Source organism: Bombyx mori, chromosome 17, assembly GCF_030269925.1.
Source record: "Bombyx mori chromosome 17, ASM3026992v2".
Taxonomy (NCBI): domain Eukaryota; kingdom Metazoa; phylum Arthropoda; class Insecta; order Lepidoptera; family Bombycidae; genus Bombyx; species Bombyx mori.
The window spans coordinates 6,707,157-6,929,711 of NC_085123.1; the positions used below are offsets into that span (position 1 = coordinate 6,707,157).

Below are 222,555 nucleotides of genomic sequence, written 5' to 3' on the forward strand. Positions count from 1 at the left end.
ACTAAGCTGCATAGCTTATAAAAGGAAAAGAAAAAGACAATAAAGTAATCTATAGTGCATAAAAACAGAAAAGAAATTCAAAGTGCATACTCTTTATTACTTTTCCTTTTGCTGAGGCGGGAAAGTCTGCTAGGAATGCATCCTCCTGTGGTATTAGTATGAATCTGGTCGAACGTACGAATTAGGTCGTTACGAATCTGATAAATAACTAACCTTTTTATAGGAGTGCGTAGTTAACTGGCTAAAAGAAAAAAAAATGTACTAGACAGATAGGCTTCGGAAGGTAGATGCTGCTGCATATTAACCTCTATATAACGAAAAAATTTACAAAAATTACAGATGACAAATTACCTATATCAACTACAGATCGTAATCACACGATAAAGAGATCTAAAACTTAAATTTCGAAAGAACGAACGAAATAAAAAATTAAATTTAGATTCAATATTTCCTTTTACAAATAATATGTATGATAAAACAATTAAGACACATGGACACATTTATTTTAATTTAAATGTATAGGTAATGTTTAATGTATACTCGTAATAGAATAAATAGTAATTATAAATAAAATTCACGTAACATCTAACTTAATATTTGTCTTTCTTAGGTAAACAATGACGTACATTATTTAGAAACTTGTTTTGATTAATTTTGTGAAAAGGATTGTTCACATAAAACCTGTTTTAGTAAAATTTTAATTTATAGGTTATGGTTTGTTTTGTTCATTTTTTTACTAAACCATACCTTACCAATTTTATTTTAATATTGTAGGTTAATCAAAACGTTATAAATATTGTATACAATGATGGACTACAGCCAAATATGATGTCCACGAATAGCAACGCCACTCTTCTAGCGGATACAATAAAAGGCGATAAAGGAATTCTCTGGAAAATTCGAAACAGAATATTCTCGATCCTATACCACTAAAGAACGTTCGTCAACGGGCATTTATTGGTAGCAAGGCACGTATTGTTGTAACCACACAGGTATACTTACGCCGCCACTATTTCTGCCGCAAAACAGTCATGCGTTTAATTTTGAAGCGCGGGACAATCATTATATTTATGTACAATTAATATGACCTCTATAGTTCTATACCACCTTATGTCTTCCGTGAAGGGTATGGAGATGCTCAGAGGAGAGAAACAAACCTTTTATTAATATTATTATTTATTAAAGACATTACTGGTTTTTACTGTTATATTTTCTTAGAGACCATAGTGTTATGACGCTACTCTTCATAGACCTTTTTTGTATACTGGTGTCGTGTTACAGCTCACACTTCTTAATAGGGATGTACCCACTAATATTCCGGAGGGTGGCAGAATTCACATTTTTAAATATATTGTCTCCCGTCAATATTTAATACCGGGTAGGTTGTTAGCTCGTCTGTCAATTTCCAACATAAAAAATGAAACTTGTACGAAATGGACCTAATTTATTCGAATATCTAGTGTATGATACTGCGTCCACACTGCAAAACTTATCTGAACTACCAGTAATGTCTGCAAAAAGAAATTAACTGAATTGGATAACCGATAGCGGTAGTTCTTTTGACGTTCAACAAGTATGTACTTTCATTTATGTTGAATAAAATTTTTTTGATTTGATTTGATTTTGATTTGATGCGAAAGACAACACGAACAAAAAAACAACCTCGTACCCTTCGAACTCGGCAAAGAATTCGACGTGCAACATAACCTATACATCAGTCAGCACGCTGAGTTTGCTCGCCCATCTGTCCTGGTGAAACCGGAAAGGCCTTCGGGCCACCAGTACCACCAGTATGCAATACTAATACTAATAAATAGGGTGCGTGTACTTATGTACGCACGTAAGAAGTTATACTTTATTGTTATTAAATTTATTTCTTTTTTTATGTAAATTTTAATCAATTTGAAAAAAAATCTATTAAACAACATCCTCAAACACGCATATTGGACATCCCTTTTCTTGACATCGTATAAATTCGGTAATTCTCGGTACGGCTCGGAAAGTTCACCTGCGGCTATATTCAGACTCGCCAAGTTACGTCGGTCGTATTGTAATGAGCGATTTAGTGGGCAACTTCATTCTGTTAATTTTGTGTCACGGTGCGCGCACATCGTAAAATTTCACTCTCATAAATTTTTCATAACGCGCCTAAAGAAGTATAACTTAAAAAATGCGGAACTTTAAAACCATCAATGTAGGTTTATAATCGTGTATCCTTTATTTAACGCGAACCATAAAAACGTTTCGTCATTCTCTGAACAATACAACCTAACTTAAAGTTTACAATCAAAGAGTCATTTCAGTTAATTAGTTCTACGAGAAAATTGTCATAATATTAAGCTTAATTTATGCCTCACATTAATTATTACCGATCGTTAAATGTCAATCAAAACAATTCGTCAAACATTATTGATTCGTTAGGAGGTACGTCACTAGATTTTGTTGACAATAAGGCTAGTAAATCTTTGATGTTTTGAACATGCTTTTGTATATCAATGTAATAATCTACCCTATTTGTTACGGAATGTTTTAACGTAATTTTCCGTTATTTTTATATTGATAACACTAAACCTCGCCAATTCATAATAACAAACACAGTTGACAAACTAAGGACTTTTTACAGCTTTCGTACGTAGACGACATTGCCCGCCTCATAGTGAATAGTCGCTGTCGTTCATGGATGTTAGAAATGCCGAGAACGTAACCGCAAAAAGTTTTTATTACATTTAAACTTACTGAAAATTTGATTTGTTACTGACAATTAAAAAAAGAATTTCAAGTGAAAAATTCAAAGCACTAAAGGCTAAAAAAATTTTTAAGATAATCTTCTTTTGTTAAACAGAAACAAATGGTATGCATATTTTGTTTTTGCTATCTTTAGTACATTTTTTCTAATTAAACACTTAATTTCCATTTATTGAACATAACAATGGTATATAAAAATATGTTATGGCGTAATATTACCTTAATATAGAGTAAAATACAGTGTGTATTCTGAATGTCGCCAAATAGCGTTTAGCTATTTGTTGCTTACGTTAACTATTGCCAACAGTAGTTATGACGTCGAGTGTCGCTTGCGTCTGTTTGGCATTGTCCGAATTTAAAAGATTAATTAAAATAGAAATAGGTACAATACGGATGTCATAATTTTAGGTCCTTTCAAATCATACTAGGAAGTTCTACATATTAAAAGTCATTATTTTGTCAATCAAATGTGTTGGTTTGTTTATATGTTCTATATATAAGAATTCATTTTTGTATGGCTATTATAAACCAGATAGCCATTACTTAAAATTCCCATTCTTGTTCTTGCCAAGTCATCAAATACACAAAGTACGTGCTGCCTACCTATCTATAACTATAAGAAAACAAAAATGTAGTTCTGTTACAGTATACAGCGACTTGGATTTGCCCCTGGCATTGCTGACGCCCATAAGCCACGATAACCATTCACCATTGGATGGACTGTATGTTACAAAACCAATAAAAAAGTTCAGGAATTGCATTATTTCCTTTTTACACGCTGCATTCATAAAACAGCTATAGAATAATGAACAACAAAAGGTGTGCTCTGAGAGTGAAAAAATCTCTTGAAAATTTTCTGTGTTCACAATATGAACGACATGAACTTTGAGATATAAGGCTACGAGTTATGAAGTCATAGGATGGCCGAGTTGTAGCATATTTGTATTTTATAATAAAACGACATGAGCTGTGACTTGTTTTAATGGCGGATGTAGTCTGGCCGTATTGCTATAGATTACATTCTTTACCTAACAAGAGTGAGAGTGTTTCAGTTGTATTATGTTTTATATTGGCGGGTTGATACTTCTACCACCAGTTAAACCAAGGTTTCCGGTTGGAACGAACCCGCATTCATTGTGCGACTGCGGATTATGTGTAAAAAGAAAAAATAACTCAGTAAATATTATCGCGAGAATAACGCTAACAATGCTAATGCGTTCAATTAGTATCTAAAATATTTCAGAGAAATATACGTGATTGACAAAAACATCGCGTTTTGTATCCACTGGTACCTCATACACCGAATATATCATATTTTTCCCTGGCAACATGCGTCCCAGTTCGATAAGTGGGGATAGCCTTTATATAATAAGTTGAAAATTAGACTTTATTTCTTACTAGACAGTGGTATTTATCTAAAAGTACCTGTGTACTTTATTAACTGCACAACCGACAGCCGACGGCCTGAAAGGAAGGAATTTTAAATTGAATGTTTCAACTACAGCAACGCTTCGCACAATCGAGCACTCTCAAAAGTAATGTTTGTCAAAAGTAACATTACTTTTAAAGTAATGTTTGTCAAAAGTAACATTCAACGTTGAGCATTATGCCGCATAATGCGCTCTTGTGCTGTAATTGGAAAGCGGGGTCTATTTACACGTACTAAACGTACACATCTACACGTACGCGTCAGTAATGATAAGAAGAATATTCAAAAAACTTTTTAGAAGTTTTTAAATAAACGAGAACTACAATTTCTTTTGGCTGAACTATCCATAGTTTTCCTCGAAACTTTCCCCGTTTCTAAATTGGGCTATCCCTATTACTTCCCCGGTGAAATCGTTTCCATGTCGTCTTTTTTTCTCTTATCTAATAGTAGCTAGTAGCCTAAAGGGCTACTCCAGCTGACATTGACATTGTGGTACATGAGCTCACTAGGCTTAACCTGTTAGGACTTGCTAACACTAGCCCTAGCAAGAGCAGTGGTTCGCTGAATCTACCACCGAATTGGAATCGCACTTCACCGCAGAAAATCCAACCAGAAACTCAGTAAATTGTGTCTTAGACCTAGGCTATATCGACATGTAATCGATCGATCAACATCAAAATTAGTACGACAACTCTTTCACATTCGACGAGTTCGATGAGAACGGAGACACCGGTCTGGACGGACTGGAGTACCTAAAAGCACCGCGAGTGGATCAAAAGGATTGTATAAGAAGAGATGTTTAGGGCGACGGCGACTTTGCGTTGCCCTGTCATGTCGCTTGAGTCGGAAATTTAGTTTGAGGCGGCCACGATATGAGGGCAAACTTTTTTTTTCCTACTTTTGCTGATAGCCTGGAGAGGCTATTTCAGCTTCGCCCTAACGTGTGTAGGTGAGCTCACGGGGCTCTAACCGGGAGTGTTGCTAACACTGGCACTAGCCAAAGCAGTGCTTTGCAGAATCTGCCACCGGATCGGAAACGCGACCCACTGAGAAGATCCGGCGAGAAATTCAGTGGGCTGTGTCTATGGGTTAATTCACTCGTCGAGCCCTTCGTCGCAAGCGACGGATTCGACGAGGACGGTGACCGGTACTTGTGGTACCTAAAAGCGCCGTTAATGGATCGGGAAGGGTTAACCGCGTCGCTTTCTCAATGAACTAACTATGTCGTCGTGTGTAGGCCATAAAGGCTGTGTTTTATATTGGTGAATTGGAAGTTTTTGATTTGATTTGATTCGTTAAAGCAAAACGAGAATTCAGTTATCAAAATTTCGAGACTGTGAACTAATTTTAATTATATTAATTTAATGTGTTGAACAGGTAGCGTGCATACAGAGTAGAAAGATATTTTATTGTTATTTAGTTAAACATCTATCACCTCAACTCAGGGCCGTTCCGACAACCTTGCTTCGCTGAAAGGAAATCGAGAGTTTACTCCAGTAACAAACGTTGTGACATTCGTATAGTTGCAAAATTCTTATAATAGTAGCCGAACAGTGTTACACAAAATTGTATCAAACTTGTAATTTGGTCAAATAGCTGTCACGGATTCGCGTGAATTTAATATCGCTCTATTTACTTACAGCTGTTTACGTAATGGCACAACAAAAACATGAATTCGTGTCTCGTTTCAAATGAGAAAAAGGTGAGCCTGTCATTTTTCATAATTAACAAGATGTTTTTTTTAAATTACAACAAAAAAAAAACTGGATCCTGTAGTAGGTATAAGGAAATTATTATTGAAATTTATGTTACAAAATTACGAAGGAGAGGAATGTCGTTTTTGTTCATCGTTTTTTGATAAGTTTTCCTTGTTTTTTTTTGTTTTTTTTTATCTAAGTTAATAACATCTAATTCATTACACCATTACATATACTTATATATACTTATTTGAACAATGACAGCTAGCGGTCATCCACCAAGGACAGCCCATTTAGCTAGCAGGGGCAAATTTCCTAAACAAGTTCCAAACATGTGTTCACAAACGACTTATACGGTGGTACTAAAATAACGTGTCACGAAGCCCATAAAATTTATATAAAAATTGGTAATCATTATCGGCAAGCCCTCACGGGTAGATGAAATGCGGCCTATTTTTGCTGCAGAGTAATAATGCATTTTGATTGATTTGAATGGCAAAATAACAGCTATGTCGTATATTTCAAGCTGCGAGACGGGATTAACTAGCCCACTGAGTTTCTCGCCGGATCTTCTCAGTGGGTCGCGTTTCCGATCCGGTGGTAGATTCTGCAAAGCACGGCTCTTGCTAGGGTTCGTGTTAGCAACATCGTCAGCAGTTTGTAGGCAGCGGCTTGGCTCTGCCCCTGGCATTGCTGAAGTCCATGGGCGACGGTAACCACTCACCATCAGGTGGGCCGTATGCTCGTCTGCCTACAAGGGCAATAAAAAAATAAAAAAAACCGTGTGCTCACCGACTAGTTAAGGTTACGCTGATATGGTCTCTCTAGACGATCAGCTTAGGTAGGAAAAAGGGATTAATATAGGTATCTAATTGATATCCACTTAACAAAAAGTTAGCTCTTGGCTAGTCAGTCTGTCTTCTACAATTATCATAAAAAATGACTTCTAGTTTAGATTTAAATACAGCTGCCCTACGATCGACCATCGTGTAGTATTTTAACTACAGTAGTCGCCTTACTAGAAAACGGGTAGTATGTTAAATATATATAACACTTCAAATTAAGCTTGAACATTATACCCATTTTTTTTTTATAATGTATGATGACAACAATTCTTTAAATTACATATAATAAGTAGAGAGTAGTGAAGTAGATCAGCTCCACCAAACAATATTAACAATATAAGGCAGTTGCCAGAACCATAAATAAACTAAATTTAAATTTAGGTAATTAGAAAGTTAGTTAAAGATAAGAAAAATATGAAACCAACAAGAATTACTTTACGCGAATGATTTAAAATATATCGATTCATTCAATTCAAGATGGTGGAAAAAACCCCAAACACAGAAAACAAATTTTTTGATTTCACATTTTTCGTACATCAGTAGATATTAAATGTCATAAGGAAAAGAAAAAGATAATTATATTAAATTTAAATAAGTCTTATACTTCCCCAAAGTCACGTTGATAAACTGTAATACATAAAAAAATAAAGTGCTCGCTTGTTCGACAAGGAAAATTTTAGATGATGCTAAAAAAAGGTGGGTATATTTCAAAACCCAAAATGTTGCATGTGATTTACAATGTTATCACCTGTTCGTTAAGTTTCTTATGTATGTTTAGGGAAGTAAGAAAACTTTGAAATCTAAGAATTATATACTAGTGATATAGTTTTGATCCCGTAAGAGTGAATGAAGTACCAGCATTTTGCTTATTTCTATTGCGAAGCAGTCTTGCATTTTTTTATTGCTTAGATGTGTGGATGAGCTCACAGCCGACCTGGTGTTAAGTGGTTACTGGAGCCCATAGACATCTACAACGTAAATGCGCCACACACCTTGAGATATAAGTTCTAAGGTCTCAGTATAGTCACAACGGCTGCCCCACCCTCCAAACCGAAACGCATTACTGCTTCACGGCAGAAATAGGCGGGGCGGTGGTACCTACCCGTGCGGACTCACAAGAGGTCCTACCACCAGTAATTACGCAAATTATAATTTTGCGGGTTTGATTTTTATTACACGATGCTATTCCTTCACCGTGGAAGTCAATCGTGAACATTTGTTAAGTACGTATTTCATTAGAAAAATTGGTACCCGCCTGCGGGATTTGAACACCGGTGCATCGCTACATACGAATGCACCGGACCTCTTATCCTTTAGGCCACGACGACTTCTAAAATGAAGCCTCTTAAACCATACCATTTTGAGATTTCAACCAGACGTTTCAAGTAGTTAGTTGTGGTATTCACGTAGTCTCCAGGCTCCAGTAATCAAAGGTAAATCGAAACATAATCTGTCAACCTACAGCCAACATTTTCGGATCGATTTTTTGACACTAGCCAATAAATCTATTTTTTGACACTCGTTAACCAATTTGGGGAATCGTTAGTAAAATAGTATGATCAGTTCTCGTTTTGAAATATAAACCATAAAAATCTAAACCATAGATTTGTAATGGGTATCGTTGTGATAGTAGATTTAGTTTTCGCTTAAATTTGTATGTTATTAGAATTTCAACAACTCTGTTCAAAAACGCAAAAGCTAACAACAAAAAATATCATATTATAATTACAATTTAAGAGACTTCTAATAAATATTAAATTCACCCGAAATATCATATATGTAATTATAAATGAATTATGAATTTTCTATTTTTCATTCAAGTATTTCTAATTAATTTTTTATCGACTTGTCGACATATAAAATCTCTCTCTTTATAAATCTTAAGTAAGATAATGAAATGATCTGTCAATTATATTTGATTTGAATGAATGTTAGATTTAATTTTACTTAATTTAATTTTAAAACATTTAATAAAACAATATTTTAACTGTTGATAGTTGTAGTTAAAATATTGTTCCATTAAATACTCATCACTTTTAATTATTATTCTCATAAGCCTCTCGCAGGTCTGCTGGAAGAGATTTCTTAAAGAAATAAGCAGTGCCTTTGTACATAATTTTCCGATTACTCTGTACGAGGGCTGCACTGAAAATTTCGGGAATTAACGAAGTGACACAATATTACTATTTAAAAATGTATTTATTGCTTTTCGAAGTATTCTCCACGAAACACACACACATTTTTCCATACGATGGAACCAATCATTGAAGCGACCATTCCATTCGGAAGTTGGGGTCTCCAAAATGGCCGTGTTGTAGGCGTCCACAGCTTCTTCAGGTGATGAAAATCTCTGTCCACGCAATTTATTCTTTATTTTAGGGAAAGTATAGAAATAATTAGGTCGGGGCTGTACGGCGGATGGTCTAATAATTCTATGTTTTCTTGCTCTAAAAACTCTTTTGTTCTGTGCGCGGTATGAGAACTCGCATTGTCGTGATGGAGGATGATGCGGCGGTCGCAGTTCTCTTTACGGAGTTCAGAAACGACCTGTGGCAAACAAATGCTAGCATACCATTCTGCATTAACCGTTCTTTGTCCCTCAAGAGGAATAGTCGTAACATGGCCGGTTTTGGAGACAAACGTGGCCACCATTTTTTTTTGCAACACTCCGTGAACTAACAATTTTTGTTAGCTTTAACTCATTTTCGAACACCCAAACTCGTGATTGGTTTTTTCTTTCGGGTTCGTACGCGTATATCCAGGATTCGTCACCTGATACAATGTTGTATACAGCATTTGAAGATCCTGCGTGGAATCTTTCGAGAGTTCTGACGCACCAAGTAACGCGAGCCGCTTTTTGCTCTTCACAGAGCGAATGCGGTATCCATCGGGAAAACAACTTTTTTACACCTAATTGTTCATGCAAGATTATTTGTATTTGACTCATGCCAATGTCTAAAGCTGCCTGAATTTCGCGGTATGTCACATGCCAAAAACTGCAGTCACCCAAGAAAACGTTGATGCTGTCAACGTTTTCTTGGGTGACTGCAGTTTTTGGACGACCTTGACGGGGATCATCACTGAGCTTGACACGTCCACGTTGAAACTCAGCAAACCAGCGATAAATTGTGGTTTTGGATGGGGCTTCATCACCAAATGCAGAAATCATCCGGTCAACACACTGTTTTTGTGTTAAACCACTTCGAAAGTCATAATAAATCATCGCTCTTGAATTTTCTCGAGTCAATTCCATTTTCTCAACGACTAAACAAGTTTGACAAAACCTCGTGACAAGACCGAGAATCTTTTTTTAAATAAATAAATGGTATTCGATTTTTAAAACCAAGGAGTTTTCAATTAAAAAGATTTTAATATGACAGGAACAGTGGAAATATTCCATTCCCGATACTTTTAGTGCAGCCTAGTACTATGTCTTCTTTTTTGTGTGTACATAAATAAATAAATAAATGAAAAGAAAATTGGTGGAATTCACTAATGCATGACGCATTGATTTCAAATAATGTAGAAACGTTTCATAACGACAATACGAACTTGAAGTTTTTTTTTCTATCTATCTGTACAGTGTAAACATTTCAACAAGGTCCAACATTATACTTCAGGCAATTTTTATTTTTGAACATTCAAATTCAGAACACAAAAAATATAATAGTTTCTTCATCACGTTCCCCTTTTGTACTTAACACCGTCTGTCTACGTTTTCTGATCCAAATATTTAGCTGTGTTGTGTTTTAGGACAGTACCACCCAATTTTTTCCTGTGGGCGTCTCGAAATCGACTACGAGATTGTTCGAAGAATGGGCAGTTTCAATTTCAAAGTATCATACCAGAATATTGTGATCGCATTAGTGGTAAATTGTACACGGACGGTAAATCACAATGGCACATAAACCGAAATTAGTGATTAGTGATCAAGGTAGAAATACACGGACAGAGTAGGTGTGTATGTATAGCCATAGTGAATTCTATAACTAGTACATTCTTCGAGAAAGCGACATAGGACGATAACCTTCTTATCGTGACCGCTGCAAGTTATATCCCCGACCCAAAGGAAGGGGGCAACAAACAGCCGCGTCGCCCTGAGCATATTCTTTGAGATCCTCTCAATACACCCTTTTGCTTTTCCTTTGTATGCTTTTTCAGGATGAGATCCGTGAGCTGGTCACCAGTCAAGGTAAAGCCAGAACAGCCTCTCGAGGCCACTAGTAGACACGTAGACAAAAAACCTAGTGCATAGATACATCTTTCTCAATGTCTAAGTATAATAATGTAAGCTAAAACAAACAAAAAGGTTGTGTATTACTTTAAAAACAAATAAAACACAGCCGATATTATTTTCAAGAAAAAAAATCCACAGGCCCATCGAATAGTGTTTTCGTTGTAAACTTATTTATTGAGTGATATTAATAGTTATTACAGGTAATGTAGTATTGCGGTTGCTGTGTCCACATCCTATTTAATTTTATCTTACGAGCGTTCAAATGCAAACTTGTTATGATTACTTAATAAATTCTTTTGCATTCGTATCGTCGGAAAGAAAAGTTGTTAATCAATCATTAATTTATGGAAAATGTATGTTTTGATTGATTAAGCAGCTAATTTTAACTTGAATTCATCAGAACTATAGTAACCTTTTATAAACTAAATGCTTAATGAGTTTTAAGCCTATAGACCTTTTACTGATGGTTGGAAGTATTGTGACTCCGCACGGGTACAAAGGTTCGCCGCACACCACGAGAAGCTAAAGGCAGCTACAAAGGTAGCTGAAGCGCGCGACAGCCACTTATGGCCGATGGCTGCTACTTTTTGTAACCTATGCGCGCAGTATCATAATGGACTCTGATAATTCTATATCTATTTCAATCAACAACAGCCTACATGTGTGCGTTGTCTTCGGATTGAACAGGAGGTAAGAGAGAGAGAGAGAGAGAGAGAGAGAGGGAGGTGGGGAATCGGGCGAGTAGCGTGTGTCGGCGTTTTGTATCTGCGCTTGGTGGTCGGTGCGGGCCACAAGAAGCGAGCAACGACGATTTGTAGCGTGTGGCGGCCACCGCTGTCAACCGTGTGCGACGAGTCCATGTAAAATGTTTGAGAATTTCAGGAAATATACCGGTGGCGGCGCTTTGTGGTTGTGGCTGATGGCCCGTGTTTGGTGACCCTAAGTGTCGCCGTCACTTGAAACTAGAAGCGGCTACAAAAGAAGCTGACGCGCGCGATTAGCACTTGTGGTCGGTGGTCCTTACTTTTGCTTAACGCGTGCTTGCAGTATCATGATGGACTCCTACGAAAGAATGAAGGGAGAGAGGAGTGGGGAGTCGCGCGAGTGGCTTATGTCAGCGTTTTGTGGCCAAGCCGACCACTAGTGGCGACCACAGGCGTCTACAGTGTGCGGCGAGTCCATGCGAAATGTATGAAAAGAACAGGAAATAGGTCGGTAGTTGCGTTTTGTGGTTGTGGCTGGTGGCCCGTGTGCGGCGACCGTAAGTCGACATGTTTCTGATTACGATTCCACGAAGTGAGTTTTTTTTTTTCATATAGCTATTTGGTAAGGTTACTCCCCAGTTAGGGCAGTGCATTGAGTAATATGGGAGTAAAAACCATTTACAAACTGCGCTAACTCTACTTATCGCTGCGTTTAAATTTATAACGTAAAAACCCTATTACGTTAATAATATGATTTACGAATTTTAACTTTGATTCGATTAGCTTGTTTTCGAAACACCTGATTGACATCTTTATATTTGTGATTTTCAAATAGTTGTCTCTATCGCGGGAGAACTACAGTGGCATTGATTGTATTTGTATAAAAACTGAATCCGTTCAAGATTCTCGGATTTAGCACTGTACGTTATGACTTTAGTAAAGCTTAATAATAAATTGTTCATATACATACATAAGTGACACATACATTAGTAACATAAATAAGAAGTGTGTGTGACAAATTATTGTCAATCAAGTTCAAGTAAAGATCAATAATATTTGTTTTTTTAAACACTTTTTCACACATTTTTTGTTCAGAATTAACAGTACACAGATGTAATATTATAAAAATCTGTTATACTTAGTGGTAAATTAACATTGAACAAAACATAGAGTGATAGATAGATAGTCAACTATTATGTGACCGTGTGTGCATTTATTAGGTTGTTGCAATTCGATCATGTTGATTTCACTGTTTAATACTAAATGACCTATCTGAGTACTATTTGTTACACAGGGATATGTTACCGAAAAAGAAATACGTATATGACTCATCATGATTAGTCTGATCTGGGTCACTAATCTATATCTATTAAAATCCAATCCGTAGAGTTAACTGATTTGTAAAACACAACATGCGGTAGGTAAAAGTCGTCATTGTATAAAATATATAAAAGAAGAAAAAAAGTAAACGTGCTAATAAGAATACCTATCTTTGAATAAAAAAAATCAAAACAGCGATCGAGCCAAGTTGCACTGGTATAATTGATTCTGAGCTAGTAATTGTAGGGTTCGCCAACGGCTACCGGTAGATGGTAATGACGAAGGCGCGGCAGACAGCCTGGCTACTGCTCATTTATGTATCATTTAAGTGGATCGAAACACAACGGTACACTCCTCGTCACAACATATATTGTGTACTAGATTTTGCCCGCGACTTCGTCCGCGTGGAATAGTTACTTTGGCATAACGCTAAATTTTACCCGCCTCTTCATTTACGTAGAAAGTGAAAATATTTTGGAATAATAGAATGTTAAGGAGTTAAAAAGAGGAAGTTCTCAAAAGGGATTAAAACCCCGATTTTGAAACATTCTTTATTCGTGCTCCACTTGCATTGGTCTTAGCGTGATGTTATATACCCTATAGCCTTCCTCGATAAATGGGCTATCTAACACTGAAATAATTTTTCAAATCGGACCAGGAGTACCTGAGATTAGCGCGTTCAAACAAACAAACTCTTCAGCTTTATAATATTAGTTTAGATTAACATTTTTAATTTTTTTTTAAAGAAATGTTCATGTGGCGCTCATTAAAGCCTAATTAAAATGCTATAGTAAAACTAAGCTCTATATAGGTATATGCATATGTGTAGAGGTTAAAAGTACGATTTCCTATAGTAGAATTTTCTGATGTGTTTATTGGTGAGGTGAATTAAATTTTCAAGTGTCCAAATTTTAAAATATGTTTAATGTTTTTTATTAAAATACAATATAATCAACAATAATTGCATTCGATTTTTAATCTCTTATCATAGTTCCAGGCCTTATTATTATTTATTTATCATTATTATTTGTGGTATATGTTTGTGTATTTAATCAATGTATTTATTTTAGTATCTAGAGCCCAGATGATCGTATGGGATTTATCCTTGATTGTTTATTATTTTTTGATTTGACCATTAATACCATTAAGTGGCTGGCAAAAGGAAGAGAGACCGTCCCAGAACAACTTGGCGTCGCTCAGTAGAGCAGGAACTGCGTGTCTTGGGCATGACGTGGGAAAAGATAGAATAGAGTGCCTAAGTCCGATGAAAATGGAAAAATTTCGAACCCTACATCCCATCAGAGGGTAATAAGAAAAAAATAAGAAGAAGTGAGCATATTAGTGAAATTATAAAATCACTAAATCGCATTTGTAACAAACATAGTCGTTTTAAAAATAAAAATCTATACAATTTATCGATTGACTGGTTCGACTGTGTAAACAAAAAACTATTTCCTCAGTCTATAATTAAACGGAGCCATCGTCCCTCGCCACGCTGAGAAACAGAAAAAAAAACAACAATAAAAATTGAATTGAACAAAAATCTATTTTGGTACGTTTCAATCGCAAAAACGAATACAAATTTTTATTATATTTCAGTAGGCATCATGGTTAAAAAAATTTAATTTTTGTATTGACTTTTCTGAAAAACTTAATTTTATTCTCTCAAAAAAAAAAAAAAATACAAGTAACAATTAAAGGAACAGCTTTATATTTGTTTTTAAATATCGTCATTGGCTATGCACTTTAGTATACGGATAGATTTTAATACCAATATATTTTCTTATTAATCTTATTAATAAAGCTAAGACCACCTTACAATTAATATTGCCACATTTTTCCATCGAGATATCCTCATTGAAATTCGATCGGATCACCGAGATGTGTACACAGGACCTGTTGACCCTAAACGTCCGGTTAATCACCCAGGATTTAGGGCAAGAAATCTATAAATTAACATTCTTCGCTTCAAGTGTTCTAATGACTTGATGAAAGTGCATTAACATTACCTTATCGCCTCTGGTTTTTATCTGCTTGTATTAAGGGCAAGTACGTACGGGTTCAGTGGTATTTAGATTAGGACTTTGACCTTCAAATTTACTGGGACATTGTTAAAAGAACATGGTTTTCTATACTAATTGATGATAGAATAAAATAATGTACTACGACTTTGTAGAACACATTATTATTTACAAAAAGTGTCGCGACAGCATATATCTAACTATCATAGTTATGCCACAATAAGTGTTCCATTATTTTAAAAAGGAAAACAACGTCAAATATCGTTGAAATTTTTGTTAAAGATCCGAGCGGAGCCGGAGCGGGCCGCCAGTATGTTATAAACATGTTAACAGATGTTAACAGACCGTTATGACTGTCGGTACTTGAACCATTGTACCATGGTTCACTTGCGGACTAAACAATAATAATAATAATAATGATTGGTTCGAAGTGGGTATCAGTGGAATGGAATATTTGAAATGTATTCAACTGATAACTACTTTTAATAAATGTATCTTTTTTATTTGATTGGCTTTGTTAATTGTAAGTATGTTTCAATGACAGTATGTTTAAGTATGTTTAGTAAGTAAGTATGTTTCTAAGTATGTTCCTATGTACACATATGGACTTATTGTTGTCTGAAATAAAATAAATCATTCATTCATTCATAATATAAATCATTAGATGTATCTAACATTTAGCGAGTGATTGTCACACGAATACCAAAAAGCGAACATCGCCGTTTAACTCGACACATTCGATCGATGTCTCTTGGATTGGAGCTTATTCGATGAACACATGAATGTTTCATTTCAGAAATAAGCTGAATGATAGTTGACACCCGTGCAAACTCGCATCACACTCCACCACGAATTGGAGATTTTTATTTTTTATTTTTTATTGTTTAGATGGGTGGACGAGCTCACAGCCCACCTGGTGTTAACTGGTTACTGGAGCACATAGACATCTACAACGTAAATGCGCCACCCACCTTGAGATATAAGTTCTAAGGTCTCAAGTATAGTTACAACGGCTGCCCCACCCTTCAAACCGAAACGCATTACTGCTTCACGGCAGAAATAAGCATGGCGGTGGTACCTACCCGCGCGGACTCACAAGAGGTCCTACCACCAGTAAGTCCACCAGTAAATAATAAGATAATTTGTGAGTTTTAATTATTGCGCGGTATAATTCGTTATGCGATGCTATTCTTTCATCATTGGAATCCTTCGTGATCACGCGTTATTATAAATTCTATTTATTACAATAAAAGTACCCGCGACATAAACAATACACAGCTAACATAAATAAATATGATTATAAATCATTTTTTTATTTTCTTCTCAATACACTCGATTTGGTCTTTGTTAGTAAATAGAGTTTATATATCGCATGTAAATCGCATCAAATACCTAAATTTTTTAAATTAAAATGTAGATTTGATTTCAGGTTCCGAATTAATTCATACACCTTCTCAAATAACATTAACATTTAATCTAATTTATGGATATTATTGTAGGTATAAAATAATTGTTTATGAAAACGTATTGAGTCTCCTTCTTTGAATGTTTTCTATATTCTGACAAAAATCAGCGAATGTTGCCATGAACCATTTAAATACATAGAAAAAGAATAGAGAGTCTCTCTTAAACTACATCTTTTTGGGTTGACTAAATCGAAATTTAAAAAAAGCCATTTAAAATTACTTAATTTGAAAAAAGATTCCAAAGTTTATCCAATAGTACTCAACCAATAAAATTATAGTCTTTATCTAATGATAAATTACGATTCTTAAAACTGGACCTTAACATGTAATGGAAGATTTCGCGCGGCACACTTGTCTCGTGTGGACATTTTATTTCCATAAATGATCGCAACATGTGCTGCACCTTGTTAATTATTTACATAAAAAGCAGTAGCTTTGATTTAAGGCACGCGTTTAGTGTAAATGATAAGTTTGGGTACATTTCGTAAAGACAGTCTTTGTAAATTAAGAAACAGCACTATGTGTTTTAAATAAGTTGTTGATCGAATAAACATCCACAACGAAGTATGGAAATGATTAACTAATGTTTTACCCATTATCATACGTTTTGAAACTAAGGTAATCAATCAAAGCATCTGATAATATTTACTATGATGCTACTCGATTGTAAAGAGCCGCACAAATGTCTATGATTATAGTATAGTTATAAATTATTTTATACCAGGTATGTACCTGTTATTTAAAAGCTCCGATCTAACGAACAATAAAAATAATACACAGATCAATAATAAAAGGCTCAGAATACGAATATAGTTCTATATTTACCACCTTCTTTCCAAATTTAGCTTCGGGAACTGTTGCTAAGCAAGGTGGATTTATATATTACTAGGTGACCCGGCAAACGTTGATTTGCCATATAATTTATTTATAGGAAAGATAAATAATTTAAATACCGTCTGCAGCGCCATCTGCCGGGCTGATTCGTGAATCTAAACCATCCAGGGCGCCACCCAAACGCATACCAAAAAAATCGTTCAAATCAGTCCAGCCGTTTAGGAGGAAATCAGTGACAAAAACACGCACAGAAGAAATATACATATATATATATATATATATATATATAAAGATAAATGAACACTATGTACCTTTTTCGATATTTCTGGCCCCCAATAAAGGCGTCCGTTCCGTTGTCGAACCACTTTTTCCAAAAGACGGCGGATCTAAACTATTTCTGGACGCAAACAGTTTTACGATACCAGCAGCATTTATCATATTAGATCACAATTATTCCAATACAACACATTAAATTAGAATTTCAACTTTTTAATGCACTCAGAACCGATTTTGTTCACATAAGTAGAAGCGTGTGAACACTTTACAAAGATTGGTACCGAACTGATATTGAGTTCAGGAACTGCTTGACAATTTGTGCTTAATCTAATTGAGTGATAACAGTACATTATGGACTGTAGAGTCCATATTACCGGCAGATCAAAGCCCATTTATATTTATTGTTTTAAGATAATTGAGTAATTTCGTTGATTGATAATTACAACAAACAAGAGAAGTGTTTCAAGATTTTAATTGTAGGTAGGTACACTTTTATGTATGTATACAATGTTACAACACGCAAACATTTTGCATTGAAATAAAGGATATAATTCATTGTCTCGGGAAAATAAGGCATAATAGCGAAGCTAAGCTGATTTGACGTTCATCTTGATTAAAAGCAGCATGAGAAGAAAATTTGTTAAAAATAGTTCTCAAGCGTCACAATTTACCATTACTATCTCTCTGCCAAACACTTCCTGTCCCCGACATTAAATCCCTAATTTTATTGGCAGTAAGTAGGGCATATTATAAGCTAAAATGAATGGCCGTCTAAAATCTGCCTATCTTTGCCGTAAAGCATTAATACGTTTTGGTCTAAGCTGTAGGATAGCCGTATTATAATACAAATTAGAAATGAGATTTCTACTTCTTATTTTAAGGCGGGCTGTAAGATTCACTTTATAATATACCTATAGACTCCAGTAATCACACAATATCGAATGAAATAAAATAAAGACAGAAAGTAAAAGTAAATTTCCGTTGTGACGACTGTTTGCTGGAAAAACACTGACCATCGATCGTTCGTAAACAAGCAGTGAGGATACACCGGATAACGTTATTGGATTATTAATTCAATAACGCATCTACGCTACTTACCTGTGTGAATAAACACTTCCAAAGACTCCATTAAAAGGTCAGAGAGTTGTTAATGATTATTATACACACATTACTTGATTTTGAAATGCAATCTAAAATGTTAAGTTTATTGAACAGTACTTTGAGTGACTGAACCTCAACCCAGCGTTAGGATTCCGATATTTAAAGGAAATATAGCCGAAGCTCTCTAGTAGTATTTTAAGGATGTTTTTTTTTAATTCGTTACTAATAATATGAATGGAGAATCTATTTTAAAAAAAAAATATCGCGTGTTCCGTTATTTTCACTTTATTGTATTTTGGTAATAAGGTGACCCTGTATGGAACTTAGATACATACGTACGGTCAGTGCAGTATTCGCTCACGAGGCCCGTATCCACATAAACACCCTCCAAACACCGCTTTTGCAGGATAGCCATTGGAGCATATTGGCATATGAGGAATATAGATCTTCATGACGTATTAGAGCCAGAAACAATCAGTAAGTATCTGAAGACAGTATCAGACCGCTTCTTTTTTTTCCTGCCTAAGTTGATGATAGCCTTGAGAGGCTATGTCAGCGTAACCGGCCGAGTAGGTGAGCTCACGGTGCCCAAACCGGGAGTGTTGCTAACACTGGCCCTAGCAAGAGCAGTGCTTCGCAGAATCTACCACAGGATCGGAAACGCAACCCACTAAGAAGATTCGGCGAAAAACACAGGGGGCTAACGCTTCTTTAAGAAAATAGGACAGCACGAAAAACCCTTTATCGTAGCCGCCACAAGTTCCCAGACAAAGGGGGGCAACAAACAGCCGCCGTCATCCTAGACATGACTTTTCGGAGTCTCGGCATCTACTTACGTTGCTTTTAGGTATTCCAGACAACGGCCACCGTTCTCGTCGTACTCGTCAAATGCGACCAAGAGTTCGACGTACAACTTAACCCATAGACTGTTAATGTTAGGAAGCTCTTCTTTTTTCCTCTACCTAATTACCAGTAGCCTCAAAAGGCTATTATTATCCAGACTGGTAGGCTAGCTCACGGGGCTCAGTTTGAGACACTGTGATAAGATCTGCCCTAGCAGGAGTAGTTTTTCCCGGTATCTACCACTGGATAATTTCCTTTCAAATAAAACTACAAAATAAACGTCCTATATAACCTCAGAATGACGACAGGAGCCTAAGTTTTAGTAAGAGAATAAAATATTTTAGCAATAAAAACCCTAGGAGCACTTGGTAGTAATGCCTAATGTAATAACAATGCACACAAGGAGTCAATTTGAGTAAAATGACACGGTTTGTCTCGATTTAACATTAAATATGAATGAGCGCATTGCTACTACCTTTATAAAATTCAAAAGAAAATCATTTATCTATTTGCTTCAATTTGATAGAATATCTATAAAGCAGTAACTTTGCTTCATTTCCTATTTCACTGTAGGTTTGTCATTTTAGGTATCTAATACGCCTTAGCGACATTAGTAGACATGAAATTGTTTTTGTGGATACTCTTATGTTTTTCTATTAATTTTGCCGAAATAATTTATCCAGCTGAGCTTTTAATGCTTTCTGACGTTATCCATAACGTAAAAAAAACAAATGTACTAAGTTCAATACTGTGTTGGCAACTGAGTAAGATGTACACCTTTTGACATTGTTTTTAAATGTGATTAAAAACGATATATTAATTAAATTGCTATTATACTCTGTAATTATTTATAAAGATTTAAATGAAATAGCGTAAAGAGAGGTTCTGGGTGAAGCTTTTGACACATTAGTTTAATGTTTGCAGGTACACAAATTAAGCTGTACTCAATGCTACAGAGAAATAGTAGTGAAGGTATTTTTATACAATCAATGGATGATATAATGGATTATGATAAGTTAAAATTTGAGCATCAAGAACATCAGATTTTATTATTGGTGGATTTGAGATGCCTGAATCAGAGTAAGAATATGGCAAAGGTACTTAATAAGTAATACAAAATAAATATTGGAATTCATTTATTATAACACTGTTTAAATCATTACGATTTCTACAGATAACTGATTATCTACAATCCGGTGCACCGTTTCGATGGATCTTTATTAGTAACACTGAAATCGAAAACCTCATTCCACCAGAAAACACAATAATGAGAATGAACATTTTACCGAATACCGAAGCTTTATTTATTCAAAGAACAGATAATAGATGCTACGAAATCAGTATGGGTATTGAAACAAAAAAATTAAAATAATATGTATTCAGAACTTTTAATCTAGTAACTAAAGTTATCTTTTTTATGACTTCAGTTTACAAAATCGGAACCGAGACTGCATGGAAAACAGAAAAGTACGCTTATTGGAATATGAGTGGAGGTTTTCAGAAAAATACCAACATTAATGAAGTTATAGCTGTAAGGAGACGTGATTTGGAAGGATACGAGATAAAAATTTGTTACGTTTTGACGGACAACGATAGTATTCATCATTTGAGTGATGAAGTGTATGTAAGACGATAATTTAATAGACTTTAAACTAGGATATTGTGTTAATATAGTTGCTTGCCTTGCCATATACGAATTTAACTGCCGTAGATTCATTTTGAAAGAATTTACGTGCCACATAATTTGAACTTCTTTGAATTACTCTAAAAATATAAACTTAAAAAAAACTTTAACGGACTAAATCGCTGATAAAAGTTTTCTTAATTTTATTTTTTTTTCTTATTTTCTTCTTTGGTTTTCTTAATTTTATTTCTTACAAAAGCCTACGATTTTAATTTAAGGAATGATCATATTGATACGATAACTAAGGTCAATTTCCCAAGCACCAACCATCTGTTAGACTTTCTGAATGCTGAACGAAAATATGTTTTTGTTAATACGTGGGGCTATCGAATTAACGGCACTTGGAATGGACTAACTGGATTTTTGGTAAACGGCGATGTTGAAATTGGAGGTATGAAAATTAAAATAGAAAATAAAACAGTTTTCTATTCCCCTTAAACAATTTTTTTTATTGCTTAGATAGGTGGACGAGCTCACAGCCCACCTGGTGTTAAGTGGTTACTGGAGCCCATAGACATCTACAACGTAAATGCGCCACCCATCTTGAGATATAAGTTCTAAGGTCTCAGTATAGTTACAACGGCTACCCCACCCTTCAAACCGAAACGCATAACTGCTTCACGGCAGAAATAGGCAGGGTGGTGGTACCTACCCGTGCGGACTCACAAGAGGTCCTACCACCAGTAAACTGTATTGACTTAATTGACTTAATAAACACAGATCCTTCCACAAAATAATACATGGAATAAAAGTATCATTATATATCCATTCCATATAGCATTACAAATTAAACTGTGAAAATTTTAAAAAACTATGAATAGTATTTTGATTTCAGGGTCACCGATGTTTTTCACTGCAGAACGTACAGCGGTCGTAGATTTCATTTCGAGCCCTACACCAACTCGCTCGAAATTTGTATTTCAACAACCAAAGTTGTCGTATGAAAATAATTTATTTTTACTTTCATTTCGTACAGCCGTCTGGTATAGCACTCTAGCGTTAATCTCCTTAATATTCACAATGTTGCTGGCCGTTACAGCTTGGGAATGGAAGAAGATGTCCCAAATCAAAACGGTAAATTACATATTACTTTATTTTTGGGTTTTACCAAAACAAATTTTTAATGACATCTTTTCTTCAGAGAGACATCGATGCTGGCGTACTTAGGCCGAGCGTTACAGATGTTACCATGCTAGTTTTTGGTGCTACTTGCCAACAAGGAAGTACCGTTGAATTAAAAGGTAATCATAAAACAAAAGAAAAACACTGATAACGCACACTAATCAAATTTTTAATATCTAGTCCACTTACATAATTTTGAAAAGAAATGGAACCGAATGTTTGTAATCTTGGAAATTTTCTTCTGACCTTTTTTCTCTTTACTTTTTATAGGTTCGCTCGGTCGTGTCGTAATGTTAATTCTTTTCCTGACCCTTATGTTCCTGTACACTTCATATTCAGCAAATATCGTTGCTTTACTTCAGTCCAGTTCATCCCAAATTAAAACACTGGAAGACCTTTTGCATTCCCGATTGAAATTCGGTGTACACGACACAGTTTTCAATAGATATTACTTTTCAGTAAGTAGTTTTTATTGTAATTTTTGTTCTTTTACTGACCATTGAAATGTTCGATTAAATACATTTAAAAAAATAATCAATTGGTACTCCCTAATTAGAATATGAATACTATTCTTGTAGACTGCAGATGAACCTGTTAGGAAAGCAATATATGAAAAGAAAATTGCACCCCCAGGTGTTGCACCTCAGTTTATGTCTATGGAAGAAGGTGTTAAGAAGATGCGTAAGGTAAAATAAATCTGCTTCCTATGTAGCTATTAGTAATAAGTCAGTTATTAAAATGTTAGAAATATGCCATGGACTTAAACGGCGATTTGAAAGAAATGGAAAACCCGTCCATTTCAAAGATCTGTTCCCAATGTATAGTGTATTTTCCGAAACAGTAAAAAAATCCTAAATGTGTCATCATCACTAACTGAATTGAGTCTGTAAAACACTAGATAGCCAAAATAAAACACAGTACATCACATCCGTACTCACATTTCCACCAAAAACCCAAAATATCAAATGCAGTCTCTTCGAGCATTAGTATAATATTATTAATTAATTTAAATAAAATTAATAACATATTATTATATTATGATTTTTTTACGGTAGAAGTAGACAGGGGTGTTACCCAAGCTCAAAATAGACCCTACCACTAGTGTAAGTAACTAAACAAAAAACTAAAGCTATTCTATGTGCCACTGAAGGATTTTCTAATTTTTCTACGGAAGATGTGCTTAAACAGGAAATACCATTACAAAGCAATAGGTATTCTCAAAACTAAAGCAACCTGCACCGAAAAATTACATTTGCCTACAATTTAAAATAACAACGTCCGACAAATATTTGACAACGATTACATAAAAGTTAATTCTCATTTCAATTCCTTAAATCCTGTATATGAAGTAAATTTTAAATGATTTATTTATTAATTAAAAAACCTCTGTCAGTATAGTATCGGACAAACACAAGTTGCAAAGTTAAAGATGCCGTAGTTACTAGAAGGATGTGGAAGGCAAATAGTACGTACACAGATGAAGAGTAGGATAGATGTTCAATTAAGACTTTACCAATAGTTTCATCGTTGGCAGTACAATTCAAGTTATTCTGCCGCTTCATTAAACTTACAAATAATGGTTGGTGCGTGAACTCGTTCTGCCATCAAAATTAAAGGACGAATAAGTTAAAGAATATTCATGCTAATAAGAGGAACGCGCACTTCTGTAATTCGTATTCTACATTTACTTAATAATATAATTTTATACTGTACAGAGGAAATTAAAGCGGTAAAATATTTATTTTAAAGGGTCTGTTCGCATTCCATATGGAAACAGGAGTTGGATATAAATTCGTTGGAAAATATTTCAAAGAAAGCGAAAAATGTGGCTTAAAGGAAATACAATACTTACAAGTCATAGATCCGTGGTTAGCTGTCCGCAAGAACACACCGTACAAGGAAATGTTCAAAATTGGGTAATTTGTCGAACTTAAATTTACTGTCTGCTACCTGTCTATGATGGAGCTAAATGGATATTTTTTGAATTTAAATGAGCTTTAATGATCCAGGATATTTTTTTAGAATGAAACGCATCCAAGAACACGGTCTGCAGAACCGCGAAAACAGATTACTTTACGAAAAACGACCTAAGTGCTCGGGCAGAGAATCCAATTTTGTTTCCGTGAGCATGGTGGATTGTTACCCAGCGTTACTTGTTCTTTCATATGGAATTATCATAGCCATAGCGCTTGTTATAATGGAAAACTTATGGCAATATCGACATCTTATCAAAGGAAAGTTAGAATTTTTCTCTTCTGTGAATACTATTGAGAATTTCAATCAATTTGAAAAACACCCATCGCATAATTGGAAGAAATTTTATGTAATAGACAGTGCAAAAATAAAAAAAATAAACCCGAGCACTAATTAAATTCAACAACCTCGATTTTAACCACTCCTATGATTGTTACAAAGCAAATTGCACAACACAAGCCATAATCACTTTGAATTAGTAATTGTACTAGGAATAAAAGTAGATACATCGTCAGTCATATAGCCAATGATAGTCACTGCTTTTTCTGGAGTCATCATGAACATTTTGGCTATAGTTCTAAACATTTTTCTATTCGATTTTTATTATTCCGAATCTACCAAACATGCTGATATTAATCTAATCAAAGATGTTATTGAATCTTACGATAGGCCCACATCGGTTTATGCAAAGCTTTGCTGGGAAACTTGTAAGTAAATTTATGCTTTTTTTATTACTTAGTTGGGTGGACGAGCTCACAGCCCACCTGGTGTTAAGTGGTTACTGGAGTCCATAGACATCTACAACGTAAAATGCACCACCCACCTTGAGATATAAGTCCTAAGGTCTCAGTACAGTTAAAAGGGCTGCGCCACCCTTTAAACCGAAATGCATTACTGCTTCAGGGCAGAAGTAGGCGGGGTAGTGGTACCTACCAGTGAAGATGCTAAATTAAATACAATTTTACAATTAAAATCTTATCTACTGTAAAATGTTTTTTCAGCATGGCTAATAGATCTGGCAAATGAAATTTTTAAAATTAAAAATCCCGTAGCTATAACGTTTGGAAAAATCGGTAACGTTGAAGAAGTCACACCCAGCAACCACATATTGTTTCTCGTTGATACTACCTGTAATAACAGTCACATTGTCCTACAAGAGGTATTTATTATTCCATGATGTACATATTTTTATAATAATTCATTTTACGAGGTAAACGACTAACTACCTACTTAACTTCAACTTCCTTTATAGGCTGATGCGCATCAACAATTTAGAAGATCGTACAGATGGTTAGTACTTGAAACACAAGGAAGCGGATATAATTCTAAATTGCTTGAAATAGAACCTCTGAATATTTTAATTGACTCCGATGTTTTATTAGCCACTAAAATAGAAAATGTCACGTATGTGTTAAAAAAAAGTAAGTATATCTAAATTAAATAATTGTAAACAATATTCACGAGTACTTAAGAAATCTAATAAATTTTACTAATATTGCAGTTTACAAAATTTCGACCCAGTCTGAGTGGATCACAGAAGATTACGGCAACTGGACAGCCGAGCATGGATTAATCATGTCAAATATTATAAGTTCTGATGCTTCAAGACGAAGAAACATTAGAGGTCATCCTGTTACAACTTCTATCATAGTAACTGAGAATAGAACGAAATCGGAACTTGATGATTTAAAGTGAGTTGTTAATATAAATGAGCAGGTGGTCGGAATGACCACGGAATGACCCTTCTGGTAAATCATTATGGGAGCCCATAGATATCATGACCACCCTATCAAGAGTAAAGCAATTGAGAAGAAGAACCACTAACAGTATCAATATTACGAATACTACTAGTAATCTTTCATCCAGACACATTTCTTTTTTAGGAATTTATTGTCTGACAGTCTTGCAAAAATTTGTTTTCGTCACACCAAAAATCTTTGTCAATTTATGAACGCGTCGCATAAAATAGGTTTTGCTTCTATGTGGGGTTATAAAACAAACGGAACTTGGAATGGCATGATGGGTGATCTAGCTAAAGGAACAGTCGATTTTGGAGGTATCTATCTAAATTTAAATTGAAGTCAAACGCTTAAATTTAGAATTATTTGAAAACGGTTTTATTAGCTTGGCAATTGTTTTTTTTTCTGTATGTGACGAAATCTCGCAAATTTATATTCAAGGACTTCAAGACGTCTAATTAAATAAAAAATTTACACACGCACGAAGAACTCATGACATCACAGCATAAAGAGGGATGAAATAAATTGATGGTTTTGTTAAGCGTGTTTTCTTCTTCTTCTTTTCTTTTTCTCCACCTTGTCCCACTATGTGGGGTCGGCACAGCCAATTTTTCTCTTCTATTCTTATATCAGCCGTGATTTCAACACTCACTTCTCTCTCTCTCATATCGTCATTCACACACTACATCCATGTCTTTTTCGGTCGACCTCTTGCCCTTCTACCTTGCACTACCATTTCCATACATCTCCTAGTCACATGCACCTTATCTCTACGCATCACATGTCCATACCACGCTAACCGTCCGCTCTTAAATTATAAGCGTGTTTTCGTTTTTAAGCAACTTATTATGTCAAAAATCATTTTGGTAATAAGAGTATGCAATTTGAATATTGAAGGATCGCAATTTTGTTCCTTATTATCTGATTTAATTATTAAAATGTTCACAGGCACAATAGCATTCCTCACTAGTCAGCGATTGCAAGTCGTGGATTATTTATCGTCCCCTGTACCAATAAACGCGAAATTCGTCTTCAGGGAACCTCCGCTATCTTACCAGAACAATTTGTTTCTCTTGCCTTACAAAGCAAATGTGTGGTACTGCACGGCTGCATTTGTTGTTTTACTAGTAATAATTCTCTATATTAACGCCAAATGGGAAATTAAAAAGGCCGAGTATGAGCAAGCTGTGAGTACCTAGTTCCTTTTACTTAATACAGATAAATTGTCAGCTAACTAATCGCTCCTAAACAAAACTTACTTATGTTAAGGGAATCAATAAAACAGCTTTACAACCCAGCGTGAGTGATGTAACAATCTTAGTGATCAGCGCTATTTCTCAACAAGGTAGCTCTAATGAATTGAAAGGTTAGCCATAACAATTATTTAAACTTCATTATTTTTTCAATAAAATTAAATTTTTATATTGTTTTACAGGTACACTAGGACGGGCTGTTCTTTTCTTACTATTTCTTACTTTCTTATTCCTTTATATATCGTACTCAGCAAACATCGTAGCATTATTACAATCAAACTCCAAACAAATACGCACGTTGCAAGACCTACTGAATTCTAAACTAGAACTTGGCGTTGAAGACATAGTATACAACAGATATTACTTTTCTGTAATAGTTTTTTTAATACATACAGTTATTCAAGTTATTTGTAATATTCAAGAGTTTAAACATCCGATGGGAAACCCTTATTTCAGACCGCCACTGAACCAATTAGAAAGGCTATTTATGAAACCAAAGTGGCGCCAAAAGGATCGAAAGCTAACTTTATGAGTATCGAGGAAGGAGTAAAAAAATTACAAAAGGTGATTAATATTTTTATTTCATTAAAAATCAGACTGTCTTGTTTTTTCAAGTAGGCCTTTTACTTTCAAATCGACATATGTATAGCTTCATAAAAAACCATAATGAATTGAAAGAATAGCTTTAAGATTAAAATAAATACTGTTTTAGAGCCCATTTGCTTTTAACATGAATATCGGAACTGGATACAAAATCATAGAACGATATTTTGAAGAACATGAAAAATGTGGATTACAAGAAATCAATTACATTGAATCCAGCATACCGTGGATGTCTTGCCGAAAAAATTCTCCATTTAGGGAGATCTACAAACTAGGGTACGTTTTTTAAAAATTATTTAATCTCTATTAAAGTTTATATTGTTGTTCTTCATATATTAGTTATGAAGTATTCAATACGTAATCAAAGCGTCCAGACTATTATAAGTACTAGTACTAATATTTACTAAGTAAGTAAGTACTAGTATTTTGAAGTTTCAAGGCTAAGACTGGATAAGTAAATATTTGATTTTCATGGAAATTGGTACGTCGTCTTACTATACTTACGTGCCTTTAGTTAATATAACAGCTTCTACTTTTCCAGTTTATTTAAACTCCAAGAACATGGTATTACTGATCGCGAGAATCGTTTATTGTTTGCCAGAAAACCAGTTTGCATCGTCCGAGGCGGTAACGTAGGGTCAGTCAACATGGTTGATGTTTATCCCGTGATTTTGATGTTTTTATATGGACTGTTCCTGGCCTTCTTAATACTGCTCGTCGAAATTGTGGTTCACCGAAAACTCAGTAAAGTAATCGTCGTTTAAGTAGTGTATTTTATTGTATTAAAATACTAATTTTTGGCTGCAAATACTATAACAAATAAAAAAACATTATAATTTATTTTTTAGTGTATTAAAATAAAAAAATCGTGTATTTTTCATTTATTTTAATAAGTAAATTTAACCAAAGTTTATCAAGAGACAGCCTTAGACCGAGCAGTGAAAATTCTCAATAATAGGTCGTTAATAGATTCTCAATAATGCAATACTCAATAATCTCACTTTTCGACTAATTATTGTGCCTAGTACTAGAGGGCATGGCTAATCAAAGTATTCAAATCCGTCTGTTAGCAGGCAGAGAGTTTAAAATCTGCGTTAAAGCCAAAGGTGTACATTTCGAATAAATTTAATTATTGGTTGCACTTCGAGAATACATTACGGTGTATTCTTATTTAAAAATATATGATAATGCTTGAGTTGTAACAGAACTTATGAGATTATATTAGACATAGATCGAAAAATATACTAGGTAATGTTAGTATTATACTAGGTAGGTAAGGTAGGCATACCAACATGGCGGTGAATGTTTTATGAACTCTTAAAGATTAATACTACTTTCCTACCTATAACTGCAACATAGCAATCACGATTAACCAGAAAGATAGAATAGCCGCTAGAATAATAATATAATTAAACTTCAACCTCATGGGTGAAGGCGACGGCTCACGTTGTGGCTGCAACGAGCTTTATATATATTTTACAAACAGGTCAACCATGTGCTGTTTATTTAGATTTAGATGTGGAATGTAGCACGTAGCACTAAATTTTTTTGCACATTAAAAAAATAACCACCTGTACTACTTTCGTAACAATAAAGTATGGAAACCTAAAATCAACCCCATTGTTTTATTTGCCGTTATTTTCAATGGTTAATAATTCACAATAATTTAAGAGATTTAACTTACTCGCTAATTTTATTGTACACGTAGTCTGGTCATAAAGCTTGTAACAATAAAATAAAAACATTTACATTTAAATTTAGCACCTTTAGCAATTTAGCACTATTCTCATACGAATATTCATTGAGTTTTCTGATTATCGTGCCAATCTATACTAAAATAAATTCTTGTGAAACTAAGATGTGGTGGGTTAAGAATGCAATGATGTTGTTGTGATAATAATACATATAGTCATCGATCTATATGCATATAGTAAATAAGAAATCATATCCATTTTTTTAAACTCTCCATTCGTTTGGTACTTTTCAAATGTTTATGTATCTACTGAGATTTTGATAGGTATTAAAACAGAACGAAGTAAAGCAATAAAATTCTGTCTGATAGCAAAATATTTTATCTACGGAAATGAATAAACAAACTTACTTACTAACTTATACGAGGCGCACTGGTTATTATTATTTATCATTAATTTGAAAGTAGAGTGGTAAAATCAACACTACTTCTAGGATCTACGCAACGGATCTTCAGTTCTCTTTGTGTTTAGATTAAATTCAATAGGATTTCTGAGGAGTTGTTTGCGATGCTCCTGTCTAACCGTTTATATCATCTTACCACTGACCACTGGAACATTTTATCTTAACTACCTAAAACCATTGTATTAATACAATGTGCGTTTACAGAGATTTTTTGCCATGTTTTTTTTTTTATCCTACCTTTTCTAGTAACCTTGAGGGGTATTCTAGATTCACCGAGCTAGTCTAGTAGGTGAGCTCACGGGGCTCAAACCGGGTTGTTGCTAATACTGGCCCCTAGCAGGAGCAGTACTTCGCAGAATATACCACCGGATCGGAAACGCGACCCGCTGAAAAGATCCGGCAAGAAACTCAGTGGACTGTGTCTATGGGTTAATTTACTCGTCGAACCCTTCGTCGCAAGCGTCGGGTTCGACAAGGGCGGTGACCGGTGCTTGTGGTACCTAAGAGCACCGTTAATAGGACGTGTTTAGGGCGACGGCGATATTAGATGCCATGTACCATCCCACTTAACTATTAATTTCCCTCCAAGGTATTTTCAGAGCGCTTTAAACAAGCTCAAAAGCCAAATATAGAGAGCGGTCATTCTGTGCCCCGCCATTCATGACGTCCATGAGCGACGACGATGATTACCATCAGGTGAATTCTATCCTGGTCTGCCAATAAAGGCAGCAAAATAAAAAAGCGAAGCAAGGTCATAAAAAATGTCTGGAAGATTACGCAGAAATCCTTATTGTGATGTGATCATGGTTAGCAATGACGAATTTTGCCATGCATATTGAGCGTGCTTAAATCAATAACTAGCCACAGCGTTTAAAGGATATTATTACAGTCAATGGACTTGAATATGAATGGTTTTCATATTTTTAAATTGCTTCAATGCTAATTGATACTCACTCATCATCATCATCATCATCAACCCACAGTCGTCCGCTGCTGGACGTAAGCCTCTCCCAATCCACACCATTGAGCCCAGTCTTCGGCTCTCCTGATCGACTTCTTGCCGCCCACATTTCGGGGGTCATCGCACCAACTAGCCAGGGGCGTCCGTTACGTTTTCCGCTGCGCGGTCTCCACTCGAGGATCCGTCTGCTCGAGCGAACGTCAGTTCTACGGGATATATGGCCAGCCCACTGTCAATACAGCTTGCTGAGTCTTTGAGCTATGTCGATGACTTTAGTTCTCTGTAGAATAGCCTCATTCCTGATTTTATCCTTCAGAGAAACTCCTAGCATGGCTCTTTCCATGACTCGTTGAGCGAGTATAAACGTTTCACGTATTATGTAATGTTCTACCAAGTATGCACTATTAACTTATAATAATCTACCAAGACTTACCGATTACTTTTCAATTAACCTGCATTTCTAAAGGCTTTCTCGTTGTTACCTAACGAACGAGCTCTGTAGCCAAACAGTCTGCGCTGTCCGTTAACTGTACAAACCGGTATTGAATGAGATACACACTGATTCAAGTGCTTATCACTGTTTCCCAGCAGAGACGTAATTACTGTAATTAGTATGTTAGTGTGAAACTACGCTAGGGGCTCTTTCAATATAAATGCAAATCACTTAATAGAAAATATTCACCGAAGTTTTTTTTTTTTTTTCATACAGTATAGAACCCATTTTAATAGTAAATAGAAACACACATCATGCAATTAATCGTTTTTATTGTTTGTAATAGACGTTAGGTTTGCCATTTAAGTTGTTGACCACTTTGATTCGACGTAGGTCTGACGCTTGCTATACTTCTTTTTGCTTAAATTGATGTATGTGGTCATGACTCATCTGATTTTAAGTGGTTACCGCAAATGTATTTGAATGGTCAGAGATATAAATTCGTGGATGTCGTTCGAGGACACGTTTCAGGGACATACTATGTCTTCGGACAACCACGTCCGGTGAAGCTACCTTGTACATCACTACATAGTATAAAACAAAGTCGCTTTCTCTGTCCCTATATCCCTATGTATGCTTGAATCTTTAAAACTACGCAACGGGTTTTGATGCGGTTTTTTTTAATAGATAGAGTGATTGAAGAGGAATGTTTATAAGAACATAATAACATCCATTAAATAGTGGAGAAATCAATAATAAATTACAGTTTCCGAAGCGAAGCGGGCCGCTAGTATATGTATATATCCCTCGAGGTACCCCATAAGTAGGCTCAAAAAAAATTAGACAAATCGTCGAGCTATTGACGAACTGGATATTAATTCATAAAAAGTATTAAATTCTAAATGTCTTGAAAAACTTCGCATAAAGACAGCCTTATATACCACCATTCTGGCCAAATTTAGACCCAATCATTTAGGATTTTTCCAACTAGTTGAAAAACTCGTGTAGTCAAAAGTCAAGTCCCACATAAAGTATTTGTTATATAAAGAGAAAGATCCTTTAAAGTCCATAACCAAATTACTCTATCACGAAAACATAAAAAAATTGCAAAAACAAATGGCCAATATTCAATTTTCTGGCTTGATTACTACTAGATGATGACCTAGATGATTTTTTTTTGATAACACCATCTTGTTGTGTCTTTTAGCGGTTAGTTGCCCTCAATTAAGAAAAATAGTATTATTATTCGCCAATAGATGTCGGGAAGAGTTGATTTTTGAAAACACGAATAAAACAACATTTTCTGACAATAAATCGTAGCTAGATCGATTTATCGCCCCCGAATTCCCCTGTATACTAAATTTTATGAAAATCGTCTGAGCCGTTTCCGAGATTCAGATTATATATATATTAATATACAAGAATTGCTCGTTTAAAGGTATAAGATAAGATAGAGGACAAAACATTAAAGGCAGGAAGTTCGATATCGATAATCTTTCTGTGATTGACAAAATATCAACAATTAACGCAAATAAGTAGATAGCGTATTATCAAGTGCGATTAAGCTACGAAGCAAAACACTCGTGTGCATACTGTTTTTACTTTTCGAGCATTCTTTGAAAGTTTATCTACGAAAAATGGATTTACGCATTGCTGTATTAGTTTTATGTGCACTTTTTGGGAAAGCCGTCGGTAAGTGCTGAACTAAATAAGATTGGTTAAGAAATTTATTGTGTTTTTATTTCTACTATAATCATTATTTGTTTCTTGAAATATGTCATTGCCGTGCTGTTATCGTAGTGCTTTAACTATCTCATAAATACAATCTCGGTGCATTATGGCATTATGGCATGTGTTATTTTGATGTATGTCGATGAGACTACAATTAAAACTAAAGAGAAAGAATTAATCATTTTCTTTATTTTGCAATTAAAAACACAAATGAGCCGATTTCTATAACGTTATTGTATTTAAGGTACTATTTGACAGAATTATTTAAGGTTTTATTTCGGTTCTCGACTCGGAAGTAGGAATTGGGTGAAATACGAATAGGTGACAATAATAGGGCGTATTGTAAGTACCTACATGGGGTGTAAACGAATACCACCGTCCTGTGTATTTCAACAACGACGTACCCAGCTTAAAGGGTGGGACAGTCATGCCACAATGTACCTACCTAATCGAGACTTCAAATTCTACCTGGTAACTGAGTATCACTTACCACTAGGTTATAGATAAAAAATATACATAATATGGATTTTGCTTTTCCAATATTTACATATTTATTAATTTCTGCATATCTCTTGAGTCAGTTATTAATAATTCTGCTTCGGGAATATGTAGTTGCCTTCAATTGCCCTTCAAAAAGATAGCTATGTTGTTTCAGGTCGATTCAGATGCTATGCATGTAGTTTTTCATCAGTGGATTCGGATCAATCGTGCCTGACAATAGGAAACAACACGAACATCGTGGAGTGTCCATTCACTTATTGCACAATTACGAGACAAGAGTTCATAGTAAGTAAAAAATAACCTTTATTCATATCATTAGTTAACTACTCATTAGGACTGTACTAGTGAATGTGGCTGGACACGGCGGAAAACTCTTTCGCGCTCTGCGCCATTGGAGGAAGCGATGCAAAATCTTCGACACACAACTTGGCTTTGCTTGGCAATGTCGAGTCGTGGCAAGAGAAGTTGAAATTCCACCACTGGCTTTGAGTGTGACCAGCGAGCTATCCTGTAGAATGCATGTAGCGCCATCTAGCCGTGTTTCATATTTAACGCTAACCGAGGGGCCCAGTGGCACTGACGCCCATCGGTCTGGCATCCGAGAGAAGTAGAGTGAAAGAAAGAAAGTCGCTCCGGGTAAATTAATCACCTTAGGCCCCAAATGTCCTAGTTAAGTTCAATGTCATCCGAATTTCGAACGCGGGCTCTTGATCAAACGAGATTTAGTTGGTTCGACACCAATAAGACCCACCTTCTACACTAAATTAGTAGGCAGGACTCCGGTAACTTCCTCCTCGTTTGTGTATGTTTCCTGGGTTAGCAAAAAAGGCTCTGTATTTTTGAAGTTTTAAAAAGTTTCTCTTTTGTTATTAGGACCCAATAGGCGTGATCGCAAGCTTTACACGGGGCTGCGAAAGTTTCCCGGATTTTTTAAATCACGAAGTTACAGATCCAACATTCCGAACTTTTTATAGAGCATGCACAAATGATTTGTGCAACATTGGTAACTTATTACAATTTGCTTATTTTTTATTTATAATATTACAAAATAAAAATAAAAATAAACATTTAGGAATGGTATAATTGAAGCATGCTGTAAGATTGTTTTTATTAGTGTAAGTATATGAAACGACCCACTTAATTTTAAATGGTTATTGAAACCTATAGACACGACAGCGTGAATACCATTACTTATTTAAAAGGGAGTGATCCGAAGGCTCAATTGTGTTGGAAGCGGTGTTGGTGGTGGCGGTTATGTTAGCCTACAAAGTTCAGAAACAGCAAAGCGACGGTAATAGATATCGAGCTCAAAGGGCAGTACCTATAGTGTAACAAGAAGATAGCAACTATGAATAATGGACTACATAGGTACAAGAGAAACAAATAATGAACTATATAACAATCTATCTATTCTACACGTACTGCTATTACTTCACGTCCTACACATCTAGTCCTCAGAATATTATGTCATCAAATTAGAACTAAAATGAACTACACATGTTTTAGGTGATGGAATTCAGTCTATAGTCGGCGGTAATTTGTCTCCGTATCCTGCATACACCGGCATTAATCTATTAGTACCTGGGACAGGAAGCGGAGTAAATATCAAAATGAATAGAGTGTTGTTCTTTTCTGTGATAATGATCCTAATCGGGTTACATGTTTAAATAAATAATGTTCATTTTATTTTCTTCAAATCAGAATATTTTTTTGTAATATCTCAATAAAATACAGAAATTACATTAGCTCTTGTCATTAAGTACTTCCACAATATTACGTCCTAGAGTATCTGTACCTCGTACTCAAGCTAACGTTGGTTGACTATATCCCCACAGATTATTCAGAGACATGACGTTACCTAGGAAAAACGCTTTTGTCAGTGTCCAAGAGTCCAAATTGTCATTAAGTGAAAAATAGCTATAGCTACCAAAATGTCTGTTAAAAAACTTGATACCTAGGTTAAGAATTTTAGATAAAATATGTAATCAATAACATAAAGTAACATAAAAACTCTTACTAAATTAACAATGACTACGTCTCCTACCAGAACAAAACAGAAATTGTCTTTGCGGAAACGGTTATTCGTAAAAAAGTCTCCTCGAGTCGGTTGCTATGTTGATACAGAATCAAACGATGAATTTTCTCAGTCCACGTCTCGGCCCATATCGCCCGCGGATCCTTTTTTAGCTCAAAGTGCGCAGCATATCGAAACCAGTGTAGAAGCGATAGATAATCAACGAAATGCTAGTGCTGAACCACTTTCCCAGAATAGTAGTCACGGTGTCAGTCACAACCAAAGAGAAGAGGAGATCAACCCTAAATGCTGCCGTACCTTCTTTAGAAGATCTCGACCCAAGAGCTTAGTAGATGGAGGTCATTCCAAAGATGAACAGTGTCCAGATACATCCAGAGGTTGCAGTCCAGTATCGAATTCTATTAATAGTTTAAGTGACCAAACTATTTCTCAAACGAAATCAGACGAAATACCCAAAGCAACTATCAAATTTCCTAAAAGTGATGATTCAAAAAAGAGCTTTGAACATTCTGGTTCATTTGAGGGCATCAAAACAAAAAATAAACTCTTTGTCAAACGTTTATCAGCTGATCATCTGATTTCTACTGAAAGCAAACCACTATTTCGTTCTTCATCTCCCGAGAGTGATAGGAGTAGTTCTCTAGATCGTAAAAGAAGGTAATTATTAGGTTATTATATTGTAGTATTTTTTATTAAACAATTTATAATCATTAAAAAAAAAATGATCTATTAAAGATTAACAAAGATTGGTTTTTCTTAGTGTATGAATAAAAATTATAATATACCCACTTCATTTTATAGAAGTAAATCAACAATAACCCGGTCTGCTTCTCGTGCGGGTAGCACTGATAGCTTAGCACGTAACTCTTTGCTTGCTGCACAGGTGCTACGCCTCATACCCACACAAGAAGCTCGTGAAAGGTAGGATATAAACATCCATATACAATCATATGCTTAATACAAACTACTTACGGTATTATTATTATATAGTATATTATATATTATTATCTATAGTATTTTATAAATTATTACCAAAACTACTGAAATAAATGGTATATTAAAAAATAATTACTCAAGTCTCACTGTAGATAAAAGTAGAGTATTAAAAAAGTAAGATAACTAGTCGAGAATGCTTAGCCATGTTATTTCGCAGAATACAACAATAAGGAGAGAAAGCTATTACCCATAGACACAATCAACTGAATTTCTCGCTGCATTTTTTCAGTTGGTCGCAATTCTGTTCTGGTGGTAGATTCTGCGAAGCACTACTCTTGCTAGGGCTAGTATAAGCAAATTATTTCAGGTTGAGCACATGAGCTCACCTACCCATCTGCGAGCAGCTGAAATTGCTCCTTAGGTTACCAGCGAATATGTAGGAAAAAAACCACTATTCGGGATGAAGTAGTATAATAGAAAACCAAACTCAGCCAAATTTGTTGTCACACTTGCCTTATAGCATCAGCTAATTATGTTTCTAGCTAGATTCCCTCAGTGAGTTCTTATTCTGATCTGGTGGTGGAGGTTCACAGCTGCCACTGGTGATATTTTTGTTAGGCTACCTTACCACCACCAGAGTACCTTTGACACTTGATCCATCTGTCCTGAAGATGGAAAGGAAATCTAATACAAAACAAGTAGCCAAGCTCACTTACCAATACTCTTTATACAATAAATTATCAAACATATTAGAATTATGTAAAATAATCTTAAATTTACTTTATAAAGAAAGTTTAAATAAAGGTATTAAAAAATAAGCATTAGCTCCTTTCATAAGCAACCAATTAATAAATAATTGTTATAGATGAATTGTAATGGTGATTGTTAATTGGGGTATAATAGTGGTAGTCTTGTGATTCTGCATGGCTAGATACCACTACCCAGCCTATTTTTACCGTGAAGCATTCATGGGTTTTGGTTTGAAGGATGGTGCAACTATTGTAATTGTAAGAACTCATGTCTTAAAGTGGATGACAGCATCAACATCGCAGATGTCTATGAGCTCTGGTAACCACTTAACACCAGGTGGGCTATGAACTCGTTCACCCAATAATAATAAAAAAGTCAATTAGAAATACTATATATTTCTATTATATTATACATTGACACTATATACATAATATTATCAGATGAAATTTATAGGCATCTGATATTTTTATATTATGCTATTTTTCAGAGAATGTTTTATAACATATAATCATTAAAAAATATATTTAAGTAATGAGTCATAAATAAATCAAACTAATTATTTACTTTGCCTTTACCTTATCAGCCAAGTACAATATGGGGACTGAGTCACTGTTACCTTGAAGTTAATTACAATAACGTACTACGAAAATGAGATCCTAAATTAAAACTTGTAGTACATTCTACAGAACATGTTTTAAAAGTTTTATATAATACACTGTTTTTTTTTTATCGTGTGTTTAGTGTCGTATTCTATTTTAATGCAGAAAAATCTATTGGTACTTCAATTACAAAAATGGAAAGATCAAATGAAAATGTTTATTTCAGAAATTACCTTTATGGTAGACTTGCCTCACATTCACTCCTCGGCGCAGCTGAACTAGAACATGTTTTTCCTGATAGAGAAGTCAAGATATTTGTTGGCTCATGGAACATGAATGGGCAAGCACCGCCAAGGTAACATCTGATTGTATTAAAATACTAATATAATCGGTACCCAGTCATGCAACTTATAAATAGTAAATCTTTAAATTATTACAACGAAATCAGATGTTAGCAACATCTCCCAGGCTGAGCCTATATGCTCGGTGAAACTAGTAAAATCCCTTGTTAAAGGTTAAAGGTTGGCAGTCTGAAATAAAATGAAATAAAATTTAAATCGAATGAACACTACTTTACAGTGAAAACTTCAATTTAATATTTAAAACATATTCTTATTAAATTTATTATTTGACACAATTACTTCATGAACCATTTGATATTAAGTGAATGTCACCACATACTGGCCATCAACTGCCAAGCATAACAGCCTAAAAATCTACCACTATTCATTATAAAATATGCTTATGATCAAATTATATGTAAAAATTAATTATTTATCTATGCACCTGTTTGTCTATTTGATGCCCAGCCTGATAGAAAAATTCAAATAGAATCTTATATAGTTGTTATATTTGTTATTTGACATTTTCCATTTTAAATGAAACGAAAGTTTTTATTTTTACTTTTAGAGAGTTGGCTGATTTTATATTTCCCGACCAAATTAAACATGTACCAGACGTGTTTGCTATAGGAACTCAAGAGTCATACTCAGAACGTACTGAATGGGAGATAACCATACAGGAGCTTTTGGGACCATCTCATTTGTTACTACATTCATATTATCTAGGTGAGAAACTATACTGTTGAAGGACTTGTTTTGATTAGACAGTTTATTGAAAACACAAATACCCCATTCATTGATTGAAACAGAACAAGGTCTTTGAATGTGGAATTTCGAAATGTGGATCTAATTCAGTTTACGGAACACCCTTTCCACAAAATAAATGGGTTCTATTTAAACATTTAGTGTAACAAGCAATATCTTAGATACACGAAAAGATGCCTTGGGCCGCCACCGTAATGATGACCAACAGGTATTTTTGTTCTCCTTTGAAAGCACTGTGTACAGAACTATTATAAAGATAAAACCTATTGTCTATAAATATCTGTAATATGACTTAACAGTCTAATGTTATACTGAGTTTTAAGTGTCCTTTAAGAACCAAAAATACTAAATTCTGATGATGATACAAATTAAAACTGTATTGCGATGCGATTTCCATGGCTTTACAGAATTGATACTCAGTCAGTATTTTATCAATAGATAAACAATAGATTTATCTTATTTAAAAAAAAAAGGATATCCTTTTTTTTTGGATCCTAATCGTAGATTGAAGTCAGGCGACTTCAATCTAGTCGCATACCATTGATGCAATGAAACTTGGCTGTAATTTCCTCGCTCAGTTCCACAAACGCTCGATAGATGGCGCGCTACTAAGTTCTATCGTTATTAATTATTTGTTATGACAGGAAGTCCTTACGGCATACCTTAATTAATCTCGTATTATATTTCAGGTACAATACATCTTGCGATATTCATCCGGAGAGACTTAATCTGGTTCTGCTCTCTGCCCGAAGACGCCAGTTTGTCGGTCCGTCCCGGGACAGCGTTTCGTACGAAGGGCGCCGTAGCGATCTCCTTCGCTCTATTCGGATCGACCTTTCTGTTCGTGACCGCCCATTTGACGGCGCACCAAGAGAAGGTCAAAGAAAGGGTTTCGGATATAAAGAGAATCATCAGAGCTATTGATTTACCGAAGAACTTACCGTGTCGTCACAAGAGTAAAGGTAATAAAAATTGTTAAGTTGTGTATCATGTGCGATTAAATAATTATGTGTGTGCGTGTGTGTATGTGTTTTTGTCAATGGAGATTAAATATATAATATGTAGGAACGGAACGGTATGACTGAATGACAGATATGGAGCATGACTGAGTGAGAGAGATAGGAGATGTCGTGTTAGGAAGTAAGAAAGACGGCGAATGAATGTTGGACATATAGTTTTATTTTTTAACTGAGAGGAGGAATGAGGGTAGTTATCGGATGCAACGGCAGACATACGCAGCATAGATAATAAATACACTTAATATTTAAGAAGACGCAGTTAAACTCTGAAGACGTAAGAAGTTTATATTTTAGTTACTTATCTATTAATACGTGAAGCAAAAACTTTGTACCCCTTTTTACGAAAATTGCGCGGACGGAGGAATATGAAGTTTCCCACACTTATAGAGAACATAGAGAAGGACTGCAGATTTTTTTTTCATTATGCAAAAAAAAAAATAGTAAGTAAATCAATAAAAACAAAAATTACACAACTACCATGTATGTGACACACACAAACGCATGCATAATACGTATTTTTTTACTGTAAAAATTTTCTTATTACTTATAGTCTGTGGTCAAATTTAGAATAGATTAAATACGGTTTGTCTTTATTAATATTTCTCTAAAATGTAGTCTTGGCGAAATCTGTGATTATAGAAGTATAATGGTCTTTGACAATAGAACCATAATAGTGTATAAACTTATAATTTCAATTAATTATTGTCGAATTTCGACTACCGGGGACCACTAGTATTAAGAAAGACGGAATAAGAATCAAGTTTGTGTGAGGCCATCAACTGTTTCATTGGCCCAAATCGAATAGAAGACCCCACATATATGTATGTATGTATATATTATAACTTTTGCAGATGTCACGAATAATTTCGACTACGTGTTTTGGTGTGGGGATCTTAATTTTAGACTGGGCGAGCCGAGAGCAGCGGTGCTGAGATGGATCGAACAAACTCAGGTATATCTCGGTTTTGAACTGTGCCATGCCATTTTATATCTACGCGGCACTAAAATATCGTCGAGAATTCAATAGCCATATACGATGCCGTACGGTTGCCAACTGCATTTTTTTACAAATGAAAAAAGTAACAATTATAAAACAAACTTAGCGCTGTTATTACAGCTTTGTTCAAACCCAAGTCTGTGGGGGCATTACTACTCTAGATTCTGAACCAGGATCTGACCAACACGATGACTGCTTGCCATTGTCAAAAAGATTATCATTTTTTATCGCAAATAACAATGTGGTTCAAATATATCTTCGTTTCTGTGTCTGTTAAGCAATGCAAGGTATACCTTAATGCGTTCGTCGCATTGGCGATTTTTATATGTATAGAATTTTTATGTGAATATATTCATTTACAATGCAAGAGCTTTAAATGTATTTCGCTACTTTCTGTTTCTCTACCACAGACTAGCAGCTTATAATCGTTCTATCGGTAATTAAACAAAACGTTTTCAGTTTCCTTTGCCTCCGTACTTACCTCATGGGCTTTTGCACGCCGACCAACTGACAGCCGTATTAGAGGACGGCGCTGCATTCAGGGACTTCAGAGAGGCCCCGATAACATTTCCTCCTACTTACAAGGTAACAGCCGAAACTAGCATTAACGTTTAGGTGCGGATTGCCGTTTTTATTTATTTATTATCTATGGTTTTCACCAGTCGTACACATAATTAAAACTACATGGTTTTTAAACTTTTTTTTAAAGTATTCTAAACTTCGTAAATAGTAGAAAAACAAAACGGTTTTAATTAATATTTTTAACTAGCTTTTGCCCGCGACTCCGTCCACGTTGTATAGTTACTTTGGCATAACGCTAAATTTTACCCCCCCACTTCATTTACGTAGAAAGTGAAAATATTTTGAAACATTCTATATTGGTGCTCCACTTGTATGGATCTCATGATGTTATAGAGCCTATAGCCTTCCTCAATAAATGGGATATCTAACACTGAAAGAATTTTTTAAATCGGACCAGCAGTTCCTGATATTAGCGCGTTCAAACGAACAAACTCTTCAGCTTTATAATATTAGTATAGATGTCGTATGTTAAGTTAGCATGCCGCTGCTTACCTGACTACTTACTGAATATAGTCGTCCCAAAGTAAATGTCGCCGCCTCCCAACTAGAGACATGAGAATGAAGTCTTAATTACATATAATTATAATATGATGACTCTCCACCCTCTATATAGGAACGCATGATTGCTTCGCGAATAATGAGCAGGGGTGTGATTTAAATACAGTAAATTAAAAATAAGTTTTCATAGCATCACTACCTGCCGCGTAGAATTTATAACGCACTATATATTAATAAAATAATAATAAATAAAAATAGTACACATTATAAATATAAAGGTTTTCAACCACGACTTCTCTTCAACGCGCCCCGCGACATTTCATTATAGCTTTGATATCAGACTAGTAGCTACGTATAATAAAAAGTTTGCTGAGAAATTTGTACTTCATATTATATCAAAACCTTTTTTGAGTAACTTCGAATAATAAATACGTCATCAAATTAACATCGAAAATTGAGCTATTCAATTTCATTACAAAAGGAACCATATTTGTAGGACATGTGTGCACACAAATGTGCTAATCGGTCAAGTTTTCAACATAGGCAATACTAATTTTGTAGTACGATCCCGGAAGTCAACAATTCGACACGTCGAGCAAACAGAGGGCGCCAGCGTACACGGACCGGATACTGTATAAATCGAGAACCATGGCCAATAACTCTACCTCGGCCTTTTCAGGTGACTTACTACAACATTCTAGCAACGACTTAATTATTATTAAACTAAACTTGGAAAGAGTCTTGAGCCGTGAACAGCGGTTCAGGTGTGCCCTGTCTATAAATAATTAATGTTAACGCTCAGTATAGGAAAGCTTAGTGTTTAAGATGTAAAAGATTTCTTATGAGTACAGAAATAAAAGTCTGATAACAAATCGGTGACAATGTGTCTGAAGCTGCTTTCCGCAAGTGGGTGGACATACTAACAGTTTCATGGATATATTTATATAGGTTTTTAGGTTAGCCAACTAATTTATGTGACTACCACTTCCGGATTAGTTTGGGAACTTGACAAACGAAATTTAATTTAGATGTTTACGGGCTCATATGACATGATGTGTGTAAGCAATAAATAAATAAAATGTTCAAATTCTTATACACAATGTGGAAGCTATTCCTATTCCTTCAATGTGGGAGCTATTCGCGTAATCATGCTAAATAAATGCGTTTAGAAAAATTGACGCTAAATATGGATTGTATCAAAGCATCTTATCTGTGTACAGTACCCGGCGCTAAAGATTGCACATCGACCTTCAGTATTGGTAGTGTGCGACAGAGATAACGCTCTACGAAACCGAATAGATCCGATTGTCTCTTTCCAAAGGTCGTCGAGCAATATTTATCGCCGGGTACTGTAGAACTATGAAGTCATTAGGTTTCAAAACTACACCGTCCTACTTACTTGTTAGATCACGCACGCTTTATTTCCTAATTTATAAGTTGCGCCAATAAAGAAACGAATCGAAAATGGCGTCCTGTAAACCTGTCAGTACAGGTAAATAGACGCCAGGTACATAGGTACACAGGTACATAGACCTGGTTGGGTCAACAAATAAAAAGAAAGATAGTAAGAAAAAAGTTGTTTATTGTAAAAAAATATAAAAAAAAACAAATGAGAATGTACTTTACTTTATGCCCTGGCAGAGGTTGAGGTGTCTCAGCTGGGATGCAACTTGCGTAGACACTTTTGCTGCCAGTCATCTAAGTCGCACAATCGAATGTGAAAAAACTCGAACTCAACAACAAAGTCAGAACTGATATTTTTTTTGCATGCAGTACGCGCCGTGTGCGACTAAAGACAGCAATAGTTTAGAGTGAGAGCGCATGATCACCGCCGCCATTTTAGATTCGTTTCTTTTTTGCTGCGGCTTATACCAGAACGGTATGGATGTTCTTTTTGAAGGTCTTCGTCGCATCAGCGCGGTCCCGGTGTCGTCAGGCGTGAAGTGTCTCGCGTACAACTCTGTGCAGTCGGTGTGCACGAGCGACCACAAACCGGTCTGGGCTTTGTTCTCCACGACGCTGCGTCCCGGCACCGATGTGTAAGCTATGAGCTTATTCATCTAATCTATATATTAATACGTAGGGTAGCTACCGCCGTCATCGTTTGTCGTCGTCGTGGTCTAAAGGATAAGACGTCCGGTGCATTCGTATCTAGTGATGCAACGGTGTTCGAATCCCGCAGGCGGGTACCAATTTTTGTAATGAAATACGTACTTAACAAATGTTCACGATTGACTTCCACAATGAAGGAATAACATCGTGTAATAAAAATCAAACCCGCAAAATTATAATTTGCGTAATTACTAGTGGTAGGTCCTTTTGTGAGTTCGCACAGAAAGGTACCAAAACGCAGCCTATTTTTGCCGTGAAGCAGTAATGCGTTTCGGTTTGAAGGGCGGGGCAGCCGTTATAACTATACTGAGACCTTAGAATTCATATCTCAAGGTGGCTGGCAGAATTTAGATGTCTATGGGCCCCGGCAACCGCTTTACATAAGGTGGACCGTGAGCTCGTCCACCAACCTAAGCAAAAATAAAAAAATAATAAAAAAATTACCACTATTCAAGCTACGGTTGCCCGCTATCGATAAAAAGGTGGTACCAAAGATCGAATTTTTAACCGAGTTCAAAAAAGGAGGAGGTTCTCAATTCGACTAAGTTTTTTTATGTTTGTTACCTCATAACTTTTGACTGGGTGAATCGATTTTGATGATTCTTTTTTTATTAGAAAGCTGGCGCTTCCCGTGTGGTCCCATTTCAATTTAGTCCAATTCTGATAATGGTATCTATGAGAAAACCATATTATAAGTCTTAAATTTGCATTAAGTACGTGCGCGACAAATAGATGAATAACTCAATAACTCAATATCTCAATATCACGCCAACCGATTTCGATGATTATTGTTTTTAGTGTATAATAATTTGTTTTGGAATGTCTTTTTTTTCTATTTGAAGTCGGTTTTTGTCTATTTACAATTCTTTTTTCCACAGAGTGCCATTAGCTGCTGGCTTATTCAATCGTGAAGTTTACCTGGAAGGTATAAAACGCCGGCGGGCACTCCTCGACCACGCCCCCGGTACGTCAGCCGTTTGCAACGTACAATAATAAACATTTGAAATTATAGTGATGGGAATAGTATCCTATCGATAATTGGATTAGTCACAAAATTCGATGTTCAATAGATATATGCCGTGAAGGAACTCTATAAACATTAAGTACAAATAGTTTAAAATTCTAGCTTAACTTTCATTGTCCCGAATCGAATTCAATCTATCGTTTTAACCAATAAAAACACTAAGCGTGATGGGATGAAACAACATGTTGAAAAGATTTTTAACAACAATGGCAACATTATATCGTTTTAAATTATTTCGATTTTGTGTTAATGAGCGTTAAGCTTTAAGAAATTACTCATTTTCTCGTAATTTATATAAGTAGCAAAAAGTAATAATTAAAACTGGAACTTTATTTTTTAACAGGACAATAAATAAACCTTACCAAAGTAAATTCAAACGGATTACGAATATCATCTTCGTTAACGTAATTTATAAAGGAAAAAGACATTTAATTGTAGCACGTGTTTTTTTGTGTGTTATTTATTAGTTTAAGTTGAAATGAGTGCAATGAATTTAATTTTTATTCAGTCGTATAACTGTTAATTTAAAAAAAAACCTTCATTAGATGCAGGTTTTGAAAAATGTTCTATCGATTAAAAATCAATTGATTTTTATCGGCGAAATTCAATTTTTTAGCCTTATTGATGTTAAAAAAATATTAATCGATAAAAAATGAATTAAATTGCGTTCGCTTCTTGATTGCATCATTTCAGTGATGCGTAAAGGTTACACAATAAACTTTGCTAGTTAAAAAATAAAAAATTAATGAACAGACTTTGTTTATGTTTGGAAAGAGACATATCAACAAGAACATTTTGTTTAGTTTCAAATAGAATATTTAGTTTTAGTAAAACACATCAAAGATGTCAAATGTACGCTAGACGGTTTTATTTATTAATTATTAATTTTCATCACAAAATAATGTTTATTTGTTCGAGAGTACGAATCCTTATTCCACTTTTGTGCGAAGAAAAAATTAAAAACAAATCTAGTCATTATCCAAAAATCGAACGTCAGTATTCACAAAGATAATTATATTTTATTTACATTGTTAATATCAAATAGAGATTAAGCGATTTGTAGTTTTATTTTAAATAAGCTATTACGTAATCCGAATGTTTCTCGAACTGCTTACGTTCGTGTATTATGTACTCTATTGTTGACTGCATTGATTATAAAATCACTTGACACAAGCTTTATTATTTTCACGCAGTAATCGCTCATGCACTTTTAGATTCAGGGACATGCAGAACTGCTTATATTGTAGAGAAAAAGAATAAATAATATTTTCTCTCGGTAAGGGTCCGTGTAATAGGGCTGCCTATACGCAAAAGCCTAAATGATACCAGTGATTTTACGTGTATAATCCAATTTGATCATATCGAAACTATAATTGACTTTGGAAACCGAAATTAGTTTCAACCCGAAAAGCTTGAGAAACTACAATATTCTAAATGTAAAATATGATCAAATGTTATTCGATTCGTAAATACTAATCGAATGACTTTTGATTAAATTTTCTTTTCTTTTGATTATATGCATACTAGAAGTAAGATTCTAATTAAACTTAATGATTTAGAATAATCGATAATAGGCCAAGTGCAAAGATATAGTGAAAATATAATTGCTGCTGTTTTAATTACAATTTTCAAATTAACATTATGAATACGTATATATTTGTATTTTAGCTTCATATTAAAAAAAGTATATATAGCTATGAAAGGATTATCAACTCAAGAATACATATTATAATTTATAACAAAACTTTAAACAGATAATGTTCCAATCAGAGCATGACTGTTATTAGAAAATTGGCGCCTCTGGCGGTATAAACTAGTAGTAAAATTCTCTTTTGCCACCCAAGTTTTTTGGTACGCATGTGACCTCTCGAAAGTTTCAAACATTATAGATTATAGGAACTAAAATATGTAATACATAAATATATCTATTATTATTATTATTATTATTAGTATTATAAGATGTGTAGTTTTGTGTAGCGAAACGAGCTTTTAAAACTAAATAGTTCTCATTGTGATGTTTCTGAAACGGTACTTAAAATCTGCCTTAACTATCTATATATATGTATACATTGGAAGTTTTGAAGTGTTCTGAACATTTCATTATAATGAGACGCTGTTATTGAAATTCGTTCTAGTCTATTATACTAATATCTCTATTGAATAACTCTATTGAATTTAAGGAATGAATACTAATATTCATTCCTTAAATTCAATAGAACAGTAAATAATATATTTTAGTTTAAAATAATAGTAATTAGAGATTTAATCAACATCAATATATCAAATATATGTATTTACATAGATGTGTTTAAAAATATATCGACGCTTGAAAGGCAAACGTGACTAAAGCCTTGTTCGGACTAGGCGAGTATTTTAGTCGAGTACCGAGTAATTTAGTGGGTAAACTACTCGCTACTCGCCCGAAAAATAGAACAAAATGGATTGACTTGACTAAATTATTTACTAACCTACCAGACTAAATTTTTGGTGCTCAGACACATTTAGCTACTAAATTACTCGGTACTCGACTAAAATACTCGCCTAGTCCGAACAAGGCTTAAGCGACAATGCGTGAACTTTACAGTAGACTAATTTAAAGTTGAAATACCTGAAAAAAATTATATTTTAACGAAACTAGCGGTAGGATTGAAATGATTTTAATAGACCTAGAAATATTTTTTTTTTGCGCATCGAATATAGTTATTGCCTATCATTTATGTATAAAGCCGTTATTGTCGCTCACGTTTGTCTTTCAAGCATCGATATGTGCATTATCGTCATGGTTCAATTGTCACAGACAAGTCCGATTTTAGGGAGAGGGCGCTCTAGTTTTTGCTAGACATTATGGACGACAATAAACACATACTATCAGGTGCGCCGCATGCTCATCCTCGAATATTTTTTTTTGTGTCCACCTAAACTGCAAAAATATTTAAAAAAAGAAAACATATTTCTAAAAGGAGTTAAATGGTTATAAACCAATAGTTTCCTGCCTAAACTAAATAAAATAATATTCATAAAAGTTACAATTATATCACAATAGACTAGCTAGATTCGCACATTCTTTTCGACATACGTGTATTTTTTTAAATCATTAGGATTTTTTTGTAGTATAAATTTAGATGTGTGCATTATTTTGTTCTTAGTATTGTTTAAATTTTAAATTTTGAATATTATTGAAAATGATACATTTAAAAATACTGAATACTATAATGATTTTTATCAAAACAATTTAAACACAAGAAAGTGATTATTGTTAGTAGCAATGTGAGTGGTTGCTTGAATCATAGCGTCGGTGTGGTTTTGTTATTCAAAATGACTCTTATTACATTACATTATATCAAATTTGTAGGCTTAAGAGGGAGGTTTAAGAACGCTCTTCTTGTTATTGAAGTTGTAACAACCATCCTTACCGTAGATCAAAAAACAATTTTTATTTGGTAATCGAAGCTTATTGGTATACCAATTTGATGTAACGTAAGTAAAGCGCCCAAAATCTACGGTCAATGACCGTACAGACCATGTTCACGTACATATACACTATACAGGGTGTCCCAGACAGAATGGATAAACCTGAAACACCTCATAGTAGAGCTATTGGGGACACAAAATAAATAATAATAAAAAATATTTCTTAGATAGTACCCAAATTAAAAATAAAGAAAAATTACCAAATTTCATGATTAAAATTTCAGCATTTTTACACTAGCTAGGTACGCATACGATATTCCTTAGTGAAGTCCATGTAGAATATTAGAACATCAAAAAGTCTATGGATTTCATTTATTCATAGCTGCTGTATATTCCAGAACGCACAGCATGGAATGTATCAACTTTTTTTTAAAATACGTAATTTGCGTACTACTTGAATATTTTTTTGTGTACCTAATATCTCTACTATGTGTTGTTTCAGGATTATCGATTCTTTTTGGGATACCATGTATAAAGTTTGATTGATATGCCAACCTATTTTTGTTTGTCATTGTATTGCATCAATATATTAAATTTAATTCAATCAAAACTTTAAAGGACATTAACTAGTATTAATGTATAGAAATAAATAAATAAATTAAACCATTAAGAACTGCGACAGAATTAGAAAATATACTTAGTAAATAAGATTATTGTCAATTGTCCCATCTCTAAAAGGACGATTTTAATTATTTTGCACTACGTGATTACTACTGATACTAATAGATGATTATATTATCTATATTTAAAGTAGAAGAGATGCTAAAAATGCATTCACTAGTCACAAGTATTAAACTTATTGACCTGTCTTCCATAAACGTACGTAACCTTATGTAAGATACCTCGTGCAGACAGGAATATTAAATAGAAAACTATAAATAGTCAAAATGAATGAAAAAGAGCTATGTTTCTGGCTTTACTTTGCCAAATTTTCGAACAAGGACATCCTTTTTTATCTTTATTTTTCCGTACCTATTCGCTGGTAACCCAAGGGCTATTCCAGTTACGCACTGGCTCATAGGTGAGCTCACGGGGTTGAACTTTAGAGGATTGTTAACATTGTTCTGTGAAGATGTTCAGAACCTACATATACATAGGCTTAAGAAAACTATTAAAGAACATCTGTGCAATAAAGCTTACTATAAAGTCAATGATTATCTAGAAGATTGCACAAAGTGGGAATGAGTCGCTCGCTCCGGGCATTTCAATATTGCAATAATTGTTACGTTATAATACATCTTGTAAAAATGAATTTAAAAAAAATCTAAAATTAAAAAAAAGGACATGCCCGCTGAGCTTCTTGCCAGTTCTTCTCAGGAAGGAGGTTAGCTTTTGTGAATTGGCGGTTGTTCCTTTTTGACGTTCAACAAGTGTGTACTTTCATTTATGTTGAATAAAAAAAAAATGATTGATTGATTGGCCCCAACAACAGCAGTGGTTTGCAGAATCTACCACTGGCACATACACACACTAAGAAGAACGGGCGAGAAACAGTGGACTGTGTCTATGGGATTCTTACTCGTTGAATTATGTAAACTAGTTTTCGTCCAATTATTGTTAAAACAAACTTCGCAATGGCCAAGGAAAAAAGAAATCGGTTGACACAAGAGAAAACTGTTTGTCTTTATAAACAGATCTATAAATATAATTGTGGGTATTCTTACATATTTTGACGCCACATATTATGTTTAGGTTCAATGAAAGAAGATGTCCGATTTATTTGTTACAAATTGCATATACATATAAGTACTAGTAATAAATGCTTATAATGTTCTAAAGTTTTAGCTTCTAATAATTTTTGCCATTAATTCAAGATCGGTCAATATTAGTTGATGTCGATTTTGATGAACAGATATTTAGATTTATCTAACGTAGTTAAATACGCTAGACTATACCTACTATTTAACTATTATGAACTGTTTAAAAGTACAACTTTTGTATAACATTTTATAAACCAATATGTAGAATATCCGAATGTTTAATTCTATACTTTTTTTATTTAGATCCGAAATGACTATTGTCAATATGAAAAATAAAAATAACATTTTTCTTTTAAATGAGCCTCTCCCATTCTCAAAAATTTAATGCTCACGTAACTTATCTTATTTGTCGTGAATTCCTCAAGGTATGCTGTAAGTCCAAATGTCACTTTGCATATTTTAAATATTAACGGCGTTATCGTTCTGCGGTATTGTAAGGGTTGCCAGATGTCTGATTGTAAATTAATTTCGAATTTTAAACAAACGACCTCTATAAATTTCGTTCGATTACAGAAATAGTTTACAGTTTGGAAAGAATACAAAAAAAATGCTAATATTATCTTTTTATTTGCACTTAATTACAACAATAGTAAATAAAGTATTTTGATATTTGGCGTTGTTTTGGACAGCAAATTCAGAACTTATGAATCTATTGTAGTAATTCGTGACCATACGTTAAGTGTTTATTTCATTACAAAAATTGATACCTGCCTGCGGGATTCAAACACAGTCGGATCGCTCGACACAAGAACACCAGTCGTCTTATCCTTTAGGCCGCGACGACATAGCGACAATTGAGGCTTCATAGCCATAGACGCAGATATGAGAGAGGCATTACTGAAGTCTTCAGAACTCGAAAGAATCAGAATCAGAATGTAATTTTAAATGTTATTAATAGAAAACTATCCGTCTTAATGGCATGTCTGTATCTAAAAAACCTGAATAAGTACAGTATTTTCTTTTCATAGACTAAAAAAATATGTTCGATAATTTATAATAATATTTAATATTTCATATAGTACTATTGTTTGCATTGAGCGTATACTGTGAAAATTTTGCGTATGATAATATTAATTTACAAGCATATGAATTAAATGCAATATTAACTAATCAGAATCCATAAAATGTGACATTCATAATTCAAGATCCTATAATATATCGACATTTTTTGATTGATATATTCCCTCATAAGTTTTATTATAATATGTTCTAAAAACATGTCCACTAGAATGTAAGAAAACGCCAGTTTCTAGGTGATGCAAGTACATATATAGTTCAAATAATTTCACTCACATATTTGATGTGGATTTTGATTCGTTAATTATTCGACTGAAATATTGTTATTTGAATGTAGAATACTAAAATGTATATTTTTAATGAAATTCAGTATTTCCAACTAATAAATGCTAGTCCGTATATTCCAAAATATTTTGTTTCACTTGTAAGTTGTGTTAGGTGTATATTATTGAAATGTTATTATAAATATTGATCTAATATCCTTCCCCTATGTTTGTTTTATTTACCTACTATCATTATCCATGGCTTTTAGACGGGATTACTGTTGTGTTCGAAACAAAATCATTTAAAAACCCAATCCGAGTGGTGTGCGTAGTTAAAACTAGTTTTACGATTTAATCTCGCCTTCATTCGTGTCATAGTATTTCACTTGAATACTATATAATTTTCGTGGGCATGGACGTATAATGTTCTTTCTTTTTTTTTTTTAAGTATGGCAATTGGCTTCTTGCGATGATATATTTGTCAGTATCAAGTTTATATATATATATAATTTTTATATAATAATATATAATATATATATAAATTTATATATAATAAATACATACATAAATATTCTGTTATATGAAAAATGATATTTTATGGAATTAAATGAGATAAAGTAGATTTATTTGAGACTAATCAATTGCGGTCAAATTGATTGAAACGAGATGATATGGAATGAAATAAAGGCTCAGTAAAATGGTGTTTATTTACAGAGTTACTTCAGTAAACTTTTTAGTAAGAACCAGTGAAAACACGTCCAGCGCCTTTGTTCCATCTTCCCACATTCGTGCACTTTACTGATGCAAAATGGCTAATAAACCACCATTGTTACACGTTTGATGCTGAAGAAATAGTAAATTATCAAAATGAAACAATTCACCCAACTTCGCTCCTCGCGTTCCCGCCAAAAACGCGTTGACATTTGAATATTGCGCTAAACATCGTATATTTTTCAATAAGAACTATCTCTAGACTTTTAAGTTTAATTTCTAGAAGAATGAATTGCACAAATAAAAATATTGGTTCGTCGGGAATATTATATTGACAATAACAAACGCGAGTTTAAACCGTAAAAGCAGTTTTAATTTTAACACCAATAATGTCAACTGTTATTTAACAAGAAGAGACTGACCCGTTCCCTATTCAATTAAAAATAAAATGTGTTTGAATATAGACTTTCATTACAATTTATTCGTCACATTTAAAACATTATTATATTGCCATTCAACACAGGCTCGTCCCTTAACCCCATTAATATCGACTGTAGACCATCTCTCGTAAAACTTTGACGTTCTCTCTTTTCCGATGTAAAATACGTCTTCGTCGTCAACTTGGACCTTCACCGTGTAAATATCACCTCCTGAAAATATAAAACATAATATAATATTTCTAGAAAAGTGTCGTTTACTAAAATTACTGAATACGGCCTATTCTAGCCCGCGCGGGTAATTAACATGACCATTCCACCATTGGGACATCGACGCTGACTGGCGAGATCCACGGTGTGATGTAAATGGGCTCTGTTAACCATTTAGCACCGGATGGGTGGCGAGCTTGTTATATGCATATAGCAATAAAAACAACTGATGAAAACAAACAAACAAAAACCTGCTCTATATCTACCTACTGGTATGTACGTTAATACGTGGTAAAAAGAGCGTTATTAATAGCTTAAAAAAGGATAGACACGTTTTATTCAGCTCATATTTCGAGACCAATTAAAACCCATGTCGCTCAATAACCCGTTTTCGTATTACCTAAGGGTAAAGCAGAAATAAATTTTATTCGTGTTACATTGCGTCCAATTTTTGGGTTAGGAATCATTAAAATTATCACTTTTCGGGTTTGACTCCGATACACAGCTAATATCATCATCATCAACCTAGGTACGATCGTCAACAGTTCGACATCGCCATATTGATACACATACCGGATAAAATAATTCGCTTGGTAGAGACGACTTCTTTATAGGTTCGAAATGTTTTGGCACTTCCAAAACAATGTTCACACCGACAAGGGATCTTTCTTCTTGGGGATATGCAAAGTTTGCGAAGGTTACTCTCGCTGTTTAACTCTCTTAGGACTTAAAGATCAGGGTTAATGCCCCGACTGTTAGGTTTCCTCGTTCATAAAGATTATTTTTCGTTTATTTTAATGGGGTTTAAATAATACAAACCGGCTTTGAACATAAATCCGTAATCCTTAGGCAAAGTCTGCATTTCTCCGTGTTGGTACAGCTGGAAGTCACACCATTCAACAGGGAAGACAGCTTGATCTGACTTACGGCAATAGTACCCAATTGTGAGACTAAAATAGAAGTGCAGAAAAATATTTGAAAGTGTTCTTTTTTAATTACTGTTATTAGAATTTATTAAGTCTGCGTGGAATGTGAAGACCATCTAGATGGTCTTCACATTCTATATCTAGATATTTCAGCCGCGATCTAGATATTTCAATATCTAGATATTTCAGCCGCGAAGCAGTCGTTTGTTTCAATTGAAAGAGTTAATATGGAATATAGCAGTTATACAATTGAAGCTTGGACCTCGTGTCTGGAGTAGACATTTACGTTTGCGAGGACTATAGACTCATGTATCCCTGTAACACTGAGGCGCCATGAGCAATACAATAAGTTCGTGTTGATCAAACTGCATATAAACACTAACTCGATTAACAGATAGGTATTTTTAAATCGTATAACACAATATTATTGCGATCTTAAAGCAACTGAAATGCGTCCTCGGTGCTGCTATTGTCCTTGACCGACCGCGACCATTCAGTAGCATGTAGGCCGGACATCCGTCTGACTTCGAAGGTAAATGGTACCGAATAAAAAACACATACTTATTATGTACTTACTGAGACAGAATAGCCGGCTGTGAAACACTTCCTATGGCCATACAGTCGCCGTTATCAAGAAATATAAAATGGTAGACGTATCGATGGAACGTGCGCCAGTCGCGAAATGGTCCTGAAAATAAACTAATGTAGGTAAATTTTTATATTTTTAATGAATGTAAAAATGACTATATCAATATAAAAGTGTATGTAAATACGTATGGTTTCTAAATGAGCACTATATTTAAAAACGCTTTGACTGAGGTCGGCGACGAATAACACCTGGCTATAGAAACAATTTAACATCGGTGTCAAAAGTTAGCTCATCTAAGTATGGAATGGGATCGTTTGCCTACGTTTGCCGCTAGGGGCGCTGTTCCAACTGCATACAAAATTGGGCTAACTCGTACGCTATCCAGAACGTTAAAAAACCCGCACTAATCATACAGATGAGTTGTGGTGTCGTTCGTCTATAGAAAGACCTAATATTGTACACGTACCAAAGCTATGATCTCTAACTGCGGGCATATTCAGTTCGTATTGTTTACCGTCAACTTTTACAATCCCTGTAATTACGCCCATTTGTTCGTAATGTGTTTGATGCAACCTGCAAACAAGGCACTTTTAAATGGATGGTGGACGAGTTCACAGCCCACCTGGTGTTAAGTGGTTACCGGAGCCCATAGACATCCACAATGTAAATGCGCCACCCACCTTGAGATATAAGTTCTAAGGTCTCAAGTATAGTTACAACGGCTGCCCCACCCTTCAAGCCGAAACGCATTACTGCTTCACGGCAGTAATAGGCAGGGTGGTACCAACCGTGCGGACTCACAAGAGGTCCTACCACCTATGAAATATCTTGAATTAAAGTTCTTCTCTTGAAATTAATCTTATCTTGCATTAAAGTTGCTGTTGGATATAGAAACAGATTCAATACAAAAATACAAATTTATTCCGGATCCCTATTAAGCTAATCAATTGTAATACATAACTGAAAAGTGTAATATCTGATCTTTATAACAAAACCTATATTGACAAAAATATATAATTTTTTTTTTTTTTTTTTATTGCTTAGATGGATGGACGAGCTCACAGCCCACCTGGTGTTAAGTGGTTACTGGAGCCCATAGACATCCACAATGTAAATGCGCCACCCACCTTGAGATATAAGTTCTAAGGTCTCAAGTATAGTTACAACGGCTGCCCCACCCTTCAAACCGAAACGCATTACTGCTTCACGGCAGTAATAGGCAGGGTGGTACCAACCGCGCGGACTCACAAGAGGTCCTACCACCTATGAAATATCTTGAATTGAAGTTCTTCTCTTGAATTAAATCTTATCTTGAATTAAAGTTGCTGTTTGATATAGAAATAGATTCAATACAAAAATACAAATTTATTCCGGATCCCTATTAAGCTAATCAATTATAATAACTGAAAAGTGTAATATCTGATCTTTATAACAAAACCTATATTGACAAAAATACCTATATATTATCTCAGTTGCTTCTGTTGAAGTCACTATGTACCTAAAACAGTACGAATTGATTTCAAAGATTACTTTTAAAATTACTTTTTTAGCAGTTTAAAATAATCCTGCGACCACGATTCCCTCGCCATGTCGGTAGCCATACTGTATGGCGCCATATGTGAGTCATAATTGAAATGAGGCCATTGTGCACTCCATGTTAGAGATAGTTCAACAGTTAGGTAATCTTCAGGATAGCTTTTTTGTCTGAAATAAAAAACAGCTTATTTACTGCTCAATTCAAGCTTTATACACTTTGTGTGTTCGCGGGTTTTCAATGATTAGTAAAATAGCTTTTTCGCGAAAAAGAGACGGAAATTCGCATTAATAACGAATACAGTGATAGATCATCCATAATAGAGTTCATCTATACTACCTAGAACTACTGCATTCACCCACAGTACAATTCCAGAGATTTTTTTGGCACGTACCATCCGGCTTGATAAATAATCTCCCCTCTATGGTGTTTCCCGAGCGATATGACATGTTCTTTTTCAAGCGAGGCTTGTGGAGAGTACTTTACGGTAGGCAGCAGGTTGGCTCTGCCCCTAGCATTTCTGACGTCCATGAGCGACGGTAACCACTCACCATCAGGTGGGCCGTAAGCCCGTCTGCCTACTAGGACTATAAATAAACTTCTGAAGACGTCGTGGCCTATAGGTTAAAACATCCGGTGGATTCGTATGTAGCGATTGGTGTTCGAATCCCACCGGCAGGTAGGTACCAATATTTCCAATGAAATACGTACTTAACAAATGTTCACGATTGACTTCCACGGTGAGGAAATAACATCGTGTAATAAAAATCAAACCCGAAAAATAATAGTTTGCGTAATAACTGATGGTAGGACGTCTTGTGAGTCCGCAAGGGTAGGTACCACCACCCTGCTTATTTCTGCCGTGAAGCAGTAATACGTTTCGGTTTGAAGGGCGGAACAGCCGTTGTACTGTTAAAATTGAAACCTTACAACTCATGTCTCAAGGCGGTTAGCGGCATTTACGTTGTAGATGTCTATGGGCTCCGGTAACTTAACACAAGGTGGACCGTGAGCTCGTCCACCCATCTAAGCAATAATAACAAAAAACTCCCCCCTGAATAGAGCTTTTTATATTGTCGACAATTACAGTTTTAAGCGCTGGAACTACGTAGAGAACTTAAATCTGTGTAGTTGTTAATATATTAGAAGTCCCAGGAATTGTGTAAGAGAAATAGTCCGGTCATATTTTTACTACGGAATTCTACCCGCACAGTTTAGGCGCATTTTCTGGAACACACATACACAGGGCGTACATTTTAAAATATTATTTGCCTATACCTCTACCCTTGGACTTGCCGCTACCTATAAACAGCTACCACATACGATCAAGAGCATTCGTTATGTGAATCACGTTGAATATGACATAATACTCGCTCTTCCCAAAAACAACTATCTAAACATGCGGTCACCTCTGTTGTGTCGGCACTACGACTTCATCCATCGCTATTTTAGATGATTCTTAAGGACTAAGTCACGACTACTTGGTAAGAGAAGAAGGACCTGAAGGAGAAGAAGAAATCTTCGCATGTAAACTTAAAGGCAACGTGTTTTTCATGTTTTTTGTTTGTCTTAATTGTATGCGTAATATAAGTCAATAAAGTCAATGACATTATAGTCTACTATCCGATTAATAGAAGGATAGGTTAATTTAGTTGTTGTAATTTGAACAATAATCTCTATATTATTTATTGTTCTTACTTCATAGATCCATTGTAAGTCAGTTTCCAAGTTCGCATTGGTATGAAATTGTGAACTTCTATTCCATTTACTTTATATTCGCCTCCTTCTGATTCAGTTTGTTTCAAGCAAGTATCTGGCAAATTTGGCGATAGAAGAAGCTCTTCACTATTTAACTAAAAATTTATATGAAGTTATTATAAATGATAATCTCGCCAGTTACTCGCTTATAAGGCGTTATTTAAGCCAGTACGGGTAGGTACCACCATCTTGTTGCTTCGAATGAGTCATGCGTTCCCGTTTGAAGGGTGAGATAGCTGTTTTACAATGCAAGTGAGATTGCAACCTCAGGTCTCAAGGTCAGTGACAGTTTTCACATGATATTGTCTATGGGCTCTGGCAACCACTTTACAGCGCATAGGTTGTGATCTTGTTCACCAGTCAAAGCCATAAAGAAACATTAAATCAATGAGTCTAATTCAAAGCCTATTTCAAAGATAGAATGGAAGTCAAATTAAATTTTATCATACTTTCAAGTATAGAAATGCATCACAGATATTTTGAGGTCTTCTAGCAACTCCACAAATCACAGCATCGCCTTCTCGCGACATTCCGTTGAAATAAACCGCGTCTATTGCCTGAAATAGATTGATACATGTTTATAATCAGAAAGAGGCGTTACATTTAACGAGCAGAGAGGTTTCCCTCAGAAATAGAAACCTCAGACTGTAACAGAAACCTCAGACTGTAACTATATTAAGCAGCCTTTTATAATGTTTAGCTGTAGGTATTAATGTGTTTTAGCTAATTACCTTCGGTGGATGTGATGGTTCTAGTAGGTGGTTTTAAATAATGTACACTCCGTACACCAACACAAACAGTTTATTTAATCACATACACACACAAGAAGTTTAAGCAACTGAAATTATCCGAAAAAACAAATACTTTTGTCCGAAACCAATGGTTCGTCAATATATTCGCAGCAGTGTAGTTCATTCAAATCTTTCAACTAACTGCCCTCAACTGGCTCACACATTACACCAATCTCGATCGCATGACGTAGAATTGTCCGTTTCCATTACGTCGTCGCGTCGTCCGGCAGACTCGTATCGTAACGTACATAACGTAAAAGTATTTTGTTGTGTGAATGTATATAGTACATGTATATATTATTGTTATTGTTATGTTATATTGTTGTATATATTATGTGTGTTGTGTAATTTATATATAGTAAATTAATATATATTATATATATATTTATATATATATATATATCTCTCATGTTTATATATTGTATATTATTGAATCCAAAATAATATTTAATAGTTATGTGGAGTAAGCCCACAAATGTAATGTATTTACCTGATGTAAAAATAGACTATAACGGGTGGAATGGCGTATTGTGAGCCCGCATGAGTAATTACCACCAACTTGCCGTTTTCTGCTGCGAAGCAGTAATGCGTTCTGTGTGCTTGGTTCGAGTTTTTTGACGTTCTCGATAGCGTAAAAGTGAACTCAAATTTGTATGCAGTTGGAACAGCGCCCCTAGCGGCAAACGTAGGCTAACGCTCCAACTCCATACAAATTTGAGTTAACTTTTACGCTATACAGTGTGCATAGTGCGAGTTTTTTAACGTTCTCGATAGCGTAAAAGTTAGCTCATATTTGTATGGAATGGGATCGTTTGCCTACGTTTGCCGCTAGGGGCGCTATTCCAACTGCATAGAAAATTGGGCTAACTTTTACGCTATCGAGAACGTTAAAAACACACTAAGTACACAGAACTTTAAAAAAGGCGCTGAGCACTGGTTCGAAGGGTAGGACAGTCATTAAACTATGCAATAGAAACTTAGACCTCACGTCTTAAAATGTATTATCGCCTTCACGTAGTAATATAGTAAATGGCCTCCAGAAACAATTTAAAATCATGTGGACCGTGAACTCACCCGTCAACATAATAATAAAAAATTCGTACCGATCATTAATGTAATCTATTCCAAAATTGTTATTTTACGGTAGAATCTCTAGACACACCTATGACAACTAGTTACATACGCGGGCGCAGGGTTTGAACTTGTCAATATTTAGAGTACACAGCTGAAATTATGATGTCGCAAAATAATAGAGTTTACATACTAACGGATTACTGCCGAGACAATACTTCTGTTCCAATTTTTTATCTTCTTCATGCACACGAATGTTTCCGTCTCCACTTTTGCCAACCTCAACGGCATGTTCGCGTTTCAAATACTTCAAGAACTAAAATCATAGTTACAGTAATAAATTACGAACGCCCTTAGAGCATCGAGTACATTCTGAGTGAAACAGACTTTTACATTTATAAATAAATTATTGTTTTACTAATTTATTACAAACTAGCTGACCCGGCAGACTTCGTAGTGCCTCAATCGAAAAATAAAAGACTTCGTCCGACGAGGGACACATCAAAGAGAATTTTGTTTTCTCTTTGATGTGATGATTGTTATTTTTATTTCATTCCAAGCATTTTCATATTTATTTACCTTTTAAGTTTTCTCTGGACTTCACAAATAATTCAAGACCAAAATTAGCCAAATCGGTCGAGCCGTTCTCGAATTTTAGCGTGACTAACGAACAGCAATTAATTTTTAGAGATAATTCTTTTCATCAAAAATTTTGTACTTTTAAAATATCCAATTTTTGCATTTGAGAAATTGTTTTTATGTAAAATTTAAAGCATATGTACCTTTCGCATGTGTCTAAGAAAAGAGACTGATACCGAAGCGTACTATATGGTACAAATATTACTTATTCCATCTTTAATAAAGTAATAACGTAGTAGAAGTATAAAATAAAAAGTAAGAATAAATTATATAGCCTTATAGTTTATATTAACTTCATTCATACAATTTTGTGATGTATGTAGTGTAAATTCCGTGTTGCCTTTAATATTGACAGTCTGTTCCGAAAAAAAGCGGCCAAACACCATTTACCTAAATTAACCAAAATGCTTCTACTAAAGAATGTTATTCTTTATTAGGTATTTGTCTATTAATTAATAGAGAAATGTTTATACATAGAATTTATTAAATTTTGTGGATCTACTCACAAAGTACATTAGTTAACCAAACTAAACTTACTTGTCTAACGCGCAAAATTGTATACATAAATATGAATTTTGGCCAAAAAAGTTTGTTCTTCTGTTGATAAATACCAAATATTGCCGGCTTCCTTTTTTTATTCAAAAAACGAAATACTTCCACAATTAAAGCAGAAATAAGCGTAGAAATAATTAAGGTTAACATTGTCACTGATTTTATAAACTGTTGCTAACAATATAGTTGTTACTAAGTATATAATTTTGTGTTATAATTATCGTTATCAACACAGAAACGAAAAATTGAAAGTCTACGATTCCGTCAGACCTAATTTATCTTATCATTTTCATTGATTAACCGTGATTAAACGAACGGTACCTATTACCCACACACTATAAAAAATTACGACACTCCGACCTTATGTCGTAGGCCAAGTGGCAGTATTTCTTTGTCTATTTGAAGTAATAAAGCTGTTCACTCCAATTTTATTCATTTATTTAGGGCACAGATTCCTGAACGATCTTACGGCCCAATTGGATGTTGCCAACATGACGTGAATGTTGCTACCACACCAAGAATTTTTCCTAACGTAACCTATTAAGTGTCCAAGGGAGCTGTTAACAAGCTCGGAGCAATTTTTTTCTGGTCCATAGTTAGCAGTAGTCCATAGCGAATAGTTAAAATTGCTATTAGGTAGTTAAAATTTATAACTAGACATACAAGAACAATGTCAATAAAAATTGCTCTCTACTTGTACGAAATAAAATTAAATATGGTACGTACTTTATAACTTGTTGGACAGATAGAAAACATCTGACAAAAAACTATCAGTATTGAAAATAAATTTGTCAGGTGTACTGAGCGGAATATAGACAATAGCTTTTGGAAAATGTTTTCCGCTTTGTCAAAAGTATATATAAAATTGAAATCGTTAAAATAATAGACAAAAGAAAAATTAGAGACAAACTTTATTAGCAGTTTACAGACGAAAAATCTTAAGTTAATTTATAAACATATAGCTTTACAGTTACTCTGCAGTAGCCAACAAATGTTTGTGAACGCATTCCTCTTTGTTAATGAGATGTGTTGTTTTATTGACAAGTTGCATCAATGTGTTCAGATTGTTCGACCATTCGTTGAGACGATCTGACGCGTCCATATTCAGGCTGTAACGAAAATCATAGAGTTATGTCACACTTTTTTTATTATAGTTTCTCAGATTAAAATTCATCATCACCATCATTATCAGCCTATAGCAGTCCACTGCTGAACATAGGCCCAAAAAAAGGGCCTGTATATGTATATACTTTGATGTCGTTGTGGCCTAACGGATAAGACGTCCGGTGCATTCGTGTTGAAGCGATGCACCGGTGTTCGAATCCCGCAGGCGGGTACCAATTTTTCTAATGAAATACGTACTCAACAAATGTTCACGATTGACTTCCACGGTGAAGGAATAACATCGTGTAATAAAAATCAATCCCGCAAAATTATAATTTGCGTAATCACTGGTGGTAGGACCTCTTGTGAGTCCGCACGGGTAGGTACCACCACCCCGCCTATTTCCGCCGTGAAGCAGTAATGCGTTTCGGTTCGAAGGGTGGGGCAGCCGATGTAACTATACTGAGATCTTAGAACTTATATCTCGAGGTGGGTGGCGCATTTACGTTGTAGATGTCTATGGGCTCCAGTAACCACTTAACACCAGGTGGGCTGTGAGCTCGTCCATCCATCTAAGCAATAAAAAAAAAAAAAAAAAATACACATATATGGATATATACACATTTCAGATGTTAACGAATCGTTCCCGAATATGAAGAAAAGTTATGCTCTATGTATATGGTGATTCTTTATAATAATATGATAAATAGAATACATACCTAAAGTGTACAACGCCAGCTGGACGATCGATCTTGGCTTTAACAACTGCACTCACAACAAGCTGACTCAGGGCCTCTTCTGTTTCCGTCTCGCTCAGACCAAGAAGTTCACTCATACGTTTGAGCGTGATGCGAGTATAGTACATTGACATTATGCGAATATTCTGCAATGATAAAATTACAATTCCATTTAGTTTATTGCCTTCGTAAGCAGATAAGTCAAGGTAGTCAGTGTCGTTTGTGGATGTCAGCAATGCCAAGGAAACAGCCAAGCACTTGCCTACTATTGAGGACTTTCCGCAAATTTCAAGAAAGATGTCATAGCGATTGTGAAACACTGCGGAGGGAAGTTCATTGGAAAGGCGGTTGGAGGTTTTCATACGGTACGTAGGAAAAATATATCTAGGAATGCACTTTCGATGAATGCAGAGGTTCCAGATGAATGAGCTATGAATGAACGAACTATGAATGAATGAATGAACTATGAATGAGTGAATGAATGATGAATTAACTATGAATGAACTCCACCCCAGTGGTAAGAGAAGCGATTTTAAAAGAAAATTAAGGCATCCATCCTATTCCTCACTTCGATAAAGCGGCACGACACGAGAACCCTCTCATCGTGGCCGCCGGTAACTAAATTCCTGATCCTGCGGAAAGAATGGAAAGCAGTCGACGTCGCCCAAAACACGTCATCTCGGATCCTCCCGATCCACTAACGGTGCTTCTAGATACTTCAAGCACCGGTCACCGTTCTCTTCGAACCCATCGCTTGTGACGAAGGGCTCGACGAGCAAATTAACCCTCAGACACAGCCCACTGAGTTTCTCACCGGATCTTCTCAGTGGGTCGCGTTTCCGATCCGGTGGTAGATTCTGCGAAGCACGGCTCTTGCTAGGGTTCGTGTTAGCATCGTCATCAGGTTTGAGCCCCGTGAGCTCACCTACTAGTTACGGTTACGCTGGAATAGCCTCTCTAGGCTAACCCGCAAGATTATAATTTGCGTAATTACTGGTGGTAGGACCTCTTATGAGTCCGCACGGGTAGGTACCACCGCCCCGCCTATTTCTGCCGTGAAGCAGTAATGCGTTTCGGTTTGAAGGGTGGGGCAGCCGTTGTAACTATACTTGAGACCTTAGAACTTATATCTCAAGGTGGGTGGTGCATTTACGTTGTAGATGTCTATGGGCTCCAGTAACCACTTAACACCAGGTGGGCTGTGAGCTCGTCCACACATCTAAGCAATAAAAAAAAAACAGCTTAGGTAGGAAAAAAAAACCTATTCCTCACAGCACTCTGTGGAACATATAGTACAAATCCCAAATTGAAATAAAGGCCATATATCTGCTGTTCTGTGACTTATCAGCACGAACTTAAATAGTTTTGGGTTGAAAGACTATCCGTTGGCCTGGAGGCTTTGACGAGTGGGCGAACTCGAGAGCTCAGCCTAGAAAGAAGTAGCTTCCAAAAGTGTTTTTATATTCAAACACGTGACAAAAACCATAGCGCGATTTAGAAAACCAATATCATCGCCACACATCGAAGTATTAACTGAAAATATTCTTAATTTTGTTTTTGGAAAATGACTGAGTCTTTAATAAATAAAACCATTTTTTTCCATCAAAAGCTATCCCATACCTTTATGCATGATGCCTGCACAGCCTCTACCGGTTTATTTTTACAAATTTGGGATGAGTTAGTATTTGTAGCTAGAGGTGTACGGTGTCTTGATTCGCCAATGAATACCTCAAGAGATTTTGTACATATTGTATAATCATCCGACCTCAACCTCAGCTTTAAGCATTATATTGAAACATTACAATAATGAATATCTTATAAAAATAGGTTAATGTCATACTAACATGTTCAACAACTCTGTTCTTAAGATCGTTCCAGCGTTCTTGACCCTTGTCGTCTGACGCGTCAAAGTACGGTGTGGCCCGAAGCATCTTCTCGTAAGAAGAACATAGAGTGTTCCATCTGATGATCTCAGGATTTATGAATAGACGTAACAATTCTCTGAAAGTAATAAACAGCTTAGATAGACATATGGCACACCTGGTGTCAAGTGGTAAACCGAACCCAAACACCTTAATAGCAACTTAGCTGGAAATATGAATTCAAAAATAGGCATGGTGGAGGTATTTACCCATGTGGGCTTTCAAGGCACTCTAACACCAAGTATTATGTAAATAAATATTTTCGCAATTTGATTTATATGACATTGTTTTTTGTTCCTCATGGAAGTCATTTGTGATGATATCTTAATTACCTATTTGATTACAAAATCGGTACCTCTAGCCTGCAGGACATGATTGCATGATTGCTTGATACAAATGCACCAGGTGTTTTAACTTTTGGGCCATTATAACTACAATACTCACATTCAGAGTCAGTATCTTTTTACTGGTGGTAGGACCTCTTGTGAGTCCGCACGGGTAGGTACCACCGCCCCGCCTATTTCTGCCGTGAAGCAGTAATGCGTTTCGGTTTGAAGGGTGGGGCAGCCGTTGTGACTATACTGAAACCTTAGAACTATATCTCAAGGTGTGTGGCGCATTTACGTTATAGATGTCTATGGGCTCCAGTAACCACTTAACACCAGGTGGGCTGAGAGCTCGTCCACACATATCAGCAATAAAAAAAAAAAAAAAAAAAAATATCTTTATTTACTTACTTATAATCAGGAAGTTTATCCAACTCCTTATCTTCATTTACTCTATGTGTGAGATCTGCCTGTTCATTGTCATATGGTGCCAATATAAGGAATACAACACTGCCAATAAGTGCTTCAGGGCCCCCAGCAGTTCCTAAAGCTCGGAAATGCCGACAGACTGACAGATATTGTCCATTATGCTGGTCCACAGCTATCATCAGTCGGTAAAACTTCTCTTTCAGCTCCTGAAAATAAAAATTAAATATGTATTCAAAGCAATAATTAATATTGAATTATTTGAGGGTTAAACACTTTTGTTATCCAACAAATAATATGATAGATGCAGCCTACTACTAACTATGCATGTATGTTTTTTTTTTTAAAACAGATCACGAGGAATTATGTAGTTGAAGAACTAACCTGAGTATTTTCGTCTTCAAAAAATTTTGTATTGATTTTCTTTGATATGATCTGTGTACGGACATAATCTTTGATAGCAAGACACAATCTCATCTGTTCCAGAATTAACTCAACTTTTTCCCTCTTGTCCATTGAACCATATGTCTCTACTTGAAGTTCTTGTATTATTTTTGCAGCCTCTGCTACATTGCCTTCTTCTTCTCGAATTTTGGCTAAAATATGAGTCAGTCTCGCTCTTTCAACTTCTACATAGATCTTTCCTTCTGTTATGGTTCTCAATGTTTCAATTAGTTTTATCTTTGTTTCTTTATCGGGTGTTTTGTCTACATAAGTGTAGCATTCCTGAACCATTTTAACAACAGCTTGTTTTAATTGGGATCTGGAAACATTTTAATGTAAAAAATACCTGATCATACTCAGTTTTTTTCATTTTTGAATGCTATTACTGTTTTTGAGTTTTTGAGTTATTCTGATTTTGTTTTCCTTTATTTTTTTTACATATTTATATTATAGTTATAATTATAAAAATATATTTAAATATTTTCCTATTTCCTAGTTAAAATAAATTTCACTATAGTTAATATGAAATTGAAGAACTAAGAAAGATGAATATTATGTTATATTTTTTGTGACATTTTGAGGATGTCTCAGAAATCATTGTACAAAAATAACAATACTCTCATAATTAATCATTAGAATTACACAAGCCCAAACTAAACTATATAAATTTATTTACTACCTTCTTTTGGACAAAACAACTATATGATCATTGAGAGCAGACCAGTTCTTAGCTTCAAAATATATCTGAACCACTGTCACTAGGATTCTTGAAGTGGAAACCATATCGGCACCCTGGAAATAACACCACATTATTAAATTACAAATTTACTATAAATCACTGTAGGTACTATTTATATTGAAAATTCTAGAAATAATAATATATGTATAAAATGTATTTTATTACTGAACAACTTGTGTTGTCCAGATCCAATCACAAAATAAATGCCACCGTTAACCGAATGAGGTGGAAATAACCACCATAATTAAATAATTTCTTGATAAAGTTTCCTTTGACCACATTTAAGAGTATTCAGACTAAGATTATGTTTTTGTCTCTTCATAATAATAAGAAAGTATTCATGTATATAGATAGTACTTGGCACCAACCAGCTTATACCAATAACCTTAAGCTTGCACTCCCAGTATTCTACAGCAATTTCAATCATATGGTTCATAAGTTTTCATTATGCATTTTTTTTAAAAACATGGAAAACTCTTTCAAATGTTCAATTTGATAAGAGTTACAATGAATTAGATATGGTATTATTCATTCAATTCACTATTCAACACAACACTGCTAATGATCTTATTTTATTGAAAGTATTTTTTTCGTTTTTAACCTTGCAATATTATAAACTTTAATTAATGGTAATTGGTAGTTTAAAAATAGTAACAGAAAAAGGAGTTTAGTAGAATAAGAAGATATTTAAAATTTGCTAATTAACAAGAGCAGAAAATATCAAAATTTTGTAGGGATGGTTTTATGTTAGAATTACTTTTATATTGGAAATTATTATTAGTGACTTGCAATTTTCAATCAATACAGTACTTACAGTCCTAGTCTGTTTTTCAAGAGCCAATAACTGATCGATAGCTTCTTGAATTTTGCCTTGGGCTGCCCATGATTTCCACAAGGGCAGTTTCTCATCACATGTTGCACTATAGTCCACCTTAAAATTAATAATGTTAAATTATACTATCAATTAAAGAACATATTTGACAAAACCCTAAATAGCTGATGATATTTTAAAGGTAAGTTGGCTTAGGTAAAAGTTCCAAACAGCAAAATTCTTACAATTGGTTACCGAGTAATATTTGTTCTCTGGAAAATCTACCCATTTTCTTTACCCTAAAATTGCAAAGAACAACAACACACAAATGTAATGAACGCTTATACTGTGAACACAATAGGGTTAAGTCTAGTGATGAATATAGCCTCATTTGTGAACTTACTTCCATTTTTATTATTTTTCCACTAGCATCGAGACCGCCGATATCTCCGTTTGTAGTCATTTTGAAAAACTGAAACTTAAGACATAGAATTAGACCAAGTGAGTTTTGGCAAGTGTTTATTGGTTCATTATTTTAAACATAATTACTTTATATGTTTATACCAAAACAATCTTCTGAACTCAGTAAACGTAACAATACACAAAATAATTGCCTGCGTTATAAATTCTACTAATTTATCAAATCACTATTCGTATTCCAAACCCACAAGTCACGATCTCTAAATTTTCAAAGCTTTCAAACGTCAGTGTCAATTTTTTTTTTTATTAATGGCTTAGATTTTTATTTTTTAGCCATGTGTTTATATAAAATTGTTCATTTCAATCTAAAATAATTTCGAATAGAATGAAATGAAGTTGATTACTCGGAAATTATCGTCAATTGGGAAAAATTTAAATGAAATTACATGAGATGAGATGAGACGAGATAAGACGAGACGAGATGAGATGAAATGAAACAAAATTTCAGTAAATGATGGGACTTTATTGAAGAGTCTTCAATGCACTTTTTAGAAGAGGCTGATAATTTACGTTCAGTTACTTTGTTGGTTTTCCCCACACTTTTGTACTTTCACAAAAAACATACAGTTATAACCATTAGTACATTATCAAAACACACACCGAAACTGCAATAAAAAATAAGTGGCACAAAAATATATTTATTGACTCCAACCAGGAATTGTCCAGTATTGTACGGTAAAATAGTCCTGATCACTAATTACTTGACACAGGAGGTGGTCAAGGGCTGACAGTTGGGAAACTAATCATAAATCGTGCCTACGTAGTTCGAGTTTTGGCGTGAGTCTGAATATCTTGTCGTGTATTGCTTTACTATTATTTTGCTTTACTTATCTATTGTTTGTTTGGAACGTATACTTCTGTGGTTTAGAAAGAGGTAGTAATGTGTCAACAAGCGATTTAAGTTTGTGAAAGTCTAGGAAAACGTCATGAAATCGCTTGATAAGTTCCCAAGTTCCCAAAACATATTGAAAAACTGGAAAAAATATATAAAAATGTAGAAAAGGAATAAATATCATTAAGTAAGAGTAAATTAACCCTCAGGAACAGCCCACTGAGTTTCTCTTCTGACTTTCTTAATGTGTCGTGATTCCAATTCAATGGTAGATTTAGCGAAGAACTGTCCTTACTAGGGCCAGTGTTAGCCATTATCTCAGGTTGAGCCCCGTTAGTTCACGCAAAAGTGGGAATAGCCCTTTGTCAAATTATCTAATAATGAATTGGATTACTACTATTAACAATCGCCGATACGGGTAACGAGCCTACGGACCACCTGGTGCTAAGTTTCCTATACGATACGATGAGTTAAATAAGTATCATTAGAAAAATTGGTGCCTATAGGATTTGAGAACGGGTGGCATGGCCCCAGGCCTAATAAAAGCAAGCATGAGTTACTCAATGTTAAAAATCATTGAACTTCACAAATCATTAAGCCAGCCATTTTTACATCTTCATTAACTTACACTAACATAGTTTGTTATTCAATTTTTAGTTATTAATTTTGATACAATCCGAGTATTCCGACAATTTTTTTCAAATTTTAATTGTAATGATTCTGAATTTGACATAATCGTTCAAGGAAAGAAAGAGATAAATTTTGTTGTAGCTGAATGCTAAACATATCAATTTAAAAATGTACCATGACATGGAGCATGGCAACTTGTCTGAAACTCGCAAAATATGGCGTAGTGGTGTCGAGTAAACTTACGTTTTGTATGTGATTATTTTAGTTTATGACGCAAATCGAATAAGATTGTAGTAGTTTAATCGGTTAAGTTTTATGCTAAGTTAAATTTAAGGCATATGATTGCAGTTGTGGTCGTAAACTTGAAGTTAATTTTTTTTCTTTGTGTTTTCCAACATATGTTGGACTACTTTTGTATTCTTAAAAAAACTGTAAATCGATGCTATACAGAATGAGTTTAAGCAGAAAGTTTGAAAGTCTAGGTTCTGGTAGCACTAAAGGAGCGAGAAGCCATTCAGCTCATGGCATTTCCAGAGGTATATCTAGTCCTTCCATGAAAATACCATTACCACCTCGATTATGGATAACAGGTAATTAGTGTCATAATAAAATTGAAAATGCCACAATTTTGTTGCTGATCAATTACATTCCTCGTTTCTTACTAAAATATTCGTGGCTCATTAAATGATAACAATGTTAGTGTTGTGAATTGCTATTAATATAATGAAATATTAGAAAAAATTGGAATATTAATTTGTTATAAACTTTTGTTAGATATAGAAGACGACTCATCAGATGATTTTGATAGTTGTTCGAGAGAAGATGGAGTCTTTACAGCTGAAAGAGCTAGAGTGCGGTCACGCCACAGGGTTCATAAACAAAGATCAGCTAGTGTGCCTATTGGAATATTTTGGGATATTGAGAATTGTCAAGTAAGTTAATTATTGCAATGTTAATAGTTACAGTAATCTGATTATATTAAATATTTTTATCAATATATATCTGGTTAAATTAAAATATATATGAATACTAAGAATATGCTTCTTATTATGCTTCTTATAATATATTCAAACTTTGATTTAAACATAGATTCGACGACGACGACGAGATAGACATAGATAGACATAGCTCACAGCCCACCTGGTGTTAAGTGGTTACTGGAGTCCATAGACATCTACAACGTAAATGCGCCACCCACCTTGAGATATAAGTTCTAAAATCTCAGTATAGTTACAACAGCTGCCCTATCCTTCAAACCGAAACGGATTACTGCTTCACGGCAGAAATAGGCAGGGCGGTGGTACCTACCCGCGCGGACTCACCAGGTCCTACCACCAGTAACATCAATGGTATGTTGTGAAAGACCATATCAAGTGATCTGTGCAATCTAAGATGAAACTTAGTTGTTCATTCAATAGTGAATTTATCAAACCATACTATCAAAGGAAAGCCACTCTTATATGGATTCTGCTTGATCTAATAAGAAAGTTTTAATTATTGTTACTGATTATTTCTGTTTATATAAATTTTATTTGGTTTTTAATGTATAACACTTGAGTAATAAAATTAAATGTAATTATCAGATTAATAGCTGCTAGCTATTTTTGTTTTATCATTTTAATTTTTTAATCAATATTACTGGTTTGATTAAAGGTCAACAGTTTATTGTGTTTACTTTGAGCATACATTGTTTGCAATCTGACTGTAGTTAAACTTTGATCTTTGTTATGAAAGAAACTAAAGGTGGATTGAAATTTCATATCAGATATTTTTAGCAGTACTAAAATGTAAACATTAAACAAAATTTATTACAGTTAAATAATATATTATGAATACTGCCTATTGACATGGGGCAAGAGAGAGAAGACTATATTATTAAATAAGGGTGCTCTCTAAAATTCCTTGACTCTTCCTAAAATCTATATATTAATACGTGAAGCAAAAACTTTGTATCCCTTTTTACGAAAATTGCGCAGACAGAGGAGTATGAAATTTTCCACGCTTATAGAGAATATAGAGAAGAAGTGCACAATGCTAATATTTTTTTTAAATGATGCATAAAAGATATGTTAAATCAATAAAGAAAAACTTACACTACATACCATGTATTTGACGCACACATGCATGCATACTATTTATTGTCAAACTTTTGTTCTTGGCGTCTTGTCAAATTGAGAATAGATTAAATATTGTTTGCCTTTGTTAATATTTTTTATAGTGTAGTTTTGGAGAAATTTGTGATTATAGAAGTGTAAAATACAATCATAATAGTGTACAAAATTACAATTCCAATTATTTATAGTCGAATTTCGACTACTGCGGGGCCTCTAATCTTTATGAATTCATAAATTGTGAGAATGTCATGCAGAAATGAAACCTTCTAATTGTATTTTTAATTAGAGTAAATGCAAATAAATATTATTGGACATATCTGTCAATATTGTTATAGGTACCCCGTGGGTGCTCTGCAATAGATGTTGTAGCAGCAATCCGTGCCAAATTTCTAGCAGGGAGGAGAGAGGCTGATTTTGTGGTAGTATGTGATGTACGTAAGGAGTCTGCATTTAGATTGCAGGAGTTAAACGATGCGCAAGTAAGTAAAGTATTCTAGTCATTACTTTGGGTCTAATCTATTAGTGTCCTCTTCTCAATCATGTCACTCTTGACAGAGTGGTCGTGATAGTGTTGGAGGGGGCAGACTTGATGCATATCACATTGTCTCACCATCTTTTCCTGCACGAGGCCATTTTACTGAACTCATTTAGGAGACCTCCAACTGTAGTTACTCTACACTGTTTTAGTGGAAACAACAATTACTAAACCAAATTATCATTTAAAATATCATTATGTGTTAAGTTATGCTATTTTAATGTCAAAAATATGATTAAAAACCATAGTAAAAAAATTTTAATCCTTACAATATTCATGGTAAGGAACATGTTATATTTAATAATGTTAAAAAACATACTAGATAAGTACAAAAAGTAAGTTTAAAATTTTTATAGAAAAAAAGTTGTTATATCGCCTGCTAAGAATGTCACTGCCTTATCTTTTCCCATAGGCGTCGTAAAACGTTTTTTGAGCATGCATAATATCTGTGTACTGCACTCCCCAATAGGCATTTACTGGCGGTGGGCCTGTTGGAGGCCCGCACATTCCATATAGAAGGGTGGGACAACCTATATACAATATAACCTTGACCTCATGTCTCAAAGTTAGTGAAGTTACCATTTGATGTTCATGAGCTTCGTGATAACTAGTTTATATCGTTAGCCATATTCTTGTCTAAACATTACCTCCTGTCCCTTCCCTTTTTTTTAGCTTTGTTTTAGCCCCGTTTAGCCCTTCAATTTATCCACCATTTATTCATCACTTTCAATTCATGAAATCATTAAGCATTGTGCTAGCTGATTAAAAAATATGCCAATTACAATATACATATATACATAGTACCTTAAGGTAACAAATAATGGTATGTTGTGAAAGATTCATTAATATCAAAACAAATCAATTTTAAACAGGTAAGCCTGATTCACGTTTGCGGTACTCAGAAGAATGCAGCTGACGAGAAACTAAGGCAATGTATGCGTCGATTCGGAGAACTACACACCGCTCCGGCGTCGCTATTGTTGATCTCAGGGGATATCAATTTCGCAGCTGACTTGTCAGATTTTAGACATAGGTACTTATGTGTTATCGCCGCTTGAGAAATACGAAACGCTTACGTTCGCTAAGTTATTCCTTGAAAATGAAAGACATACGATAAGCTTTTTCTGCATAAATGTAATGTAATACTATCCAGAACATTCTATCAAGTACATCAAGTAAATCAGTTTAATATAAATATAACTTCAACTTTTATAATTCAATTCTGAAATGTTTGCTTTTAAGATGCATTGATTGGCTTGTTAACCTCTTGAGTATTTAATATTTATTATAGTATTTATTTATCAGGAAAAATATGGAAGTAATATTGGTGCATAAACAGAACACATCGATGGCTTTAATAACGTGTGCAACTGCACATTATTGCTTTAATGATCTGACCGTCAACCTGCCCCGAAATCCAAAGGTATAAGAATACATATTAAATCTATCATGAACTTATCATGAATAGGATATCAAATGGCTTTAAACACAGGATATTACAGAAAAAAAAAAGAAAAAATATCTGTCATAGAAATGTTTCTACTAAAAACCTTTATTTTATTTATAATGTGAACTTCTAAATTATGGTAGAATAATACGTTAGCTTTTTCTTTCGTTTTTGTAACTTTATTTTTTTATTGACTTTAAGACTGATAATTGTCCAATATCATAAATTTTTTTATTCCATTTTTAAATTGAATGTAGTATGATGTATATTAGTAGTATATATGTATAATTTGTATATATTTATAAAACAGATGTTAAGTTTTTCGAACGACGACGAAGAGGAACCGACATGTGTGATGCATGTATCGAATCTTCCGATGGACCAAACTCCTGAGAGGGTGTCCCGAAGACTGCGAAGGCTGGCCGATAATTGTGGAGGAAAAGTTCTACGGGTTATGGCGACCACGGCAATGTTACGTTTCCCAACACCGGACCATGCCTCGAGGTGAGAAGTCGATAATCGAAGTTTAATAATACATTAGTCATTAGAATTTTGTAGTTGGACAATCAATTATTCCACATATGCCTGCATTTCTTCTTATTTTACCCTACTTAATCGTCGGTAGCCTAAGGAGCTATTTCAACTACGCGTATACTTGTAGGTGAAGTCACGGGTTCAACCTGATAGAACTTGCTAACCCTGATTTACTGGTGGTAGGACCTCATGTGAGTCCGCACGGGTAGGTACCACCACCCTGCCTATTTCTGCCGTGAAGCAGTAATGCGTTTCGGCTTGAAGGGCGGGGCAGCCGTTGTAACTATACTGTGACCTTAGAACTTATATCTCAAGGTGGGTGGCGCATTTACGTTATAAATGTCTATGGGCTCCAGTAACCACTTAACACCAGGTGGGTTGTGAGTTCGTCCACCTACCTAAGCAATAAATAAAAACCCTAGCCCTAGCAAGAGCTGTGCTTCGCCGAATCTACCACCGGAATGGAATCGCGACCCACTGAGAGAACCCGGTGAGAAACTCGGTGGGTTGTGTCTATGGACTAGTTCGCACGTCGAAGCACATGTACAATATAATAACTAAAGCTTAACATAAATAAAAATTACATTTATTAACAGTCTGGCTTTGTTATTATTTCACTTAACGACAAAAACAAGTCCGCTGTCTAAAAAATAATTGAAATTGTATCTTCTGTATTATTCGATTCAAACTTCGAAAAATAGACTGAAAATACTATGATACATGTTAGTCTTTGCAAACTCTATCTATAATTATACTTAACTCAAAGAGCTAGTAACTCTAATGCCAAGATTAATGTTCAAAGCCCTTCGTTGCACAGAATTGACACTTAATTACAATTTATTATCACTTCGTTTAAACGTTTAGTAAACATTATTCAATACACGCTGTTGAGAACGAACTGAATCTGAATTTTATGTACTTTTCTGAATTTGAATGTTTGAATGAAAATGCAGGCCCATCAATTATGTATTCAGTACCTAAAACTATTATTCACGGCCTCCATAAATAAGTAAACGAAGCGAAATTATTTGTAAAACGGTTTTGTGTTTGTGTTTTAATTAGTATTTTTATTTATTTATATTAATTAGTTAATTAAGCATAATAGATACCATATCGTGTATGCTTCCTTAAAGGTCGAAATGAGATCGAATTCTGAATTGCGCTGTATAGCGGCGCCCCTGATAGTTAAACTTAAAAATATAAATTAATCATAGCAAGCGGCTGCAATAGGTGACATGAGCACCTGTCGAGTACCTCTCGGGGTTCGGGTCAAGTAAGGACATACGAAAACATAGAATTAGTATACTATTAAAAAAATAAATCTGTATAAAACTATACAAAAATCAGTCGTTACACCATAACGTTTTATGTAAAATACAAAAATTAACATATTTAATAAATATAATCGAGATGACAATGAAAACGATTGCATTGTTAGCTCTTGGCGTAGACTACACAGCTGATTCATTGAAATTGGACTTCACATTTGAATTTAAATGAGTCTACCCTCGTTTTGTACATATCACAAATCAGCTGAGCGGCAGTTATGCGCGGTCAAACGTTCATTACATCCCACGTCATAATCGAGAAAAGTGGCACGCGTTTTTTAGGTTACGTTACAGAGTAAAACGGTTCTCATCCGGATTATTGTGGAATCTTCATTAAATTAATGTTTTGCTAAACGAATGTAACATGCTATTATCCGGGTAAGTCACAGTACAAGTCATTGGCTAAATTTGATTTCTAGTGAAGTACCCAATGTAATTATTAGAGGCTTCGAGATCTGTATTCCAAACGTACTTATAGATAAAATGTAATTAGTATAAGAACAAAAAAATACCTAGGTCTTTTTACCTTAGGGTAAATTGTTCATTAATTTTGTTAGTCTCAATGGCGGTATCGTTAAATTTTGCTACTGAATATTTAATTTAAATTATACTTTTGATCACTTGGAAAAGTTTATAATTGAACAGTTTTAGTGATTGGTCGTTCTTATCGAAATCTTTTTTTTTGTACGTTGCTTGTTCAATGATTTAATGCGATAATCTCCGTTAGTCATGGCCTCTGATGTTTTTTTTTGTTTTTTTTGGCTACAATTAATTTCATGGGTGCCGATCGCGTTTCAATTCGTTAGTTTTACGGTTTGCCTTCGGAAATTGCGTGGATGTTTCTCGAATGAAATGAAAAGTAAAATTAATTTAATGCGATTATCTTAATCAACAACAGCTGACTTTTGTTGTCTACCTTCGGATGATAATATTGAATCAATTTCACTAAAGACCAAGATATCGATTTGTTCTATTGTTTTTAATTATAAATACGCAAGTGTTTTGAAAGTATTCGATATGAAACTACATTTTTGTTAAAAATGTAAATGTAGAAATTTGTGTATTGCTATCTGCAGAGCCTTGAAGCGTATGGACGGTGAGGATGTTTTCGGTCGGAAAATAAGCACACGCTATGCACGTACCACGATACAGCCGACGTATTCCAGTGATGAAGGTTACAGTACCGCGCCCGCTGCTCTTCCCATGCCACGGGCTGCGTTTGTACCACCGGCCCACCAGGTAACCCAACATGAACAACGAGATACTGTTTACAAATAATTTCCCAGTTTTAGCAATGCTATTAGAATGAGCTTTTATAATTGAATGTGTAATTTCGAAAAGGGCAAATCTCTGAAAATGTAAAATGTTCAGGAAATGAAAAAAACTGATTAATTTCTAAAGCACTGTAAAATTTAAAATACATATTAACTTTTGAGATATATTTTAGTGTTAATTAGCAATTGAAAATTACTGGAATTATTATAAAATGAGTGTAGGTAGGCCTCAAAACTACTAGTATATGAAAAAACCTATTTAACAAAATATGCGGCATGTGCCCTTTTCGAAATTGCATATTTAATGAAGTGAAATATTTTTATTTACGATTTAATGGTGTTCGATGGGAATAAATAAATTCTTGCTCCAATAGTCATAAGAAAACATTGGCTACGTTTTTATTAACACGTTCGACTGCCGTGTAGGCCACCGGTGCCCTACGCGGCGCACTGAAGTAATTATGTCGATTTCTGTTACTAAACGCGCCTGGATTGTCTAACTTTACGGTAGGCAGCGGCTTGGCTCTGCTCCAGGCATTGCTGAAGTCCATGGGCGACGGTAACCACTAATCATTAGATGGGCCGTATACTCGTCTGCCTACAAGGGCAATAAAAAAAACTGCCTTCTTTTGTTTGTTATCAAAGTATGTTTTAAACTTTTAGTCATGCTTCATTATCTTCGGATTTGTCTTTCACAGAGTCTACTAGATATTCCGGCGCCTTAGTAAGGAGATCGAAGAGAGAAATCGACATAATTATTTCAGTGAGCCATGTAGGACACCGGTGATCGGAGGACAACGAAACTGCTATTAGACTGATAAAATTATATGAGTGCTCACATCAACGTCGAGTTCTATTGCAACATATTCCTCTTTTTTTAAATTGTTCTTAGTCTTAGTTCAGGCTGTTTGCTTCTAGTCGAGGCTGCTCGACCCGAGCTTGCCTCCAGTGGATACCCCGCTTTATGATAAAAAATTATCGATAGCCGTTTGTTGTGGCTGAGCCAAATATTTATGTTGTGTCACTTGTTGAGTTTGTCGGCCCAGGTGAGCGTGTCTGCTCAGGAGGCGAGCACGTGTGTGGCCCGCGAGTGGGCGCTGGCCTTAGAGCAGTTGCCGACTCCCACGCCGCCCCCGCTCGAGTTCTGCCCGCCTCCAGCGCCCAAGCCGCGCAAAATAAGGGGCACCCATGGTCAGTATATTCCCACCCGGCCTTATTGCGCTCTAAATCAGATTGTTGACTTGTAGGAGCGGTAGTACTTAAGCTTTACTGGTGGTAGGACCTCTTATGAGATGTGCATGGCTATGGCCTTCAGTAACCACTTAATACCAGGTGGGCTGTGAGCTCGTCCACCCACCTAAACAATAAATTTAAAAAAAAAGCTGCTTCAAGTCACTAAATTGTCTAGGCACTGACCCAAAGGATAGGTAACGCAGTCAGAATGAATATTGTTTTGTCGTTTACTTAACGTATATTGTATATAAGATAAGATTTAGGTACAACATAGTTAGAATACACTTCAGTAACTCAGTATAAAGATAGATGGAGGATACCAGATTCCATAGACATCTACAACGTCTGCCCCATCTTTCAAAGCGAAACGTATTACTTGCTTCACGGCAGAAATAGGTAGGGCGGTGGTACCTAACCGTGCGGACTCACATGAGGTCCTACCACCAGTAATTACGCAAATTTTATTTAAATTTTTAATTTTGCGGGTTTGATTTTTATTACACGATGTTATTCCTTCACCGTGGAAGTCAATCGTGAACATTTGTTGAGTACGTATTTCATTAGAAAAATTGGTACCCGCCTGGGGTTCGAACACCGGTGCATTCGTGTTCCGGACGTCTTATCCTTTGGGCCACGACGGTCACAGCACTACCGCATTCCTCAGGATGGACATGAACTCGCGCGCCTACAGTATTTTTTTTTTTCCCGATAGGCTCTGTTAATCTAGACCGATCGGGTTGTTCGTCGAGTAACAGCGGTGACGACAGCCGTAACCGGGACCACAGTCAAAGCCGGGCTGTCTCGCCCTGGAACTCGTCCGCCAGCTTCAGCGAGCACAGCGAAGGAGAACTGGAGCTCACTGAACTCACCGTCACTAACTTGCCGCCATACGAGCCGACCATTTTACAAGTCAGTACAAAAAAATAGTATAATTTTGGCAACACTTTTCACGATTTAATTGATTTTTTTTTATTGCATAGATGGGTGGACGAGCTCACAGCCCACCTGATGTTAAGTGGGTACTGGAGCCCATAGACATCTACAACGTAAATGCGCCACCCACCTTGAGATATAAGTTCTAAGGTCTTAAGTATAGTTACGATTATTAAATATGAAACGACATGATTTCGTCCATATCTTCTTCCTCTTTATTTTTTGGCTCCGGCACGGTTTGTGCATTACCCAGTGTCGAGTAATACTATTTTTATAATTCGTCGTTTTAATTATTTACAGTTTATGAATAATAAAAAACGAAGGAAACTAATCGCGACATAACATAAATCAATAAAAACGAATTAAGTTTACAAATGAGATGATATGTGATGAAATATAATCTCAGTAAAATGGTGGTCATTTATTGAGACTTTTTCAGTGGACTTTTTGGAGGATCCCGAGAAGTTACGTCCAGCGGCTTTGTTTCATTTTCCTATAATTGTGCACTTTTAAAGATTCTAAATACTTCATAAACTACCGTTACCTATTACACATTGAAACCTGAAGAAACACTAAATAGATAAAATAAAACAAATCACGCAACTTTACTCCTCGCGTTCCCGCCAAAGTCTTCGTTCATGTCAAAAATATGATTTTAAATCAATTGGTCGAATTTTGAATTTATGGTCTGAATATAATATTAATAATATTAGACTGAAATGAAATAGTAGAGCAATTAGCAATTATCAAACATGGTACTTTTGTCACAATTACCACTAAGATAATGTGTTCGATCCTTAAAAACAAAAATTGAAATTTGTATGTTGTACCATTTCAATGTTATTGTTTTTGGGCAAAAATTCCCAAAGTTTATAAACGTATATAGTTATGATACTCATTTTACCCATTTAAAATTAATGAAAAGGAGACCATATGCAGAATAATGTGTGTTAGCTGTCATGTACTTAGTTTGATGCTTGCGTTTGCTGAGAAATACATAAAACTATTGCATGTACAGTAAAGCTATGTAGTTTATTTCGCCTTTCTTCAATGAAGCTTCTTCAGGACAGGTTGTATGTAATATGAACATTTTGGTTTAAAAATATGACGGTAAATCAAATCGTTAAAGTATATATTTTTTTTAGTTATGCATAGTTATATTATGCTCGCTGACGTAAAATTCTCAGATAAATATTTAAAAATAACGAAAACATGAATAAATGCTCTAGCAAATTTACTATCGTTTTAAATAATGCATTTTGTTTATTCTTTTGCGAACTGCAGCTCGTACCGCATGCCAATCTGCATTCCCCGGTTAGTAAATACCCGAAATAAATTATACACTTTCTAGTTTTTTTTTTGCACTCGCCCAGATGCTCTTTCGAGAATCCGTCTCTTGATTTTTATTTTAAACGCAGGCTATTTAAATTCGCTGACAATCTCGGGCTACAAGATAAACTAAACTTCTTAAAGCTGAGTTACATGATGATAATTTTTCAAATATAAGACATTATTGAAAAGGCCACCGACGCTTTCTAATTTAAGAAACGTAGGGCTGTTACGCCGTTTTATCACAGGGTGAACATTTCAAAGTGTACTAATGCGATGTTCTCGCCTGCTTGCATTCTGGAAACTCTTTGCGTAAATCGGTCTCCACATGCACATTGATTCTGTAAAAAATTCTGGTATTAAGTGGTCACTGGAACCCATAGACATCTACAACGTAAATGTGCCACCCACCTTGAGATAAGTTCTAAGGTCTCAGTATAGTTACAACGGCTGCCCCACCCTTCAAACCGAAACGCATTACTGCTTCACGGCAGAAATAGGCAAGGTGGTGGTACCTACCCGTGCGCACTCAGAAGAGGTCCTACCACCAGTCAAAGTTAACCAGTAATCTTTTTCGCAACAGGAAATGTTAACACAGCTGCTGAAGCAGTACGTGCCGGTGGTCCGCGTGTCGGTGTGGTCGGGCGGGGAGGGTCCGCTGGCGACGGTCGTGCTGCGCTCGGAGTGGGACGCGCGGCTCGCGATCGCGCGCGTGCACAAGCGCCGCCTCGACAACCAGTGGACCGGGCGCCGGCTCGAGCTGTCCCTGGGCAGGCCCTCCCCCGCGCCCAACCTAGACGTTCTGCGCGCTCGTCTCCGGGCCATCCTCCTCGACCAAAAGAACCACGCGTTGCCGCTCCTCCGCCTCCGTGACGCGTACGCCAGCCGTCACTGCTGCGCCCTGACCACATCCGATATCGCAAAAGTCAAGGACACGGTCGTCATCCACGAAGGCTTCGGCAGAATGGTTCAGTTGGTCGATTTGACGCCGGTCACCAGCGCCGAAATGGAGGAGGCTCCCTGGAAATGTCACATCCACGCGTCCATGAGTACGGGACAAGAGGACGGAAGTCGCATATTGCAGCCAGTTTACGTGGAGATATCGGCGTTGGCAAAAAACGTTCAAACGTTATTGGAGAATCACGGTGGAATTTTGCCATTGTTGAGTTTCGTCGAATGTTATGAGGCTACATTTCCAGCGTTGCTGTGTGACCCGCGCAGGGGTGTAGCTCTGGAGTTGTTGCTGCGCAGCGCCCCAATGTTTGAAGTCAAAGATATACCGTCGCGTCACCTCACTTGGCGGACCACGACCGTCGAAACTCCCCCAGAAAATACAAATCGCAGTGAGTAAACGGTTGTACCGTTCAATGTTTTCATTGTTCTTGCGTAAATTGAGTAATAATTCGAATTCTCTGAATTTATAATTGAAGTATTATACATTATATTAGCTACTTCTACTTCATCACAGCTACTCATTTCTTGAATGTTTCACTTCGTTAACGAGGATTAATTGGAAAAGAATGCCTGCATGGCGTTAAGTTCGCCTTTGTACAATAAAGAATTTTCATTCATTATAACTACCGAAGCATAAGTATTGAATTACAAATATGTGATGATTTCGCAGGCGAAAGTTCCCGTTCAAGTGGTGATCGAGATCGACCGCGGACAGCGCCGGCGCTGGAGCCGATGCTGGCGTTGTTCGAGCGTGAACTCGTGGATTTACTGCGCAACGCTCCGCGCTGCTCCATCCCGTTCAGCAAGTAAGTAACAAAGCGTATATATATGATATATGATACAGGGTGATACAGAAGTATATAATATGATACAGGGTGTTCCGAAATACAACTGATAATAAAAACGGCTGGTACCGGTGGCCGTTGATGTTTCTCCTCTAGATAAGTAACAGCTTCTACCCAGCTGATGTTTGTTCGAACTCAATGACATTCCAACATCGATTCAAATCGAGGGGTGAAAGGCCTATTTATTTGGTTTAAGTGACATTTCCTGACTGATACGCCAGGGTTTTTCACACGTATGATCTATTACAACGAATTTACAATATAAAGCATTGCATGATTACTAAAAAAGCACTGTTTTAATTTTTACGAAATTAGGCCATTCTGTGATGGTTATAGGAATTACAACTTCTTTTATACAAACAAATGCACAATTACTGTGAACAATTGATGAAATGTAGCGTAATATTTACAATAAATATATTAGTGAATTTGTGTTACATAAATAACTTTTTAAGTAATATAAACAAATATGATAATGCAGTCTGATAATAGATGGTGCCAACAACATGATTTGTATAAACAATTACAATACTTATGCAAATTATTATTGTTAATTATAACATAATTTATTATTAATATTTATGTATATTAATATTTAAATGTGTATTATGACAGTAATTTGTGTTTTTAAACAATAAATTAAACATGTTCTGAATGTTTTCATATCAAAACAGTGTCTAATATATATGAAATATGATAGAATAACAGTTTCATGTTACTAATAACAAATAAATAATGACATACAATAAACTTAACTATAAATCATGTTAATTATTGTCAATAATGGCGGCTTGCGTGATACTGATAGTAGAATTCTTGCAGACTGTTAATTTTGAGAATGTTAAATGAATTGAAAATATTTCATTGCCGTTTTCATGTTAAATGAATTGAAAATATTTCATTGCCGTTTCAGCTTCGAGAATGGAATGAACATTGAAAAATATTAAGATTCACCCAATTTCAGCCCCGTAACCTTGCCTTCGGTGAACCTAGTATAATCCCTTGAAATGAATAACAGTAGCTAGGGAAAAAAATTAAGACTCGGGTGTTCCTTGCACTGATGTTGGTTTTTTTTTATTAATTCGTTCGTAATTAGTGTATATTTTACCTCTCTATGACGATGCAACTGTGAGATTACCTCGTTTGACGACTAATACGAGATGTCTTCCAGTTTTCTACAAATTTTATTTCAATATAGCGAATTCATCGCCAGTGTACAGTGACTTAATTGTGTACTTCAGCTGTTAAAAATATATTTTATTGTCTTATGCATTCAATTAATTGGCAGATCCTTTTGATATAATCGGTTTCTATAATTGAAGACAAACCTCGTTCTTTATTCTTTCTTTTTCTTTATTGTACACACAATTAATACAATACAATAATTGCGAAAAGTTATAAAATGGCAAGCTTAACTAACAATTGAGTTATCTACCAGCTAACCGTCGTTCTACTTTGTACTTATACCTTAAGCCACTAGTTGGGGTCGACACAGTGAATTATTATTTTCCATTCTCCTCTATCAGTCGTCATCTCAACACTCCGTTTTCTTTCTCACACATTCCATCCATGACTTCTTTGGTCGACCTATTCTTTCTCTGCCTTTCACTATGCGACAACTCAAACCCATTTCTTACAGGTACCGGGTGATACACCTGTGCGTCGTATCATAAAAAAAACTAACTAAAAATAAATAAATAATATAAATAACTAAAACCTAACTGAAAACGAAACAAACAATAACAATAATACATATATATGGTTTATTTTTGTATGACAGACTGATCCCGGCTTTTCATCATCATTTCGGAAGGCAGTGCCGCGTCGCCGATTACGGATTCACGAAGTTGCCGGATTTATTAGCAGCTCTCGGCAATACTATAGTTGTACGTATATACATACACAAATATTCTATAATGTTTAACTGTTGTCGAATTTTTGAAGTGAAACTTCTTTAGAATCGTAATTTTAAACTCGATGAAACGAAAAATAAGTTCATAGAAAGTTTTATTTAATACAGCGCCATCTATGAGATTTTTTAATACTAACGTGTGTATGAAACATCTTGTAGTGAGTTTTAATTTAGGATTATGCGTGAAGTTAAAATATCAATTCACAGAGGGCGCTACCTCATACTATAAAATATGATTTACAATTATTCACTAATGACAAAATTTTACATATACTTAGACATTTAGGATAGTTGTATTTTAATTTTTGAAGGTTTCACTTCTACCACGTGTGAATTGCACACATCGACGCTTGAAAGGCAAACGACTAAGCGACAATAACTGCTTTGTAGATAAATGATAGGCAATTACCATATTCGATGCGCAAAAAAAATATATTTCTAGGTCTATTAAAATTATTTCAATCCTACCGCTAGATTCGTTAAAATATAATTTTTTTCAGGTATTTCAACTTTAAATTAGTCTTAGTGTAAAGTTCACGCATTGTCGCTTAGTCACGTTTGCCTTTCAAGCGTCGTCATGTATTTTTTTTATTTGGTTTTTCATGAACGTAATCCCGCATTAGGTTCTCGGCTCGGGTTCATCGCGCGTCATAACTCTCTCGGCGGCAGCTCAAAGCCGTCGCTGGACGTCGGACTTGGTGAAAATTCTGAAAACTGCCCCCGGTCGTTCGGTTCCGCCTCAAGATATTCCCGGACTGTTCCACACCGCGTTCGGACGGGCCTTCGCGCCGGCTGACTACGGGGTGTGTACGCTGGCGGAACTGATGTGTCGGGTGGGCGCCCACGCTGTCACCACGGCGCTGGACGGGTCGGTGGCCCTGCCGCGGCGGGCTCCCACTCCTGAAGAACGTGCCAGAACCGTGCAGTTTGCTATGCAGGTAAAATATGTACAAGCCATAGTTTTTTTTTATTGCTTTAATGGGTGGACGAGCTCACAGCCCACCTAGTATTAAGTGGTTACTGGAGCCCATAGACATCTACAACGTAAATGCGCCACCCACCTTGAGATATAAGTTCTAAGGTCTCAAGTATAGTATCATCACTCAATAACTAAAACGTGACGTTCCAGGCGGTAGAACTGTTATGCTACACGCCCAACCTCCGCATGGAGTTCTCGCGCCTGGTGCCCGCGTACCACGCGCACTTCGGCCGCCAGCTGCGCGTGGCCCACTACGGGTGCGTCAAGCTCGCCGAGCTGCTGGAGCTGGTGCCGGAGTCGCTGTGCGTGCACGCCGAGCCCGCCGGCGAGAGGACGGTGCGGCTGGCGGCGCGGCTGGCGCGGCCGGTGGTGGCGCAGCGACTCCGCGCCATCACACCCGTCTCGTTTTCCGCCTTCGCCGCCACGTACGCCAGTCATTTTGGAGCCCCACCACAGGTAGGCCGCTCCAGTTTATAGGAAGACAATTTTTGGAAGACATTTATAATTTTTTTTCTTTTTTTTATTGCTTAGATTGGTGGACGAACTCACAGCTTACCTGGTATTAAGTGGTTAATGGAGCCCATAGACATCTACAACGTAAATGCGCCACCCACCTTGAGATATAAGCTCTAAGGTCTCAGTATAGTTACAACAGCTGCCCCACTCTTCAAACCGAAACGCATTGCTGCTTCACGGCAGAAATAGGCAAGGTGGTGGTACCTACCCTACAAAGTAGACCTTTTGGACGTTCGTTGTAGCGGCTTGAGGTTTCCAGGCGGACATGTTGTCGGCGTCGACACTGGAGGGCTTGGTGTACGCGGCGGGCGGGTGCGTGGAGGCGGGCACCGTGGTGGGCCCGGGCGCGGCGCCGCACTGGGCGTCGGGCGCGCTGCTGGCGTGCGCGGCCCTCAGCGCCGATCGCAGCATCGCCCGCGCCTCCACCGAGGAGTACTTCGCGGCCGCGTGTCGCCGCCTGGGCGCTGAGCTCGAGCTGCGACGCCTGGCGCTGGCCGGCGTGCTGGTGGTGGACGAGACCGGCCGGGAGCGCCGCGTGCGGCTGGCGGCTCCGTGGCGCGTCGTCTGGAGGCTCGCTCAGATCATCGCGGACCGCGGTCAGCCCCTCGCTCCGCTCGACATCCTGGTCGACTACACGCGAAAATATGAACCCGTGTTTCCGGCTGCTGATACTGGTTAGTCATTTTGTTTTGGAGATAAACAGTTGCGATTTTGCTACGTGATAAAAAAAATTCACAAATGTTATATTTTATATGGTAGTTGATATATCTATAGTTCCGACGATACCGCAATCGTGCTGCCATCTCCCGGGAATCGTGCTGCGTTTCGTTTAGCTAACAAACTAATGTCCGTCTCCGACAGTTAGATAAATAACCGTGCTCACAATGTCGGTGCAGGGCTCGAAGGCGTCGTGGACTTCATGCGTCAGTACATGGAGATCTTCACGGAGGGCGGCGGGCGGTGGTCGCTGAGCGCGGGCGTGGCGGTGGCGCGCTGCCGGGACGCGCCGCGCGTGCAGGAGGACTACTCCGTGCACGACACGCCACCAGGACAAAAAGTAACTACTGACTTCTTTAACAAAATCAAATCCTCCACGGTGTTTCCCGAGCGCTATGACATGTCCTTATTCAAACGAGGCTTATGGAGAGTATTAAGCGGTAGGCAGCGGCTTGGCTCTGCCCCTGGCATTGCTGAAGTCCATGGGCGACGGTAACCACTCACCATCAGGTGGGCCGTATGCTCGTCTGTCTACAAGGGCAAGTCAAATCAAATCAAAATCAAATAAAAAAAAATTTATTCAACATAAATGAAAGTACATACTTGTTGAACGTCAAAGCAACTACCGCCAATTCACAAAAACTAGCCTCCGTCCTAAGAAGAATTGGCAAGAAATTCAGCGGGCATGACTTTATCTTTTTTTAATATTAGATAGATAGATTTAATATTAGATTAATTCCCCTTTGTCTGTCTCTCTATAGATCCTCGATTCTCCCGTTCACGTCTCAGTCGGGCACGTTTCGATATTAAAACAGATTTCCTTTCGATAGTTTGACAATTGGTTATTGATGAGATAACTGTAGATATAATAATGATAATATAGTACAAATGATAATTTATCATTTGAAATCTCAAAGGACCTACGTATATTATGTGGATCACTTTTAATACTGGATTTAAGATAACCGTATTCGAAGCAAAAATTGTGAAATTAATGTTAACTTAAAACATAACCGGAAATTAACATGAATTTGATAATTTCATGACGTGATGACAGGTATCTGCACAGATATGTATTAATTAGGGTTGCCAGTACCCTAATTTTTATAAGTGGATTATTTAGTGTTTATTATTGTAAGTCAATGAATAGAAATCTATAGTAAAAAGGGAAACTTATAGTTATTTATATCTATAGGCTAATGTTTCACTTCTGCTGTGTATGAATTACATTTTCTTTTTTGGTGTATCAATATGCAATGCAAATGTTTTTGTATTCCTAAGGGTTCCAGGGTATTTGAGTCTCCCAAAACAAATATTTGGTGCTCTCCGCCGGCTAGCGCACTGCCGGCGCCATCGGCGCTGCTTAATCAAGAAAACAAACGTAAGTTATCATCTTCTGTAAAAGCACAGGTATTATTAAAATTATTAGTATTATTAATTATTAGTATTATTAACATAAAGGTTATTTTTTTTTATTTATCAGGTCGCACCCGCCTAGCGGCGCAGTTCGACGCTTCATAAGTCCATTCCCACCTGTGCCACGAATTAAAATGCATTCCTTTTACATTTTATGAACGCGATCGTACGAGTGCCCGTGTTGACCGGAAATTAGCTTTGAAACTCAGGGTCGCAACGAATTTTAACAACTAGACTTAGTAAGTGTCCTATAAAATGTGATGTATGTAACAATAATGTTTTAGATCGTGTATATTTTTGTGTGTTTTATTTAGATTAAGAATAGAGGCATTCGTTAAATGTTATATCCATTACATATTCTATTTACAATGTTCAAACGTTGATATATTATATGAATAAATCTATAAGATATCACAAACTATCAATAGATCAATATTGGACTGTTTGAATACTTGTTTTTATTATAAACTTTTTTTATTTATTGACCACTCATGATATATTTTTTATTTATTTTCCAATATAATTATTTTAAGTCTTAGTCATTCTTGTTACTTGATATTGATTGCATTTCATGTGATAATTGAATGAAATGTAATCAATATTTAGATTTTACCTTTTGACATTTTTATATGCTATTTATTATACATAAATTATAGGTTTAAACAAGCAACGAAGGACTGAAATATGCCTACAATGTTATAATCAAGAAAGGTTTTGTTTCTATTGTTTATTTACCGATATTGATATGTATAATTAAATAATTTGTATTGCAAGTACAAATAAATATAATAATATTCTTCAAACGAAATATGTTAAGGCGCACATATCATTTACAATTTGAGGCTCAAAATTGTATTAGGCATAGGGAATAAGTTTATATGAAAGCATATTATTAAGGAAGTGCTTGTAACATTTTTCGAATGCTAATTTTAAGTACAATAATCATACAATATTGTTGATTTTGTATTTGATGTTTTATCTATCGGATACGTGATCTCGATTCTCTATTGGTGTACGTACGGTTTGGCTTTACTTGTTTTCGATTTAAAATTATATGTGGTTATTAATGTAATGAATGATTTATCGGCTCATGTAAATTTCACTCGAATTGATAATTTTTATAACAAGTTTACATGATTTTACTAAGATGTTGGAAACATTTTAATTTGATGAACGCGGAGTCTTGATGTAAGAAGTACGTGTATATATCTTAACGTACGAGTTAAATGTCAATTTAAATGATTTTAACATATTGTCGTGGGTGTGAGCCCACTTGTCAGAATTAAAATCCAAAGTGCAATGTTTTTACGTTAGTGTAAATAATGAAATGTAATTTGATAAGTATAAAGTTCCACATTAATAGCACACAGCGAATGGGATGTATGATTACAATATGCATTTTGAATTTTGCCAAAGGATAATAAAATATATGTATGATTAAGACATTATTACAAAGCAGAAAATAACAAATCGAAAACGATATTCTAAATTTTTTATAAGTTCTTGTAAAGATGACCAAAAATATGTGTTTACGAGATTGAATCTACATATAAATGTAATCTTGATGTATTAATAAAATGTATTAAAACAACATTAAATTTAAAAACTTCAATTTAAAAATTTAAAAAAATACAATTTTATTGTAATGTTAAAGAAAGATATTATATAATTTATTCGAGAAAATTATATCTTGTACATAATAGTATAGCCATACTTAGATTTTCAATATAAAAAATATTTTTATTATTATATTACGGTACAAATGTTTTTACTTAAGAAACCTGAGTTGGTCAGTCTGAAAATATGTTAAAAAAGACTGACCACTAGCAATATACTGTGTTCTGATAGATTTAACTATGTAAAATGCGCTGTGATGGGCGGTGTACTGTAAGCAAATTAATACTGTGATACATGTGTACCAATTGATGTCATCGAGTGTTACTCTTATAGGAATGAGCTAAATTGAATTTCATTAAATAAAAAAGGAGTCGTAGACGTATGTGTAGCTCTTATATAACGCTTTATTTTAGCAAGAAAGTCTTCTCTACGATTTAGTTGTGATATTAATGTGGAACAAAATTACTAATTCTAAATAGTTATTTGAAGATGCATTTGTTTGAGCTAGCCCTTTGAATAATGTTTATTTTTTGAAAACTTTACGCTTTCATCGAGATCAGTAGTTAATAATAAAAAAAAACATTTAAAAAAAATAGGATTTGATGTTGTCTTAGTAAGGTTTTGATCTCGTTAAAAATGTCCTGTTTTCATTATATGTATGATCTGTGTGGAATCCTACCCTAATTTGTAAGTAACTGCCAGTTCGCATTTTTAATTAATATATTGTGAATGAAATATTGCCAGTAAATAATTATATTATACTGTTGCTATTTTTAAGTTTTTTTTTTGTTTAGTTTTATTTTTCTGACCAATAAAATTGCATAAAATGAAAGTTAGAATAGCGATATTCTTAAAAAAAAAATCCCTGAAATTATAAGTTGATTTCTTTGAGACTGTAAGCTAATATTACAAGTAATTTTTAGCGTGTCGTCTTCTATGTGACCAACGTTTCTTTTTAATGTCTAAGCTTAAGGTAGTATTAGGCACACACTTGTAAGAGATGTACGAAGATTATAGTTTTACGTCTGCATCTTCGTAATTCTGTGATCATTTAATTTTTGTTGTCGTTCCAACTAGTGAATCATTGGATGTATGAAGGTAGATCATTTCTTGTCAGTATTGCATGGAATATGAATGTAGTGTTGGAAAAATAAATATTATTTTTATAGATTGCTTGTGTTATTTTTTTATACCATTAATATTGGAGGTTAAGAAATTTTGTGCACTTGTAATTCATACATTGCAAATACCTTCAAGAACCTGTTGGATTTTTATAACTACTCAATTTTATTGTAAAATGGATGCCCACCCCTGAAATATCATGCACATAGTTCAACAGTGCTGTTCATGGCCTATAAACGACTAGACATATCTAGACACCATAGACCATAGTGGTCCTCGAGGTAATTATTCCACTGATGCTCTGGCCTTCAAAGGTTCACAAAGAAAACTATTATAAATCTAAAGCTACCTTCTACTCAAATGAGAGCATTGGTGAGAAAAGAACCTGCAAAAACACTTGACTTGTTGGTCTTGATGTAGACTGTTGAAGCTTTTTTTTTTTTTTTTTTTCCGGGCCGAGGGCCGAACCTCCTACGAGGTCCCCGCGCCTAGGGGGCGCGCGGGGTATGTGAGACTCAACGATCTGCAGGTGTTGAGAGCAGACCGCGGGCCCAAGGAATTTAGGGCCCACCCACTAAACGACTCGCCTGCACTCTTACACCCGGCGTCCGATCTCCGTCCGGGGTCAAAACCCGGTCAGAGTAGGGGGGTTCCCGCGGTCAACACTACAACCAGACACGCGGCGCCACCCCGAGGACGCCCGACCGACGGGTCGTCGAGGCGATAGTCGACGACCAACGACGTCAGTCTCCGCGGTACGGCGGCCCTTCAGGCCGCCCGGGCGATGCCGCTGGTGTTCCGGGATACCCCGCTGGGCCAGAACCAGCCTGCCGGGTCGGAACGGGACGAAAATGCGGACCGCATCGCAGTCCGCAGCCGCCGACGCGTCGTCCCGTCCTCCTGGTGCCAGCGCGCTAGAGTGACGGTAGCGTGCGGCGCAGTCTCAGCCCCCTTAGGTCGCCCCGTGACCATCACCGGGAGGAGACTGCCTTCTCATAGGGGCTGGAGCTGGACAAACGCCCTCCTCCGAGCCCCGGCTCGACGGCGGCGGCACGGCGCCGAGAGGGAGGAAGAGTTCTCCCTCTCCCGTTCCGCCGCCTCCTTCTGCGAGATGGTGGACTCGCAGAAGTCGAAGACTGTTGAAGCTAGACCAGCCTTTCTGCCGCTTTTAACCAGCCAAGACTATTAATGTTCTCTGTATAATGGTTCATCACCACAAGAGTAAATGTTCTTACTAATATTCACAACAGGAGGCACAAGGTAGATGGACTACCTAACTAGTTATTTACTTACAAAAAATAAGGTTAGATTGGTATAAAATATTTAAACATAAACAGAAAATAAAGACAGAGGATTATGAATATTTATTGCAACAACAAGTTTTATCTACTATTTATAACTGATTTAAATGATCACTTTGTAAGGTCTGATAAGGGACCATTGCGTCGTTCCCAGACCATGCGATGCTTCTGCTTCATGTAAGCTTTTCGCGCATCACCATAAGCACCGAGGTCACCATCTGAAATCGAATATGAACAGTGTTTAAAATGTCATCACTGTATGAGAGCCCGCAATTAATAAGTTAACATAAACAATAAAAGAGTATTTCTTTCATGTCTTTATCATATGCCTATTTTCCAATTCTATGTTTTAATGCATTTCCGAATTAACAAATAGATACAAAAAATATAGTGGTGGAAATAGAAAACATATTAAAAATAATTGCAACATCAACAATATCAATACCATGATGTCAGTGACCAAAGACTTTTTGCTCAACAAAGGTTTATAGTACAGAGGCAGTGGAGTTTACTGCCATATAATGACATAGACAGCAATCCATTGATATTGTGTCACTTCATGAGACCAACTGACAAATATTAGATAATCCTACCTTTCACACAGGATCTCTGATTTCTTAGAATATTACAATCTATAATTGATATATCTGAGAAATAATGTTAACTCGATTTTTCAAGTATGTTATCTCTCTTATTAAAATAAATTAACCCTAAAAACAATCAGACCGGCCTTACCATTCTCAAGAAGGAAACTATAGGAAAATGAATGTTATAAAATTCAATAGTACACAGGGTTGAAGTTATTGTTGTCTAAAAGACATTTCTTTATATAGCTTAACATTTATACACAACACCTATTATTGTCCTGTTCCACAGAAAGTCATGCATTCTGCTTTGCAAGGTGGGGTGGCCTCTGCATAACCCAACAGATATTTTTTCCTTATATTTAAAAGTGGGTGTAGGGTTACTCATGCTGCTGTGTCACATGGTAGGCTCTGAACTGATCTGGTGCAATTAAAGAAAAAAATTGTAAGGTCCTTTATTTCATTCAATTCAATGCTTTTTACTTAGACATGTCATTTTTTTTTTATTGCTTAGATGGGTGGACGAGCTCACAGCCCACCTGGTGTTAAGTGGTTACTGGAGCCCATAGACATCCACAACGTAAATGCCCCACCCACCTTGAGATACAAGTTCTAAGGTCTCAAGTATAGTTACATATACATATATTTGATAAAGCATAATTAAAGAGTATCCCAAATTATGAATTACATACATTTAATGAACCAAGCTTCCTCAGCAGACTTGTACTTGTCCCAAAGAGACCTGCATTTAGTTGCATGGTCTGGTTGCTCATACATCATGCAATCTTCATAGCGTTGCCTAAGAATGCTTAATATCTCAGAGTCTACTGCCCTAAAATGAAATATATTATTATAATAGACTAGCTGACCCGGCAGACTTCGTGGTGCCTCAATCTATAAATAAAAGACCTAAACTTTTGTATAAAATAAACTTAAAACAAACAAAAGGAATCCGGCTGACAAGGGACACATCAAAGGAAAAACAACATTATTTTTATTTAGCTCCAAGCATTTTCATATTTATTTACCTTTTAAACCTTCTCTGGACTTCCACAAATCATTCAAGACCAAAATTAGACAAATCAGTCTAGCCGTTCTCGAGTTTTAGCGAGACTAACGAACAGCAATTCATTTTATATATAGAGATAGATAGATAATTTCACTTTCATACAACTATTAAAATTAAATGTAAGTCTATATTCAGTTATAGTTCTCCAGCAGTTTGAAGGAGGATGGAAAATAAATTCATGCCTAATACAACAAATTGAAGAGTTATTACAAAATATTTAATGGAACAATTGGCTATTTTCCAAAGACTGTCCGTTATTTTACCTAGTTACTAAGTAGCATATTATTAACCTGATTATGATATTAAATGAATGTGATTTAGCTAACCTGTCTCGTTTAAATTGAGCATTAGCCTCAAAGTCGCAAACGACGTCGTCGTCGTAGCACTGGTCAATAGTCGGTACACGACGGTAGTTTTGATGATACCAAGGGTACTTCTTCTGGTTTGGTTCGACAACAGTTTCTGCGTACAATGAAAAAATTACTCACTTACATAACAACACACTAGTTTTATGATATCAAATTAACCCACCTCGGAACCATGTTACCGGAGCATCGACTGTATTGTAGAGAGCATTGCAAAATGCTCTAAACACATTATCATCAGGAGGATTTCCGTCTTGTACCATATTAAAATTGAGATATCGTTGTTTAAATTTTATTAAATGTTATTTGTCTTCTCGCCCCTTCTCTCATCTGTCAGTTTTGACAGCTGTCATCTCGTTTCTCGCTTTAGTTTCATTTGACTATCGGATAGGCACAGGAAAATACACCCCAAACAGGTAAACCTTAATAACAAAGAGACAGCTCATTTCTATTGTTCCAATTCCCGCCAAAAAGTCCAGCCGTGTATTTATCAGTAATTTTGTCAAAAAAACTATATCAAGAATCATCCTGCAGTGACGTTGCTATACCATCTGAGGCCCGTGGCAAATCGGATGAGGCCCCAACATAAAATGATAGCGTTGTAATTAAATGTTAATAAAGTAACGAAGTAGTTAGGTACGCAACAGTATTACTGTGTACATTAGTTAAACGTACAAATTCTAAAATGAAGTTTCGTCATACGATTTCATAAAGCGTTTAAATCATATTAATTAATTTTAATTTGTATACGATCTATAATCATAATTAAATATAATTGGTTTTAAGACATTATGTTAAATATCTTTTTTTAAGTATATTTTGTTCAATATGTTACTTTATTTTATGGCCATGGCTTTTCCCAGTCCCGCCACCCTATATTTATTCCATATTATGGAGGGATGAGCTATTTTCAATAATATTATGCTTAAAATTTGTCACAAAATAATATTATTGTACAGTCTATGCTCTTAATTTTTGGCAGAATGTTGGGCCGCCAACTTCGCCAAGTGCTTGTTCTATGCGTATTCATTCTGCGGAGATTAGAATGAAAATGATGGTGAGGAATAAGTACCTATAAATAATAGTTTTTTCTATTGTTCCCTCTGTGCCTTCCTAACCCATTAATCCGATTGTGCCAAATTTTATTAATGCTGTCTAGTCAAGTCAAGGGGAGGTTTCTAGTATTATATGTCATATTTTTCAGAGAAATTCTACTTAACTAGGAATTGGAATGGAATTTGGCGTTTGCCGGGACTGTTAATACATTAAAATTTTGCTTTGTAGCGCTAGCAAACAATTCGCCGTTGCTATCGTCAGTCGGTATACACAAATAATTTAGCTATATATTATTCTGGTCATAATTAAACTTTTTTTTGATATTTCCATACATATTCTTTTTTTTATTTTTTAAATAAAAAAATAAAGAAATATTTACTAACAATCACGCCACGTTAACTAGTCCCGTGATAAGTTCGTAAAGAACTTGTGTTACAGGTACCAGATAACGGAAATAAATGTAAGATTTTTATTATACACATTCATATATTTAATATACATCCATAACCCTGGAAAATACATTTATATTTATCATACAAATATCTTCCCTTGGCGGGATCCGAGCCCGCGACCCCCTTGTGTAGTGACCATGTCACTTACCACTACACCAGACGGCCGTTAAATAATAGATATAAATATTACTTATAATTACATATAAATCAATACTTTTTTTCTCAAACAGCATTTATCTTTTATTCAAATTTTCCATTTGCATTCCGTTTAGAGGGATAAAATGGCGTTTTCCATTACATTCGACTACAGCGTTGCAGCGCCTTAATAACTATCCACGTACTGACGAATATTTAAGCTGGGTGACCACGCCACATTAATAAACTAAGGATATCTTAGTTTACTTTAGTTACTTCCACAGTGTCATGTCCTATGGCATTTTGCTATGGGGCAATGCGGCCGATGTAGAAATGATATTTATTCTGCAGAAAAGAGCTATACGTGCTATTTATAACATGCACTCAAGGGAATCCCTGAGGGAAAAAATTAAAGAAATTAAAGTTCTCACTATGCCATCCCAGTACATCTTTGAAAATTTGATGTATGTTCGTAAACATATTGAGGAGTTTCCTAAAATGTCGGACATACATAATAGAAATACTAGGAACAAACACAAGCTTGTTGTGCCGAGGAGTAGGTTACATAAGATACGAAATTCATTCGGGTGTTTGTCTGTGCGCCTGTACAACAAAATCCCACAAGATGTTCAGAACCTACATATACATAGGTTTAAGAAAACTATTAAAGAACATCTGTGCAATAAAGTTCACTATAAGGTCAATGATTATCTAGAAGATTGCACAAAGTGGGAATGAGTTGCTCGCTCCGGGCATTTCAATATTGTAATAATTGTTATGTTATTATACTCATGTGAAAATGAATATTAAAAAAAAACTAATATTAAAAAAATAGTCTAATATTAAAAGAAAAAAAAAACATGCCCGCTGAGTTTCTTGCCAATTCTTCTCCGGACGGAGGCCAGTTCTTGTGAATTGGCGATAGTTCTTTTGACGTTCAACAAGTATGTACTTTCATTTATGTGGAATAATTTTTTTTTGATTTGATTTGATTTGACTTACTAGGCCTGCCGCTAGGCGCTTCACCGCATGTAAAACTGACAATGCTACCCCTTCTTTACCTTTTTGTTTATTCTACTATGTTTCTGGAGAGGAATTTCATGTTGGATAAGGATAATTTAATGTTACACGTTGGGGCTGGGGATAAATAAAACTTTCACTGAAGTACAAAGTAAAACTATAATATTTATCGCACAAGGAATACTTTACATATCGCAATTCACTTCTTCTGCTTCGTTTCAGGTGATCCGTTCGCTGTTTCGCTTCGAGAAGAACCGATTACTAGTTGCCTTCGTGTCTCTCTTCTCTACAACGCGTTTATAGTCGACACGACAACTCTATAATTATCGAGAACATTCCCCACAAGGCGAATCGTTTCTATATACCTATGTGTTTCCGCTATGTGATAATAGATAGCGTTACACTTCTCAAGCGTTCTCGATATTACTAGTACTTTTAATATTCGTTTCTGCTATTCTCCGACACATGGCGCCACTCTTAACGGCGTTACATTAATCATATTTTAGATAATTTATTTACGATATGAACTGAAATATCTGCTTATGCTTAATGCTGTAAATTTCAACTAAACTTTAAACGGATATTGATTTAAAAATTGACACGTTGAACGCTACATGAAAAATAGAGTATTTTCATTCAGGCCACGGGGCTTACCGGTATGCGTTATCTTACTGAGCTGTTCGGGCAATGATGGTCACCCGTGAGATACGTGAGGGTTCTAAAGTAAACACTTCCTACAACAAGCCTTAGATTGCAACTATCAAACAAAACGCGCATGGAAGTGAGCCCCGTGGCCCTTTAGCTGAACCGAACGCCTAGGTTTTCAAATCGAATAGAAAGTTGTAGTTCTTATCAAGATTATGGCCTTTTAAAATAACTTAAAAACTAGACGATAAAAGTCGCTAATTTTTATCTTCCGAGCAAATGATCTCGGTTAATGATAAATATTACTGATTCCCTTGATTTTGGCTTGGCCTGATTGGTATATAGTACACTCTAGGCCCACCGGTGGGCGGCATGGCGTTCAACGTGTTAATCAAATCAAATGTTGTTGCTCTAGACCCAGACCTCGTGTGACTAGGTCTATGTTTACTGAAAAATAAAGTTCACTTCACCAAGAGTGACAAAAAAGTGTTATCAGAACGCGTTCACATATCCAGTTACATCAAATTTTATAAAATAATGATGATATTATATTCTTTGGATGTCAGTGTTGCAAATGTAACCCTTTGAAATATTTATTCGTACATACTTTGTATACTTGTACACATTTAATAATGGTAAAAATTTACATATAAATACATTATAATTACCTACCTAGTTAACGGGTCAGTAACAAAATAGAAGATCAAAAAACTTTTTTTATCATATTTTAGCTTAATAATCATACATACAAACAATAGGATTACACATATTGCTAAATATGCCAAATATCTGAAGGCGTTTTCAATCATCAATGATAAATCACAAATAATTAGAAGATAACGAAGATAACTATCATTTGTTTGAAGCTTTAATTCTAATATTTTCCCTGGTCAATTGAAAGTCGAAATTAATGAAGTTTTTCGTTTACTCTAATATTGAAAGCTACCTCTCTCTATATCTACCTACACAACTGCTTCAGTCAAATGCAAATTCAAATCAATCCATCCGGATTTAATAGCCTCGCATTGCTTGTTCAGTGTCGTATAGATAAAGTACATTAAAACACATCACATGGAAATGCCGCCTAACTAATGTAATCCTTAGAGTTCTGCAATTTTTACTAGGATACTTACATTGAACGGATTTATAACACATTGAGCGTGGGGTTGAGGCACGCGTGCGCCCTATGTTTCTACCATTCGGGTTGCTAGACGGCTTCATCGTCGAATTATAGTGGAAATTTTGAGAAGAACAGAGTTGCTTATTCAATTTAAAGTACGCTTAACGCATCCGTTTTAGTACTGTTTGTTTTAGAAACTTATTATTTAATTTTATCTCTTTATACTGACAATTTCTTTTACTTGAAGTATGTTAGTTCCGATTAGTTCCGAAGAGTTATTTTGACGTCGTGTTCGTTGTAGTAATGATCATATGGTATCATGCAACCCGAAGTTTGAAGGAGAAGTGTTGTCAGTCGAACATTGAGAGTTCCCTGTTCCGCAGCCGCCAGTCTGGGGGAAGGCGTCGTGTTGTGAGTGTTGTGACGCGGGCCTTCGTCACAGTTAGTGGTATGGCGCTTCGGTCCCAGGCTGTGATGACTCAGTAGTCAGTAGCGTGGCGCGCGTGTTAGCGGCCGCTTTTCGTCCAGTGCCCATGTGATATTAATGTCGGCACGATGAAGTGGAGAGCGCGCGCGATATCTTCTCGCGCCAAAGAACGCGCCAATATCAGTTTCTTCATCTTCATCATGTTCTTTGCGGTGTTCGGTGTCATAGTGCTTACTGAATTGTTACTCCTGGAGCGACCCAACGAACCCGCTCGGACTCGCTACAATGAAGACATGCAGGTCAGAATAACGAATTAGCGAATCGATTATGAAAGTACAGGATAAACCTGTTATCTATGTATTTGTGCCAGTAGTTTATTAGTAATAAGATCTGTCTGTACCTACAGAACATTATGATTATGTATCTATTAAATTAATTTGATTGTTGATAGTGTTAAGTGGGTATTTGTATACACAAACACCTTTAGCTACAAGGTGGCCTTATTATAATTTATAACAAATATTAAGTTATTTACGTTTAATTAAAAAGTTACAACTGAACGAAATACCATCGGGATAATGATCAGAAAATACTTACTTAATGTAGGTGAATCTGTGTTTCGGAGCTTATTTTATCGAACGAAATGCAAATTAGTCTTAACCGGTCGTGAGTGTTTAGGTTAAAGAAGCGGTACAAAATATGCAGGAGCCTACTTTATAGATATTTGAAGTCGTCATTACCTACCTACGTAGTGCTGCAGCTTCCTTTAAATTATATTCAACTTGTATCTTTTGTGTTGGATTTTTTTGTTATGACTTCCTCTTTTTTTATATATAAATTAGTTTAGGACTTTTTCTATTATTATAGTACTAATAATAATTAATCAATGAAGTGTGTGTAAGGTATTGATGGAATTTGATTCTAAGTTCTAAAAGTAGATTGGTTTAGTGGTATAAATCTTTACGAAAAATTTTAACAACAATAAAAGCAATGAAAAAATCTATAAAATACATACCTTATTCACAATGAGAAATTTTAAATTAATCGCAAATCCCGGTCTACCGTATTGTCTTGTGGGAAAGTTGTTTTTTTGTTCATCCAGATGCTTCATTGTTTGAAGTCTTTATCTTAAACAGGTTTAAATTGTTAAGTAATATTTTTTTAAAGTTCTCAATTTAAATTTTGTGCAGTACTTATTTTGGTTTTTGAGTTTGCAAAATATTTTTTCTAATTTAGAGATTCATTGCCATAATGCTGACTGTATCACTTTTAAAGCTCTTCTCAGATTGAAGCCGACGATTGCAGTCTGTTTATACGTATTTTATTTTCATGTTTTACACGAATTACACATTTACGACACATTTTTTGCGAATTATTATTATTTACTTTATTACATTATTTTATTCTTCCTTCATTATTGCATATTTGCAATTCGGTGGTTAATAAATTCGTTTATATTACAAACGTTGAGCTATACATAGGCAGGATGAAGCTATCTACCCATCATATAGGAATACGATTCAGAGTAATCACAGTGAAGTGACTAAAGCGGATGCATGAAATTGGGTGCAATTCTGTTAAATGATTGTTACCGAGACTGATTTGATAACTCGAACTTTTTTAGTTTAATAAGCAACCTTGGAATAGGGTAAATTCTTATCACCCAAATCTACCTCGTCGACAGTTTTTTAAACAAACGTTTCGCCATATTAAGAGTTATTATCAACAATTTGCAGGCAAATAAAAATAAAATTATGTAAAAAAAATATTGTGATAGCTATTTTGCAACTCTCACTCTTTAAAATGAAAATCAAAGTAAACCAAAATATGCTATTGATAGTAACTTTAAAAAACTTTTGATTCACCCTCGTGTGAATCGAAATGGTGTTTGACCACCGCGGCGGTTTTGTCTACAACTTTTGCAAACTCACCAAGCGGGCAGATCCTGCAGCTGTCGCAGGGACCTTGTGTTGTTAAGAGCACATGAAATAATATTAAATGGATAGAATCGCACTATATAAATCGAAAGATAGGCGCTGGTATAATAAGCCCCAGTCACTCTCACACTCTCTTCAAGTTTTTGAAACTCGTACATTATATCCAAAGAATTTGTCTTTATTTATTGAAAAAGAAACAGTACGTTTGAAGACACATAAATCCAATCAGCTAACAAAATATTTTTCCAACAATACACAAAATAAAAAGAACAATTTATAACAAGTCAAAATGGTGACTCTAGTTGTTATAAACCAGAATTGAATACTAAACATCTTCGGTTTCATGGTCACAATAACCGGATCGAGCAATCCGTTGACCCCAAAAGTTATATTGCGTTTACTATCGATGTATTCGCGGATTTGAAACTCATCTGAGAATGATGTGCAACGGTGTTTTTTTTGGCTAAAACGAGGCGTCGATCATGAAAGATCGTGGAACACTGACTTGGCATTTTCAGTCTTACATAATCGATAACATTAGATTATTAATTAACATCCTTTTTATTTAGGACGTTTGAATTACGTAGCCTTTTTTGGTTAGCTATAAATATCCAAGGCTTATGTATAAACGTGACTTGTGTCAAGAATAAGGGGCATAGTGACGAGGCTTCGTCTGGAGTGGGATTTTTAAGACAGAAATATTGTACCTACTAGTGTATATTATTTATAGAATGTTGTACTAGTGTACCCTATTTCTAGAATATTTATTACCAGACAAGTTCCAAGATACCGAGCTGCGCTTTGCTAAGCTTAGAAAAATGTAAGATGAAAAAAAAGTAACTGCCACACTAAAATCTCATTAGCTTTTTTAAAAACTTCCAAATAATTCTTTTTTGGACTAAAAAAGTCACGTAATATATTTATCAATATCAATATTTACTGGAATATGTCAGCCAACTAGCTGTTTCCCTTTTAATTAATCAACTTGACTATCAATCACATGGTGGGAGAAGTTTTCTCATTCTACAAAATGAAAGTTTTTGGCTACGAATGTTACACGTCTCTGGCTCATCTTGTAATAGACGTTTCAGATTCATTCGGTCTTCGTATTAGCCATCTCATCACCTTGATAATCAAGTGATATAGATTCTTTCTTTTAAGATACTCTAAGTATGGACAACCTGATACTTCCTTGGATCTTTCAGGAGATTCTTGCAAAGATTCTGATCTTTAATCTTCAACACCGTTCGCATGAGTTTTGTTATAAATTTTAGTGGTACGATTCCATGTACTTTAGATCGGGTAACCATAACCCAAGTCGTCCATCCTGGTCCTCGATATGCTTTTATATTCATAGTATGTGGTCCATGATTTGGAGATGCTCTCCAGTACCGAAGTATCTGTTGAGCGCCTCAAGCAGATATCTGAGCTGACTTTAACAAATTCAGTAGGCTCTGTCTGCATAAATTTCACTTAGGAATGCTTAAATGTACTTGTGACTTGAGATGTTCCTTCGTATAATAAGGTTTTGCTGGCAGTCTTGATTTGGCTTCCCGTATATGGTTCGGATACAAACTTTTTTGTTTAATTCAGCAACTTTTGCGTTTCCTTCCATACCAAAAAGAACAGAAACTGCCAAACTTCAAACCTCCAATATAATAATATTACTTACAATAACTTGACTGCCACTAAAAATGTAAATAGCTATGTTCTTATTTCCCCAACATTTTTAGCAATACAAGCGCTGATTGCCTATGTCTCTGCTTGGAAGACCGACCAATAAGACTATGTTAATTACCGTAGTCCTGAAAGCGCCAGAGACAGTTCGTAAGTTGATTTTAAAAACCAGTACACTAAATTAAGCTTTCTTGAGTAGCCAAAATCCATTTCGTCATCGCATTCTTATTGTGAATGTAGCATTGGGGAGTTGTTGTGAAATATGTAAATAGATTCGACTTTGTAAGAGATCATAGTTATCATTCGTTCAGATCATGGTTGATACCCAATCTTGTGCGTTGGGTTGAGGTCATTTATGCCAGCTTATGTAGTCTTCCTTTTTTTCTAGCCGGGAGCCGAACCTCCTAGTTGTTGTTTTCGTTAGCGGTATTAGAATAATTTGATATTGTTTAAGCCGTTTTATAAACACTCGTCATAGGCATGCTAGCCAGTTTCTTATACTTTGTCTAAAACACCATGCAGTCGGTTGGCTGTGGTAATTCTGGCCTAGGAGAGCAAAACCCTCTCTTTTTCTAAGGATGTTGTAAACGACGATTAAGGATTCATCGGAGAGAATCTGAGAAGAACAGCGTTCTCCGAGTATTATACTAGTATACTGAGATTTACTAGGCACTACGATCCTGCTAATTTTTGCAGTAAAGAAGTCATGTGTTCTTTTGAGGATTGAGATAGCCGTTATTGAATACAATTGAGACTTCGATCTCGTGCTTCGGGATGGGTGGCAGCATAAACGTTTTTATGAATATGCTGGCTGTGCCCGTCCGCTTCGCTGGGCACTTAAAGTTAACATTATTATTTGTCACCTCCACAAAGGTTCTCGTCATTAACACCCCCGCAACTGGTGTAGGGAGACCAACACTCATATAAATATTAGCCTATCCATTGGATTGGATACCAGTTTCAGGTCAATAGGATGCATGGTTCAGTAGTTATAACGGAACATTTGTAAAAACCACTGTAGATTTATATATTGGTATAGATTTAGTTCTGATCGCTTTAAATCTGATAGACTGTGAGCTCGTTCACCCCATCTACGCAATAAATTAAGAAAAGTTATGCTTTTTAAATTCTTTAATTCTGTCGTCGTGGGATTTGCAGGAGAGCTTAGTATCAAGGTCCATATTCAGGTGCGGAGATATTGCATTTTATGCATAAAATATAAATCAAGACGCAGCTCCATTGGTTTATGTTTTCATTGTTTTTGTACTTATTCTTTCAATTTTTAACCCAGTCATCTAATTTTTGTCAACTATTTGGACATTATTCTGGCTAATATGTATCTTCTAAATCCACGATGGACATATTTTGGCTAGTATAGCATAACTAAACTAGGCTTCGACAATCTTAAAAACAAATAACCTTCGAAGAACTATGGTCCTGTTTCCTTTAGTTCAGATTACGCATCATGTTATGTTATTGTAAGCAATCAGTTAGTAGGGGATCTCAGGGTTACGTCTATTGCATACTATCTAGGCGATACTTCCTCGATTTATGTCTGAGATCTAAACGACATTAGTTAATAAAAGCGTAGACTACGTTTTAGAATATTATAGACCTATTTTTTTATGTTATTTTACTTGAGGTGAGGTTCCACTTTCAAGTATGTTCCTATTTTAAGGTGGGCTTGCATTTATGTAAGTTCCGATCAACAATATAAAATTTTCATGCTTTTAACGTTTTACGATGATTATTTTTAGTAGAATAGCAACCAAAGAGTACAATGTAAATACGGACAGTATTCACTACGTAACGTACAGACTGGAATGTGTTCTATACAAAATGTTCCCTGTGCCTATGCCTTTGTGCAAGGTCATTGATCTCATACTAAAGTCCTCACACATTTGGATGTGCGACTGCATCGCGATTTACGACAAGTAAGAATTAATCTTTAAATTGAAAATGCATAATAATATGTGGTTTTGTTTGTTTATTTATTTATCAATAACCTACTACTCAATTTAAAAAAAACAGTTTTTACTTTGGTTGTTTTACTTTATCTACAATACATTTTGGCGATTTTTATTAATAATGACAATAAATTCACAATTTTTGAATATGAATTTAAAAATATTTACTTCTATCTTTTACATTTTACTGTATAGTACCAACATATTTTCTACCGACAAGTTAATATAGTATTTTTTTTGGGTTTTTTGGGAGTCTTAGACATTATTAATACTACTTTTACGGCGGCTTAATCTTAGTTTTCTTTTTAATTGTTCTTACAGTATTTTCGATCAATTATATTATTATGGGGCATATTTCAGATGTTTCTTAAACTATTATGTTTTATGTGGAAAAATGTATGAGACTAAAAAGTAAAATTAATGATAATCATTTTATTTATTATTGTAGGTAGGTACCTAGTTAATGCTGTAGGTTCTTACGTAATACAGCTGCTGCCGTTAGATTAATTGTACAACAGACTTGAAAGGATTCCATCGGCGAATAATGTAGTTTTGTTAACAAGTTATACATGCAAATTACTATAGTATGAACAGTGTGCTTAGTGCGAGTTTTATAACGTTCTCGATAGCGTAAAAGTTAACCCAATTTTGTATGCGGTTGGAACAACGCTCCTAGCGCCAAACGTAGGCAAACAATCCCATTCCGTACAAATAGCTAACTTTTACACTATCGAGAATGTTAAAAAACTCGCACTAAGCACACAGGGCTCTGTTTGCGTGTGAGTGCGTGAAGTGATTTGCGGGAGGTCGCTATTATTACTTATATTACTGGTGGTAGGACCTCATGTGAGTCCGCAAGGGTGTGAGTCCTTGAATATTTCTGCCGTGAAGCAGTAATGCGTTCCGATTTGAAGGGTGGGGCAGCCGTTGTAACTGCACTGAGATCTTACAACTTATTTGTCAAGGTGGGTGGGGCATTTACGTTGTAGATGTCTATGGGCTCCAGTAACCACTTTACACCAGGTGGGCTGTGTGGAGCTATGAGCTCGTCCACCCTATCTATGCAATAAAATAAAAAAAGGGGACTGTGGACAATGGGCATCAAGAATTCAGACTATTTGTATGGATCCATGTTCTTTCTGGAATAATTTTGTCTTTTTATATAATAATATTTTCGTTTTCATCTCGAAATGTAATATACTAAGTGAAATCAATTATTATTCAAATAGTTAAGTCAGTCACTTCGTTTTACGAATAATATGAATCACCTGAGTAAATAATCAATATAAATGACATTTGACTTATAAAATAATGTTCTGATATTTTTAACCGATAAATATGTCTTAATCATGTTCATTCGTAAAATATACAGGGTTACAGGTTAAGTCGACCTATTCCCGTTAAGAGCGTGTAGTTTACATCGTTTCTGACTGATTTGACTATGAAACACCCTACCCTAAATCTAACCGATCTGGAGATATTTCAATTTAATTGTTTTTTATAAAAAATACCCGATTTTCGGCTATCAGCTTAGATATTTTGAAATGCACAAGTCTTATTATTATTATTACATGATTTTTACTTGTAAAATAAGATGCTGTATGACCCCAATAACCAATATTGTACGTAAAATGAATAAACAAGTCGTTTTAGACGATTAAAACTTATAAAAACGAATAAAAAATTAGAAAGATTATTGTTCTTTCAAGGATATCTTAAAAAAATATTATGGCGCCTGTTTGGCAGATATGCTTAACAATATCTACGTTTCATCAGCTATCCAACGAGGTATAGCAATCTAAGGTTTTACCTAAAATTTGTCGAAAACACTTAGTTTTATAGGCTACAGGGGAGGATAAATAAAACAAGTATGTACAAGATACTACATTTATTAAACTTTCAAGTTCCAACAAAACATCCTAAGGTCTAAATTTCACGCCCAACATGTCCGTGACTGTTTGCACACATGTTCGCATTATTTTACGAAGTCCAGTTTTATTACACCAGTAATTAATTTCCTTCTCATTTCATTCGCCGCATTGATAATCCTGTCTCTCAAGACTTCAATTGATGAAATTGGGTTGGGCTCACTGTACACGAGACTCTTCATGTGTCCTACACATAAAAATCCATGGGGGTTAGGTCCGGACTTATGACTGGCCAGGGTATAGGCCCACCTCGTTCAATTCATTTGTTTGGATAATTTGTGTCTAGCTATTCTCTGGCACTTCTCCTGAAATGCGCAAGGCAGCCATCATGCTGAAACCACGTCTTGAATCAGATTGAGTGTTAAATCATCTAATAGGTCATTTAGGTCTCCTCGCAGGAAATGTTCATAGTATACCTCATTTAAATTGTCAGGGAGAAAGTAAGGCCCAATCAAATGATTGGAAATAATGCCCATCCACACATTCAGGCTGTCTCGCTCGCACGCACTGCATTAACATTGAAGGACAATTCGCGAGGGACTGTTAGAACTACTACCTGGAGGCTCGCAACTAAATATTTTCTATGATGTTTTATTTAAACCCTAGATTGCTATACCTCGTTGGATAGCTGATGAAACGTAGATATTGTTAAGCACATCTGCCAAATAGGCGCCATAATATATTTTTAAGATATCCTTGAAAGAAAAATAATCTTTCTAATTTTTTTATTCGTTTTTATAAGTTTTAATCGTCTAAAACGGCTTGTTTATTCATTTTACGTACAATATTGGTTATTGGGGTCATACAGCATCTTATCTTACAAGTAAAAATCATGTAATAATAATAATAAGACTTACGCATTTCAAAATATCTAAGCTGATAGCCGAAAATCGGGTATTTTTTATAAAAAACAATTAAATTGAAATATCTCCAGATCGGTTAGATTTAGGGTAGGGTGTTTCATAGTCAAATCAGTCAGAAACGATGTAAGCTACACGCTCTTAACGGGAATAGGTCGACTTAACCTGTAACCCTGTATATTCACATCGGGCACATTCGAGTGCCGAAAAGGTTTGTTTGTTTTTTGCCTGGGTGCATAATATGTATATATATACATATATTGAAAGTCATGCGTATCAGTCTCTGATTTCCATAGTACAGTGAATTCTAGTTTGAGGCCAAAAGACCGTGTGTGAGGGCATTTCGATTTTTTTGTTAATTCATTTTAATATAATACCACAAAACAAAGTCATCGAGTATAATAATATACACATTTGTTTTCGGTGATGTCATTTTGTTAAAGGTCATTTGAAAACGTCAGCAAGTCAAACATTTATCATATTAATTATAATAATTTCGTTGCTTCATCGAACAATAAGCATTTTTTTTATTCCATAGATGGACAGACGAGCTCACAGTCCACCTGGTGCTAAGTGGTTACCGGAGCCCATAGACATCTACAATGTAACTGCCATCACCCACCTTGAATATGAGTTTTAAGGTATATTAACAACGGCTGTCCCACCCTTCAAACCGAAACAACCTACAGCTTCACGGCAGAAATAGCCAGAATGGTGGTACCTACCCGTGCGGGCTCACAAAAGGTCCCACCACTAGTAATTACGCAAGTTATCATTCTGCGGCTTTGATTTTTACTACACGATGTTATTCCTTCACCGTGGAAGTCAATCGTGAACATTTGTTATGTACTTACGTAAAAATCGGTACCCGCCTGCGGGATTCGAACACCGTTGCGACACGAATGCGGCCCACTGAGTTTCTCGCCGAATCTTCTCAGTGGGTCGCGTTTCCGATGCGGTGGTAGATTCTGCGAAGCACTGCTCTTACTAGGGCAAGTGTTAACAACACTCCCGATTTGAGCCCCGTGAGCTCACTTACACGTCAAGGAGAAGCTGAAATTGCCTCTTAAGGCTATCAGCAAAGGTACGAAAAAAAAAAAACAACGAATGCACCGGACGTTTTATCCCTTACGACTTCATTCGACAACATGTTTTAAGTAAGCAGTAGTACAGTACATATTAATTTTTATAATGTTTTAACACTAATTTTAGAATTGTTTATTAGTAAACGCGATGAAAGTATAATTTACAACCACTGGAATTATTTGAAGTTTTCAGTTCAACTTTGATAATGATAAACTGAAGTGAATGAGTTATGTTTGATTGCTACAGTAGCTGCATTACCTAACACCCAAGCATTATTCTAATATTAAATTAAATAAAGTCCGCTAACATTATTATATTTTCACTTTACATTTACGGTACATTCCACTTACGATACGTTTGCATTTTATCCTTTTTTTTTTTATCCGATACGCGTTTTTACAATTAGCTTGAAACAAAATAAGCTCGTGAAAATTGTCCATGGATATTGATTCTCAACTTATTTTTACAATCATTAAGGTTATTTATCTCTGTATTATACAGGCAGAGGACGTAAGACCAATAAGACTAATTTATTGTGTGACATTACTTATTTTTTTTAATATGCCTAAATGTAATCATGGGTGATAATCTAAACAGCTATTTGTAGTTACCAAAACGTCTTTATTTTATGAAATTACCCACAAATTTGAAGATTGTATTCAGTTACAAATCAATGGATTGCTAGAGAAGTTTTATTGATTATCTGTTTCTTCAAATTTACCCTAAGTGACATTTACATTTAACCCTTTAATATGGGGACTTTTTAGCGGGAACGCGAGGAGTGAAATTGTGTAATTTGTTTTATTTTGTCTATTTAGTGTTTCTTCGGGTTTAAATGTGTAATAATGGTGGTTTATTAACTGTTTAATATCTGTAAAAGTGCACAAATGTGGGAAAATGAAACTAAGCAGCTGGACGTAACTTCACGGGATCCTCCAAAAAGTCCACTAAAAAAATCTTAGTAAATGACCACCATTTTACTGAGATTATATTTCATTTCATTTCATTTGATCCCAGTTGATTTATGTTTCAAATTAATCATCTTCATTTCAATTCACTCCATAATATCCTTTTTCATAAAAATATGAATATAAATTAAAATAAGACATGACTTAAAGGTCTCAGTTACCAGGTCATAAAATCCCTTTAAAAAAAACCCTTTAATATTGTTATTAGTTAGTTAAATGTTTGGTGACAATGAGTTCGGGATCACAATCTATGTAGGCGATCTATGTAGGATATATAGAAATGTTTTAAGTGGGTCGACACACTAGAGAGCAATGATTCGTTTATCGTGTCACCGAACAGAGTGCCCCTGTGTACTTTGTAACTTGATTTGAATGTACACGTTTTAATCACGTACACGTGTACTTGTACACGTTTGAAGTAGTCGTGGCCTAACGGATAAGACGTCCGGTGCATTCGTGTTGAAGCGATGCACCGGTGTTCGAATCCCGCAGGCGGGTACCAATTTTTCTAATGAAATACGTACTCAACAAATGTTCACGATTGACTTCCACGGTGAAGGAATAACATCGTGTAATAAAAATGAAACCCGCAAAATTATAACTTGCGTAATTACTGGTGGTAGGACCCCTTGTGAGTCCGCGCGGGTAGATACCACCACCCTGCCTATTTCTGCCGTGAAGTAGTTATGCGCTTCGGTTTAAAGGGTGGGGCAGCCTTTGTAACTATACTTGAGACCTTAGAACTTATATCTCAAGGTGTGTGGCGCATTAACGTTGTAGATGTCTATGGGCTCCAGTAACCACTTAACATCAGGTGGGCTGTGAGCTCGTCCACACAGCTAAGCAATAAAAAAAAAAGTCAAAATGATATACCTTACCGCGAAGTTTCAAAGAAATAATACTGATAAAACATTAGTGCTATATAAAATCGGATAATCATGATAGTAACTAATGATAGTAAATTGTAAATGCTTCTAACGTATTAAAATAAATATAAACGAATTGGAAATATATAAAAAAAATTGTGCCACCCTTATGGTTGCAGGGTTCCATAGAAACGTGAAATTTCTACACACTTCGAGACATGTATGTATATCGGTTATTGCACAATCCCAGCCTTCTTCTTTGTCGTTTCCTCATTACTGAGGGTCGTGACGACCTTGGTCCAGTTTGGTCCAATCCCAGCCAGAAAGAATAAATGATTCGCGGTAGAAGTAGGCATGGTAGCGGTACCTTGGTCCTATGCGTCCTATCACCAGTAATTACGCTATTTTAAAATTTGAACGACCGATTCTGAATACTGACATTATTCCTCCGACGTGGAAGTCGTCTGTGGACAAGTGCTTGATACTATATCTTTCCTACGAAAAATACTAGGCACTTCCTTACACGACTTGAAATCCAACCACCAGTATTTATGTTTTAGGGCACCGCAACTTAAACAGTATATAAAAAATATATTTAAACTAGTTTCTATTTCTAATGTACATAAGCTCACTGGTTATACGATACCTGACAACGACAGACAGGTACAGTTGGTTGATACCGAAAAAAAAAAAACAAATATGTATGTTTATTGTTGTTGTAATCTATGGTTGTATGTAATTTTATAATACTGATTTATATTAATCTATGGTTACTTGTTTCAGTATGTCTGTCATGGCTCCCTTCTTCCCTTTCCGTGAATACAATTGTCTAAGAACACTACTGGTCTCCTTTTATTAAAAACAACCTCAACAATTGTATAAATGTATATACACGAAACAACGAGCTTATCTTGTCTTAGGTTAGTATTCATTTTAAATTGAGAATTTATAAAACGCTAGCTTGTTAACGATAAGTATTTATGCTGAGCTCAGTACAATGGTGATGTTGTTTCTGTATTATATTATTACAATGTCTTCGGGTTACACAGTAGTAAGAAAATTAAAATATGTGTGGATGCAAGTCACGCACGGTAGAAGTGAAACTTATAAAAAATAAGAATAATCGCAAGGGTCAACGCGATTCAGGAATTGTTGAATTTACGTGCAGTGACATCTGTTGATAACAAACTAAATAGAAATAATTGTAAATCATCTTTTATAGTATGAGGTAGCGCCCTCTGTGAATTGATATTTTAACTTCACCTTTCATTTTTTCGTGTCATCGAGTTTGAAATCACATCACAACGATTCTAAAGAAGTTTCACTTCAAAAAAAGGAGGGAAGCATTGACTTGCACACAAGGAAGAGCTAAAGCAAAGAGCAGCAAAGAAAACAGAAGATCAGTCAACATGTGTGTTCTATGGCACCCGTGTCCTGTCATCACAGAAATGCCAATATATATGTAAAAAGCCGACGTAGAGAATCCACAGCCCGGATAGAGAGGACCCCTCCTGGCTGAGCCCCTGGTCGCCCACCTGCCCTGGTGAAACTATAAAGGCCTCCGGGCACACAATACACATCACAAGCTAAAAAGATTCATAAAAAACACATGTAAAAAGAAACAAAATCTGGCTTGCAACATAAGCTATGTGCGCACGACTAAACAAGACAAAGTGCTGAATTTGTACATAATGTTCCTTACAACTATACGACAAAACAACACAATAACGAAAACTAATCTAACTTATAATGTAATAAAATAATTTTATTCACAATATACAATTAAACAATTACATTACTTAACCTATTATTAACGTGGAGGATGCTCTTGAACATTTTTATGAACGTTACTAACCTACAAGTAAAAATATCCAATCTTTCAATCATAAAAAAAGGACAGAAGGTTGCCCCGAGGCCCGAAACATGTCTCGTAAGGGCTCACGAGAACCCGACGAGTTACATATAGTATTTACTATTTTACTTACTTATCTATTGATGAACTACCGTCTGCTATTACTACCGAAGCGTGAAGATAACATCTTATGTTACGGACGTTTTTTCTCGGTTATGGTACCCCTCCGCATCCCATAAGGAACTTCGTGCCAAAAAAGTGGATACGAAGCCCAAAACAATTATTAAAGTATAAGATTAACTTTTAAATCGAAACGTAATTGCTTAGCGTCAAAGAGAAGCTGGACGATAACTCCAAAGCTAAATAACCAGCCAAGCCATTTCACACCAATAAACATGTGCGTGTTTTGTTCGTTTTTAATGGTCGAAGTCGCTGTTACTGTTTCGATTTGTCAATGAATACGTGATATGAATCATTATTTACGGTGGGAACATAATATCTGAACGTCTACAAAAGTTACACAACATACACGAATATTTTGTTTGTACTTCGTTTCCATATTTATTTGTTACACAATGTAATAATATACCTACATTTAGATGTTCCATGTTTTTCAGTTTTATATGATAGTACCTATTAGTACCTATTAGTAAATTGTTAGATGAGAAACTTATATGGGTAACACCAACACGTATGTACATACGTAGTTTAATAGCTCCCCTCCACGGTGTTTCCCGAGCGCTATGACATGTCCTTCTTCAAACGAGGCTTGTGGAGATTATTAAACGGTAGGCAGCAGCTTGGCTCTGCCCCTGGCATTGGTGAAGTCCATGGGCGACGGTAACCACTCACCATCAGGTGGGCCGTATGCTCGTCTGCCTACAAGGGCAATAAAAAATGAAAAAAAAGAAGATATTCCTTAAGAATTGAGACACATTGCTCCTATTAATTTTGACATTTATGTATTATAAAGATGTAGATCGCGAATCATTTATTTTATAACCTTAATATTTAGTATTTTCTTTGATTAAGAGAGTCGTGTAAATAATTAAAAATACTGCTACAGCTTCATTTCGTGTTACCATATCCGACATTACGAAATACTTAAAATAAGCCCTTATTTTTGGGACACAATTGCACCATCTTACTTTATGGCTTTTTGGAGGGCACCCCATAGACACAGCTCACCTAGTTTGAGTTTCTCGCCGGATCTTCTCCGTGGGTCGCGTTTTCGATCCGGTGGTAGATTCTGCGAAGCATTGCTCTTGCTAGGGCCAGTCTTAGTAACACCTTCGGTATGAGCGCCGAGAGCTCACCTAGTACACACTAGTGTAACGCTGATATAGCCTCTCATGACTATCAGCATGGATATGGAAAAAAGAGCATTTTTTCATAAAGTCTGTGTGTTTTCCGATATAAACACATGTTATTTGTTACTACCCCTGGCAACATTTATTTTTGAATTGCAAGTTTCATTTTCGGCCAATTTAATTTAGTCCTAAAATGATTACATTGAAGAGTGTACCGGTCATCGTTCTCGTCGAACCCGTCGCTTGCGACGAAGGACTCGACGAGTAAATTAACCCACAGACACAGCCCACTGAGTTTCTCGCCGGATCTTCTCAGTGAGTCGCGTTTCTGATCCAGTGGCAGATTCTGCGAAGCACGGCTCTTGCTAGGGTTCGTGTTAGCATCGTCGTCAGGTTTGAGCCCCGTGAGCTCACCTACTAGTTTAGGTTACGCTGAAATAGCCTCTCAAGGCTGTCAGCTTAGGTAGGAAAAAAAAGAAGAGTGTTTTATATTGATTAAGAAATATATATAACTTGTTGTTTCCATTTTCAGACCTGGCAAGGTCGAACGGAAACGGGGTCAGAGGGCGGCGAGCCACTACCGCCAGCGAACATACCCATTGATGCAGTTTGGCAACCAGTCGCCGGTACTAGGTAAGAGTAACTAAATACATAATCATGAAGTATTTTATTTTTTATTGCTTTATATGGGTGGATGAGTTCACAGCCCATTTGGTGTTAAGTGGTTGCTGGAGCCCATAGATATCTACAACATAAATGCGCCACCCACAGTGAGACATAAGTTCTAAGCTCTCAAGTATAGTTATAGTCTATTAAGCGTTGGGGCTTAGATATGCTGACTCACTGATGTGAATAATTTCGGTATCTCTTGGCATAGAAAAGATGAATCTTTTCAGAAAGGAAAATAAAAAATTCCGAAATCATTAAAATCACGAATAGCCAATTTTGAAGACCAAGATTTTAAACTATTGGTTCATAATAGAGCTATTGGGGAGATGATCGCTATCAGACTTTTTCCTTTTATTATTTTATACGGTTTTGTTCAATTCCACATGATATCACCATTCTACTAAATTCTTAAAATGCCTATATACAAAATGCATGTTATGGAGTACGCAATCAACTATTTTTTTATTGGAGTTTACTCCTTAAGAATCGATTTACATATATAGGCCCGGGGTATGAAAATTATGGGGACCAAAATCGTACTAGCATGTCACACGAAATGCGTTATGCGCCTGATTGGCTCCTGATTGCGTGATGCGTGCGCGCGCCAATCAGGAGCCAACGCGCGGCCGCGTTATCGCAGGTGACGCCGGGCTGCTGCGCCGGCAGTCCGCCACAAAGCCTCGTACTGATCGCGCGTTTCTCTCATTATTGTATTTTCATATATTTGTTAGTCGTTTGTTTTGTGTCTCGTTAATTTGTTAATAATCTGTAGTGTATCGTGTTGTCGTAATATAGAACTATTTCTCGTATTGTTTCGTTTAATTTTTTATATCCAGTAAACTCCAGTCGTGCGTCGGAGCGGACACACACACTTTTTTTTAATACCATTGTTACGTAACATATATCCGGTCGACTTTAAGATTTACTTAATAAGGTATAGTAAACAAAGTTCACTGTTTAATGTATTTTCGTAAATTAATGTTGTATTCTGATTGCTTTAGTCTATGTTGGCTAAGGAAACAGTCAATTTACACCCTGCATGGTCCAATAATGTATCGAAATAGTTCAAGTTAACATTACAGGCAGGTTATGGATTGGGCATTAACAGACATCTCCAAACACTATACAAAGATATAAAGCAGTGTAGGCGGTTCAGAACGATTAGACCACGTGTTAGCTTCATTGGAATCAGTTGTTATTTCTTTATAAATAAACAGAAACATACCTTCTATATTCAACGACCCTTAAGTTTTTACTGTTCTTTTAGAGATGCCGAAAACATGTGCACATGACGATCAATACCTTATATGTATAATACACAAAGACAATCCGAACGCAACCGAATTCAGACTTTGTTGTATAAAAGTTAAGGTCTTTAACGACTTGACCAGCGAGGGGCTGTACGGTATATTTTATAGAATGGACTAATCTCGGTTAAAACGTATACAAAAAATACGATTAGGAACTTAACCGAACACAATGAATGAAGTTCGTGGCGATTACGATCAGTGTCGCAGCCGTGAAGATAACTTTAAATTAAATTTTTAATGAAGATTACGTGACAGTTGTGGTTGTTTTTGAATGCGAAATAAAGGTAGTACGAGTTAAAAGGTACAAAAGAAATCTACCGAAATTTTAATATAGGTAATTTTTTATACTGGTGGTAGGACCTATTGTGAATCCGCACGGGTAGGTACCACCGCCCCGCCTTTTTCTGATGTGAAGCAGTAATGCGTTTCGGTTTGAAGGGTGGAGCAGCCGTTGTAACTATACTGAGACCTTAGAACTTATATCTCAAGGTGTGTGGCGCATTTACGTTGTAGATGCCTATGGGCTCTAGTAACTACTTAACACCAGGTGGGCTGGGAGCTCATCCACACATCTAAGCAATAAAAAAAAAGGTAACATAAAAAGTATAATTAGGTAAAACAATAACATACGAATTTCATAAAACGAATTCTAATTTTTTATTATCCTTAAGATACATAAAAATTGAATCGAAGGCTAAGAATATAAAATATAAGCAAATTTTATTATTTATTAAATTGTTATAGGTTCTTATTTATTTAAATGTTAATAAGGGCTTATATGTTAGTTTTTCATAAAATTTCCTCGAATGCTAATCATCAGTTTTGAAACAAATACTTGTTATATATTTTATTTTATTTATTTAATTTCTCAGTAGAGCAACTAACAATAATACCGACACGTTATATTCCGTAAATTGATTTGACATAAACATTCCAGCTGAATTCAAAGTATCAATTGCATAAGCAACAATAAACATGCTTAAAAAACACACACACGCACATGTGTTGAGATAGAAAATGGTAAGTATGTAGTTTCTTATATAGTATTAAATTTGAATTGAATAAGTACAACATAATGGTGGTGTAGGGTCAAGGACATAACAATACGGCCTCTTGAATGAAACTGCATTGGCTTCAATCCAATTATATTATAACATTGATCATTGTAATGTTCGTAACTTAGTTGACCTTTGTATATCGTAAATTGGCGTTTTAAATAAATCAAGAGTTTTTCTAAGTAAAACTCGTTTTGTTTCACTGTTTTTTCTACGGACTGTGGCTATTTACTGAAATAGATTGGAAGAGTAGTTAACGGTTCAATTGATGTTCATCCGTTAGGTGAGCCCGAAAATAGCGTTTTATATAAGTGGACATCAGAACCGCATTATTATAAATACATAATATTATATTCTGTGATATTATTATCTTATCGAACAAACAATAATACTCCGTCTTAAACTTTGACACCACGAAATATGATTGCTTTTTTGTTATACATAATTTACCCCAATTATTTATAATTAAGCGTTTATCTTAAAAATAAGCTATTTTTTAGCTTTTTTAATGAACGAAATGAATCTAAATCTTGAGTTGTCAGTGATTATGATCGAATTTCCATCAATGGGCGAAGATTAGTAAACATAAACATGTAAATGTGAATCTAATACGTTTAATGATGACACTAAAATAGTTGTTTATTTTTACTGTACACTAGCTGACCCGGCAGACTTTGTAGTGCCTCAATGGATAAATAAAAGACCTAAACTTTTGTATAAAATAAACTTAAAACAAACAAAAGGAATCCGTCTGACGGGGGCCACATCAAAGGAAAAACAAAATTGTTATTTTTATTTAATTCCGAGAATTTTCATATTTTTCTACTTTTAAACCTTCTCAGGACTACCACAAATAATTCAAGACCAAAATTAGCCAAATCGGTTCAGCCGTTCTCGATTTTAGCGAGACTAACGAGCAGCAATTCATTTTTATATATATAAAATTAGTTCTCTTTAAATAGCACATCATTTTCCCTTCGTTTTAAATTAAATTGTCATGGGAAAGTAGAATGTTTTAGGTTTTTCTAGTTAATTTTGATGAAAGCAATAGCGCTCGCGAGATGAGAGGGTTTGATGAGTGTCATCTGCCGGGAACGAGAGCCCTCGGGCAGGCCTCGGCCCACTCTGATCTCTTAATGTGCATCCACTTCAGTATTTTCCAAACTAATGTTTTTGTTGTATTATTTTGATCACATTAAAACAATGTTTAAGCTTTCCATGGAAGATTTGTCAAAAAATAAGAATAAGTATGTTACAGTATAATAAAGTTTGTTGCGTAATTTTTTGGCATCTAAAAGACATTAACCTACCGCCTACTGGAATATAAGTGGTTATTTTAGTTCATTTCCAAATGGGCAGGGTACAAAAGCTACTATACCGCTAAGAACTAATTTCAAAACTCGCTTAAAGAAGGAAATATTATAACAGTCAGCGATGGCGAGAAGGCGAATGGAATTGCTCGTTGCAACAAAATAACTTTCTATCCTGATATTTGGAATTGTGATTGTAGAAATAAGGCGATGGGATTTTCTTAAATGGGTCCGCAGACTATTTGCGATGGAATACACGGTTCACAGAAAACTAAAGTTTGTCAGTAAACACAAGAATTCTGTGAGTTCTCGATTATTGATAATCCGGACTCCTTTTTTCGTTTACTTTTGTTGCAGCACCAACCAAGGGATGGGAGCAGTGCACGCTTTAACCTCTATGTTGGAAGTTATGCATAGGTTAATAGATACCAACAGCTTACATTTAATCAAGCATATAGGATATGCATTCTTTTCGAAAAGGATTACGTTTTGAGAAACGTCCTTGCGCCCGAGAGAGTCGTCAATAACTAATGACCTTAAGGAAACCATATTTATTTTATAATGAGGCCTTTGCTTCTTTTCCCACGCATTGAATTTGTTTTTGTATGCATGACCGTAGTGCTCGAGAAATCCTAATAAAAAACGCTGAGTTATGACTGCAATCCACTTCAAAGCCATTAGAGCCAAATGTTGAAGTGACAAAATTATAAAACAAGCTAATCTTACAAACTACGATTCAATTTTGTATAGAGGATTAAAAAATCTTATTTTCATAAAAAAATGCTAATGGTGAATGTGCTCCCTGCCCATTTGTTGTTACGTGGTAGATACATGGTCTATGTTTTAATTGTAAAGTAACGGCTGTCCCAACCCTTCAAAGCGGACTACAAAGTAGGGCTCGATAGTGATGTATCGCTTCGTTTTATGAGGAATTCCGAACTGCTTAGAGGCCAATTACTCTTTACATTCTAAGATACTTTTTTGTCAAACATCGCTAAAAATATCAACTCAAAAATTAACGATTTTGTGTAATCACATACCTAATATTTTCAATTATTCTAAAGGAGCCGAATATAGACGTGTAACACCCAATTGAAATTTATTCAACGAGCCATTTTTTTAACGTATATAAAATTATAGCCATACGTTTCAAAAATGTTTACTCATCAAGGGAAGATAGTAAGGAATATTCTGTGCCTGAAGTAAACATTTCGCGGAATAGCTACTGAGCCGTGAAGTCAAAGAGCGGCCGGCGGGTTGCCGACTACTGTTCTATAGTAATCTTATTAGTATTTTCGTGGCCGCTGGAAATTACACACCCGATTCTGTAGACCGAATGGTAAACAGTCGACGTCGCCCAAAGCACGTCATTACAGATCCTCCCGATCCATTAACGGTGCTTTTAGCCAACCCAAGCACCGGTCACCGTCCTCGTCGAACCCGTCGCTTGCGACGAAGGGCTCGACGAGCGACGAGCCATACACACACACAGCCCACTGAGTTTCTCGCCGGATCTTCTCAGTGGGTCGCGTTTCCGATCCGGTGGTAGATTCTGCGAAGCACTGCTCTTGCTAGGGTCAGTGTTAGAAACACTCCCGTTTGAGCCCCGTGAGCTCACCTACACACGTTAGGGTGAAGCTGAAATAGCCTCTCAAGGCTATCAGCATAGGTATTAAAAAAAAAAGTATTTTTCAAAATATTTTCAACAACGTTAATGTGAGCTTTTAAAGAAATGTGTTATTTTTCTAAGTGCTATTATTTATTCATAGAACTGGAATCATAATAATACAGTAATATAAAGTACTTCTTCGAACAAAACAACTCAACTAACGATTCGTCGCCTCTATAAAGTACATTAGTCATCGATCGAATCATTTTTGACTTTGAAAAATGATATTTTAGAAGTTACTAGTAATATCATGTCACGTTCCGCTGTTACTATCGTTAATTGTATGGTATAGAAACCTTCCATGAAGTGCCAACAAGGACCGTATTAAGTTTCATCATTATGGGACGAATGGCTTAGGAACGCATAGGGGACAAATACACAAACAATTGAAAGCAGCAGAATCGGTAGACACTATAATGTGCGTGCTACTTTGAGACATTAAATCGTTTGACCTTCCTATATATGTACGAGTATTACATCCTTATGTCCCCTTCCAATTTGACATGTTATCCCCCGAGAAAATACTTCATCGATCTGTATCTACTTATAAAGAGGAAAGATTTGTTTGTTTGACTACTGAACCGATTAGAAAGATTCTTTCATTGTTTGGAAGCTACACTATTCCCGAGTGATATAGGCTATAATCTTTTTTGAAAAAAATTAGGGATTCTTACTAAAAGTCCAATAATGTAACCCAAGGTATAAAAAAATGACTTAAAATATTCTTTAAATCACGTGCCCTGCGAAAACTATTGATGATATAATAAAATAATGTACTACGACTTTGTAGAACATATTATTGTTTACAAAAAGTTTCGCGACAGCATATGTCTAACTATTATAGTTATGCCGTAATAAGTGTTCTTTTATTTAAATAAATAAAACAATGTCAAATATTGAAATTTTTGTTGACACGAGCGGAGCCAGAGCGGGCCGCTTATATACTATAAAGATCTGGTGGTAGGACCTCTTGTGAGTCCGCGCGGGTGGGTACCACCACCCTGCCTATTTCTGCCGTGAAGCAGTAATGCGTTTCGGTTGGAAGGGTGGGGCAGCCGTTGTAGCTATACTTGAGACCTTAGAACTTATATCTCAAGGTGGGTGGCGCATTTACGTTGTGGATGTCTACGGGCTCCAGTAACCACTTAACACCAGGTGGGCTGTGAGCTCGTCCACCGATCTAAGCAAAAATAAAAAATAAAAATTATGAAATTTAGCTAAACACGATCGTAAGCTGTGAATACTATGACAAAAAATTTAAAGAAAACGGCGACGCGTGTCATCCCCGATGGGATAAACGTAAAGAGAAAAAATCGTCGGTCAAATCAATGTTAAAAGGTGTAGAGTGCTGCATACAATTCGTGTAGTACAAGTATCAGCTTTTTCGAAAGGATAATAAACTGATTCAAGAAAAGTATCTTAATTTATTATCTCTGATGAAAACAAATATTCAATTTACTCAAATGAAAACAATTAAAACCGCAGGATGAACTAAATTGTAACTGAAGCATCACGTGAAAGTTAGTGAATACATAGTTTGCAACTCAAAACATTCATGCTCTCAGTTCGTCGGGATTTCATTACTGGCTGGAATCTGAATTAGAATAAATTGATGTAAGTTGGTTTATATGACACACGGAGAAGAAGATGCTTTGCTACACATGCTTCATAGCAATGTGTCGCCAAACAAAATTCCATGCCAGATTTTGTCACATTTTGTAATTGTAGTTCGTCAAGGCTATTATTTATAATAATAAATATAAATATAAATAAATAAATATTTACTAACAATCACGCCACATAAACTGGTCCCGTACTAAGTTCGTAAAGAACTTGTATTACAGGTACAGATAACGGAAATAAATGTAAGATTTTTATTATACACATACATATATTTAATAAACATCCATAACCCTGGAAAAGACATTTCTACACATATCATACAAATATCTTCCCTTGGCGGGATTCGAACCCGCGACTCCCTTGTGTAGTGACCATGTCACTTACCACTACACCAGACGGCCGTTAAACCTATGGATTACCGATCGCACTATGCGGTTTTATATGCTATGAATTTGAATAAATCATCGACGTTATATCGATTTTAATATCAAACATGCACACGTATGTGTTCCTCTAGTCAGTATAACGTATCTATTGTTAAACTGGTGGACTATTGATATGATAAGATTAAAGGAATTAATGTTCGTGAAAAAATTATGATTTGAATACTTTATTCAATACAGGATTGAGAAATGTCACGCATAGCTCGTATATTTTGATCATGATCACCGTTGCATCCACATGTACTCTTCTTTTCACTGTTTATTATTTGGGTCACCACTCTCATTATTATTTATTACTCATAGCCTCACCTTCAATGCGCCATCGTGATCATCACTCTTATTTATTTTTAATTTTATATACTTGACAGTATAAAGGTGTACTTAATGCCATAGGCATTCTCTGATAGTCTACCTTAGGGGAGTGCAGAGATGAACCTTGGTAGGTGTAGTGTTATAGTGATATTAGGTACTTAAATATATAATATACATAAAATTTATAGATACAAATACTCGTACTTAAATAAATACATATAAAAATATATATAAATAAATAAATATCAATTATTATCCTTATCGTCATCACCATGTTATGTTATGTCATGTTATGTCATGTGATGTCGTGAAAAGCAAAATATTAAATGAGTACAAAAGACATCAAGCCTAATAGTCGGATAATGACTCTAACTATAATATCACGGACTCACGATTCGATTTTCGATCATTATCTTTGCCTGCCCGGTGTTAATTGCGATCGAAGCCTAGAGCTATCAAAACGTAAATATTAACACTAAAAAACAGAGATGAGTTTGAAGTCAGTTTTTTATAGTTGAGATTGTATTGTTAACAGCTGTCTCCCGTCCTTCAAACTCCTTTTTGACTGCTGTAGCAGACATAAGCAAGGCTATCGGCATAGGAAGCCAAAAAAAGAGATAAGCAGGATTCTAATATCTATCCATGCGGATTCACGATACGCATTTTAGTGAGAGCCCACGCAAATTTATAAATTTTGCGGGCTTCATTTTACAAGTTGTTATTCCTTAGTCGCTATATCACTTCACTGACTTGTAGTTGTTAATTACGCTACGACCTTGCCAGATCTCGGTTTACGTGGTTGTTACATGATGAGTTTTACTTAGCTGTCTACTAATTTTGTTATGTAAGTTCGGATAACATTTAAGACTATTAAATTTAAAATTGAATTGAGAATCAGTTACGTATATTATAAATTTCTTATTTTACAAAACACACTAGCAGTTTTTGGTTATATGTATGTTTTTATTACCATCTAATATATTAATGACATTATGAAAAGCAAATGTTTATTTTGAGTGACACAACATTTGATGGATGTTCTACAATACAGGTCTAGATGTTGCCTTGAAGTCCAATAACTTTACTTAGCGTTGTTATGTATGTATGTGCCGTGTTGGAGGGTATTCGATGTGTTTATATCGTGTGAAACACTTTTTTTATGTTTGAGAGATTACTGGTGGCCCGGAGGCCTTTCCAGTTTTACCAGGGCAGGTGGGCGAGCAAGGACTCAGCCAGGAAGGGTGGGATTTGCTAACAGCTACCCGAGCGCCTCCAAAGGAGACCTAACAATTCAGGAGTAGTTGCTTCGCGAATGAATCTACTACAGGATCGGAATCGCGACTCGCTGAGAAGATCCGGTGAGAAACTCAGCGGGCTGATGTTTAGGTTAGGTTGCACGTCGAACTCTTTACCGAGTTTGACGAGTACGGTTACCGGGGTCCTTACTCCTAGTGTTAGAGCTAGATCCGGAGTGCTCAACAAAAACAAAATTGTCCCTCCAACAGTAACAATGCAAGCATCTAAAATATTTAGGTACTAGATGGCATTATTCTAAATTTTGTGTGCCAAGTATTTAATAATTTTGCGTAAAATCATGTTTTTATTCAAAACCTGTTACATAGATACGACTTAATTATCAAATTAGTGTATTGTCATCGGTCTTCGATATATCTACAAAGTTTGAATGAAATCTGGCCGTTTAAAGTGGGTCAAAAACGCGTCTAAAGGAGTCAGTTACAAACATACATACAAGTGAAGCTAATATAAAGCGTGTAAAAAGATCATAAGGTGAATTAAAGTATTAAATTGTATAAAACGAAGTGCACGCCGTGTGGCGTAGGGTTATACTATAAATAAAATGAAATAACTACATATTTAGAATGAACATAAAACAAATGTAATTTAAGAAAGAGAAGAATTTAAAATGTTTGAAGAGAGCGCTAATATTATTCGAACCGCAGCAATAACGAGGTCACGATAGAATGAGTTCGACCTTTGAAACTTTTATTACCTTTACTTTTAGCGATATCTATTTCATTCGAGTTTCAAACTTCCAAGATTCTATAAATAAATTTTAGAAATTCCCGGAGTTTCCGCTAAATTTACAAAAGTGCAAAATTATTGGCATACATACTGTTTATGTGCCCAAATTTTTAAAACCGATCTGCATGTATCTGCTACTAAGCAATCGTGATTTCCAGTTTAAAAGAACGATAGCCGTTGTGTAATAGAGTGACTATGACGTCTTGACCCAAGATTGGCGACAACATTAATATTTTGCTTAGCTCATTGATTTCGGCAAAAGCGGGTCTGCCGTGCTTTGATCTGCTTTAATGATAGGTATCGAACAGCGGAATATACCTTGAGTACTAGAAATTAGTACGTAATGTGACTGGAGTATTTAATGAACCGCGGTATGATCACTTGTGCTGCGCACGTGGCATACGTTTGTAGATCGTATTTGTTGTTGTTCGGGAATTACAGAATTAAAATAATATAAATTGGGATAAAAATTCAAAGCGTATATTTTAATGTATATTTTCACTGGTGGTAGGACCTGGGAGTCTTGGGAGAATTGTTAAGTACGTACGTTTCATTAGAAAAATTGGTACTCGCCTGCGGGATTCGAACACCGTTGCATCGCTATATACGAATGCACCGGACGTCTCCTCCTTTAGGCCACGACGACAAAAGAGATACTGAGATCTTAGAACTAATATCTCGAGGTGGGTGGCGCATTTACGTTGTAGATGTCTATGGGCTCCAGTAACCACTTAACACCAGGTAGGCTGTGAGCTCGTCCATCCATCTAAGCAATAAAAAAAACGTGTCACGCAGTGCTCAGTTTACGCGGTAAAAAAAACCACAGACTATATAAATATTCAGGCGCCTAAACAGTTGTCTATAGGATATCAGGACGTGATCAGGTTCGTTGTACGCAATTTTCATGTAGGGGATTTCAATAAATATTTTTACAGCATGAACGAGTAAAGAGTAGCACACTTCAACGCACATCAAAACATACTTTGCATTGAATATCAATCAATAGGCGATCTAAAAGCGATCACTTCCCGACAACCGTTTTCACGTAGAGAAATTCTGAATAAAGATACAGAAGGTTTGTTACTGTTTACCGTGGCTAAAACTATTCTAATAAGTTTGTCAAAATAGATCGAATTTTTCAGTATATTAATGTTGTGGTGAGTTTTTATTAACATAATAATATATATTTATAATAAACCATGAAAAACCTGTGCTATAATATAATATATTAATAATAAAGTTTTTTATGGCATAGAGAGGTGAACGAACTCACGACCAGCCTGGTCTAAAGTGGATACATGAGCCGACATCACTACCCAATTTAGAATCTAATCAAAAGTTTAGATATTAATTGTATCGTATAACGGCTGTCCCATCCTTCAAATCGGAACGCTTTTTTCTTTAGAGACTGGCAAGGAGGCGATACCTACGCATGACGATCCGAAAGACTTCGTACACCACAGTAATTACGCAAATAATCATTTTTGGGAACTTGTTTTTTTCTAAGTACATGATGTTATGCTTTCAATATGTATATATGTAAAATACTTATTCCATTTGAAAACTCTGTATTTGCCAACGAAATTTGAACGCCAGCATAGTAAGTAATCTTCTTAGGCGATGCGATCTTATCCTTTACGGCACGATGACTTCTAAGTACATTTTGCCTTAATTAGTTGTGCTATATTTAAAAATGTTTAAAATATTGTCTATGTACGAGGTAAACAGTTCCACGGTTAGCAGCCCTGAGTCAAACAAAATTGAAGTGTCAGCCGCGACTTGCTTCCAACAACATCCCAACTGCGTCGCATTTAAATACATTACGTAATGATTATTCTAATGAGTTCTTTACGATATAAATGGTTTTTAGTGAATTATATATTTAGTTTCGAATTTTTTTTTACCCTTTCTAGCAGGTTATAGCATAAGGGGCCATTCCAACTACGCGTGGTGGGGTAGGTGAACTCACGGGGCTAAGCCTGAGAACTTGCTAATACCAGCCCTAGCAAGAGTAGTGCTTCGCTGAATCTGACATTGGATCGAAATCATGACCTACTGAGAAGATCCCACGAGAAACTCAATGGGTTGTATCTATAGGACACAAATATTTGTCAATTCTTAGCTTTTTTGCTCTCTGTTATTGTTTCATTTAATAGTTTGGTTTAATTAAAAATCTTTATAAATATATCAAAGAAATAAGTTTAATTCGAAATGAATGTATTGACACCTTATTTTGAAATTTGACAAAAGGTTTAGGCTATAAGGCTGTACCAAATAAAATGTAAGTACATAAGTTAAAAAAAACATTTTTTGGTAATTTTGTAAAAATAAACAAGAATTCACCTTACTTCTTTGATGTAAGATAGACTAACATAATACGATTATGCTTTAAGCAAATACAAATATGTAGGTTTACTTAGTCAGATGAATTCATTTAGTATAATATTTTCACAAGCACTTCATTTTCATTTAATTTCATTTGAAACTTATCCCTCAATGAAGGTTTACACGGCAAACTTTGAAAATTGTTGAAAGAGTAGCAACACATAACTAGGGACGGGACGCTCCGTGATGCAATTAATTAGAGCGTGTTTGTTGTAGAATTTAATTATTTCACGTCTTATTTTAGAACATTATATGAATTTAAACGTTGAACTAGTTATGTTTTTTTTATAAATAAATCTACTTGATAATTGACATTTAAATACTTCATCTTCTTCAGCAATAGTAGGCACTTTAATTATTAATGAATCTTTGTTAATTAACCCGGTGATACATTTATATTTACTTAGATGAGCAAACGTAGTCACGGCCAACGCGGTGCTAAGAAGATACAGAAGAGACACATGAGGTCGAAGTTGCAACTTTAATACTTAAAGTCCAGTATACCCCAGAAGGCATCTTTTCCTTGCGCTAGAAACAGACAAGCTCTACCCGATTGAAAAAGCTCGCAATATGCTGAAATAATTGTGATGTTAAACTACCGTCTAGTCTTCCTTGAATACGGGTTAGGAATATTTTAAATAAAAAAATGGGATATAGGATGCACAATAGTAATAAACCTGCTTCCAAATTTTCAACTTCGATCGTTTCACTCGATACGCGCCTTACATCCAACTTATCGATGATTTGATCACCAATTGTTGATCGATGTTTGCTTTTGTAAAAATCTCACCCGTTTCTTCAGATATTTTGTGGAATGAATAAGGAGATGATAACACTAAATACATAGGAAACTAAAAGGATCAATCTTTTTTTTTTTAATCTTACTTTTATCTTATCTTTACTTATAAGAACGATTTGTTTATTTTTAAAAACAAGGATAATATAGAAAGTACACAATATTAAGTTCACAACTACCCAGTGCCATGAATTAAAATTGTCAAACATTAACAGTCTTAATTTCTAGACCTTGACACTAAGATAATTAAAAGTCAAATTTAAAAACAATTTATATTTTCTTCATCTGGAGTGGAAATGACCCAGCAGACCAATAAAAAAAAGCTAAATATTATGTTGTCACTGATGATACTATTAGTTTGGACTCTGTAATTTTAAAACTCGATATGCTATCCCAAATAATGTTTTCGTTTTGACCCCGATGTGCGGGTACCGTAAAATTATTATATAAGCCGATGAATTCTCTAGTTAGCGGGCGGGATGTTGTTCCCAGCGCTGAGTTTGTAGACTGATCGATGTCAGGTGCTATTGCTGTTACATACTTCATGCATGTTCATAGTTCAAATATTTTACTCGGATAATATTACAATTCACCTACTATGACGGATCTTGATCGCCATTATTTAGTCATGTTCACATTGAAAAAGGTAAGTTTTTATCATCCGATTCCGTAAAAACTATATTAGTAAAAGTAGGTAGGTATTATATTACGTTCTATTAGCAATGTAAAGCATACTATATTGATTAAATGGCTCTAATTTTGCGAAGTCGATTGTGAGCCGATTTCCGTATTATGAAGTTCGCTTGGATAAATGACCTAATAGCACGGATGGCGTATCATATTTCTCGTTGTATTCATGTTTGTTCATGACGATATTTGTGAATGTCAAATATTCGTAAAAGTCAGTCTGTTACGATTCTGGAACGGCTGCTTCGTTGAAGCCGTAAAATAAATATAAATAGCAAGTAGTACAAGCTATGATTGTGTTGTCTGAGCTAATAACGATGTAGGGACGTTTATTGATAGATTTGCAGAGTCAATATCGTTTGCCTCTGAGTCTTATAACTCACGTCCGTCGTGTTTTTCCGTTTGCGTTGAAGTTGGTTTGGTTTATTACAATTTGCACAATCGGTCATCTGACCGTTAACAAAATGATTCGAATTATGAAATTCAGATTAATGCCCGTATCTTTAGATGTTTCGTTAAATAGTCCTCCACTCTTAACTCATCCGATGATGCTCGAGCATTCCTCCCAAACTTACTCGAGTTTGGTATTTTTAGTCGACCATTACAATATTCCTCAACTGTCCTCGAGTGAGGTAGAGTCGTGTTATTGCGTCACCACGACAGCATCAGTTTGAGGAAAATTTGATCAAGCTAGCATCAAACCCATAGAGTTCTGTAGTCTATGGTCATTGTTTAATGAAGTCGTCGTGGCCTAAAGGATAAGACGTCCGGTGCATTCGTGTTGAAGCGATGCACCGGTGTTCGAATCCCGCAGGCGGGTACCAATTTTTCTAATGAAATACGTACTCAACAAATGTTCACGATTGACTTCCACGGTGAAGGAATAACATCGTGTAATAAAAACCAAACCCGCAAAATTATAATTTGCGTAATCACTGGTGGTAGGACCTCCTGTGAGTCCGCACGGGTAGGTACCACCACCCCGCCTATTTCCGCCGTGAAGCAGTAATGCGTTTCGGTTCGAAGGGTGGGGTAGCCGTTGTAACTATACTGAGACCTTAGAACTTATATCTCGAGGTGGGTGGCGCATTTACGTTGTAGATGTTTATGGGCTCCAGTAACCACTTAACACCAGGTGGGCTGTGAGCTCGTCCATCCATCTAAAGCAATAAAAAAAAAAAAAATGTCAAAGTCAAGCTGCCGCTGTCTGTTTGATACTAGAAGCATTGAACTTGTTTGATGTTTTAGTTGCTGAGTTATTCGTAAATATGTGTGCGTGCGGTAAATTTGAAAGTGTATTATTTATTTTCTAACCCATTATTATTTTAGATTTCAGACCCGGCTTTGTATTTTTATTCGCCGTTTTTGTGTGATTTTGATTGCATCGTGTTGTTGAAATGCTTTTCCACAGTCACCAGTTTATTATTATTTAAATAAAACTTATAATCGCATTGACTTTATTTATTAGGTAGTAAGCAAAATATGACTCTTATGTAGGTAAATAAAATAAGGAGTTTCAAATGTCTAACCACGAGTCTAAACAAGAGTCTAACCTCGAACTATTTACTTTATTAATAAAAACTAGCGACCCGCCCTCGCTTCGCTTCGGAAACATTAAAACACACATGAAACCAAAAAAATAAAATAATTTTTTTTTTTTAAAAAGTAGCCTATGTTCATCAGGGACAATGTCGGCTTCTAATGGAAAAATAATTTTTCAAATCGGTCCAGTAGTTTCGGAGCCTATTCGAAACAAACAAACAAACAAATCTTTCCTCTTTATAATATTAGTTAGTAATATTAGTATAGATTATCAAAATTAAACTAAATATGCGCGAATCATGCACAGATCCAGGCCATTGCACAACAATATCAAAAAATATATTTCCATTTGCGGTCCACATACTATTTGGACATTGATAGAAAACCAGCCTTGAGGAACTTGACAGTTCATGTACTCCAATCCGGTGAGGACAAATTTCCAAGGACGTTTGAGTGGAGTTTATTTTTACGACTAAGCATACCAAAACGCGCGTTGGAGGTTGAGTCGAGTCGAGTTAAGCTCGTGTGAACGACTAAATATACGGGCATTACAGTTGACTTAACGCAAATTCAGGTGAGAATAACGATTGAGTTATATTTGGCCGAGCTACTTGTCAGACGGATCGATTCAAAGCACGACCGTGTCAGACTAGCGTTAAATAAACAATCGTGGTAAATTACGCTTGAATGGAATCGGTCGACAAATATTTGCATTTGGATAAACGTGTTGAATTACGGCTGTTTTTTTTATTTCATGCGGTTTTGTATTTGTCAGATTTGCTATCTGTTGAGTTGTATCCTGTTGTAATCGTTACGAGCTTACTACATTTCAATTAATTTTATTTAATACAAAATTGAACGTGAATAAAATGTGGGGATGTTCTTTGTTTTAAGATCTAATAAAAAAAACGACATTTGAGTCGTCTATTATCAAAGGTGGCAATCTGTGCATTTGGACAAAAAAATTTTATTGATATGTCAATACAGATTTACTTGAATATAATCGTCTCCTTCAAAGAATACGGTTCAAAACCTGCATTAAATAAAGGTTAATAGTTAACCTGTTATTTATTTAGTTTGTTAATAAAGGTTAATAGTTAACCTGTTATTTATCTAAGATGTCGTTCCGAAGAGTTTTGTGACTGCCAATGGAATACAAAGTCAATAATTCGTTTTTCTGATTTACCAATCATTATCCAAAAGTCGGATTGCCGGCTTTGATAATAGTCGACTCATTTACGCAATTTTTAAGTACTGTTTTTGCTTTTTTATAGTATTATGCGTTGATATAGATAAGCAGACGAGCTCACTTGGTGTTAAGTGGCTACCGGAGCTCATAGACTGCTGAATGTGAATGCAGCCAACTAAATATTTTGTAGTTTTTTTTATTGCCTCTGTAGGCAGACGAGCACACGGCCCACCTGATGGTAAGTAGTCACCGTCGCTCATTGACGTCAGCAATGCCAAGGGCAGAGCCAAGCCGCTGCCTATAAGTAACTTCGAATGCTAATTTACGTTATATAATGGCTATCCTGTATATTACTGCTTCAAGAAAAGAATAGATGAGTGTAGTGAGTGTGTTGGTGCGGACCCGTGCGGGCTCACGATACACTCCACAACCAGTAATGAAGCAAATACAGATATTTAAATGAATACTATTAATGAGAATGTTTGTGTATTATATGTTTGAATATTATTATTATTTTTATTTTTTATTGCTTAGATAGTTGGACGAGCTCACAGCCCACCTGGTGTTAAGTGGTTACTGGAGCCCATAGGCATGTACAGCGTAAATGTCGCCACCCACCTTGAGATATGAGTTCTAAGGCCTCATTATAGTTATGAAGTCGTCGTGGCCTAATGGATAAGACGTCCGGTGCAATCGTGTTGAGCGATGCACCGGTGTTCGAATCTCAGGCGGGTACCAATTTTTCTAATGAAATACGTACTCAACAAATGTTCACGATTAATTTCCACGGTGAAGGAATAGCATCGTGTAATGAAAATGAAACCCGCAAATTATAATTTGCGTAATTACTGGTGGTAGGACCTCTTATGAGTCCGCGCGGGTGGGTACCACCACCCTGCCTATTTATGCCGTGAAGTAGTAATGTGTTTCGGTTTGAAGGGTCAGACAGCCGTTGTAACTATACTTGAGACCTTAGAACTTATATCTCAAGGTGGGTGGCGCATTTACGTTGTGGATGTCTATGGGCTCCACCCATCTAAGCAATAAAAAAAAAATAAAAAAAATACAACGTCCACCCCGCCCTTCAAACCGAAACACATAACTGCTTCACGACAGAAATAGGAATGGTGGTGGTACCTACCTGAAACAAGTTTGTTACTTAATCCCACAAAAAAAAATGACTGTATGAAGTTGAATGTAAATATATCGAAAATTTAGTTTAACACTAACTTCTCGTACTTCATATTCGATAAATGACATATTTCAGGCAACGCCAGGTGTGTCGGCCGTAACAAAAACACATAAAATATGCTATAACACAGTGTATTTGTTGGTTCGTTATTTTTCTTACGAACTTATCTACAAATTGACCAAACAAATTGACAAATTGATTGTAGTTGATAGACCAGTGACTGGCATAAGCAACACAAGCAACAAAGTTTTATTCCAGAAAAATGCAACAAAATTTAACGCGAGTAAAACCGCGGGCTATGTCTAATAAACAATACACGAGACATACACTGTAAATTTTTACTACAAAGAAAACTGTGGAGATTAGTTCATTATTATACTTTTTTTTTTATTGCTTAGATAGGTGAGATATACGTTCTAAGGTCTTAGTATAGTTACAACGGCTGCCCAACCCTTCAAACCGAAACGCATTACTGCTTCACGGCAGAACTAGGCAGGGCTTCGGGCTCCACCCGCCTTGTGCGGGGAGGAACCTAGGCGTGGGGCGGCGTGGTAGGTCGCGTTCCCCCGACCGCTCCGGGGGAAGGTGCAGCGCGGCGCTATCAATCGGGCTCTTGGCCCGTCGACCGAGGGAACCGGCGGTCGTGTTGCTGGCGGCCGCCGGTCCGGCGTCTGGGGGACGGCGGGATGGATGTAATGTGCACTGCGTAAACCCTGTCCCGCCGTCTCAATAGCTCCGACTGGGTTCCCACCCGGTCCGGGGTAGGGCGCCGGCTGTGAGCGGCAGGAGTTTTTAGTGAGGTTCGACTCCCACATACCCCACCTGCCGTGCGGGTGGGGATCCGGCGATTTTCTCCTGTGGAAAAAAAAAAAAGGTGGTGGTAACTACCCGCGTGGACTCACAAGAGGTCCTACCACCAGTATACGGAACTATATTGTGAATAATTGTTACAGATTTCGGTTTTACGTTTATTCGGCTTACGTGGAACGTCGGACGGTAGCCGCGGTGCGAATAATCGCAGCGACAAAAACGCGCGGAGCCGACCCCGTCATCTGCCGCTTGTGGCTCCCCGACAACCGCACGCTGACGCTCAAGGCCCGCGTCAAGGTAATTTCAATACACTCAATTGTTTATCAAGAAAAAAAGTTCCGGTCACCGTCCTCGCCGGATCTTCTCAATGGGTCGCGGTTCCGATCCGGTAGTACTTTTTGCGAAGCACTGCTCTTGCTAGGGCCAGTGTTAGCAACACTCCCGGTTTGAGCCCCATGAGCTTACCTACACGTCAAGGCGAAGCTGAAATACCCTCTGAAGGCTATCAGCATAGGTAGAAAAAATGCAAAAAAAAACAACTACAGAATAGAAAATTGACAACTTAAATGGGGAAAACACTACAATAATATATTGAAAATTAAAAAGCATCTAAAAACCGATTTATTGCCATCGCTTTTCAATTTTGATTCGGTTTCATATAATGCTGGTTGCACACAGGCCTAGTCGTATCAGCACAAGCAAAGTACAGTTTGTCGCAAAATAAATATTAAATAAAATTTACAAAAGAATTTGATTGCATTATGAAATATTTGCTCATGGTTGTCAGTAATTGCTAATTGTTGTTACTAGAGAGACGGGACAGCATGACGCTGACGCGACGAGTTCCAATAAAGGGGGAGATAACCCAATAATTGTGTCGTTTGACGTCATATGCTGGCCTTCTTGTAACTCTATACTTGTAGAAAACGGGTCCAATACACTTCGCTTTTGTTTTCAGGCTATAAGAGAAAATTGGAATTTAAAATACAGTGCAACGTACGTTCTGTGTTTGCTGAAAGATTCCGGTGTGAAGCCACAAGAGACAGTCGGCGGATCCATATCAGTCATCGCAAGTGCTTCACCAAATCGACCGCCGACTAACCTGCTCACGATTCTCGACACAGAACCACAAACTGGAATTGAGGTACCTATAAGTTTACTAGTATTTATTTTCTTCTACGAATATTAAAAAGCCAATTATTGTTTTGATTTGAAATTATGGAAACAATTTATATTTGTTTACTAGTAGTTATGACGACTTTTTTTATGAAGAGAATTTTCATCTAGTGTTTGATCAAGACACAAGTCCATAACATGATTGAATAAATCACATTACACAAACATAGGAGAAGTTTATGGAATGCTGAAATTTTAAAGCTCATCAAAGTTTTGTATCATTATAGACACAATATCAAATGATAATGTAACTGATGTTTTATCTAAACCATTGATAAGCTAACAAGGTCACGACTCATGTATGTACCGTCGAGTGATCACAAGGGCACATAGAAAACACAGAATGAATGCCGCAACTCAAAGTGACTTATAAAATATAAGTCCAAAATCCCAGTCTTCAAACGGCAACCTGACTGGTTTGCTCAAGAAATAGGCAGCATATTGAAAACCGACTAGATACGTGATTGTCAAGTTCGCTAGGATGAGGTATTACTACTACAGCCGCATTATATGGAAATATAAGCAAGAAAATAATAATCTAGTTTTATTGATTAGTTCTCACTAAAACATCAGGTGATTGATGAGACAGCGCAATACCAACAACCAATTTGGCCTAGTTAAGAAACTATAGGTAAAACGCCTTCCTCTGACGTTGCGATGTTTTTAATAAATTACCTTTTTTTTGGATTATTATGCATTTTTTTTTTTTTATTGGGTGGATGAGCTCACAGCCCACCTGGTGTTAAGTAGTTACTGGAGCCCATAGACATCGACAACGTAAATGCGCCACCCATCTTGAGATATAAGTTCTAAGATCTCAGTATAGTTACAACGGCTGCCCCACCCTTCAAACCGAAACGCATTACTGCTTCACGGCCGAAATAGGCATGGTGGTGGTGCCCACCCGCGCGGACTCACAAGAGGCCCTACCACCAGTAAAAAACCGCATTAAACGCGTTCGAGGCACAGTCTACTTCTTGCAAGCTTTTTACTATGTTTTTCACTAATTTTCATTGACGAGAGTAAGAAGAGACTGACGAATTATTTCAGCCCAGTCAGTTACGCTCAGCTACCCGTTACCTTTTATTCACCCAGAAATATTATTGTTTATTGGAATTATTTTTTAGTTCTAATCACTATTGTGATGCTCGCAATCCATCCGCTTTTATTGTTTTTACCTCATACATCTTTAACGAAGTTGTGTATTATGGTTTACTTTTCGATTAAGAGCATTGAGAGCATTTAGAACACAGTTGCTTTTCACTCTGCTCCATGAGGAGTGCTCTGAGGAATTGTTTGTGTTTGAAATTATTTTTACAATCGCACCGTCCGCCACGCAAATATTAAACGGTAGGCAGCGGCTTGGCTCTCTCCCTGGCATTGCTGACATCCATGGGCGACGGTAACCACTCACTGGCAGGTGGGCCGTATGGTCGTCTGCATACACGGGCAAAGACAGTTGAAATGATCAAATCGTTAGCAGAGCGCGCTTTTGAAGAAATGTGAATAGTTTTGCTGTGGTCAAATGTTATAGAAAATGTTTATTGTGCATATGGATAAGAATATCTAGGAGACCAAACCGAAGACTGTAATTAATTGGAAACATTAGTTCATTTAATAACATACACAACGAAAATTAATCCATAAAAGTAGAAAAATAATAATTATCCTTTTCTAAAGAAAAATTTCGAACTGCCAATCATTACAGGTAGTTTAATAAAATTCTATACCTATCTATACAAACAAATCTATTATTTTTTTAATGGGTTGAAAATAATATCGTCAGTTTGGTTTCAAAAACGTTCAACCTGTTCATTGAAGTTTTGCTTAAAAATTATTTTATACACATCTTTTAAATGAAGCAGAAATATTTTAATTATTTTATAAAAAATATAGACTATCTACTTCGATCATTGATCGAAGACTACGTAGTAATTATTTTTAACAACAAATCAGTACAGTCAAACCTAATATCCGAGCTAGGTATGTCTTGATTTTCCTATCATATATCATTGCTGACTAAGGCGTTTAGGTTAAAATAATAATAATACATACTATAAGGAATAGTTTAATTTTAATTTTAATCAGTTCGCTACTCTGAAAAAGGACTACAGTTTAATGTTGTTGTGGCCTAAAGGTTGTCGCCTAAGACTCCCAGCGTGCTCGTATCGACGATACGACTTGGCTAGTGTTCAAACTCAGCCGACAGTACACTTTTATTATGAAACACGTAATCATCAAAAGTTCATGAATGTTTTTCACACGAGTGAAGCGATAACATGGTATAATAAAAAACAAAACCGCAAAAATGTATTGTGATGGGGTATCTTGTGAGCCCGCAAAGATAGGTACCTCAACCCTGCCCATTATGGCGGCGAAGCTGTGATGCGTTCCAGTTTGATAAGTGGGACAGCCGTTATATGATAAAATTAAGACGTCACGTTTCAAGGTGAACGGCAATATTTACGCTATGATGTCTACATATCGACAATGAGCCCATTAACTCGTCTACCAAAACAAAACATTGACTTTTATAATATTAGTATAGACAGTATAGATTAGTTATTTATTTACCACTTCAAAGATATACTTCATCATTTCTATTATGAAAGTTCTTAGACTAAGTGTTTTTTTTGCTTAGTTGGGTGGACGAGCTCATGGTCCACCTGTTATTAAACGGTTACCGGAGCCCATTCACATCTACAACGTAAATGCCGCCACTTACCTTGAGATACAAGTTCTAAGGTCTCAGTATACTTACAATGGCTGCCCCACCCTTCAAACCGAAAGGCATTACTGCTTCACGGCAGAAATAGGCAGGACGGTGGTACCGACCCGTGCGGACTCACAAGAGGTCCTACCACCAGTAGGTTGAAAGTTGAGTTAAGATTAGAATACAGCACGTAATAAAAGTACTATAATTAAATTACTATTGCTTTTAAAATTATTAACTTACTAATACTAAGGAGTTGAAAGTCACGGGCTTGTACGACCTTCTGACCTACATTTTCTGGAGCGGAGCAATCCGCCATTCTGTTTGGAAGCGTTAGAAAGCTTTTATTCGTCTGAGAAATAATGCGTCTGAGAGTTCGGCCTTGTGTGTCAAGGTACGATGCTTAAGGACTGACGGTATTCATGTAATAGAATCTTGGTAACACCAAAGTGGTGGACCTTTCCCTTTGTTTTTATTTTTACGGTCTGACCTTATTTTATCTAAAGGCCATATAAAAAAAATACAATATCACAATTAGAAGGTTGCTTTGTTTTCCTGGTTTATACAGGTGGTTTTGCAATAAGGCAAATTTTAGATCTTAAATTTTATGTACATATATTTTTGAAAATAAACTGTTGGCATGTCGATATCATTTTTTATATGATTACGTACGAGGTGATCCAGACGCCACACAGAAATATTTATTAATTTAGACACAATATCATAATTATTTCGAATTCGCAATTTTACATTTATGCTATTTATGCTTTTTAATAAAAAATCCTACTAAGCGTTTCATTCCAAACAAATATTTAGTAATAACAATTAACCGATAAACCGATAAGAATTAAAATGTAAAGATTTATTGCACAAAGTAAACAGATGCAGATATATGTGCAGATATATATTGTTTAATTTACTAATTTTAATATGACAAACATTTTCAACTTTAACATATTGGAAATGAACGATTAATTTATGAGAATTGAAGAAAAAAAAAAACCGTTTACCATTACGAATTAATTCAATTATATCATAATTCGTTCTGCAGTTGAATTACACTACAAGTACAAATTGCTTTTCTTAAAATATAAACTGGAGCGGAATAATCTAGGAAAAATCGATTTCTGAAGGAATTACATAAAATTTAATGTTTTCTTATTATAATTGATTAGAGCACGCAGCACATGGCGCTAATCGATTTTGTAATACTAGTGGTCCCGCAGTAGTCGAAATTCGACTATATGTACACTATTATGATTCTACTTACAAAGATTATTATACTTCTATAATCACAAATTTCGCCAAGACTACACTATAAAAAAATATTAATAAAGTCAAACTATATTTAATATATTCTCAATTTGACCTCAGACTTCAAGAACAAAAGTTTGACAATAAATAATATGCATGTGTGCGTCAAATACATGGTATGTAGTGTGTGTAATGTTTTCTTTATGGATTTAATGTATCTTTTATCATTATTTAAAAAAAATATTAGCATTGTGCACTTCTTCTCTATATTCTCAATAGGAAAATTTCATACTCCTCCGTCAGCGCAATTTTCGTAAAAAAGGATACAAAGTTTTTGCTTCACGTATTAATATTCTTATTATAATTGATTAGAGCACGCAGCACATGGCGCTAATCGGTTTTTTAATATTATTATTCAAGTCAACACTCCACATAGCGTCATTGCTTGTCATTTTGTATTTCAAAATGCACAGCGCCGTTATTGGAGCATCCTATTTAAAGTTCGTCGAAATGATCTAATCTCTATTTATATCGAATATTGTTCGTTCATCTTATGTCGGTTACGGTGACGAGTTCATCTAAATTTAGACAGATAGAGATCTTTTACGAACGCCTTATACACCACAAGTTAAAAAAGTAGATAAATTTATTATAAAAATTTCGATTTACTTACAGTTGGCAACTTTATCGCAAAGTACGATCTCTTTCAGCAAACCCTTCTTAGTTTCCACAAAAATATTTTGGCACCTTGATAATTGAATTTAAATGGAATACATGTAGAATTTAATATGAGATCTAGATTATTTCTAAAGAGATATTATTAGGTGCCAATCATTCTTATTTTTATTTCTACGATTTTTACTATTTCAATTTATTTATAAAATAATCAAATCAAATCAAATCAAAGATTTGATTAGATAAAATTAGTATTAGATAAAAAATAAAAATGAATAATTTTTAAATGAAAACTTTATAACGAACGAACTTTGAACTATACGGCTCGTCACTAAGCCTTGAGTTAGATAAAGCGTCTCATCATACGAGTATTATAACTTGACAATTACGTATTTTATTAATGTTAGTTTTTAATTACTTTAATCAGACACTTTGAGATATAAGATGGAAGTCTTAATTGCATGGTACGCCGAGGATCGACATAAAATTAACCAGCCTGTGGAACAATATATATTCAAATATAAAATTCATGCGGTGTTTTGAGATGAGGATACTACAAGATTCGAATGATCAAAGTATCAAAAAATTTCGTTATTCAGCCAGTCATCATCTTCTGATTAACAACAGACCATTTCTATAATGATCACCTAGCGTAAATATATTTCTTGGCTCAAAATAAATAATAGTTTAAAAAAACTAAAAAAATACGCTTTTACAGAAAAAAAATATTTTATTCATTTTAAATAAATTTTAATAAATTTGAATTAAAAGGAGTGTAAGAAAAAATGATCTTATTGTAAAAAAAACCCGCTTTTTTAAAATAAAATATTTGTTTCTTAAAATCAATAAAAAAAATTTTTTCTGTAAATGCGTATTTCTTTAGTTTTTTTAAACTTTTATTTATTTTTCATTTTTTAATTGAGTTTTAAATTTTTCATTTTTTTTTAAATATTGAATTGTCATCGGTCGTTAATAAGTATGCCGAATTTCGAGTTAATCCGACGTTTTGAAGGGGCTCAAAATCATGTTCAAAGATTCCGTTACATACATACGTCTGAAGCTAACTAATAAAAGCGTATTAAAATACCACAATACGGATTTCAGGAAACACTGCACATCTGCGTGAAGCCGTTCCATTATTCGTACGCGCGGGACGAATGGCTTGTCGAATGGTTCGAATTCAATCGTTTGCTGGGGGCCAGTCACTTTTACATGTACAACGAGTCCCTGAGCGCTCCGGTCGGGTGTCTGCTCGACTACTACAGGAAACAGGGCCTTATCACTCTGTTGCCTTGGAAACTGCCGATTGTATCCAAAGCTGAAATTCGGTGAGTTCAACGAAGTTTTTTTTTTTTTTTTTTGGTGATGATTAAGACGGTGATGATTAAGACTCTTAATAACAAGTTCTTTCAGCAAGACTCGATTCACATAGGAGTGGCTGAAAATACTTTTCCAAATTAATCCAATGGAGATTGTTTCTAATGAGATTTACATTTTAAAATGCTGTTATAATGATATAAAAACTAACGCATGCTACAGTAATAAACGTTTCATCAGATAAAAAAAACTATGTTTTTCTACTAAAAATGTCTTGTCTTCGCGTTCTGATATGAATTCATTATTTAAAAAATTTTTTTTTTTTTATATCTCAGATGGGTGGACGAGCTCACAGCCCACCTGGTGTTAAGTGGTTACTGGAGCCCATAGACATCTACAACGTAAATGCGCCAGCCACCTTGAGATATAAGTTCTAAGGTCTCAGGTATAGTTACAACGGCTGCCCCACCCTTCAAACCGAAACTCATTACTGCTTCATGATAGAAATAAGTAGGGTGGTGGTACCTACCCGTGCGGACTCACAAGAGGTCCTACCACCAGTAAGTTATATCCAATTTTTTTTTATTGCTTACATGGGTGGACGAGCTTACAGCCCCCCTGGTGTGGAATGGTTACAGTAGCCCATAGACATCTACAACATTAACGCCGCCACCAATCTTAAGATATGAGTTTTAAGGTCTCAGTATAGTTACTATTTAATAGCACCTGCATGTATTTTATAATATGTAGATATATATGTTACGCACATCTCAGATCATTTGGCTTTAAAGTAATCGGTGGCCATATACATCTTTGTAAATATTTTGTAATTATTTATCAAGGATGACATTTCAAAACCTCAGCAACTTGATAATTAACCTGTTGATCCGACCGAGCTAGTTTTGTGTAAACAGTATCAGTGAGTGACACGAATGCTTAGTTCATTTATTTATTGTGAATATTTCATTTTTGTGATTTAATTTTTTTTAAGAGTACATTAACAAAGTACAGTTGAGTGTCTTACTATACTAAATAGAACTACTATGTTACTATGAACTAAATACACAAGATAGTGGAGAACACACCAGTGCGGTCTGTAAATTCGTTAATTCGTTATATTAAAAGATTTTTTTTGTGTATGTGTTTATGTACTGTTTTATAAAAAACTAGTTGTACCCGTCCGCTTCGCTGGGCATTTAAAATTAACCTTATTATTTCTCACCCCCACAAAGATTCTCATCATTAACTCTCCCGCAACTGGTGTAGGGATTCCAACACTCACATAAATATTAACCTATCCATTAAGTACATGTATTTGGATGGATACCAAGTTTCAAGTCAATCGGATGCATGGTTCAGTAGTTATAACGGAACATCCGTAAAAACTACTGTAGATTTTTATATTAGTATAAATAGTATAGATAAAAAAAAAATTAGCATTCTGCACACCTTCACTATTTTCTCTATAAGTGTGAGAAATTTCATACTACTCCGTCAGCGCAATTTTCGTAAAAAGGGATACAAAGTTTCTGCTTCACTTAAGAATACTCGTATATAGATTGTGTTGGGTTTTTTCCAGGACGGAAGGTCAGTTCGCGGCGTTCAACGACTGCCTGTACCGGTCGATGTCGTCAGCGGGATGGCTGCTCGTCATAGACGTGGACGAAGTCGTGTTGCCGCACCGCGAGCGCACGCTCCTGGCGCTGCTGACGTCACTCCGAGCCTCTTATAATCCACCATCGAAGGCACCATCCGCCTTTCTGTTCCGGAATGCATTCTTCTATTTGCGCTGGGAGGTGAGGCTGGGTTATTCGTTGGATTATATAAAAAGGCAAACTGTGAATTCAGCCATTCAACAAACGCGACTTTTCTGTTTTGTCTTATAAGAGTGGTATAGAATGTATTAGCGTATGGTTTCGCACCTCTCCTAGTCTTGATTGTAGCTGGTTTTTAGGGTTAAAATTCACTTGTATCATTTCAGCTTAAACCCAATACAAAGACGCTGCCAGATCTCGAAATACTGTTATTTTTATGTTTAAACAAATTTTCGGTGGGTACTTTGCTAAATAGTAAAATTTCTACTTATAACCAATAATGTACATTTATAGTTTTCGCTGATGGTAGGGCGTATTATGAGTGCATTGGAATAGGTACAACCGTTCCGCCTATATCTACCACGAAGCAGTATTGTGTTCCTATTTGAAGAATAGGAAGGTTGTTAAAAAAAAAAATTCAACCCCAGACTTCCTGTTTGTCCCGTCAAGACAATAACCACTTAACACTGTATAACCTAATTCATTTTCTAACAAAAACAAAAAAAAAAATACATAGCTATCGAAAAATGCACAGTTTTTAAAAAAGTCGTATTTTATTAAATGAAAACAAACAATGAGATTAATTAAAGTAGTAAAAGCAGCATTAATTGTTATAACTTTAGAGAGGAAGCGCGCTCTAATTTGTCCATACAAACATATCCCTCTTGTTTCCTTCCTAGATAATGACCTTAGAACAAAAAAAATATTTTGTCATACTATCTGCACAGTTTAACCATTAACAATGTTACAATAAAATTAAAATAGATACATCAATTTTATCGTTGAATTTCGAGTCAAGTCATTGTTATTTCACAATGTATTGTGTATTCGCGTTTTGGCGCCAATCTTTGTTAAATGCTATTTTAATATTAAAATTGAGTAGGGCGATAAAGAACACTTAATTGCTGTGAAAAATACACAAAGTAGATATCGAGTTGAATACGTTTTTTGGAACTCGCCATCGGCTCGGTATTAGTCGATAGTCGAATGTTTGTGTACCTGACTTTTGATAGAGACAATGAAATATCCTCTGCTTGTGACAGAAATTCGCTTAGGTATTAAGTAGTCAGATATTCAGAGACGAAAACGAGAGAGCGAGCGAGTGAGTGAGAGCGAACGAGAGCGCGAGCGAGTGAGAGTTAGAAATAGAAAGGCGCGAGGTCGCAATTCGGACAGGCGATTAAAGTGACGTAGGAACGAATCCGAAGAGATTGTGTTAGAAATTAAATATTACCTACATTTTGTATTGAAATCATTTCAATTTGCAGCTTATAAGACGCATTGGTTATTACTTAGCCGTTATTATAAAAATAATTAAGCTTTTAAAATCAAAAGTAATTCTAAGGCACACAAAGGGATGTAAAAGAGTGTCTAGTCTTATGTACTAAAGTAAGATTTAATTAAGCAGACCGACCCAATTTATCCTCAAAGCCCTACAACATATTCTCGATTAGTCATTCCAATCCAACTTTAGTGATTGTTAGCTGAGGTGTTGGCTATGCAAGTGACACGTGTATATTTTTTCCCAAGAGATATTCTATGTATCGGTCAATGTATAATATCACGATAGAATTCTGAAGACTGTGATGATTAAGACTCTTAATAACAATTTCTTTCAGCAATACTCGATCCACATAGGAGTGGCTGAAAATACTTTTCCAAATTAATCCAATGGAGATCGTTCTAATGAGATTTACATTTTAAAATGCTGTTATAATGATGTAAAAACTAACGCATGCTTTCATCAGATAAAAAAAACTGTTTTTCTACCATATCAACCATATCATTTTAAGAATGAAACGCATTACTCGATCCACATAGGAGTATACCTATATCCATAAATACTTCCACAAATTTATAATCGTAGTTTCTTTTTTTCTTTTCCTTTCATCCCATAATGATTTTACAGAATATATACTTATAATTTTTATGTGACCAAATCACTCCATTTTACTATAACGTTATCGTTACCAGTAATAAAATTATTCAAGTATTCTAAGCGTATTCAAGTAAGCTTATTTAAGTATTTCCGCATTCCCGTTCGCTCCTGATTGTCTATCGATCGAATGCAGGACGACAAGGAGGCGACGGCGCCGCTTACGACGGCTCGCAAGACGCGCCGCTGGGCGACGCCGCACGCGCTCAAAAACCGCAGCAAGTACGCGCTCCGGCCGCGCGACGCCGTCGAGCTCGGGAACCACTTCCTGTGGGAGCTCGCGCCGGGGGCCAGCTCCGTCGGCGTGCCCACCGACAGGGCCTTGCTCCACCACTATAGGGTAAGACATACCAGACTTCCATAATATTCATCAGCTTACCTTTACGTATTTAAATTGTATCTCTTCAATGAAGGAGCGTTACGTATTTGACCAGTGCTGTTGGATTGGATATTTCAACTTTTGAACTGTGAATGTTTCGTAATAATAATAGTAAACCGCAAAATACCGACTGAATCTTTTTCAAAGTTTCTTATTTGGAAGAGATCACTTATAGCGATGATACAGCCCATAAATGATGACACAGCCCGCAGATGATGTGATCCGGTGTAGCAAAGGACCACGTCTTGTAAGAAAACGCGTACTTAACGCGTATTCACGAACGACTTTCACGCTGAAAGCAACAGTTCAGCTGGTGTTGAGTGGTTTTCGGAGCCCACAGAGGACCCAATGTGGATACCGCTTCCCAGTTTGTGACGTGAGAACGACAATTTGTCTAACAATTGTATAGTATAACTGTTGTCTCACTCAAATGAAAGGCATGGTTGCTTCGTGGCATAAAATAAGTAAGCTGGTTTGGCTAGGGCAGAATTTGTCGCTGCTGCAGAGAGTTGGGCATAATCGCATCATTATTTACGAGTCGGCCTTTAGGTTATGATGACATCAAAATTAGTGAGGAAAAAAATTTTTTTTTTCTCCAAATAAATATGTTAGTTGTTTTCCCGTCATCTACTAGGTATTTCATTGTTTTTCTCTTATTGTGTAGCTTTAAGAAAATAGCTGCATGTTGTATTTAATTAACTCGGCAATCTTATTTTAAGTGGGTAAATAGTAAATAGAAATTTATAAAGCAGATTAATAAATCTGCTACTGAAATTTTGATACAATAGTAGTGACTACAAATCACTAATAAAACATTTCTTTTTGGTCATTTGTGATAAAACTGTAATTTGTTCTCTTCGTTTTTTTTGCGAGGCGCAGCCATAATTGATCCAACCTCAACCAATTAAATGTCAAATATATTATGTTCGTTTTATTATTACCGCCGTTTCAATTACAATTGTACCATTATTAGTTATTCCAAACGTCAAATTAAATTGAAATGATTTTTTTTTATTGCTTAGATATGTGGACGAGCTCACAGCCCACCTGGTGTTAAGTGGTTACTGGAACCCATAGACATCTACAACGTAAATGCGCCACTCACCTTGAGATATAGTTCTAAGATCTCAGTATAGTCACAGCGGCTGTCCCACCCAGAAATAGGCGGAGCGGTGGTACCTACCCGTGCGGAGTCACAAGAGGTCCTACCACCGGGAAATTGTTCTAATTATGTCCACGGTGAACTAATAATATGTCAGCGCATTCGTATAACACCATTTTCATAATTAAAAGTACTTTTACTGTCTGAAATTAAACGTAAAAGTCAAGAAATTATTTTACAAGTAAATTGACGGTAGTTCGCACAATATTCAAATGTCGACGACGAACAACGCTTCTGTCGTGCGTGGCCATGCAAAACTGTAAACTATTCGAAAATTCGAAAATAATATGACGATAAAAAAGGCGATTTTAAACTGTAAAAGTACTCTTAATTATTTCTTCGACGCGCTTTTTTCTTTACCGATTCCGATGACCTCGAGAGGTCATATTAGGTTCATCGAACGAGTAGGTGAGCTCGCGGGGTCCTAATCTGTGTAAAGCTATAAGCTTCCCTTCGTTTGCTGCTAGGGGCACTTTTCCAACTCCATACAAATATGAGTTACTGTGATAGGACCACAGTAACTTATTACTTGTGGTAGGACCTCTTGTGAGTCCACACGGGCTGGTACCACCACCCTGCCTATTTCTGTCGTGAAGCAGTAAAGCGTTTGAAGGATGGGGCAGCCGTTGTAACTATGCTGAGACCCTAGAACTCATATCTCAAGGTGGGTGGCGGCATTTACGTTGTAGATATCTATGGGCTCCGGTAACCACTTAACACTAGGTGTGCTGTGAGCTCGTCCACCCAACTATGCAAAAAAAAGTTAACTTTTACGCGATCGAGAAGTTAATGAACTCGCTCTAAGCACACTGGTGTTACGACGCGCGCTAACCCGATGATAACACCATCGCTTTTTCAGATCGCATGCGAATTCGGCGGCATGAACTGTCTGACGGTCCCGTCCACCGTGGACCGAACCGCGCACCGGTGGACCGACGAGCTCCAACAGAGGATAAACACCGAGAGGAAAAGCTTAACCATCGCCTGCCCTACGTAAATACACAAAGAAAGGTTAAAAAAAAAACAATCGAATAGTTCTAATTCCCTGTCAGGGCTGCGCCGAAGTGATAAATATAAAAGAAAGAATTAAACACGTTTCAAAACTTCATAAAAGACTTAAAGGACTAATTTATCAGTGGCGAATCTTTTTATTTTTTTATTTAGCTAATCTAAGATGAAGCGATACAGTTATATATGCTAAATAATATTTGAATGTTTCTTGATGTGTAATGTCATATACGTAGGTAGGGACTTCGATTTTAATGTGACTTAAGGTCTTTTTTACACACATTCGGGTTTTTAAACGATACCGTGTCGGTACGCGAAAATACATTTAAAAAAACAATGAATTCAACCACACTTAATAATATATTAATCATTATGAGATGTATAATGCATGTGCGTATCAATTTAGGATGACACATCACTGTGACGTCGTGATCCCACACGGGCACGGTTCCGCCACGGTGACGTCGACCATTACGATCTATTGTGAACCTTATAGCACAGTCGACCATTACGATCTATCGTCAACCTTAACACACAGGCTTTAAGCTCAGAACGGCTTAACTAAAACCCTAACATTATCGCTCCATGTAATTTGTCATACCCGTAGTCGCTCTTTATAAATACGTTTTAAATTTATTGAATGTTTTTGTTCTTGTTCCAAAATGCAGGAAGAATTTGTACTCGTATTATTTGTTAAGGATGCATGAGCTTATTGGATGAGAATAGTGTAATCTCTATTTTTTTCAATATAGAGATGAGACAAATATTTTTTACCACCGTTTTCTGTGAATCTCACAATCTGAACAGCACTAGAACTTCAATTTTATTTCGATCCTTCATTAAGCACATTAACACTTGATACTGAACGCACAAACATTAGCAACTGCTTTATTATGGTAATGAATTGTTTGTGACAAAATTTTGCAATTGTGTGAACAGTTGCTTTGATATATAAATAAAAACGCATGTGTGTGAAAAGGCCCTTACAATTCTGCTGCAGTTGCTCTCAAAGTTTCGTAAAAAAAAGTACATATATTCTATAACGTCAATGAGAAAACTATAACTATTATTGAGTTTAAAATTCCGCGGTCACGATGCAGTGTGAATGCAATTAATTTAGAGTATAGTTTTCTTCAGTAAAACCATCAATCACTTTAGATATTCTGCCCTAAAACAAAGTTTTACTGAAATGCTTTTGTTAGATTATAATTTTTAGATTGAATTGTGTTAGTAAGTCAAGCAATATTTTAATCGAATTGCCCCAAAAATATTAGAATATATCAAAACGTCATGCCATAATGTTGTGGAGGACCAGTTACATTTTTTCATAGTAAATTTAGTAAAAATAAAGTACATATATAAAAATAATTTAAATTTACATCCTACTCTAATTATTTAACTACTTGTAATTACTATTAATTAATATGTTTTAAGAGCGATTTGTTTATGTTTAAATCATTATTCTCAAGAAAAAAGTTTAACAACCAAAATGGTATTGAAAACGGCTGAGTTTAAATTAGGTCAATAGAATAAAGTATTCTAAAAGAGTGCCATTGTTTTGCCGGTTAATGATTTGCTCAATTTATTAGATCTGTACTTTGACAAACTAGTTTAAAAGTCTTAGGATCAATATTAAATCCAGTCGCCGACTGTCATAATGTACTGTAATTGTTTCTTATCGAGTATTTCTGCAGTGAAAGATTTGTTCTCAGAGAATAGTTTTGCCACGATCAAGATGAACAGTTTTATATTTTATAGATACGCGCTCAGTGATGTGCTTTCAAAACAAAATTTAATAAATTTTTTATCAAATTAAAATGCAATTTAAGATTTAAATGTCGCAGGTTTATTTACTCTTATAGCCGCAATATTATATTCAGTGATGACATAAAAAGCGTTCGGCGGTGCGTACTAATTATTGCGCAATTAAATGTCATGCAAATACTGAAAATATTGGACCATTAATATCTGGTAATTGATTCCTGGACCGTGACGTCATATGAACGCGTTAACAAATTTTTGTTGAAGTTAAGTTGACAACTGAATTTGTTTTTTAAGGAACGAACAATATTAGTGCAATTTTAATTATCCTTCGATTTACATATACTTTCAGCTGCGATAAAATAGAATTTCAATTAAGTTTTTTTATTATTTATTAAAAGAATAGGCTATTTAGGCTATTATAGATATGAACAAAAAACACGTTTATAAATATCTAGATGAACAAATAGATTACACTTAATGCTCCATAGGAGGTTGCGCATTAAAACCTATACAGGCTGGATTTCAACATAATATTTTAACTAATTAAATATCACAATACTATCGAAATTAATCTATGTATGTATATAGTATAGAAGTTTGTGTAAATACAGTATTACATGTTAAACATATAATAAAATTTAGAAACTTCATGTAAATATTGTACACGTAATAAATTGTCAGTCTTGGTAGTGTATAAACGAACATTAATAAAATTTTTTAGCGAATCTTTTAATGAGTTCGCACACTGTGTTGGGAAACATCAACTGAAACCTATTGCTTTTTTCTCTAAAAAAAAAAACTTAATTGTACACGGTTACTAACCTTTCCTATTTTGTTCCTAAAATATATAAATATGTAGTCAAAGATCAAGCGATGAACGTTTTTGTTGATAATTATTGTGATACTGAAATGTACTCATGGGCTACTCGATGCTGAGAGTTTATGTCATTCCTTAAGTAGGTACTTAAAATAAAAAATAAAAATGGCGTCGTTTTTTCGTGATAATAAAAATAAAATATGACGTGCATAATGCAATTAATATTTTTATGTATAATTTAATGATAGTAATGATCAAGAGACAACATTAATTTTTATTTTGTGAAAAAACTAAATTAGAGATGCCATAGATACCACAAAGTGAATGTCGTTGCTAACTTTGGTACATGAGATCGAAGTTTCCATTGCACTATCTTTACCGTATAAAATGGAATGCGTAGTTGTTCGTAAGTGAATTATCAATTTTCCATGTCATTATTGTGTAAGATTTTTATTAAAAAAAAATGACTTAAATGTTAATTTTGTGTATGTATTTTGGATAATTTTTAAACCGTGCTTGAAAAATGGTCTCCTTATTTTAGACTTATCAATGGAAATCTCAACGCTAAGTTTATTTTTGATTGAATTTCTTTTCTTTTTGTGCAGTATATTCAGTCTAAGCTTTTTGAATTACTTACAGTATGTTGAGAAAAAGAAAACAATCAGTATTCATGTAAGATATCATTAAAGGAAGTTGTTGTAAGTCACATATCAGCGCGTTTTACTATCATGATGTATCTAAGTACATAAAGTTATTTAAATCTAATTTCTACAATCTAAAACGTTAAAGTTTGAGAAGCACATGCCGTTCTAGTGAGCGCTACACACAATGAAAATAGTATAAGTCGATATTTTTTAATCTAAACTATATACATGAAATGTTTTTGAAATCTAAATTTACACATAGTCTTTAAATATTGAACAGACGAAATTGGCCAAAGTATTATTTTCGAAATTATTAGATAGCTAGTAGTTACGTAGTGTAATAATACACTTTATATAAATGAATGTAAAAACGGGCAATGTACATAACGCAATGTTGTATTTAGTAGATAGGTAACAAATTCCTTGCTTTTGTTATACTTTTAATGTTCCGACACAATGTTTGAGCGTTCGTTGAGAATACAGTGTGTTGCTTTCTCTTCGTTTTTTTTTTTTTTTTTGATAAATGTTCTGTACTAATATTTTGGAATGAGCTGAAATACTCTTTGGTAAAAAAAAAAAAATATCTGTGGAATCAAAAAGTATGAAATGATAGTGTCCAACTGTATTCAGTTACATCATAACAAAACATTATTAAGATGAAATTTCACACGGAAGCTAACATTTCGTAGAGATTGGCGTTTCTAGTGACAAAAAAAATATATGTGTCTACATTTATCTGTGATGTCTATTTTAGAGGCGAGGACTTGTATTTGTTCAAAAGAAAATTATTTGTTAGTTAAATGTTGAAAAGATCTTTTTAAATAAAAGGATATTGTCTTTCTTTTAATTTTATTTACCTTGGACGTCAGCTCTGGTGTTTTAAGTGACATGAACTTCATTAAATCAGCACTCAATGAATTAATGAAGTAGTTCAGATAACTCAATGTCGTCGTGGTCTACAGGATACGACAACAGTAAGCTTAATACCTAATAATTAAATGTTTTTGAATATTTTTTACTATGAAGGAATTATATCTTGTAGTGTTACATTGCGGAGAGTACTTAATGGTAGGCAGCGGCTTGGCTCTGCCCTTGACATTACTGACGTCCATGGCTGACGGTAACCATTCACCATCCGGTGGGTTATATGCTCGTCTGCCTACTATGCCTATTAAATTGCCTATTTACTGGCTGTAAGGTGTCTTGTGATCTCGTATGGGTAGGTGCCACCACTTTATTCCACCATTTCATTTCTAACGAAGTAAGTGTTCCGATTTTAATAGTGAGTTACACAATAGAATTGAGACTCGGACATAATGTGGTTTTTTTTTTATTGCTTAGATGGTTGGACGAGCTCACAGCCCACCTGGTGTTAAGTGCTTACTGGAGCCCATAGACATCTACAACGTAAATGCGCCACCCACCTGGAGATATAAGTTGTAAGGTCTCAAGTATAGTTACAACGGCTGCCCCCCACCCTTCAAACCGAAACGCATTACTGCTTCGCGGCTGAAATAAACAGGGTGGTGGTACCCACCCGTGCGGCTTTTGCGTTGTTGACGTTTATGGGTTTCGAGAACCAGATACCTCCAGGTAGGCCGTGAGCTCGTTCACTCTCCTCGGCCGTAAAGCTGTTAGCAAGTTCATTATTCCTGAAAGAAGTGCACTTTCCAATAAGTAATAAGTGTAAGTCGTTGTGGCCTAAAGGTGACAATGCATTTGTATCGAGCGATGGACTGGTGTTTGAATCCCGCTGGCAAGTACCAATTTTTCTAATGAAATACGTACTTAACGAATATTTACGTTTGACTTCCACGGTGAAGGAATAACATCGTGTAGTAAAAATCAAACCCGCAAAATTATAATTTGCGTAATTACTGGTGGTAAGACGTCGGTTCGGTAGGCAGCGGCTTGGCTCTGCCCCTGGCATTGCTGAAGTCCATGGGCAACGGTAACCACTCACCATCAGGTGGGCCGTATGCTCGTCTGCCTACAAGGGCAATAAAAAAGTCTTGAAAGTCCGCACGGGTAGGTACTACCACCCTATCTATTTCTAGTAATGCGTTTCGTTTTGAAAGTTGGAGTAGCCATTGTAATGAAAAAACGGACCTTAGAACTCATATCTCAAGGTGGGTGGCAGCATTTACGTTGTAGATGTCTATGGGCTCCGGTAATCACTTAACACCAGGTGGGCCGTGAGCTCGTCCACCCACATAAGCAATAAAATTAAAAATAAACTTTCCAATAGTTATTACTAGTGCTCGCCCTGTGATGGAAATTATTGAGGAAAAAGAACCTACTATTTCTAAATTCTTTTGCTTGTTAGCACTAAATTTTTACAATAGCTCCGTAAATATAATTTAGTGCATATAGATACAGTTTGTATTGCTGACAATTTTTGATATAGATATAAAACGACACGATATTCCTAGTGCTAGGTCATTATCGTTATGCAGATACATCAACGTAGTCAAATGTAGTCCCTTATAAATAAATAAATAAATAAATATTTACTAACGATCACGCCACGTTAACTGGTCCCGTGCTAATTTCGTAAAGAACTTGTGTTACAGGTACCAGATAACGGAAATAAATGTAAGATTTTTATTATACACATACATATATTTAGTATACATCCATAACCCTGGAAAAGACATTTTATATTTATCATACAGATATCCTCCCTTGGCGGGATTCGAACCCGCGACCCCCTTGTGTAGTGACCATGTCACTTACCACTACACCAGACGGCCGTTATAGATGTATTGTCGAACAACAATCATTAGAGAAAACTGGGCAACACACTCGTCGTGCTACATTAATGAGCAGATCGATAGAAACAGTCCATGTAATTACATTTCGATCAAGTTCAAATATTTTATCGATTTAGTTATTACTTTGCAGTTCTTGGTGTATACGTACCGCCACATATAGAGAGATGTGGAGAAGTCTCTGAAAAGCCGCAACCAAGCAACAAGATATACATAACCACGACCAATCCGACAGGTTTTTTTTTATTGCATAGATGTGTGGACGAGCTCACAGCCCACCTGGTGTTAAATGGTTACTGGAGCCCATAGACATCTACAACGTAGACGCGCCACCCACCTTGAGATACAAGTTCTAAAGTCTCAGTATAGTTACAACGGCTGCCCCACCCTTCAAACCGAAACGCATTAATGCTTCACGTCAGAAAGAGGCAGGTCGGTGGTACCTATCCGCGTGGACTCACAAGTGGTCCTACCACCAGTAAGTGTACGACTGAGAAGAAAGAAGTCCTTGGTGTTGGTTGATTGGCTATTGGAGCAAATGGAACCAATATGTGTGACGCCCGTATGACGCTGAAATCTTAAATGCAATTGAATAATGGCCAGCTTTTACTTCCAAACGATGGCCATTCTAAAAATAAAATTAAATCGAAATTAAATTACGTCGCACGGCAACACAAATATAGTTCTAATGCGTAATATATACCTACGAGATTTATAATTTATATTTCGGCGGTGTCACAAATCATAGAAGATAACGGTCGGCCGCTGTGCACCGACCCGACGTATGACTAATGTCCCCAATTAACTGGAGCGCGCTTCTAACACCCTCGGCGTGTTTACTTTTTCACCAACTTGGATCACAAACAAATGTTTGCTGACCGCGGTATGTACAGCGATTTGCCTAAATTATGTATGACTGCAGAAACATTATTTCTTCATTGAAAGCCCAGTAGTTGAAATGACTTTGTTAGATGCTTGAAATGAGATTTTGTAAGCCCAGCAGAACCCTTGAAGTCCCTGTGCACGTCGTACAGAATCAACGTCACCCCGATGGAAGTTAAAGACTTGATCAAAGACCTACGTCCTCGCAAGGCTCCCGGTTCCGACGGTATATCCAACCGCGTTATTAAACTTCTACCCGTCCAACTCATCGTGATGTTGGCATCTATTTTCAATGCCGCTATGGCGAACTGTATCTTTCCCGCGGTGTGGAAAGAAGCGGACGTTATCGGCATACATAAACCCGGTAAACCAAAAAATCATCCGACGAGCTACCGCCCGATTAGCCTCCTCATGTCTCTAGGCAAACTGTATGAGCGTCTGCTCTACAAACGCCTCAGAGACTTCGTCTCATCCAAGGGCATTCTCATCGATGAACAATTCGGATTCCGTACAAATCACTCATGCGTTCAACAGGTGCACCGTCTCACGGAGCACATTCTTGTGGGGCTTAATCGACCAAAACCGTTATACACGGGAGCTCTCTTCTTCGACGTCGCAAAAGCGTTCGACAAAGTCTGGCACAATGGTTTGATTTTCAAACTATTCAACATGGGCGTGCCGGATAGTCTCGTGCTCATCATACGGGACTTCTTGTCGAATCGCTCTTTTCGATATCGAGTCGAGGGAACCCGCTCCTCCCCACGATCTCTCACAGCTGGAGTCCCGCAAGGCTCTGTCCTCTCACCCCTCCTATTTAGCTTATTCGTTAACGATATTCCCCGGTCGCCGCCGACCCATTTAGCTTTATTCGCCGACGACACGACTGTTTACTATTCCAGTAGAAACAAGTCCCTAATCGCGAAGAAGCTTCAGAGCGCAGCCCTAGCCCTAGGACAGTGGTTCCGAAAATGGCGCATAGACATCAACCCAGCGAAAAGTACTGCGGTGCTATTTCAGAGGGGAAGCTCCACACGGATTTCCTCCCGGATTAGGAGGAGGAATCTCACACCCCCGATTACTCTCTTTAGACAACCCATACCCTGGGCCAGGAAGGTCAAGTACCTGGGCGTTACCCTGGATGCATCGATGACATTCCGCCCGCATATAAAATCAGTCCGTGACCGTGCCGCGTTTATTCTCGGTAGACTCTACCCCATGATCTGTAAGCGGAGTAAAATGTCCCTTCGGAACAAGGTGACACTTTACAAAACTTGCATTAGGCCCGTCATGACTTACGCGAGTGTGGTGTTCGCTCACGCGGCCCGCACACACATAGACACCCTCCAATCTTTACAATCCCGCTTTTGCAGGTTAGCCGTCGGAGCTCCGTGGTTCGTGAGGAACGTTGACCTACACGACGACCTGGGCCTCGAATCTATCCAGAAATACATGAAGTCAGCGTCGGAACGGTACTTCGATAAGGCTATGCGTCATGATAATCGCCTTATCGTTGCCGCCGCTGACTACTCCCCGAATCCTGATCACGCAGGAGCCAGTCACCGTCGACGCCCTAGACACGTCCTTACGGATCCATCAGATCCAATAACCTTTGCATTAGACGCCTTCAGCTCTAACACTAGGAGCAGGCTTAGGGACCTCGGTAACCGTACTCGTCGAACTCGACAAAGAGTTCGCCGTGCAACCTAACCCATGAATCAGCTCGCTGAGTTTCTCGCCGGATCTTCTCAGCGGGTCGCGATTCCGATCCGGTAGTAGATTCATTCGCGAAGCAGCTACTCTTGAGCTGTTAGGTCTCCTTCGGAGGCGCTCGGGTAGCTGTTAGCAAATCCCACCTCTCCTGGCTGAGCCTTTGCTCGCCCACGTGTCCTGGTGAAACTGGAAAGGCCTCCGGGCCACCAGTAATCTTTCAATCATAAAAAAAAAAAAAACAGAATCAAAGTTGCAAGCCATGTTAAGGTATAGGGCTCAATATATCAGTTTTGTGTCCTAAGATTTTGCTCAGCAACTTGGATAAATGTTGAAATTCTAGAGAGTAAAATGATGAGTCGTGTTATTGATCAAAAATGATTGACGGAGATCTTCGCGTCCGAAGGCTGGGTATTAGAATATTTTTGCGCCACTCACGAAAACCCTGTTGTCGTGGCCGCCGGAAATTATATACCCAATCGTGCGTACCGTATGGTCAGCAGTCGACGTCGCCCCAAACACGTCATTTCGGATCCTCCCGATCCACTAACGGTGTTTTAGGTGCCTCAAGCACCGGTCAACGTAAACTAACCCATAGACATAGCCCACTCAGTTTCTCGCCGGATCTTCTCAGCGGGTCGCGTTCCGATTCAGCTGTAGATTCTGCGAAGCACTGCTCTTGCTAGAGCCTGTGTTAGTTAGCAACGCCTCCTGGTTTGAGTCCCAAGAGCTCACCTCTTGCTAGAGCCAGTGTTAGTTAGCAACGCCAAGTTTTTTTTGCAGATTTCATGGCCCAGTACTGCCAATAAATCTATCTAAAACCCGGAAACAAGGGACGTAGGGAAGTAGATGACGTTTTGCATTATGATGTCCATGACTTGATACTGTCTACTAGCTTTGTCGACAAGGCGATTTTTTTGTTGAAATAGCAGCTCGTAATACTCTTGTAATTTTTTTATTTTATTCAATTTCAAAATAATGTGTTAACTTATATTTGTTTATTAATTTCTAATTAAATATTTCTGATTATAACGTAAATCAAAATATTTTCCTGTATTTGCTTAAGCCTCTCACAAGTCCTGGAATAAACTATTTTTAGCGAATATTTGTATTTAGTTAAATACTATAAATGGTACTTTACAAGCGTGTTAATCGTCATGACTTAACCATCCATTCGGCATTTAGTTTTATCACCGATAAGAATCAGCAAGGAACTCAATACTTTTCACCATGATCTATGTATTTAAATAACATGTAAGATACAGAAAAATCGCTTAAGCCTAAATAATTAAATAAATAATTAAATTAACCTCACTTGTTATGAACATAGATACTAAATACTTACACTGAATAAGGTGGTAACGACATGTTGTTACAAATATACCAAAAAAGTTTTATACTTATAAATTTTGTTTCGAGACCGCTACATAGTAACATGTAATCTCTAACAATTTGAAAATTACCCCAAAAAATAAGCAGTAAAGAAATTTAACTGCTTAAAAGGTCTTTTTGTTCGGAACGTGAGGAGCGTAGCTGTGATAATTGTTTTATCTTACTAACTTTGTGTTTCTTCAAGCTTAAGCGTGTAATAATAGTGACTTTTTAACCGTTTAGCATGAATGTGCATAAGTATGGAAAAATGAAACCAAATTGCCGGACGCGGTTTCTCGACTCATTCCAAAAAGACTACGTCAGTAAATTCTCATCATTTTACTGAGACCATTTCACTACACCTCATCTCATATAGATAAATTTTATTTTTACTTAATTGATTACAATTGAAAATATATCAAATTCACCTCATTCTAATACATATAATTTTCCATTTAACAAAATATGTCTGTATTTTATTATAATAATTGAATATTTGTATTAACTCGACACTGGCAATAATGGCAGCGCAAGAAGCCACTGCCACCATACTGGAAAAAAAGAAGAAAAAATCGCGTAAATCTGCTGCACTAAATAAATAAATAAATTCGTAACATACGCAGTCTCGCACATTCAAAAACGAGCTACATAATCGCCAATCGCATTGAGCTTCGCAACCACCTCTGTCTCCGATAATAATTGACTGGATGATGGTCTTTTTTTTGATAACGCCATCTTGTTGTGTCTTTAAAGCGGTTAGTTGCCTTCAATTAAGAAAAATAGTGTTATTATTTGCCAATAGATGTCGGGAAGAGTTGATTATTGAAAACACGAATAAAACAACATTTTCTGAAAATAAATCGTAGCTAGATCGATTTATCGCCCCCGAAATCCCCTGTATACTAAATTTTATGAAAATCGTTTGAGCCGTTTCCGAGGTTCAGATTATATACATAATATATATTAATATACAAGAATTGCTTGTTTAAAGGTATAAGATTGGTGAAAATGGGCAGTTGGTCACTGAAAATGAAACCCATGTTCTAAAATTAAGCTACTGATTAAATTCTGTTTCTCTTCTTACATTTATCCTAGTATATAAACATCGAACACAATCTACTCACAACAAAATGACGTGGATCGGTGACCCACGGAAACACAGGATATTAGATGTACTATAACTTTACAGGAGACGCTTGTGTCAACGTATGCTCTAATATAATTGTATTTAACGTATGTACGTTATATTAGCTATTTATAATATTTATCAATATTTCCTGTTAATTGTTTTAAATTACTTGAGGTCGCAAAATTATAATTTGCGTAATCACTGGTGGTAGGACCTCTTGTCAGTCCGCACGGGTAGGTACCACCACCCCGCCTATTCCTGCCGTGAAGCAGTAATGCGTTTCGGTTTGAAGGGTGGGGTAGCCGTTGTAACTATACTGAGACCTTAGAACTTATATCTCAAGGTGGGTGGCGCATTTACATTGTAGATGTATATGGGCTTCAGTAACCACTTAACACCAGGTGGTCTGTGAGCTCGTCCACCCATCTAAGCAACAAAAAAAAAAGGTCATTGTTATTAACCAACATGTGATTCATGTGTTCTCGCGGTGCTAAATTACGGTACTCATACAATTCAGCAATTGCACATCGCAACACAAATTAATTACTAAATATTTCAATCAGTAAATCAGATTTTCTTTCTTCTTATTTACTCCCACTTGATTCATCCCCGAAATATATGCTATTAAAATGAGAATCCTGTTTTATCTCCTAAGTTAAACTTAGTAGTGAGTTTTCTTCAAAATATCGCGTCTACGATATTTATCTAATCAGGGCTTATTTGGCTTTAAGTTAATGACGAAAATCTTAAGCATAATACTCAAAATATATTATAAGTAGTATACCAGTATAGTAGTAGTACTTTTACTACAGATATAATTCCAATATTAAATAATATTAGTTTCTGTATAGTTCTCAAACACTTATTGTTAATTTATTCCTTGTTAATATCATATTTGCTTGTTTATCTCTGAATGAAAATAATATTACCTCTATACATACATACGTAACTTATTTCATCAAAACGTGTGTCGCAAATTTACAAAAAAAAAGCTATTGTTAAAAATCGTGTTTATCTAGCGCACAGCCGAAAATTGTCCATATATTCCGCACATTCGGACTTCATTCCGCACGAGTGACCTTATTGAAAAATTACTGGTTATTTAAAGAAAAATTCAACTGCATTGTACTCTTTGGGGAAATAGAAACGAAATTTGCGCTAACGAGGTTGAATTGCAGCTAAAACGTTAAGAGCAATAAGCGGAGGAGTTGCGGCCGTGGTGGTGGCTTCTGAAACTTTGACCATAACGGAGGCCTTCGCGATTAAAGTAATATCCTTGTCGAGACAAGTTTCCCAAGTGCACCCACACCGCTGTCCCGGTAATGTATACCTACCGTCTCGTAAACTACTTGTTAACTGTCTTTCTTCAAGCGTCTCAAGTTTCGTGAAAATGGCTTCGGGTTATTTTAAAACTTTTCATAGAACAAAATTGTAGAATGTTTCTAAAAAAGATCAAATTTTTAACGTATGTCCTTACATATTTATTAGTTAAAAATCTGTGTGTAACAACATATATGAGAACATTCATGAAAATAATGTTTTGTTTCCACATTGAAGGCGTGTTTCACAGCGGCACATTGTAAATAAAACCCTTATTACGGCGTTCTAAAGTACAGAGGGGGATGTAAATGAAGGTTACACAGGTACCGCCTAAAATATCAGAGCAATTTGACAACGCAACCCGTTTTAGTCAAACGCTCCACAATGCGGAACGAGTGAAATGTTGCCAATAAAAAAGGTCAAACGGATAGCCCGAGGCTCGGTTTTCAATATCTCACGGCAGTCGCAGGTAAGAGGGGTGAATTTTTGGGGGGAACCTGTCGGATACATCCTCATTTTGCCTGTCAATACAGTGTTCCCACACGGTGCGAATTACTTAGTTTTCCCTTATAACTTCTGAACTGTTAAAATTACGTTGATGTGGAAGGTTGTTTTAAAATTATTACGATATCTTTTAATTCTATTCGTTTTTCTGTTTATTAACTGATCTTTTTATCATTATAAATTAACCCTCTTTTCTCTTGAACACTTTCTTTTATTACGGTTTTTTTCGGCACTAGACCTTTTACAATCTTTACCAAATTATATGATATAGAAAAATCCGTATGGTATTATTTTATTATTATTATTTCTATCTATAGAATTAATATTTTGTAACAAACATAAATACAATAAACATATTTTACAACAACATTATCAAACATTAGAATTTAACGGACTTCAATTTATTAAAAGAAAATTAATTTAGCATTCAATTGGTTTCACGACACTTTCCTGTTCCTTACAAATATGTTTTGAATGGACGAACTTAGTACAGTAGTAACTTTTAATGTAGTATTTATAAGTTTGATGGATATTTTTTGTTCGTGTACTATACATTCGCACTTTATCACGTTACACTGAGTTTCTCGCCGGATCTTCTCAATGGGTCGTGATTCAGATCCGGTGATAGATTCAGCGAAACACTAGCAATTCTCTCAGGTTAGCCTGAGAGCTCACCTACCAGTCCGTGAGTAGTTCGAATAACCGCTTAGCATACTAACGATTACGTAGGAGAAAAAAACTATCACGTTCTTTATCAATTTGGGATCAAATACTTGAGAGCAACCCAGGAAAAGTTTCTAGCTGGAATCAACAATGTATATTATATTAAATACGATTGGTGGAGCTCAAGTTGTTTCGACAAAGGGGTATTTTAATTTTCAAATACACAGCAATGCTCACAGCAAAGCGTAGCTAAGATTAATAGTTATGTATTATTTTAGCAGCGAATAAAAGTACTTCACAATTTATATTATAGTCCGTTGGGTTCAATTTACAATTACGCTAAAAATTGTTGACTGAACTATGTAATTGTATTCCCCAATCTTATTTCCGTATTAGTGAGAATGATTGGTTAGCAATTCAAAGAAGATACGAACGTCGAACTAAGCACTCAAGACATTCAATTTATAGCACAAAAGCCTCTCACATGGTCAGAACTAATGCATTCAGTCAGTTTCAGATTTCGGAATACGTGTATCGAACTCTGTCAGTTTCGTCAATGCAAACGGGCACTCCTAGATTGCACCGAATACTCGAGCGCTTTGTATAAACGATCTTGCCATACAAGCTTCATACTCCAAACATACGTAAGCACATAACGTACTTAAATTACAATAAATCTTTGTTGAAATTCTAACAAGAAAACCTTCAAGTGAAGTTTGGTACAAAGTTATTAATGTGCTTTGAGTCGACAAAGGAACGCATTCCAAAGTAAAGAAACGTTGTAAGGTATAAAATTGGACAGGTACTTGGACTTGTGTAGGGAAGGTCTCTTTACCATATGAATAACACCCTCGTTTACTTGCAAAACGATATTGAAAATCGGGCGAAGCGATCCGTTTTACCTTTTTTTTTTTATTATTGGAACGTTTCACTTGTTCCGCATTGTTGACTCTCTGCGTTGACTCATTTTTATTTCTATGAAATTGAATGACTATTTATCAGGGTGAATTTTTGTGGGAAAATAACGGCTTTGTCATATCGAAGCTTGTTATGAACGTTCAATGAAAATCGTTATCGTGGAAAGTTTCCAAAAAAGCCCGGTACCGATTATTTACAGTCCTTGGTTTACTTGATTGTTAAAATTTATTATACACATGAATTCAATGGAGATCAAAGTCAAAGGAGGCTTTAATTTATGAGTATTTATATAAAATCTGAAATGAATAATTTACGGACAACGTATTTTATATGCTTTTTTAACGTATAATTCATTCAAGACATTTCCTGTTAGCGAAAAAAATATTTGTATGAGCCGAAAAATTTATATTTTTTATTCAAATACGGCTCTGTATTCTACCTTTCCTAAACAGATGTTATTAAAATCTTATTTAAATTATTATTAAATCTTTTCAGAACGTCAGTCTTTCTTTGACTCAAAATATTCGTTATTCCCTATAGAAAAGCATTCTAAAGCATTTTCGGACAGGCTCCTCTAGAATCTGCACCAAGTTTTGCTGAAATAATAATATTGTGGCAATATTGAATCGTTTTCGTTTTTTTTTATTACGGCAGCCGCTCTTGTTATGAGTGATTACTAGCACCCATAAACATCATAACTTGAATACATACCGTATGTAGCCAAACGGGCAGCAGCAGACATGTTTTGGTATGCTTGGGCTCCAGTAATCACCTAACATATATGGGCCATAAGTGCCAAAGGTCGTATCCATATTTGTTATTAAAAAAAAATTAGTACTATATTTCCAGAATGTATATAAGCATTTAGTGATTTGCTCAAATGGGTGTCGCGCTGCCTTGCTCAGATGGGCGAGTGTAATTACGCCGGTGCAGCGTAGTGCGACATCAGTAATTACACGACGGGGGACAGTGACAGTACTGTGATGAATGGACCTAGCGGAAAATTCACTATACGGAAAAACTCTGGACGTCTCCGTAAATGAAAACTGTAGCCGGAGTCTGATCTCATTACCTGCCCAGTCGACGCCGGGAACTCGGCAGATCTTTAATTTTACAAAACTGTTTCTGTCTAAGTTGCCGCATAATTATTTTCTGCCAAGAATAAATAGTAGTATCTGAGAGTGAATATTATTTGTTTTTGAACAAAACTCATTATAATTATGTCGAAAAAAATGCCGTTTGCATTATATGGTGTACATACATATTGAAATATGTACTCAAAATGAATAAAGGAACGAAATGTAAAATATTTACAGCTAAATTATAATCATAACATAAATTATAAGTTTTATCTTTAAAACGCCTGCTACGCTAGATTATGCTGTAATACGAATTTTGATGCATTTGATAATAATTTATGTAGTTTTATTTTTTACATATTTATGTCACCGCGTTATTTAAAGTCGTTCAGTAACTGAGGTCGACGTGCAAGCTAATCCATGCATCAGCCCGCTGAGTTTCGCGCCGGATCTTCTCAGCGGGTCGCGATTCTAATCCGGTAGTAGGTAGTCCGGTAGCTAGATTCATTCGCGAAGCAATTGCTATTAGGTCTCCTTCGGAGGCGCTCGGGCAGTTGTTAAGAAAACCCACGCCTCCTGGCTGAGCCTTTGCTCGGCCACCTGTCCTGGTAAAATTGGAAACGCCTCCGGGCCACCAGTAATATTTCAATCATAAAAAAAATTGTCATACAGCTATGCTCCTTCAGATAATATAGTTCGTTTTCTTTCAAAACTTACTCCGAATATATTTCGGTAACCTATTGACTTACTAACCTAAGGTTGAAAATGCAAATGCAAAGCCTTGCTTCAATTCCCTTTTAGGCAGTCAATATATTAATGTCCAGTGCCTCGGAGCTTAACCGTATAAAGGGTTCGTGTGTAATAATTTATTAGTGGCTTGCTTTGTATGGATGTATCACGTCGAGCCTGAAAACGGTATTTATAGGATATTTTGGATCAATTACTAGGGACACCGTCCACGAACCCCGCTCGCTTGTGTATACCTATAAATTAATAGGCAGCATTCTCGTTGAAAGCAAAAAAAAAGTCCACCCTTTTATTTAATCGTACTAAAAACCTCTTTTCCTGATACATTTGGGATGGGCATTGTACGTTTACAATACACTTTTTATAAACAAACGGGCTTATTTATTTATGTTTATTGCTGATCGATAGAGTGATCGAGCCCACGGCTTACTTCGTGCTATGACAAGCTAGCGACCCTCCCTCGCTTCGCTTCGGAAACTGTAATTTATTATTGATTTCCCTACTATTTAATGGATGTTATAATAGATATAAACATTCCTCTTCAATCACTCTATCTATTAAAAAAACCGCATCAAAATCCGTTGTGTAGTTTTAAAGATTTTAGATTTAAAAATATAAGGACAGAGAAAGCGACTTTGTTTTATACTATTTAGTGAAGATCGAATGACAATTGTTTTATCCACTTTTCAAACAGACACCCGAATGAATCGTATTCACAGATAATACACAATAATATTTAAGATGTTTTCTGTATTTTGTAGAAAGAAGAATGACTTATCTATTAGAGCGGATTTACAATAGGGACGCCCTACTATAAGTAAATCTTGCGGGTATATTTTTTCATCCACGATGCTATTTGGCTATCGTGATAGTCATTTATGAACACGTTATAAGTACGTTATCATTATAAAAAATGGTTTCTACCTTTGGGATCTGAGCACCGGTATAGTATAGCTTAATATGAATACGCGACGAATGTAGATCTTCACGACGACTCGAAATCGAGCCGCTACGTAGGTACCTGAAGATAGCGTCAGAACGCTTCATCGAAAAAGCGGCGCTACCCGATCAACCTCTTATCATGGCTGCCTCAAATTACAAATTCGACTCAGGCGACGGGGCAACGTACACCGCCGTCTCCCTAATCGTATCTTATCGGACCCTTTCGATCCACTTTCAGTGCTTTGAGGCACTCCAAGCACCGGTCACCGTTCTCATCGAGCTCGTTGAATTTATCAAAGACAACGAAGAATTCAACGTGCAGCCTAATCCATAAACACAACCCACTGAGTTTGTCACCGGATCTTCTTAGTGGGTCGTGATCCGGTGGTAGATTCCACGAAGCACTGATCTTGTTAGGCCTAGTGTTAGAAAATTCTCTCATGGTGAACTTCGTAAGTTCACCTATCAAGCCGGTAAAGCTGGAATAGCAGCTCGAGGCTGCTAGCGATTAAGTCGTGTAAAAAACTGCCTCGGCTGACTTTAGGTCACCAAGGCTTTAAAGTAGAAGTCATTCCTCATATCAGTTAAATGTTGTTAAAAGCTACAAATTTATGCCACGATCTAAAAAAATACTGGAAGTTATCAATACAAGCATATAAACATTCATATTATTACCTGAAGAGACGTTATAACAATAATGCCATTTCTAATTAACAAATCCTTGTCCGTTTTATGACTTTAAGCTTAAAAATAAAATATTTCACGAAAAACAGAATAAGGCATTAAATAATGACTTGGTAACTCTGCGAAGGTTCCGAGCATTATTTTTAGATGCCTCTGTGGCTTAGAGTACGGTACATTAGCCAGAAGAAATTGAAGTGTATTTTGTAAAAGTCCGAAAATTTTGTTTTAACTTCGTGATAGAAAAGCCCTTTTTACTCAGCGGCAACATTTAAAAAAGTTAATTCCTAAGCAATACTAAAATGACAAGGGACAGACTAATTTGTTACCACGATTTCTTCTATTCTTAATTAAAAATATTCGTTGTATTTAACCTATTATTGTAACCTATTATACTACATAATATTACACTTACTATATAATTTACTAATACCAAATTTGTTAAAGAAAAAACATGAAGAAATAATACGTACATAAAAGATTAAAACCGAAACCCGTAAAATTGTTGAGAAAAATGGAGCATTTGATACGTGAGCATCCAACAAATCCCCCGAGAGACTAGTTTATCTTACGACAACAAAAAAACAAAAAGTAATACGACTTCGTATTCCCAAGAAAAATGTATTGGTCCATCAATATTTCGATATCGATATTTTTATTATAATCGATACTATTGTGTGCGTATACAAAAGCATACTCGTACATACAATAATATGTATATACAAAAACACGAGGGTATATTCACAGCCCACTGAGTTTCTCGCCGGATCTTCTCAGCGGGTCGCGTTTCCGATCCGGTGGTAGATTCTGCGAAGTACTGCTCTTGCTAGGGCCAGTGTTAGCACCACCTTCGGTTTGACCTCGAGAGCTCACCTACACGCTAGGGTAACGCTGATACATGAACGCCTCTCAAAGCTATTAGTATAGGTAGGAAAAAAAAAGTGTGTATACATCACCTGTCCTGGTGAAACTGGAAAGGCCTCTCGGCCACCGGTAATCCTTAAATCATAAAAAATACAATCTATGCATTCATATGAAAAAAAAAATGGTGCGCGTTCAACGTGGTGCACGTGAAAGAAGTGAAACTTCTTTTGCGGGGTGTGGAGTATAGTGGTCTTCTTCATATAGAAAAATACATATTAAAAAATCCATCAGTAAAAATAAAATTTAAGATAGTTAATATGTCACTGCCATCTACAGGAGCAATGAGAAACTAATAACAAGCCATCTAGTAGCCGACGCCCGCAAACATAATGTGTATAAGAGAAATGGCTTAGCTCGCATTCTCCAAGGTCGAGTGGTTCGCGAGACGGTCTGTCTATTTTTTCACTCTCGCTCGTCCTAAGTTGACATAATAATATTTCTAAACAGATAAATCTATATAATCCATTTGAAGAAAATGGGTAATACTGACGTCATAGAGTAAAAGCAGAAATAAAAATATCATACAACAATTTCTGTTACTATACATTTAGATGGAGATTGTGGAGCTGGCATATTACTTTTCGTCATATATCTTTTCTGTCTAGCCGTAACGTATCTGTCGTGAGTTAAATTTTACTCTCAACGCGCCTAAATATAATATATAACTTTAAAAATAATATTTCTAAACAGATAAATCTATATAATCCATTTGAAGAAAATAGGTAATACTGACGTCATAGAGTAAAAGCAGAAATAAAAATATCATACAACAATTTCTGTTACTATATATTTAGATGGAGATTGTGGAGCTGCATATTACTTTTCGTGATCTTCGGTTTTATTCCGGTTTATTTTTAAATAGTATTTTTTTTATCAAATAGTATTTCGATATCTATAAAATTATAAGAATTAGGAACTTTTGCCCTTGTAGGCAGACGAGCATACAGCGACGTAGGCTGGTGAGTAGTTACCATCGCTCATGGACATCAGCAATGCCAGAGTCAAAGCCAAGCCGCTGCCTACCGTTTAATACTATCCACAACCTCCTTTGAAGAAGGACATGTCATGTTATAACAAACAAATTTTCTCAGTCACGGTCTCTCTTAAGTTATTTGTAAAAAATATTCAACAACGACTCAATGCGCGATGTACACTTTGATATTTTAGATTGATACTATCTAAGTTCCAATTTTTCTTTTTGTACTATATTCAGGTCTAGAGAAGGAGCCTGCATTTGGTTTTTTAAGCGTATTCCACAAATCCGTGTTGCCTCTAAATTTTAAACGCTAAAAACTCTCGTGCTAATTTACTATACGACTTTAGAGCAAGTTTATCGACACTATATCAGAGCAGGTCTTGTTCGTAGTTCCCAACAATATTCGTATTCTGTACCAGTGTTGTACACGGACACAATATATGTCGACAGCCTTGCTGGCAAAATATTATTCATATCACAAGCGTAGTTGAATTGTTTCCGGAAATGAAAACAAATAAAGAAAGTTATTCCGGATACATTAATAAAATAACATTCAAAATAGCATCTATATATTATGTTAATATTTTTCCATAACGCGTAATTTCCTATATTTACGAGTAGAATCAACTGACGCGTGGGGTCAAAAACCTTGTTCTCGTGAAGTTGTCATGAATTTCAAATTTATGAAATATTTGGTTTATTCAATTATTATTGTTTAGGCAATCAAATTTATTCCGGTTTCGATATCTTCACACTCTACATGCGTGGTGTAAATAGGCGCTCGTAATTCTATGGTTCTCGGGAAGTTAATGCGTGGTCTTCAAATAATTGATTACCCCGAAGAACTATTAGTTTTACGGCGTATACTGGTGGCACGGAATATTCTGAATCCGCCCGGGAAATACACACCATCTTCCCGAATATTATACGAATATCTGATGCGAGATGGCCGTACGTTTCGGTATTTACCTAATTAAATCTACAACGATAGCCAAATTTGAAAGAATAAGGTTTGAAGTCATGGCCTAAAGGCGAAGACATCCGCGTCTGAAGCCCGCAGGAAGGTACAATTTTTTAAATGAAATACGTACTTAGCAATGCTGTTCACGAATGATCTCCACAATGAAGGAATAATAACGTGAATAACAAACAAGCCTGCAAAATTTATATTTTGCGTAGTGGTAGGGCTTCTTGTGAGCCCGCAAGGGTAGATACCACAACCCTGCCTATTTCTGCTGTGAAACTGCAATGCGTTTCGTTTTAAAAGATAGGCGCCGTTGTACGATAGAACTGAAACTCAGAGTTATTATCTTAATGTGGGCGGCGTTCATTGTTCATGTCTAGGGTCTCCGGTAACTACTGAACACCAGATGGGTCCTGAGCTCGATCACCCCTAAGAGCAATCAAAAAACAAGGAAATGCGATCTAGCCTGCATTCGAGTTAGAGATAATAGGCTGATAGTAGAATGTGTCACAATTTTCCAATATATTTAAGCGCCTCTAGTACCAGATTGGCACCACGAGGAAACCTACGATTTATTTGAAATAGCTGAAAACTCATTTTATACAAAATCGTTTTTGAAATTACATATTTCTAAACAACTTAATTATAAAGAGCTGATCCATAACCTAATCAAAAAACAAGAAAATGCGATCTGGCCTGCAAAAAAAGAAGCGGTTCGGGTACATTAAACAATGCATTACAGTTAATAGGTTGACAATAGAAAGTGACACAATTTTCCAATAAATTTAAGCGCCTCTAGTCCAAGATTGGCACCACGAGCAATTTACAATTTTTTTCTACAATTTATTTGAAATAGCTGAAAACTCATTTTACACAAAATTGTTTTTGAAATTATTTCTAAAAAACTTAATTATAAAGAGCCGATTCATAACCTAAATGGCCGACGGAGCAAGTTCATCAAACACTGGGTAGGTACAAAACTCCCGAACAATTATGTACCTAACTTGAACTCACGAGAGGTTTCGTAATAAACGAACAATTTTGAAATGTAACAAACAAAAACCTATTTTAGCCAGAGTTTCGAGTTGTTTAGCTATCCAAAAATACATAGCATTTGCGGTAGGTAACGAACGCCTTGCATGTAATTATGATCTTGTTAATGCCTTTAAGCGATTATAAGTGCTTACAGTAAAGATGGCTGTAAGTTAGTCTACCGATGGAGTCTATTTAACAACTACGATTTTACAATACAAATTTGTCGCAAATGAGTAGGATTGTTAAGATTATGTCTACAATTTACTTTTATGACATGTTAGCGGTTACTTTGTCTCATTTTCCATGCCAAAGTACATTTATTTATTTCGCTTCGATGGTGAAATTACGAAAAGTAACAGTGTCGGCAAAATAAAAAAAAACTCGGTACCCATTTGACTACAGATATATTTCTTTATTAATGGAGAACGAAAATGAAAAAAAAAAATCTATTTGCACTACAACGATTTCACTGAACATGTATTTACTTTTTAAATCCCGTACTTAATTTACCTACTTTGTTCTTACTTGCCATCTAGTTTAAACAACAAAGTTCTATTTCCCAAGATGGCGCAAATAATGCTTCTCGATAACTCTGCTTAGCAATAATATCGAGTTACAAACTGTTTGTCGGTTCTGAAGTAGTTATTTTGGTTGGAAAACTAATTTCATATTCGTATAGTTTCCAAAGGTAAACAATTCAGTTGAACGCATTAAAATTCAGAAGGTTCTGTAGTTCATTGTTTTGCTCCTTTGGTATCCTATAGTTTATGTACACAAAAATAGTTTTAAATATTTATCGTTGTTTCAAAAGAAAAAATATAGTAGGGACATTTAAAAAATTTACATAGTCCAATACTAAATCAATAACAAAATCAAAACCAATACAAAATCAATAACTAATATATTTATTTACTAGCGGTCCGCTGTGCTGGAGTCATGGTCCAGACGGCTGGCTGATCCTTCGGCTGGTCGTAGGACCGTCGAGGCGATTCGCCCGGTCCTTGTGGATTGGGTGAATCGTGACAGAGGACGCCTCACTTTCCGGCTCACGCAGGTGCTCACAGGGCATGGTTGTTTCGGTGAGTTCCTGCACCGGATCACAGCCGAGCCGACGGCAGAGTGCCACCATTGTGGTTGCGACTTGGACACGTCAGAGCATACGCTCGTCGCCTGCCCCGCATGGGAAGGGTGGCGCCGTGTCCTCGTCGCAAAAATAGGAACCGACTTGTCGTTGCCGAGTGTTGTGGCATCGATGCTCGGCGACGACGAGTCGTGGAAGGCGATGCTCGACTTCTGCGAGTGCACCATCTCGCAGAAGGAGGCGGCGGGGCGCGTGAGAGACGCACAATCCCGCCGCCGTCGAGCGGGGGCCAGGGAGGCGGATCTCGCCCAAGCCCTGGCCCTCTAAGTGTTTCGGGTCCCCCTCACATGTCGGTCTGGGGACCGGCGAGGGGGGCCTAAGAAGACGACGTGCAAGCTGCTCTGCACGCGTTTTACGCAAGAGCATCCGGGTGATGGAAGGCCGGCTATCCTCGACCCACGCTGGTTCTGGCCCAGCGGGGTATTCCGTAGGGTAACCCACTCTAACCGGCGCCATCTAGACGGGCTTCGGACAGTCTGCCGACCGAGAGGGCTGGTGGTCGTGGCGCCGACGACCGCCAGTCCGGCGTCCCGAGGGGGAGGGTGATGGGAGAGATGTGCTCCGCACTAAACGCTTTACTTTCCCCCCTTTGCCTTGTCATGAGTTCTGTCTCATGCGAGGTTTGGACGTTGGTTGTTGAGAGACAGGAGGTTTTAGTCAGTTCGACTCTGACATACCCCGCCCAGTATCCCCAGAAAAGGGCGGAAGTCCGGCGATTTCCTCCTGACCAAAAAAAAAAAAGCGGTCCGCTGCGGCTCCGCTCGGGTCTTTAACAAAAATTTCAACGATATTTGACGTTGTTTTATTTTTTAAAATAAAATAACACTTATTGCGGCATAACTATAATAGTTAGACATATGCTGTGGCGACACTTTTTGTAAATAATAATGTGTTCTACAAAGTCGTAGTACATTATTTTATTCTATCATCAATAGTTTTCGCAGGGCACGCGATGTAAAGAATATTTTAGGTAATTTTTTTACACCTTGGGTTACATTATTGGAGTTTTAGTAAAGATCCCTATTTTTTTTCAAAAAAGATTATATCCTATGTCGCTCGGGAATAGTGTAGCTTACAGAGTGAAAGAATTTTTCAAATCGGTTCAGTAGTTTCGGAGCCTATTCAATACAAACAAACAAACAAATTTTTCCTCTTTATAATATTAGTATAGACTTAGAAACCTGTTATTTAATATACTTTTTGAGTGACGGAGATTATCTATTAATGTTCCAAACAGGTCCAGCACTAAGTGAAATGGAAGTGGCGAGAAATATCGTCACTATTTCAAATGATGTAATCGCTTTTAATCTCAATTTATTCCAAACACAATACACTATTGGTTTCTAGAAAACAAACTGTTTTCAAATATCGACATTAATGCATGATCCCTATATTCTCTGAAATCTATTTTCAAATTTCATTTCAGATTTAACATCAAATGGCTTACGGCGTTTACGCTCAAATATAAAGTTTGATGCGTGATGATATTAAATTTATTGAATACTAGCTGTACCCGTCCGCTTCACTGGTCATTTATAATAACATTATTATTTCTCCCCCCCCAAAGATTCTCATCATTAACGCCCCCGACTGGTGTAGGGAGTCCAACACTCATATAAATATTAGCCTATCCATTAAGTACATGTATTTTCTACATGGATACCAAGTTTCAAGTCAATCGGATGCACGGTTAGTTATAACGGAACATCCGTAAAAACTACAGTAGATTTATAGATTAGTACTCTTTATGGATAAGTGAAAATACGAGTAATTCTGTTAATCATAACACTAGCAGCTATAAGACTTACAAGACACCCTACCAGCAGTAAGAATTATTGTTTATAAGTATTAGTAAATAAAAAAGTGTCTGTAATCAATATTATTACTCTTCAATAAATAATAATATATTTAATAGGTCGATACGTTCTACGTCATCAATACAAGCTTATAGAAGAAATTAATCTTGAACAGCGAATTCGTATAATACCTCTAAACTTGAAATGAGCCGTGAACATCGTACAAGAGAAAACGGTTTCCAATAATTAAATAGCTACCTTATATATCTCAAAGGAGTTGTGTTAGCCTTTTTAATCTTCCCAGTATTATGTAATTGAATTCTTTTAACCGCGAGTATAAAGGAAATGCCGTCGCTTTTATCCGAGCCTTAAGGCTTTTGGATCATCTAATTGATCCGAACGCAAACCTTGTTGCTACTTCGGTTATAACGCGAAAGTGATCTCCCTATTTGTATCCTACAGTTTTATTGATGTCGATATGAGTAATGGTTCAAAAATTTCTGCCACGTAATAATCCCTGATCAAGCAGATTTGATTTTTGATTGATAAGGTAGATTTTATTGTAAGCTAATTTTTATATAGCATTATGCTGGAAATTACAACTTAAGTGATAAAATGGTCGGAGTTGAGTAGAAGTCAATCACTGGTTATCTCCTTTGCTAAATAAAATATCAATGTGATAATGACCTTTGGTTAGCGAAATGACATGAACTACGCACGTTTAAAATGTCCATAGTCAATAATTTGGGATTTTATTACTGGCCGTGTCGTTGTTGGTTAGTTTTTGTCAGTGGTTTATTTATGAGAAAAGTTAAGGAAGGTTTGGCCAGTCCCTACATAAATTAAGCGCGGCGACACGAACTAATTGGCGTCATTATACGCGGGATGGTTGTGCGACATCGCCTCCAGACTGCTCGCCTTTTGGTATCGCTAAATTAAGCAAAGGTAAACTCATTTATCGTGACCGAATCACAAAAGCGTATGATTAGCTTAAATAGTCACCTTCATGAATAATCCGGTGTAATCTTACGTAATTTAGGAATCATTGAAATGGAAAGGTTTGCTGACTAAAGATCAATTAGAGGTTTCTTTCGAATAAATCCGCGGGTAACGGATTAGATTTTCCTCAACAAGACAAATTTATGTAGTCGTATTCAAACAGGACTAATGGCTCGGTGGGGTGTGTACTGTGTACAAATAACTGCGAGCTCGACGAGGCCACGACCACATCGCTAAACAGATCTGTGGCGCGGTCTACATGGACTAATTACTGGCCGCCTCAAATCTGGCACCATCGAAAAAAATCCCGCAAATTCAACAACAAAAGTAAAGGGAGCACGCAAAAGGAAAATTACTTTTCTAAGACAACACCGTTTTTCCTTCTCACGATGTCCATTATTTTAATCACAAAAGGGATAGAGTTACTTTTATTATAACGGCGAGTTGTTTTCCGTTTCGGCGTTGTCTTTACGTCAACTACTCAAAATTCAGGAAGCCTTTTGTTGTACGGAGGCTTCTATTCAAGATTCGCGAGACAGTAGAATCCGGTGATGTCAGTTGGAATATTAACAAGGGACGAGACGTCGGCCGGCCTCGCTTGACAATCCTTAAAGCGCCTAAACTCTGCACTATGTGGGAGTAGGTACAGACAGGGCTGGGAGCGCCATCCTTCATGTCAATACGGATCTTTTGAATAACGAAGCCGATAATGTCTCACGCTTTGTTCTGTATTGTGATCTATGAATGAGGCGTCAAAACCATAATTGTTTTCTATTGTTGTCGAACTTAGAAAATAGTTCCACGGATGAAGTGCCTCGATCCCTTTCATCCGTGCTTACATTAAAGTATATCATGATTCAGTTACTATATAAATTACATAAAGAGAAACCATAAAAATTAATATTTATAAAAAATAACGCACAAGATTTTTTATTAAGTCTGGTAAAACAGCGTAAGATAACATATGACAAAATTAATCATGTGTTTTGTGTTGCATGCATTTAGTAATAAAATAAGAGGTATAAACCTCTGTTCTCTACTTGAAATGGGTTCGTTTGCATTGAGAGGTAATAGATGCATTTATGCATTATGTGAATCCTTATAAGTACCACTTTTGAGGAGTTAGATATTTATAATTGCTAATTTAATACGTAAAGAGATCGGCGAGGATCGTAATACTACTTGTGCTTGTGTGTATCGCGAGACCATTCGAGTAAGAACTACCAATCGTTTCTGTCGTGAATCCTGCCGATCTGAGTAGACGTATTACAATTCTATATCATAAGAAATTCATTTTCTGAGATATCTGTAGACTTCGATAATTACGTGAAACGAGACGAACAGTGCCATTTTCGTTATTAACTCTATGCAAATTCTTACCTAGTCCGGTCATCGTTCTCGTTGAACCCGTCGCTTGCGACGAAGGGCTCGACGAGTAAATAAACCCTCAGACACAGTTTACTGAGTTTCTCGCTGGATGTTCTCAGTGGGTCGCGTTTCCGTTCCGGTGGTAGATTCTGCGAAGCACGGCTCTTGCTAGGGTTCGTGTTAGCAACGTCATCAGGTTTGAGCCCCGTGAGCTCACCTATTAGTTAAGGCGACACTGATATATAGCTATAGCCTCCCAAGGCTATCAGCTTAGGTAGGAATTTTTTTTTTTACCTAGTAACCCTTGAGATTTAAATATATTTAAAAAACACAAAACTTTAGTGCAATAATACAGAATGAAGTCTACAGATTAGTAAATCGAGTTTCATGTTTTAGAGATGTTTTTGATCAAAAGGAATATATGTATTATGCATCAAAATAAATTTGATCCTTCTATGTTTGTGAGCTAGTATTGTAATCTGAAGCCATCGTTTTAAGTTGGAACACGTTGAGCAAATGTTTGCTTATCTAACACACAGCCCCTACTTGATTTGAAGACAGATGTATTGAAAGTGGGTCTTTATTGTTAAGGCCATAAGATTTAAAATTTCGTGCTACTATATTTGTTTTACAAAAAAGCAATTTCGTAACTAATGTAGTTTTTTTTCTTGAAAGATAAGCCAAAATGTTGTTTTTATAATTATTTTAATAACCTCATTCTTCCGGTGGTTAGGCTTGCCAACCTGCAAACCGTACTAAGTTAATCTGATTTTATTCCTAGTTAGAGAAAGTTTCTTGATGAAAACTATTCAGTTTTCTTATTATTGATAGCCTTACTTGCCCGCTTCGCTGGGCATTTAAAATTAACATTATTATTTGCTGTCATTATTATTAGGGAGTCCAACACTCATATAAATATTATAGCCTAAATATTAGCCTATCCATTAAGTACATGTATTTTCTACATGGATACCAAGTTTCAAGTCAATCGGATGCATGGCTTAGTAGTTATAACGGAACATCCGTACAAACCACTGTAGATTTATATATTAGTATAGAGTATAGATTAAGTTGTCATGTACCACAGGCATAAATACTAGTTTAGGGTTTTGAATGTGGAAAAATTTTCTTTCAACTTAATAGAAGCTAAACAGACAAACAAACAACAAACATACAACAAACCCTTGCAGTAATGACAAAGTTAGCAGTCTTCACGACTAAGTGCAGATGCGGGTATGTAATACAGTTCAAGAAAACGTGTTGACTTGAAAATGAGAGAAAAACAAGAGAGAACTGCACTTCGGTACGAAGTCTAGAATCTTGTTTTGTGCAAATAGAGTCCCGTGGCGATTGAAGCGAACCGTGCCTTCGCACGCCTGGCGTCTCGTCTGATCAAAAAAGAAATAAACAGATTCTATGTTACTTTGTGCTTATTATTAAGTTATTTTTTATATTAAAATCATGATGACTCTTATATGGTTCATTTTTCTGTCTCTCTAAATGTCACAATTCTTGTTAAATTATCTTGTATGGTTAAAATTAATGATCACTAAAGAGGATTTAGCTTTATTGCTGCTTGTTTAGTGGAGTGGCAAATTTATTGTTGACTAATAACAATAACTTTTTACCTAATAGGCAAAACACTTTTCTGGGTATCCATTATTCACTGGTATGAAATAACGAACTTTTGTTTCTGAATGGGCGTGAGAATTTTCGTCGCCTAGTTGGTAATAAATAGGTCATGTATGTTCGTATCCAATGATGCGACTAATGCTAGATTCAAATCCTAACGTAAGTTGTTGTTTTGTAAATAAACACGTACCCAACTTGTGCTACCTGTGCTACCAGAATCAAGGAACGACGACATTGAAAGAAAGAAAAAAAAAAATCCTATTAATAAATTTGCATAATTGAGGTAAAGCCGCATAGGTGGTCATGACCGTCATGCGTATTTCTGTCCCGAATTAGTCCTGTATTGCAGTTTCAAGGATGGGTTAACCATCAACCAATATAATTAGAGTTCGACCTTATTTTAATGAGGGTAGTGAAATTTATTTTAATGTCCGTAATTATTTAATTTCAGTTTGGTCTTGAGATCGACTACATGAAAAATACATTATATCCGAGAATTACGGCTACCGTCTACCACACTAAAATCATCGCTGAATTAAAATTAAAAAGAACTCGTAACATAATATTACACCAAACTATGTATAATATTAAAACAAATTCTTTAAATTAAATTGAACTAAAATAAATGAATCTCGAACTTAGTGATTGTTTGATATTTTGTCATTGAAGAGCATAGTAGATACAACCTTTTTGTTGTTGTTTGGATGACAGTTGACAGACTGTGTCCCTGCACAGGGGTGCATGATGTAGTAGTACCTACGAAATATGTACAAGGCGGGTAATGAACTTGTCATCCAAGTGACGAGTACGTTCATCCATTTATAATTTGTTTCGAATTAACAATACATACCGACGACAATTTTTTATTGTTGTTTCTAATAGAAATGAAACTTCATTAAATTTCGAAATCAAAATTGCTTATTAAATACTAGCGGCCCGTCCGGCTCCGCTCGGGTCTTTAAAAGAATTTTCAACGATATTTGACGTTTTATTTTCTTAAATAAAAGAAGACTTATTGCGGCATAACTATAACAGTTAGACATATGCTGTCGCGACACTTTTTGTAAATAATTATGTGCTCTACGAAGTCGTAGTACATTATTTTATTCTATCATCAATAGTTTTCGCAGGGCACGCGATGTAAAGAATATTTTAGGTAATTTTTATACACCTTTGGTTACATTATTGGAGTTTTAGTAAGGATCCCTAATTTTTTTCAAAAAAGATTATAGCCTACGTCACTGGGGAATAAATAGTCTGGCTTCCAAACAGCCAAAGAATTCTTCAAATCGGTTCAGTAGTTTCGGAGCGTATTCAATACAAACAAACAAACAAATCTTTCCTCTTTATAATATTAGTATAGTTAGATTACTGATTTTTATTAATTAATATTTATGGTGGTAATATATGTGGGAAGATCAGTACTTTTTGATTAGATTCACACTTGTACATTATAATTATTTTAAAATAAGAAAAAAGGTAAATGACAGTCATCGATTGACATGGCGAGATAAGAGTGGTTTTTTTTTTGGAAAATAAAAGATTTTGGTGTTAAATTAAACATCGGCTAGATTTCACCCAACCATCGCATATATTTAGGTGTCTAATCTTGAATGTACCTAAACGGGTAAGTACTAATACCCTGCCTATTTCTGCCGTGAAGCAGTAACGCGTTTCCGTTTGAAGGGTGGGGCAGCCGTTGTACTATTAAAACTGAAATCATAGATCTCATGTCTCATAGCGGCATTTAGGTTTTAGGTGTCTATGGGCCCCGGTAACCACGTAAAACTAGGAAGGCTGTCAGCCGTTAACAATAAAAAAAAGTATTTTTAACAAATTGTACTGGTATATACGTGTAATTTAAATTTGACTAATATAAATTTTTTTGATAGTTTATATTTATCTCGTTTTATTTACACTTTATATATTACCTATATATAGCATCAATTGAATTTGATTTGGTTCATTAATTAAAAACTCATGTACCTACTAGTTAAAGTCGTCTTTTATATACCCAATTTAATAGTTTCTTTTATTATAAATTTTTTTCTGTGTAGCGGTTAGCAGACTAAAATAAAAAATCACATTTAAGAATAATAGCTATGAAAAAATAGCATTTTAACGTAAATGCTTTATACTTAATTGACGATCGCTACAAAACACTTACTTACTTGTTGTTGTTAATTCACAAATGTTCACCGACGCGACGTTTATTATTTTTCGCCGTAAATCGTTATTTTATTTTGGACGCTGACAAAAATAAACGTGAAACTTTAAAAGTGATTTATTGCCGATTTGCGCTTTCCATTCCGACCATTTGCTCCATTCTGCTTCGTTGGCGCTACCGGTGCCCACGGTCGATGTACAGATTCGGCTAAAGTACTTTTACCAGGGAGGACTGGACGGTGAAATATCATATAAGCTCGGTCGAATTTGTATTAACCGTTTTTTTAATACGCTTTTATTAGCTTCAGACGTATGTATGTATGTATGTATGTATGTATGTAACGGAATCTTTGAATATGATTTTGACCCCCTTCAAAACGTCGGATTAACTCGAAATTTGGCATACTTATTAAGGACCGATAACAATTCAATATTTAGAAAAAAAATGTTTTTTTTTAAATTCAGCTAAAAAATGAAAAATAAATAATAATTTAAAAAAACAAAAAAATATGCTTTTATAGAAAGTCCAACTAAAAATAGTAAATAAATTTTAATAAATTTGAATTACAAATAGTGTAAGAAAAATGATTTTATTGTAAAAAAGCGTGGGGTGCTTTTCAGGATATTATCAAAATAACCCTTCTACTCATATCTGTTCATAAAATATTTATAACTACTGATACCATGCATCCCACGGTTTTTTTTATAATAAAACCATTTTTTCTTACACTATTTTTAATTCAAATTTATTTAATTTATTTTCTAATTTTTAGTTGGACTTTCTACAAAAGCTTATTTTTTTTGTTTTTTTTTTAAACTATTATTTATTTTAATTAAAGATGATACAATCATTATTATAAGGAAACCTCTTGAAGCGTCGTTTGTGTGAGACTAGTGAATCGCAAAGACCTATCGCTATGATTATTACTAAATAGATTTATTAACACAAAACACGTACTACCGCTTGATACTAAATGTACTACGCAACTAACCAATATTCACGGAAGTGTATTTATTAACCAGAACTATAAACCAGAACTGTATTTATTAAGTTTCAAATCAATTTCATAAATGACGAAAAAATACTAAAAATATATATATTTATCAAATTTAATATATCGTATATCACAGATTGGTTCTAAAATCTATTTTAAATAACACATTCGATTTTTTGGACGATTATTTTTAAAATAACATTAATTTTGAGATGACTGTCTTTTAATTGTATTATTTAATTCCAATAATACCAGTAAGTATCATTCAGTTAAAGATACAAAGAGACGTGGAGTGTTCAACACAGCTGTTTGTAAAACAAAAATAAGAAACGGAGTTATTCAAAACTTGAGTATTCCGTAGCATGTCTCATGCGCCCGCATGAATTTTACAGGCCCTCTCTGCTACAAGCCAGAACACTAGCTGAATTCTGCTAAATCGTTTCACAGCAAAAGCAGAGGTATATAGATACGAGAAAAAAACATACGTGATACATTAAAAATAAATTTTCGTGAATGACATGAAATCAATAAATGCATATTATTTTTTTATTGATCACAATAACAAGAATTTAAGAGTTATACAATCGAAACAAATAACATCCTTATTGAAAAAAGTCTATACACGTACATTAAGCTTCTTATATTAGCTTTCTTGTTAAAAGAATCTTTGAAGCAGACAATGTAACACGATCTTGTGAAGGGCATTAAAATGATATCACAATAAATTCAAGGAAGCTGCGCTAAAAATTTAGAGATAGCTCAGACACGTGCATTTACTACAGTGTGACGTCGATACAGACATGTGAAAAATGTATGCACTCGTCGTGGAATTTGGGAAACTCGAGGGTTGGGATGCGACGTCGGCAATACCGTTTTATTGAGCACCGCGCGCTTCGATGCGCCCAACATCAGGCCTCAGCATTGTGCCAGAACTCTGAATACTACATGCATTCTACATGTTCGGTCAACTACGGAATTCCGCACGACCTATCCTTCTATGTAGAATGCAATGAAAATCACGATTAGAGCATAGGAATTTGACCAATCACGAACTACCAAAATGCAGAATGATAAAAATCAAAAACTGAATCTGTCCATTTTAAAGCGATATTATTGGCTACTACTGGTTCAAATTTAGTACTGTGGATATTAAGGCAGGCTTCAGAGTGACAAATGTTAAAAGGGCATTTCATTATTTGATCCTTAAACCTTAAAATACCATCGACCTGAAATCGATAATAAAATTTAAAATCGATTGAAAAAACTGCCTAGCTCGTTAGCTGATGGTATGCTATTTTGTTTACTATTGATGAAGACGTAAAAAGTTGTTTTGGTTATACCTAAATTTTCCGTTCAATGAATAAATTATGAAAAACAAAAATCTCTACACCTGCATCAGTACTATTACGTCAACTTAAGCGATTTACGGGTGATTAATGTGCTGGGGATACATTCCTTTTCCAGATGTCACAGAGCGTGGTTGAGGCAGGCAGGTAATTGCCGGCGCTTGCAGGTCGCAACGTCCCCCGGCTGTAATTACAAGAGGCGCGTTGTATACTATACACACCGCACTAATTGCTTCACAGAACGGAAGCACTGATGGAAGTCATTTATCCGGACTTGTTAAAGTCATCTGTTCAATGTGTTCCCCGATTCTAAAGCGTATGTATATAGATAGTTTAAACGGCTCAAGCGCCATATGTGCTAGGGCTGCCAATTTTTTTTTAAATATATCTGAAAGCATCATTTTAGATTTCAAATAGGGTCAATCAAGAATTCATGTAAAGTATACTTGCTGCTTTTGCTCTTTGTGTTACAATCCAAGCTATCCTTTTTTTCGGTTTTCTTTTTATACAAATCTAGACATTTTAATTCATTATAAGTTCGCCTTTTTTAGGAGGTTTGTTTTTACACCTTAATTTTTGGATATTTATACATCAATTTTGACGCCTTAACCGATACTAGCTACATTTACAAATTCTGAAATTTTATGACTCTAAATATCAGTATTACCAGTACTTAGATGTAGTTCAGTAAAACTATATCAGCTTTATCTTATATATATTATACTTTGAACTTGTAAAATTTAATGTAAGAAGAAAAACTCAAGCGTAATGTAATTTGAATTTTACCGAAGTCTACGTGCTATGTGATTATAAATAAATTACAAAGTACTAAGTAATTATTTTAAATTGAGCAACCCTAATTTTATGTAAAGCGAATTAGTCCAATTAAGTTTTAACTTTAACTCAATGGAAACTAAAACTTAAATTCCTTAAGACGAGACGTGAAGTCTCAATGTCTAATTGTCTAATACATAATTTAGTTTATGTTTCAACGAACTAACCAATTAAGCACGCACAAACCATTAATTCGAGTTTCGGCTCATTGTAAATCGAATTCGAAGACCTATACAAGACAGGTTCATAAAAGAAAAGAAAGAAAAAGTCTTTTTTACTTTTTACTTAGGACAGCACTCGAGAATTTGTTCACAAGTTTAAAAGTAAAAAGCCCACAAGAATAACGAAAGCAGCTTTTGCAAGCGTTTTTGCTGGCACAAGGTTTTTTTGTTAGCTCTTAGTTATTGGAACATCGATTTTATGTTGTTGTAGTTATTCTAGAGAAATACAAATAAGTATTGTTTTTCTATATCAATTCAAATCAATACAAAAAAAAAATATTCAACATAAATGAAAGGACATACATGTTGAACGTCAAAAAGAACTACCGTCAATTCACAAAAACTAGCCTCCGTCCTGAGAAGAACTGGCAAAAACTCAGCGGGCATATTGTCTTTTTTTTTAAATGTTAGATTTTTTTTAAATATTAATTTTTAGAATGAGTATTATAACGTAACAATTATTGCAATATTGAAATGCCCGGAGCGAGCAAATCATTATATATATTAAATGCTAAATAAAGATTAGATACTACTTAATTGAAATAATCTTAAACAGTACTTTTGTTTTGTAGATATTCGAATTTATTTTCTATCAATGTATATTTTATATGAAGTTGATAAGAATTAACTCGTAAAGTGCATATACATATTTACCTAAAGTATACTAAGCGTGGTGAGCTTGCTCGACTCAGTAACAGTAGCTCCCTATTTCTGCCGTGAAGAGCTTTCTCGTTTGAAAGATAACATAGCCTTTATTCCAATCTAATTGAGAAGTCAAGGTAGCCGGCAACTTCACTTTTTGATGTGGGTCCCGGTAACCCTATAAAGAGGGTCATAAGATCATCTGCCACCAATCTATAAATATATAAAATACTTGACAATGGTTTAATAAATGTGCCCATTTTACTTCTTACAAGCTTTTGCCTGCGACTTCGTCCGCGTGTAATAATTACTTTGAGATAGCACTACATTTTACCCACAAATTGATTTACGTAGAAGGTGAAAACATTTTTTAATATGAATGTTAAGAAGCTATTTAAGATACCAAAATCACGCTTTTTAATGAATAATCAATGTATTTATATGAAAAAGGATTAATATTTTCTTTATAAAAATACCTTCACAAATAATGCTTTAATTTAGAACAAATTTGGTTAGCATAAAAAATGTTATAGTGAGCCAACCTTAAAATATAAACATATGCTCTCACGGACTTTTTTTAGAACTTTTAAAAGGGAACAATTTTGTCATACATTATTTTAGCCAAACTTGTTTCCGCAGCGCACGCAGCGGAAGCTCTCAAAAGGAAAAAAAAATCGATTTTGAAATACTCTTTATTAGTGCTCCGCTCGTATTGATCTTAGCGTGATGTTATATAGCATACAGGCCTTTCGGAATAAATGGGCTATCACCCACATAACACAGAAATATTTTTTCAAATCGGACCAGTAATTCCTGAGATTCGCGCGTTCAACCAAATAAACAAACAAACTCTTCAGCTTTATAATATTAGTATAGATAAGTTAAGTATGGTAACTAAATTAAACATATATTTTCTAGATGTTTCCGATTGAGATATCAGTATTTTAATAATATTTTAATGAATAAATATAAAATAAAAACTCTTTCAAACGCCCCGTCTCGTTACTGAAAATTAAATTAATGTTCGTTAAAATACATTACAGCGCGAACAATTTGATTTAATTTAAAATGTCTTGTTACGTTACTGATTTTGGTAGGCAGCGGCTTGGCTCTGCCCCTGGCATTGCTGAAGTCCATGGGCGACGGTAACCACTCACCATCAGGTGGGCCGTATGCTTGTCTGCCTACAAGGGCAATAAAATAAAATAAAGCTATTTGTCTGCTGATGACCTTCACAAGTTGAAGGCTAACATGGATTGCTACAGCAAAGATCTCTGATTCATTTGTCGAGGAAAACTAATGTTATGTAGGTAATCTAGATTGAATTCTGATTAATATATATATATAGACGAATAGCAATTCATTTTTATATCTATATATATAAAAATGAATTGCTGTTCGTTAGTCTCGCTAAAACTCGAGAACGGCTGGACCGATTTAACTAATTTTGGTTTTGAATTATTTGTGGAAGTCCAGAGAAGGTTTAAAAGGTAGATATAAATATGAAAATGCTCGGAATTAAATAAAAATAACAATTTTGTTTTTCCATTGATGTGTCCCCCCTCCCCTACTACGAAGTCTGCCGGGTCAGCTAATACTATATAATTATTTTTCATCAGATGAAAGTAGGTGACCTATGAAACTTATTTAGAAGTACTAACCAAGCTACGTTTCTGGAAGTAATAGTAATAGTAGCTTAAAAAATATGCTGACTAAAGATTAATCTAGAGCCTGATGTTTAGTTGATAATTTTGCACAACAAAGTCAGTAGTACTCGGAAGCACAACCAACACTAAGGGCGCCTTTTAGTCTCGTTTGAATAACAGTCATAGAAAATACAGAAGATAACTTAAGGCTATGAGCTGGCAACGGCAATGACAATGACAAATAATAGCCGAACATACAACTATTACATAAAGCTTTCTAAACATTAAGCTTCAAATGATATTTGTTACTGGTTTTATGCTTTCATGTCTTGTACAAGGAATATTGTAAATTTTAGACCGGAAATTAGCCCACCCCTGTCATAGCGAGCTTCACAAAGGGAAGCACGGTCCGCATGTCTTGTCAGATTATTATGTTATCTTATTCGTTTCGTACATGCGTGAAGGTTGATTCTTAGAATATATAATATATATATAATATTTGATTTTATTTAATATTATATAATATTTTATTTAAGAGGTAGAGGAAGAGGTAGACCTAAGAAGCAATGGATGGATTACGTGAAAGACGATATGGGTAAGAGGGGAGTGAGCGATGAAATGGTATATGATAGAAGAGTATGGAGAAGGGCAGGATAATGATGATGGTGATGATTTTATTTCTTTATACTATTTTTGGATAACTACTGAATTTTATTTTTTAATCAAATTATCATTAGAGTAAAGTAAAGTTTACAAAAACCAATCTCTAAGCCGAAATGGTAAAATGTAGTATGTTCACATGCTCCTACTATCCTAATTTTTCAAACTAAATATATAATTAGTAAATTAGGAAGAAAGGTAGCTGATGGATGCCAACCCCCATTAAAGTCGTCAAGAAGTCATCGTGGTTTAAAGGATAATAAGCCAGGTATACTCATATCAAGCGATACGACTATACCCCGCCGCTGCTAACAATTTTTAAGCTATTGCATAACTTTTAGCGCGGGCTTTGAGCGCGGCGACCGAATCAAGAAATTACGTAACGAAAATAAAACCCAACACCTCCCACTCCGCCGAAAATATAGCTCGCGTTCAACACATTCATACGTTGCGCTTGTTTAATGTTTGTGAATAAGCGCGTAGCGCGACGTGATGTCGCACTGCATTCGCATCATGAAAAGTCTGCCCATCTCTCTCTCGCGCGGTCTAGCTTATGAGTGTGAAGGGGACTGTTAATGTTTTGCTTTTGTTGATGTTTATAAATATAGCGTGGTCTTATTTTATTATTGTTTTAACATTAAATTATTACTGTCTAATTATAATTGCATAAGTTGATAAAAAATGCTATGCAATAGCTTTACCGCGGCAGTCCCTTAGTGCCACACGTGTTTTTTGTTTAAGTCTTAGACTAAGGAAGAATCGGCTTTTTAGTACATAATTAAATGCAAACTGGCTATTAGGTCAATTTATTTTGTAATCAAAACATTTCATTTAATGCATAATCATTATATGGAACTCTCCCTGTCCATTTGACTGAGATTTAGTATTGATGGGGAATTTGGGATCGATTCCGGAGGAAGAGCCTGATAAACAACTATCAGATCCAAAGAAGGCATCAGGCGAGTACTCACCTTATTACGTATCACAAGACACTACCGTGTTTTCAGCGTTAATCCTGAAGATCCTGATAAGGATAATCAGGCAATTATTGTATTGCCATTGGCCCTTGATAAGTGAGTCAAGTTTCAAATCAGTACCACATCGTGAAGGGATTAAAAATCGCGTTCAAAAATTCAATGACATACGTACTAATCAAATTAAAGCGTGTTAAAAAAACGAGCGGTAATCTGTGCATCAACTAATGTTTTATTCCTCAGAGGTGTCTAACATGTAACACATTGAAAAGAGGTTTTATAAATCCTAGTTTTATAAAATTACCTTTTGTATTTATGATTCATAACTGTTTTACCAAAATTCGTTTGAGGCTTAACAAAAAATACAGTTGTGCAAAGGGTTGTTCAATGGGGATCATTCACATATTTCAAATATTTCATTTTCACTAGCATTACTTGTTATTCAGCCGACAGTTAATTGCCAGTTGCAAAATTATATTAATTTGGCAATCATGCTAACCTTTGATTCTATTCATTTGGATTGAAACAACATTATTATTCGGGACACCATTTATTTGTGCTGTATTTTAATTGGCCATTTGGAAATGACATTGCAATAAACGAATACATTTAACAAATTAACATCGTTCAGGTAATTTGATTGGTAGTATTCATTAAAATCAATTTTCTACAAGTGTGTAATTGTGTATTTGCAATTTTTTCATGATTTTTATCGATTTATTAATTTGGTAATTTTTTAGTTAACTTTCTTTATTATATTTCTACTATACTTATTTAAAATCTAATTAATAATACAATATTTAAAAAAAGGATATAAAAATAGATTTCCGCCGATGGCGTTGTCTACGACACAAGCCGCCAGTGGTTAGGACTCCAGAGTGAGATACCTCCTCACAATACGCGCAGTATCGAGGATAACTAATTGCCTTCTATATCAGGTGCCTCACAGTGTCTGAAGCATAGAAAGCACTCTTGAACGATACTTACAACGTACGGTTGATTTCTCCCTCCGTAGCTCCATAGTACGCTCGCATGACATTCATATTTATATTTTCGCTCTAACGCATGCGAGAGCGCACTACTTATTATAGTAATCGGTAATTCTGAATGATTTCTGATTGAAAAGTAGTAAGATAAAAGGAAAGTGCATTATTGACAACATACATAAAATATTACTAGTATTAAAGTTTCAAATAATTTCAATTATAGAATAAGAAAGTGAAATTCTCCTCAAAGAACTGGCGAGAGCTACAAAATAAACAAAACTCACAACATAAATAGCTCTTTGCATTATCATACAAATTGAATGAATATAACACAGTATTAGCTTATAGTAAGGTTTAGCTTTACTTGTTTCACAATTCTTGTTCTTCTCGACCGCTTGCTAATCCTGAGGATCTCTGAAGACATTTATTATATTTGGTATTTTTATGAGTGACACCTCACATGACAACAAATTGAAAATCTGAGAAAATTCTATGCCCGGTCAATGCCTCTCACATTTCAGTCTAACTGTATCGGCTATCGCTATTCCTCAGGGAGTGCTCCAAGGAACTGATGAATGATTTCCATATCCCATTTCTTACTTGTACTCATTGAATCTTTTTTAACGAATCAAATTTTATCTTTTGCCACTAATTATGAGTACAATGAATTTTCAAAAAATTTTACCCCGTATTCTTTTTTTTTTTTTTATTTTTTTTTATTTTTTTTTTTTTTTTTTTTTTTTTTATGATTGAAAGTTTACTGGTGGCCCGAAGGCCTTTCCAGTTTCACCAGGACAGGTGGGCGAGCAAAGGCTCAGCCAAGAGGGGTGGGATTTGCTAACAACTGCCCGAGCGCCTCCGAAGGAGACCTAACAACTCAAGAGCAATTGTTTCGCGAATGAATCTACTACCGGATCGGAATCGCGACCCGCTGAGAAGATCCGGCGAGAAACTCAGCGGGCTGATGCATGGGTTAGGTTGCACGTCGACCTCTTTGTCGAGTTCGACGAGTACGGTTACCGGGGTCCCTAAGCCTGCCCCTGGTATTAGAGCTGAAGGCATCTAATGCAAAGGTTATTGGATCTGATAGATCCGTAAGGACGTGTCTAGGGCGTCGACGGTGACTGGCTCCTGCATGATCAGGATTCGGGGAGTAGTCAGCGGCGGTAACGATAAGGCGATTATCATGACGCATAGCCTTATCGAAGTATCGTTCCGACGCTGACTTCATGTATTTCCGAATTGATTCGAGGCCCAGGTCGTCGTGTAGGTCAACGTTCCTCACGAACCACGGAGCCCCGACAGCTAACCTGCAAAAGCGGGATTGTAGGGATTGGAGGGTGTCTATGTGTGTGCGGGCCGCGTGAGCGAACACCACACTCGCGTAAGTCATGACGGGCCTTATGCAAGTTTTGTAAAGTGTCACCTTGTTCCGAAGGGACATTTTACTCCGCTTACAGATCATGGGGTAGAGTCTACCGAGAATAAACGCGGCACGGTCACGGACTGATTTTATATGCGGGCGGAATGTCATCGATGCATCCAGGGTAACGCCCAGGTACTTGACCTTCCTGGCCCAGGGTATGGGTTGTCTAAAGAGAGTAATCGGGGGTGTGAGATTCCTCCTCCTAATCCGGGAGGAAATCCGTGTGGAGCTTCCCCTCTGAAATAGCACCGCAGTACTTTTCGCTGGGTTGATGTCTATGCGCCATTTTCGGAACCACTGTCCTAGGGCTAGGGCTGCGCTCTGAAGCTTCTTCGCGATTAGGGACTTATTTCTACTAGAATAGTAAACAGTCGTGTCGTCGGCGAATAAAGCTAAATGGGTCGGCGGCGACCGGGGAATATCGTTGACGAATAAGCTAAATAGGAGGGGTGAGAGGACAGAGCCTTGCGGGACTCCAGCTGTGAGAGGTCGTGGGGAGGAGCGGGTTCCCTCGACTCGATATCGAAAAGAGCGGTTCGACAAGAAGTCCCGTATGATGAGCACGAGACTATCCGGCACGCCCATGTTGAATAGTTTGAAAATCAAACCATTGTGCCAGACTTTGTCGAACGCTTTTGCGACGTCGAAGAAGAGAGCTCCCGTGTATAACGGTTTTGGTCGATTAAGCCCCACAAGAATGTGCTCCGTGAGGCGGTGCACCTGTTGAACGCATGAGTGATTTGTACGGAATCCGAATTGTTCATCGATAAGAATGCCCTTGGATGAGACGAAGTCTCTGAGGCGTTTGTAGAGCAGACGCTCATACAGTTTGCCTAGAGACATGAGGAGGCTAATCGGGCGGTAGCTCGTCGGATCATTTTTTGGTTTACCGGGTTTATGTATGCCGATAACGTCCGCTTCTTTCCACACCGCGGGAAAGATACAGTTCGCCATAGCGGCATTGAAAATAGATGCCAACATCACGATGAGTTGGACGGGTAGAAGTTTAATAACGCGGTTGGATATACCGTCGGAACCGGGAGCCTTGCGAGGACGTAGGTCTTTGATCAAATCTTTAACTTCAATCGGGGTGACGGGTGGTAACGCATCCGAGGGTGGCAAGGAGACTCTGCGTTCTACCTCACTGTCTACTAATTCTACATGAACAGGGTCCACGGATTGAGTGCTGGGCGTGCACTGGGTTTGCAATGTATCGGCCAGCAGCTCTGCTTTTTCGTCATCATCGAACGCCGCGAGTCGGCCTGAGGGGCCTACGAGGGGGGGCATAGTTACTACCGTATCCGATTTGAGAGTACGAGCTAAGCGGTAGTAAGACCTTTGGGAGGGCGCGAGTCCTTCTAAGAAATCAGACCATCTGGCATCTCGGACTTCGGCGATGCGAGACTTTACGTCGCGTTGTAAGGCACGCATTCGAATACGATTTTCCGCGGTAGGATACCTGTCGTAGGCGCGTATCGAGGCGTTCTTAGCTCTAAGGAGCACCCTAATATCGTCGGGCAACCCGAAGCGGTAAAGGAAGTCCTCCGCTACAACTTGTTTCGATGACCTATCTAATGTCGAGGTGATGTGTGACGTTAAGATGTCTATGGCTTCAGCGGTATCCTGAGGAGACGGGATAGAGTCCGGGTTAAACGGGAGCGATGGTGGATCAGATTCAGCCAGGCTGATGCCCAGCGTGTGCCAATCCACCACAGTCCTCGTGACGGGAACGGAATCGGGAGCGCGACCGAGCTTCATAACGACGGGACGGTGGTCTGAATCTAACTCTGAAACTACTTCGATCGAGTGTAAGCGCAGAGTTACGTTTTTTAATAACGCTATGTCGAGTATATCCGGGCGATGCGCGATATTTAGCGGGTAGTGAGTCGGGGTTAGCGGAGCGACGATATCGAAGGCGAGATCATCGACTAACGCGTCAAGCCGCCTGCCATTCGGGGTTGTGGTGTGTGAGTTCCACCTGATGTGTTTACAATTTAGGTCGCCCGCCAGAATGACAGAGCTCCCCATACCGAGCAGCGCCTCGATATCACTGCTTAGAACGATCTTATCCGGTGGAAGATAAACGGACGCGATAACGATCGGCGCGTGTCCCGTCAGTGAGATTCGGCACACTGATGCTTCGATATTAGCGAGCGCGGGAGGATCGAGCGGGACGCAATGCAGGGCTCTTCTATAGTAAATGACGGTACCACCACCACGGGCAGAGAGCCTGTCGTTCCTGACCATGTTATAGTTCGCGATTTTAGGGTCACGGCGCGCGGGCTTAAGTAGGGTCTCCTGCACTAAAAAGATATCAATTTGGTGGTCACGCAAAAAGTCAGAAACCTGATCACGTTGATTTGCGAGACCGTAAGCGTTAAAAAATCCTATCGTTACGGATAGGGGCTTTATTCTACTTATATACGCCATTGATTACCGGCGGAGTGAGGGGAGGACGTACGTATTTAATGACGCGTATACGTCGGCGTATTCCTGCACAACGGCGATAAAGTGTTGTGCAGTGGAGGCAGCGCGAATGGCGTCGCCCAAAGCGTTAACGCGCTCAAAGTTGATCGACTGAAAGAAGTCGATCGCTAAAGCGAGATTGTCGGACGCGGTCGGAGGGCAAGTGGCGGGAGAGGGACGAGTCGCGGGGGCGGGACGAATCGCGGAGGAGGGAGTTGTAGCCGTGTTCGTGTACGGCAGCGGTTTTGCCCAGGCCGAGACACTGGGCACCGCCGCCGGAACGAACGCTGGCTTAGCCTGCGACGCAGAGGGTGCCGAGGCTTTGATGTCTGGGCCGGAAGCTCGGAGGCGGTTTTGGCGGGCGACGCGGCGATTTATTTTAGGGGCTCGGGGGCAACCACGGTAATTCGCGGGGTGACCCTGTGTTCGACACAGGACGCAGCTAGGCGGTTCCGTCGCGGTTTTTTGGTCGCGAGCGCAGAGGGCCGTGGCGTGATCGCCCAAACACTTAACACATCGAGGGCGCGCGTGACAGTTACGGGAAGAGTGCCCGTACAATTGACAGTTATGGCACTGGCTAGGAGTGCCTTTTTTATGGGGGGCTTCGACAGCGATACCAGAGAGCCTACAGACGGTCTGTGTGTTAAAGATTTTCTTACCCTCGGGGGTAGGCTGGAGAGCGACTAGAACCATATTATATGGCTCCCTACCGCGACCGGTGTGCATACGGTGCACAGAATTCACTGGTAGGCCTTGTTCTAACAGGTCGGCTTTTACGAGCTCTACATCTAACTCTTTAGGGATTCCGCGTATTACAACGCGGAGTTCGCGCTCCTCCTGGAGCGTATACGTATGGAAACTTATACGCTCCTTACGGAGGTAAGAAGAGAGGGCCCTATGGTCGTCGGGTGTTTGAACCTTAATTTGAATGCCGTTCGCGAGGTTACGGGCATTCGTGAAATTTATATTTTTGGCCTTAAGGGCCAGGCAAACTCGATCCCAAGCTGCCTTCTCCTGAAGGATAACCGGGGGAGGGGTCTGGGTTTTATTTTGTGCCACCGGACGCGGCGACGGAGTGGCACGGGCTGGGGGCGCAACGGGAGTCTGAGGGCGGGGGCGCGACGCGTTCACGGCTTTGCTAATTTTAGCGGCCGCGGGAGCTCGAGACTCCGCGGCACGCTTCTTACCCTTCTGTACCAGGGTGAATCCATCCGTCGATGAGGCGGGGGCGAGGTCGACCTCCATGTCCGAGTCAGAGTCGGAGCACGAGGAGGCGGGTGCAGGCGACCTACGAGCAAGTGTAGGTGTTTTAGAGGGCGCGACGGAGGCCGCGGATGATCGCTCAGCTGAAACGATGGTCACGGCGGACGACGCAGCAGCTTTTCTCGCCAGTATAGGCGACACGGGAGCGGCAGGCACGACAGAGGCTGCGGTGCTCAATGCAGAAGCTCTGCACGCAGGTACAGGCGACGCAGGAGCAGCGAGCGCGGCGGAGTCCTCGAGAGGGCTCGCAGTGTGATTGGCCTTGAAGGCCAAAAACTCCGAGGCGAGCTGTGGGTGGCGAAGTCGGAGGAATTCCGCGAATACAGCGTCCATGATCGATCGCTGAGTACCCAGGTGGGGCGGCCCCGGGTCTTGAAAACACTCGCCTTGCGGCGAGGCCCCAACTTCTCGGACCTGAGCGGTTCTATTGAACACAGGTGGCAATGCGGCGCGATTACTACAGGACAAAGAAAAAGCACAACAAAACAGAAATTACGAAAAGAAACAAAACAAATAAATACTTGCAGGAAACCACTTTGTCGGCAGATGTACCACGAACACAGAAACAACAAAAGGAAACAAAACAAATAAAAACTTCCAGAAAGAGCACTTAGTCGGCAGATGTACCACAAACACAGGCCGCGCGAACAATGGCCGGGCTAACAAAAGCCGGCCGAACAAAGACCGGGCGATCGAGTGGACGATGAGCACGTCCGCACGTGACGGGTGCCTCTATCGACCCCGTATTCTTGAGCGCCTGGAATGATCCTTTCTTACGCCTACTTTGAAACAAGGCTCGGGCAATGCGGCATACATGTGGCCTTGGTGTTGCCGTTGTTTGAGGTGAATACATTCCAATAAATAAGCTGTGTTCGTCTATGTATCTTGCTCGTCTAATAAGTAAAGGTCTATTCCTAGAACTATTTGATAGGCTTTTTCTTTAAGTGGTTGGGTCAGCGTCTTTATTTAATATGTTTAGTATTAGGTGCCCTTTTTCCTACATTAATAAATGTTGTTTAATGCAAAAAATTGGAAAACATAGATAAAAAAGTGGACGAATTAAAAGAAACACCAAAAGAACAAATAGAAAAAGTCCCTGTCCGTGGTACGTTGCTAGAGAGAAAAAACCCAAGGAGGGTTTACGTCAGACTGTCAGCTGGTCGCATAACACACTACAAATGCCTATTCAGCATGGTCAGAGGTCATACTGCACCGACCCCACATAATAAGAGTAAGAAAAAGAAGAAAACGGATTATGTATATATTATTGACTTGTAAATCTTCATTTGCCTCATGTAATTAACTAAGTTCATTATTACGTTTTTGAATATCAATTAAACTTACAATTTCACAATTTCAAAGAACTGCTAAACTAGAAAATAAAGTTTCGATTAACACAGGCGTTATCTTGTGTTACAAAGTGAACAGAGTGTAACGTTAAACTTGCGTCGTCGTGAATATTGAATACCTAAAACACTGTTATCTGCTTTTTGTCCTTTTAATTAAGTACAGACCAAACTGCCGAGGCCGAAACATTTACAAATAATTTCATTAATTGTTTCGGTTAATATTATTAACCAAGCTGCTAGTAAGTTAGTAGATGTACGTTATATTACAAAACTAGCCAAAGAGGTAAATGAAATATACAAGTATTAAAATCTCAACTGGAATAACGGCTGCAGATTTGTAAGTAAGTAGAATCTAGAGTAAGTTTAGTAACAAATAATTCATTTATGAAATCAAAAGAGCGAGTATAATTGCCCTTAATATAGGCTATTATCCCATATTAGGGCTCCATAATAATTGACCTTAGTATATGCCCCTAATATGGGGCAATAGGCCTTATGGCAATATCGCCACATTAGTGGTAGTGGTAGTAGTGTTAGGAAACGCAGACAAGACAAAGTAGGTATACCTAATACCAAATATCTTTCACTCTGTTAAAATTGCTTTCTCCGTTTTATGCTGATTTGTTTGTTGGTTCCTTGAATTAGCTGTGCACATTTCGGTTGCAATACATTCTAAAGCGGGCCATCGATTCGGCCACGAAACTAGTAGGTATCTGCAATTGAATGGCAAGTGACAAGACGATTAAGTAAATTGCGGTGTGCGGATGCTTTGTAGTTCACCGAAGAGTCAGCATTGGTCCCTTGATTGTCATGATGATTGTAATTGGTCGATTTAAGGGTTGACTTTTAAAGAACGTCGCTATTTCAACATTTTCAAACAGAATTGGGATATTCTCCTCGTTATGATTATCAGAAACATACAGAAACAAAAACGTCAAGACATCCAATACCTTTACAGACCTAAACATCTTTAACAATGAAGCTGCCTCCAACCAGCGATCTAATACGGTCTCCGTATTCACAAATTCGAATGCACTTAATGTGCGTGTACTTACTTAGAGGGACTTTTTGATATTTGAGTTGAATCAAGTTATGAGATGTGCCCTTATTTAGCGCTGCCCACCGCTAAATATGGCGAATACATCACTTGCTCTTCCTAGAATACCATTTTTATGGCCTTTGTAGACAGATGAGCATGCCACGGCCAACCTGATGGTGAGTATTGAGTTCTATTCGCAAGCCTCGTTCGAAGAAGGATATGTCAAAGCGCTCGGCAAACACGGTGGATGGGAGTTCATTCCAGAGTCATATGGTATGTGGCAAAATGATGTCTGGAAACGCATTGTAGATGAAGGCAGCGGTTCCAGATATTAATTATTGTTGAACTGTTCCGGTGACGAGATTTGAGATGGTACAATAAAATGGAGATGGAGATATCATTTCGAACAAATCCTTAGAGCGCTCTCCATAGAACACACTGTACAAAACACAGTGAGAACAGAACACCTCCTGTTGACCCAGACGATCCAAGCGATCTGCGAGAACTGGATTATCGACTGCCCTCTTCTATATGGAGTCAAATGGAAGTCTATGAAGCAGCGGTCTATAAATCTATGAATGATTATAATAGTAGTCAATTCTATCCAATCGTTTTCCAACCAATCTATTCATACCTTTTTCGATATTCTTCCAAACGCATTAACTGATTTTTTTTTAAAAATACTTTTCAAAGTTATCACAATATAGTACCCTTATAGATTGCAGTTGCAATTTATAGTCTAACAACTTACAAATATAATAAGTTAATAACCATAGCTCCTCATAACAAACCACTATTATGTAGTTTTATCAGGTTTTATCCAACTATGCGCTTGGTCATTTATTTAGGAGTATTATTTGAAAATTATGTACATATTAGTTAATGAAGTAACGTTTGTCTTTGTTAATCTCCGGTTAACTACGCATCCACTACAGTGCATTACTCATACAAAGTTTGTGCAGACAACTTAAACTATTGCAGGTAGGAAACACTAGTTAAACTAAGCGCAAGTTTCCGTACAGTTCATTGTTAAATCGCGTGGTTCTGTTCCAGGTAATTGGTAGCGGCATTAATTACTTTCTGAACACTTTCAACGCTGAAACACCCTACAAGGTAATCACGGTATTACATATAGGAAATAAAAATTAAACTGAATACCATTAAATTTATATACTGCGGTGTCTATATGTGTTTTGAGATACACTTTGTAAGCGCTTATGAGTCTTTATGTAAAGTCTTCACTGGTGGTAGGACCCCTTGGGAGTCCGCACGGGTAGGTACCACCACCCCGCCTATTTCCGCCGCGAAGCAGTAATGCGTTTCGAAGGGTGGGGTAGCCGTTGTAACTATAGTGAGACCTTAGAACATATCTCGAGGTGGGTGGCGCATTTACGTTGTAGATGTCTATGGGCTCCAGTAACCACTTAACATCAGGTGGGCTGTGAGCTCGTCCATACATCTAAGCAATAAAAAAAAATAAAAAAGTCGAAAGTCACTTATCCCACTTTAAAATCGAATTCATGGCTGTTCCGCGGCAGAAATAGGTAGGATGGCGGCAGCTACTCGGAGGTTTCACAATACGACCTGCCCGTAAGTGTAGGTTAACGATCGCAGTATATTGGTATAAAACTCACAGAATATCGCTGACTATTATGTGGTGAATCCCTTAGTAGCCTTTGACGACAGCCGTGGATAGAAATAGGATAATTCTATTTTACACACATTTACACTTAATAAGTTATAATATATAAGGAAGTTATAATATTATTAGAGGCGACTTCCTCTTAAGTCAAAGTCGATGGGCGGAGCCATTGATGACGAGCACTCACGTGGACTCGTGACGTCATCTGGAGGGGCAACCGACCCACCAGCGGGGACATCACGCCACCTCGGATCACTTTTGCTAGAAGCGCGCGCAGCGTTCACTTGTCTTAGATTTAATATTCTGTGTCGATCGTTCCTACCCACTTTTGTATTTTTTTATTTATTTAAATTATTAAGCCGTTGCTAAAATCAGAAGTGGGATAGGGCTTGTGCCCTATCCGCTTTTGGGTTATCCTGGCGTACAGTTTGTTTTTAAAATTTGCATTAAATTAACAACGTAATGACCGATATACGTGTAACTGGAAGCAGGGTAAGAGGACGCTCGCATTCGCCGAATGTTCGAGACCAATTAGGAATAATATTGGCGCGTTTAATTGCTTAAAACTCAAATGTGAACGTTGCGCGTGAGTCGAGCCCGCTAGGGTCGCCGATAGAAGAAGCACGTCCCCCGACCGCGGACGGTGGTGGCGCCGGACCCGTGGTGGCGTTGGGAATCACATCATCGCCGCCGTCAGAGTCCCGCGCGTACGACGCTACAGACAGGATCATCGGAGCATTAAGTGCACTGTCCAAAGTAAGGTCGAACAATTTTTATATTTCTAATTTTGATCCCAGCGTTAATGATATCGATTCTTGGTGCGAAGTAGATTTTTAAATGTAATAAATCACCAAGTAACTAGCTCAACGACTTTATCACAACCGACCTTACGGTCTATTTTTATTGACGCGATAGAACATGCTCGAGACTGAATGCTCAGTTTCGATGGGTGGAAATAACATTCAAAGGGTTCAAAATGTTACTAGTCGGCAACACACTCCATCAATACGTCAATTAGACAACAGTCCGACTGTCCAGGTCGGTGATCATGTAAACGGGACGCCGTCTTGTTCCATCGCCGTGTCGATTGTACCCGCGTTTGAGAATAGATGTAAAATAGTTCCACCACGCGTTGTGACAATAAAGAGGCAACTACCACATCAGCACGGATGTTAACCGAATCCATTAGATTCGTAAATTCAGATCGAACTCATGGTTACCTTATTTCTAAGTTTTACCCTGCCGTGCAATACATAGACACATTGTGTAAGGAAGTAGAACGGGCTAGATCCTTAACTGGGAAGGCACCGAGTATTTGTCACGAGTTTTGGGCTGTCTTAAGAGTGATGAGCGTACTTGGTTACACGTGTGATTGTCTAGTGACCGGACGTGGGGTAACTTCGTAAAAGACTTTAAGCCGTTGGGTCCGCAAAAGTTAGACTATGCCAATATTCTTTATAATGCTATGCAATTAGCATCAGATTGCTTTACATCATACGTCGAGTGGGCCAGGAGATCGTTGCTCTGTCTTAAGATGGTCAGAGGTCTGACTGACAAACTCGGAACTTTAATAATGATACGGGGCATAATGGGCCCTCTGGTTGACTCGCGAACGCTAGTCTACAGATTCACGATTTGATTTAATTTTTGGTGGAGGTCAGGTAAGGCCGAGTCCTCGTAGGGTTCAGGCACTAGTTGAGTCACCAGTGACGCGTAATGTCAAACATTCTTGGGGTTGACTGCATGCTTCCAGAGATTTACGTGGTAACATAGTTCACGTAGATGTTGTAACGTGGTAACATAGTTCACGCAGAGATTTACGTGGTAACATAGTTCACGCAGAGATTTACGTGGTAACATAGTTCACGTAGATGTTGTAACGTGGTAACATAGTTCACGCAGAGATTTACGTGGTAACATAGTTCACGCAGAGATTTACGTGGTAACATAGTTCACGTAGATGTTGTAACGTGGTAACATAGTTCACGTATATGTTGTGACGTGGTAACAAAGTTCACGTAAAGGTGTGACGTGGTAACGCAGTTCACGTTACGAGTGTATTGGCTTGACATGTTAACTTGGCCATGTCAACCAGACTTTACTCTCACAGTATATTATACACCCGATATGGTAACAGTGCCATGTCGTCAGTACATCTAACGTAACTCAACAAGAGCCTACTATACATGAACACACTGAAATGTGATGTAAAATGCTCACAAAAACTACTAACTTTTACTAATGGTTCATGGTACAAAAATCATGATGGTAATGCAAACAATCTATTTCTATGACGATATCATAGAACACCCCGATAGAAACGCTGTGCACACAGTGAGTCCTGCATCGTCAGAGATTGAAGACGGTCATGACATCGAGGTGAACGTGGACGTCCACCAGTCAGGAGAGGCCGTATTAGAGGCGACTTCCTCTTAAGTCAAAGTCGATGGGCGGAGCCATTGATGACGAGCACTCACGTGGACTCGTGACGTCATCTGGAGGGGCAACCGACCCACCAGCGGGGACATCACGCCACCTCGGATCACTTTTGCTAGAAGCGCGCGCAGCGTTCACTTGTCTTAGATTTAATATTCTGTGTCGATCGTTCCTACCCACTTTTGTATTTTTTTATTTATTTAAATTATTAAGCCGTTGCTAAAAATATATAAGGAAATTATAAGTACAACTAGCTGTACCCGTCCGCTTCGCTAGGCATTTAAAATTAGCATTATTATTTCTCACTCCCACAAAGATTCTCATCATTAACACCCCCCGCAACTGGTGTAGGGAGTCCAACACTCATATAAATATTAGCCTATCCATTAAGTACATGTATTTTCTACATGGATACCAAGTTTCAAGTCAATCGGATGCATGGTTCAGTAGTTATAACGGAACATCCATAAAAACCACTGTAGATTTATATATTAGTATACATATAATAAAAGTTTTGACGACGCAACAAAGCAGCGGATCGAAATTGTTTTTCCGCAAAAGGTAGTTTTCAGAAAGGAGATCGCTATAGTTTTTTGTTAACCCGGATATGTGACACGTGTGGTAAGATATAGAAAATCTCATCGTATATCCTTTGTTGTGTGCCTTATTTGATTAATTCGAAAAGCTCACTTCACCACTCCTGTACACACTTCAACAGAACCAGGAAGAGAGAAAATCACATCACTCTTTTGATGCCGATATAACGTTACGTGTGTTGTTTACCCGTATTGAAGAACGTGCGTGGGCGTACCCGTGAGAAATTTACCCGTATTCTACGAACGATAAGCGTTACAAGATAATTAATTAGGTAATTGTGAAAGCAAATTGGGCTTCGTTGAGAAACAACAAATTATAATAAATGTTGATATCATGTTCAGATACTGTAAACAACTCTGATAGCGATATTTCAAAACATTTGTTGTGTTTAAAATTTCTAAGAAAAATTTAAATAAAGCTTTTTAGTTGAATTGAACCCAAAATTGATCACATTCGAAGTCGTCGTGGCCTAAAAGATAAGACATCCGGTGCATTCGTATATAGCGGTGCACTGGTGTTCGAATCCCGCAGGCGGGTACCAATTTTTCTAATGAAATACGTACTCAACAAATGTTCACGATTGACTTCCACGGTGAAGGAATAATATCGTGTAATAAAAATCAAATCCGCATAAATTATAATTTGCGTAATCACTGGTGGTAGGACCTCTTGGGAGTCCGCACGGGTAGGTGGTACCACCACCCCGCCTATTTCCGCTGTGAAGCAGTAATGCGTTTCGGTTCGAAGGGTGGGGGTAGCCGTTGTAACTATACTGAGACCTTAGAACTTATATCTCGAGGTGGGTGGCGCATTTACGTTGTAGATGTCTATGGGCTCCAGTAACCACTTAACACCAGGTGGGCTGTGAGCTCGTCCATCCATCTAAGCAATAATAAATAAAAAAAGTTACAGTAATATCTATAGTAGAACGGCTGCCCCACTTTTCAAACCGAAACGCATTACTGCTACGCGGTAGGAATGTTCAAGTTGGTGGTACCTACTCGTGTGACCTCACAAGATGCCCTACCACCAGTAATTACTAATATTAGATTTTTTGCGGGTTTTATTTTTATTATACGATGTTATTCATTCGTCGTGGACATACTTCGTGAACGAGTGTTAGGTACGAAATACATTAGAAAAACGTATCCTGCCAACGGGATTTGAACACTTAAATTATTTGAAGACTTTGATGATATGAAGATTTAAAGCCATAACGACCTTAACGTGTAGAGTGTTAGCAATGGTCAAATTGGTCGGAGTTCCATAAATTTGTGATGATCGATAAATCTATTAAGTTAAAAAAAGTAAAGCCGATACAAAAGTAAATAATAACTTAAAGAAATCAATAAAACTCCTTACAAAATTTTAAAGATACCTCTGTATTAATAGACGTCCATCGACTACTCCATTAAAAACTTGAAAGTTTGATAAGTGTTTTAGAAAACATTTTCAACTACACTCGTTAAAATATGTAACTATGTACTTTAAGTTTCTTACTCGTTGTTTACTAAAAATAATAGATAAACTCAATATTGTATTTATTTAGTCTTAGTTATTAAACCTAAATAAATTGCGAGTACTTAAATTGGATTCGACAAAGATTATAAATACTGGTTTTAGTTGTTGAAATGCTTACAAAAAGTATTACTGAATTTTTTTATACCTTTTGTTTTACTGATATATTATAAATAGTCAGGCAGACCATTTAACTGCCATCGTTTGGTCTTTTTGGCAAACAATATTCCTTTATTTATAGCCGACTTGAAAAAATGTGACTCTCGATTCTACTGTATTTTTTACGCGTGTTACTTCATACTTTTTTCTGGGTGAACCGATTTAGATGATTTTTATTTATATTTGAAATCTGGCACTTATCAGGTGGTTCCATTATTTCATCAAGATCTGCGCAAATTTCTTATGTATCTATGCTTAATTTTGCATATTTAATTGACTATTAACTACATTGATGACATTATCTTTTGATTCTCATTTGATTTTGTCGAAGTCGCTTTTTTGTTATTATTTAGAAGCTCTTCTACGTAATTTACTATTATACTATATTTTTTATTCCCATAGAAGAATAATGTAAATTATAAAAATCAATCAAATTGTGGTAAATATGCAGGTAGCATGGAGGTACCGACTTATGTAAGCCAACAATTCATCATCCTATCATGCTGATTCATGCACTCATGCTGGCATGGCCATGGTCGATTTATGAGTATTTTTACACGTAATTAAGCCATAAGTATTCCAGATTATTTGGCTACAGAAACCGAAAAATTCAAATACACTAATTTCAGTTTCATCTAAAGCACTTTAGAAAATTCAGATTACTATTTGAATTAACGAAAGTTCAATCAATTAACAAATGTTCTCAGAGCAAACCAAAGATATAGTCTTAAATTGCCAAGCTACGCGTGAAATCCTTTCGAAGCAATTGGACACAGTCGACGACGACACAGAGGCTATTATTGTAAGTGTTATTTTAACCGCTCTCCTGATGGGTCGACGGCTATGGTTCTATTGAAGCTTCGAAACTAGTGACAAAGAGGTATCTAAGTTTCTGCAAACACATTAACGACGATACCTAACTTCTATATTGGGTTGAACAGCGTGGAAACGAAATTAAAGCACAATAAAGGGGGACCGTTTGAAGTTTTGACTCGTGAATTTTGGTAATTCTGTTCATTTTGTGTGAAATAAACTTACAGTTAATATTTCTCATACTAATGACCACATAGAAGTAGTTACTACCTTTGATATCTTGAAACGAATTATCAATTCACTTGGACTAATGGTATTCGATTTGTAGATTCGGAAAGCATGCCTATATGTGTGCCGGACATTTTAAAGGAAAACATGGCTAATTGCATATGTAAATAATAATAACAATACAACTCGTCACTCACCACAAAACAAAGAAAAAGAAGATCGCTTGATAAACAGATGAGTAGGTGGTACTAAATTACTTTGCCTCTTTATAGATAGGTAGTTAGTTGGATTGATTGTATTACAGAATGTTCTGATCCTTGGTTACTTGATAACTTTGTGCCCGCCGGCACAATCGTTAGTGGATATCCGGGTCGCTTACCGATAAAGGTCAATGAAATACATAAATTTTCACGATGAAGAAATAATACAGTGTCATTAAAATCGAAGAGACAAAAGAATGTAATTTGCATTATTACTGTTGATAAGGCGTATTGTGGGCCCACACGGATAGATTCCACTATCCCGCCTATTTCTGCCGTGAAATGGTAATGTGTGTGTGTTCGAATTTTGAAACTTTTAGAGTAAGACCTCCCGTTTCAAGGGTGTTACTTAACACCAGGTGGGATAAGAGCTTGCTGACCTGTCCTTGACCATCTAATGCAAAAAGTAAAACGTGATTGCCGCTGGTGGCGATGTTTACGACCCAAGCCAGTAGTCGGTCGGGCTTTGAAGCGAGAAAGCTCGTTACAATATGCGCTGTATCAAAAATGACCGCTTTCTACCCCAGGCTCAGCTCAGCTCAGCGACATAGTGAATGTTTCGTATAGTGTTTGCTTTAAAGTGCTTTTCTTCGTCATCAAGCCGTGCATCATAAAACTATCAGAACAATGAAAGTCGAATGAATATTCCACACGGCTATAGCTTCTTGGGAATGGGCTATCACGTAAACCAGGTCTTTAATATTTTATCAATATATTATATTCTACTTTGTTATTATGTTATCAGCAAGCTTATTTATTTATATATTATTATCCGAGCATTTTGTTCAAATTTCTTTGCATCTACACGCAGTTTTAATAAGTAAACATTTAAAAACTACGTCAAATTATTTGCTGTTGAAAATACTCAACAAGTGAACTTCAAAGCAGATAATAAATTAGTTAATACTTTCCAATAGCAAAGACCTCTTTGCTAACTTCGAGGGCTGACCGTGCTGAAGTTGGCTCATGAATATTGAAGGAAACGCAATCGACTCAGACTTCCGGCTCGAAACATTTGCACTAACACTTCACACTAAAACTCCATTTGTAACGTGGATTCAATGCTAGTTGAAGCGATTTTCTTTTGAACGAATTGTATATTTAAATCGTATTTGTGTTGGGTAAAAGCATTTTATTCGGAAGTATCTAAACGTATTATTTGAAAATGATTCGAAAATTTTCAACAAAAAATTCGAATGAACAAATCAATATCGATGCATATGAAATTTGTAGCCTAATCGGAAAAATAAAAGTTGTGAAATTCCAAGAAAATATTCGAACCTTGAATGAACTGTCAAATAAAAATGCACTATAATGGTGTTTAGTTTTATAACATATTCTTGGAATTTCTACATTTTTAGAATGCAATTAAGTTGCATGTTAAGTTCCCATGAATATTAGTTGCATTTTCTAAGTACCCGGTCTTTTAACCTGTAGCGCATTAAATGTAAATCAGAACCGGAATTATTGGGCTTGCTGACTCATATTTTTATAGTAATGCACGTTTCGTTTTATTGTATGTAACTAGCGGTAGGTATTTAAATTTGCGATTAAGGTGTTAAATTACCATTAAATTTTTCTGTAATAATGAAAACATCTTTCACGAAGCGGCTGTCATTATTTAATAGACTACCCTTCAAAATTTTCGTTTAGAATTATTACAATATTTCATTTAATTATTTTTTGATAATCATTCCGTTAATGCACGTTATTTAAAATTTATTCTATTTATTTATCTTGAATAAGTCAGAGAAGATCGTCCAAACGATGAAAAATGATCAATCGCACCCATTGAGATGGATAATATCGCAACCCGATGCTTCTTAGCGTAAAAAGATATTCCACACACAATTTTTTCAATGGTGTTTAAAATTATCAGGAAGTTATGTGACGTCACACTGAATATACATACAGTTATAATCTGACTCGACATATTTTGCAATTAGCTTAAGAGTTTCATATTTCAAGAAAATGGTAACCTAGATTATATTATAACCTAAACAAAAAAAATCTCAACGGGTCGTTAATCTTACATTTGTATTCTTTGCAAAAGCTTTTTGCTTAAATAACTGAAATTTTAATAAAGAGCTTAGAAATTCATGAAGAAATTTTTCTACTTAAGGTCAATTCGTCGTTCGTGAATCAACTTAGGAGGAAATTCGCTTACAATTTATATTCGACAGTAAGCACAATTTGCAATCAGCAAAGCCTATTCTGTACTCGGGACAAGATTGTTTGTCGAGCCATTAAGCGTATTGTAACATAACAGCATTGCCTTATAACATTCGACATGAGGGTAATTTTGCAAATTTTCTTATACAAGGGCGGGATGATAAGTAACTAGCCTAATAATAAAACACTTAACTTTCGGTGATAATATTAATTTTATTTTTCGACCTAGTCTCCGTGAACCTCTACGCACTTATTCCATCTTCGTTCTAAAGCAGTAATGCCTTCCATAAAATAATTTCTTTCGAGGCCTGTAAAATACTCCTCTACAGCGGCTATGACTTCATCATTTGTGGCAAATTTCTGTCCGCCCAAAAAGTTTTGAGCTTACGGAATAAGTGGAAGTCTGATGGCGCTATATCAGGCGAATAAGGTGGGTGGGGCAGCAAATCTTACTTTAATTCGTTGATTTTTGCCATAGCTTTAACACATGTGTGACCCTAGGGTGGAAAAATTTCTTTTTCCGCCAAATCTGGTTGTTTTTACTGAATACATTGATGAAGATTATCTAGAAGATTAGTGTAGTATTCTCTGTTAATTGTTTGACCTTTAGGAAGGTAATCTATCATCAAGATCCCAACTGCATCCCAAAAGACGGAAGCCATGACTTATTCAGCCGACTTTACAGCCATGGCCTTTTTTGGAGCCGACCATCCCGATTGCGTCCACTGTTTTGATTGAATTTTTTATTCTGACGTGTAATAATGAACCCATGTTTCATCTGCTGTTACAAATCGACGTAAAAAATCAGCTTTATTACTCTGAAATGGTCCAAACATTCTTTTGAGTTTTGCACCCGAATCCTTTTTTGATCGTGTGTAAGCAATCGCGGCACCCAACGGGCCGATGACTTTTTCGTATTTAATTCCTCACTTAGGATTTGATGTACCCGGTCTTTTGAGATACCTGTAGTGTCAGGTATTTCAGATAACTTCAATCGTCGATCTGTTAAAACCATATCATGTACTTTCACGACCATTTCCGGTGTCGTGACGCTTTTTGGACGTCCGGGGTGGGCTTCATCTTGGACACATGTACGACCGCGTTTAAACTAATCCACCCAGTTTTTTACTGTGGCATAAGAAGGAGCACATTCACCCAAAACATTCTTTAACTTGTCATAGATATATTTCCCCTTCATGCCCTACATATGAAGAAACTTTATCACCGATCTTTGTTCAAATTTATCCATTTTGAAAACACTTGACGAAATATATTTTCAAATGACAAAAAATCAATAGAATTTTCACGCCACCAAATTGAAATTTAGAACACAGGTGACCAGAGAGACGAATTTACAAATGACATATTTCATTTTTGAATTTTAACTTTTTAAATAGCAAAGGCTAGTTACTTATCATCCCGCCCTCGTAATAACACTACGATGAAATTTTATTTGTTCACAATGAAATCTTTTTTTTTATGAGTTGGTGTGCGAATTAGCGTACGACACCGAATGGTAAATGGCCACCGCAACCCGTAGTGTTCACAGTGTTAATGTCAACCCAAAACATTGTCAAAATTTACTTTTTTCCTACTCTCTACACTGGAACGCTTGGTTAATTTGCGACTGAAATAAACAGGACTGTAGGGTTAATACGGGATAACAATTCCCTCCACTCCACCACTAAATAATTCACATAACACTTCCAAATTTTATTTCGATATCAATTATATATTTTTTTATTTTTCATCTTACTCTTTCATCTTACATTATGGGGTCGGCGCAGCATATCCTCTAATCATGCTGCATAGGGATTTAGCATGAGTTTTACGAATGGCCGCCTGCTTGACGTCAACCCTTGTTCAGTTTTGTCTCCATATATCCACTCAAACGTGCAAAGGGATTTTTCTGTTGTTTCTTTTAGCATTTCTTTTACTTCATCCGTTTTCGGTTTTATGATTTGCATTCTATTAATATGAGCATTCAAATATTCAATTATATTTTAATTACTAGCCATGCAAATACCTAAACGCGTTGTAGCGCTAGTTTTGATTAATCAAACTCAGTAAGCCTGTTGGCACGTAATTTTGTAGCGTTGAATGTTATCTGTAAATGTCGATGATATGGTAATTTTAAAGGCTTACAAAGGCACGTAACTAAACATTGATGGATGTTCGGCCATTCATCTCTCGTCGTTTTCAATAGTTACAGACACGAGCGCTTTCAGCCACCCGCCGTTGTAATTAGCTAAACCACCTTTGTGGGGTTGATAGATAGATTTATTATCGAACATTATTCATATTAAATACGGTGATTAAATAATCACTTGATGCAGATTTATGTTCAAAATGAAGTGCTATCAATCATCGATTTGTTATAATTGTAAAATAAAATCTAAGACGATACTTTCCTAAATATTCATCTGAGAAAAGGCAGTTTGATCAATTTATCTTGTGTTGAATCTATATTCTAAGATTTTTACTAACAGAGATATAAAGAAGACATCAGTAGTAGTAACACCAAACATATATTACTTACTTACTGGTGGTAGGACCTCTTGTGAGTCCCCGCGGATAGGTACCATCACCCTACCTATTTCTGCCGTGAAGCAGTAATGCGTTTCGATTTGAAGGGTGGGGCAGCCGTTGTAACTATACTTGAGACCTTAAAACTTGGTGGGTAGCGCAAATGCGCCACCACTCTCAAGGTGGGTGGCGCATTTGCGTTGTAGACGTCTATGGGCTCCAGTAACCACTTAACACCAGGTGGGCTGTGAGCTCGTCCACCCATCTAAGCAATATATATATACATAGATATTCAGCGACGACTATGCCTCATGAACTTGTTAATTACGGTAACGCAACAACTGTTTTGCGCTTTATAATATTACAATTTTACTTTAGGAAAATTTAAGCTGTGGAAAGTAGGCGGAATTCCGGCTCGGGATAAATTTGATACGCAGGTACCGACAGTGAAACAGTTCAGGTTTGCTTTGTTCCTAATTCATTTTGGTTTGGTCCGTGCATTGCTTTGTTGTTTGCTTGCTCAACGAACTGTATTAACCGCGTTTCGAGGTGGCCGCCAATTTCCTTTCGTGGAACTAAAGTCAAATCGAAACATGAGCATGCGTTTCAATAATATTCGCACGTTCTTTGTTTGTTACCAATGAATTTAGGTTAAAGAATAGTTAGATAAAAAAATGTGTCACACACGGTAGAAGTAAAACTTATAAATATAAACATAATCTCAAGGGTCAACCACTCCGCTGTGCAATGGAGCAGCCGCACCCCAGGGGGATCGCCTGCATGATCACGGTATCCCGACGCCAGGTAGATATTTAGCAAGAGAAATACGAGAACGTCTATCAACTGTGTAACATCTCGTCACCGCGATTCACGAATTGTTGAATTTACATGCATCGACATCTGTTGATAACAAACTAAATAGAATAAAATAAACATGGCGCGTAACGGAAGAAATTAAGATGGCGCGTAACCGAAAAACGTTACATACGTTTTTTCCTTCCTACGTCGATAAAGAAGTCTCACTTCAAAAAACTGATTTTTATTAAAATATACTTTGTTTAATTTCCGACGTTTCAAATACTTTAAAATTTTCGTAGCCTCTACGGACGACTGGCTTTCATATATTAAATAGTAAGAAATCACGAGATTAAACTTTAAACTGTACCTAAGAAACGAAAAAGTGGAAAATATTTAAAAAAAATACCTATTTAACACCTAATTACGTTTAATACCTAATATTTAATACCTAATTAAAGATATACTTTTAAATACCAATAATATTTGAGATCTGGTTTTTGACATCATGCCTTAGGCAATTCAAAGCAGCATGAGGCTGTTTCTTTTTTTATCTCTTGCTATATCCTTTTAAACGATCTTATTTTCTTTAGCCCATTCTCTTCGAAACCACAACACGGCAACGAATTGTTAAGACAACAAATTTTCCGATTCAACAAGCCATGATATTAAAAATAACACTTTCATGGAAAACCGAAACTTCATCATTCCTGTAACCCGAAATCTGTCGAACAACGCTTTATGAATATTTTGGTGTAAATTCTGTACACAGATTCTGTTCACAGATTCTGTACAATTCTGTACACAGACTAACTACTTTCAATTATCTCGCTACATGAGAACACGTTTCTTGAACTAATTGGGGAACGGTTGAAGGTGACACAGTACAGGGAATGTGTTTAACGTTATTGTCCCACGAGCAGGTTTCAAATTAATCGGATTTCGCACTATAACACTCGCTTCCCGCCACCAGAGGCTTTCACTGAACGCAATCTCTATAGTTTCACTTATGTACCTATCTATGGTTTCATTTATAACAATCAAACATTTTGAGTGGCATAATGTTTCATTGCAAATGAAATATAGTTATGATAATTACACGTTTTCAAGGAATCCTTTTTCGATACACTGGTGATCGAATTAAAATCAGTATTCATTTTAATCTTAATTTATCAGATACAGTTCGGTAATTTAACACAAAATCGTAGCTAGTTTTCACAGTTTTATCTTGGAAATGAAGCATAAATACGAAATATAAAAATAACACCTGAAATAGGCTATTTCGATCATCCTAATACGCATTCGAATCTAAGGAATAATATATTTGAAATTCATATATTAGGATAATTGACATCAGATCTATAACGGAGCAATCAATTCATTATATTGGCGAACACCAGCCGCAACGAATATGTGTGAGACGACATTTACCAACGCTAAGTCTTATCATAAAATTTTATGCTATAATGTATCTTTATAATAATTCTATAGTATAGTATATACAATTTAGTATAATAAAATACTAAAATAAAGAAGATAAGTGTAGGAAACATCTTTAACTCGAAAGGGCACATTTACATTACTAGTTTCTGAGTGTAACTAATCTCTTTGTTTATTTTATTTTCACATGAAAATAGGAGTATTGAAGATATTTCCGTCAAATGGCATGTTTCCTTATTTCAGTTAAATTAATGTAACTATATTACGCATAAAATATTTGCGCGTTTGCTGTCAAAGAATAATCAAAACATAAACGATGGGTTACCCAATGTTAAAGAGAAACTGAAATATACCACCAATACTTCGTTAATTAATTGCACCAACGCACATACATATATAGGTACATATCTTTTGCCGCCATATTGTTTGTATTCGTGAATTCTCAACCTACATCTAAACGTTTATCGAAGTTTCGCCACAAAAACGATACGCCGCGCCGCCCCAATATATCACTCGAGCACACCTGAACTGTAATAACAAAGAATAATAGCAATTGTTTTGTGCCCGTTTTATGGGCCCTTCACTCGATCACTTTGTGTTACATTGAATTGTTTACTTAAACATCATTACTCACAACCCGTGTGAAAATAAATCACCATTTAACATTGTTACGAGACTTTTTCAAGATACAAGATACACATTAATGGTGTTTTTTCGTGTGATATATATTCGATGTGATATTATCTCAATTATAAATGATTTTCCGTTGTATAATAGAACAGACATTTTGGTTTCGGTTTTTATTGATTGCATAATATAAATGCATAAAATAAGCGTACGTAGGAATAAATCAAAGAAGTTATCGTGTTATGTGGCTCTTTGGGGATAGTTATTAAATCCTGCCCGTTTCTGCAGCGAAGCAGTTTCGCGCCGCCGTTTTGTTGTGGTATTATAGCCATCATACAATCAAGTACCTATGTCTCAAGGTGGCATGAACATTGTGATGTTTGTTGACTTTGGTAACCTCTATTACGTCAATGGAATATCTACGGATTTCGGCATACGCATTCCGTGGTCGCTAAACGAGGCATGTCGGAGTCGAACACGCGTCCTGGCCTCAGATAACAAACACGGGGGCGAGGTGAAACATTTCGGGTGCCCTCATGTCCCTGCCTACCTTGCTCCCATCGATTGCCAATTGCTCTTTCGCAAGACACATAGAGAGCAGCTTACACGTCATCTTAGTAGGATCAGGAAACGCGATTAATCCACTGCGATGCTTGCTTGCTGTAGGTCAACTATTGATGACTTGTGTTTATCTCTAGCTGCTAGTATGCGGAAGCCGTAGTAATTGAAGTTCATGAAGCGCTGATGATGTAGGAGGAAGTTAGGAAAAGTTCTAAGAGGCTATGAGCGCAAATTCGTCTTTTGAATTGAAAAGACTATCACCACGTAAGATCTAAATTATGTATACGCGTAAGAAGAAAGTATTACATGGATTTTTTATTTATTTATTATTTACAGATTATATCAAAATCTAATAATTTTTGTGTGTTGTTAGCATTCTTTTTCTTTGTAGATATGGTATCAACAGATAAAACAAACAAAGCCCGGCAAGTTACCGGACAGGTAACTCAATACCCAACTCCGAGGAACTTAAACGGAAGTCTTAACAACTAGTTCTAAGTAATAAATCTGAACAAAAGAACATGCACAAAACATAGAGAGATTTAATTCAAAGCTTATCATCCTCAGTTATAGACACTTCATATTTTTACATAAAGATAAACTGATGTTTCGACAAGACAAAAGAAAATTGAAAATGAAAGGGTACGTGTAGTAAACAATAAAGTCGCCCTTACGCTTGTTATCCAACCTTTATGATATTATAGCTGACAGCTGAGCGGAAAATTGGCATGATGGCTTTATGCAAGATTGTATGATGAAAAAACAATTGCTTATTTTGTACAGGAAATCAATATGATCGACAAAGTAGGAATTCTTTTAGATATTTCAATCATACTACTTGCCAACGGAGCAGGGCTCATCAATACTACCTTTCTCCGCCTAGAGGATTAGCTCCCATGCGGCGCACCATGAGAGCTATAGCTTGTCACTATTTTCACGAGTTTTTTTTTATTGCTTAGATGGGTGGACGAGCTCACAGTCCACCTGGTGTTAAGTGGTTACTGGAGCCCATAGACATCTACAATGTAAAATGCACCACCCACCTTGAGATATAAAAGTTCTAAGGTCTCAGTATGGTTACAACGGCTGCCCCAACCTTTAAGCCGAAACGCATTACTGCTTCACAGCAGAAATAAGCAGGGTGGTGGTACCTACTCGTGTGGACTCACAAGAGGTTCTACCACCAGTAATTATGCAAATTACAATTTTGCGGGTTTGATTTTAATTACACGATGTTATCCTTCACCGTGTAAGTCAATCGTGAGCATTTGCTAACGCATTTCTTTAGGAACAGAATTTACGCATTTCTTTAGAAAAAGTCGTACCTGCCTGCGGGTGCGCTGATTCGAACAGCGTTGCATCGCTAGATACGAATGCACCGGACGTCTTATCCTTTAGGCCACGACATCTTCATTGATCTTTTTTTTTTCTACCTAAGCTGGTAGCCTTGAGAGGCTATTCCAGCGTAACCTTAACTAGTAGGTGAACTCACGGGGCTCAAACCTGACGACGTTGCTAACACGAACCCTAGCAAGAGCCGTGCTTCGCAGAATCTACCACCGGATCGGAAACGCGACCCACTGAGAAGATCCGGCGAGAAACTCAGTGGGCTGTGTCTGAGAGTTAATTTACTCGTCGAGCCCTTCGTCGCAAGCGACGGGTTCGACGAGAACGGTGACTGGTGCTTGAGGTACCTAAAAGCACCGTTAGTGGATCGGGAGGATCCGAGATGACGTGTTTTGGGTGACGTCGACTGCTTTCCATTCTTTCCGCAGGATCGGGAATGTAGTTACCGGCGGCCACGATGAGAGGGTTCTCTTGTCGTGCCTCTTTATCGAAGTGTTGATCTTTTGAAAAGAGTCTTGAGCTATGGGCAGAGGTTCAGTTACATCTCTGGTATTGCTATTAGGCAGAAGAGCTCACGATTCAATTTTCCGAACCCAAACATTAAATGAGACATAAAATAGGGACTAATAGATAAGCGATGGTATGAAATTAAAAACCTTGAGATTGTTTCAGACACGCTATTTTATGTCTAGAGACTACGCATTTTCTCAGACGTTTCATTTCACAAATGAGGCTTAGATTAAATTATTTTATGTTGTAATTTACTTTTGGTCTTTGAAATTGTATCCATGATTACAAGAGCCGTTGCTTGTTTTCAAGAGGTATTATAACAAAAACTTTATGAAATACAAAATTTAATTAATTATTTAAAGCCTTAGAAAAGGTTTTTATATATTTTAAAAACATCAAATCAGCAAATATACAAGATTTAAAAATGCAAAAAAGGTTTTAATTAATTCCCTTAAAGTCATAACATCCGTAACATATGTACATGACCCAGATCATGTAAAGTTCACGACAACGTAAAATCATATAAGAGACATGCTATTTTTTTAATAATTTTATTTTTGATAATTTTGTTTGACCTTTTATTATTTTTGTTTGAGTTTTAATACATAAATAATAGTTTGTGAGGACAATGTTGTGAAACTTCTGTGTTTTAGGGTTATTTCATGAGACAGTTTCAATTGAATCAATCAAACAGTAGCAATTTTTTAATCTCTAAATAGCGTTGGACATATAGACCCTTTCTTATTTATTTTTTAACGCTGGGGAATCCATTTATGGATACTCGGTCGAGGGAGGCAACGGACCAGATTCCGTCGGATCCGTCCGCCCCCGCACCCGGCACTCGACGGCCCCTACGGGGACTCAGTGGGAGCTTCTTACCCGCACCCCGCCTTCTGCGCTGAGGAGCCGAATAGGGATCCCACTCCCTTTCACGCTCCTCAGCTTTATGGAACGCCATGACCAGGTCACAGGCTATGGCCACGAGCTGGTCCTCTAGCATACAGGTGACGACTGCCTACAAGTAGAGGTTCCTCTCCAGCACCACGATGAGATCTCGCTGCGAGTGCTCCCAGCGCGAGCACGCTCGTGCGTCATCGTCCGAATGCCCGAACTGGTGGCAACCCGGATATGGCTATCTCCTGCAGACCTTCCACGGTACCTCCCGATAGACACTGCCCAAACTTTTGTTTTGATGAGTCATTGTTAATTTTACAATTAGTAATGTATTTTACTGGTGGTGCGTTTCGGTTTGAAGGGTGGGGCAGCCGTTGTAATTATACTGAAAGCTTAGAACTCATCTTTCAAGTTGGGTCGCGGCATTTACTTTGTAGATGTCTATGGGCTCCGGTAACCACTTAACATCAGGCGGGCTGTGAGCTCGACCACTTATCCACAAACGGAAAAAAATATTTAAAAAAATAATTCCACTGCCGTAATTAAAGATTCATCTAAATATTTCTAAACAATCATGACTTTTATAAACATCAGAAAATATAATAGATAACATTTAACAACGACGGTAAGTACTGAATTAAAAACAAACAACTCTTTAATTTGGAATAATAAAATCCCCGAGGATCGCGGCCGGCCTGCATAGCCTTGATAACACAGGCCAAACACTCGCAAATTTCATTCACCATCTGAAATTTTGTGCCACAAAACACATTGAAAATTTAAAAGTCTTACGTATATTACGATATTCTGTATCGCATGGTATCGTAATTCATAATGGCATATTCATTATATTGGTTGATGCCAAACTATGAATTGCTCTAGGATAATAATCTCTTAATTAGTTAACACTGTAAAACATAATATTCAAATAATTTTAGCGATTTCGACTGCTTACGAAAGCTAGTACCTATTAATAGTTCAGTAAAATCCCGTCCTTACGGATCCATCAGATCCAATAAACTTTGCATTAGACGCCTTCAGCTCTAATACTAGGAGCAGGCTTAGGGACCCCGGTAACCGTACTCGTCGAACTCGACAAAGAGGTCGACATGCAAGTTAGCCCATGCATCAGCCCGCTGAGTTTCTCGCCGGATCTTCACAGCGGGTCGCGATCCGGTAGTAGATTAATTGGCGAAGCAATTGGTCTTGAGTTGTTAGGTCTTCTTCGGAGGCGCTCGGGCAGTTGTTAGCAAATCCCACCCCTCCTGGCTGAGCCTTTGCTCGCCCACCTGTCCTGGTGAAACTGGAAAGGCCTTCGGGCCACCAGTAATCTTTCAATCATAAAAAGTTCAGTAAAAATAATAACATTGTTTTGGCTCAATGTGCTTAAGCGACTAATGAAAGTCTCTTTAATGAAATAGTTAAGATTTTAAAACATAATATTCAAACAATTTTAACGATTTAGACTGCTTACGAAAGCTAGTGCTATTATTAATAGTCCGGTAAAAATAATAATATTGTCTTTGGCTCAATGTGCTTGAGAGATTAATGAAAATCTATTTAATGAAATAGTTAAGACTTTAAAACATAATATTCAAACAATTTTAACGATTTCGACTGCTTACGAAAGCTAGTGCTATTATTAATAGTCCGGTAAAAATAATAATATTGTCTTTGGCTCAATGTGCTTGAGCGACTAATGAAAATCTCATTTGAACGGAACTCAGTTGCGGTCAGGAAATTGAAAGGGTGGTCGGAAAACTTGATTTAGAGCAAAGTGCCGGAGAAAAGGGATGTTTTATTATGAAAATTATCTTGGCTGACCCCAAAGGGCCTCTTGTCCGAACTGACCTCTTTTGCGTGAGTTATTGTATTGATTAAAATTTGTTTGTTCATCATTTCACAACACAGTACTGACTTAAATCCTGGTTATCGAATAAATTCGAATGTCAGGTTATTTTGTTTATATAAATCTGTATTGAATGTCTATTATTGTTATAAATTGAGTTACCCAATAAGACACAAGGTCGTCATTTCAACTCGTCGAGAAGAGTTTGAACCTGTAATCCTGAATTTAAAATGAAAGAGTTCAATCACCTCTCATTTTTCCTGTTGATAATTGGTAATGGTAAGCGAATAATTAGTGTGTGAATAAAAACATTCATAATATATAAATGATTAGGTACTGACTTACCACAGTAGACCATCTCCACTTAATACTAGTAGGCACTTATTGTTTTCATCACAAAAGCAAAGGGTAAGCTTGGGAGCAAACCTTATTTATTTTTACGACATTTAGCCAATCACAGTCTGATTTAGTTGTGCCTCCTTGGCCTCTTTTTATTTTATTTCGCGTCTCACTAATTAGTTATAAGGCTTCTTTGTACAAAAGTGGGTATCTATTTTAATATATAAATCTACAGTGCTTTTTACGGATGTTCCGTTATTACTACTGAAACATGTATCCGATTGACTTGAAACTTGGTATCTATGTAGAAATTACATATACTTAATGGGTAGGCTAATATTTATATGAGTGTTGGACTCCCTAATAATAATGACAATAAATAATAAGGTTAATTTTAATGCCCAGCGAAGCGGGCGAGTACGGCTAGCTCTTAATCTTTTCGTAAAACATAACTTTACTGTTCTGTCCTATATGTAATCCTAACTTAACTATTTGAACACGCCCTGGCTTAAAGGATAAGACGCCCGGTGGTCTTGTATCTATGCCATTATGATAGGATTTGAATACCACAGGTATCTGCGGGACCTTTTTTTTTTTCTCGAAAAAATACATACTTAGTAACATGCTTCCATGAGTTCCACGTTGTAAGAATAATTCTACGTGTGACTATACTGAGACCTTAGAACTATATCTCAAGGTGTGTGGCGCATTTACGTTGTAGATGTCTATGGGCTCCAGTAACCACTTAACACCAGGTGGGCTGTGAGCTCGTCCACACAATTAAGCAATAAAAAAAAAAAAAAAAAAAAAAACCTAATAAAAATCGAACCTCAATTTATAAGCGGTTAGGTTTTGATGGCAGAACGTATTGTGAGCCCACACGGGTGTAGGTTTGATCCTGCCTATTTTTGATACAAAGCAATGATTCGTCACGATTTGTATAAAGGTATATACGAGTAAAAGCGAGACTTTAATCTTATGTCTGTAGGTGTGTGGCGACAGAAAACCGCGTTGGACGTGAACTCAATGCGAAATATAATATATTGTATTAAACAGAATATATGGCTATTGTTAGATCAGATTGTTGCGTCTTTACTGTAACATTATCAGTAAAGCGCACAATAACTGCGTATTTTACGATTAACATCATCGCTAGCATTGACAGAAAAACGTGATTTTTGCCTTACCTTGCATTACTTTGCCTATATTTAACGACTTAACCTAACCTAATCTATCTTAAGGAGGAGGGAGCCTGGAGATCAGTAATACAGGTCTTTGAACCTAGTACAGACTTCAGCTCTTTCAAAGGCTTACAAAATAAATTATAAGGTTAATTTATTTCCATTTGAATTTGTACTATACCTTTAAGAGAGAAATAAATAAATTATTATTATTATTATTAAAAATTTTTTTTTTTTAATAATCTTGAATTTTCTAATCTTGTTTGTAATTGTGGTGTCTGACTCGACTTGACGTAAATGACTCGTAGTTACTACGAAATAAACGAAATTGCTGGATAAACACGTTTTAGTACTCAGGTATTTTAAAAGTTCATAAGAAACGTAGAATAAGTAAAGGCGCACTTTCCTTGTTAAAAGTTCTGTTAAGAAATCTTTGGAATGTGACATCCCTGATTCTAGTGGATAATTTATTTGTTTATTTATTGATTCTATGTTGTTATCATAAAACTTGTCCAACTATTGATTGAAACAATTTTACATAAAAAAAATTATAGCGTAGATGGATAGACGAGCTCACGGCCACCTGATGTTAGGTGGTAACCGGAGCCCATAGACATCTACAATGTAAATGCCGCAACCAACCTCGAAACAAGAGTTGTAATGTCTCAGTTTTAACAGTACAACAGCTTCCCCACTTTTCAAACCGAAACGCATTACTGCTTCACGGCAGAAATAGGCGGGGTGATGGTACCTACCCGTAAAATTTATATATATTGCTATGCTATAGATATCAAATGGTACTGATACAATATCTATTATTAAATTCTCGGTAAACATATTGATCTATGATTTTTTAAATTTTGTAACTCGGTAACGTAATATTTGGTATGAAAAGCCTTTCAATTTTATAGCTTGTTGATGGAAAACACAAAAACTACTTAGTTTATATTTCCACTGGATTGATTTCTGATAACCTGTACTTCTAAATTTTCATAATAACCACTGACTATCTATTTCAAAAGCCAACAATTTCACTTCAAAGCCTAGTAAAATTTTGTCAATCAAGATAATTGGCTTGTACCTACTTTTCGGCAATATGTGTCCGTAATTTCAGCCCACGGTAAAATTACTCAGTGGGTGTGACTCTAAATGTATAATTTAAAATTAAGTGGATCCGTACATAGCCAAAGGTCTTCAAATTTCCGAGGGTTTTACTTAAAGTGCCGCACTACCTCGCCTTAATCTGCACTTCAAAGAGCTCATACAGGTTCACTCGACTTGTTAGACGTGTATAATATACCAAATTATTCATAACTAAAGCACGAGGAAACAAGAACTAAAATAGCATACAGAAAACACACACACACACAATAACACAGAAATAAAACATATTTGTCAAGAACTAGAACTATAAAACTAGAGATTCATAAGTTCTTATCCGTAATACGTAGTGTTTGAAAAACAATTCACAATGTTTTTCTGAAATCCCAGTTGTTTTAATTCAAACGAAGCGTAGAGCGTAATTGGTTTCGTCGTCTCTGTGTCCGTTATAAAATATTACGACTTTGTCTTTCGATACAGAATGTAACAATTCATTTTATGATTGGGTCTTCGTGATTTGTTATCTTTTATTGCCGACGTAGCAAGCTTATATGTTACCTGTTATAAATGTTTACATTTCGGTATTATTGAGGGTTTTGTATTTATTGTTATTTAAATGAGAATCGTCACCAATGCGCATCACTCAATTATCGGGTGAAATAACTGAAAATTATAAACTATTTATTCAGATAAAAAAACACAGTAACAGCTCTTTATTCGCGGGGTATATGTTCCGTAAATATGCCGTGAATACGAAAAAAGTGCGCTTACAAAGAATATTCGTTTGAATACCTACATATTGGAATCCTTTTTATGAATGTGTATGTACCGATTAGGATTCGCGAATAAAGAAATCTTTAGCCGCGAATATAGGAATAGTCGCGTTTTTTTAAACCACGAATAGTAAAAACGCGAATGAAGAAAGCGCGAATAAGGTGCTCTTAGTGTACATACTTTATGAATTTACTTGGCACACGAAAATTTAAACTACTCAATACACCACTCGACTTTACTTGTAATTTTAACAAACTGTTATTAGTGAATTTATTATACATAGGTCGGCGGCCGCAATTTTTTTCTGTCTCTAAATACTTTTCAATAGCATAAACATAACTATATAAATCAGCATTATAAAAGATTTAATTAAAACTAATCTCCCTCGAGCTATGTTGTTGTGAATGAATAATACTATAGCTATTTTCTTAACAGAAATTTATATAATCGGCTTCAAGCCCTTCAACGAACATCAAGAGGATTTCTCAATTATTCGTTAACAAGAAAAACCTTCAGGCTATTCAACATCTTGTAATAAATAACCGAAACAACGGACGACTCACGTATTTTGATATTAACGAAACAATAAAATAACTTTCGACATTTTTGTTTTCTTCAGATTATCGTTAAAAATAGCCTAAATGCATAATCCGTTTCCAAGTTCCAAACTTACTAAAATATTAAACATAAATCGTAGATGTGTGAAGGAAACACGCGTCACCACTAATAGCGCGGCGTCATCAAATCAAGTGAACTAAGTAGATAATGTGTGTTTGGTAGCAGTGACGTTTTTATTAGGAGACATGAAAGGGCCCCTGTACCGAGCGGCGAAGAGCCATTATGTCCTGTTCGCCTCACTGAGTGCTTAATGCAGGATAATGGACTCGCTCACTATTAATTTCGCCGTTTTTGTTTCGGGCAAGGCTAAAAACGGATATTGGTTTATCGTCGCGCAAGTAAAAGGCAAAGCATATTTTTTGTTTCTCTTATTATATTCCAAAATTAATGTAATTAACAGTAGGACTAATAATTATAGAAAATTACGGGTATGTACCAATTTTTCAAATGAAATACGTACTTAACAAATGTTCACGATTGACTTCTACGCGGTGAAGGAATAACATCGTGTAATAAAAATCAAACCTGCAAAATCATAATTTGCGTAATTACTGGTGGTAGGACCTCTTCTGAGTCTGCACGGGTAGGTACCACCATCCCGCCTATTTCTGCCGTGAAGCAGTAATGCGTTTCGGTTTGAAGGGTGGGGCAGCCGTTGTAACTATACTGAGACCTTAGAACTTATATCTTAAGGTGTGGGGCGCATTTACGTTGTAGATGTCTATGGGCTCCAGTAACCACTTAACAGCAGATGGGCTGTGAGCTCGTCCACACATTTAGCAATAAAAAAAAATGTTATTGAAAACTTAAATCTTATAAGACAATTGTTATTGTACGATTTGATTTCGATATAACATTGCTGCTGAATCGGTCGCGTATAACCCGTAGTTCGCCACGAAACACCAGTTTGGATATAGCGATAGTCGTAAACCAAATAGCTTTACGTACCTACATGAGCTCGCTCAAATATTGGCCGAACGTGGTCTCAGGGACACCAACAGAGATTTACTTCGAGTATTCGAAGTGTGAACCTACAGTTTGATGAATATTTACAAGGTATATAATTTGGTCCAACCTAAATTAACATAAGCAATTTTAACAGCAGCTAACGTCATTTATTCAATCATTTATTTATTTATTAAGTTGCACCAACAAAGTGATCATCAATACAAAACGTTGACCAATTGACAAAAGTTCATGGCAGACGTCAACTCTGTTATAGGTGCAATCGACAGTGCATTAACAACAAAAATAAAAATAAATTATTTATCTAAAAAATTTGATTACATTTGATTGATTGCTTAAGATTAATTTATATTTATATTAATCAATCATATCTAATACGTAATACGTACGTTTAATTATATAAAAATTTACTGTTAATAATTAAAAAGATTATTATACTCGTAGGCATGAAGCCATAAAATTAAAACAATTTATTACACGCTTCTTCAATGTAGGTAACAAAATTTTCTTTTTGTGTTCGTTCGAATCCCAAAAGAGCAGTGACGATGATCGTTTATATCGAGCACGATTAGAGCGAATGGCTGAAGGAGATAAATCGTCAGCAATACACGAAGCGTGGCGCGACGGACCAACAAATTATTGTCGTCCAGGGAACGCGAAATATCGGTCCGAGCTGCCGCGTCGGCTGCGATATGCCAGAACCTTCGAACGCCTACGATCAACTTTTACTCGAATTATGAGAAAACAAGATAGTTAATACGTTTATTATTTTAACTCTTAGATAATTTTGGTCGTCAATTGATGGTTTATCTTTTGGCTAAGAGAAATTTGTCTAATAGCTTTAAGGACAACTACTTTGAACATTATTCTCAGAATGTACATTTTCAGTCAGTACAGGACTTCTTATCTTATATTATCAACCAACAGACGTCCACTGCTACACATAGGCCTCCCCCAAGCCTCGCCACTAAGACCGGTCCTGCGCTGCCTGTATCCAGCGGATCCCCGCGAACCTCATTAGTACAGGACACTCCATAATAATTTCCTAAATGTGAATAACTTCATATTGTCTAATAGTATCGGGTAGGTTCGATTATCTCTATATTTCGTGAATCTGTCATACGCTCCACTTTGAAACATAAGACAATCAATGAAGGGACATAATTGAGATTTCGACCCCGTATGTCGAATTTTGTGAAAAATTTCACATTGATATTTCGATAGAATCAAGTAAACAACATAATAATCATCGACACCCAAAATTCCGTGAAAATTACTTATATTTCAATGCTATCAAATTAAATCGGCAAATATATAAAAACAAAATCCCACAACAAGATACATCAAAAAGATATATGCGTATAATTATGTGATATGTGTTTGTCATGTTTGAAGGATTTTCTAAGCAAATAAAACTCACTTCCCTTCATTTAATTAGTGTCGTATTCTGTCAAGAGGAATATTGGTATAAATGGCGAAGGCTGGCATTGTCACTGGCGCGGTATATCATCGGCGTGCGGAAATTCAAAGGGCGCTCGGAAGTACTTGATTTATGAGAGCAGCTCGCATATATGGCCGAGTATTAAAAATCTCATAAAATATTCTTTATGAATGACGTACGTCCATATTTTACCGAATTAATTCCTTCAAGTAAGTGAATTTAATTAAAACGAAGCAAAAAGTTTACACGCGGCTTACGGAATAAAAATACGGTTCTCTATTAAATAAAATTACGATTTTAGAGACACGCTAATTAAGTTTCCAGATTCAATTCGGTTTTATAATTACGTTTCTGCGTGGACACGATGTTTGGTGTTCAAACTGGGTCGAGGTAAAAGTTATTGAAGCTCGAAATGCTTTCAAAATTAGTTAAAACGTAGTCAGTAAGACATGCGTACACGCGTGCTTTGTAAATAAATAGTATGAGGATGGACGAGCGCGGGTTTGCGCTAGCCAGGATTTACCCGGACCCACCTTGCACACCCACTCCCGGTTAGAATTTAGTGGCGAAAGCTCTGTTGCCTGCCCGCTGGAGATATTTTTATTCCACCCTTGATAGCCATTGCTAGGATTTAGCTTTAGAAATTTAATTCGGAAATTACGTATATTGCACAATAATTTATGAACCACGAAAGCAACTAGCTTTGTTTAAAAGGACAAATAAAAAAGGTTAATGAACATTACTCTGTTAACATAGGTTAGAAAACTATACAGATAGACAAAACTATAAATTTTTTACCAAGAAAATAGTGATTCAAAAAATTTGGCGACAGAACGCGTGACCGAGAAGTTGTTTTCAACGAACTTTGAGGACTTCAAGAGTTGGCTTTTATCTAAAATAGCTTTCTACATAAGTTGCAGCATATTTTAGCGGGCTAAATTATGCAAATCATTGTAACACTAGAGAGTCGACGGTTTAGAGGTGAAACACTAACAGCGCTGGATATACTGAGATTGGCAGGTCGAGTTACGGACGCATAAATATTCAGTCATCCACTTCACACGTTGCGCTGTGTATGCGCTAAATAAAACGTCTCATTAATCTGTAATCTAATGAGGGTTTTTGTTAATATTAATTTTGTAGAAAGAAGAAGAAAGAAGAAAAAAAGAAATCATTTATTCGCCAAGCATAGTGAAAATGAGTTATTACATAAATTAAAAGCAGCGTGTATGCTTTGTCATTATTTGACATGCGAATTTTAGTGCAGTGCATAGTTATAATATTATATAATTTACCATTCATTCATCCATAATTCAACTAATAATTAAAAATCCGTTTATTTTCAGTGTCATCCCTAAGAAAATCATTTATGTGATAATAATTTTCACTAATAAGATTACCTTAAAGGTTTTTTTTAAATTAAAATCATCTAAGTCTCTTAATTTCTTCGGTAGTTTCAAACAAGAATCATTCCATTTTACGAACTTAATGATTGTTCATTGCTATGGTAGCTATGTATGTATCTTAATTAATTATGTAATTTTAGTTATCACACTATAAGCAAATAATAAGCCAATATAAGAAATGTAGCTGTGTTTCCAGAAAATTCCATCTCGTCAGTTAAAAAAATGTTTGAGTCAACAAAAAAGCTGGCTGCATCGCAATAATATCCAAGTACGTCTCAGGCATTTTGTACGTACTTTGCACGTTCTACATGATAATTTAATTCTCATTTTCACATCGTACCAAAATACGTTGACAGTCCGCTCCACCCATGTAGGCAAAATATTTATGACTATCGTAGTGTTTCTCGGAATATTTCAAAAATGCTTGGAGCTATTAGGTAGATAAACATTAGTGAATCTTCATTCGGTAAAATCTAATGTAATATATAAGTTTTTTTTTAATCGGCGGTTTTTACTGTACTCGGTATGTTTAGGGCAATCCTAATCATAAAATTTTATATTATTGTTTTTGAATGTGGCAACACACTAATAAGTATAGCAACACTGCTAGTTGCAATTACACAAAAAATGCTGGTCGTGCGTGCACGTGTTTGTACATCAAGAAATAAAAATCTTTCGCTCTGAATCTAGTTTTTATTGAAGCACACAAAAATACAGTCCGCGCTCTAAACACGGTACACAGTTAACAAACTATGTCACATAGCTATTATTGGACGTACGTATTGGACACACGTATTGGACATATAGTCTATTCTTACATTAGTCTTGGGACTGCAAAAGGGTTAAAGATTGAGATGACTGTCCGTTTTATTTAAAATGTTCTATGTGATGTTTTATTTACAGTAAACAAAAAGTAAGGTTATGAATAAAAATCTCAGCTCAGATGATCTTAAAAGCGGACCCAACGTGCCTGCCAATCGCTGTATGTAATATGTGCAAAAACATTTTTGTTTCCTAGTACGTTTTGCGTCTAAACGTCATAACTAACGTGACGCTTGCAAATAAAATATTATGTGTATATAAACAGCATAAGGATGAAAGTATAAGCAAATAATTAAAATACTACCTCTACTACTCCTTACAAATAATATGTATCAATTAATAAATGACTTTACCAAAAACACAAAAACCACAGAATCGAAATTAAATAAATGTAAGCAAAACTTAGTAACATCGTTACGAGCGTGAAAAAGTAAAAACAATATCTTATTACAAACAAATGGAATGGAATGATTAGATTTTCTTATGAATAGATCACTGACCTCTTTCAAACCTGCACGCATAAAATCAAAAATATTAGTCTAGGTCTAAACCATTTTTTTTATTACTTAGATGTCTGGACGAGCTTACCCACCTGGTGTTAAGCGGTTACTGGAGCTCATAGACATCTACAACGGAAATGCCGTCACCCACCTTGAGATATAAGTTCTAAGGTCTCAGTATAGTTACAACGGCTGCCCCATCCTTCAAACCGAAACGCATTACTGCTTCACGGCAGAAATAGACAGGGCTGTGGTACCTACCCGTGCGGACTCACAAGCCCTACTACCAGTAGATTATTTATGGGTTATTTTTTAGTATAGCTCTGAAATATAGCTACACTGCTCGTGCACGCGTGCTCTGATTTAAGAATACCCTAAATGAACAGGTATATATTATATCTACATAAATATCAATCTCTATCCGCACTCCTGAAGTCGGCGAGCAAATAAGTAAATTTCAAGTTTAAGGTAAACACTATTAACAGTTTGGTAGTTTAAGAAACGGTCTCAATTTACCCTTGCTATAATCTAGTTTACGCTTAATCAAAATTCCGGGTCAGGTACAATATGTATAGCGTTTAGCGTGTACGTGAACATAATGCCTTGTACGTTACCGTTTCCTTGGCTACGCATAAATTATATCTCCGTATACAATTATATATTATGGGCTTGCATGTATGATGTAGTCGGATGATTCATACTGACTGCCATCAATAATTAAATGATAATGTTTATAATGACACGCCTGCAACAATACTTATCTAAATGATTGATAACTCTTACGTGTATCAACCAGGCCATAGCTATTAAATGAAAGCCAATTAATAGATTTGCCT

General features: G+C 36.3%; 8 protein-coding genes, 4 long non-coding RNA genes and 1 other non-coding gene across 14 annotated transcripts; 8 read left to right on the plus strand and 5 right to left on the minus strand.

The window, feature by feature from the left end:
- Positions 1-20,707: 20,707 nt before the first annotated feature.
- Positions 20,708-29,508, plus strand: LOC101739820 (uncharacterized). Its single transcript, XM_062673341.1, has 16 exons — positions 20,708-20,864; positions 20,946-21,138; positions 21,421-21,593; positions 22,038-22,276; positions 22,344-22,443; positions 22,595-22,782; positions 22,903-23,010; positions 24,074-24,240; positions 25,807-25,989; positions 26,182-26,354; positions 26,986-27,224; positions 27,307-27,403; positions 27,473-27,660; positions 27,747-27,854; positions 28,003-28,169; positions 28,435-29,508. Exons 1-16 carry the CDS (start codon positions 20,786-20,788, stop codon positions 28,655-28,657), a joined length of 2,625 nt encoding a protein of 874 aa, XP_062529325.1. The 5' UTR covers positions 20,708-20,785; the 3' UTR covers positions 28,658-29,508.
- Positions 29,509-32,872: 3,364 nt separating this feature from the next.
- On the plus strand, positions 32,873-35,413 carry LOC101746422 (uncharacterized). The gene is made up of 4 exons (XM_004925813.5): positions 32,873-33,133; positions 33,828-33,958; positions 34,547-34,676; positions 35,180-35,413. The coding sequence occupies exons 1-4, from the start codon at positions 33,079-33,081 to the stop codon at positions 35,338-35,340; spliced, it is 477 nt and encodes a 158-aa protein (XP_004925870.1). The 5' UTR covers positions 32,873-33,078; the 3' UTR covers positions 35,341-35,413.
- Positions 35,414-35,543: 130 nt separating this feature from the next.
- LOC101740091 (inositol polyphosphate 5-phosphatase E) lies at positions 35,544-46,385 on the plus strand. The gene is made up of 10 exons (XM_004925848.5): positions 35,544-36,365; positions 36,510-36,629; positions 38,220-38,348; positions 38,903-39,060; positions 39,789-40,061; positions 40,970-41,070; positions 41,575-41,700; positions 42,757-42,874; positions 44,096-44,234; positions 45,186-46,385. The coding sequence occupies exons 1-10, from the start codon at positions 35,701-35,703 to the stop codon at positions 45,298-45,300; spliced, it is 1,944 nt and encodes a 647-aa protein (XP_004925905.1). The 5' UTR covers positions 35,544-35,700; the 3' UTR covers positions 45,301-46,385.
- Positions 46,386-53,014: 6,629 nt separating this feature from the next.
- LOC101746561 (uncharacterized) lies at positions 53,015-61,405 on the minus strand. The gene is made up of 9 exons (XM_012690141.4): positions 61,046-61,405; positions 60,063-60,185; positions 58,457-58,564; positions 57,948-58,102; positions 56,258-56,419; positions 55,182-55,288; positions 54,703-54,814; positions 54,020-54,150; positions 53,015-53,203 (listed from the first exon to the last, which is right to left on the minus strand). Exons 1-9 carry the CDS (start codon positions 61,208-61,210, stop codon positions 53,025-53,027), a joined length of 1,242 nt encoding a protein of 413 aa, XP_012545595.2. The 5' UTR covers positions 61,211-61,405; the 3' UTR covers positions 53,015-53,024.
- A 548-nt stretch (positions 61,406-61,953) lies between these two features.
- Positions 61,954-68,303, minus strand: LOC692900 (proteasome 26S non-ATPase subunit 12). Of its 2 annotated transcripts, none has more exons than XM_012690109.4 (9): positions 68,134-68,303; positions 67,973-68,047; positions 67,573-67,689; positions 66,699-66,811; positions 65,960-66,338; positions 65,561-65,784; positions 64,746-64,902; positions 62,884-63,047; positions 61,954-62,169 (listed from the first exon to the last, which is right to left on the minus strand). In XM_012690109.4, the coding sequence occupies exons 2-9, from the start codon at positions 68,030-68,032 to the stop codon at positions 62,031-62,033; spliced, it is 1,353 nt and encodes a 450-aa protein (XP_012545563.1). In that variant the 5' UTR covers positions 68,033-68,047; positions 68,134-68,303; the 3' UTR covers positions 61,954-62,030.
- A 1,395-nt stretch (positions 68,304-69,698) lies between these two features.
- Positions 69,699-90,364, plus strand: LOC101746703 (meiosis regulator and mRNA stability factor 1). Its single transcript, XM_012690123.4, has 18 exons — positions 69,699-70,101; positions 70,286-70,443; positions 71,961-72,104; positions 73,033-73,193; positions 73,466-73,583; positions 73,918-74,111; positions 76,546-76,708; positions 77,790-77,934; positions 78,689-78,885; positions 80,822-81,581; positions 81,863-81,998; positions 83,818-83,923; positions 84,573-84,887; positions 85,079-85,384; positions 85,704-86,118; positions 86,341-86,501; positions 87,443-87,542; positions 87,645-90,364. The coding sequence occupies exons 1-18, from the start codon at positions 69,951-69,953 to the stop codon at positions 87,680-87,682; spliced, it is 3,768 nt and encodes a 1,255-aa protein (XP_012545577.2). The 5' UTR covers positions 69,699-69,950; the 3' UTR covers positions 87,683-90,364.
- A 1,294-nt stretch (positions 90,365-91,658) lies between these two features.
- On the minus strand, positions 91,659-93,953 carry LOC733018 (NADH dehydrogenase (ubiquinone) 1 beta subcomplex 10). The gene is made up of 4 exons (NM_001047013.1): positions 93,802-93,953; positions 93,597-93,732; positions 92,894-93,033; positions 91,659-91,835 (listed from the first exon to the last, which is right to left on the minus strand). The coding sequence occupies exons 1-4, from the start codon at positions 93,896-93,898 to the stop codon at positions 91,729-91,731; spliced, it is 480 nt and encodes a 159-aa protein (NP_001040478.1). The 5' UTR covers positions 93,899-93,953; the 3' UTR covers positions 91,659-91,728.
- Positions 92,169-93,595, plus strand: LOC134200434 (uncharacterized). The gene is made up of 2 exons (XR_009975360.1): positions 92,169-92,294; positions 93,406-93,595. It is a non-coding gene; the product is annotated as an uncharacterized LOC134200434 (long non-coding RNA).
- Positions 93,954-96,449: 2,496 nt separating the features above from the next.
- On the plus strand, positions 96,450-174,778 carry LOC101746842 (uncharacterized). The gene is made up of 9 exons (XM_004925816.5): positions 96,450-98,789; positions 113,474-113,574; positions 132,120-132,273; positions 132,935-133,120; positions 138,899-139,122; positions 140,691-140,907; positions 142,998-143,201; positions 145,262-145,395; positions 174,636-174,778. Exons 1-9 carry the CDS (start codon positions 98,619-98,621, stop codon positions 174,658-174,660), a joined length of 1,416 nt encoding a protein of 471 aa, XP_004925873.2. The 5' UTR covers positions 96,450-98,618; the 3' UTR covers positions 174,661-174,778.
- LOC134200435 (uncharacterized) lies at positions 121,607-131,044 on the plus strand. The gene is made up of 2 exons (XR_009975361.1): positions 121,607-129,833; positions 129,875-131,044. It is a non-coding gene; the product is annotated as an uncharacterized LOC134200435 (long non-coding RNA).
- Mir2816-1 (microRNA mir-2816-1) lies at positions 127,856-127,929 on the plus strand. The gene has a single exon (NR_107402.1). It is a non-coding gene; the product is annotated as a microRNA mir-2816-1 (primary transcript).
- LOC134200433 (uncharacterized) lies at positions 132,976-137,757 on the minus strand. Its single transcript, XR_009975359.1, has 2 exons — positions 137,447-137,757; positions 132,976-136,009 (listed from the first exon to the last, which is right to left on the minus strand). It is a non-coding gene; the product is annotated as an uncharacterized LOC134200433 (long non-coding RNA).
- Positions 174,779-177,849: 3,071 nt separating the features above from the next.
- On the minus strand, positions 177,850-183,916 carry LOC134200385 (uncharacterized). The gene is made up of 2 exons (XR_009975280.1): positions 183,666-183,916; positions 177,850-178,875 (listed from the first exon to the last, which is right to left on the minus strand). It is a non-coding gene; the product is annotated as an uncharacterized LOC134200385 (long non-coding RNA).
- Between the last annotated feature and the right edge of the window lie 38,639 nt (positions 183,917-222,555).

Coding starts and splice junctions, on each gene's coding strand:
- LOC101739820 (XM_062673341.1), top strand. CDS start 20,786: ATGAGAATGAACATTTTACCGAATACCGAAGCTTTATTTATTCAAAGA. Junction 27,404..27,472: donor TAGCTCTAATGAATTGAAAG/GTTAGCCATAAC, acceptor ATTGTTTTACAG/GTACACTAGGACGGGCTGTT. Junction 27,661..27,746: donor ACAACAGATATTACTTTTCT/GTAATAGTTTTT, acceptor CCCTTATTTCAG/ACCGCCACTGAACCAATTAG.
- LOC692900 (XM_012690109.4), bottom strand. CDS start 68,032: ATGACTACAAACGGAGATATCGGCGGTCTCGATGCTAGTGGAAAAATA. Junction 65,785..65,959: donor TTGAAGACGAAAATACTCAG/GTTAGTTCTTCA, acceptor TTTTATTTTCAG/GAGCTGAAAGAGAAGTTTTA. Junction 63,048..64,745: donor AGAACAGAGTTGTTGAACAT/GTTAGTATGACA, acceptor TTATCATTGCAG/AATATTCGCATAATGTCAAT.
- LOC101746842 (XM_004925816.5), top strand. CDS start 98,619: ATGAAGTGGAGAGCGCGCGCGATATCTTCTCGCGCCAAAGAACGCGCC. Junction 139,123..140,690: donor GTATCCAAAGCTGAAATTCG/GTGAGTTCAACG, acceptor GGTTTTTTCCAG/GACGGAAGGTCAGTTCGCGG. Junction 145,396..174,635: donor TTAACCATCGCCTGCCCTAC/GTAAATACACAA, acceptor ATTTAATTTCAG/TTTGGTCTTGAGATCGACTA.
- LOC101746422 (XM_004925813.5), top strand. CDS start 33,079: ATGGATTTACGCATTGCTGTATTAGTTTTATGTGCACTTTTTGGGAAA. Junction 33,134..33,827: donor ACTTTTTGGGAAAGCCGTCG/GTAAGTGCTGAA, acceptor ATGTTGTTTCAG/GTCGATTCAGATGCTATGCA. Junction 33,959..34,546: donor TTACGAGACAAGAGTTCATA/GTAAGTAAAAAA, acceptor TTTTGTTATTAG/GACCCAATAGGCGTGATCGC.
- LOC101746703 (XM_012690123.4), top strand. CDS start 69,951: ATGCTATACAGAATGAGTTTAAGCAGAAAGTTTGAAAGTCTAGGTTCT. Junction 77,935..78,688: donor CAAAATAAGGGGCACCCATG/GTCAGTATATTC, acceptor TTTTCCCGATAG/GCTCTGTTAATCTAGACCGA. Junction 85,385..85,703: donor ATTTTGGAGCCCCACCACAG/GTAGGCCGCTCC, acceptor TGAGGTTTCCAG/GCGGACATGTTGTCGGCGTC.
- LOC101740091 (XM_004925848.5), top strand. CDS start 35,701: ATGACTACGTCTCCTACCAGAACAAAACAGAAATTGTCTTTGCGGAAA. Junction 36,366..36,509: donor TCTCTAGATCGTAAAAGAAG/GTAATTATTAGG, acceptor TTCATTTTATAG/AAGTAAATCAACAATAACCC. Junction 40,062..40,969: donor GTGTCGTCACAAGAGTAAAG/GTAATAAAAATT, acceptor TAACTTTTGCAG/ATGTCACGAATAATTTCGAC.
- LOC733018 (NM_001047013.1), bottom strand. CDS start 93,898: ATGGTACAAGACGGAAATCCTCCTGATGATAATGTGTTTAGAGCATTT. Junction 93,733..93,801: donor TCCGGTAACATGGTTCCGAG/GTGGGTTAATTT, acceptor CATTGTACGCAG/AAACTGTTGTCGAACCAAAC. Junction 91,836..92,893: donor GGAAGCTTGGTTCATTAAAT/GTATGTAATTCA, acceptor ATTCGATTTCAG/ATGGTGACCTCGGTGCTTAT.
- LOC101746561 (XM_012690141.4), bottom strand. CDS start 61,210: ATGTTAACCTTAATTATTTCTACGCTTATTTCTGCTTTAATTGTGGAA. Junction 56,420..57,947: donor ACTTACAATGGATCTATGAA/GTAAGAACAATA, acceptor TTTTTATTTCAG/ACAAAAAAGCTATCCTGAAG. Junction 55,289..56,257: donor TATTTTAAACTGCTAAAAAA/GTAATTTTAAAA, acceptor CCTTGTTTGCAG/GTTGCATCAAACACATTACG.